Source organism: Hetaerina americana, unplaced genomic scaffold, assembly GCF_022747635.1.
Source record: "Hetaerina americana unplaced genomic scaffold, ioHetAmer1.1.p SCAF_52, whole genome shotgun sequence".
In the NCBI taxonomy this organism is placed as follows: Eukaryota; Metazoa; Arthropoda; class Insecta; order Odonata; family Calopterygidae; genus Hetaerina; species Hetaerina americana.
Genome location: NW_027287117.1, coordinates 32,545 through 320,902, shown reverse-complemented (window position 1 = coordinate 320,902; position 288,358 = coordinate 32,545). Strand labels below are relative to the sequence as shown.

At 41.7% G+C, this 288,358-nt stretch overlaps 2 protein-coding genes and 1 non-coding gene across 3 annotated transcripts; 1 reads left to right on the top strand and 2 right to left on the bottom strand.

Moving 5' to 3' along the window:
• Positions 1-62,536: 62,536 nt before the first annotated feature.
• On the bottom strand, positions 62,537-62,609 carry TRNAK-CUU (transfer RNA lysine (anticodon CUU)). The gene has a single exon. It is a non-coding gene; the product is annotated as a tRNA-Lys (tRNA).
• A 58,893-nt stretch (positions 62,610-121,502) lies between these two features.
• On the top strand, positions 121,503-157,947 carry LOC139694664 (MFS-type transporter SLC18B1-like). Its single transcript, XM_071593159.1, has 11 exons — positions 121,503-121,625; positions 121,833-122,090; positions 138,638-138,733; positions 139,510-139,583; positions 146,757-146,904; positions 147,507-147,575; positions 150,632-150,743; positions 151,347-151,531; positions 153,069-153,265; positions 155,964-156,059; positions 157,761-157,947. Exons 1-11 carry the CDS (start codon positions 121,503-121,505, stop codon positions 157,945-157,947), a joined length of 1,545 nt encoding a protein of 514 aa, XP_071449260.1.
• A 3,502-nt stretch (positions 157,948-161,449) lies between these two features.
• LOC139694663 (zinc finger protein 704-like) lies at positions 161,450-243,258 on the bottom strand. Its single transcript, XM_071593158.1, has 5 exons — positions 242,767-243,258; positions 170,102-170,202; positions 168,789-169,054; positions 168,575-168,699; positions 161,450-168,015 (listed from the first exon to the last, which is right to left on the bottom strand). The coding sequence occupies exons 1-5, from the start codon at positions 243,256-243,258 to the stop codon at positions 167,845-167,847; spliced, it is 1,155 nt and encodes a 384-aa protein (XP_071449259.1). The 3' UTR covers positions 161,450-167,844.
• Positions 243,259-288,358: the final 45,100 nt, after the last annotated feature.

Genomic DNA, 288,358 nt, shown 5'->3' with positions numbered 1-288,358 from the left:
TTTGCGAGTTGCACTTCCGGCCAGGCACGAGACCGGAGTGAGGGTTAGGTGCTTGGTGTCTGAGGGGGAGGGGGAAGGTAGAGGGGGGGGGAGGAGGGAGAGAAGTGTGAACTTAAAGAAGGGCACTTTTTGGAATGGCGCGCCCCCCTTATGCATTTCGGTTTTCCCAGCAGTAAAACACCCTCCGGATTGCTGCCGGGAGGAGTATGAAGGGATGGGGTTTATTTTCACTCGGTTGGGAAGATGCTCTCGGGCCTGGTAAAATACTAGCATCCTTTCTACATATGCATAATATACTGCAAGCCACCGAGAAAGCGCGTGGCGGGGGGTGTTTACACCAGGCAAGCACAGTAACCGACAATATTAGATCACGCACCATAAAAAACCTCACTACAGAAAAAATTATCCATATGTAATGATCAAATAAACACTTATCAGACAATGGCAAAATGCAGATATTCATCATTACATTATTTAAAGTTGGGGCGCTGATATAATAATTAGAACTGAAATCTGTTTATCCAATGATATCGACGATGGTGAAATTTTCCCATATTCCATTTCGGTTTACAGAAACGAAAGAATAAATATAATTGGAGGAGGTGTCTTTATTCTATTTATAAATTCTTGAGAAGAAGGGCTGAGGTGAGGTAACAGTTTGGAAAGCGTATGGTGTTCAATTAAAAGTCCTGAATCCAAAAGAATCTATTGATGCGCGTTTTACAGACTGCCGGACTACAAATATAATTCAGTACTAGAATTCGGTATATCTATAGAATACCCCGCAAGCCGCTGCAACGGCGTGTGGCGGGGAGATAGGTCACCAGCACGCATGCGCAATCCTAATCTTGACACATCTAACACAAACAATGGTTTCATCATGCACTGACACAACGTTAATCACACGAAAAAAGGTGAGTACATACAAGAATATTCAACAAAAGAATATATACATGTACGAGTATTCGTAAATACAAATCAGGCGGGAGTACTAAAAAGATGGGTATATTTAAAAAATATACAGGATATTGACAAAGAATATCTACATCTAAATCTACTTAATACCCCGCAAGCCGCCGCAAGGGCGTGTGGCGGGGGGTGTTAGGACACCACCCGTAATTTAGAAAAGAAAAAAAACCGCATGCAATAACCACAAAATCATATATCCAAAAAATAAAAACATGGCATACATTCATGCATGAACACTTATACCCCACACACATGCAAACACTCAATCTACATCTTACATACACATGCACCTGAAAGTATGCCTAACAGCTTTGCAGTGTTTAACTTTGCTCCGACTTGTGAATTCAATGTTTTTAATATTTCCAAATTGACTTCGGTTTCTTACTATTATGATTTCTGATTGTTCGGGGAAAGAATGAGTATTTGTACCCATCTGTCCTGGAATCTATCTCCCTTAGTTTATTTTTGTGGTCTGATCTACCTAAGTAGTGTGGGGCCATTATAATTCCTTCAGTGTCATATTTAAACTCGTTTGTTCTGAACCTTTCTAAAAGTCTAAGCCTCTCTTGTTCTCTCCGCACTTCAAGTGGTACCCAGCCTAAATCCCCTAAGAGACCTGTCACACTTGCGTTCTTATCATAACAATTTTTAACGAATCTAGCGGATTTTCTCTGGACTTTATCTAATTCTTTTTGCCAAATTTTCTCCCTCGGATCCCAAATACGAGGGTCATCCGGAAAGTAGTACCCGTTCGTGAAATAAAGACACAAAAGTAAATATTAACAAACATAAAAAATTTTATTTGAAAGAGGATACTTTAAACTACTTCTCAACATAATCTCCAAGCAAATTAAGGCATTTGTCATAACGTGTGACAAGTTTCTGTATTCCTGCTGCATAGTCCTTCGCCGCCAGCTCATTGAGATACGCGAGGGACCCATCTTGCACAAATTTTTGCATAATGCAGATGGTGTTTAACAATTTCATGAACAATTGTTCGAGAAACATTGGGAAAATGCTCACAGATGTCATCAATTGTGACGCGCCGATCGTTCCTCACGAATTCGTCAACTGAGCTCACCAGTTGGTCTGTAATGACAGACGGTCTCCCCGAACGCTCATCGTCGTGTGTGTTCCCCCTCCCCATGTTGAAGTTGCGACACCACCGCCGAACAGACGACTCGTCCATTACATTGTCTCCATACACCTCCTTTAATTGGCGATGAATATCACATGGGCGAACGTTTCTTGCATTGAGGAATTTAATCACTGCCCTCACTTCACAACTGGCGGCGTTCTCAATTTTTTTTTTTTTTAAAACATTGTAAACAATCACAGAAACAACACAGGCAATGCTAGCGTCACGCAACTTGGCTCAGAGAAGGCAGACAAGCCACTGAAGCTATCTGACCTCGTCCAGCGGCTACTCGCGTCGTCAGCACTTCATGCGGCACGAACGGGTACTACTTTCCGGATGACCCTCGTACTTGCGGCATATTCCAAATGAGGTCTAACTAGAGCAAAATAACACCTCTCTTTAACTTTTTCATTACATTATTGTATATTATATGTATTGTCAATGGTAATTATTTCCTATGCGATCGCTGTCATATCTATTTTCATCTCTAGTGGGGCGAGGATGATATGATATTTTAAATCTACGCAAGTTGATGCTATATTTCTATATTTTAAAAAGGCGTTTCACAAAGTTCTTCATAAGAAGCTGATCCAAAAGTTGGGGAGATAAGGAATAGAAAAGTGTGTGATGGAGCAGATTCATCAATTTTTAATCGGCCGTGTGCAAAGAGTCGTCATTTCACGCATCGGGTGATTATATCTAAATCCCTCCCGCTGCCTTCATCGTTGTTCACTTCACATTCCCTACCCGAGTCCTTTGGGGGCGGAGACCATTGTATGTTTTATGCCGATGCGGTAGTGGAATTCCGCCTTCATACGTTTAAAATTCTAGATACATCTACATCTACATAATACCCCGCAAGCCGCCGCAAGGGCGTGTGGCGGGGGGTGTTAGGTCACCAACCGTAAAAAAAAAATACCACATGCAAAAAAAAAACAACACGGAAAATTACACCCACAGCAGCGCACACACTCATGCAAAAATCCCTTCATCCAATACTCATGCAAACACATATACCGCAAAACAACTAAAAAACTGCACCCCATGATGCAGCACGAAAGACATCCTACAACACGGAAGCCAGGACACAACAAGCAAGAAATTGAAACACCACATGAAAATGCACCACGAAACACTCTACCCCCAAAGAGTCTCTAAATGGCAGGGAATGCGACCCAACGTTGCAGGTAGCAGGAATTTCCCCCCGCGGAGAGGGACGAGGGATTGAAAGGGAGACTTAAAAACAGATGAACGGAACACGAATGAGGTCATTCGGAAAGAATGGGTTATTATAGCAAAACACATAAGGTTAGTGGAAGAGCATGCATTTAAATACAACTAATTATTTATTAGACGCTGAGGGTGGCAAGTGGAATTTTTGCTATCTATAACCCTGCAGTTGCTATCCCGTATTGTCCGTGGGAAGAAGGAGTCCTTGAGTCGGCTAGTTCTGGCATCTATTTCCCGAATTTTATATGCATGATCCAAGCGACTAATGTATGTAGGAGTACGAATAATTTGCGAGACCTCGGTGCTGAAACATGCGGATCTAAATTTATTTAATAATTTCAATCTTGCATTGAATCGTCTCTCAGCCAATGATTCCCACCCCAAATCCATGAGCATTTCGGTGACGCTTTGCGTTTTATCGTAGGAATTTTTTACAAAACGGGCTGCCCGGCGTTGAACCTTCTCAATTTCCCGAATGAGACCTTTTTCACTCGGATCCCACACGCTGCATGCGTATTCTAAATGAGGCCTTACAAGAGCGTGGTAACAACGTTCCTTGACCTTCGAGTCACTTTTGCCGACAATGCGTCTAATTAATCCCAATTTTTTATATGCTTGACCGCAGACTTTACGTATGTGAGTCCCCCAAGTTAAGTCTTTTGTGAATGTGACACCTAGGTATTTTACCGTATCAACTACTGCTAGGTCACCTCCAGCTAATTTGTAAGCAAATCCCGTTGATCTTTTAAAGAAATTTACCACTGAACATTTATTATAATTTAGAGTCAATCCCCAGTTAGAACACCATTTAGTAATGCAATCTAAATCCTGCTCTAGAATAAAACGATCCTCATCCTCAGATATCTCCCGATAGATCACCGTGTCATCCGCGAACATCCTAATTTTACTTTTCACTTCGCGGTTCAAATCGTTAACAAAAATCAAGAAAAGCAACGGCCCGATCACACTTCCCTGAGGTACCCCCGACGTGACTCGAACGCTGTCGGAACTAGCGCCATCAAGGACTACCCTCTGTTCCCGCTCTGAAAGAAAATCTTTAACCCAACTTATGGCGCCCTTGTTTATACCCGCGACCTTTAATTTATGAATGAGTTTACCGTGTGGGACCTTATCAAATGCCTTTTGAAAATCTAAGAATATGGCATCCACTTGCCTACCTCTCTCACCCGATAAAAGTAAATCATGTGTAAATAATCCTAATTGGGTCTCGCAGGAGCGGGTTTTCCTGAATCCGTGTTGATTGTCACTTAAAAAGTTAATATTGTCAAGGTGTCTCATTATTGAACTGACAATTATGTGCTCTAAGATTTTGCAACAGATAGAAGTGAGAGATATAGGTCTGTAATTACTGGGATCCTCCCTGTCACCACTTTTAAAAATAGGCGTTATTTGCGCGGTTTTCCAAATCTTAGGTACTTTGCACTCTGTGAGGGATTTGTTGAATATAAATTCAAGGTACGGGGCAATGTTTGGAGCTAAATGTTTTATCACCCTAGCTGGTATATTTTCGGGACCCGGGGATTTGTTGGGTTTAATCTCGTTAAGCAATTTTAGAATTCATTGTTGGTCCACTGTTATTTTTTCCATGGGTGGAGTATGTATTGTTTCTTGGAGATATGCGGTGGCAACATCATTCGAGAAAACGCTTTGGAAGAATGAATTTAACTACAAGATGGTAATGTTATCTAAATGAATATGAGTTAATGAATTTAACTACAAGATGGAACTTTAAGATAGTTATGTAGATAACATTCTAACGTGCATGTGTTTGTTAGTTGACAGTATATGTATTTGCTCCCATTTGTATATGTATTTCACTCCCATCTATAAAGGCGGCGATAGGAATAAACCAACCAATTACCGACCCATTTCTTTAGCATCGATCTCTTGTAAAATATTGGAACACATTATTGTCACTAACATTATGAGATTTCTTGATAGTAGGATAATACTAATCCACAACTAGCACGGATTTAGGAGGGGTCTTTACGAAGAGACCGAGCGCGACTTTTGACTTTTAGCAAGGTGCAGAACAGACGAGTTTGGCAATGTCACAAAAGGAATTATTATGACACCACACTATTTCGGTAGATCAGACCACTAAGATGAGATTCGGTAGATCGATTCATTTACAGATATATACAAATACACATTCTTTCCCCGGAAAATCAGGAATCATTATAAAAATAAAATAAAGTCAATCTAGAAAAATTAAAGACATTCCATTTAAAAATTAGGACAAGATCAAATACTGCGTGGACACAAGACATATTCTTAGGTGCATGTTAGTTGATAGTATACGTATTTTCATGGGTATGAGTAAAAAAATTTTTCTCATGATATGCGAAAACCTTTTTAACCGCATACGAAAACCACTTGCAAAAAGGATTGCATGTGGTTTAGTTATCTTTTACGGGTAGTGACCCAACAACCACCGCCACACGCCCTTCCGGCGGCTTCCGCGGTATTGTGTAGACGTAGATAGATACGTCTCTGACAGTGTGAATTGTCATGCTTTTATTACTTTTGCATGTGGTTCTATTCTGTTCTACGGGCGGTATCCTAACTACGCACGCCACACGCTTTTGCGACGGCTCTCGGAGTATTGTGCAGATGTAGATGTAACGACCATGACGTGTAACGGCTATTACGAGAAATAAGTCTTCGATCCCTTGCATCTCGTTATAACCGAGTTTGCACACGCATACATTCTTCGCGAGGGCGTGTGTGAATACGTGGGCACGTACTCGCGCGTTGGGAAGGCAGAGAAGGGAGGGGTTTGGCGGGGGGAGGAGGAGGGGTGTCCGCGTGTGTGTAAGCCGCCCGGGGGAGAGGGTGGCGGGAGGGAGGGTGAAGGGGAGGGAGGCGGAATTGCTTTTTGGAAAGCTGGACCAATCTCCCTCCCCCCCCGCACCTCCCACATCCCCCTCTCCCTCACTCCACCACTCGGACTTCGACGCCGCCGCGCCCGCTGCAATTCAAACAATGGCTTCGGCACGTTCTGCCGGACTTAACGGTTTTCCGAGGGAGGGATTTGCCGCGCCTTGCCACCGCCGTAGCTGGGCGGGCGAGGGGTCTGGTGGGGACGAGAGGAGGGTGGCGAAGTTTCGGGGGGGGTGGGGAGGGAGTGGCTGACCTTGGGGATGGGGGCAGAGGGTGTTGCTTGGGGAACGGGAGGTGGCAGGGTCAGTCCCTGGATCACGGAGGGATCGTCCGCCCTTTCATGGGTCGAATGATGTTGTTTCAAGAATAGGAGAGGGTCGCCGCCAGGATCGCAGGGTGGTCCGGTAGGGGGTGGGAAGCGCGTGGGTTGGAAGGGTGCGGATTCGATAGAGGGGCGATAAGGGGGGGGAATAGGCGGAGGAGGGATTATTGGCCACGACATGGGTGGACGACGTGTTTTGCAACGAAGGTTCGACAAATCGACGATTTAATTTCCCCCCCTTCGCCAATTTTTATTCTCTCGTCGGCCAATAAATTGATTTGGAATCGCCGTCGAAGTTCACGCGAGCTTTTCGTCTCGATTGGACATCCACACTTGACATCTCATGCTCTTTTCGCGAACGTGAATGACGAGAGAGAAATCAAATCGAACACCGCACTTAAAAATTAGTCTTCCATCCGTAGAGATTTCAAATATCGATACGGATTAGCGATCATAGATGAGTTAGGGATCAGGCAAACGGGAAATTCGTATGACGCACGATCTTAAAAAAAATAAATCCAAGCAACGTTAAACGTTTTATTTGAGAGGTAACATTTAATGATCTAGTCCAACACATCCATTATTGCATTACATGTAAATATGGCCATGGATTTATGTAAGCACTCCTACCTATGGGCTGCAACCTTGGTGGAAGGGTTTGAGAAATCTAAATAGCAAATAAAAAGTTAGGATTCATAAAAAGGTCATTTGGGAAAGGTAATTAGGTTATAAAAGAACTTTGTCATTTTACGCTAGTTAGGCTCTAGCTAGAATACAGTGCTATTGTATGGGATCCTCAAGAGGTAGGCTTAGTTTTGGCATTAGATCAAGTGCAACGTAGATCAGCTTGGTTTGCGAAAAACTGTTATTATTATAATACTAAAATCAATAAAAATATTTAAATAGTTATTGGGGTTATATTGATACTGGTAAGTCCTTTCTTCCGCATAAACCCTGAGAAAGGTAGCAGTGTCCACGGTGGAAAGTAAGAATGGGGATTTCTATTCATTCTTGGCCATGCAACTGATGGTCCCCACCCCTCAATTCACAGCATACTGTCACGACAATATTGGAAGAATTATGGTGTGATCCACCTCTTGACTGCAGGATTTAATACAGGTTAAATTTACTGTGTAATTTGAGTCATGTTACTTATCTGAGGATGTTAAAGACACATTGCAGGCCTCGACTTACTATGGTAGATCAGATCACAAGCGTAAAATCAGGGAGATAGATAGTAGAATGGATAGATTTAAAATATCCTTTTTCCTTATACCATTTGAGATCAAAATAGATAAGATCGCAGGTGCGAAGAGAATAATTAGTATTAATAGTTTATTTTTTGTCCATATCCTGCATAATTCTTGAATAGACCCGAATTTATAAAACCTTTCCCAAAAGATTTGATGAAACGCATTCTCTTTTTGAATATTCTTGCATGCACTTGCAATTGACATCTTTCGTGTGACAAACTTTCTTCCCGTGCATGATCGCCCTAATATCTGTGTAGAGGTAAAACGACTGTGCATGTATCCTTGGTGATTCGAAACCCCTCGCCACACACCCTTGGGGCGGGTTGAGGGGGACTGTATGCATGTACATGTGGAAAGAATGCGTAGTCTTTTGAACGGCAGTGTGTCTGGTGATGTGAGGCATAGAAATGTAGCGGTGTCCCATATATGCCCATCCAAAAATCTGCCTTGAACGGTACACTGCCAAGAAAATACGGATGGAGGTACATTTTTATAAAAAAATAAAACGAATGAATCCTTGGAATGCGGAAAGAAGTGGGACCGAGAGACTTGTAAGGTTGGAAAATAAAAGGGGCGTACAATTTTAATCCCGCAGCAACACAGGGTCTCTCCTCCTCCTGGAGCGATTCCGCCACTTTTCTTTCCTATCGGAGCGACATCAAAAATGAATGGAAAACGAGGCAAATCCAGGCGTTCGCGTCTTATGACGAGCCCTTCTGTCTCTCCCTGCCAAAGGAAACAAACGCGGTAAAAAAATTCACCCGGCGTAGCTGGAAAAACAAGATGCACGGAGAACTCTTTTCCTCTGTCACCGAGCAGAGAGAGGCGACATGTCTCGGGGTGCACTTAAAAAGAGGACTCGGCGTTTGAATTTAGGACGAACCGAGGGAACTCTTGCTTTACACTTTTTCTCTGGGGAGGAAGTTGTCACGCTGGCGCTCGGGAAATGGAAGGCGTGACGGATGGGACTTGACGAAGGGGATGCGCTCGTATCGGAGCGCCTCCCCCCCGCCTCCTTCTTCGTCGGGGCACAGAAGGAGATTGTCGAACAAGCCTGGCCAATATCGCCAAGTATTTTCCAGGGGATCGGGAGTAGAATAGTATTGTACTCCTGTATCATTATATATATATGTGTCGCAAGTCAAGTTATCGAATTTTTGCCTTGAAAAATTATAACGGCTGTACGAGCCGTCAACGTTGCGTAATGTAAGAATTCTTTCTGATTATTATCCTGACGAAAAACACTAAGATTCGTGCTGTTTTAAAAGAAAAACGGTAAAATATTTTAGAAAATAAGTGTGTACGACGTTAATATATATCGCACTTAGGCATACGTTAGGAAATTGCAAGGAAGACGCCCAATCATAAGAGTCTCTTAAAGATATTTACAGACAGTACACAAAATTCCAATATTTTTAATAATTTCTTTCGTCTATTCTCACGACACGACACAAATAAATTCCAGGAAGTCCAAGTAAGACCGATTATAAAGATGGATGACTTCATATTTGTGCGCTTTGGGATAGCGCAGCGATTATGAGACCTTCCCGTAAACTTACTGAAAAAGCTCAACGTGATGGTGGAGTTCCCCCTTCTTATTTGTCAGTTTGCACGGCTTGCCTTGTGTTGGTGGAGCTCTGTATAAATGATTATTATTGATTTTTATTCCCTTTTCTCGCATAACAAGTAACTAGTTTGTTAGGTGAATTAACCCTTGTCTTGAATTGAGTCTTCCTACAGCATGCATACAAGTTTGCACGTTACTTGATAGTTTTCTAACGAATATTTTTTCTTTTTCCCTTCCTCTTCCATATCCTCCCTTATCACTGACACTTCCAACCTGGTGCTTGCACCCCCTGCCACACACCTTTTCGGTGGATCGTGCGGTGGATTTCTATGGCTATTTTGAAGAGCTCGCTCTTGAAAATGTACCCTTCTTCGACCACATATATAACAAATTGCTTGGGAAGGCGTAATTCCCCTTAATTTTAAGTCAGCTACTATATCACCGACCTTTAAAAGTGAAATCAAACAAACTTGAATAAAAAATATGAATTCGTGAATTATTTTGTTCGGCGTTCACTTGGAAGTGGCTCCATTAGGTTTCAAGAAAATGCGTGAAACCCCTCGTGAAAATCCCAAAGGGCCACCTGGGGACGCGTGCTACCAATCTGTAAAGAGAGAGGGACCGGCGCGTGCGTACCACACTTCCTCGGAACATCGCGGTCGGACGCCAATCTCGTCCTCCGCCGAGGAGACACTCGCGCCGTCGAGGGGCGTGGAGAGTCCACCCTTCTCCTCCCTGACCATCAGGCCTCGGCCTCGGCCACCTTTACGGCCGCTTCCTGCCGCGGGGGCCAACCTGGCCAGCGGGCGCAGCTGCGCCCCAATCCTTGGGGCGCCGCGGGGCCGCAGGGCAATCATCGGGAGTTCTTCCCCCAGTGACGCACCAGCATGGGGAACGTTTCGGTCGTGTGAACTACAGTAATGGAAATTGACTGCTGCGCATAGTGGTTCCTTTGGTCCAACTGGTGACAGAAATATCAGAGGCTATTCGGTTTTTGTACACTCAATTTGAAGTGGGATTGTCCCTGTCTTGCTTCACTAACTTGGGTAAATAGTTTATTAATTTGACTATTGTCAGAAGTAGCCCACTGATTAAGATAGGAATTCAATGGACATCGTGAATAATGACTGCTACAACACCGCTTGGGTGTGTAGCAGGGAGTGATTCCATATCAGATAAGGAACATAAAATTTGTTACAAATTTGACGTGGTGGAAGGGCTTGTGCGTTCCGATGACCCCTAGAGCTGTGCTGGCGGGAGTAATAATTATTGCTCCTGGTAGGGTCACCCATGCCAGATAGGTCGAAGGTTAGGAGCCAGACGAAAGGTAGTCCACGCAGCGTCTGTTCCTCAGTGAGGCGGCTGCAATGGCGTCTGACCCCAGTGGGGCGGCCAATAAGTGATGGTGTCACGTTAAAAACACTATTGAGGAAGGCAACGGGAAACCACCTCAATTATCATTCCCTAGAAAAATATGATGGACAATAGAGATATTTTGAGTCCTGGCAACCAAGGGGCTCGGCCCAATCGGCCGTGTGTCGTGCCCGGCAGCGGGGGAGGCAAGGCTTCCGCGGTCGTCATCCCACGAAACCCTTGCAAGGGAAAACCAGCAGCAGCAGGACAGAAGACGCAGGAGAAGAAGACCAAATTAGTTAGAATAGAAACGTGGAATGTTAGGACAATGATGAGGACAGGAAAACTGGAGAATGTTAAGCGAGAGATGGAAAGGGGAAATATAGATATTTTAGGTTTATGCGAGGTGAGATGGAAAGATAGCGGGGATTACTGGAGTGATAAGTATAGAATAATATACAGCGGTGGGGACGAGAGCCAACGAGGGGTTTCCATAGTATTAAATAAAGAGGTAGGAAGAAGCGTAGTAAACATAGAGCAGGTAACGGATAGAATACTACTAGTGGAGATAAAAGCAGAACCGACGAACTTAGTTATTATTCAGGTATACATGCCACCGAGCAACCATAAGGAAGAAGAGGTCGATAGGATATACGATCAGTTAGAGGACATGATCGCGTGTGTTCCTGCAGGGAAACATTTGATAGTGATGGGGGATTGGAATGCGACGGTAGGCGAAGGAAGAGATGGTGATGAGGTGGGCGACTACGGTTTAGGCACGAGGAATGCCCGCGGGGAGAGAACAGTTGAGTTCTGCAGGAGACAGGGGTTAGTCATCACCAACACTTGGTTTAGACACCACAAAAGACGCAGGTATACATGGAAAATGCCAGGTGACTCAGGAAGATATCAGCTAGATTATATCCTGGTTAGACACAGGTTTAGGAACAGTGTGATAAATTCCCACAGCTTCCCGGGGGCGGATGCGGACTCTGACCACAATTTAGTTGTTATGAAATATAGCGTACGTTTCAAAAAGATAAGGCAGGGGCGGCGAGTTAGAAAATGGAATGTAGAAGCATTAAATGGGTTGAAAAGGAAGGAATACAAACAGGTGGTAGAGGAAATCATGGAGGATGGTAAAGGGCTTATAACTATCGAAGAAAAATGGGAAAGTTTCAAGAAAGGGTTGTCTAAAGCCGCAAAAGACACTATTGGAACCGTTAACGCTAAAAGGACTAGGAAACCATGGATCACGGATGAGATGATTACAAAGATGGATGAGCGGCGAAAATGGGAGAATATAAATACAGAATTAGGCAAAATGAAGTACAAAGAATTGAACAATAAATTGAGGCGGGCAACAAATAAGGCAAAAGACGCATGGTGGAAGACGCAGTGCGAGGATATGGAAAGTCTGCAGAGGAAGGGTGAAATCGGTGCGCTGTACAGCAAAGTTAAATCGTTATCGGGAAGTAAGAAAGGAAGAGCTATGCTAACAGTTAGAGATAAGGCGGGTAAGGTAATAGTTGACGCAGGAAAGATCCAAGAGAGATGGAAGGAGTATATAGAAGAACTGTATAGTAAAGAACTCAGACCAACAAAGTTAGACATTGAAAAAGAAAATGGCGTAGAGGAGGACAGCTTAGGTCCAGGCATACTAGACCATGAGATAGAAAGGGCATTAAGGGAGATGAAACTAAATAAGGCCGTGGGGGTAGATAACTAGAGCAGGTAGAACAGTTTACGTATCTCGGTAGTGTTTTGGACCAACACGGTCAAAGTAGTAGGGACGTAAGGAGAAGAATTGCGCTAGGCAAAGAGGCTTTCACGAGGAGGAGGGAGTTGATGACGGGGACTTTGAGTAAGGATGTTAAGAAAAGACTCGTAAAAACTTTGATATGGAGCGTAGCTATGTACGGCGCGGAAACCTGGTCATTGAAGCAGGAGGATGGACGTAGACTGGAGGCTTTTGAAATGTGGGTGTGGAGAAGAATGGAGAAGGTGAAATGGACAGAGAAGAAAACAAATGAGGAAGTACTTGGTATGGTGGGCGAAGAGAGGGGTTTGTTGGGAGAAATCCTATGGAGGCAGGAAAAGTGGATGAAGGGGGTGTTGACCGGCAGTGGGATGTTGAAGATTGTGATAGAGGGTAGAATGTTGGGCAAAAGAGGAAAGGGAAGGAACAGGATAGGGATATTGGACGGGATGAAGGGAGGAAGAAAGTACTCAGAGATGAAGAGGGACCTGATATAGAGTAGGATGATGGATTTTGTGTTTTGTTAGGAGTAATAAAATATTTGTTTGGTAGTTGTGTCCATCGAAAAACCTACCTTAACCGGTAGATTACCTTTAAAAAAAAAAAAAATATATATATATATATATATATATATATATATATATATATATATATATATATATATATATATATAGTACAATACACTGTAACACACAATATAGAAGAAACACAAAAAAAGAAGAACACTCACACGTTATTTCTTGATATTTCGACGGAAACAATCCGTCTTCATCTGAAGATCATTACTTCTATATCTTCAGATGAAGACGGATTGTTTCCGTAGAAATATCAAGAAATAACGTGTGAGTGTTCTTCTTTTTTTGTGTTTCTATATTGTTTGTTACTGTGTATTGTACTATTCGGCACTTCCGTGTTGCGTGTACGAAAGCATATATATATATATATATATATATATATATATATATATATATATATATATATATATATATATATATTTATATTTATATATAGTGGGTCGCTGTAGTCCAGGGGGTAGAGCGTTGGGCTGCTGACCAGAGGGTGCCGATTTCGATTGCCGAGTGCCGGGCAAGGCACTCTGGGCACCTGCATCTCCACCCAAGCTAAAGTGATTTTTCGGGTACCAGGTCTTCCCGGGGAACCATAACCCCGGCACAGGGAAAGGAACTGGCCCCCCTACCCTGATGTGTGAATTTTCACACGCCGTATAGGGCTTAGTACTGGGTGATCTCTACCATCACCTACTAAATCGACCTTCGGGTTGATTAATGTGTGTGTGTGTATATATATATATATATATTTATTTATTTGAAAATATTTATACATAGTTTATATATACATATATATATACATAGTATATATATATGTATATATATATAGTATATATATTTATTAATTTATTTATATGTTTAAATTCAAATGACGGAATGGTATTCTATTTCGTGGTTTACCATACAGTAGTTTGTAGCTCGAATGTCCGTCGTGTAATGGTCCCATTGAAAGGGCGCGCCGCGTAGGCGCCGATCAACGGGTGACCGCCTGGTGTATACTAGGCGGAGGAGTCCCTCAGGTGACGAAGGCAATCGAGGCGGCGGTCAAAGGCACGAAGTGCTCTAGGCTGCAGGTCGTGGCCCATGTGGGCACCAACGACGTCACGGACCGTGGATCCCAGGATCCGAGGAGGTCCTCCGTTCCCTTAGGGAACTGAGCTCCGAGGTGAAGCGCGTCCAGGGCGTCGAGGGGGTTCGGCTGGGACTAACGGTCTGCAGCATCGTTCCGAGGGAGGATCGCGGGTCTCTGGTTTGGAGCCGAGTGGAAGGCATAAACCAGAGACTATCGAGATTCTGCTCGGACATAGGAGCCTCCTTCGTCGACCTGAGGCCAACCCTCCGATCTTGCAGGACTCCCCTTAACCGATCTGGGGTCCATTACACGGCGGAAGCGGCGAGTAAGGTAGCGGATAGGATACTCGACCACTGTAGGCCTTTTTTAGGATAGAGGGCAGGTCACTTAGTGGGTCAGTAACATCTGGGGATAGCGCGTATAATATTATTTATAAAAATATAAAAGTCACCGACAACACTGACATTGATTTAGAAAGACATGTGACATGCACTTCCCCACAAAGGCGTCCTAAAATACAGTCAGGAACAAATAAGGACGTTATTCAACATCAAAATAATTTAACTATACTTGTTATAAATTGCAGAAGCCTCAAGAACAAATCAGCGGATCTAGAACACTTAATCCAAACTCATTCCGCTGATATAGTATTAGGCACAGAGAGTTGGCTGTGCAATGACATAAACGACCAAGAAATTTTCCCAATAGATTTCAAAGTTTACCGACACGATAGAGATACAAGACCTGGAGGAGGGGTTTTCGTGGCAGTTAAAAGTCATTTTGAAAGCAGACAAGTTTCATTTGAAAATAATAACATAGAAAGTGTTTGGTGCACCTTAATACGGACCAATCAACCCAACATAAATTTATGCTCTTTCTACAGACCTCCAGACTCAGATTTGAAAACACTTCACACCCTCAACGATCAAATTTACAATTTTACACGTAAATATAATAACAGCATAAACATAATTGGTGGCGACTTTAATCTCCCTGGTATAGATTGGGACAACAATATCGTTAAATCTGGGACCCGCGATCGCGAATCTTGCAATTCCATGATAAAATTGGTTCAAAGAAACTCCCTCCATCAAGCAGTACGCATGCCCACCCATGGAAAGAACATATTGGATCTATTTCTTACAAACACGCCTGAACGTATTATTAGTGTATCAACTGATGAGGGCTTGAGTGACCATAAAGCAATTAATGTCCACTTGGACATAGAAATAAAAAAGATCATAAAACCAAAAAGAAAAATTTATAATTACCATAAAGCAGACTTTGAATCTTTTGCCAATCAATTAAACTCTTCACTACCCGAGTTCAAAACCCGCTTAAGTCATGTCAACGTGGAAGAAACTTGGACAGAATTTGTCAATATCATGCAAAAAGGAATTGTAGATTTCATACCTATAAAATACGTTAAAGCAAATCGCGACCCCAGGTGGTACAATAAAGACGTTAGAAAAGCCCTTCGAAAGCAGAGAATGCTACACTCTAGGGTAAAGAGGGCAGGCGTGAACACATCATCACCTGAGAATAAACAATTATGGGACACATATAGATCCTCCAAAATTGAAACCAAAACACAATTACGTAGCGCTTTACTGGACTTTAAACGCAAAGTACTTTGCGAGCACTTGGACACTGACCCCAAAGCTTTCTGGTCATATGTTAGGGAAGTAAATGGGAGTAAACAAACCGTGGCTTGCTTAAGGAATTGTAGCAATATAATTCATACAGACAGTGAGGATAAAGCTAACATCTTAAATTCATTCTTCCAAAGCGTTTTCTCGAATGATGTTGCCACCGCATATCTCCAAGAAACAATACATACTCCACCCATGGAAAAAATAACAGTGGACCAACAAGGAATTCTAAAATTGCTTAACGAGATTAAACCCAACAAATCCCCGGGTCCCGAAAATATACCAGCTAGGGTGATAAAACATTTAGCTCCAAACATTGCCCCGTACCTTAAATTTATATTCAACAAATCCCTCACAGAGTGCAAAGTACCTAAGATTTGGAAAACCGCGCAAATAACGCCTATTTTTAAAGGTGGTGACAGAGAGGATCCCAGTAATTACAGACCTATATCTCTCACTTCTATCTGTTGCAAAATCTTAGAGCACATAATTGTCAGTTCAATAATGAGACACCTTGACAATATTAACTTTTTAAGTGACAATCAACACGGATTCAGGAAAACCCGCTCCTGCGAGACCCAATTAGGATTATTTACACATGATTTACTTGTATCTGGTGAGAGAGGTAGGCAAGTGGATGCCATCTTCTTAGATTTTCAAAAGGCATTTGATAAGGTCCCACACGGTAAACTCATTCATAAATTAAAGGTCGCGGGTATAAACAAGGGCGCCATAAGTTGGGTTAAAGATTTTCTTTCGGAGCGGGAACAGAGGGTAGTCCTTGATGGCGCTAGTTCCGACAGCGTTCGAGTCACGTCGGGGGTACCTCAGGTATATGTGTTTGCATGAGTATTGGATGAAGGGATTTTTGCATGAGTGTGTGCGCTGCTGTGGGTGTTATTTTCCGTGTTGTTTTTTTTGCATGTGGTATTTTTCTTTTTTACGGTTGGTGACCTAACACCCCCCGCCACACGCCCTTGCGGCGGCTTGCGGGGTATTATGTAGATGTAGATGTAGTACTAAAGGGGTAATTGTAAGAACATCATCTCAAAAAAGTATGCTTCAAAGTTATGAAAGAAATTTAATCCTTACTTTAAACTTCGATTCATGAGTAAATTCCTACTAAATTCCCTAATAATGATAGGTAAATATACTCATAACTTACTCGTAATAATTTGTCACAAATTAAACTCTTCTTCGTTGCACATCTTCATACCAAGTAGCTCCAATTTTAAGTTATATTGGCCTCCATAGTTAACCATGAATAATTCCAATTCTCCTCTTTGATTAATAATAGTTAAGATATTAATATATCTATTACGACACATACATTATGGACACGTAAATGTATATTTAATATATGTTGAAAATGCATTGCTACCTCCATCTTACTAAGGTAGGTGAGGTCACATCAATAAAATTAGAGAGATTAAGTGTAGAACAGATATATTTAAGATGTAATTTTTTCCATGAAAGGGATCATAATAACATTTTCTGATAGCAGCGGGGGTAAAATTATTCGGGTTAAAATTAGTCTGGCGTGTATTCACCCCTACCACACACCCTAGCGGTGGCTTGCAGGTACTATAAAATAAAACCGAAATCAAAATCGACATAATACACCGCGATACACCAAATAGGTGTATGGAAAGGGTGTAATCACCAGGTGGGATGGGTAGGTGATGAAGGAGGATTGGGAGAGGTAGGGAAAATCAAATGGACTTCGAGAGGGTCTCATTACTTAAATAAAGTCTAACTGAACGACGGATAGCAACACTTGCTAAAACTCTCTTCACATTCCTCCAATACTCCTTTTAATATACCCCTTTCAGGAGTAGGAATTAGTACTTAGCATAGCCAAATGTGCATTTTTGGAAGAAAGGGAGTGGCAAACAGGACATTTATTAAGAAATTAAGGATTTAACGCTAACTACGGCAGGTCAGGTCAAATGTTTGGGGGTAGTTCTTACACAAAGCCTTTCATTGGAAGCTCATATCAGGAAAATATGCCGATCCACTTCAGAGAAACCCGGCTCCCAGGTGGTGGCGAGATGTGAGGAGAAAGTTAAAGAGAGGTGCTATTTCGCTTTAATTGGCCTCATTTATAATACGCCGCAAGTATTTGGGATCCTTGGGAGAAAATTTGGCTAAAATATAATAGGATAAAGTTCACAGAAAATCCGCCAGATTAAATAATGAAAACTTCGTTGCAATTTTCCACAGTTAAAACTTTATTGCCGACCATGGTTTCGATACACTGTATCATCTTCAGGTGAAGATGATACAGTGTATCGAAATATGATTGATATCATCTTACCTGAAGATGATACAGTGTATCGAAACCATGGTCGGCAATAAAGTTTTAACTGTGGAAAATTGCAACGAAGTTTTCATTATGTCTCGATTCCACAATATCACGCCTGACTCTTCACTTTTATCCGCCAGATTCTTCAAAAGTGTTTACGATAAGAAGACGACTGTTGCGGGCTGGGAACAGCTTGAGATGTGAAGAGAACAAGCGAGAATTATATTCTTTCAAAGGTTCAGAACAAACGACTTAAACAAAGGTTTCTATACAAAAAAGGAATTACTAACACCCCACACTATTTAGGTAGTTCAGAACATAAAGATAAGATAAAGGAGATAGTTTCCAGTAGAGATAGAAACAAACACTCGTTCTTTCCCGGTACAATCAGAAATCATAATAGTAAGAAACCAGTCACCATAGAAATATTAAAGACATTTAATATACAAGTCAAGACAAGATCAAACATTGCGTAGACATAAGGTATATCCGTAGGTGCATGTGTATGTTAGTTGATAATATATGTACATGCAATCATGTAAGTTATAGGTGGTTTTTCCATGAGTAAATACGCCTCTGTGGGTGTAGATTTGCATGAATTTGTTGGTTTTGCATAGGATATATTCTCTTCTACGGGTGTTAGGCCACCACCAAAGACAATGAACGTACTATAGTATTACTACCTCCTCCTCAGACAATATTTATAACCGCGGCCCGTAATAAAATTAATAATCTTCATGCAAACCTTATCCTTTTGCTTGCAATCATGAAGATTTCATTACAATCGTGCTGGTTACAAGTTAGCTTGACCTCATTGATGATTTTGTTTGGAAATTGTCAGTTATTTTACTTCAAATACTAAACCACTTATTTTGAAATTTGTTTGGGAATATGAATATATTTTATTAATATTAATAACACATAAAGTAGGGGAAACCAATTTTACTCCCTCCCGTAAGGGGAATAGCATTGGATTTGGTGCTAGCGTTTGTAGGAGAACTTAGTTTTCCAAAAAGTTATTATTACACATTTCTTCAATAAAAAGTGTGCAGAATGACATTTTTGATGTCATCTTCTTATCATTGATAACACAGTGGAATAAATTCATATGTTGCTTGAGTACGATGGGAAAAGGGGACCGTTCCGTCATTTATACGACTATTGTTGCCAAGAAGCACCCATAAAGGATCATTGAATTCAATCATTTTATATTCAACAATCAAGGTTGTAGTTTTATTGAGAAGCGCCATTCAGCTTCCATGATTTCCTCCTCTGTAATCAACCTGATTTCAGGTTTTATTTACGGGGGTGAGGGATGAAGTTCATCTCCAACCAAGCATCAAGATGTATTACCTAGACGTGCTCTGCGGAGCCAGTTAGGATTCCACTGCTAGGCTACTAGGCTACTAGGATAGGTTCGTAGATATCTCTAATAATTGAGTTCCAGAGAAGAGCTGAGGTTATTGATTTGAATTAATTTCCAAGATTTTTGTGGTGACACTAATTTTGAAGTATTAATTATTTTTATTATTCACTATAACAGACATTTTTTCTTTACTTTATTAGAGGATGTTTTGAATTTTATTCCTCTAACTTTAGTAGCTCAATCAAAACTAAATTGTTTTGAAATAAATCGAACGTGTTTGCCTCTAGCGAACTTAAATTTGTTTAAAAAATATTTTTTGAGAAATTAGTCGAAAATTAGCCAGCAGGAAATTTTCTTTGCCTCACTCAAGCCTGGTTTTTATTAACTGCTATTTCTACAATCCATTAAGTGGATCCTCAGTGCAAATGTTGGACGAAGATCTAAAATATTTTTGGACTGCCGGATTTAGAGCGAGTAATTTACACCCTAAAAAAACTGGAGTTCACAGACATAATTCAGTCAGACTTTAAAGGAACTTTTCATTAAAATAAAGTTAAACGAAATAAATTATCAAAGATCGTTCTTTGGAAAAAATAAGTATTGCATTAGTATTTCGAAAACGGTCTTTGCAACTCTGGAATTCAAAATATGCTATTTCGAAATACTGACATCTTGGCCAAGAAAAAGGATAATTATTACATGTACTAATGTACTATTGTGTCAAAAAGACCTTTGAAAAATGTCACTTAATGTTGGTTAGTTAGAGCTAAAATCAGTTTATCAAAGTTTAATTACAATGTTAAAAGTTCAATGCAGCTCAAGTCCCCATAATTTATTTTCATCCCCTATTAATCGTTACAATGTCTAGTGCTCATATTTTAGTGTGCGGCGCACAATTATACTGAGACAACTTCACCGAGGAAATTTTAAAACCACGCTCACTCATTTTTTGTACAAGTACCTTGAAAGTAGCTCCATTTCGTTTCCATGTCTTTCCCTTGAAACGGCACATATTGCCATTGTTTCAAGAAAGCCTTCTCTTTACTACATCCGTAATTTTGTAGAATAATAATGTATTTGGATTTTCCCTGACGATATAAGGTAAGTTCTATAAAAGTGGCTACATCAAATTTTATTTGGCATAAAGTCCCTTTCATAAATGATTTTCCTAGAGTAGAATCTCATCTTCCAAACTCGCTTTAAAATATTTCAAAATAGCCTAAAAACCAGAAGTCTTATAGCTTAACATTTTCTTATCGTATATCCAATCATATTCAATTGATTCCTCCTCATGAATTCTCCCAGCCATTCCAAAATTTTAGCCGGAAAAAAATCTGACGCAACCATCCGCATATTTTTTTACTGAACGATTGCACTATCCCATTTCTTTAAATTAGACATTGAGTGATTACCAATTTTAAACTTCCATTCAACAAGAAATATGCCTCTGGGGAAACCCCCAAGCATAAACATTCAGGAAAATTACACTGCTTGTACGATATTCCGGAATACCAGCACTCTGTGGAAGACTACTGGGGGCACACGGAAAGGGAATGCACGCAAAGGCCCCGAAAGGAACCCTTCTGGCGATCCCGCTGCTGATTTGGGCACTAATAGAGACCCACCCCATCTATATATCAAAAAACAAACTTTGAATTCATTACTGAGGAAGTCTAATGTCAACATATTATTTTACATTTATGAAGACGAGCGTAAAACATCAACGCCTTTCCCCAAATGCTTTGCCCTTAATATTATTGCCAAGGAGAACAGACATGATTTCTTTCCGGCAGATAATAGCCTTTGTCATTTCCTCTGTGTTGTTTTCCTTTTCATAATGATTTTCAGAGAAATGTAAGAATGTCCGCGCGTATATTTCGTCTTCAAATTTGGAACTGAGTTTACTTTTATAACGAATTTGGAGGTGATATTTTAAAAATAGAATTACTTACTTCAGCTAGGTGAGATACAGGGTTCGTCCGGAAAATAAGTGTACTGATTCCTGGGCTGGGCGCGCCGCTCCAGGCGCGCCCAGCACCGCTTTGACGGGCTGCAATTGGAGGGGGGTATGTTGGCAAGCGACGCTGAAAAAGGCAGTCGGCTCTGAGCTGTGGTGTAGTGAGGAGCTGTGTTAACGCGAACCTCCACGCTTCGACCCACGTCACGGAATGCGATGCCGAAGTTTTTGGAGCAGCGTTATTCCATCAAATTTGCGGTAAAGCTTGGGAAATCGTCTACCGAAACAGTCGGTATGATTAACCAGGCTTACGGGGAGTCAGCCATGTCCAGAAACATGATCTTTCGGGAGCACAAGATGTTCGTGGAGGGCAGAGAAGAGGTCGACGACGAGTCTTCGAGAGGTTCCCGATGATGCCTTCGCGGGAGCGTTCCAGGAATGGGAACGCCGCTGGAACAAGTGTATCGACTCACAAGGGTCCTATTTTGAGGAATATTAGCTTAAGATATGTAAAAGTGTAATACATTTTTTTTCCTGAGCTCAGTACACTTATTTTCCGGACGAACCCTGTAGATCTCTTCAATCACAGCCCTCATCAATCCACCTCTTTTTCTCAAATCATTCACTCTTGTCTCCTTTGTTTGGTGATTCGACTCCTCTGTATTTTTCCAGCATGGTCTAACCAATTACCTTTCTTCATGTTAATCGTACTAAGTGTTTTTTTTCCTTTCTAATCGTCTGAACTCGGCGCTTCCAATCCATATCCTTTCTTCTCTTACTCATTCCTCACTCCATCTCTTCTTATTTCACCACAAATTCTTTACTACAATATTTTGGAGGACATATTACCAAGCTATACGATATAGTCCACTTTTTCAATTAGTTCGTCATTTTGATTCGGGAACAGTTAATATATTTGAGCATTGATTTCAAAGAAAGTGGGTACAATTATGGGGGAAGTCAGGCGAATAATTGCATTAACAAACGAATCATTTAAAGGAATTAGATAATTAATGACAGGGACATTTATTTAAGACGTGGGAAAAAGACTGGTAAAAACTTTAATATAGAGTGTAGTACGGTACGGTATAGAGAAACCTGGCCTTCGAGGTTGGAGGATGAGCGTCGTTCGGAGTCTTTTAAGTTGCGAGTGTGGCAGAGAACGAAGAAAATAAGTTGGTAAGCGAGGGAGACAAACGTTTAAGTTTTAAATGTGGGGGAAGAGGAAGTTGATTGGGCAAGTTCTAAAAAGATAGAGAAATTGGAAAGAAGAAATATTGAAAAGTCATGGGATGTTGAAAACCGTGGAACAAGAAAGAGTATTGACTAAGCAAGGTAAGGGTATTAAGAGAGGGTTTTCTAGTCAGCGTGAAGGCAGATATAATTACGAAGAAATAAAGTAGAAAAAATGCAGGGTAAACACAAGCATGTACTTGTGATGTAAAAAAATAATAATGATAAGGAAAGGTGGTGAAGGAGTTTCCTCAATCACACCTTTCCTTTTTTTAATTGCGGAAGCAAATACAAAAAAATAGCATGCAATAAAATAGCATGATATGTTGAGGGGGTTCCTGCTCTCGCTTAATCCCCCTTTAGTGTTCTGATATAATTAACATCAATTACACAAAATGAGAAAAAGATATATCAAACAGGATGACCTAATTGCATTAAATTACAGAAGTAATGTAGAACCCAAATTGTAGGTAATGTTCCTTAGAGGCCGTCCATAACCTGCCTTTAATTGCTACATTAACATACTTCTACCTAATACCCCACAAGCCGCCGCTAGGGTGTGTGGCGGGGGCTGTTAGGGCACCACCCGCAATTAAGAAAAAAACCGCATGCAAAAGCCTCAAATTTATACAGTCGATTAACAAAACATGGCATGCATTCATGCAAAAACTCTTACACCCCACACACATGTAAACACTCAAACTACCAACTAACATACACATGCACCTACTAATATATCTAATATCTTTGCAATGTTTAATTTTGTTATGACTTGTAAATTCATTGTTTTTAATATTTCTAAAGTGACTTCGGTTTCTTAGTATCATGATTTCTGATTGTTCGGGGAAATAATGAGTATATGTATTTATCTGTACTGGACTCTAACTCCCTTATTTGATCTTTGTGGTCTAATTGGTAAAATTATTTGACTCATTAAATTACTTGACATACGATCATCCTCTCTCTTTTGTCCATATCGAACCAAAAAACTTAAGGTGCACTTTTCTGGGCGTATTAATTTGAAATTCAATTCTCGGAAATATCAGTGAACCTATTACTGAAGACTTAGTAGGGCTTGCCGGTTCTAAACCTGAAAAAATGTACGTAAAACAGATTTTTTCGATCGAAGAAAATTCCTCCGTCTTCCTTGGCAGTATTTCCCTGCATTATTTGAAGAATAAAACTCCCAATAAATAAGTCCTTTTATGTAGTATTTTTATTTTTAGAATCTTTACAATTCTTTTAATTTGTATTAAAATAGTGTAAGGAGATTTCACTCTTTCCTAAAAAAAATATATATCAGTGATAATGGTGCCATTTATTCTGAATCTCTATCGAAAATACCTTTCTTTTAACGTATTAACCCATTTACATACCTTTGGATTTATTACGAAACATTTTTACAAATTTTCCACATCAAACATCGGCCATACGAGAAACATAAAAGTATATTCACCAAATTAATAACAATTGACTTCGTTGTATGATATATAATCGAGCCAGAGCCAAATTGTAAAGAAAAAATAGTGAATTTTTTTCGGCTAAAACTTGATACTGTTTTGGCTACCTTTAGTGAATTTTAATTACACTTTTTAACTTTCTTTGTGATGCCATGAAATGCGCATTCGAAAGCGGGTATCTTTGGAACGCCAAGCGTAAAATAGGTATCGATATACTCGACTTCCATTGAAAATATCCCGATGCATTATTGCACACCGCAAAAAATATTTTTTTTTGTATTCCCTTTGCACGATGACTATTTTTGGTGATATTTTATCATATAATTTTGCCATAGTCAAATATTGCCTGTAATATTCTTTTAAAACCAACAGCTAATAGGTGCATTAAATGTCTTAGATGTGGGTGCCGCTGATTAACAATTTCATTATTTATTCTAACTAGCAGCTTTCTCGAGGTGTAAGTTTTCGATTTCTCTTCACGTTCAGCGAGGAGACTCGGCAACCACCCACTACGTAAGCAGAAACCTCGGCCAGACCCCTTCGGACGCGGGTGGGGGAAGGGGCGCGAGGCAGGGGGGAGGGGGAGGAGACTTGTGCGGGAAGAGTGAGTGGTCTCCGTGAGGATGCGGTCTCGAAGGAGGAAAGCCGACAGTCCCACTTTTTATCCCCATAAAGAATGGAAGATCACAGGCAGCGCATCAACTCTCTGTCAATACATCTCTGATATTCAATAATGGAGCTAGCGGCTCCGACATTGTAAATAACGTGGAGGATCCATTGGCGACGGGTCCCCGCCCCCTCCGACTCCCTTTCCCCCCACACGTTCACCGACACTCCCCCCCCCCGACTCCCCTTTTTGTCAACTCTCTCCCCTACCCCCGCTCCTCTAACCCCATCTCAACCCCATCCCCCCAATTCTCCCCCTCCATCTTCCCCCATCCGGTAGAGAGCCCCCCCCCAACTGGCAGCTTCCCCTCCTACCTCCCGGAATGGACCGGAGAAAACTACGGGGGCGTCCGCCGGAAACTGCACGCCCGAAATTGCGTGACTTTCCTTCTTTTCCCCAAGGAGACTGAGTCCATATTGTAATTAATTCGCAATGGCATTCGACAAAGCGCGTATCCTCCAAATGAATTATGCAAGTGAACAAAATAAAATCCTAGCGTACCAATCTGCCCTTGGGGCGTGGTTTTGGGTTAATGAATATCCATGTGAATATATATATACATATATATATATATATATATATATATATATATATACATATATATATATCTCCCCCCGGACCCCAACCTTGACGTGGTGGAAGGGCTTGTGCGTTCCGATGACCCCTAGAGCTGTGCTGGCGGGAGTAATAATTATTGCTCCTGGTAGGGTCACCCAGGCAAGATAGGTCGAAGGTTAGGAGCCAGACGAAAGGTAGTCCACGCAGCGTCTGTTCCTCAGTGAGGCGGCTGCAATGGCGTCTGACCCCAGTGGGGCGGCCAGTAAGTGAAGGTGTCACGTTAAAAACACTTTTGAGGAAGGTAACGGCAAACCAACTCAAGTATTATTCCCAAGATTTAAATGATGGACAATACAGAGATTTGAGTCCTGGCAACTACGGGGCTCGGCCCAATCGGCCGTTTGTCGTGCCCGGTAGCGGGGGAGGCAAGGATTCCGCGGTCGTCATCCCACGAAACCCTTGCGAGGGAAAACCGGCAGCAGCAGGAAAGAAGACGCAGGAAAAGAAGATGAAATTAGTCAGAATGGGAACGTGGAATGTTAGGACAATGATGAGAACAGGGAAATTGGAGAATATTAAGCGAGAGATGGAAAGGGGAAATATAGATATTTTAGATCTATGCGAGGTGAGATGGAAGGATAGTGGGGATTACTGGAGTGATAATTATAGAATAATATACAGCGGCGGGGACGAGAGCCAACGAGGGGTTGCCATAGTATTAAATGAAGAGGTAGGAAGAAGCGTAGTCAGCATAGAGCAGGTAACGGATAGAATACTACTAGTGGAGATAAAAGCAGAACCGACGAACTTCGTTATTATTCAGGTATACATGCCACCGAGCAACCATGCGGAGGAAGAGGTCGATAGGATATACGATCAGTTAGAGGACATAAAGGCGTGTGTTCCTTCAGGTAAACATTTGATAGTGATGGGGGATTGGAATGCGACGGTAGGCGAAGGAAAAGATGGTGATGAGGTGGGGACTACGGATTAGGCACAAGGAATGACCGTGGGGAGAAAGCAGTTTAATTTTGCACGGGACAGGGGTTAGTCATCACCAACACTTGGTTTAGACACCACAAAAGACGCAGGTATACATGGAAAATGCCAGGGGACTCAGAAAGGTATCAGCTAGATTATATTCTAGTTAAACAAAGGTTTAGGAACAGTGTCATAAATTCGTAAAGCTTCCCAGGAGCGGATGCGGACTCTGTCCACAATTTAGGTGTTATGGAATGTAGAAGCATTAAATGGTTTAAAAAGGAAGGATTACAAACAGGCGGTAGAGGAAATCATGGAGGATGGTAAAGAGCTAAGTACTATCGAAGAAAAATAGGGAAGTATCAAGGAAGGTTGTCCAAAGCCGCAAAAGACACTGGAACCGTTAACGCTAAAATGACTAGGAAACCATGGATCACGGATGAGATGATTACAAAGATGGATGAGCGGAGAAAATGGAAGAATATAAATACAGAGTTAGGCAAAATAAAGTACAAAGAATTGAACAATAAATTGAGGCGGGCAACAAATAAAGCAAAAGAAACAGGGTGGAAGACGCAGTGCGAGGATATGGAAAGTCTGCAGAGGAAGGGTGAAATCGGTGCGCTGTACAGCAAAGTTAAATCGTTATCGGGAAGTAAGAAAGGAAGAGCTATGCTAACAGTTAGAGATAAGGCGGGTAAGGTAATAGTTGACGCAGGAAAGATCCAAGAGAGATGGAAGGAGTATATAGAAGAACTGTATAGTAAAGAACTCAGACGAACAAATTTAGACATTGAAAAAGAAAATGACGTAGAGGAGGACAGCTTAGGTCCAGGCATACTAGACGATGAGATAGAAAGAGCATTAAGGGAGACTAAAATAGAGCTAAAGAGAAACTAAATAAGACCGTGGGGGTGGGTAACATTCCCGCGGAACTATTGAAATGTTAATGAAAATGTGGGAAGAATATATTATTATGCTGCTGCTATAATAGAATTATGAGGAGGGAATCTGGCCGGAAGACTTTGTGAGATCAGTTTTAGTTCCTATTCCGAAAAAGGTAAAGGCCACGTCATGTGAGGACTATAGGACAATAAGTTTGATATCTCACGCAGCTAAAGTTGTTCTCAGGATCATAAACAAAAAGATAGAGAGTAGGGCAAATGATTACTTAGGGGATGATCAGTTTGGGTTTAGGAAGGGGAGAGGTACGCGTGATGTCATTGCAGTAATGAGATTATTAATCGAGAGGAATATAGAGCACAACCAGGAGGTATTTGCCTGTTTCGCCGATTTCAAAAAAGCGTTTGATAGAGTGAATTGGGAAAAAATAATGAGTATATTGCAGGAAATAGGAATAGATTGGAGAAAAAGGAGGATAATCCGCAACCTCTACATGTGTCAGACTCTCAGGTGCAGGTGGGGAACGGGGAGTCCGGTTGGGCAGCGTTAGGATGAGGTGTAAGGCAGGTTTGCCCATTACCACCGTTGCTGTACAACCTGTATGCAGAGGAAATGATCAAAGAGGCATGGGAAGAACTCGAGGTAGGAATGAAAGTGGGCGGGGAATTCGTAAAATCGGTTAGGTTTGCTGATGACCAAGCTTTAGTTTGTCAGTCAGCCAAGGGGCTGCAAGCATTGCTGAGTGAATTGGAAATTCAATGTAACATGTATGGGATGAGAGTCAATATTAATAAAACAAAGGTTATGTGATTTTCTAGAAGGAGAAAGACTAAGCCAACCATTAAAATAGGAGGGCAAAAACTAGAGCTGGTAGAACAGTTTACGTATCCCGGTAGTGTTTTGGACTAACACCATCAAAGTAGAAGAGACGTAAGGAGAAGAATTGCGCTAGACAAAGAGGCTTTCATAAGGAGGAGGGAGTTGATGAGAGGGACGTTGAGTAAGGATATTAAGAAAACACTCGTAAAAACTTTGATATGGAGCGTAGCTATGCACGGCGCGGAAACGTGGTCGTTGAAGCAGGAGGATAGACGTAGATTGGAGGCTTTTGAAATGTGGGTGTGGAGAAGAATGGAGAAGGTGAAATGGACAGAGAAGAAAACAAATGAGGAAGTACTTGGTATGGTGGGCGAAGAGAGAGGTTTGTTGGCAGAAATCCTATGGAGGCAGGAAAAGTGGATGAAGGGGGTGTTGATCGGCAGTGGGATGTTGAAGACTGTAATAGAGGGGAGATTGTTAGGCAAACGAGGAAAGGGAGGAATTAGTGTAGGGATGTTGGCCGGGATGAAGGGAGGAAGGAAGTACTCGGAGATGAAGAGGGACCTTATGTAGAGTAGGATGTTGTGTTTTGCTAGGAGTCACCAAAATATTTAATTATTAGCTGTGTCCATCCAAAAACCTACCGTAACCGGTCGATTACCTAATAAATAAATTATATATATTAATATATATATATATATATATATATTAATATATATATATATATATATATATATATATATATATATATATATATATATATATATATATATATATATATTGATGCGCAGCATCGAAGCTATGGCCTTAAGGCATTAAAAGTGTGTGGAAGTGTAAAGTGTCTGTCATTTTTTACCCTCGAGATGATTTCTTGTTTTATATTAAGTTACTGTACAGTTAAAAAAAAGCAAAAGCTGCTTGCAGACAAAGGTAAGTTATTGTGAAGTGTATTTCTTAAGCCCTTCGGAGTACGGCACCCTTTATAGTCTTCTGCCTCTCCTTTTTGTGCAACTGCGATAGTGCCTCAAAACCCCTCACGCCCTTGCGGCGGCTTACGGGAGACTCCGCAGCAGTGCAATCATACATATAGTTTATCTTCATCAAACGTATTTGTACCCGAAATGTAAAAGTAATATTTCTAAGGAGAATGTGCATCTTTAAACATATTTCACGGTGAAATAAATATTATGAAGGGGTCTGGAGAGACTAGGAGGTGGATGTCTACGTACTTTCAAGAAGTAAAGGAGTGTTTGATGAGCACTTACGTGGAGAACAGCGTTTTTAGGCTTTGGAACTAGTTTATCAAGGGCTGTTGAATGGGAAAATTGAATGAGGATTCTCGTAATGATTTTCATTTGCAATGAACTTATTTATTTACTTTTGAAATACTACAGTAAAAATTATGAAATTTTATGTGTAACCCCCCTATAATTAATTCCCTGGTACAGGCAGATTTAATTACGCTTTCATTCCCCGCGCAAATTGCATTCAAAATAGAAGGTATGCCAGAGAAACGAACAGCAGCAATCTAAATAATCCATTGTATTATATTCTGGGATTCCAATCGCGAACACACAACCTTACAATGGTATCATACAGGTATTTAACTAAAATCTAGCTTCCCTCCACTCACACTCAACGTGGAGGTGTAAGTGATATCGACAGGAAAACGCTATCACATATAATTATATAAAATATATTGAATATATCTCCCCTATAGGAAAACCTGGAGTTACTTTTGAACTACTGTTTTCCTAATACTTCTATACCCTGTCTGTACATGTAGGTGAGTGTTTATTTGTAATTCTGTAGACTTTATTTTCGCCAAACTAAGTTACGATGCACAAATGTAGACTCTTTTTGACTGAGCATTTTTATGGAACACCAAACAATTACTATGCTACTATTGTGGAAAGACTCACTTCTGCTTTCGTGAATATCTTTGACAGCTATGAACACTCCCCCCCCCCCGCACACCTATTTTTTCGGCCCCTTCTGTTCATTCTAAAGCCCCTAGAAAACACTTTTCGTCCGCAATGTCTTGAGATAACCAACTCTCAGTTCTTATAGCTATATCGGCTTCGGACCTCTAATCATATGGTGAAATTCGGTTATTTTTTTCAAACTTTGGCAGTTGATTGTCACTAAGAAAAAGAGGAAAGGGAAGGAACAGGATAGGGATGTTGGACGGGATGAAGGGAGGAAGAAAGTACTCAGAGATGAAGAGGGACCTGATATAGAGTAGGATGATTGATTTTGTGTTTCTACGGATCTCAGGGTAAATTACGTTTCCTCGATAGCTCAAGTGGTTAAGAGCATCCGCCCGGCAAGTGGAAAGATCCGGTGTTCGAATCCCGGTCAAGGAAATATTTTTACTCTTGTGATCCGTTCGATTCCGCCTTCCCCACCTCTATTGTGTTCGTCCTTTATACGTGTTCCTATCCCTTTTCCTTATATCTGTTTCTTTATATATGAGTATATATATATATATATATATATATATATATATATATATATATATATATATATATATATATATATATATATATATATATATATAATCTACATCCACATAATACCCTGCAAGCCGCCGCAAGGGCGTGTGGCTAGGGTTATTATGTCACCACCCGTGAAAAGGAACAAAATCACATTCAAAATCAACACGTGCATGCAAAACTATACCCACTGTGGCGCATAAATTAATGCAAAAACCCTTTCATTCTACACGCATGCAAATACTACACTATCATCTAACAAATAATTGCACCTAAGGATGCAGTACGAAATTTTCCAATAACGTACAAGCTAGAATTTGAAAAGCAAGAAGGCGAAATTCCACTGCCACATGGACATGCAATATACAACGGTCTCCTCCCCAAGGAAACAGGTAGGGAATGCGACCCAATGCTGCTGGTAGCGGAAGGTTCCCCCCCTCCACGGAGAGAGAGACGAAGGATGGAAGGGGGAACTTAAAAACTGAAAAGGAGGAGCAAGCAATATTGTAAAGAGCACTACATTAATGAAAGGCGAGGTATAAATGAGGTAATGCGGAAAGAAAGGATTTTGACAACAAATGGTTTTGACCTTATAGCAAATAAATTAGGATTCCGGAAGTAGTAATTCTAAAGCGGAAGGGATTGGAAAAATTAACCATAGTCGTATTTTCCAGACATGAAGTATACTGTCAGCACAAAGGAAAAACGAAATACGAAACAAGGAATAGTTAACAGTGAATTGTATCAGTGAATCGTTACAGATTTCTGTTTTGTGGATGAGTCTCATAGATTCTCCAAGAATCTTCATTTTCGCCACCTATAGTGGCAAATGGAGTTGGTTTTGCACGGCAAGGCGTGAGTTTTCTAATGGGTTTCAACATTCCAGCTCTGAAACAAATTTCCAACCTTCAAAAATTCCACCGTTTCAAACACCATAAACACACGGCTTCCAAAAGAATACATAAAGGCATAATCATCAAAGTTGCGAAGACTCTCGGGCATCTGTTCCTAGTGTGGCTGGAAGGACATGTTTCGTTCCACGCAGACAACATGCGGAGGGGCGAGGTCCACGAAGAAAGCGAAAGGATGTTTCGCGAATTTATTTGTTTTAGCATACTATATGTACACACATTTATTTACTCTTCAGTGAATTAATACATCTATAATCGCGGGCGATTTATAATAACTCATTCGAGATGTAATATTTTCTTTTTATCCGTTCCCGAGTGTAAATGTTAAATATAAAATTCAAAAATATCAACGCTTTCTTCGCGATGCTTTATTTGAAATATATGCATACAGGCTCTTTTTGTCAAAATAACGTCGACGATAGAATTTCGTGGTTCTTTTTCGAAATGATTTCCATTCGAATAGGGGCTCGGAGGTGAAGCCAAACGTTTTTTTCCGGTGTACGCTGGAAGCGGCGATATTTATACAGCGCCGGCGATTTCCATTTCAAGACATCCTCCGAGGGTGACACGAACGTCCGTCATTGTTGCGACCTTCCTCCCCTATCATCCTGCCCTCTCTCCCTCCCCCCGCACTGCATCACCCTACTCCTCCGTCATCTGTGGCACGTCACCGATACCTCCTCTCCCATCACCTCTCCCTAACCAACCCTTCCTGTCCCTCCCCCCTCAGTCGAAACGCCACCTAAACTTAGGAGAACGGGGCTGACAAACTGAGCGCGAGGTTGAGAGAAGTGGAAATTTTCAAAGGATTAATATACGATAATGCCTTAACCCCTTATTACTATTATGCCCCCACACTTTTTGAGTAGGTTAGACCACAAAGATCAGATAAGAGAGATAGACTACATTATGCGTAGATACATATAAATATTCGTTCCTTCCCCGGGAAATCAGGATTCATTATAGTAAGAAATCAAAGTCATTAAAAAAATAGTCAATAAATTGGATTTACAAGTATGGATAAGGTTGAACGCTGCGTAGGCAAAAGATATATTCGCAGGCTCATGTGTATATTAGTTGATAACATATTTACTTGCATGTGTTTAAGTTAAAATGGTTTTTACATGAATATACACGCCTTTCTGGGTGTGCAATTTCATGAAATTGTTTCACTTTGCTTGTGATTTTATTGTTTTACGGATGGTGACCTAACAACCCCTACCACATGGCCTGCCAGTGGCTTGTGGGGTATTATGGTTTTTCCAAAAAAAAGTAGAATGATTTTTTTCGCCGACTTGTACGGCTGGACTGGGGCAATTAATTAAAATAGTGGAATTGGTGGTGGGAGGTCTTGGGAAAGTCCGCGATCCGCGTCAGTTGTCTGTGGGCGGTTACATTGTGCTGATCATTACAACACTGGACCCCTGTTCGAGGGTCACGTCACCAAATCACGATGCCACGTTCGATTGAGCAAGGATAGGGGATAAAATTGTGTGTTAAGTTCGGAAAATCGGATTAAAGAGATACAGCAATGTCCCTAGGGTTGGTTTTACCTTGGCAAAATATGTCCGGGCTGACGATGAGGAATGCCCGGGACATCCATCAACAACATGGTGTGATGAAAATGTGCGAATAGTAAGACACATGCTCAATTCTGATTGACCCCCAAGTGTCAGGATATTAGCAGAAGAGTGCAATATTCAGAAAACCATCACGTATTTCATTCTTACAGAAGATTCAGTAATGAGAAAGGTGTGCCAAGATGGTGTCGGAAGACTGCTTTTGTGACAATCTTGCCTTGGACCACGTTGAAAGTGACCCGCATTTTTTAGAATAGGTGGTCACTGGTAACAAGACATGGACCTTTGAGTACGACTCAAGTGTAACCCCTTTGAGTACCATTTTGGACCAAAGCATTGTGCCAAAGAGGCCGTGACGAGGTGCTTGAACGAGGGTCCTGTTGATGCCTTACAGGTAGCATACCAAAACTAGCGCAGGGACTGGTATTGGTGTGTCGGTACTTAAGGGTGCTCTTATGAAGAATTTTAGCAAGTAGTACTTTGAGCTGCAATAAATTTTTCCCATTCTACTTATTTTTGAGACAGATTTTGTGGGTAGATGTACATGAACTTACTATAACTCTGGTAGATTGAATGGAACGAATATAAAATATTTGGAAACAGCACTAGATTGCATAGTGACGCGGTAGATCTACAGGAAAGTTATTTTTTTTACAATCATGCTCCAATCGAGCAAGATTATTTCCTTCGGGGAGAACATAATAAGTTCAAATAAACTTGAATGTGTAGTGCAACGTACAGTCGAGGATTCCCACCACGACAACCGACTGATACGCCCGATTATTGACCGCCACAGGTGAGAGGTGTCCGCAGATGTCCGCCGGCGAGACGGGACACAGTCTTTCAAAAATAATGCAAATGTGTCACACTTAAAATATATGAACCCTGCTGCAATAGTCTATTTATGTATTTTTATTAATGCATTGTCCTGCACAGTGGCGAGGATGAGACTTTATGGCCCCTTCTTCCGCTTAAACTCTAATAATTTCAATAACGACAGTTACATACACCAATAAACATTTTTGGAGTAGGATTTAGCTGGAGGATAATGTATACAGACTTTTACATGTTCGTCATTATCTAAGTAAAAGCTCACCTGGGAGGAAATCAAACCCTCGACCTCTGGTTGACAAGCGAGGACATTATTTATTTATTTATTCAGTATAAGTCCGAAAACAGCACATTCTGGCCTTTACATCGCACTATTAACAACGATAACAATGATCACATTTACAAACACCCAAGCCCTAGGTGGCGGGAATCGAACCCGCGACCCTTGGAATGGCAGACGAGGACGTTACCCCGCCGCCACCGGGGTCAGTAACCACCACCTGGTCTTAACCTACGCACTGAGTCTGGATACATTTTCTGCTAATAAATGCTATTTTACCACAAACTATACATGTATGGCAACGGAATAGCCGTCAACGAAGTCACTTTGAGAAAAAATTTTCAAACAAATTAACCTGGTTCGTCTCCTTAATTCTGGCTCTCATTTTCTTGTAATTCATAGTAGCAGCTCGTCTTGCTTTCGCAAAGTAGTATTTTAATCTTGGATACTGTTGAGCATGTAAAACACTATAAACATTATTCTCATTGTTTGAATCATAGCATTTATCTGTCAGTCATTTATATTTAAGCGATGTAAGGTTCGCAAGCGGTTTTATTTTATCATCCCGGTGATGACATAACATCCCCCGTCACACGCCTTTTTGGAGGCCTACGGGGTAGTATGTAGATGTAGATGTAGACAGTGATGTAGGCGTGTTGATAAGGAAGTGGAATATCCCCTTTCAACACAAACGACGTTTGGGCGTGTTTGGAAGAATTTCACCTTGCATGAACTTAATTGCAAGACAGGCAATAAATGGCATTAGGTTGGGGTTTCAGTCCTGGAGCAATGCTGACGTGGTAATTTTTGTTACTTCTTTATTGAAAGTGTTACCTTTTATTTTAATATGAATATGTTTGTTATTTTTTAAACAAATATTATTTTTCTTTGGAGTGTAGGAAATTTATTATTTCATTTCTCATCTCATTCTTTGTGATGTTATTCAAATAAATTTTCTTTAAGGTCTATCATAAACATAAAAAGAGTTTTAGTTATTTTTGGTGTCATCATAAACACTAAAAGATAATTATACATGATAATTAATTTAAATTATATATTTTAATATATATTATTCTTCATACTAAAACAATAACTGAGGTGGTCTCAAATATCCGCCTCCGTTCAAGCAATGAAATAGATTGTATCCAATGTTTTTCTTCCCTCTTTTTTTAATCTGAAAAAGTCGTCACTCTCGGATATTTGTACGAGTGCGAAATACTACTACTCGTGATATTTGCCTATTTGGAGTATCAATAGGAAATGTCAATGGTAGGATTAGCTGATTTCCAGCGATATGATTACGATTAATTTTCAATGCGACTCAGTATGACCGCCTAAGTTTCGCTTGATATTTAATATTTAGAGTAGTACGGGAGACAGCACAAGTGAACAAGCTCTTTTGTTCGCAGATAAGCAACAACTGACAGAATAACACGCATGGGGAGAAACACGGTGTCAGGAAAAACAACTACCGGTGACCAAGTGCAAATTTATGGTCAGCAGGATGCCATTTATTTTATTATATATATATATATATATTATATATATATATATATATATATATATATATATATATATAACCTGTAAACCACCGCCAGGACGTGTGGTAGGGGTGAATACTCACCAGAATAATTTTACCCGAACATGACCCTACCCCGGCCGAAAAATGTTATTTTGATCCCCTATCGTTCGTGGAAAAAATGGCATATTAAATCTATCTGTTCTACACTTAATCCCTCTAATTTTACTAGCATGCTCTCTCCTACCATAGTGCGATGAGGGTAATGATTCATTTTCAACATCACTGCTTAAGAGACTCCCTTCCAATTAATGCAAGAGCTTCAATCTGTAATTTAACCTTCGCTCCGTGAGTGATTCCAAGCCTAGCTGCCCTAATATTTTGATACACTATTAAGTTTATCATAAAGACGATCATTCGCATACCATTCAATGCTAAAGAAATCTAACAACCTTATCGGAGGAATTAATTACATATAGAGGGTATTAACGCGTACGATTAAGTCGGAGGATTTTGTTTCAACGATGAAATCTCGAATGACTAGTCAAAACGAACCGAAGATTAGTAGAAGTGGGGAAAACTCAATTAAAATGAATCTAGGTTCTTGGGAGATGTTTCGCGTTGGGAGGTTCAACCTGCGTTGCTTCTGGTAGGAAGACAAGACAGGACCCCTTCTTATCATCACCACATTCCCCTTCGCTCGGGAAATACAGCCCGATGGATTTAAAAGAAGGGTTGGATGGCGGGGGGTGGGGCGGGGCGGGGGGGGCATGGGAGGGTGTTGAGTCGGGGGAGACATTCGAAGAGGGATTCAGACGTGACGAGACGGGTCCTCGTCGGGAGAGGGGGTGGGGTGGGCGGGGAAAACACGGGTCGGGAGCGTAGGGGCGCCTCTCCTCCCATCCCTCCAACATCCCCATTCCGCAGCGACCATCCCCCTCCCCAACCCCATTTCGGAGGCGGAGCAGCCACCAGGGTCGCGCAGGGGTCCTCCCCCTCTCCTCCCATCCTTCCGACTCCCCCTTGCCGTCCGTCCACCAACCATCCATCAAGAAGCGTATGCAAACATATTAATGCCTTCTTCTCCCACCACCCCCTCCAACTCCCTCTCTTCCATCTTCTTCAATTCTCTCCAAACTCCCCCCTTCCCCCACACCCTCCCTCGGCCCCTCACCAATATTCGGGCCACTCCAGATTCCCCAACCTCCGCCCCGACACAAAGACACCATCCCCTCCTCGCAACGGTCCCGCTCTCACCGCAAGAGAAACCTCCGCCATTTTATAATGGACCGCCAAAGTGGTTGAAGGGGTGGGTGGGTGGTTTGGGGAGAGTGGAGCGATGGGGAAGGTGGGGGAGAGGTGGTGATGTCAGGTAAGGATGCCTCGGCGTGGGTCGAGTCCCCAGGCCCCTTCAAGGGGTGGCGATGGGGGGGTGTGGTTGGAGTGGCGGCGGCGACGCGACGCGCTGATGGCCCGAAATGAGAGGGCTCGCTAAGATTTGACGGGAGGGTGGGGGGAATGGATGGAGCGGCGTGGATATTGCGCCTTTCCCCCCCTCCCGCACCCCGGAGCTCCCTCCCGTCCGGAGGCGAAATACGTAACCCGGCCGTCATCGCCGGAGCGCGGGAAGCATAACGACCTCCAATCATGAAGGTGGTGAGACGAATCTATCTCCTGTTTATTCCAAAGTTTTCGAGGGAAAAAAGGAGGAGATTCCCTTTTGTCATTACGGACGACGTGGCATCCATCAAAATTCAGCAAAAGTGTGTCTTTTTTACAATTGTGATCGATCCTCGCTGTCGACTAACGACAGGGTAGCGCAAGATACTAATTGAACGGAAAATGTTACTTACCTTCCCACCGAAAATTGTTTAAATGGATGATATCTTATCTTACATCTTAACCTTCCACTGAGAATATTACATCGGGTAAAGTGGAGTCCTCGGAAATCGCACATAACTACTACGAGTAGGTTTGTGTTTGCAATTTAGTGTGGGCCTCTCCCGGTTGAATCCGGTTCCACCAAATAAAATCAAAGATAATATTCATGAAGAAAAAATATAGGTCGAATACACATACCTACATTCAATTCAGAAATAATTATATGTAAACTCCTGATATCTTTTCCCAATTCGCATGAAATTTTGGAATATTCAATTCTTGTGGTTGTTCTGAATACATTTGAGTTATACTTTCCTATCGGCCGCCTTCATTCAATATGTAGTTGTGTAATACATTAATAATAACAATAATTGCGTACATTTATTTAAATTATTAAAAAATTTGGCCTTGTAAAAAGAAGGAAATAAAACTGGAATAATTTTTGTGCTTTAATACTAACCTTGACATATAATTTGTAATGGACCAGAAATAAAATCAATAATTTCAGAAATAAAACTTTATTTCCACCGTAAATTTTGATTTAAAAAATGTTGCATGTATTTTTTTATATTTAATATTTTACTGTGTCCGTTGTAAGTTTAATACAATTTTAAGTCCAATGAAAGGAATCCAAGGACTGAATAAAACTCATTTGGCTTTGAAATAAATGCATCGTCGCTTCATTAAGGTTATGCGCTTATGGTCTTGGATGTGCGTTGAGGGTATTTCATTCGTTGAAAAAAAGACTGGGGATGAAACACAAAATGAATCGGGTACGACAGAGTGGGCCTGTGGTCTCTGAAGAAAGTGTCTCAGCAATTTCATTTGCCAGGTATTCATAATTGCTAGACGTTGAATGGAAAAAAACCCTATGATTTTTTACCTCTAAAAAAACCAAATGCGCTATAGTCAATTGAGCTTTGATTGACAATACAAGTAAAATTTACAAATATTATTGAAGAAATCTTATTGTTTGAAACTCGGCGCCTGGTGACATATATCAAAACGTGAGCACAATTAGGTCTCACCATTCCCCATTTCCCTCTAGAAAGTGGAATTTAGAAGCATTGCCATGTGCCATTTTTTTCTGAAATTTATTGGTAGGCCGTGGGAGCCAAGGAATCCCCTTTTTGGGGGTGAGAAAGTGGGTTATTCCCTCCTCTTCGGTGAGAGGGAAGGCAGAGATGCCTGGCGAGGGAGAAGAGGGCGTCGAGGGCGGGGGGTGGGCGGGGAGGGGGATGGGCTTTGCGAAAGGCGTCCGTTTAGCGACGGTGGTGAGGCAGACCCTAGCCGGTTTCCTCCTGCCATTAAGTGCGCCTCTTCAGAGGCGGAGGAAAGAGGCAGGGCCGAGGGAAAAAGGAGGAAAATAAACTGGGAACGGGTAACATCATGTTGCAATAGTTCCTGATCTGTTTATTTGACTAAAGTAATGGAACAAATCGAAAAGGACGTAGGAGGCATGAAGAGTATCGCTCCGGGGTCCATTATACTGCCGAGGCATCGCAGTTGGTAGCGCGTAGGTTACACGAACACGTTTCGAGGGTTTAGCATAGCTGGTAGGCAAGAGCGTAGGTCATATATTGGGAAAAATAAAGTAGAATCCAGCGCTTTTTGTCAATTCAGTTCAGGTAATGCCTCTCATATCCCCAAAAAAATTGAACAAACAAATACTTGCGTTAAAACAACATATAACCCACGTAAATTTAATAAAATTGGTGCCTCTACATACATAACAGATAGCAATGCAAGTGAATGTAATGCTTTTGTCTCTGTTCACCACGAATCGTCTCAAAACAGTTTTGTTAGCGTACATAAAACCGAAAAACAAGAAGTTATTAGCCATATTAAAATTATAACATTAAACTGCCGTAGCATTAGAAACAAAATATCGGATATTGAACATATTTTTGTCAGTACAAACGCAGACATAGTAGTTGGAACGGAAAGTTGGCTCACGGGAGATATAGCAAACAATGAGGTTTTTCCAAACGGTTTCACAATTTACAGAAGGGACAGACCAAATAGGTTGGGTGGGGGAGTATTTATTGCAGTAAAGTCACATCTTAGTAGCCAACGATATGAATGCGACGTAGATGACATAGAAAGCGTTTGGTGCAACATTAAGGACTACAACGGCAGAAGCCTATACGTGTGTTCATTTTATAGACCCCCAGATTCTAACACAGATGTCCTACACAAGCTCGACGAACAAATATCCACTATCAGCAGCAGACAAAGCAACAGTATTACTATAATCGCTGGCGACACAAATCTACCGTCAATTGACTGGGACAACTACTGCGTAGGAAAATCTGCCAAAAACAGAGATTCATGCCAAGAACTCCTTCATATATTCACAAAACACTCCTTAGAACAAATAGTTAAATCACCAACACGCGGCCAAAGCATACTAGACATCTTTGCGACTTCTATGCCCGAAATCATTACTAACATTGAAATAATAGACGGAATCAGTGACCATAAGGCTATTCTTGAGGAGTTAAAAACTAAGTTCGTCAAAATAAACAAAGAAAAGCGTAAAATATACCTATACAACAAGGCAAATTTTAACGGACTAAAAAAATATCTAAAGATAAAATTACCAGAATACAAGACAAAAACACTGACAACAAATACAGAGAACACTTGGAATTATTTCTTAAATATTTTACGCGAAGGAATGAAGACGTACATCCCGTCCAAACTCAAATGCGACAGTAAGGAACCTAGATGGTACAACGGGGAAGTCAGATCGGCATTAAGAAGGCAAAGAAAGCTACAGTCAAATTTCAAAAAGAGTTTAAAAAGTGACGATATAATTTATGTGAATACAACCAAACAGCTACTAAAAGAATGTCGTAGTAAGACGAAAAGTATTATGCGCACAGCACTACACTCTTTTAAATCTAAAATGCTAAGCGAATAACTTGAGGAAAATCCAAAGTCATTCTGGTCCTATGTTAGGGAAATACAGGGTAAACGTCCCACTGTTCACTCTTTGAAGACGGAAAATGGAGAAATCATTACAGATAGCGTGAAAAAGGCAAATATTTTAAACCATTTTTTCCAGAGCGTCTACAACAAAAACAAAAAAGCACCAAACGATCCTCCACGCCCACCCGGGGAACACATGAGCGATCTTACACTGACCAAGCAGGGAATAGTACATCTGCTCCGTAGTATCAAAGCACACAAGGCACCTGGTCCGGAAGAAATACCTGCTAGAATATTAAAGGAATTAGCTGACGACATTGCCCATTTTTACATATTGTTTTTCTAAAATCGATAGAAGAAGGCTCAGTGCCTCGCGACTGGAAGCTAGCCCATATAACTCCCATCTATAAAGGCGGCGATAGGAATAAACCAACCAATTACCGACCCATTTCTTTAACATCGATCTCTTGTAAAATATTGGAACACATTATTGTCACTAACATTATGAGATTTCTTGATAGTAGGAAAATACTAATCCACAACCAGCACGGATTTAGGAAAAGCAGATCTTGCGAAACACAACTTGGTCTCTTCATTCACGATATACTTAGATCGGGAGAAAACAACACACAAGTCGATGCAGTATTCCTGGATTTCAAAAAAGCCTTCGACAAAGTCCCACACAATAAATTGTTACATAAACTTAAATACTATGGGATCAATGAGAAATTAATTAATTGGATTAGAGACTTCTTGTCAAACCGCAAACAAATAGTAGTCATAGATGGGTTGTGCTCAACGGAGAGAGATGTAACTTCGGGCGTCCCCCAGGGAAGTGTAATAGGGCCTCTTCTGTTCTTAATATACATAAATGACTTAAGCACACACGTTAGTAGCTATCTAAGGTTATTTGCTGACGACACGGTGATATACAGGGAAATAAGGAGCCAACTAGATCGCGAGCTACTCTCTAGAGACTTAGACAATATCTCGGAATGGTGCAATAAATGGGGATTAACACTTAATATAGATAAATGTGCAGTTTTGAAATTTTGGAATAAAGGAAGCGAGGAACAGGATATAAACTACAAAATAGAGGGTTCAGTATTGACTACGGCAAATCAAGTTAAATATTTGGGGGTTGTTCTAACACCACGCCTTTCATGGGGAGCACATATCAGGACAATATGCGGATCAGCTTTAAAGAAACTTGGCTTCATAAAACGGGTGGTGGGGAAATGTAATGAAAAAGTTAAAGAGAGGTGTTATTTTGCTCTAGTTAGACCTCATTTGGAATATGCCGCAAGTATTTGGGATCCGTGGGAGAAAATTTGGCAAAAAGAATTAGATAAAGTCCAGAGAAAATCCGCTAGATTCGTTAAAAATTGTTATGATAAAAACACAAGTGTGACAGGTCTCTTAGGGGATTTAGGCTGGGAACCACTTGAAGTGCGGAGAGAACAAGAGAGGCTTAGACTTTTAGAAAGGTTCAGAACAAACGAGTTTAAATATGACACTGAAGGAATTATAATGGCCCCACACTACTTAGGTAGATCAGACCACAAAGATAAACTAAGGGAGATAGATTCCAAGACAGATAGGTACAAATACTCATTCTTTCCCCGAACAATCAGTAATCATAATAGCAAGAAACCGAAGTCACTTTAGAAATATTAAAAACGTTGAATTTACAAGTCGGAACAAAATTAAACACTATAGAGATGTTAGGTATACTTTCAGGTGCATGTGTATGTTAGTTGGTAGTTTGAGTGTTTGCATGTGTGTGGGGTGTAAGTGTTCATGCATGAATGTATGCCATGTTTTTTTTTATAAATGATTTTGTCGTTATTGCATGCGGTTTTTTTTTCTTTTTCTTTTCTAAATTATGGGTGGTGTCCTAGCACCCCCCGCCACACGCCCTTGCGGCGGCTTGCGGGGTATTAAGTAGATGTAGATGTAGATGAAGAGTGTACTACGGTAAACTAGGGAACGATTGCTGTATCAGCCTTGTATTTGGACTGCTGGAGGGTGAAGCAGGTGAACGAGAACGAGCAAGTATTGATGCGAAAAATAAACTTTGAGACACACGGAAATATACATGTAACCCAGTAAACTTATGACAGGTAAAGAATCAGGCGTCACGAGGGGAAAATTCGAGATATCCATAATAAAACAACATTATGTACGCATTAAATCAATGATTTTACTTTCCCGATGATGGTTTTGATAACTTGTGTCATCATCAAGGCAGATAGTGGTGTTTTTATAATCGACAAATAATTTAATTAAAAGATCCTTGCATCATATTTTTCTCCTCGCATACGAAATTGAAGTTCTTTTACTTTTATGCATATATACGCATGGAAAATTTAAGGCTTGAATCTTCCTGTTCAACGCAGTGTTCTTTCGTTTCATTCACGTTTAGAATCAAGTGCAAAGACCACAAAAATAATTTTTGCAATGGTGTTACGTGGAATTTAGTTCTTAAGAGATTTTCTAATAGAGGGAAGGAGATTAGGCTAACGGGATGAGAATAGATGATTTTTTCAAAATGGAAAATGGCGGAGAAAAGGAGATGCAGGGGAGGGGAAAAAACGAATAAGTTATGGACAAGGCAGGGAAGAGGTAAATTTTCTGGGTGAAATTCAACGAGTGGAGAGACATAAATGTAGTCAAAGTATGTGGAAGTCTGCGTCAGACAAGAAAGTAAAACGTCGAAGAGAGGCGGGAAAGATTATTTATACCAGACGACACGGATCTATTCATGCAAAAGGTGTTTGTTTTTTTGCACTGCTTTGGAAGTACTAAGCACTTCCGCAAAACGTGATATCGTGTACCAGAATTTATGATCCATTTTGAGTCAACCTCTTTGACCAGTGGAGAACCAATAATCATAATAATAATTAACAAGCTAAAAACGGAGGATCGGCAGAACCACACATCACAGCCAAACAGAACGATTTGCAATGACTTTTTCATTTTCAAAGAGGGGGATTGAGTACTAGTCGAGTTGAATTCTATGGTCTCGGGCTCAACTTTGTGGAGGTTCATGTTCGTTTAAATGAATATACTTTGTAACTTCCACACAATTTTTATTCGTACTACCGGTTTCAACGCAACGGCGTCATCATCAGGTACAAGCATTTTTCGGGCATTGTGTGGAAGACAAACATTTCAAATTGTGTGGAAGTTACAAAGTATATTCATTTAAACGAACTAGTCGAGTTGTTGAAAAACGTGTTTGAAACGTTCATCGAAAACTAAAAATGCTCGGGAAGCGTCATCGAAGGCAACATTTTCACGATGCTTAGTTTTGAATTGGACATATTTTTAATTGCTAATATGATATTGATTGAATTGAGCTCTCACGGCTACTAGTACTGAATAAATGAAAAACTCCAATGTTTACGGCTGTTGGAGTTATTCATTTATTCATTGCTGATATGACTTGTTTAAGATTTCGACTTGCGGCGCAATCTTAATAGAAAATTAAATAGAAGAAATTTTCTATCAAAGAACAAGGAGCAAGAACTTAGACCAAAATATGAAGGGGGTAAGGCGGAATAAATGATAAGGCATAACAAAATTAACATCGTATAGGTAAAGCATATGTGGATGAATTCAATCAACCTTATGATTGAAATATCAATGATTATGCTTTCGAAAGCTTTGAGTAACCGTAGGCATTTATCTGGATGTCTCGCCAGCTGATGAGAATCGAAACAACAATCCATTAAGTGGATAGTGGCCGTTTCTTCAGCTCTGAAGAAGGCGTGGACGGTACCATCGGCTTGAAATGTCAAGGAGTCGTTTCTTTGGGTTACGAAAGAATTCTGCAGATCGATTATCTTGAAAAAGGTAAAACATTAATTGGAGGGCACTATAGTGAAACTGGTCTCAAAAATTCGTAAAATCGGCCCCAGCTTGCAGAGTGCACTGCTATGAATTGTTGGACTGGACTGTTCCACCCAACTCCCCGGACTTGGCTTCCTCGGACTTCCATCTCTTCCGCAAACTCAAAAGTTTCCTCGCGGGTCAACGTTTTTTGTCATATCAAGAAGCGATTTCGGCTGTATAAGAATACTTTGCAGCAAATCCCGGAAGAACACTGCAGAGACGGGAAAATTATACTAAAACACCGCTGGATGAATTTTATTGACATTAAAGGCGGTTATATCGAAAAATAAAACTAATTTGAAAACATAAATTGTCGTTTTCATCATCAGGCTGAATACTTTTCAGTAAACCCTCGTATTCCTTAAAAATTTGCTAGATTCGTTAAAAATTGTTATAATAAAAATATAAGTGTCACTGGTCTCTTAGGGGATTTAGGCTGGGAGCCACTCGAAGTACGGAGAGAACAAGCGAAGCATAGACTTTGAGAAAGGTTCAGAACAAACGAGTTTAACGATGACACTAAAGGAATCATAATGGCCCCACATTACTTAGGCAGATCAGACCACAAAGATAAAATAAGGGAGATAGATTCCAGTATAGATAGATACAAATACCCCTTGTTTCCTCAAACAATCAGAAATCATAATAGTAAGAAACCGAAGTGTATTTAGAAATATCATAATCATTTACTTTACAAGCCGGGACAAATTTAAACATTGCTATGGTATCAGTCATATTTGTAAGTGCATGTTTGTGTTAGCTGGTGGTTTGTGTGTGGAGTGTAAGGGTTTTTGCATGAATGTGCACAATGTTTTTTTGTGGACAGTATAAATTTGTAGCTTTTTCATACGTTTTTTCTTAATTACGGGTAGTGCCCTAGCACCCCCCGCCACACGCCCTTTCGGCGGCTTGCGGGGTATTCTACATCTACATCTACTTAATACCCCGCAAGCCGCCGCAAGGGCGTGTGGCGGGGGGTGCTAGGACACCACCCACAATTTAGAAAAGAAAAAGAAAAAAAACCGGATGCAATAACGACAAAATCATTTATAAAAAAAAACATGGCATACATTCATGCTTGAACACTTACACCCCACACACATGCAAACACTCAAACTACCAACTAACATACACATGCACCTGAAAGTATACCTAACATCTCTATAGTGTTTAATTTTGTTCCGACTTGTAAATTCAACGTTTTTAATATTTCTAAAGTGACTTCGGTTTCTTGCTATTATGATTACTGATTGTTCGGGGAAAGAATGAGTATTTGTACCTATCTGTCTTGGAATCTATCTCCCTTAGTTTATCTTTGTGGTCTGATCTACCTAAGTAGTGTGGGGCCATTATAATTCCTTCAGTGTCATATTTAAACTCGTTTGTTCTGAACCTTTCTAAAAGTCTAAGCCTCTCTTGTTCTCTCCGCACTTCAAGTGGTTCCCAGCCTAAATCCCCTAAGAGACCTGTCACACTTGTGTTTTTATCATAACAATTTTTAACGAATCTAGCGGATTTTCTCTGGACTTTATCTAATTCTTTTTGCCAAATTTTCTCCCACGGATCCCAAATACTTGCGGCATATTCCAAATGAGGTCTAACTAGAGCAAAATAACACCTCTCTTTAACTTTTTCATTACATTTCCCCACCACCCGTTTTATGAAGCCAAGTTTCTTTAAAGCTGATCCGCATATTGTCCTGATATGTGCTCCCCATGAAAGGCGTGGTGTTAGAACAACCCCCAAATATTTAACTTGATTTGCCGTAGTCAATACTGAACCCTCTATTTTGTAGTTTATATCCTGTTCCTCGCTTCCTTTATTCCAAAATTTCAAAACTGCACATTTATCTATATTAAGTGTTAATCCCCATTTATTGCACCATTCCGAGATATTGTCTAAGTCTCTAGAGAGTAGCTCGCGATCTAGTTGGCTCCTTATTTCCCTGTATATCACCGTGTCGTCAGCAAATAACCTTAGATAGCTACTAACGTGTGTGCTTAAGTCATTTATGTATATTAAGAACAGAAGAGGCCCTATTACACTTCCCTGGGGGACGCCCGAAGTTACATCTCTCTCCGTTGAGCACAACCCATCTATGACTACTATTTGTTTGCGGTTTGACAAGAAGTCTCTAATCCAATTAATTAATTTCTCATTGATCCCATAGTATTTAAGTTTATGTAACAATTTATTGTGTGGGACTTTGTCGAAGGCTTTTTTGAAATCCAGGAATACTGCATCGACTTGTGTGTTGTTTTCTCCCGATCTAAGTATATCGTGAATGAAGAGACCAAGTTGTGTTTCGCAAGATCTGCTTTTCCTAAATCCGTGCTGGTTGTGGATTAGTATTTTCCTACTATCAAGAAATCTCATAATGTTAGTGACAATAATGTGTTCCAATATTTTACAAGAGATCGATGTTAAAGAAATGGGTCGGTAATTGGTTGGTTTATTCCTATCGCCGCCTTTATAGATGGGAGTTATATGGGCTAGCTTCCAGTCGCGAGGCACTGAGCCTTCTTCTATCGATTTTAGAAAAACAATATGTAAAAATGGGCAATGTCGTCAGCTAATTCCTTTAATATTCTAGCAGGTATTTCTTCCGGACCAGGTGCCTTGTGTGCTTTGATACTACGGAGCAGATGTACTATTCCCTGCTTGGTCAGTGTAAGATCGCTCATGTGTTCCCCGGGTGGGCGTGGAGGATCGTTTGGTGCTTTTTTGTTTTTGTTGTAGACGCTCTGGAAAAAATGGTTTAAAATATTTGCCTTTTTCACGCTATCTGTAATGATTTCTCCATTTTCCGTCTTCAAAGAGTGAACAGTGGGACGTTTACCCTGTATTTCCCTAACATAGGACCAGAATGACTTTGGATTTTCCTCAAGTTATTCGCTTAGCATTTTAGATTTAAAAGAGTGTAGTGCTGTGCGCATAATACTTTTCGTCTTACTACGACATTCTTTTAGTAGCTGTTTGGTTGTATTCACATAAATTATATCGTCACTTTTTAAACTCTTTTTGAAATTTGACTGTAGCTTTCTTTGCCTTCTTAATGCCGATCTGACTTCCCCGTTGTACCATCTAGGTTCCTTACTGTCGCATTTGAGTTTGGACGGGATGTACGTCTTCATTCCTTCGCGTAAAATATTTAAGAAATAATTCCAAGTGTTCTCTGTATTTGTTGTCAGTGTTTTTGTCTTGTATTCTGGTAATTTTATCTTTAGATATTTTTTTAGTCCGTTAAAATTTGCCTTGTTGTATAGGTATATTTTACGCTTTTCTTTGTTTATTTTGACGAACTTAGTTTTTAACTCCTCAAGAATAGCCTTATGGTCACTGATTCCGTCTATTATTTCAATGTTAGTAATGATTTCGGGCATAGAAGTCGCAAAGATGTCTAGTATGCTTTGGCCGCGTGTTGGTGATTTAACTATTTGTTCTAAGGAGTGTTTTGTGAATATATGAAGGAGTTCAGTAGATGTAGATGAAAATTAGCAGGTATTAAGTAGATGTATTAGCAGGTATTAAGTAGATGTAGATGAAAATGCTAACAATTGACTACTTTATACATTGTATGCATACTACACAACTTTGTATAAGTTGTACGGATGTCCTCACTTTATAATTAGGACTTTCATCGAGGCATATTTTGCATGTCGTGCAAACACCAAGGGAAAGTAAACACGCACAACTGCTCACGCAAAAGATCTCACGCGCGCACACACAAATTCACTCGCTTGGACAAAAAACGCGTCTTGTGTTCCCGCGGCCCTTAAGTGGCAGGGGCATTATTTGCCAGGCGACGGACGGGGATTGGTCGAACGTAGGGGGGAGAAGTGGAGGCGGAGAGGGGAAGGGTGTGCGCGCGTATGTATGCATGTATGTGTGTGTGTGTGTATATATGTATATATATATATATATATATATATATATATATATATATATATATATATATATATACACATATCTGTCACGCTTCACTTCCATCCCCTTTTGCGACAACCAACAAACACCCTTCCCACCAGTCGCCACTCTCGCCCCCCCCTCCCCTTCCGCTACCTCTACTTCCCACCCCACCCCCATTCATTTGATCCCATCCTAACTCCGCCTCTGCCCCCCATACCTTCCCCTTCCCCTCCGTTTCTTGTCACCTCAACCGGGAAACAAAATCTTTCTTCCTCCGGCCGCAGTGAATGGAGGCCCGGGGGCGTGGGGTCCACGCGGGGCGTGGGCGCGCTGGGAAGTGGCACCCCCGAGGGGTGCGTCGGTAGTGCCTCTGGGGCGGGGCAGGGGAACGGGGAGAGGGTTGTCTTCTCTGTACAATGTCATCTTGAGGACATCAAAAACGCTTCGATATTCGTGGTTACAAATAACGATGAGCCTTGCGCGTTAGGATGGTGGAGATTTTCAAATCGTGTGTGCGTTGAGTAATTGACTCCATTTCTCCTCCCTTCGATTCATGCAAACCCTTGACAGTTTAATTTCTACTGCATATTTTTGCATCGGAATCGTGGTGGTTTATGGAGTAAAGTGCTGTGCTACTGACCACAGGAACCGGGTTCGATTCTAACACCTCTGGGCACGACCGTATTCGTCTTAGCTGTGTGATTTATCAGCTACCAGGTCTACTGCTTAGCGCGATGTTGTTTACTTAAAAATCGGACGCATGACGTTCCCTCGCAGTTTTAACAGTTAAAGTCATGTTTATATATAAGACCTAAGTAGTTAGGTGAGCTGTTACTATCTATTCAACCTTCGGATTGATTCGAGAAGAACATGCGCGATATCGTTGAAGAATCTCACTGAGGGATCGGGATCATGTCAAAAATGCTTAGAATCAAGGAAGTATTTCTTAACATAATATTTCTTTTCTTTCTTAAGCCATGATGTGAAGAAAAAATTATTTTAATCGGAGTCAAGGACATGGATTTAGAAATGAGTTAGCTTCAGTGTTTAAAACTAAAACATTAGGCCATTCGTTTCACGACATCTGAGATTCGATGCTGGCTATGAGATTAACATAGGTAGGAGTCTTCATTTTCATTCAGCATATAGCAGTGAACGACGGAAAGCTGATGAAATTTCGATAATACAAAAGACTGAACGGAGGATAGACACCATTTAGCTTTCAAAATTGCTCTCCGGTTATCACAGAATAAATGCACCGACTTGACGTTTGCAGGATTCATCCACGTTCCTCTTACCTGTCGTACTGAATGATCGGAAAATACAGCAAAATATAAATAGATTTAGAAGGGTTGCAGGATTCTCTATTCATTTTTCGAACGATAACCTAATTCTATGTCTCATCTTCCCCAACACACTCCACTATAACGTGCAGCATGGGGTACCAGGCCACCATCTATTACCGTGGTTGGCTACTATTAGATTTGGGTAAAGTTTATTTTCAAGCAGTTCGAAATAAAAATTCAGTAGATGAGGACACACAACGAACACGTGTCGTTATCTACTGCTGTGATCATGCTGTACATTTTGCGATGGGAAAAATATTTTTACATCGACCTGTTTCGTAGTTGTTAACTCGCCAACCAATGAATTATGGAGGTTGAATTATTCCTTTTCAGATCTCAATGATTTGGTCTGTGCCAATCCAGTCGTTTAAGTTCTGTACATGTCCTTTAGTGGCTCCCAAACTTGCATTCATAATAAAAATGGGTGGCTCTCTTGTTTTTCATAAACATTTTTCACGAATTGGCCAGCTTTCCTCGGTATCTTGTTTAACTCTCTCCCATTTGTCATTCCTTCTGAGAAGGATCCCAAATACTCGACTGGCACTCAAGGTGGGGTGTAAGAAACGCTCTTGTCTTGTCTCCTTAAATGTTCTTGCTTATATTTTCTCAAGTATAATGAAGATAGGTATCTCTACATATGACCTAAACGTTTTTCCCCATTACAGGTTTGATGAAAATGCGACTCCCAGCTGTTTATTTTGTCCAATTATCTCATTTCATTACCGAGACTATTGTTGTAGTTATGAATTTATTTTCCCCAAGATGAAATAAGCATTTTGCGCATTTTTTTTTTTCAAAATTATACTTAGTGTTCCCTGATACAAATAAAAAATATTCTTGAGTTCTCCTGAAAGAGATCACAGCGTACGTGGAGGGATGTGTAAAGGTGATTAGATGAAATTTTAATTTAGAAGAGAGTGGTCGTGAACCCAAATGACCATTTGTCGATTAAATGAACCAAGACAAATACGATGCTGCTAGAAAAATATTAAAATAAAACGAACACAGCAATAAGTGTTGATGACCGTGATGTAATTGCCTGCGAATCTGTAAGTAACTTAGGGTGCAAATATATCAGAGGATTAGTTTTTATTGTTTTGTAATCATCTCCTTTGAGTGAGGTTTCATTGTGATAAAACGAATTCAGATGCATTCACGCTTTGCGCACTGCATCATAAATCGCCTTTTCTTCAGTTTGAAAATTAATTCCACGCGTAAAACAAGTGTGTGGCACGCCCTCACTAACGGATTTGGACGTTTAAATCCTCTCAGGATGGGAGCAGAGACGACGCTAAACGCCAACGGACAGGGTAGATGCCTTTCACGCCGCCTTATCCTCCTCGGCTCCGCCCCCTCCTCTCCCCATGCCTCCCCACCCACCCCTATCCACACACACACAAACACACACACACCACCCCGATATATTGTTGCGAATACATGGCTCATTCGTCTTAAAGACACTGGGCATTCCCCCTCACGTGGTCGTCACTCTCCCCTCTGGATCAACTCCCCCCGTCCGTGCTGAGTGTGTTCTCCAATTGAGTGAGAATGATGCGCGCTTCTCATTGAGCACAGTTGATTATATTCCCGGGAGACACTTTCGATTTCGGGAAAACAAAAGCACGAACACGGAGGAGTATTCCGACATCGACATAAACACCCCGTAATCCACCACAACGGTGCGCGGCAGAGGGTGCAAAGCGTCAGGTGGGAAGGTTTATTGTGATAAGGAAGGATTTGGGAGAGGAAGGGAAAAGGGAAAAATATTTAGCACAAATCAACCAAAGAACGTGAAAATCTGCAAACATGCTGGAGGAAGACTTAATTCAAAACAAAGGTTGCTTCACTTAGTAAATTATTTATTTGTTATACGAAAAAATGGAATAAAAACAAACCACGACCATTTATACGACAGGGCCTCCATCAAAACAAGGCAGTTCATACAGTATTGAATAGTATGGGGGAAATATTACTATCAAATGGACATGCAACTCATAGCATCCGCCCCTAAAGTCACATTTACCCAAGTGCAGATCCCCTCGCACTTCATCGGAGTGCAAGTGTGGATCCAATATCAAATTCCACGAATTCAGGACCTCTCTAGAGAACATGATGCTCGGAATGCTTTAATGTTGGCCTTAAATTCATGTAAAAATGTTGACATCTCTCATTTTATAAATGGGCAAAAATAATCTGTAACTAGAGAAATCAAATCCAAATCACTGCTCGGATGTGTTGCACGCCTGGTAAGAACTATCCGGGCAAAATATATACGATTATTACTAAAGTTTGATGACCTAACAATAGATTTCATCAAAACAACATCCCGCGTTAGTAGTACTTGAGTTGTTATTAGTTTTAATTACAGTACAGTGTTCTACTTTAAAGCGTAATGTATCCATGTTGGATATGCTGTTTAACGTGGTTTTAAAAGAGCTATGCGAAGAAAATTTTGTTTTTTTGCAGATTTTTTAAAACTCTGTATCCCCAGTACGTTTTCTTACATGATAGGCATTCAGTAACGGCTATACTCATTAATGTATTTGACATTTGTTTTTCATTGATATAGTCAGCAATTGGTTAAGGCAAATATTTTATTTTCCCAATCATTCAGATACTGCACATTTTTCTCAAAGTTTATCGCAATGTCCATGTGAACACCAGTATTTTGAATGGCTCCTAGAATATTGGCTAATATCTTAGGTGTCATTTTTCACTACCTTTGTAACATCTTAATCTATAGTAGAAATTATTCATTCACCAGGCTTTTATCCGTAGCTATTGAGGGAAGTCATCGGTGTTCATTAGCATTTGAATCCCAAGGATGCCCGCCTTCACCCTTCAATTCTTTCAAATTCAAGGTTTGTTAATACTATAACGCCCCAACATTTCTCCCTTCACTTGTTTCTCTATACTTGATCCACATATTTGAACCTAGGTTTGCTTAGATGGTGAATCGTGCACGAGGGAAGAAATGGAGAGTAAATCTACAGGGTTCGTAGGGAAAATAAGTGTACTGACTCCTGGGCTGGGCGCGCCGTTCCAGGCGCGCCCAGCACCGCTCTGACGGGCTGCGATTGGAGGGGGGTATGTTGGCAAGCGACGCTGAAAAAGGCAGTCGGCTCTGAGCTGTGGTGTAGTGAGGAGCTTTGTTAACGCGAACCTCCACGCTTCGACCCACGTCACGGAACGTTATGCCGAAGGTTTTGGAGCAGCGTTATTCCATCAAATTTGCGGTAAAGCTTGGGAAATCGTCTACCGAAACTGTCGGTATGATTAACCAGGCTTACGGGGAGTCAGCCATGTCCAGAAACATGATCTTTCGGTGGCACAAGATGTTCGTGGAGGGCAGAGAAGAGGTCGACGACGAGTCTTCGAGAGGTTCCCGATGATGCCTTCGCGGGAGCGTTCCATGAATGGGAACGCCGCTGGAACAAGTGTATCGACTCACAAGGGTCCTATTTTGAGGAATATTAGCTTAAAATATGTAAAAGTGTAATAATTTTTTTTTCCTGAGCTCAGTACACTTATTTTCCGGACGAACCCTGTAAAAGTGCTTGGTTTCGTTTACCTTATTTTATATGAGTGTTCCCAACTGCTGCAATGATGTGAGTTTCTGATTATCTCATCGGTGCCACAGGCAGACGACTCAAGTGCTTTTGATGTTTGCAAGTTTCGTGCTTACCATATCTAAAGCACAATCTCTTCGTCATTGGTGCGGCTCCATTCCGAATTCCTCCAAAAGCCCATTACAGTTATTGTATTCCAGCAATAAATTTTCCCGAACTTATGGGAAGAGTCTATTTGAAATTGAATTACGTCATCAATAGAGTCATTCTACAATAGGTCCTAAAATTTAGCTGGCATTCTAAGGCTGACTCATCCAAGGCTAGTTGACCTCTGTCGTATTCTTTGCCATATGATTTTATCATGAAAAGTTGTGAGTTAAGGGAGAATCCTAAGAATGGTTTGACTGTAATAAATTAACTAATTCCACATTTGATTCCGTGTTTACAATATTCATATATTTCAATCAAAAAACATTAGCTAAATGCATTTGAAAATTTAATTATAAATCTTGGTCTTCACGCCAGTCTGAAATATTGTCTTAACCCAGTGAGAATGACCGCCATCTCATTGAATCTTTTTTTTTCTTTGCATATAGTATTACGTGGAAATTTAAGCCATGTATGTGCTCAAGGAAGATTTTAACCTCATCAAGGCATTCTTTTGAAGGCTTTTATGAACTCCAAAATTATTATATTTATTTCAGTGTTCTCTTCCTTGATTTTTGTATGCCGCGAAAATAAATACTGCTCATCATTTCACCGACTCTTGAAGATGAGACTGGCCTGGTATAATTTCGCACTATCAGGCTGTTTAAAATTCCCTTGTGCCACGTTCTAAATGAGATTTCAATGCATTCAGCAAGCTCATTCATTGTCGAATGGTCGAAGCAAATCGGGTTTTGAGCCCAGCATATCGTACAAAGAATATGTTGGAAAGTAATAAAAATAGAAAAAAACACAAGAAAAGATAAACGTGTAAGATTTATGAGGATGCCACCGTAGCAATCCGTTTCTCTTTTGTTTTAGTGACGAACAACATGGCGCCACCAGAACGAGAGAAGTACTTGGGCGAAAGAATGACAAAAACAAAAGATCCGAGCGGGCAAGAATAAAAACATTTTGCCTTCACCACCTTCTGCAAAGATAACAAAGCCCTTTCCCCTCCCCCGCCCCCCAAACATCCCCTCCCGCCCTCCTTCCCCTCCCCGCAACCGATACTCCCCCCCTAACGCCTCCACCCCTCCGGGCAGAATCTGCACATAAATTCTGGCGCGCAAGAAAGGCTTTCCGGTCCATTTCACGGGCCCTGGCCGTGCCGGGGATAACCTTTCATCTCTCGGGGAGCCTGTGAAGTTTCGCAACTGTTCAAGTGGTAGCGAAGACCAGGGGAGCCTGGGTCTGTGGGGAGGGGGGGATTGGGGGATGGAGGCGGAAGGGTGGAGGAAGGGAGGGATCGGCGAAGGGATACTCTATTGGGAGCGGGGATGGGGGAGGAGAGGTGGGAAGGTGGACGGGGGGGATGGGGGGGATGATACTGAGAAGCCGGGACTAAGGGGATTTGGTGTGGGTCAGGCGAGAATAGCCATCCGACCCCTCTATCCCCTCCCCTTTGACCGCCACTCATTCCGCTTCCCCTCCCCCGCCCGTCCCCGTATGAGCGGTCGGCGCCCCCCCTTCCGACACGACTGCAGTTATCACAAGGAGGGGCGGAGGAGGTGGGGATTCGACTGGGGTGGCACACGTGAAGAGCGGACTTGTGGACGTGTTAATGGAGGATCGAACTGCAATCTCCTTCCCGCAAATGCTTCAGATCGATCATACGGCGTTCCGGATAATTAAACGTGAGGATTCTGTTCAGTTCCTTCATTTGTAGGAATTTCTGTCCGATTGTAGAGAAAAAGGAAACATTTTTAATATGATTTTGGCTCCAACAACTTAGTTAAGGTTGCTTTACTTCGTACGGAATAATGATACCTCTCGGTGAAGCCCCAATGTTATTTCTATCTTAAATAGGGTTCGACAGGGATTGAATCAGAATAACTGGATAAAATGAAATCAGAACTCAAGTTCTGAAAACAGGATCAGAATTGTTTTTCAAATTTGGAGCCTGCAATTGAGAGAAATTTCTTCGCCGCCTCGCATTGTGCTTTTTCCGTCGTGCGGACTTCTTCAGCCATGCTCTGTTCGGTAGCTTTCAGGGTACTTATTCAAGTAAATTTGTGAGTCCACGTATTAGGACGATCTAGCGTACCGATTCCTTGCTGGACTTCGGGGACTTCCTTGCTGTCTTGTCGGAGTTAAATCCTCTTATTCATATTATTTAGGTACTATGAGGTACTCGTACTCTGAAGATAATTACTTGTGCGCTAGCCTTAAGACGACTATACCGCTAACTAGCGGCACATAGCGGAATCAAAATCGGCAGATGAAGATCGGGCAAGTGAAACACCGGGAAAGCGTAATAGTTTAAATAAGGTAAACAATTGCTTTAACGAAAATAATCTACATTGGGTTGATCGTGTTATAGAGAAACGTGGTTGAAGATTAGTTGGAAATTTCTATCAGAATTATTTCCCACATTTTGATAAATTATGACCGAACAAATGTGGGTGATTGAAAGACTTGTGGACGAATACCCCAGTAGAATCCAAGTGGATACACCATTCCTACTTCGGATAAAATTAGATTTTAATTTGTTTTTACAATGAGCAATGAGTAAATTTTGTAAGATATTTTGTGTTTCCTCAGGGGTCCAGAACACAGAAATAAATTATGCACCACTCCCTTGTACGAGATTTCAATAAAACCTGTGATACCAAATGCTCCAAATTCATTTAAATGTAACTACGTTGATCGTTAGGATTTATATTCAAATAAACTAAATAAATCTCATTATTATTATGCAAATGGAGATATCGATTAAGAAATATTTAGGCAATAAGTTGTAGCATTGTATCACGGGCCTCTTTGGAAACTTTCTGTCTAAGATCTTTGATAGTTCCGTCGCTTTCATTGAAATATGATGTTGAAATAAAGAGATAGTTCCCGTAGAAGTAGTCACAAAACACAAGATTTGAGATGCCAGTCCCAACGGCAGGCCCACGTATGCTTACAAATGATAAAAGAGATACGAAGGGGATCGAGATAGTGCGGGGGCTAACGTACTGGCTTCCCACCCAGAGGGCCCGGGTTCAAATCCCGGCGGTGTTGAATATTTTTCAGAGGTATCTCGATCCCTACTTGAGGTGCTTTGTGGAGGGCACTTTGAGTGAGTACGCCGTCCGTCGGATGGGACGTTAAGCCGCGGACCCCTTGGCGCCTTTCGTAAAGAGTAGGCTAATGCCGACGCCGGGTTTCTCTCCACCCTTCATCCTTTCCTGTCCATCCCCTATGGCGCAAATGACCTCAGCTGTCGGTCGCCTCCCCTCAAAACTACTACTACCAAGAGATACGAAATATGACGATTAATGATCTGGAGAAATCAATGATTTGATCTCATTAAAGAATTTAAATCGAATATAAGAAATTGTATCCATTTAATTCCATCGGAAAACTCAAGCGGTCGAAACTCGAATGGTCTCGGCGGTACTTTTTTGAGGTTGTGGCACAAGGGGGAGGTGGGGGAGAGCGGACGACGGGTGTGAGAGGGGGAGGAGGGTGAAAAACGGCACGGGAGCAGGCGGTGGAACGGAGGGAGGGGATAAATATCGAATATTTCCTTTCCTTTCTTCTTATACCTGTCTCCGAATACATCCGCCCTCGTAACTTAAACCCCTTGGCGGGGGAGGAAGATCGATGCGATTTATAGCGCACATATTTATAACTACCGCGGCGGAAGGGGAGGGGTTGGGGGTATTGCGGAGGGGATGGGGGGGGGTCTGAGGGAGGGGCTGGGGGTGAGACCAGTGGCACACACTGGAGAGATCCAGAAGGCAGCGCGGGAGACTGAACCCGGGCGCCCACGCTCATGGCGCCTTATCGGAACGAGGCGCCGGAGACGGAAATGTGGAGGGTGTAGCAATCGTCATTTACAAGCATTACCACATTTGAAAAGAGAATTGACGCGTTACACTCATCCTCCGATGATAAATAATTTTTAACTTTAATTTAAAGTTCAATGACAACATGCTATACAATATCCGTACACTTGTGCTTTTCCCCAGGAGAAAAATTCTCTGCCGTTCAAAGTTGGTACTTCCGCACATCTACTTTCATCCCGTCCAATGTTCGTTTCACATTTCTTCCCCTTCCTCCTTTCATAACTTTCTCCCTTCTGTCACAGTCTTCAGCATTATGTACCCAATTAAAATGCTCCGTATCCAAATTCCCTGCCTCTTTTTAATTACTCCCAGCAACCCTCTCTTTTTTCCCACTGTGCCTAACCTTGGTTTGTTTTATTTTCGACATCGACATAAACACCTCGCGATCCACCAAAGAGGTGCGTGGCAGGGGGTGCAAGTTCAAGGTAGGAAGGGTGAGTGATAAGGAAAAGGGAAAAATATTCGTTGAAAAACGGTCAAATAACGTGGAAACTGTACAAATGCTCGAGGAAGACCCGATTCAAAACAAGGGTTAATTCACCTAACAAACTAGTTAGTTACTAGTTACTTTTTATGCGAAAAAAGGGAATAAAAATGAGCCAAAATTATTTATATGTCCCTTTCTGCCTCAGTTATTATTTCCATCCTTCCCCACACTCATAGAAAAAGTGGCTTACTACTAGGCATGAATATTTATATCTAAATTCATGTAGATGACACAGATATAGTTTCCTTTTTAGCTATCATAGGATGGTTCAACATTTCAACTTTTTTACTCTGAGTCTCCTACTTTTCGAGATATTAATCTACGAGTTGAGCGATTTTCTACCATTTTTATGTGATTTTGTGGCCATTTCCCCCTGTTCCCATGGATTTTAGACCGATTAGTGTTATATTCGTAATCTTCTGGAAGTATAGAATCTCTTTATCTCATCTAAGCCCGCTCTGGCCTTCCTAGGGGAATAGGGGCGTCTGCTGCCAAAATACGACTCTAAGTGCCCGCCATCAGGGAGTGATCTGTTTTTTTGGGTGGTAATACACATAAGTGGGTTTCCACCGAGACGCTCGGAGTCTGATATGATGACGCTGGAGTTTCCCAGCCTCCCACTGAAACGGTCTGAGCAGATACATTCCCGCAAAATTTCCTATATTTATCCTAAATTCATTTTCTCCTTCTCAATGCTGAACATTGTATAGTAACTAGGTTACATCAGGTCTGGACTCCGTCGAAAGAGATGATAATGTAGATCTGGAGCTCCTACGAGGAATTTTTTATATCTACATGGTACACTGTAAGCCATCACTAGGGTGTGTGGCAGAGGGTGGTTACACACCAGACATGGAACTAAAATATTCCAACTTTTCAATTAAAATACATGAATATAAAATGAAGCAAATGATGTAGATCATGGTAAGTATAGGTACATGCACTACAGTACCTAACTTAGGCTTTTCCTTGTTACTCTTACGATTGGAGCTCTCAGTAACGAAAGGACATTAATGAGATGATCTAAGACGACAGCTAGATGAGCTAAAGACAAAACACTAGGCTACTAGATAAAAATAAAAAGTTAATAACGATAAAAGGAAAATACATTTCCCCCTATCGTGATCGGATAGTGTTATTCTGATCCCTTTTCGTTCGTGGGAAAAATCTCACACGCTTATTCCTTCTAATATTATTGACATGATCTCTCCTACTGCTGCACGATAATTGGTACATGGTGAGTTGTGCGATATGTTGTATGATACGCGGGGCTGATGATACATTTTCAACATAAGCGCTAAAGAGACATCCTTCTAATTTATGATTGGAGAGATTTAATCAGTTAGTTAACCTTGGCTCCGTGAGTGATTTCCAACCAAGATCCTCTAATAATCCGCTCGGTTTATTATATCAACGTTTTACAAATCTATATACACGTAGCTCCACTACGCTGCATGCGACGTTATTTGGCAATCGATTCCACTTCGTGAGGATCCCATATTTTAGTGGGATATTCTAAATGAGGCATAACCAGCGAAAGATAACATTTCTCTTTAACTTTCTCGTCACTCTTTTATACATATCTTGTACATAAATTACCCGTATTTTTTCACCCAGGAGAGGTACTGAGTGAGGGTAAAGCCTTAGTATTTAATCGAGTGTACACTTTCTATTTTGGTATTCCTGATGCAGTAGGTATTCCGAAGGGAACTAATTCTATCCCAACAATTCTTCACTACTCACTTTTCTAAGTTTAATTAAAATTGTCGCACCAACGCTGTGTCCGTGTTGCATTGAAGTCATCGCTAAAACTACTTCCTTCTCGGCATTATGAATACATATTTACAGTAATGACATCGAGTCTCAGTTTTCAGTTAACGCAGTGATATATTGGGAAAAATCCAGTCATGAAGATAAAGTACTGAGTATTATTATGTTATGAACTAAATGCGATTCAAAAGTGGTGCGAGACATGAAAGCTAGAATGAAATTTGAATAAATATATTTGATACATTTTTGAAGAAAGAGTATTTCATTCGAAAACACACTATACAGGGAACCAACATAACACGCGTCGAATCGGTAAAATACTTCGGTGTTATGATAACTAAGGATATGTCATTGGGATAGCATATTCGTAAAATTTACGGAATAGCAAATAAAAAGTTAGGATCCATAAAAAGGAGAGTTAGGAATTGTAATGAAAGGGTTTGTTAATTCACGTTAATTAGAGAGTGCTGCAGATGTATGGGATCCTCACGAGGTGGGTTTGATTTTGGAACTACATAGATCGAGTGCAACATTGAGCAGCTAGGTTTGTGAAAAGTTATTATGAACAAGATAGCAGTATCACGACACTATTGGAATTATTATGATGGGATCCACCAGTTGCCCTAGGTTGAAATTCTGGTTAAATTTACTGCTTAAATTTGAGGCAGGTTACTTGCCTGAGAACGTTAAAAATATATTTCAGGCACCGACTTACTATAGTAGATTAGATCACTTACGTAAAATTAGGGAGATATATAGTATAACGTATTGATTTAAAATATCGTTTCTACCTCGTGCTATTAGAGATCAAAATGGATGTGACTGGAGCCCAAATAATTAGAGTTACTTTCATACTGTCCTTGCGAAAACTTCAGCTGTTTTATAGTTTTTCCTTATTTCATTTCGTTGATTACGAGACTCTTCATTGCGCGATCTCTTCATTTTCGCATACCTTGCTCTTTGGTATTTTAGGGCTTTACGTTATTCTACAGCGTATCATCTAGGTTCCGTTCTCTCACTTTTCAATTTGCTGGGCAGGTAATTTTCTATTGCCGACCGCGTGACTTCAAAAATATCGCTCCACAAACTCTGACCATCTCGGTTGCTACTTCTTTGCTTAAATTATTTGCAAGACCGCTGCGATTCGCACCTTAATCCATCGTAATCGGGACAGTCAAACAAATATATATTTCTTTTTGGTTTATGATTTTTCTCAGCAATTATATTTAACATAAATTTCACTGTCCCATGGTCACTAAGTCCTTAAAGTGTTACTATATTTAGAGCGTCTTCCGTTAAATTTGTTGCAAATAGGTTAAGTACATTATCTCCTGTGGTAGGTGCTAGTACTAACCGATTTAACGAGTGGGATGTAAAAATACGAAGAAGTGACTCTCATGACTCCTTGTCCTTACCTCCTGCAATAAAACTACAGTTCTTCCATTCTTTTGAGGGAAGATTGACGATTATAACTCTCTTACTGTCATGATGGGAATTCAAACTAACGACTTCTCTTTCTAAAATTGATGGAACTCCGGAACTGAGAGGTCTTAAGTAGTAAGCGAAAATACAGGCTGTTAAGACCTAAGGTGTTTAATGGAGCTTTTTACCTTACTATTACAGGAGGTTATAGCTACGTCCAGACTCGTCATTTAGGCGCCTAAACGCTCAACTTAGAGTTGACGCCATCTTGAAGGGCGTCCAAACTCTTTAGGCGGGAAGAGGGTGCAAATTTAGGCACCTTATTTGGGCCCCGGATTTAGTGCACATTTAGAGCTTAAATCCTCCATATTGCAACCCTAGAATTTCAAGTGCCAGAAGCGAGACAATCAGAAGAAAAATAATGGTGGGAGTGGATTATATATGTTGACCACAATGATATTGGTTATTTTCTCGAGAAAGTACTATTTTACTCGATGAAAAAACGAAGGTTTTATTAACACGAGGTGGGAAAAGGCACAGTTTACCTTGGAAAAGAGAAATTTGATGTCTTCCGCATACATTTAGTTCAATTCTCGTAATAACTTTATTTTATCAAGCTATTGGATACAGGTATTTGAAATATAGAGGTAAGAACATATTTCTTTGTTTGGTGCTTAATTTCATGGCTAAGAACATCGTGGTTGTATCCATGCCTCGTTTGTGTGCTTGTTAAATCTTATTTTGTTATATAAATATTACGGTGAGTAATTTTCAAGCAAAATATTGCTTGGAGAGAGTAAGCATTTAGTAATTTTCTTAGTAAAAATATAGCTGTCTGTATGAACCCAACTATGTAATCATAGATAGTTCACCTAACCTTTGCAAAAGGAGTCACCGTTTCACTACGTGGGACCACCAAGTGATAAAACCAACAAAAATGAAAAAATGCTGACAAAGAGTAATTGTGGAACAAGTATTGCAGTGATACTAAGCGTAACTTAAAAATATAAAACATTCAGCACATAAAGTACGCATGCATATAAATGAACTGCACATGACATAAAACAAATTTTAAAAAAAATTACTGACAAGGATTAATGACCGAAAAATAACCCTGGAGTAAAATATCATATATAAAGTTTGAAATTAGTGAAATGTAATACTACCTGACCTAATAAGTGAAGCAAAATATAAAAAGCGGATAGCCTATAGAGTTGAATATAGCCCGATAAGAGAAAATTAATACGAAACCAGTAACAAAAATCGCCCAAGTTACTAAATTATGGGAAAGAAATGGAAAACTTTAACAAAATACTGCTGAATGAATTGTAGAGTGAACTCAGAATTACACAAAAACAATATGCGGTTTTGCAACCATACTCAAATATTTGCAGAAGCTATCTCAAATATCAAAATATTTATATTACATTTCGGATATCATCTGTTTACTCGTAATCCTTAATTGCATACATGTATGGCAATGCTAACGGTTAGGGTGTCCAAACTGAAGCTGCTTTATCATTAGGCGCCAAACATATAATACTAAAAGCATACTCCCTAATACCTGACGAGTCTGAACACAGCTTCAGTTCTGCTTTCATGAATATCCTTAACGGCTCTAAAAAAAACGCCCAACGTGGGGCTCGAATCCACGACCCTGAGATTAAGAGTCTCATGCTCTACCGACTGAGCTAGCCGGGCTTGAATATTTAAGCTCTCACGGAGAAACAGATTTCTGATGGATTTGGACGAAGACCAGTGACTAAGCAGTAGCAATATTCTGAGAGGTCCCGGGTTCATATCTCGGACGAGCCCTGGTTTTTCCCCCGCCACACGCCCTTGCGGCGGCTTGCGGGGTATTAAGCAGAAGTAGAAGTAGAATATTCTCACGTGCATTACTTCGCCATTTCATCGGTGTCTTATAAAAATACATTGGGAGTTGAGTAAAACACGCTTCGAAGATGAAAATTTCTAAGCAGACATTTTTACCTTTTTGATCTGATATTTTAGATCAAAATAATTTTTTGAAACTTTTCCACGCTCTCCAATCTTCAGGTTTACCAGAATACGAAAAATTAAGATTAAATGCAAAAGAACACAATAGGACCAAACTATATAAGGCGGCCAAATACCTGAGTAACTACATGCCCTGAAGACGATGGACGACTCGGCCATCGACACGTCGGCAAACCTACGAACGTGGACCCGGTGGGAGACCCTTATAATCTTGGAAAACATTATTCGCCGGGAAAGTACCAGATCATTCAACACAATAGGAGCCACTCGAACGCGCTGTGCAATTGGACCAATCAGGCAGACGCGCTATTCACCTGGGCAAAAAACAACAGCAAAGGTTTTGGTCAGAATATATTTTCTCACATATCTTTCAATAGGTTTTGAATGACTGGGTTCGTATAGCTATCGCCGCTACTCGCTCCTCAACTTCCAGCTTACTCAGCCTATTCAGCCTTCTTTTGCTAGTCCTCTTTCTTCCACTGCCTTCTGAACTCGTTGTTTCCAAGTGAATCTGGGCTTCTTCTTCTGTTGGATTGGACTAAAGTCATCAAATCTCCCGGATAATCTCTCAGATTCCATCCCCCTCAAACGACCGTGTCATAGAAACTGTTTCCACTCAACGCTGTCTTTGATTGCAATGTTTTTACGTGCTAGCACTCCACCACATGGGAACATATATTAGTATGTGTGTACTCTATTAAGGAGCAGCATATTAACCCACCTCTTGGGGCCGAAAAAAATCCTTGAGTCCCCGGAATGTGTATAAAAAGGAAAGAAATCATTTCGGGAGGAAATAGAAACGTGATGTAGCAGCGGGAGTGGTAACGAGGACACCCCGGTAAGACACGCAAACAACCTCCTCGAGACACGCATTCTCGCAGATTCCACAGATTAAATCCCTCCCCCCTCCCTCACCCCTCCTCCCCCAATCCACCAGTACGATGACCAACCCTTCTTCCTGCAATCCCACCCATCCCACGGCCCTTCACTGCTCCCCCTCACTCTCCCACGCATAACTCACCCCCTTCATCACCATCCCCACACTCCCCCAAATGGCCGACGCCCCCACCCACCCTCATCCCCATCTTATTTTTTCCACAACGGCGGGCAACACGCTCGGGAGTTCATCGGACAACTCCCGGGCACGCAACAACTATGAACTTCCGGGGCAACACGGAAGCCTCAAAGTCCTTTGTTATCACGTCCCTCCCCTTGAGTCGGCTGGGGCTCTCTCATCATGTGAAGAAGGGCTGCGTGGGGGAACGGGACGGGTGCAGGAAGGGAGGGTGGCACGTCCCTGAGAAGCTACTCGAGGCAACAGGATACGTGTATGCTATGGAAATAAAAGCTGGTATCCTCCCACGAATGATGTAAATTCCGCTTACGCATGGTTGTGGTAATACGCAAGGCTGGTTCTGACTTCAACCTTAAACCGAAATCGAATCGCACGACACGGCAAGCTGAAGAAGACATTCTTTTCCATTTTATAGCGAAACTGGAAAGGAAATTCCGAACAAGAGCTGACAGGGCCTGCGGTGTGTAATCCAAATGCCTACTATAATAGTATAGGAACTATATAACCTGGATACTTTCACCAAAAAACTGATTGAACATATTGTAGTCAATCTGCTGTAAATTTCGTTGGATTCATTACGATTTCAAACAAGATGGAAAGAGTGTCAAATGAGCATGAATATCAGCTATCACTGTCCCCTCGAATTGCCTAATAAAGTAATGTCGCAACACTTATTGGAGAATAGAGATTATAATTCTACAAGTAAATTATAATTCTCCTCTAATGAAAAATAATAATATTAAATCTTTTTTCACCCTGACTTGTACTTAAGAGTATTGTGAAGAAAGGAAATCAGTGCAGATAGAAACACTTTGTAAACTTACATATATATATATATATATATCGCGTGATTGCTTTATTCATGTGGACTCCATTGATAGTGCTACGTGATCTAAACGATATTATATAGTTATATAAACTTATAGACCGGTAAGCATAACCTCAGTTGTTTGCAAAATAATGGAAAAAAGAATCGCTGACTACATTCGGGAAAGGTGGACAAGAGATAGATGGCTAATCAAACACAAATATGGGTTTAGAACGGGATACTCGTGTGAAACGCATCTTTTGGGTTTCAGCCAATATATCGGCGACGCAATAGACGAGGGAAAGGATGTGGATGCAGTAATTGTTGATTTTTCGGCAGCTTTTGACCAAGTACCTCACGATAAATTATTGTTAAATTTGGATTCGTTACCATTGGAATTGAGGGTAAAACAATGGATAAAAAATTTTCTTAGAGGCAGAACTCAAAAAGTAAAATTAGGGGATTTATTTTCAAATGAGGCGAGCGTTTTAGCAGGAGTTCCACAAGGCAGTGTTCTAGGGCCATTACTCTTCCTAATTTACGTAAACGATCTACCAAGCAATTTACATTCCCAAATAAGACTCTTTGCTGATGACTGCATTATATACAGACGGATAGAGCATGTAAATGACCACGCAATACTACAAAATGACATCGATCGCCTTGGTGACTGGGTTACAAATAATAATATGGGTATTCATATAAGTAAAAGTAAGTGTATAAATTTTTCAAATAAAAAGGATGCAGAAAAGGAAATTTACACCCTCTTTGGAGAAAGAATCCCATGTACCAGTCAATGCAAATATTTAGGCTTTTTTTAACTAGGGATCATGGGTGGGGAGTCCAAGTAGATAATTTGACACGGAAGGCATTTAAACTATTACATTGGGTGATGAGAAATTTAAAAGGAAGTAGCGTAGCCACAAAAGAAAAAGCATATAAGGCACTGGTTATCCCTATCCTAGAATACTCCTCCATAGTATGGGATCCATATGAGGTGGGACATATTAAAAAAATAGAAAAAGTTCAAAGAAAGGCAGCAAGATATGTACTCGGAAGGTACAAAAGAACTGATAGTGTCACAGAAATGTTAGATATACTGAAATGGGAGAGTTTGAAAAATAGAAGAAAAAGGAGTAGGTTAGGCGCGATGTATAGAATTGTTAAAAAGGGCGAAGCGTGGGAAGATTTATGGCAAGGGATAGAAAAGCCTAACTTAAAGAGAAAAAACGACCATAATTTCAAAATAAGGACTCAAAAAAATATTCTTTTTTAAATAGAACTATAATTGATTGGAACCAGATGCCTGGAGGTTTGTTTTAGCCCTTTCCATCCAATTTTAGAAGTTTTAAGTTGAAATGTAAAGCAGCCACTGGGTAATAAACTTCATTGTAGTTTTGAAAATATTGTTTGTATGTGATGTGGACGGCATATTGTATGTGATGTGGAAGTTTGTTTGTATGTGATGTTGAAGTGCCATTGTATGTAAAAATATTTTGTCTCTTATCTGTTTTTACATGTGTCCGTATGTAATTTTCGTTGTTAGTAGTTATCTTTGACCAAACTTGACCGTTGCCACCAGGAAAATCGCCGCTAATTGTAACGTAATTGTGTAGATAAATAATGAAAAATATTCTTACCGGATGATTTCTCGCTCCGCGCGTTATTTCTGCACGCCTTGAATTAGGCCAAAAGGCCTCCCGTCCAGATTTCTCCATTCTTCATCGACAGTTTCTATGGAGGTGCTTCGGGATAGGATAACCTTCATGAATTTTGCGTGAATGATAGCTTTATTATTCCAAATATTTTTACAATAGTCTCACCGTATCTCCACTTGTCCACCGATAAATGCAAAACAGTCGATAATAACGCAGGGTGTAACAAGTTCTTTGCCAAAAGAAAAACTCAGCCAGATTATTTCACACGGTTTTTCAATGGGAACCTAAGTATTTAAATTAGCGAGGGATTGGATGTAAGTGACGAGGTTGGGGTTCACTTTCCTAATTACAGTCCATTGGTATTCGGCATTTTGGTACTATTCTTGTCGCCGCTGAGACATATAAGAATGATCTTTCTATTGCTTAATGTTATACTTTTGGCCAAAGTGTGACGACTTAAGCTCAGGTGAAGAAATAGTGACCGTGATCAATTTTAAGCTTAAAAAATTTAAGTTCACCGAGAAATAATATCCTGGCGTGGAGAGGTAAGCATGAGGAACGAGAGATGTCTGAGGGGTAGGGCTTTTCCGCGGCGGCTATTCCTTCCTTCTCTTTGCTCCTCAGGGGGCGAGTTCATCGCTAGGAGCCGAGTTGAATGGGATCGGAGGAACCTTCCACCCCCCCCCGCTCCACCTCCCTCTCCCCACCCCCTTCTCCTCTCCCTCCCGACACCCTTTAGCCCCGCCCACCAACTCTCCTCCTCTCCCTTTTCCTTTGGAGAGGGCACGAGGCCATCAAAGAGATGGCTGAGAAACCAATTGGAGTCACAAAACACGAATGAAATGGGATCGAGATAAAGCTGGAGAAAGAGGTTGCGTAAAAGGTGATTTCCTTTTTCCCTTTTTATTCATTCCCTTCCTTTCCTCTCTTGGGAGAGAGGTGGGATCGATTGAAGGGATGAGGGAAGTGAAAGAAGGGAGTCTTCGTCGCTGTATCCCCCCATCACACCCATCTGCCCAAGAAATGTCTTCCCCAGAGACTTTGTAGGTTTGGTTTTTTCGGACACCAAAAGTTATTCTTTCTACGCTCGCATAAAATATCGATAGACCTAGATAAAAGGTACTTAGATAGTTAGACATGATCAACCTAACAGGAGGGATAGAAGAAATACGTCGAATGAAATGAAACTTTAAAGTCAGACTAGGTAGAAAAAACTGAATTATCACAATGGAGGATGACGGTTTTGCATTAATTCACAAACCTCCTGGCCAAAGAATCGGGGCACTTGGTCTCATTAACCCCCGAGCACTTTAGTGTTAATCATATTACCTCGATAGCTCAAGTGATCAGAGCATTGTCCCAACAAGGAAACTTTTTTCCACTCGTTATCCGCATTACCCTTTCCCACCTTTCCCACCAAATCTGTGTTTGTCTTTCATGTGTGTTTCTTTCCCTTTTCCTTACAGCTATATATTCATGTGAATATGCATATGTGTGTGTGCATGTATATATATATATATACGAGGGTCATCCGGAAAGTAGTACCCGTTCGTGCCGCATGAAGTGCTGACGACGCGAGTAGCCGCTGGACGAGGTCAGATAGCTTCAGTGGCTTGTCTGCCTTCTCTGAGCCAAGTTGCGTGACGCTAGCATTGCCTGTGTTGTTTCTGTGATTGTTTACAATGTTTAAAAAAATTGAGAACGCCGCCAGTTGTGAAGTGAGGGCAGTGATTAAATTCCTCAATGCAAGAAACGTTCGCCCATGTGATATTCATCGCCAATTAAAGGAGGTGTATGGAGACAATGTAATGGACGAGTCGTCTGTTCGGCGGTGGTGTCGCAACTTCAACATGGGGAGGGGGAACACACACGACGATGAGCGTTCGGGGAGACCGTCTGTCATTACAGACCAACTGGTGAGCTCAGTTGACGAATTCGTGAGGAACGATCGGCGCGTCACAATTGATGACATCTGTGAGCATTTTCCCAATGTTTCTCGAACAATTGTTCATGAAATTGTTAAACACCATCTGCATTATGCAAAAATTTGTGCAAGATGGGTCCCTCGCGTATCTCAATGAGCTGGCGGCGAAGGACTATGCAGCAGGAATACAGAAACTTGTCACACGTTATGACAAATGCCTTAATTTGCTTGGAGATTATGTTGAGAAGTAGTTTAAAGTATCCTCTTTCAAATAAAATTTTTTATGTTTGTTAATATTTACTTTTGTGTCTTTATTTCACGAACGGGTACTACTTTCCGGATGACCCTCGTATATATATATATATATATATATATATATATATTAGTATGTATATTTATACTAATGTGTGGGTCATAGTAGTCCAGGGGGTAGAGCGTTGGACTACTGACAGGAGGGTCCCGGGTTCGATTTCCGGGCAAGCCTTTCTGGGCACCTGCAACTCCACCCAAGCTCAGTGATTATCCTGGTGCCAAATCCTCCTGGGAAACCATAACCGGCACAGGGAAAGGAACTGGCCCCCCTAACCTGATGTGTGAATCTCACACGCCGTATAGGGCTTAGTACTGGGTGAACTCTATCATCACTTACCAAACCGACCTTCGCGTTGATTACCGTGTTTATGGTTTATATATATATATATATATATATATATATATATATATATATATATATATATATATATATATATATATATATATATATATACATATCTTCGAAACGAGACGCTCTTCGGCGATGACACATGTATAAATACTGCGATTAAAATATTTAAGCACAGAAACACAAATAAAGGAAACATTTGACGTTTCGACGGCACGGCCGTCATCATCATAATGCCGTTATCGGGGGAAGAGCAGAGAGGATATGGGTTGGGGGGAAGAGGTAAACATTGTGTTCCAGAAAACCAAAGTTCTTCTCACAGGGAGTGGAACCACAGCGCGCCTGACCACCGGTTCAAACGAATTCGAGTTATTTTTACACACCCTCCTCCCCAGTCAAAGAAAAAACGAAATTTTGTTTAAAGAAATGAACAAGAAGGTTAGCTGGCCATATTCAAGGAGAGTTTTATAATGAAACATCTCCAGGCCTGTCTAAAAAATATTTAAAGCGATAAGTAGAGAGACGCATTGTTTTTAAATTAATTATAATCAAATTGAATATATAAATTTTTTTAAATGTCAAGATAATAACGGGAAAGGTTTTATGCAGCCCTTCAATCTGAAGTGGAAAGAGAGATTTATGGAATAAATAATGAGTTAATTATATAGTTGAAAACTGTGAATGGACAATGATTATTATTTATTTATTTATTTACACAATTACGTTGCAATTAGGCAAATTTCCTGGTGGCAACGGTCAGGTTAGGTCAAAGATAACTACTAACAACGAAAATTACATACGAACACATAAAAACAGATAAGAGACAAAATATTTTTACATAATGACACTTCCACATCACATACAAACAAACTTCCACATCACATACAAAATGCCGTCCACATCACGTACAAACAATATTTTCAAAACTACAGTGAAGTTTATCACCCAGTGGCTGCTTTACATTTATACTTAAAACTTGTAAAATTGGATGGAAAGGGCTCAAACAAACCTCCAGGCAGCTGGTTCCAATCAATAATAGTTCTATTTAAAAAAGAGTATTTTTTCTTATTGGTTTTTTGAGTCCTTATTTTTATTTTGTGGCTATGGTCGTTTTTTCCCTTAAAGTTAGGCTTTTCTATCCCTTGCCATAAATCTTCCCACGCTTCGTCCTTTTTAACTATTCTATGCATCGCGCCTAACCTGCTCCTTTTTCTTCTATTTTTCAAACTCTCCCATTTCAGTATATCTAACATTTCTGTGACACTATCTGTTCTTTTGTACCTTCCGAGTACGTATCTTGCTGCCTTTCTTTGAACTTTTTCTATCTTTTTAATATGTCCCACCTCATATGGATCCCATACTATGGAGGAGTATTCTAGGATAGGGATAACCAGTGCCGTAACCATTAATTTTCATTAAGTGAACCTAGTAGATGCTCTTAATGTCACCTAAAGGTAAGCATTACCCACGCATCAAAATTCAAGTCTTCAAGAATGACGGATGACCGACGACGACTCCTCCAGTGGGGGTAATGGACCCTTGGCACTCACGCGCGCCTTCATTTGAGATTGCGTGGCCTGCAACTAATTTTCACAACAAGGATTATGACCTCGCGGAGACGGGGTTGCTCAGGCGCTGGAGGGTGCAGGTCAGAGCCTGGATGGATTTAGTGGCGATGGAGAGGAAAAGGGGAAGGGGATGTGCCCGAGGAGAGAAATGAGTGTCGGGGGATGAAGGAGGTGGGGCGGGGGGGGGGATGGGGGGAGTGATGCGAAGGCAGGGCTGGGAAGAAGAGGAGAAGTGAAGGGCAGTGGCGGCTCGAACCTTCTGCTCTCTCGGAAGAGAGAGAGAGGCAAGGGCGGGAAGTGATCCTTTGCCGGGAGTTGAGCCGAAGGTGTGATCCCACATTCCGTTGTCAGCGGGACAGAGGGCTGCGCAAAGGTCCCTGTAGTTCTAATTCATCGATGTTATATTCTTTTCAACGACGTAAGAACATTTCAATCAACTACTTGTTACATTTGTGCTCTGATCAAATTTTAAAATCAATTCAGTTTTTTTTGCTGGGAAATGCTTGAATTCATTATGACAACTTTTTGAGCTAAAATGGAAGAGTTTCTCAAAGGATAACATTATGAATAATTAAATTTATTGCTTTCTGTTTAACTAATTTGGTTTCTATTCCTTGCCTAATTCTCGTTGGGAAAAACGGACTTAACGTTTAATATGTGTGAAAACAGCATTTATTTAGAGCTTATTGTTTCGCATGCTTCATATATCAATTTTCAATTAATTACTGAGGCTCGTTTTTACATAAAAAATATACGTGTTCATTCATGTACACCTTTTTTAGTTATAGACAATTTTTTAACTCCTTTGACAATAAAATTTAATACATCAAACTAATAAAATTCTTAACATAGTTAACTTCTTTCACAAAAGTTTTCGACGTGTTTTTAACCCCTTTAACAAAATTTCCATTTTCGGAAATGCAGGAGCAGAATATTTAGGCAGCACCATTTGGAATATTTTAACAAAGAGGACTCACGAAGGGTGTAAAATTGGAATGTGTTGATCCTTTCGTGAATTTGCTAACCATATACCAATGATTTATATATCTGTAAGTTAACTTGACGTGCACAAAGAGCGAGCCGCAGGATATATCGTTCGCGTGCCGACGAGAACGCAATGTTTCGGGGATCAGTCTACACGAATCCGTTCAGGTCCAAGTGTGACATTTTAAATGAAACAGCGACATAATTTTCGACTCATTCGGAACCCCTCCCCCAACCTCTCCTCCCCTCTAACCTTCCACCTTTTCTCAGAGGGCACTTTAAGACGAGTTAAACGAGAATCCGTCCGTCGAAATTTGCGACAGGGGCTAGTGGAAATTAGGATCCCCCAATTCCGAAAATTGCGTCCCAAATTTCCCGACAAGGGGCCTTTTGTGCTCGCGTGGAGGTTAACAAGAGAGGAAACGAGAGAGAGAGAGATAGGGAGAGATGGAACGGAGAATCCCCTCGGACTTGGGAGGGGGTTTGTGGGGGAGGGGAGGCGCGATCATCAAGGAGAGGCGTCCAGAGGCTGGGAAGGCGTGTCGAGGGGGAAAAGGAAGCACACGAGTGATGGCTGAGAACGGGTCCATGTGGCCGGCCAAACCGCCCCTCCACCCTCCCCTCGCTTCCCCTCCTCCCCTCCCCACCCCCCACGCAACCTCCGAAAGCGGAAAATAATGCCCCATCCCCTCCTCGCCCCATTCACACCCACCCTCACACCTCCGAGCCGAGGGCTAAAACCCTCATCGGAGGGGCGGCCGCCGCATCGCCGCCGTCATCGCCGCCCCCACCCTCCCCCGGTGGGTGGCTTGCTGGTCTTCGCCCCTCCCCCGCCACCCGCTCCCCTCAAACCCCCCCCCGCCGCCGCCCCTTCATCTCCCGCGCCCTTCGGCTCCAGTCATCCGTGTGCGCCCTCGCGTCCGAAGCCCCCCCTCCCGAAGCCCCCCCCCCCGGGCCCAAATATCCCCCCAACCCGCAGAATCCATTTTCCGCCTCCAAATGTCCAACAGCTTTCAGGTCTCCCACATACGCGGGTGCACGCCATCTCCACACTAACGCCCGCCTCCGCATTCCCTCGACCCCTGGGGCACATCCACCCCTCCTCCTCATCCTCCTCCCACACATCCCATCTCGCTGGGTTTCGCCAAGGTCTCTATTTATCAACAACTCGTACGGCGCTAGAGTTTGCGCACACCTAGGACATACCTTTCGAAATTAAACTAAATAAATAAATATCTCGCGAGGCAACATATAGTATGGCGTGTGCGTCGTACTCCTCCAATTATGCAATTATGGGCAAATGTGAAACGTTAGTAAAAGGAATGGATAACGACTACGACTAAAAAAAGAGACGTCTCAGGCGTGATATAGTGGAATATCATAATTATTAAAAATTAAAAATTGGCAATTTTCCACAAAATTAGATTTTAGAAAAAATTATTTTGTGGAAAATTGCCAATTTTTAATTTTTAATCAGTGACTACGACGTTTTCTTACATGGTGACAGCGGGGCCTCTTGAACTTAGTTTTGTGGTTGTGTATTGATATTGAAAAGGAATTTCAATGTTGGTTATTCCTCATATTTTAGCCAGTTGCTCGATTCCCCCGAGATTCTCCAGGGTCGCGATAGTTCGCACATATCCAGGCAGAAAATCGAGTACTCTCATCCTTTTCCAGTTTCACTCAATCTCTTCGCATCTGGAAGGATCATCACCCTAGACACTCGAGAGACCCCACCGCCGCTTCTTCAACCTTATCGTCGAAACATTTCATGAATAAAGTAGCGTCGTATCTAATTCCCTAATTACTCTTCTGCTTGTCCAAGTAGATGTTTTAAGAGGGATGTAATATCATCTCTGACCTTGTCGAATGTAGTATTTTTGTATCCATCCACCAGAGTAATATATCCGAAGACTGATGTAATAGGCGATGGTATGACTTACTAATATATACTACAGCCAAAGGCGTATGAGATACACACACCAGGGTATGGGCGCCAGTTCCTTTTTCGCCTGCAGTTCCCTGGTCCCGCCAAAATCGAACAGCTTGGTTGAAGCTGGGGGTGCTCAGAGGCATAACTTGGAATCGAACTCGGGCCCTCAAGTCGGTAGGCCAGCACTCTACCCACTACGCGGCAACGCCCTTGTGTTTGATCCACACATAAGACTTGCAATTGGCCTTAAGTCTCTCATCATGTTCGTCGAAATAAATCTTTATTCTTAGAATCATATCTTTGTCATTTACTCATAAATATCGTATTAATATAAATGTACTTTGAACACACATTCAAATAAACATTTATTCTTATAATTATAATTTTGCAGTTTACTTTCATAAATCAATAGATTCAAGCCTAAAATAGGCATTTGAGGAAAATAATTCTTTTTCCACGAACACCCTCAACACGTTTTTGCCATTATCAAGCGCTAAGAGCCCAAATGGCCCCTATCACTTTTCCAGAGGAATCTCTTCTAGCACCGACAAATACGTAACTAATTACTACTATTAACTAACCAAGTAACTAATGAAACATAATACTAGATGATAATTAACACTTACTAATATCCTTTCTCCTCGATCAAACTCATTTAAGGATTCTTTTAAATTTTCCCCACAACTCTTCCTCAACGAGTTTGTTTGAGTAGTAGTAGTATTTAGGGGAGGCGACCGACAGCTGAGGACATTTGCGCAATTAGGGATGGTCAGGAAAGGATGAAGGGTGGAGAGAAACCTGGCGTTAGCATAAGCCTACTCTTTACGAAAGGCGCCAAGGGCTCCGCAGCTTAACGTCCCATCCGACGGACGGCGTACTCACTCAAAGTACCCTCCTCAAAGTAACTCGAATAGGGATCGAGATACCTCTGAAAAATATTCAACACCGCCGGGATTTGAACCCGAGCCCTCCGGGTGGGAAGCCAGTACGATAGTCACCGCACCATCTCGATCCCCGTTTATTTTACCCATGCCCTGTTGCCCACAAGGTAGTCGCAGTTAACTTCCCTGGAGTCCCAGAGAAGAGTAACTAGGTCGTAATGTGATGCTCCTGGTCCTCTCATTACAAAATAAGTCTACACCCTGCCATCCATGCGGTCATCAAATCCGGAACATTCCAAAAGCCAAACCACTGGAATCATGATATTCAATCAACTACTTCCTTTCCATACAATCCCAACTTTCCCAACTTGCTAAGTATCAATCTCCCGCGTATCGATCGCCATCTCTGTCTCTTGATGGACCAGTCTAATACGACCTACGACGCCCACCATGCCTTCGCTCGTCCCTACTTGCATTAGTTATGGAAGGTATGCAAGATAAAACCCACATTAGTCTTTCCATGTCTACACAGCAATAAGGTAAATACGCCACATTTAATTAATCAAACATTAAATTAAATTAAATATTTGCATTCTAGAAAGCAAATTAGGTCGGTCGGCGTTCTTATTTTGACAGAATTTTAAAGGAAGAGGAAAAAGGAGCTTGGGTATGGATCTGAGAATTGTTGCCGAAAAATAAAAGACAAAATATTAATTGGATTTTAAGATGAAAATAAATGAGATTTGGTTGTTACGAGCCCGGGGAGTGAAGGAAAAGAAAACACCAGTTAAAGGTCGACACTGAGAATATCATTATCCTCAAGGATGTAAGGTGAGGGAAGTAAGAAAAGAAGAAATACAGGCAGGCTTGAGGGAAAAGAAGAAGATAAAAGAGTAAATTTTTTAAAACAAGAAGGAAATTGAAGTTGCGTCCATAGAACTTCGCGACAGAATTGTAATTAGGACCGAAACGAAATGTGTAGACTCGATTAAATACTTTGGCGTTACCCTCACTCATGATCTCTCCTGGGGGAAACACGTACGGGAAGTATGTGGACAAGCTAAGAAAAAATTAGGATTTATTAGAAGAGTACTGGGTAAATGTAATGAAAAGGCTAAAGAAAAATGTTATCTGTCGCTGGTTAGGCCTAGTTTAGAATATGCCGCTATAATTAATGGGATCCTCATGAAATTGGATTGATTGCTGAATTGGATCGCGTGCAGCGTAGAGGAGCTAGATTTGTAAAATCTTATAATGATTAACTTAATATCGTATCCAAAATATTAGAGGAGCTAGGCTGGGAATCACTCTCGGAGCGAAGTTTAAATTACAGATTAAATCCCTTGCGTGAATTGAAAGTATGTCCCTTAAAAGCAGTGATTTTGAAAATTTATTATTACCCCCATAAATTAGAGATATCAAGTGTAGAACAGATAAATTTATAATGCCAATTTTTCTACGAACTATAAGGGATCAGAATAACTTTGTCCGACCGCGGTAAGGTCATATTCGGGTCAAAATTAGCCTGGTGTGTATTCATCCTCTGCCACACACCCTAGTGGTGGCTTGCAGGGTACAAAAAATATCAATTATTGAGGATTATATTAAAAACTTAGGAAACGGACAGCAACAAATGTTTGAAGAAAGAGAAACGGGAAATTCTATAAATTAGACGACAAGTTAGATGACATCACCCTTTCTACGGCGAGAACTCTCAAGTTTTTATCATCGTAAGCATATCGGTTAATCAGTTGAATTAATTAGTTCACATTTTAAAGGGATTTTATTTGGGGCATTATTAATAAGTTTAATTACGCCCTCGAGTAAGGAAGGCAGCCCATTAAGACAGTCACTTTGCTTCCTCATTCACCTCTGACGACGTCCAGGTCGCCCAAGCTTTTGAAATAGAATGTGTGTCAGTAACTTGGAACCTCGGGAAACAGCAGAATAATGAAGCACATTCATAGGAGTGCGTCATAAAAAAGCCCAACAAAAAAATTAAAGTCACTTTGGGTGGCTGGAGTGTTCCTACCACAACTTCAGACACAGGATCGGGGAGACCCCAGCTCGTGTGCAACTAACTACACATGTTGTCCAGGAAGTAACTTACGTTTTGAAATAAAACATGAACCAAGAGACAAGAGAAGGTTTCGTCATATACATTTGAAAGTCTCATTCTTAAACTATTTCCCTACGTAGTCGCATCCAAGTTGAGACATTTACCATAACAAAAAGCAAGCTTTTCAATTCCGTCTCTGAATATATCTGCCGCATTACATTCTTAACAACAGCATGCAATTCTGCATCACTGTCAAAACGCTGTCTTTCTATTCACGTCTAGAGAGAGAGAGATCCGTAATCGTGAATCGATGATTTTCACGAATGTTTTCGTTGATTTTCACCGTCAGCTCATCTGTCACAAGAAGGCTAGGCCGACCACTGCGGCCTTCGTCGTCAGCATTGGTGCGGCCATTTTTAAACTGAATGGACCACCGCCTCATTAATCCGTCTCCATACACTTCACAAAGTTGCCTATGAATTTCAATTGGCTTGTGGTTTTTTTCCAGTGAAAACCTAATCACAGAATCACTTTACAACTCGCGGGATTTTCTATCGCAGCGCACATTTTAAACGTTCGTGGTTGGCATTGTAGGAGAACCACATTTTGCACACTACCACAGCAGGATGTGTACCAAGTGTAGGGACACCAAGAAAGTGGCTCTATCCCTACCCTCCGCCATGCTAGGACGAACTGTAAGTTACTTTCTGGTTAGCCGTCGTATCATTTTTGACGTGAATTTTTGGCAAAATTAGACACTACGTAGTAAACTTTCTCAGTCAGCCTATAATCCGAAACTATGATCATTTTGAAAGGACGAAGATTTTGGACGACTGAAGACATTAAGAAAAAATCGCAGAGGTGCACTCGCTATCTCCAAGGAGGCCCTCCAGGAATTTTTCCAGCGGTGGCAACGGCGTTAATAGGTGCGGTGCAAACATTCAGAAACCGGGTACTTCAGATGGATCCAAATACCGCTTTTGTACACGAAATTTTTTTTTTAGAATTCCAGCTCTTTCTGATCGGAATTTGTTTTTCACCATGCGTTTTTATGCTAATTTGCAATGTTTTTTTTCCTTGCCGGAAAGTACCTACGTATCTTCATCACATCTCCAGCTTTTCTCAAGAATTGTTGTTTTTAAATACCAGCGAACGGTGGAGAGAACACCTAAATTTACTGGAGCATTAGAGTAAATGTTCATGAAGTTTTTTTGTTTCTCATATGACCAAAATTAATATCCAAAAATTTCAAAATTCCATTTTTATCAAGAAATTTGCGTTTAGAAACAATAATATTCTGGGCAATCAATATTAGCTGCTTTGGTTACACTGAATGATATTTAGAAATAATTTTATTTGACTGTGGGCTCAACTATACCCAGTTTAACCAGCTTAATTTCCATAGAGGTCCGCGCCCGGAGACGAGGGATAAAGGGAGGACCTCCCCACGCCCCCAACACAGCGGCAGCTCTCCCCTCTCCCGTGGGTGGCCTCCCCCTTGCGGCGCCGGGGGTCCGCCCGATGGAGTCGTCGCCCTCCGTCTCCCTGCATCCACCGCGCACCTGGCCGCGCCTCACCGTTTCCCAACCTCTCCTTGAATGGATAAGATAATGGCGTGGCGAGGGAATGGAGGTGGGGGGACACGGGAGGATCGAATCATCCCGGGGGGGGGCACCAGGGGAGGGACGAGGTTCCTTTTCCCGCACCTCTTAGCCTTCCACCTTCCCCACAAAGCGAACGAGATCTCAGTCTCGCGACGGCGATGGGGGTAGGGGAGTGTGGGGAGAGGAGGGCAGCTCCCCCCCCACGTCACTCACCACACCACCTACCATCTCAACCCCCTCCCCCTTGGGTTGAGGGGGGGGGCTAACTTAATTACTGCCCCGGAATGGCGAGGGGCGGAGGAGGGGGGAGAGACGGGAAATGATTGCTTTCTCTTTTTCCGCCATTCCCACTCTCCCCACGCTAACCCCACCCAAGACGCGACGTGTATAGCTTTTTCCCTCCTCCTCTTCCTCTCGCACCCCATCCTCCAACCCCGTCGACCCCCCCCCCCTTTACACCCCCACCCCCAGGTTACGGAGGTGAAATAATGACGAGGGCACGCAGCATCTTCTTGCCTGGAGTTTTTAACTCGACGGAGGGGTGTTTGCCTCAGGTGCGCCCAGCGGGTACCAACATGGCACGACATCAAAAGTAGGGACGAACAACAGCGGTGTTCTTTCTCACCTCGTAGAGATTTGCTGACACAGGGCACCTACTTGTTCTCTCATTGAAATGTTGAATGTTGCATCGCCCCTGCTTAGATGCCGTGCTAAGGTGTTGTTTTCGTTTGATCATGCGTCACTGCAGAGAAACCTTTTTTCAACTATACCAGCACCTAGCATAGACTAGACAGTTTTTTAATGCATTTGCCTATTGTAACTGCAACATCATTGATGAAGGATGATATAAAATAACTGGACCTTGTCAATAAAGGTAATTTTTATATATGTACATGCCACTGTCATCTAGAATGCAGATTATAACGCTTAATTATACGGCACAAGCGGGTGCTTTGTATGCTTGTTCACTTAATTAAAATGCTAATAGGTATGTTTCAAAATTCATCCAATTTAACTAATACGTTAATGAAAGTTGAAGTGATTATTTTGGGTGATCGGCGAAAGTTGAAGTGATTATTAGTTTGGACTTGCAATGGCTGTACTTACAGAATGTTTTAATGGCTACACTGTAAAAAAAACTTATTCTACATTAGTATATGAGTTAAGTAAATGTGTGATTAGTGCGATCTGAGTTTCACTGCACGGCATCATGTGAATGCAATGTATTTGTGTAACAAAAACCACTCTAACCTGTTGAAAATAGATTTTTTTCGGTCATTCATTACCATAAAGCTGAATCGTAGGTTATTTTGTCTTCATTAATTTTAGGACAAATTTAAAAAAAAAGTCCATCACAAGTTTATCATCAATCTTATTATAATAGACGCGGTATTTGATTGGAATTTTTTTTCAGGCGGTACAGTCGTGAGGCAAATTATACTTTGCTTTCAAATGCTTTTTTCTTTCGTTCGCAAACGAATACTGACCTAAAATGTTTAATAATACGTAAAATCGTTAGATTTTAGCTTCAAAACAAGGGTTACTCAACGGTGGGTTGCGTTAAGATTTAACCTTATTTTGCAACTAGAAATTTTACATTAAAGTTATATTAAGTTCTCGCATGTCCACCGGTCAGTGGGGCTCATAAAGAGCCAAGCAATTATGAAAAACGAAAAACATAGCAACATCGGGAATACTTAAAACTAATAAAATGTATTTATGCTCGATAACAAAAGATAAGTGGAGTGTTGAACCAAATAGTTATCGTCAGAATAATAAATTATTTCCCTATCGCAGCGAAGTAATTGTAATTTTATGAGCTAAACGCCCAACTCCACCTAAAGAGACGTATGTACAGAATTTACATGGTTGCCGCCAAAATGGGTGCTGCTTTTAGCTCCGACATTTCCGGATTCTCTACAGTGTTTGGACAATTAATTCTCCACTTTTAATTTCGGACAAGTGTTCCAATTTTAATCTTCCAAAGTGCAATTATTACAAATATCATTTGTATTTGGTCCTAGGAATTAGGAAAGGTGCCCGATGAACAATGCGCAAATTCATCATTACGTGGAATCTGAATCGATTAAACCAAACATTTCGGGGTGGTTTATTATACCGCTTGCAGTCTTCAATTTATATACCACGATGAAATAGGATTTCATCTACATCTACATAATACCCCAAACAAAACGCCCTTGGGGTAAGCCGCCGCAAGGGCGTGTGGCGGGGGGTGTTCGGTCACCACCTGTAAAAGGGAACAAAATCACATGCAAACTCAAGACATCCATGCAAACCGATACCCACAGTGGCGTATACATTTATGCAAAAATCTTTTCAACTTACATGCATGCAAATACATATGCTATCAACTGACAAACAATTGCACCTTAGGATGCAGTATGAAATGTATCCAATAACGTGCTAGCCAGAATTTGACAAGTAAGAAGCGAAATTCCACTACATATGCATCTACATAATAACCCACAAGCCCCCGTAAGGGCGTGAGGCGGGGATTTGGTATGAGCTGAAATAATCAAATTACTCCAGTTAAGGTGATTCTTGTAATAATAAAAGAAAATATAAAACGAAACATCAATTCAAAAATCTCCCCATATTGGTTGCGTTTAATTTAATTTTTAATTTTATTAAAAGTTTTATTTGATACAATACGTTTACTTTTGGTCCTTTTGGCACCTTTCGTTAAGATTAGGCAAATGATTACCCCGGGTATGTCCCCAGCCTGCCTCTTTTCCCATCCATCTTTAATGGCGTAAATGACCTCAGCTGTCGGCCGCCTTCCCCGATAACTACTACAAGAATAAGGAGACAGATATACTATACAATGCAAGAATTAAAGAGTGTAAAAATCGTTCACCTTGACTGGGATTCGAATGCGGATCCCTCGATGTCCGGCCGAGTGCTTTAGTCACTTAGGTTATCGAGGCATCTTCTTACACTCCGGAATTGTTGGATTGTAACGCACATTCAGAAGATGACTCCATTAAAAGTTACTCTCACGCCATCTCACGCAGTTTCTTGGAATTTGAGACAGTTTAAACCAGAGGCATTTCTGAATATAAACCTTGAAACCGAACTGTACTAAGAAACATAGGGCTTTCAAAAGACAAGTGTGAGAAGGGAGATCACAGAATACAAATGCTTGCTTGTACGATTTTTGTCTAAAATTCCTCGTCTTTGTAAAAGCTTGTTAACACAATTCTTCCTATGCTTCTACTTATTATACTAACTTCCTGAAAACACTTTCTAGACAGGTGATCTGGTCTACCTTCTTCAATTCATACCCACCAGTTTTATTGTTTATAGACCTTACTATTTCCCAGGATCCTCATTGCTTTATTTATATTGATTCTAATCCCATTCCTTATAAGCCATTGGCTCGATCCTGACAAATGTCCACACGTTTTCGTCTCTGTTCATCAGTCAGCACCCGCGGGACGAATTTGGATGCGACGCTCGTCATGCCCAAAATGTCAGTCAAAATTGTCTGGCAGAATCCTAAACGAATGTTTACTTCCTCGGCTATCTCCCTGGCAGTTAAATGGCAATTAGCCCCCACCAAATCGTTCATCCATTTTGACATGGCTGGGGTCCGTAGAAGTGGAAGGCCGCCCCGTCCGCGAATCTTCATCTGTCGAGGTTCTTCCCAATTTAAAACAACTGTAGCACTTAAAACACTGGCTTCGACACATTTATTCATTAACAAAGGCTTGCTGAATCATTCCAAATGTCTCCGTAGCACTTTTGCCAAGTTTGAAACAAAATTTCACGCACACACGCTGTTCCTTTAGCTCCTTCATTGCTATCGTTGCACGGGGCGAAGAACAGGTTAAGACACATACCGCTGCTGCTGCATAACGACTCCACGTAAACGAACGCAACATCTCTCGTTTAAGTCGTCAGATGTGTCGCTAGATGGTGCACTGTGTCTCATTTCGATCCGTTGAACGGTTTGCGCAGAATAAAATCAGTCAGATCTTTTTTTGATCACACCTTGTAAGATCTGCTTTTGACCTCCCTTTGCCAATGAATTCATATCCTCTCTCAATGTTTCTCAACCAATTCAAGGCATAGAACACGAAGCATTGAGAAAAATACATATTATTTCACACTGAGAAGCCGAAAACACCTTCCATAATCTGCAATAATGATTATTTATAATAACTTTAATGTTATATTATATTTAAATCATTCATGCATTTTTAGGATCATTATGCATAGCATATTATAATTATACGCAAATATAAAAAATATATAACGGGGATACCTCATTACCAGCTGATCACCTCCGTTATCATTTCCAAGAATACAAAATTCGGGACTCGGCCCTAACGGCCGTGTGTCGTTCTCGGCAGTGGGAGAGAGAGGGCTTCCACGGTCGTCATTTCACGAAAGCCTTGCACAGGAAAAACCGACAGCAGCATGACAGAAGACGCAGAACAGGAAGACCAAGTTAGTTAGCATAGGAACTTAGAATGCTAGGACGATGCTGAGGACAGGAATATTAGAGAATATTAAGCGAGATATGGAAAGAGGAAATATAGGCATTTTAGGATTAATCGAGGTGAGATGGAAGGATTAGCAGGAATGACTGGAGTGATGGTTAAAGAGTAATATACAGCGGCGGGGACGAGAATCAACGAGGGGCTGCCATAATACTGAATAAAGATGTTGGAAGTAAATATAGAAAAAGCAACGGACAGAATATTCCTAGTATCCCATTCTCTCTCTAGCCCTCAACCTGAGCGGACCTGCCTACTGAGCGCTCCTGGTAACCGGTTTGACCCACCAGAGACTACCTGCCTGCCACCTCGATTCTTGGTGCTTTTGGTTTTAGTGAAGTGCAGTGTAGTGTCAACGTATACGTTGCTTCGTTTATATAGTTTTCGTTTTGTGTGTGGTTTGTTAACCTGTGTGTGGTAGTAGTAATTTATTTAGTGGATTGTGGTGGTTTTTGTCCTTCGACTCTGATTGGTGACCGGTGAGTGCTTTCCTTTTTCTTTCTTTTGGTCCTCTGAAAACCAGACCTTACTCAAGCAACGTTTTTTTCCACTTAGGCTTCATATTCAATTCCAAATCGTAACTTATTGTTTGAGCTAAAGTTAGCTAACCCCTTCTAGAAATTTTAGCATAGTGTATACAGGTTAGCTTTTGTTGGGAACTTGGTAATTAAATTAGGATGGCTTCATCCAGGTCCCCTGTTGCTATGCTCGAAGGCACTGGCGAATGCGCGGCTTTAAGGGCCCGTATCGTCATGCTGGAGAGAATGGTGCGGGAGCTTCGATCGGAGATCGCCGGCCGGAGGGCTCCCCTCGGGAGAGATGGTGCTCAGGGTGGGAATTCGAAAACCCGCCACGCCCATAGGGGTGCACGGATTCGTCCGAATGCAACACGTGGCTGGGCGATTAGAGACCTACCCCGTGTCCCATCTCTCAACGAGGGAGGGTCTCGCGTCCGTAGGTCGGACGATTGGAGGGTCGTCTCTCGGGGCAAGGGGAAGGTAACGCTGCGGCGAGGATTGGACTCTGCGGAGGCAGATACCATCCCCGTCTCCAACAGGTACCAGGTGCTGTCGGATGACAGCACCACCGTACCTGCAGCCCCTATCCCTACTCCGAGGGCACTGCCTAGGGTAAGGCATCAGCGGTCGGGGAGGGAGGGAACCGTTATATTAGGTAGTTCAAATGTCCGGCGTATAATGAACCCGCTGCGCCGCAGAGTCCAACAGGAGGGAGGTGTTGGATTCTTGTCGTCCTGGTGTATACCGGGCGGCGGGGTACCCCAGGCGACGCTGGCGGTGAAGGCGGCCGTCAGTAATACGGGCTGCTCCAAGCTACGCATTGTGGCTCATGTCGGGACAAACGACGCCTCGGAACGTGGATCTGAAGAGATCCTGCGCTCCTTTAAGGAGATGCACTCGGAGGTGAAACGAGTCGAGGCAGAGTTGAAGGTCCCAATTAAATTAAGTATATGTAGTATTGTGCCGCGTTCAGACCGCGGAAGGCTCGTTTGGAGCCGCATTGAGGGTTTAAATGAGAGATTGCTGGGATTTTGCCGGGGAATCGGAGCGGACTTCGTTGATCTGAGGCCCGTCCTCTCATCGTGTCGGGTACCCCTTAATCGCTCCGGGGTCCATTATACTGCCGAGGCATCGCAGTTGGTAGCGCGTAGGTTACACGAACACGTTTCGAGGGTTTAGCATAGCTGGTAGGCAAGAGCGTAGGTCATATATGGGGAAAAATAAAGTAGAATCCAGCGCTTTTTGTCAATTCAGTTCAGGTAATGCCTCTCAAATCCCCAAAAATATTGAACAAACAAGCACTTGCGTTAAAACAACATATAACCCACGTAAATTTAATAAAATTGGTGCCTCTACATACATAACAGATAGCAATGCAAGTGAATGTAATTCTTTTGTCTCTGTTCACCACGAATCGTCTCAAAACAGTTTTGTTAGCGTACATAAAACCGAAAAACAAGAAGTTATTAGCCATATTAAAATTATAACATTAAATTGCCGTAGCATTAGAAACAAAATATCGGATATTGAACATATTTTTGTCAGTACAAACGCAGACATAGTAGTTGGAACAGAAAGTTGGCTCACGGGAGATATAGCAAACAATGAGGTTTTTCCAAACGGCTTCACAATTTACAGAAGGGACAGACCAAATAGGTTGGGTGGGGGAGTATTCATTGCAGTAAAGTCACATCTTAGTAGCCAACGATATGAATGCGACGTAGATGACATAGAAAGCGTTTGGTGCAACATTAAGGACTACAACGGCAGAAGCCTATACGTGTGTTCATTTTATAGACCCCCAGTTTCTAAAACAGATGTCCTACACAAGCTCGACGAACAAATATCCACTATCAGCAGCAGACAAAGCAACAGTATTACTATAATCGCTGGTGACACAAATCTACCGTCAATTGACTGGGAAAACTACTGCGTGGGAAAATCTGCCAAAAACAGAGATTCATGCCAAGAACTCCTTCATATATTCACAAAACACTCCTTAGAACAAATAGTTAAATCACCAACAAGGGGCCAAAGCATACTAGACATCTTTGCGACTTCTATGCCCGAAATCATTACTAACATTGAAATAATAGACGGAATCAGTGACCATAAGGCTATTCTTGTGGAGTTAAAAACTAAGTTCGTCAAAATAAACAAAGAAAAGCGTAAAATATACCTATACAACAAGGCAAATTTTAACGGACTAAAAAAATATCTAAAGATAAAATTACCAGAATACAAGACAAAAACACTGACAACAAATACAGAGAACACTTGGAATTATTTCTTAAATATTTTACGCGAAGGAATAAAGACGTACATCCCGTCCAAACTCAAATGCGACAGTAAGGAACCTAGATGGTACAACGGGGAAGTCAGATCGGCATTAAGAAGGCAAAGAAAGCTACAGTCAAATTTCAAAAAGAGTTTAAAAAGTGACGATATAAGTTTTGTGAATACAACCAAACAGCTACTAAAAGAATGTCGTAGTAAGACGAAAAGTATTATGCGCACAGCACTACACTCTTTTAAATCTAAAATGCTAAGCGAATATCTTGAGGAAAATCCAAAGTCATTCTGGTCCTATGTTAGGGAAATACAGGGTAAACGTCCCACTGTTCACTCTTTGAAGACGGAAAATGGAGAAATCATTACAGATAGCGTGAAAAAGGCAAATATTTTAAACCATTTTTTCCAGAGCGTCTACAACAAAAACAAAAAAGCACCAAACGATCCTCCACGCCCACCCGGGGAACACATGAGCGATCTTACACTGACCAAGCAGGGAATAGTACATCTGCTCCGTAGTATCAAAGCACACAAGGCACCTGGTCCGGAAGAAATACCTGCTAGAATATTAAAGGAATTAGCTGACGACATTGCCCATTTTTACATATTGTTTTTCTAAAATCGATAGAAGAAGGCTCAGTGCCTCGCGACTGGAAGCTAGCCCATATAACTCCCATCTATAAAGGCGGCGATAGGAATAAACCAACCAATTACCGACCCATTTCTTTAACATCGATCTCTTGTAAAATATTGGAACACGTTATTGTCACTAACATTATGAAATTTCTTGATAGTAGGAAAATACTAATCCACAACCAGCACGGATTTAGGAAAAGCAGATCTTGCGAAACACAACTTGGTCTCTTCATTCACGATATACTTAGATCGGGAGAAAACAACACCCAAGTCGATGCAGTATTCCTGGATTTCAAAAAAGCCTTCGACAAAGTCCCACACAATAAATTGTTACACAAACTTAAATACTATGGGATCAATGAGAAAATAATTAATTGGATTAGGGACTTCTTGTCAAACCGCAAACAAATAGTAGTCATAGATGGGTTGTGCTCAACGGAGAGAGATGTTACTTCGGGCGTCCCCCAGGGAAGTGTAATAGGGCCTCTTCTGTTCTTAATATACATAAATGACTTAAGCACACACGTTAGTAGCAATCTAAGGTTATTTGCTGACGACACGGTGATATACAGGGAAATAAGGAGCCAACTAGATCGCGAGCTACTCTCTAGAGACTTAGACAATATCTCGGGATGGTGCAATAAATGGGGATTAACACTTAATATAGATAAATGTGCAGTTTTGAAATTTTGGAATAAAGGAAGCGAGGAACAGGATATAAACTACAAAATAGAGGGTTCAGTATTGACTACGGCAAATCAAGTTAAATATTTGGGGGTTGTTCTAACACCACGCCTTTCATGGGGAGCACATATCAGGACAATATGCGGATCAGCTTTAAAGAAACTTGGCTTCATAAAACGGGTGGTGGGGAAATGTAATGAAAAAGTTAAAGAGAGGTGTTATTTTGCTCTAGTTAGACCTCATTTGGAATATGCCGCAAGTATTTGGGATCCGTGGGAGAAAATTTGGCAAAAAGAATTAGATAAAGTCCAGAGAAAATCCGCTAGATTCGTTAAAAATTGTTATGATAAAAACACAAGTGTGACAGGTCTCTTAGGGGATTTAGGCTGGGAACCACTTGAAGTGCGGAGAGAACAAGAGAGGCTTAGACTTTTAGAAAGGTTCAGAACAAACGAGTTTAAATATGACACTGAAGGAATTATAATGGCCCCACACTACTTAGGTAGATCAGACCACAAAGATAAACTAAGGGAGATAGATTCCAAGACAGATAGGTACAAATACTCATTCTTTCCCCGAACAATCAGTAATCATAATAGCAAGAAACCGAAGTCACTTTAGAAATATTAAAAACTTTGAATTTACAAGTCGGAACAAAATTAAACACTATAGAGATGTTAGGTATACTTTCAGGTGCATGTGTATGTTAGTTGGTAGTTTGAGTGTTTGCATGTGTGTGGGGTGTAAGTGTTCATGCATGAATGTATGCCATGTTTTTTTTTATATATATGATTTTGTCGTTATTGCATGCGATTTTTTTTTTATTATTTTTCTTTTCTAAATTATGGGTGGTGTCCTAGCACCCCCCGCCACACGCCCTTGCGGCGGCTTGCGGGGTATTGAGTAGATGTAGATGTAGATATTTATCGAGCTCGTCTCAATTTATTATTTAACTATTTGTACTTCCTCCAGTCTAGCTCTGTCTTCACATTATTCCATATTCTTCTCTCATCTATCTTTCTAATCATCTCATCCGTGATCCAAGGTTTCTCCTCCAAGACGTATTGCTTTATATGGATTGGTAGACAATGTGGAAACCCTTTCTTCAGCGTCCGGTATTGTCTAGTGGTTGGGATACCCGGCTCTCACCCGGGAAGCCCGGGTTCAATTCCCGGGACCGGAATTATTTTTTTCTATCAGTTATATTGTAATGCATTGCTATCTATCGCAATGCGCGCATTTTAATCGCGTCTTTTCATACTCTAAGGGTAAGGGCATCGTAGCATCCACATATGTAGATGCACATGAATGCCAAATCAGGGTTCATACCCCTTCATATCGACAGGTAGAGAATTTTGAATACCCTTGAACATCATCCGCTATTATCTAGTGGTTATGATACCCGGCCCCCACCCGGGAGGCCCGGGTTCGATACCCTGTACCGGAATAATTTTTTTTCTTGCACAGCAATAAAGAAAAGGAACGAATCGAGTGTTAAATGGAACGATGGATTATTTAGGAGCATAACGGCGAGTGATGGACAGCCTATCAAAGGAGTACTTACAATTGGTACTGAGCCAATGAAACGAGAACGGATCTTTTCAGTTTCAACCGCACTTGACTGCGAGCGGTGTGTGCCATCCACCCACCTTCCCCTTACTCCCTTCCATCCCCGTCTTCAGGAGGCTCTGGAGGTTGTTCTGCAACCTTCCCGAATCCAGTAGAATAGGACTTCGCAACGGACGTTCGCCCTGAAGCAGGCCAACCAAACTGCACTTTTACCACTAGCACGGTTCATCCTCCTCATAGTTACCGTCGCCTGCCCATTAAAAACAAAACAAATGAAGGTGTTAAGATCACCACTCCGGGACATCAATTACTTCTTTATATCGGACACGTGGACTCACAAAATCGATGCCACATCCATCAGCTTCAGAGTAGCCAGTTACCTAATTACGGCCATTGGGGAACACACAGCCATCAAATTCTCTGAGGTTTCCGCTGCAGAGCTCCTAGTGCGCAGTTTAACCACTGCCTCGTCCCCGACGCGAAAACCGCCGTCCCACCAACCTTCGTTTATCTGCATGCCTCTTGCTTCCTCGACGCTTCCAACCTCTTCGCGGTCACTTCCAATCGTCACTACCATCGCCCTCGGTCATCTCCCACTGGGTTTCCAAAGGCGACGTTAACGCTCTCCCCTAGAAGTAGTTGATGCGGTAAAATACCTAGGTGTTACAATCACTAAAGACTTAACTTGGGGGATTCACATACGTAAAGTCTACAGGCAAGCATATAAAAAATTGGGCTTTATTAGACGCATTGTCGGCAGAAGTGACTCCAAGGTCAAGGAACGTTGTGACCAAACTCTTGTATGGCCTCATTTAGAATATACATGCAACGTATGGGATCCGAGTGAAAAAGGCCTCATTTGGGAAATTGAGAAGGTTCAATGCCGGGCAGCCCGTTTCGTGAAAAACCCTTACGATAAAACGAAAAGCGTCGCTGAAATGCTTATTGAGTTGGGGTGGGAATCATTAGAAGAGAGACGATTCAATGCAAGATTGAAATTATTAAATAAATTCAGATCCGCATATTTCAGCACCGAGGTCTCGCAAATTATTCGTACTCCTACATACATTGGTCGCTTGGATCGTGCATGTAAAATTCGGGAAATAGATGCCAGAATTAGCAGACTCTTCCCACGGGCAATATGGGATAGTAACTGCAGGGTAATAGAGAGCAAAAATTCCGCTTGCCACCCTCAGCGTCTAAAGAATAAATAATAGTTCTACTTAATTGCATGCACTTTCACTGACCTCGTGTGTTTTGCTGTCAAAACCCTTCCCGTATGACCGCAGTGGAATTTCGATTCTTACTGATTAAATTCTAGCTTGCACGTTAATGGATAAATTTTTTACTGCATCCTAAGGTGCAATTGTTTGCCAGTTGATATATGTATTTGCATGCGTGTAAGTTGCAAGGATTTTTGCATAAATGTACACGCCACTGTAAGTATAAGTTTGCATGGATGTGTTGATTTTGCATGTGATTTTGTTCCCTTTTACAGGAGGTGACCTAGCACCCCCCGCCACACGCCCTTGCGGCGGTTTACGGAGTATTTTGAAGAAGAGGAAGAAGGAAAAGAGTGCCCAGAAGAGAACCCAGTTGTCTCATATTTCTCGGATTTGAAAACATGGCGTTTTCGTCCCACCCCGATTGTTCTTGATGGTAATAAATATTAAGGATTTCAAATTCCGGTTAAAGCCTCAATATGCGGCGGTTGAGGATGTAAGGGCCCAAGGTAACATGTTTTGACCCAATTACGTAGTAGGAATCTCTGAATGCCTTAGATTTAATTAGAGAAACGTTGCCTGAATCTATATGCCTCAGAGTGTTGCAAACAACAATTCTTAGATTGCAAGGTAATGATGTTAACGACGCGCTTGTAATAGGACTAGGGCACCGCTTGGTATTAGGTCGTACGATCTGACGGGTGCCGACCGCAAACAGGAGGGATAATGGCCTTTGGAGAGGAGGGGACAGTGTCCCCCACTCTCACAGCAGTACCCTAGCAGGAGGGGATTGGTTTTACAACAGTCGTGTTTGAAGTGAATGGCGTTCGTTTTGACTTGGTATTGTGATAGATAGTTTGTCGTAGCCCTACTCTTTATTTCTCATGGCTGAGGTGTTTCACTTCTTACTTTTTTCGAGCTCAATAATCATTTGACAATGGGATTAAAAAAGTGTTGGCTCTCGGTGAGCGAGGCAAGGTATTACATTTTCCTGGAGAACAGTCAAGAGGAGATGCAATATTATAGTTTACATGACAAACAATTTGGAAGGCTAATCTCGTTTTAATCTAATATCTCACGAAATATGCACTCTTCCTGTGCTCTAAACATGCATTTTGCTGCTGCTGGCTCTTGCTCAAAGGGATAACCGTCCTCCAAAGTATGATTACAACCCGTTCCATGTCCTTCGTACTAAAGCATAGGCAATACACTTAGAGCAAGCCAACCATTATTTAAATAATTAGCCTGTTAGAGCCTTTAAATGTTTAAGCTATTAATTTATTAATATAGCATAAAACTTGAAGGTATACTTATTATGCATCAGTGATGTTGAAAAATTCCTTTAAGCTAATGTTAGTTTGACTTCTATGTAGCTGTTTGGACTCTCAATTAGAAGTGTAGTATTGCTATCATATTACATTATGAAGCATCATTTTCCTTAGATTTTCCAGTGATATTCCGTCACACTTGTTATTTGCCCGCTATTAATGGTTTCGGGTGAGGACAAGAATAGGTATCCTGGAAGGAATGATAGGTGGCAGATTAGAAGCGGAATTTGAGTGTTTATTATAAAGCAGGGTGTCAGGCCATAAATGGTCAGGCTTGGACACTTAGAAGTGTAACAGTGGTTAGTCTATGCCAATCCAAAACCTATCTTAAGTAATAGTCAGCCAATAAAAAAATAACGTATGCTGTGTCAGTTGTTTGGTAAGCCCAAGCATTCCAGGATTCAATTCAACTAATGGCACGAGTGAGTTGTACAGGGTCGCGTCCAAATGTGGTAGGAGTGAGTTTTTTACAAGAATTTTATTGACGATATACTTAACATCGACTTAATAATTTTCAAAGTATGCTCCTTGAGCTGCTACATACTTAGTATAACGTTGCTCCCATTCTTCGTACGCCCGCTGGAAATTTTCTTTGGGGATGCCGTTGATGACCCTCGTCGAAGCCTCTTGAACGGCCTTTATCGAGTCAAAACGTCGTCCCTTGAGCTGTATTTTCATCAGGGGGAAGAAGAAGAAGTCCGGTGGTGCCAGATTGGGAGAATAGGGCGGGTGCGGCAACGTGACAACGCCGTATTTGGCCAGGAGCTGTCTGACGACGAGCGCGCCATGGCAGAATTTTCGGCACCATCTTGGCGCACACCTTGCGCATGGCCAAATCCTGTGAAATAATGCGTTGGACGTTGGATGCAGACATACCCAACTGGTCTGCAATTTCTTCACTGGTTAAGCGTCGGTCTGTGTTCAGCAGTGTCCTCACTCTGTCACATTCGTGTCGGTTCTTGCCGTCGACGGCCGTCCAGAGCGATGGTTGCCTTCAACGAGCTCCCTACCCTCTTTAAAAAACTTGTGCCACTCAAATACTGTGGAATTGCAGTGTCTCCATAAGCCTGCTTGATCATATCGAGGGTGTCAGTTGCCGTCTTTCCAAGTTTCGCACAAAACTTCACGGAGTAATGTTGCTCTAAATTCAGATTCATTTTGTTTTTCGACGCGTACAAAAAAGTTGCTTCACTAAAAACGGTGTCCTCACTCAACGACAGCCCGCAGACGACTGAGGTTGGTGTCGGTTTGTTGCTAAGAGCCCCCTCCACCTTACCCTGCCAGGCAGACCCCCCTCCACCGCTCGCGCCAGAGAAAATCAGTGTTACCACTTTTGGGTGCGACCCTGTATACATGCAACTGAACCAGGAGGCAATTTTTGGTAGTTATAGCGTGTTAACTAATAAATTAATTGCGAGAACAGCCATTCTGTGTGATGTACAACACCGCATCATTTTGTTTTGCTGAGTATGTTTTACCATGTGTCATGGTTTACTCAAATTGTTGATAATTCGTCATATACATGTAATGCGTAAGAATTCACGTTCATTGTCAAAACTATGTACAGCAGATCTATGTCATCACACTGAAAGAGTGATTGGCGTAATAAATTTTAATTACATGGAATATATCAAGTTTTTAATTACAAGTATCTCATATACGAAGACTGTCCATAAAGTAACTTACGTTTGTAAATAAAACATAAATCTGGTGACAAGAGAAAGTTTTTATATATATTCATATACATAGAGAGGCACATTGTTAAACTATTTTTTCTACATTGTCACATTCAAATTGAGGCATTTATCACAACGATACACAACGTTTTCAATTCCGTCTCCGAATATACCTGCCGCATTACATTCTTAACCACTCATTTACAACAGCATACAATTCTGCGTCACTGTCAAAGCGCTGTGTTTCAAGCCACGTCTAGAGAGAGATTCTTAATTGTAAACTGGCGATTTTCACGAATTTTTTCGTTGATTTTCACCAAATAAATATTTTTCACCTTTCCCTTTTTATGCTAATTTTTTGCTTGAGTTCATTTTCTGACAAATTTTGCATGGATGAAATAACGGTATTATGTTTTCAATATCTTTTGATCATACATTAACAGATGTTTTTCAATATTAGCAAAAGAGTAGTGATAGCTAAATGATTACCAGTGTTCACATTTACACTTCACCCCACGTTCCAATGCCACAGAAGATGATTTTGCGCAAGGTTTCAAGGAAGTAGGATAAGTAGGGAAAGTCTGTCGGATTACTTAGGTGCGTAATATGCCTGCTTATACAAAAGTCGCGGGTTCGAGTCTCGGGTTTAGGTTAGACCCCAGTGATTCGGCCACTGTATTCCATAAATGACCTCTCGGGATCCTGGTGATACACGAACCACCAGAGGTGTCCAGAAAGAGAAAGAAAAGTCAACCACCAGCATTAAAGACAAAGTTTATTGAATCACAGATGTTCTCTTCTCAATTTTTTATCGCTAATTTGATCGAGTTGTCGCAAACCAGACAATAAGTGGTAGCCATTAAGGTAATCAAGAGTCGGACTTTGAGATACTGTGCAGGTACTCTCATTTTGTCCAAGGATATTTCTAATCTTTGTTTGTGTAGCCTAGAGATAGATAAGTACCATTGTATTAGTGTGGAGATGTTAATTAAAATCGGACCATTACATGTGTGTGTGTCCAAGTAAAGAAAATATTTCCATGTATATACAATGACAATGACCCGTAATATCTGGTTGCGTATGTCATTGCTGCTTTGGCTCTCGATTTCAATATAAATAGAAATTAGTAGAATATCAACGATAAGACATAAGGAAAGCAATGTATGCTTATGAAAGAGTCGCAGCTGTAAACAAATACAAGACAAATCTTTTAATTAATATAAGATGCACAAACCTACGCGCGCCTATCTTTTTCAAGCGTATCGTTTCTGGACCAGCTACGGCATGATGCACGATGCTACGATCGTCTGATTTGACTTCGAAAATAAAAAGTAAAGTGAAATTGTTTGTAATTACGTTGCGAGGCACGAAAATACCCTTCGTATAAAAATACCATATTCCCTATGATATAAATTGTAATTTAAACTTGAAAAAAACTGCAGTTCATGCAGAACGAACAACTTCAAAACACAAGAAAGTGTATATTACTGCCGCCCCTTGTACTGATTCTTGATTCAAATTACATTTATCTTATTTGTTGTTTATTTAATTGGGGAAAACATCTACAGCAATTTCTTTATTTATGCCAGCTTCAAACAAGAACTATTTCAGGCAGTGAAATGATATCAGTATTGTTTGAAGAAATGTACTTTAAGAATCTACACCTACATCTATGTCATACCCCGGAAACCGCCGCAAGGGCGTGTGGCGGGGGGTGTTTGGCCGTTTCTTTTTTAATTGTTAGTAATGATTTTATTAGCGCTAGCTGCAAAGACAGTGGATATTCTGGAAGAGGGTGTATATATGTTTTTTGATTCCACTTGAAGAATAAGTCTGAATAAGTCAATGGGATATATTTAATTAATTGAAATAAAATCTGTAATTTTTATAAGCAAACAAGCACGATTGAATTCCCCATGTTTTCATCGGGTTCCCAGGCCGAAAACGTTGGCTAGAATTGATTGAAAGATTCTGGTTCGAATAACCGTGGTGGAAGAACTAACTCCTCCAAACTCTGGCATTACTCGCCCCTCAGGGGCCCCACAACCGGCAGTGTCCAGCGATTTGTCGGGACATCTTTTGTCGCCTCCACCTCCAGCGAGATCAGTACCCTCCCTCGCCCAACCTCCCTCGCCCACGCTCTGGAGGCGATCTCCATCTCTGCCCCACCCTCCCCATTTAACACCTTCCTCCCCTGGAAAGAATGAGATTCATTCGACTCCCCACAATCTACCTACCCCTCGAACACCTTCCCTACCCCCGACCCCCAAACATTCACGCCCCCCCTCGTACCCACTCGACCTCGCACCCCTTCCAAACCCTTGCCACCGCTGCCGCCGATTCACCTCCCCCCCCACACACACACCTCACGAGGGGTTCCGCCGAAAACCCTTCCACCCCACCCGAAAACCCAAAGCCGCCCTCCCCAGGAAAACCCTCGGAAGCCTCCCCCCCCCCTGCCGCCCCTTTTGAACTCTCCACGCACACAGACTAACTAACACACGCCACACAGCTGCGGCAACTCCCACTGAGTCACAAAGGATTAACTAGCTTACTGTGATGAACACCGCTTCGCAGGGGATTAACCCCAGAGGTTCGCTACACGACCTCTCTCATCCTCCCAGCCTCCCCTCCCTCCCTCTCTCCTTCCTCTCCCTCCCCTCCCCAACTCTCATTAACCCCCTGCGTGAATCCCCCCCCACTTCCCCCTCGCCCCACAACAACCCCTCGCCATTCGCCTCGCACACCAGCTCCCTCGGGACTCGATGAAACCCACCCACACACCGCCCTCACACCTAACAAAACGCCCCTCTCCCCGAGAGAACCCCCCCACTACCTCCTCCTCCTCCCACTGTCACCCTGTGTGTGTATATATATACATACAAAAACATATACATATATATATATATATATATATATATATATATATATATATATATATATATATATATGTATATATATGTATATATATACACACATATATATATGTGTGTATACATATATATACGTATGTATATATACACACATATATGTATGTGTGTATACATATATATACGTATATATATATATATGTATATATATACACACATATATATACATACATACATATATATATATATATACACATACACATACATTCATACAGCACGCGATGATGATGATGGTGGCTTTGTGTGCGTGTGTGTGTGGGCGGTTGTGACGCCTACTCCGCTGGTGTCCCCCCACCCCCTTCCGAGGGCTCTCCCGGATCGCGAATCGCTTGTCAATCCGCGTGTGCGATCGCAAAAACGAGGGATGTTTAATTCGCATCCGTTATCTGCCTTCACCTTTTATTTCTTCCCCCGATCGAGAGAGTGCGTGAGAGAGCCAATTTCGGTCCTCATTGCTTTCCCTTTTTTTTACTTCCGCTCCGCTCCCGACCACCCCAAAAATCCTCCCCGTCGAAGAGACAATTAATTTTGAAAGCGCATCCCTGCTTCGTAGTCAAATGTTATTAGGCTGAGCGTGCCTCGGCAGCCGCACGCTCCGGCTGCATTCTCATTTTCCGCTCTCGAAGCTTGCCCTCGCAGTCATTGGGTGAAGTGGTTGTGGTGCTCGGTGACCTTTGTACAAGCAGGGTGTGCGTGTTCGCATGGTCTAAGCGGGCACCCAACATCATAGGCACCAACGAGCAATAGGAGGCGTGCGACACATTTCTTATGCTCGTTTGACCTCGCTCGTTAAACCTTACGTTGGCTCTTCTCATTGCAATTTCAGGGAATGATTACATTAACAAATGACTGCACGTTTCACGCATCTAAATAAGACAATGCCTGTGGCCTATTTTTGATAATTAAACTCCTGATGTACGCGGGAAATACTATTACCAATGATGTCCTTATAATTTATAGCTGTCGTCTTACGTTGAACCAAAGCTAATTAAATTATTCGAGTTGTAGCATTTTTTGTCAATGAGTAATTATTATTACTGATTTTTTACCGTTTAAGGTAGGTTTAGGATAAACACAGACTATACAACGGTACAAAGATACTAGTAAATGTATTTTCGGCTCCCATACTTACATCTAGTTAATGCCCCGCAAGCTGCTTCAAGGGTGTGTGGCAAGGGGTGTTAAGTCACCGCCCGTCCAACATAATAAAACCGCATGCAAAACCAACGAGTCCATGCCAATGCTTTGTAGGACACAACCGTATATCAGGTACTAAAATAAACCCTTCTTTAAATCCGCATACTTCCCTCGTCTCTTCATTCCGTCCAACATTCTTATCTTATTTCTCCCTCTCCCTCGTTTGTCCAACATCCTTCTCTCTATCAGTATTCAAAATCCTGTCGCCAATCAAAACGATCGTACACTTTTTAATTTAATGAACATTTAACAGAGATTAGATGAACTTATTTGTGATTTAATGAGCCAGAAATTCAATAAGAAGGGCTTATCTTCATTACTAGGAAAACAATAGGAATCCTAATTTCTATATATTGTTTATTATTTCCTTAAATAACTGTTAAGAAATCAGATATGGGTTTATTTGTAAAATCATAATTAAAAACTGAGGTACCTTAAGTATAGACTCACTTTATCTTAATGATATATTTTTACATAATCACATATGACATTTTTTTATAAACGCTTAATGACTCCGAAATTTTGTCCCGAACATTATTCGCCACCGATCATTTGTTCACTCCAAGATGGAAGTATTTCCAACGCTTGATTTTAGCTTCAATGATAAAAGGGGAAGGAAAATATTTATGCATAACTGACAATAAGTTAGAGCATAGAAGTGAGTGAATCAAGAGGGAATGGTCTACATATATCACCATCGTCATGCATTCAACATCTTATTTTCAATGGTTGATTGACGCCGCCCTCCATCGTCCCCTCTTCATTTCTCTTCCATCTTCTTTGCTCTTCCATTTTTGTATACCTCTTTAATTCGTAATTGTACGCGAGACCTTCTTTTACTTTCCCATCCATTGCATTCCTGTCATCTTTTGGGATGTACGACCCAATGCATATGATTCTTAAAATCATTATACTTGGTAGATAGTCTTTCTTTATAGCATTCGGCATACTTTCTCGACTCTCAATATGCCTTTACTTACTTTACTTCAGAAAATGTTATCTTCAGAATCCATCTTCAGTATCAGATTTCAAGAGCACCTATCCCTGTCTGATCAGATGTTTCAATGGTCCACGTCTCTATTATGTGTCACCACCCTCCATTCGCTAATTATATCGAACTTCATCGCTGCCCGTAACCGACTCGTCTTTGGACATATATTTGCTTCATCATCGTGAGCACGCGTTTAACTTGCGTATATTCGTCCGTAAAACGTATTCCTTCTCATATCATGCCTCCTCCATGGTGCGTGGTTGATATTATTTCATTTCATTCTGATTTCGGCTGTCAAAACGCAACTATTGCTATCAGCTCTTCATTTACATATTTAAGTCAAGTTTTTATTTCCTTTCTCATGTTTTATATTGTGATTTGAAAAAAAAATTACTTACATTTTCCTTTAAACGCTGAATAGGCATATCTTACGGGGAATTCTGAGGAGGTTTTGAAAAGGCATTTTTTTGCGAATTTATCTGGTGACGTTTAATGACATTGCTCTACTTGAAAAAATTCAGAACTCGGAGATGATGGACTTCAATATGGGTGAACAATAACAGTTAAGATATATTGGGAAGTCACTCGCATTGACGATGAGAAAACTCACGCTTCCCTATCCAGCGAGGCGCGCCCAAATGCCAACATTATATCTATTATAACCGTAGATTGCACCCCCTGAACGGATGGCATTATTCAAAGTACTCAACTGGAATATTCGAAGTCCATCCCAAAAAATATGTAGAATAAACCGGGAAGAAAATTCACCGTGGATCAAAGTATAAATTACCAAAATCCTTCAAAATAACCCAAAATAAATGACAAACTCTTGCCGCATTACACAACGCCTCTGCCAGTCGCGGTACACTTCCTGGAAGGCGTCGAGGGGAACCTCGTTCAGGCACCTCGTCACGGAATCTTTCACGTTATACAGCGTTACAAAATGGTTGCATTTCAAAGCTTTTTTTATTCTTTGGAACAAAAATAAGTCCGGCAGTGCTACTTCGGTGTTGTGAGTCGGCTAGGGTAGTGTTATCACCTTGTTTGTACTTGACCAGGTACTCGGTCAAGCGTTCTGATCTTCCGACTGCTTTGAGGGGACCATCTTGGCACACACCTTTCTCATGGCTAAATCTCCTGTAAGAATACAATGCACTGTGGTTTTAGGAGTATCGCACTCTTTTGCTAACATTCTGACTCTCAGGTAACGATCGAAATTAAGCATTTCTCTCACTGTTTGTACATTTTCGTCGCACTATGTCGTTGACGGACGTCCAGGACCTTCCTCGTCATCAACCTCCTCTCTACCCTCCCAAATATCTTGCGCTAGGGAAAAAATATTCCTTGGGACTTTCCTTCATCTCCGTATTCATCCTTAACCATGGCCGAGGTCTCCGAACCCGATTTCCCGAGCTTAACACATTTTACCACGTATTGTTGCTCCATGGAACGTGGCATCGTCAATTGGGGACGCGACCCTCAAATAGGGGTCCAGTATATCAGCAATCTCCACACTTTAACGTCCCGCAGGCAACTGACGAGGGTCGCGTTGCTTTCCAAGACCTCCCACCAAATTTTCAGCCTCAAATAACTCCCTCCAACCGCTCGCATCGGTGGGAAAAATATCATCAACTAAATTTTTTGAACAGACACCTTATGATTGGGAATCCTATTGTTCCGGAGGATCTGAAGAGATGGATTGGAATGCGAGACTAGAAATCAGATCAATTCATTTCCATTAATTCAACGAATGGTTTCGTTGAATGGGCGAAATTTTCCACTCTAAAGAATCTTGGATACTAATTTGCATGACAGAAGATTTATAAGATGAATTGTCGACTTCTCTCGCAATCGCTATGACTGAATAACCAGACTAAGTTTGGCACTTTCATGCAGAATGGGCAATCCGGGATGAAGGTGCCGCCCAAGGCACACGGACGGCCTCGGGCATTCTCTTGGTGATAGTACCACCTGCGCAAATACAATTGGAGGATGCTGCGACAGATAGATTTGAGCAATGAATTGAAGTTGACGTACGTGCGAATGGCAACGAAATTGCGTAAATGGCGCGATAAATTGAAAGTGAAATCGATTGAAGCATGAGATGTAAAAATACGGAGTTATTACATATTTTACACTAGTACCTCTATTACATCCGCTTGTGTAAAGTGCACCCTTTACCGTAACTTAATCAGATGAAAAGCCAGAGCCTGATTGAGCTTTAAAAGATTCTCTCGTTTTAATTTTACGGTCTAAAATGATAAAACCTGTCTCATTGCCTAATAAAATTAATTAAAAAACTTTTTCCGGAAAAATTGTGATTTCTATTCGCAGTAAGAAAATAAATAAACATCCCACAACAGTTTAAGATGACGGGGGAGAAGAGCACTTACAGAACACCGCGAATGTTACAGAAACATCACGTTTTAACAGTTCCACGTGGAATGGCGATGATGCGAACGCCAGAGACTTGTCGTGGTGTTGGCATTGGTGGGGAGAGAGGGAGGGCCGGGGATTCAATGGATTCAAAAGGCGGACTAGGCGAGGGAGGTCACGAACCGGGCGGACTCTGCCTAGTCGTATCGAGAGTCGTTCCACTCGCGGCGGGGTCTGGGACAAAAACCAATAAACCAATCAATGGCTCTCTCAATGTTTTGCCAGCGCACAAACGCTTGCACGTCCGTCCGAAACCACACCTTTTGTTTTGACAGCTCCCCACCCCCCGTGCACACAGGGGAGGGGTGAGAGTTGATTGCCAGGGAAGGGACGGGTGGGGGAGGCGACGTTCCCTCGCTCACACCTACACACACACACACACACACTCACACAGACACTCGAAACAAGAGGATTTGACCTGTTGGGGTAGAAATCCGCGAGCTTCGTTGTTATGATAAGCCGCGGGCCAATGTCAACAGCGAGAATTGGGTTGGAACCGCCCCTCTCCCTCCTCCCCCACGCCCTAACCCCATCCTTTCCCCCAAACCACCCCCACTCCCCCCATTTCTACTTCAAATCCCTCCCCCGCTTCATTCCCCCGTTATTCCCGAAGGAGGATGAAGGGTGGATAAGCCCTCAACGCCCCACCTCCTCCCCCTAATACCCCTCCCTCGCAGCCCCACCCCATTCCGAAAACAACCCCCTCCCAGTCCCCTCAATGGAAAAATAAAACGACTCCTTGCTCCTCGTTTTGCTTTCTCATTTAAACAAGAGACGATCAATCAGTCATTGGGTTGTCCACTCCTATAGCGTCAAGTGCAGCTTTTATGGCGAAAAACTGCGCCGCGTATATAATTTACATGAGGTTTAGCATGATAGCGAAGGAACGTACCTCTGGTTTAGGCATCGTTAGTGTAAATATTGACAAAACTGTTGAAACTACTTGGTTCCTCCAAGGTTCTAATCGGAGCTCAATATAGGATTACTCCTAAACAGTACACTCGTATTACATGTTATTCAACCTACAGCTTATCTGATAGACCTCTCAAAGTAATTTCTAAAAAATTTCCGAAGGAATACGTATGGGTGGTCAACATTCAAATCACAGAATATTTTTTATTTTCTTTCTGGAAAAACGAAAGCCGGTCCAAAGTGACCAAGTCTGCAGGCGGCTCAACTTCCTGATAAATAGCATCTCCGCGGATCCAAATATCGAACGTTTAGCTAGCATTCAATATATCGTTAGGTCACCATCAAAAAGGGTGTCATTCCGGACGCTTTTATGAAGTTGGCAATGCTCTACATATATAGTTAAAACAATAAGGGTAGCACTTCACATTGCGAAAATGGAACCTTCGGTGACTTCATTTTCCTTAAATAATGTCACGCTTTGGAAGGGCATTTCCTCACAGCGCACTGAAATTACATTATAGTAGTCCCTCGCTAATACGGTCTGAGCCCGTCTATGCGGTGCGGGTGGTTTCTCATGGATTAGAATATGAATCACTGTAGTACGCTGCCTAAAAATGCGTTTTGCTTGCAACTTTCTCTGGACACGACTTAAAACCATATATTGAAGCACTTCATAATCTTTCCAAAAGTATTATGAGTTATTAGTCACCAGTGCAACATTAACCAAACAATTTACTTTTTCAAATTTTCAAATAACTGCGGGAGATGCCGCGACAGTCACGGCATGTAACGGAGTCATCCGCTTGCATGAATTAAAATGCAACTCTTTTAGAGTGTAAAAATCATACACCGCTCCCGATCCAGACAAATGATGTTTACACTTTGAAATTGTTGCATTTAGTTCACATTTGTTTACGATACAAGACCAGTTCCTTCCATATGCTTTTGTAACTTCCGGAGTGCGTGCTCAGTTATTTAGAGTTCTTGCGATAGTAAAACGAATCGACAAAAATATAATGAAGAAGAGTGGCGCTAAAAGAAAACACGTTGTACAATGTAGACAATGTGAAGGCAATTAAGAAGTTGAAAGCTGGGGTTCCTGTGGCCAGCCCGGTTCGAGAGCTTTATATAGTATAACTACACATACAGCGTCTGATCTGAAAAAGAAGAGGGATAAAATCAAGGTATTTGATCTCAAGTTTGATTTTGACGCTCAAAATTCACGCACGAGGGTAATTTGAAATTTTCTCGGAATGGACTGGAAACAAACGACTTACCTCGGTGAAACTTTTTCATTTTTCATTATAGTCTCCCGATACACTAATTATTATTATTATTATTAAAAATACACATGTGCTGATAGACATTGTCAGGTGGCACACAAGTCCCAAATAATTGCAAAAGATAATACATAAAACTAGACTTCAAAACACAAATCTCTTTAACAAAACAAGTGAATCCCCATCCCATTTACAACCATTAATCAGCAAGAAAAAAAAAAGATAAATTTAAAAAAAATTAAGCTCTTACATATAATACCATACACCACACATCAATCAAATTATTACATATATGCCTTACATCTATTCTTAAAAGTATACACTCTGTTAGGAAAGGGCTCGAATATTTTTGCAGGTAAAGTGTTCCACTCAACAATTGTTCTATTTAGAAAAGAAAATTTTTTTTTATTTGTTCTCTGTGCCCGGCATTTTATCTTAAATTTGTGATCATTTCTGCCTATAAAATTTGGGTTCCCCACCTCTTTCCTAAGATCTGCCCAAGCTTTCTCCCCCTTCAGAATTCGGAACATTCCACAAAGTCTGCTTACTTTTCTTCTAGATTCTAGAGGTTCCCAGCCCATCGCGTTTCTAGCATGTCAGACACACTCTCCATCCTCCCATGCTTCCCCAGTACATATCGGGCAGCCTTTCTTTGCACCTTTTCCAGTTTTTTAATATGACCTTCTTCATGAGGGTCCCATACAAGAGAAGCGTACTCTAAAATTGGTCTTACTAGGGTCTGATAAGCCTTCTCCTTGGTTGCTCTGACGCTCCCTTTGAGGTTTCTCATCACCCAATGAAGAGTTTTGAAAGCTTTCTTATAGATGTACTCCACATTTAGCCCCCACCCTAAGTCCTTAGTTAAATATACACCTAAGTATTTGACAGTATCACTTCTAGGAATGACATTTTCTGAGAATTTATATTCCCTATTGTTTCCATTTACCTTATTGCTAAAAGTGATTGATTTGCATTTGTTAACATTAATATCCATCCCATTTTTTGTCACCCAATCTGCCATTTTATTAATGTCCCTTTGAAGTTTGTCACGGTCTCTGTCATTTTCGACTTTCCTGTAGATAATACAGTCGTCTGCAAAAAGTCTTATCTGAGAATTAATATTTTTTGGGAGATCATTTATATATATTAAAAACAATAGCGGGCCAAGTACGCTTCCTTGTGGGACTCCCGATGTTACCCTTGCTTTTTCAGAATACACTTCTCCTAATTTGACCCTTTGTGTTCGACCTTCCATGAAATTTCTGACCCAAGAGATTACTCTTCCATCTGTGTGTAGTGGCAATTGGCCCATCTTATGCATTAAGAGATCGTGGTCAACTTTGTCAAAGGCTTTTGACGGGTCGACTATTATAGCATCCACTTCTATTCCCGCATCCATAGAGTCGAACATTTCTTGGCAGAACCCTAATAGCTGAGTTTCGTAAGAGTGCCCTTTTCTAAAACCGTATGGGCGACTATACAACAAATTCTCACTCTCCCACAAGTCCCAGAGATAATCAGCCATTATCTTTTCTAATAGCTTGCATACAACTGATGTCAAGCTTACCGGTCTATAATTATCAACTAGTGCCTTATCTCCTCCTTTGAAAATTGGCGTAACATATGCCTCCTTCCAAGCATTTGACAGGGCATTATTGTTTAAGGCAACATTGAATAAATGATTTATATAATTTGAAACTGCACTACCACCAAATTTAAGCAGGTCAATTGAGATACCATCTGGCCCTTTTGATTTATTCGCCCTCATTTTCATAATTTTTTTTATAAATTTCTGCGCTCGTCGTTTTAATACTTTTGGTATTTAATATTTTTTCGCCTCCTTGTTGACTCAGAGATGAATCTACAGGATCCTTTTTATTTACCATAACCTTAAATACACTTGCATACCAATTGTTAAACGTATTAGCCTTTTCCTTATCATCAACGATTAGTGTCCCATCCTCTTTTTTTAAAGCTGTTATGTTTTCCCTGTTGTTTTTCGTCCTCCGGAGGTACTTGTAAAATTTATTTCCATTATCTATCCCGATTATTTTCTGTAGAAAACTATCGTTGGCTATTTTCTTTTCTCTATTTAATTCACGAACTAATTTTTTGTAAATTATGAGCCATTCCGAGCTCTCGTTCCGTTTTTTGTGAATTACTCTCAGTTTCTCACTAATGCACTTAGTCCAGCGATGTTCCAACCATTCGTATCTCAGGTCACGTATTTTTGCCGTGGTAACGACACTCAAGTGTGGGCGTGCATTTCTTGATGGAAGATAACTTTCTTCCTTACCAAACCTGGCCAATTTTCGTGGATATTTGATTGTAGTTGGTCCAGGAGGTTAGCATAGTCCAGTAATTGTTTGACCAGTGGGAAGATAATCTATCAGCAGAATCCCTTTTGCATTTTCCAGAAAACTGAAGCCATCACCTTTCCGGCCGACCGCATTGCCTTTACTTCCTTTGGTGGCGTTGGATGAACATGTTTCCACTGCTTTGACTGCTTTTTTGTCTCTGGGGTATTGTAGTGGACCAAAGTTTAATCTGAAGTCACAAATTGGCGCGGAATATCTTGTTGGTTGCTCTTAAAACGGGTCAAACATTGTTCGGAGATTTCCATTCTGATGAGTGTATGATTCTGCGTCAAGAGTCGCTTTTCTCAATTTTTTTTCAAGAATTTTCTCAATTCCAAATCCACTGTTAAACTGTTATATTCAACTGTTATTTGCAAGCATTCCTGGAGTAATGGCACATTTTGGCCGAAAACCACGCAGATCATCATCTGTCCCGATATATAAAGCTGTCCCGATGAAACTTAAACTCGTTCGTTCAATTAGCAACAGTAGAATATGAGGGAACAGAGTTCCGCAGAGTGTTCCGAAAGTCGGCATGAATGTCCTTAGCTTCCATACGAAGTATATCTTTATGACGTATTTAACCACTTCTCTAATCTCATTTTTTCCATCTTCACAAGTCACTAGACGGGAACAAGAACAGAGAAGCGACGGCACTGCAATTCTCTTCCCAGAGCACTGACTTTTTACGTGCTTACTCATAAAGGATTACCTATTACTACGCGGGAAACTCGTTGCGCTGGCGCTGACATCTGGTGGTGGTTCCGAGAGCCTTTCACACTACCCCCGTATAAGCCCGAAGATCTGGAAGACACAAAGTTTACTGGAAGATAAACACCTGGAAATAAGCCTTTCTTCTTTGATACGCGCAGCAATGATCGAGTGGTACACGAATTCGTGGCGCTGAAATTCAAGATGCAGCATAAAAACTAGCCAAACACTCAAAGGCTCTCTGGTGAAATCATGAGTGTTGTTAGTGACGCAGTTGAACCATTTAGGATAAAATTGCCTGCATTGATAGCTGAATATTATTTAAAATTATGCCTAATGTAGATGAAATGGATCTTTACTGGACAACTTTGCCAGAAAACACACAAGCCATACGAAGTTATTCATAGGTTTCATGAACGAAAATTCAGTAAGAAAAAGGTCTCAATACTCATGTGTGCTAATGCAGATGGAATCTGCAAGTGGAATAGTATTTTTTTGCGAAATTTTCTACAAACCCGAGCTTATAGAAAATAATTAATGAACCTAATGTACTTTCTAGGCATTCGAAAAATGAGTGGTTTAGAGGAGTCAACACAACGGACCGGTTCCACAATCATTTTGCTCCCGAAGTTGTGAAATACCAAGTTGACGATCTGGGAATTCCAAAGGATGAGGATGATTAACAGACGAGAAGAGTTGGTAAAATTTCAGCAGTGGGAAATGCACCATATATAGAGATTCTGAAGAGCAGCCTGCTAAAAAATCTGAAAAATATCTCAAAGCTTCTGGAGAGTCTGGATACTCTCATACATTTTACAGATGAAACGTTGGACTCATTAATGCAACAATATTATAAACATTTTAATACTCTTCAGGAGATTGTAATTCATAAGCAAGTCCAAAGAAACAAGCAAAGTAAAATAAATAACTTTTCCAAAATATTTCCTTTTTCTTCCTGTACATTTCAGCAGTCTAGTATAGCATATACTAATAATGGAGTGTAGAAATTTCATATGTGTGTAGTACAGGTTATATGTAAATAAGTTGTATATAGTTAAATTTTTTCCAAGAGTGGTTTAAATGTAATTACACTTTTTTCAATTTTGTTTGTTAATATTCCTCTGCAGTAAAACTAATCATTTCATACCCTTTAATTTTTCCTTATAATTTTTATGCACTCTGTGTTGGCTATAATTTATTCACGGAAAGTGGCATCAGTACCAAACTTTTTACTTTACATAAAATAGTTATCTAACATTAGACTTTCATTAAGGAGTAATCTTAACATGATTCAGTGACATATTATGTATTATTTGTAACTCGAGATATCTTGAAAATATTTATAATTAATATTCACCATAACGATCACAAGAATTTATAAACATCCTCACAGATCTATTCATTTGTCGCCTGCTTTTAACTTGGTCAACTTCATTTGTACGTAGAATCCTACTACCTTCAATCAATCCTAGAGGAATTTGATTTCCATTAATCATTTCATGTTGCCACATTGAAGCCCATCAGCTTTAACATCATCAAATATTTCAGCAAAATAAGTAAGTTATACACATAAGAATGTTTCTTTTGTGGATGGTATAATTTAAGGATTTGAAAACAGGATTTGACACAGCATTCATTGCATCAACTACTAAAATTTACAAAAGAAAACTAGCATGATTTTTTAAAGGTGAACTCGCACTTATTAATAAAAACCAGACGAATCCACTAAATGTGTGTATACAGATCAAGTAAATGGGATAAGCTTTATTTATGATGAAGTTAATAACTTATTGTTATTATTGATTTGAGTTGCTTAATAATAAAAGAAGAAAACAGTTTTTTTTTAAACTCACATTATGGTCAAGTTATGCAGGACAAGTTGAATAGCTAATTAAGATCAGGCTGATGTGACATTAAAGAGAGCTTAAGGCTCTATGAAGTTATTCCCTGTCTTAGTGAATGACTTCACAGAGCATCTCATGTTATACTCTGGGCAAAATACACTCTTTGCCTATGATAAGTTTTGGGAATAATTTAGGCTGTTATACTAATGTGATTCAGGAAGCAATGAATGACATAACTGAATTTGTCCTCATAATTATCATGGAGAAGATGTTTATCAGCTCAGCTTTTTGTGGAAAACAATGGACCACAAATGAGAAATGAAGGACCACTCATTAGTTTTTCAATATTGACCATTTTGTCAGGGTGGGCAGGTTACTTTTGGGTACAAAAATTAATTTTTGAGATGCCGAATGTGTCAAAAATATCAATCAAGCAATCCATAAGAAGAGTGGTGCTTTTTTTGTGTATTAATTACTATCTTTTGCAAACACATAGATAAGCAACTTCAAAACAATATTTTTAATATTTTGGGTGATACTACCATGAATTTACTAATTTTTTCAATTTATTATAACAATGAAAGATTAATAATGTGCCCCTGAGGGATTTTTCATCATTATTCTCAGTTACTAGAAAACTAATATAGTTAGTAATGATTTTAGCATGCATATATGCTTACTCCAATTAAAATATTCAAATATACATAAAGGATTTTTAAATAAATGGTGTAAATGAAGTTTTTATTAGTAAACACTTTACGATTTTTAGCAATAACATTTGGTCATAAAAAAATTATTGATTGACTAAACCATGCATGATTGTATGTATTCTTTCCATAAAATATTCAATACATATCATTATCAATTGCCACCGAGCAACCATAAGGAAGAAGAGGTCGATAAGATATACCATCAGTTAGAGGACATGATCGCATGTGTTCCTGCAGGGAAACATTTGATAGTGATGGGGGATTGGAATGCGACGGTAGGCGAAGGAAGAGATGGTGATGAGGTGGGCGACTACGGTTTAGGCACGAGGAATGACCGCGGGGAGAAAGCAGTTGAGTTCTGCAGGAGACAGGGGTTAGTCATCACCAACACTTGGTTTAGACACCACAAAAGACGCAGGTATACATGGAAAATGCCAGGTGACTCAGGAAGATATCAGCTAGATTATATCCTGGTTAGACACAGGTTTAGGAATAGTGTGATAAATTCCCACAGCTTTCCGGGAGCGGATGCGGACTCAGACCACAATTTAGTTGTTATGAAATGTAGCGTACGTTTCAAAAAGATAAGGCAGGGGCGGCGAGTAAGAAAATGGAATGTAGAAGCATTAAATGGGTTGAAAAGGAAGGAATACAAACAGGCGGTAGAGAAAATCATGGAGGATGGTAAAGGGCTTATTACTATCGATGAAAAATGGGAAATGATCAAAAAAGGGTTGTCTAAAGCCGCAAAAGACACTATTGGAACCGTTAACGCTAAAAGGACTAGGAAACCATGGATCACGGATGAGATGATTACAAAGATGGATGAGCGGCGAAAATGGAAGAATATAAATACAGAATTAGGCAAAATGAAGTACAAAGAATTGAACAATAAATTGAGGCGGGCAACAAATAAGGCAAAAGACGCATGGTGGAAGACGCAGTGCGAGGATATGGAAAGTCTCCAGAGGAAGGGTGAAATCGGTGCGCTGTACAGCAAAGTTAAATCGTTATCGGGAAGTAAGAAAGGAAGAGCTATGCTAATAGTTAGAGATAAGGCGGGTAAGGTAATAGTTGACGCAGGAAAGATCCAAGAGAGATGGAAGGAGTATAAAGAAGAACTGTATAGTAAAGAACTCAGACCAACAAAGTTAGACATTGAAAAAGAAAATGACGTAGAGGAGGACAGCTTAGGTCCAGGCATACTAGACCATGAGATAGAAAGGGCATTAAGGGAGATGAAACTAAATAAGGCCGTGGGGGTAGATAACATTCCCGTGGAACTTTTGAAATGCTTAGGAAAATGTGGGAGGAAGAGGCTATATGGGCTGATCCGTAGTATTTATGAGGAGGGAATCTGGCCGGAAGACTTTGTGAGATCAGTTTTAGTTTCTATTCCGAAAAAGGTAAAGGCCACGTCATGTGAGGACTATAGGACAATTAGTTTGATATCCCACGCAGCTAAAGTTGTTCTCAGGATCATAAACAAAAGGATAGAGAGTAGGGCAAATGATTACTTAGGGGATGATCAGTTTGGGTTTAGGAAGGGGAGAGGTACGCGTGATGCCATTGCAGTAATGAGATTATTAATCGAGAGGAATATAGAACACAACCAGGAGGTATTTGCCTGTTTCATAGATTTCGAAAAAGCGTTTGATAGGGTGAATTGGGAAAAACTAATGAGTATATTGCAGAAAATAGGAATAGATTGGAGGGAAAGGAGGCTAATCCGCAACCTGTACATGTCTCAGACTGCTCAGGTGCGGGTGGGAAACGGGGAGTCAGGATGGGCAGTGTTAGGAAGGGGTGTAAGGCAGGGTTGCCCATTATCACCGTTGCTGTTCAACCTGTATGCAGAGGAAATGATCAAAGAGGCATGGGAAGAACTCGAGGTAGGAATGAAAGCGGGCGGGGGATTGGTAAAATCAGTTAGGTTTGCTGATGACCAAGCTTTAGTTTGTCAGTCAGCCAAGGGGCTGCAAGCATTGCTGAGTGAATTGGAAATTCAGTGCGACAGGTATGGGATGAGAATCAATATTAATAAAACAAAGGTTATGCGATTTTCTAGAAAGAAAAAGGCTAAGCTTAACATTAAAGTATGAGGGCAAAAACTAGAGCAGGTAGAACAGTTTACGTATCTCGGTAGTGTTTTGGACCAACACGGTCAAAGTAGTAGGGACGTAAGGAGAAGAATTGCGCTAGGCAAAGAGGCTTTCACAAGGAGGAGGGAGTTGATGACAGGGACTTTGAGTAAGGATGTTAAGAAAAGACTCGTAAAAACTTTGATATGGAGCGTAGCTATATACGGTGCGGAAACGTGGTCATTGAAGCAGGATGATAGACGTAGACTGGAGGCTTTTGAAATGTGGGTGTGGAGAAGAATGGAGAAGGTGAAATGGACCGAGAAGAAAACAAATGAGGAAGTACTTGGTATGGTGGGCGAAGAGAGGGGTTTGTTGGGAGCAATCCTATGGAGGCAGGAAAAGTGGATGAAGGGGGTGTTGACCGGCAGTGGGATGTTAAAGACTGTGATAGAGGGTAGAATGTTGGGCAAAAGAGGAAAGGGAAGGAACAGGATAGGAATGTTGGACGGGTTGAAGGGAGGAAGAAGGTACGTAGAGATGAAGAGGGGCCTGATGTAGAGTGGGATGATGGATTTTGTGTTTTGTAGGAGTAATAAAATATTTGTTTGGTAGTTGTGTCCATCCAAAAACCTACCTTAACCGGTAGATTACCTTAAAAAAAAATCATTATCAATATGTATTCTACCAATTAAAGTATGTTTTGGAAGAACTCTGCGCATACAACTGTACATTTGCATGCCTCTCTGATCAAAACAAACTTACAATCAGATACTGCTAGCATCCCTCTTCAATTCCACATACTTCTTTCCTCCCTTCATCCAAACCAACATTAATATCCTATTCCTTTACCTGTCTTCCATTCTTCATTTGCCTTATGTTCTCTCCTCTGTCATACTTCAACATCCCATTGGCAATCAAAATGTTCTACACCCATTTATCCTACCTCTTTTGGACTATTCCCAACAAACCCATCTCCTCACCCACCGTGCCTTGCAATTTATCATTTAGTTTTACTTCCTGTCCACTTCACCTTTCCCATCTTTCTCCACACACACATTTTGAGAGCCTCCAATCTGTGTGATTATCTTGCCCCAATCACCATGTTTCCATGGTATGCAAAGCCACACTCCATTTCAAAGATTTGACAAGTCTTTTCCTAACATCCTTCCTTAATATACCTGTCATCAAATCCCTCCTCCCTGTGAAAGCATCCTTTGCATAATGCAATTCTTCTGGTTAAGTCCAAACCTATTGGGCCACTTTTGTCCAGAACACTTAGGAGATAGGTAAACTGTACTTCCTGGTCTAGTTTTTGAGCTTCCATTTTATTAACTTAGCCTTTCTATTTCTTGAAAGAAGCAGCATAACCTTAATTTTTTTACATTTATTCTCATCCCATACCCATCAAAATGACTTCACAGTTCACTGAGCAATTCTTCCAGCCCCTTGTCTGACTGACTAACTGTTGGCTTGGTCATGCACAAACCTAACTGATTTTATGAATTTCCTGCCGACTCTCAGCACTATTCCCAGTTCTTCCCATGGCTCTTCAACCATTTCCTCTACATTTACACTGAAAAAAACACAAGTGAAAATAGATGCCCCTATATTACCCCTCTTCCTCACACTACCCATTACAACTCCCCTTCCACAACTCACTCCTAAGCAGTCTGAGACATATACATGCTGAGGATAACTCTCCAATCGCACCAGTCTATTTCTATTTTCTGTAAACCATTTATTAATTCTAAGCAACTCACTCCATCACATGCTTTTTCAAAATCTATGAAATAGACAAATATGTCTTGATTGTATTCTATATTCCTCTCAATTAGTGCCCTCATTACTGCAATGGCATTGCCCATGTGTCTTCCCTTCCTAAGCCAAAACTGATCATCCCCTAAGTAATCATTCACCTTCCTTTCCACCCTCTTGTTAATGATCCTGAAAACTGCTTTAGCTTTGAGAGAAATCAAACAATTGTTTTGTACTCCTCATATATGGCTGCCTTTTCTTTCATGGAAGAGGAACTAAAATTGATCTGGTGAAATCTTCAAGCCATATGCCCCCAAAATGCAAGAAATTAGAACATTAAAACTCTTATTTTGGCATTATCCTGTTGTTGTGTCCACATTGTCTATGTCAGTTAAAACCAACCAAAGGTTAACAATTTTAAATATATGCAAAAAAAAAGGCTATTAAAGCAATGCAAATGTATATTAAAGGTGTTTAAAGGCAACAACTACATAAAGAAGTCAGATAAGGCTCTGGGCCCATTACAAGAAAACCCTTTGAAAATTTATTAGGCTAGGCTGTGGCTGGTAGAAGAAAAAGAATACCCTAATTCAGTCTGATGGCAGATTTTTTCATATTATTTTAGGGTATGTTTTGAGTTGACAACTAGGGAGTTCATTCCAATGCTTATTGAGCATGGAAATAAAATTAATTTAGTAGCTCATGGATGGATGGATATAGCAAAAACATTTTAAATCAAATTGGAAAGCAGAAAATACTGCTGCATCTGCCTGTACTAAGAACTGATTAGACGTAATTAATGGAAACTGTCAAATATGTAAAGCATAGATCGTGATGGCAATTATACCCAAGCTGAAATGATTAAATCTGAATGGTAATCACATGTTATCAGCATAAAATTAATATCACAGTCAAGCATAATAGAATTAATATTATTTGATATTCTCCTGATTAAGATAGGTTTGGATGGATACAGCCTAAACAATGTTACAATGATACATTCCCTTGCTTCTCCAAACAAAGCACACTCTGTCATCCATCACTAAAATAAACCCCTCTTCAATTCTGCATAATTACTTCCTCCCTTCAATCCATCCAAAATTCCTATCCTACTCCTGCCCCTACCTTGCTTGTCTTTCTCCTCTCTATTACAGTCTTCAACATCCCATTGCCAGTTAAAATGCTCTGCATCCATTTCTCTCTCCTCCTCTGGATTTCTCTCAAGAATTCCCTCTCTTCACCCATCATGACTAGAACTTCCTCATTCGTTTTCCCTTCTGTCCAACTCACCTTTTTTAATCTTTCTCCACACCCACATTTCAAAGGTCTACAAGCTACACCTATCATCTTGATTTGATGGCCATGTTTCTGGGCAGTACAAAACCTCACTCCATTATAAACTTTTAACATTTCATTTATTTTTTATATCTTCATTTGTACCTCTAGTCCTTCCCATGCTTACAAACATAAATAACGACAATTGAGTGATAATGGGCTTCCCTATCTTATTCCTCATTGAGCAATACATATCCCAACTCTCAATCTGCCACTCACACCAGAGACACGTACAGGTTGCAAAAGTTGGGTATTCCTCTATTCTACTCCTATTTACTGCAATGCATTAATTAATTCTACTCAATGTACCCAATCAATTGTATCCTCTAAATCTACATATCAAAAGCATTCCAGTTCATACTACTTGTTCCATTCTAGTAATGACTTCACCATGGCTATATGAGTTCCTCAAACCTACCTTAACCCTGACTGATCATCTCCTATAAAATCATTTGCCATCCCCTGCATCCTCTTACTGATGATCCAAAGTGCCACATGTATTCTGTCTGCTGTTTATTAACCTTTAAGCATTCCACAAAATTATAACCAATGCTCATTATCTTGTTTTATTTCAAATTCCTTAATGCTCTTAATATCTCACAACCAAATAAGCCTGGACCTTCTCTATCTCCTTCTGCATCATATTCTATTTCTGTGTCTTATCTTTCTGACCCATCCTTACCATATTTATCCTCTAGGCATTAATTTTATCTCTCTTGAATCTTTCTTGGTTCATCAAATAATTTTCTTGTCGTATTTCTAGGACAACTGTTGGTACTGTTTTTTTTTTAACCATCGCCAATAGCAGGGTTGAATACTATGGTTGAACATACTCAAAAATATTTCTCTCAACTGCACTTCATCTTGAAGAATAATAAGAAAACAATCACGCCAAGAAACCTTATTCCAAATCTACGCCATAGGTTTCAAAAACATTATCAACCTGAATATTTGTCAAGATCTAGGTTGAAGATGTAAAAAATAGCATTGTGGTGGGACTGTCTTCATATTCTCCTTCTGTGTACCTATATGTTTTCTAAAGGAAAACCTGACTTAGTTCAATTTGTTTTCATCCATCTTCTTGGCCCCTAGAACAGCACAATGACCGGACTCTTTGTAAAAACTTCCTTACCTAATAAAATTCTTCTTTTAATGGTTCTGTGCTTAGCCCACCTAATCCAACTAAGTTATGATTGTAACCCTAAGATGACTTGATTACCATTGCAGCCTCTGACACGTCCAATTCCTCCCTTGCCTTTTCCTCTGCATGAACGTGTAAATTGAAAAAAAGGGGATGATTGGAAATACTGCCTTACTGCCCTATCCAACACTGACCATATTGCCTCTATGATTGCTATCCACACTTGAGAAGTCTGCAGGTTCTAGAAAAGTAACCTTTTATTAATAATACCTCCATATATTATCCACAAATCCTATCATCTGTAAAATATTTCTTTATTACTCTCAGTTTGCTCCATTCAATACCCTCTCAAAATCTAGATCTATATCTAGGCTATGTGTTCTCTATTGACTTCATTATTACTATAGTATATTTTTAAACAATTACTCATGTAAACCAAAACCATTCTTCAACAAATTACCCATTCACTGTCTTCCGAAAATTTGTGTTGATAACCCATCTAGCTGAACTGATGAATATGGCTTATGGCAAACATTTTAGGAGGAAGTAGTACATTAAATACAATGGACTAAAGGGAGTAATTGTGATTAGAATAATTAGAGGCATCACTTTGTGGAAGCGATTCATATCGGAAAAGAAAATACTTGTTTCTTCCACATCTGAGGATGACTTTGTTAGTAAAAACCTAGGCTGTGCATAATAAAATATATTTGGAAGAACAAACTATTTTCTTTTCCGAGAAGTTATTGTGGATGATCGTGGATGAGAACACTTGGTTAATGACACATAGGGCATTCAGTGTTATAAAAAGGAGATCATTTATTTAGGAAGTTATGGTTCAGAACTAAGAAATGTCTAAGAGGGGTCAAGAATGGTTATTTACTAGGGGTGTTTATACAACAAAATAACCATTCATTGAAACCCTGCTGTGGCAGTGAATCGTAATACTGATTAAACAAGCTAATACACTATTTAATGCTGACCAAGTTTCCTTTGTCCACTTTTTCAAGCCTAAAATAGAAATTAGGTAGACTTGACACTGCTTACGTGTATAGATTTTCAACATACAGCATTCAAACGTTTGAAAGTTAGTGCAAACTTTTATGAGTCAACACAGAAAATAGTTTTTGTCAGTAGTTTTTGCCATGCCTGGGATCGTTTCGGAAGTGGCGAGGCATGGTATTTCCGGTTTGGAACAGCAGACAGTGGTTGTTTCAGGAGGGAATCGCGGGGAGTCACGCCCATGGTCTCCGAAATCTTTTTGAAAAAAGTTACGAAATAATTTACCGAGAAGAAAAACAAAATACACGCGTAAATTAGGGCCTGTAGTAAATCGAGACGGCCTGCGACACTTGTGATTATTTTTACGGCCATTAATTCATTAATGAAGCCCTATAGTTAACAAAAACCTCAGGATTTCATGATGCAAATACGTTTAAAACATGAATGAAATATACCAATGCTCTGAAAAGGAGTACGGCTGACCACTATTGCCTTCTTAATCGCCGACAAGACGGTCACTTCGCACGAATCGAAAGTTAAGCTCCTCTCTTGCCCACTGATCTGAAGATGGTGACAAGAGGGCCGCGCGATGCCGGAGTCTGAGTACCACACGGATGCCGAAGTCGATGTCGAAGTGGTGCCGCAACATGTCTGCGAAGAAGGCGTGTGTTTACAGAGTGCGGAGAATCGGAGGAGGGGTTAGGCGACGCGGGGAGGGCACGAATAGAGGCGCTCCTTCTTCGACTGTTGCGGACCCCCTGTCTCCCATTATCACCCGCCCCTCCTCCTGCCGGAAGGAAAGGTCGCCCGGGCCGATACCGAAATTTCGGGCGGTGGGGAGTGGTCGGGGGTTAAGAGGTCTCCCCACCCCCTTGCCCGCAGAGGGAAGGGGACGCCGTACTGGTGGGTGGCGCCGGGCCCCCGAGGAGACGGGGCGACGACGCCCGAGCAGCGCCGGGGGGTGAGGAGCGGAGCGACGGGAGGGAGGGTGGATCACCGCGCCCGCCTGACCAGTGGCCTGAAACCGAAGAGTCGTTCTAGGGAAGCCGGACGGTCGCCGTGTACAGCGGGCTAGGTGCGAATTCCGGTGCGGAGAGGAGACGGTGCCCTCGCGGGTCGAGGGAGGAAAGGTAAGGGCTCCTTGTGGTCGCGGTACTGAGGGGGGGTCGGGGCAGATTCTGTTCCCGGTGATTTCATCGCTTTTCTGTTCGTACTTTGGTGAAACGAAATCGCGCCTGCCTAAAAGTGAACATTTGTGAAGGATTACATTTCTCAAATATTTCGGCAGAGCAATGTGATCATCGGGGCGGCAAGGATACCAAATGCTTTAATTAATGTGACGCGATTATGTCCGCCCGTTGCGTTGTCATGGGTATCGTAAACAAGAGTAAAATCGTGCATGGCAAATCATAGTATTCTTTGTTATTCTTTGTATGTGTTCGCGGAAGTTCAAATCTTTCCGTCAGCATGCATAGATTCCTCCGAGTAGCGCCTGGTGACGTTTATTTCAACGAGGATACCAGTTTGAAGTGCGAGGATTAACGATGGTGGCCCTAAGACGAGACGTAAGGAAGGTTTTGGTGGGCAGGTCGCAGAAGTATGGAGTGAAGTATGTCTCGTAATCGCTGAGTTTTCGCTAATGACGTCGGGCATATAAGTATAGGAAGCAGTCGAGATGGTAATAGGGAGTAAGTGGAGGGAATGAATTTCCTCATCTAAGTGAATGTTCAGGGGAGGGAGAACTAGTTAAATACGAGAAGTTCGAAAAGATTGGCGGGGTAAGATACGGAGATAACTGTCCGAAAAGGTTTGTGTTTGGGGGTTTTTGTGGGGTGGGAGGCTGTTCAGTAAAGAAGAAAGTACGTACTTAGAAAGAAGGAATACATATATCAAGGCCATGGATAAGTATTAGGACAGTATCTAGGGAGAGTACTTTCAATTGCCTTGGTATATACATATGAATGCTCCTCTTTCTTCGCAGAAATTTTGTACAGGGAGAGAGATCTAGTAAAAAAATGTACAATAGGCTTAATGACTATATTTTAAGACTTCCTAATGTATATTTTGTAAATGTGTAACTTTTTGCCGCTCAGCCGTCGTAACGAGGGGTGCCAGATGGAAGAAATCTCAATCTCGGCACATTAAAATAAAAAAAGAGAAACGCTCTCCGTTCGCCCTCATAAACATCTCTTCTTTCCCTTCAACTCGCCAAAAACCATCACATGCATTTACGGGCAGAAATAAGTCATCACTTGAGTATGCCTCCAAGGCACACCTTTTTCAATCCCTCACTGAAATCTCCGTCTCCGCCAATCTCACCCACCAAACCCCTCGGAAGGACCTTCACTCAAGGTTGAACATCCTAATGGAAGCTTTCTCGTCTTGGTATTCACATGACACAGACACTTCATTTTCGGTGTTTTGCCCGAGCACGCATGTCGTTCCTACCTACTTTCCGAGAGCTTCATGTACCTTCTCTGATTGAACTGAAGACATTTTCCGTGATATTCAAAACCTACGCTACGTGCGAAAAAAACGCATTTAAACAACCCAGTGCGTTAAACCCATGTCATGTGATCGTATGCCCTACGCGCTACCTCCCGCGATGTCTCGTTCGTATAATTGAATCCCAAACGTTTGAGATGCTCCCTAAACGGTGAAAGCACAGGCCTCAGGATAATAAAACCCACCGCAATTTCCCGACAACAATTGTCCAATTTACGATTTAACCCTTTGATACGGCTTCACGTCCGAATTCAGGAAGTACGTTGAGTTTTTAACTTGGCTTATTCTATTTTAGGCTTATTGAGTGTCGTACTAGACTTGAGTGTAACAGTGCTTAGGCCCTGGGAGAGTAATTTCCATTGATCTTCACTTAGCTTCATCAAAGTACGTCACTGAACCGTCAAACTACGGTTGATTAAAATAAAACACAGGAGATTTAAAAAAGAGAAAGGCATAATTCTCCAATAGCCTACTTTTCATGTAATTATAGCTTTAATCCCTTATGTTTAGCTTTGAGGGAAGTTATATTTTTAAATGAATCCGATCGAAGAAACAACCAACTCCTGACAGTTATTAGTGAGAAAAAATTTACATATCTCGCCTCGTCCAGTCTGATATATTGTCTGTCAAGCCCATTTCAATTGCGTTATCGTCGTGAGTGGGAGCTACTTGAGCATTACAGCATGCTAAGGATGTCATAATGACGAGAAGAGTAAAAATTGCTTCAAAGCCAAGGGCAAATTTTTTATTTAGATATTTTGGCTTATCATTTCCCAGTGGACCGTCAAGAAACGTCCAGCAAGACTCGACCTCAGAGTCGATAGTGAATTACCCTTAATTACAATAATGTTTCATCGAGTGTTGACGTTATTTGCTCAGAGTAATGATATAAATTGAAATCAAGGAATTAACTTTGTATTTCCATTATTACAATAATCAGCTTTACATCAAGCTTACAACCAATTTGCATTTCGCAAATCGAGTCCACTAACGGCTTTTTTTCAAAAAAGAATCGGAAAGTTTTCTAGACATAACCTGAAACCATTTTTGCAATATCCGCAAAATGGAAAGTTTTACGTTCGTTTAATGTAACACCCTAAGTGACCTCCGACTCTTTGATTAAATAATATTGCGGAGCAGAGCCACTGATGCCCTGTTTTCGCAATATCAAATGGCACTGAAACGACTCATTGCCTACTGGTAAATACTTCTAAATGAACACCTTTTATATGATGTCACCGTTCCTATGATCACGTTTATTGTAAATTAAATAATTTACTATGAATTCTTCCGAATTCATTCAGTATCTCCAAATACTAAACAAGCATTTTAATGCTGAACTTACTTTGTCAACATAACACATCTGCATTGGAACCAAATTGAGACTAGATAGTCCATTCCCACACCTTATTCCTCGTCATACATGAACATGCTATAAAACACTCCACTTGGTACTTCTGGATGAACAAAGACTAAATTCAAAAACATTTACTCAAGTATCACTTATCTACAATTTGAGTCATACACCGGAAGAATGCGGGACAATCAGCCTCTGGGCCTCTGGCTAAGCCGAAAGGGATCTTGGGAGCGCAAAGACTGGACCATATGAGAAGTGTCTCTGGGGAAGAGGAAGCACTTGTATGCGGGTGGATGGTAATGCTCGAATTTTTTACTTATTCTAAAACTTCGAGAGCCCACTTGGAATGATTTTTGAACCCGGATGTTGTTTTTCAATCCGACCAACGGTTCTATGAGTGTATCTGAATAAAATAAGCACTCCTGTTATCGCTGATGGTTTCAAGTTTTGATTTCCTCGTTGGCTTCAAAAAAAACAAATTCGACTCGACGCACTTGGCTCTCTGTTTAGGAATGTTAGGGATATCATCAAATATAATCGTTCAAATCAATCGCAATTACTGTTACAAGTACTCCATTGTATATTCTAACATAGGACAAGGAACTCACATGGCCTATCAACAGGGAAATGGAGACATTGATGTAGATGAGAGGATACTGTAAATAATATGTGAAAAAATATCTAAGGCAATACTGTGTCATGAGCTAACTTCGAACAGATCTTTGTTCATATGCTCTCCCAGAAGACTTGTACAGATAGTATTAATATTATATTAGCGAGGAGAAAGGTATCGCTGAACAAAGGAATTTGGCAAAAATCCTTTCTACGAGTGAGACCGGGTGCTAGTTTTTCAAAGACACGTACTAGTATCGCAATGCTCGTCGTCCTTTTTGACACAAAAGGCGTTTTCCACTTTTTGAGTTTGTACATCAGGGGCAGAGAGTGAACAGTAAGTTTTACGTGGAAATCCTCGAAAGGGTGCGGAAAACAGTGCAACGCATCAGAAAGGAGATCTGCCTCCTGGAGGCTGCACCACGACAACGTGCCGTCCCCAACCGCCTTCCTCGTGAACGGCACGTTGTCGTGGTGCAGTTCTGATTCGTTGCACTGTTTTCCGCACCCTTTCGAGGATTTCCACGTAAAACTTACTGTTCGATAACCGAGCCAAGCACCAGGTGACTACAGCCACCCTTTCGTACATCCCCGTTGTTGTACCGGCGGACTTCTTTTTCTTACCAAGAATAAAAAGGGGCTTGAATGGCAACCATTTTGGCACGCTGAATAATGTCAAAGAGGCCGTGACGAGGTTTCCATCGACGTCTTCCAGGAAGCGTACCGCAACTGGCAGAGGCGCAGGCATCGGTGTGTCGATGCGAAGGGGTACTATTTTGAAGGATTTTAGTAATATATACTTTTATCTGCAAATTTTTTCCTGGATTAATTCTACTTATTTTTGGGAGAGACCATGTATAATTCAGTTTATTAGTCCTTGTAATTTGAGCGCACATTTGCTATTCCCACTGCAAATTTTCCTCATTTCGGTTCGTTTAATAGTTTTTTCGGAATGGGTGAGTTTTCGATTCGGGAAACGTTAAAGCAACGAAGTTATGACTCGGAGATCCATTACGGATGTCTCTAAAACAGTCACGCTTTTCCACAGCGGAATAAATTATTGAACTAAAATGGAGGCTTGCTAGGGAAATACTTAGTACAAAATACAAACGTTTTCAGATGAAATTTTTTTCTAATTTCAATTAAATTCATTGTTTTCATCAAAAGTTTTTTTTTACTCTTCAGGAAACCCTTATTTGCCCGTTTGTATTCTGATTCATTATTACTTTTTCTCTTGCACTGTTTTTCCGTTCCGACTCTTATACCTTCGAACTATTTCAGAGATTTATTCACTATAACTGTCGATCTGTGTACTTCGCCAGACTTTAAATATTTCAGGTGAGCCGCATTGCATAACGCATAACCTTCGTTCGGTTTCGTCGTCCTGGCTATTTCTTAATGTACAGTACGGTATGATGGTCGGCTAAATATTCGAAAGAGTTAAGCAGGTTAAATATCTGAGATCGGAAGAGACAAGCTCCAATGACACGCCCCAAGGCCCCAAAACCAAGGCTAACGGCTGCTGGTAGAATGTATTTTTCACTAATGAACTTACGAGGTACGACAAATCGTACGAGTCGTAAATCATGCTTTGCTCTGAAATCTTACACCAGACCACCGAGCCGACCGTTTATGAAACACTTACAAGACGGGTCCTCACATACGTTTCATAGAAGTAGTCATTAAGAGACAAATTAAATACTCGATGCCTTCGAGAGGAAGGTACTCCTAGGCCCACTCTGTGAAGGAGAAAGTAATGATATTCAATTACACGGACCTAACAATCACTAGAATAGTTGAATCACCAAGATTATGATGTCTGGGCATGTGGCACGAACGAGTGATGCAGTTAAGGTACAAACAAGAACCGATAGATTGGATAAATTCGAGGACTGCATACAGATAATTGGCTCTAGGATCTGGAAACCACAGGGCAGGGTAAATCGGCGGAAAACCATGGTTCAAAAAGAACTGTGGAGCCGTAGAAGAGGTCGGCGAAATTTTGGAATGCTGCCTGTGGTACCATTTTTTCGTTATCCATATCCCTTAGAGGGTGGCAGGATTCTTACGAAATCTTTGCGATTCCATTTTCCCAGGGTATGTGCATCAGTTCAGTCTTTTAAGTATTTCCTTTCCCCTCCACAGGTCTTCCGCACGGAGGCTACTCCCGGAGTGATGGTTGCCTCGGAGACGGGGGAGTGGCCGTCGACGGCACCCTCCGTACCGGCCGCGCCCACCACGCCGCCCCCCTCCCCCAACACCTCCCGCGCCCCCTCCGTGCACAGCGCCGGCGGCAGCGGCAAGTTCTCGAGGAGGCAGTGGATTTTCGCGGCCATCTTCGGCGCCGTCCACTTCGCCAGCGCCGCGTGCATCTCTCTCCAGGCGCCATTCTACCCGGAAGAGGTTTGGCCACCACCCTTTCGCTACTATTCCTCGCTTCGTTCCTCATTCGTAACGCCCGTTGATTGCTCAACTAAGGCCTCGGCTTCCCCTCTGGGTGACGCACTCGTAACCGTATTCTAGTGGTATTATTTCCCGGGCGCCATGTCATCCTGGAAAAATGGAGGTGTCACAAGGAATGGGACTGGGCCCCCACTAATTACTCTTTCATTGCGTAAGTGTCGGACTTCATAGAGCATAGTACGAGGTGAGATCTATCCTCAATATTCCAAAACTAACCTTAGAGTTACTTACATCGTCCTAGCCTGAGCCACCTCCACGGCCCCCACCCTCTTGTATTAGGATCTCGCGATTAATGTCATTTTCAACAAAAACACAGACCATGACTGAAGTTTTTTTGGAGACAAAATTTCCTTAGTTACGATCTCCGATTCCATCAATTAATTCTTGTCCGTCGTATAATCATGGCACACTCACAACGCCTTATGAAATCGGCCATTGCAATTCCACGACGCTAGGAGGACGGATAGGACGCTGGCTTATGCGTTATAATTCCCAAAAATAATGAAATTGCAATTTTTCTGAAATAATAAATTAGTAAATGACAACTTAATGATTTTCGCGAAACGTTAAAACAAGCCATTTCAATAATGTGAATCGGAAAACAGTAATGTATTTGAGTTTGTCGGTGGAAAATATTTTCTCCTTCATTAATATGAAAAAAATTGACCTGATAGGTGGAAAATCGGTAACAGTTAATACGTATTCTGAGGTGGGAGTCCTTGGTGGGTCAGATAACGTAAGGATAGATTAAATATATCTATCCAGCAGATTGGATAGTGCGATTTGACACAGTGAGTCGACAAAATAACCCAACTATCGTGCTATAATCATCAGGTGAACAGTGGTTGAAACTTACAGAGAAACTTGAACGGGTGCATTAAAAGATTTTTTTAAATTTCCTTTTTGAGCAAACGTGAGCGTAAAAGAAATATCAAATACTTATCTCCCCTTTGCTGACTTCTTCCTCTCCTTTAACTGAAGTCCTTACACCCCCTGCCATACGCTCTTGGTGAATTTCAGGATAATGGTGTTCATAATGATGAGAATTAATGAAATGGAGTCCAACCATGAAGGATGCTAAATGAAAAATGGATATGCGGAGTCAGAAAAGCTTATAAAAGATTGAATAATGTGAAGATACCTTTCAATTGGTGCTCTAGTTTAGGCATACTATAGTTAGCGGAAGAAAGCCTTCATTTATCCAGGGACCTATTAGCAAATTTGATTTAGGAGATAAATAATTTACCACACTTCTGGAGTGAAGTATTATTCTTTATTATTTTCTTATTAATATCAATCTAAATTTAAATTTCTGTTCCATATTATTTCTCAACTCATAGAGCATCGTGGTAGCAACATTTTTAGCAAATTCAGTAACCCTACAAAGCAGGTAATAATGAAATACTTATATAATTAACAGACTTGTAAATAGAACAACAATGTGCATGCCTGTTTCATCAATATTATTTTGGCAATCTACCAATTGAGATCAGCTAAACACAGCTAAATTTTTCGTAACTTAAGACTCACCCAATAAGACACAACCTGACATCTTAAGTCCCAATAGACCGTTTTTCAACTCCGCATTCTTTCTACCTGCCTACATTTTAGGTGGGGACTATTAAGCCGCAATCCTACCTCAGGAAAGACGTTAAGTAAAATAAATGAATTTCGTCAAACAGGCTCATCCTACTCCTGTCCCTTACTCGTTTGCCTAACGCTCTCCCCTCTATCACAGTCTTCAATATTCCATCCCTCATTAAAATACTAAGCATCCATCCTTCCTGCCTTCTTTAATTCTCCCAGCAACTGTCTCTCCTCCCACAACACCCCTTGCATTTCCTCATATGTTTCCCTTTCTGTCCATTAAACCATTTCCATCCTTCTCCACACCCACATTTCAAAAGTCTCCGATCTACGCTTAACGCCTTATCTCAACTATCATGTTTTTACGTCTTAAAAATCACACTCCTTACCAAAGTTTAGACGAGCCGTTTCTTAAAATCTTCACTTAACATCCATGTCATCAATTCCCTCCTTGTGAAAGCCTAACGCAATTTTTCTTCTCATGTCCCGACTACTTTTGCCATCTTGGTCCGGAACACTTCCAAGCTAGGTAATCTGATCCACCTGCTCTGGTTTATGAACTCTTGTTTAAATATTTACCTTAGTTTTCCTTTTTCTGAAAATCCGCATAACCTTTGTTTTGTTTACAAGAATCTGAATCTGCTTATCACACTGATTTTATAATACGCTCAGCAGTGATTGTAATTCTTTGGCTGGCTGGTTAACTGAAGCTTGATGATCCGTAAATCTGATTTCATGAATTCCTCACCTAATTTCAACCAACTTCGAGCTATTCTCATGCCTCTTTTGCAATTTTCTCCGCAAATACGATCAAAAACACTAGTGATGATTGACATATATATATATATATATATATATATATATATATATATATATATATATATATTGGCATTGAATTCGCGCATATTTATCAGGGGAACTCGCTCGCGACCCTAAGAAATAAGGGTAAGTTGAGCTCACTTGAAAGAGGTTGTCACATATGACTTGGTGTATTTTGTAGGTTTTTTAGAATAAGTATAATTTTTTTAAACCGATCTACATCTGCAAAATACCCAGCAAGCTGTCGCAAGGACGTGTGGCAGTGGGTGGTAGGTCGCCAGCCATTCTGCATATATTCCATTTCCCCATGCACCTGGCACCCCGCGATCCATCAAAAACTGCTTCGGAAGGGGGCGACCGAACACCAATCATGCGATATGCCTACACATATTACGAGTATTATATGGTTAGCAGCTATCCCTATGCCTAAAAAAAAGGACAAGAAAAAAACATTGAAAGAGGGCAGGCTCATTAATGAGAGGGGAATGTTCACGCCGTCTTGCAACCTCCGGGAGAAAATTCTTCTAAGTCGGGACTCGCACTTATTAGAGAAATCTTGAATCAAGTTAAATATATTCGCTTTAGTGCCAAATGATTGCAGTTTATGAATTGACTTGTTATGCGCCAGTCAATGAAAGAGTCTCATAGTCAAGGAATATAATGCCCACTTGTCTCTTCTCTCAATCTTAAGGTCATTGACTAATATACTCAGTTCAGTTTCAAAAGACTTACTTTTTGAACACAGTTTTCGATGGTTGTGAAAAAACTTCGACTATCAAGCCAACGCTCCTCTTTTATATAGGGAAGCGACTTTCGATAAGGACAAGTTGAATGGGTTCTCTCCAAAGGGTTCACTTTCCGACGCTTTGACACTTTCATTACTCTCACTAGAATTCCTTCCTGCCTTCCTTTTATTATTCGGTCAGATGGACAATATTTGAGTCAACCAATTTAGGCTATTCCTAATTAAGTTACTCACTGGTTCATTACTCCTGGGGTGACTTTAGGTTAATTCCTTGCCTGTGTACGTGCTTTCAAAATACATGTTCAAGAAGCTAACTTCGTGCAAATTATTTGTTACGACTTCAACTTTGAAAAATCCTCAGAGGATGATTATTATGCAAGGTCTATTCCAAAAATAATTAGAATAAATCTAGGGAAAAATGTACTGCAGATCAAATTACATATTACTAAAACTCTTCAAAACCTTGTGCATCAACCCACCGATGTCAGCGCCTCTGCCACGCTTCCTGGAAGGCGTCGACGGGAATCTCGTTCAGACACCTCGTCACGGCCTCTTTGACATAATCTAGTGGTCCAAAGTGGTACTCATAAGTGTTATGCTTGGGTCGTACTTAAAGACTCATATCTCATCACCAGTAACTACCTATTCTAAAAAAATCAAGTCACTTTCACCGTGGTCCAAGAGGTCCAGGGCAATATTGTCACACAAGCAATCTTCCGGCCGAACCTTGGGGACCATCTTGGCACACCTTTCTCATTCCTGAATCTTCGATGAGAATGCAATGCACTCTGGTTTTCTGAATATTTCACTCTTTCGCTAGTATCCTGGCACTCGGGGGTCAAACAGAATTGAGCATGTGTCTCACTTTTTTCACATTTTCATCACACCGTGTTGTTGATGGGTGTCCAGGGCATTCCTCATCGTCAACCTCCTCTCTACCCTCCCAGGACAACCAGTGCTAGTAGTAAACCATCACTCGGGACATTTCTCCATCTCCATAAGCTTCCTTAACCATGTTCATGGTCTCCGAACCTAATTTTCCAAGCTTAATGCACAATTTTACATCATATTATTGCTCTAAGGAAAGTGGCATCGTGAATTCGTGACGTGACCGTCGAACAGGGGTCCAGTCTAGGAGCGAACCGCACACTGCCCACAGTTAACTATCGTGGGTCCCGTTGCTTTCCCAATGTCTCCCATTGCCTTTACCACCACTAGTCACCCCACTTCAGCCATCATTAATGCCAGCATTGGTGGCAAAAAATTATTCTACTTATTTTTGGGACAGACCGTATTTTAGTCTCCTGGTTGTCTCTGGAGAGGGCGAACGTCACGTAATCAAGCACACGATGGGCAAATTCAAACAACAAGTTCCTCCCTCACGGGGTCACCCACAGTCGTGTGAGTGAGACCTTTGCTTGTCACTGGCAATGAAGTAAAATGACGTAAATAAACACCGGTAGTGGTTTAGTTGGATATTTTGTAAGTAAATTTATTTATGCGTTAGTTGATCCCTGGCGCAGATTTAGTTTCCCGTAAGACCCTGTGACATTCCCCTTAGATCTACCCTCCTCTTTCGAGTTAGCCTTAATTTAGTATATAATGCTAGCGTAGTGAATTCTCATGATGTTGGAGTGATTGGGGAATGAGTTTGTGTACAGAAAATAGGATTTAGATTTGTAAAATGTTGTGGCAATAAACTTAGAAGCGTATCTAGATTACTGGGGGAACTAGGTTGGGAATCACTCACGGAGCGAAGATTTAATTCCATATTTAATTTTTATACTAACTGGAAGCAGGTGCCTGGAGCAATGATGTTGAGAATGTATCTTCAGGCCACGAATAATGCTGCAGGAGAGATCTTGTAAAAATAAATAAGAGAGATCAAGTGTAGGACCGGCAGACTTAGAATCAGAATAACTGATAAATAACGCTATAGGAGACAAAAAGTGTTTCCTTAAGTTAATGTGGCCCAGCATGTTGTCATTACTAGATCTGCACTTTTTATTTCATCAATCCTTATTATTTTTATCTAACCTTATTACCTCCAATTATTTAATACTTTGAAAGCATAGTGATTGCATCCGTAGTTAACACTATCCCCATTACATTATTTTAAATATTTTACATATCCATTGGTGACTAAAAAATAAGCAATACTTAATTCTGATATTACATCCATTGTGTGCAATCACCTTCTGCCACACACCCTAGCGGTGGTTTGTGGGGTACTATGTAGACGTAAAAATGAAATGGAAAGGAAACCATTCATTCAATTCATGGACAATACAAGTTTCGGTTTCCCATTTTGGAATATTTGAGGCGTAGGACGAAGATGCCCATGCTGCCTGCCTTATTTGTATCTTACATATTCATAATAATCAGTAAAACAAAATAAGGACTATTGACCTTCCATAGTCCTTCCCTCTAACGATAGGCAATAGACATTTGTACGGTTCATCAACCGCTGATAAAGCAAAGGAACAATCTTAGGGCACACATCTTTGAAATGGTTTGGTGTTATCAGTATCAGTGCGCCACGAAAATCTTTTGAACAAATGAATTACATATTATCATTGAAGATTAAACCCGTAGCTACTTTACCTCTCGGAGATTGGTCCCAGACTTTGTCCCTTTAGCCATGAGCTATCAACTAGAAGTTTGTTGGGGCCTCACGGTGACGATTCAGAATTTAAAGTTGGGCGATCCCCGAGCAAGTGGACCTTATATAACTGCTCTCGTCTCGTCTCTTAAAATCCCGCCATCACATCTCCACATGTCCCGCCAGTGAGGGGTCACGCCTCGCGGGAAGACTAGCATAAGAAAGATGGAAAGCCGCCTGTGGGTCAACATACCCCTCATTCCCTATGAAGCAGGAGGAGGAGGAACGATGAGCTTCTGCACCCTCCATACCACAGAGAAATACAGTGTTCAATTGCGTCCATTGAAATGAATCCTAGCAGTATATGAATTTGATTCATTATTTTTGAGAAATATGAATGATAATGTCACAATAAATGATTTATAAATTAAAAATAAAATATCAGTACCTAACGAAGGTTATTAATGTTCGACGTTATGAGCAAGCTACGAGGATGCGTGATCATTCTACATGGTACTCTGCAAGCCACCGTTAGTGAGGTACATGCGAGTGATATCAAACGTTTAGCCCAAACATACAGCTGCCTTTTTCTTTTTGGGAAGGGTATCAATACTGATCTAGCAAAGTCTTCCGACCGAATTCCTCCCCTATAAACGTTACGAATGAGCCTCTTCCTCCATTTCTTAATTTTCTTAAAGAATACCATTTTCTTTAATGGTAATCCATCTCATAGTCAAGTACTTCCTCATCGACATCATTTTATATTTCTAAATCCAAACTCACTTTCCGATTATCTCTACCATATTATTCAGTTGTGTATTCTTCCATCTTGTCAGATATTAATTATTATTATAAGGTAATATACCGGTTAAGGTAGGTTTTGGATGGACACAACTGCCAAAGAAATATTTTGTGACTCCTAACAAAATACAATCCAGCAACCTTCTCTGCATCAAGTCGCTCTTCATCTCTGAGTGCTTCCTTCCTCCCTTCATCCCGCCCACATCCCTATTCCACTCCTGCTCTTTCCTCCTTTGCCTAGAATTCTCCCCTCTATCACAGTCTTCAACATCCCCCTGCCGATCAATAAGGTTTTATTCCATTTCTCCTGTCTCCTTATGATTCCTCCCAACAATCCACACTCACCTTCCACTAAGCTTCATTTGTTTCATTTTTTACCCGTCTCAATTTATTATTTAACTCTTTGTCCTTCCTAGTAGTAGTTTTGAGGGGAGGCGACCGACAGCTAAGGTCATTTGCGCCATAGGGGAAGGACAGGAAAGGATGAAGGGTGGAGAGAAACCCGGCGTCGGCATTAGCCTACTCTTTACGAAAGGCGCCAAGGGGTCCGCGGCTTAACGTCCCATCCGACGGACGACGTACTCACTCAAAGTGCCCTCCACAAAGCACATCAAGTTAGGGATCGAGATACCTCTGAAAAATATTCAACACCGCCGGGATTTGAACCCGCGCCCTCAGGGTGGGAAGCCAGTACGTTAGCCCCCGCACCATCTCGATCCCCCTTGTCCTTCCTTCGGCCTAACTCTGTGTTTATATTCTCCCATCTATCTTTCTAATCATTTCACTCGTTATCCATGGTTTTATTGTCCTTTTCCTGCTAACAGTTCCTATTGTGTCTTTTGCTTTAAGCTTTTTGCTAAGTTCGTCGTTTCTGCCTTTACCTCTTCTGGTAATATTCCGTCTGTTGCTTGCTCTATATTGATTACGCTTCCTTCTACCTTTTTATTCAATATTATGAAAACCCTTCGCTGGTTCTCGTCCTCTCCGCTGTATACTACTCCCTAACTATCACTCCAGTAATCCCCGCTATCTTTCCATCTCACCTTGCGTAGACCTAAAATATCTGTTTCCTCTTTCCCTCTCTTTCTTTATATTTTCTAATTTACCTGTCCTTAACATTCCAAGTTTCTCAGACCCTATTGTTCTTCGATTAATAGTTTTAATCGCGTCTATTTAATTGCATATATAATAGTGTAAGCGGATTTACTGTTCTTTATTCCTGACAGTTCCTTCACCTTTCGTTTCGTCCTGTCACCTCTATACATGTAATTAATCATAATTAATCTAATACAATTCTGTCATTTACTTATTCCTTGTTTGCTGCCTTTACCTCAGTTACCTAATCGTTACTATGTTTACCGCACATTCACTCCGTCGCCATTTAACTTGCGCATCTAATAATTCCCGCTGTACTATTTCCATCTCACCTCGACAGGCCTGAAATTATATTTCCTCCCTTCATTTCCAGTTTGGTATATCCCAACTTCCCTATAATTAGAATCGTCCTAATTCCCATCCCTTTTTTCGCGGTTGCCTTCCTCTTTTATCCCTTCTTATCTGATGCCATCCACTCGGCTCTGCAAGGATTTCGTGCGACGAACCCGCATTTCTTACCTCCTCCGCTACCGGGCATGACGCTCGACTCTGGAGTTGCCTACATATTCTCGAGTATATCTATTCCAAATTTAATCCATATGTAGAGCCAACAAGTTTCCATTATACCGTGAGACGCCTTATGGTCTTCTCCTTGTAATAATTCACCAACAGGGGTGCCTCTCTCTATAATTAGTTAATTTAGCATTATTTATTTATTTAGCATTAGTCCGAAAACAGCTTATTTTGACCTTTATCGGACCATTATCAATTATAAGAATGGTCACATTTACAAACGCCCAAACCCTAGATGGAGGAAAATCCACCCAGGCGGGAATCGAACCCGCGACGCTTGAAATGGCAGACGAGGACGTTAACCCGCCGCCAATGGGGTCGGCCAATTCAATTCTCGGCAAAATAAAAGTTAAATTGTCAAATCAATCTTTGAGGAGGAGGGTCCCAATCGCTCATCGATATTCGTTGTGGGGCCTAAATCTGTCAGAAAGAGCTCTCTTCGCTATATTATGCGTTTTCCAAATGTTATACATTGTCAGGGTGACACCGCTTATACTACGTGAATATTTAACCTTAGCTAGGCTCGATTGCTGGTTCGTGAAAAGTCTCTCCCTATTGGAGGCTTTGCAGCAAGCGTTCATGAAAAAGTTCAATTCTTACTGCCATACGTCTCTGTAAAAATATGAGGTTCGTTTATTTTTCGCTTATCAATCACCTTGATACGTTCTACCTTTCCTCATCATTATTTGGAGAGTGTTTCAACGCGAACTGCCTTTAGAAGACTCGAAATGGCCATTCTATAATCAATCATACGCATTTCCGATCGTTCCATTATCAAGCTGACGCGGTCCAATAAGATGACATAATTTTTCTGTTGTTTAATTCTTCGGTTTATAAAATCCGTTGAGGAGTGGATTTTATCCCGAATGGCCGAAATGATGGCTTCAGAGATGCTTGACGAATACAACAAAAATGAAATCACTTAAGTAATGTACTTGGCAAGCTAAGTTGTTGCAAGTGAACGGTTAATGAAATTAAGCAATTGAAAACGTAGTAATTGTCAATTCGCAATCGCTAAGCGAGAGATTATTGACAAAGAGCGTGACACTGGCAGTGCGAGATCAGCTGTGGTCACAATACGGAGGCAAAAGTGAAGAAATCCAAAGTTTTTCAGATCGATTGACGTAAATTCAAATGACGCGTGTTCCAAATGCCGCTGAACAATTACGCCCCTCCGTACGTCAAGTGTTCCGTTCCTTATGCGGCATTGTTGTTTTACATTTCAAATCGATTCGAATGGTCCGAAGCAATCTTATCTCCGCATGCGAACGCCAAGAGCTTTCGATTAAGGGTCAATTACCCTCTTGAGCACTGGCGTGTCCGGGATGAGATATAGTATGTCAAGGACCCCGGGGAGGCACCCAACAGTCACGCCCGTTCCCACGGCGATGCGAATGTGTGGGACGAGCGTCGCTTCCTTTCATTTCTCCGACGACGATCAGTTCTAACTCTGGCTTTCTGAAGAGAAAAATGGGAACTGAGGTGCGGAATCTTCAACAACACCTCACTCGAGTTATGTGTAATGATCCCATGCATTCCGTCCGTGAAGCTGAGTACGAAATTAAATTAAGATGACGATGGATTGGGAGACAGGCGTGTATCAATTATCACTTGTACTTTTCAAAAATGGAGAAAATTGATAAAGAGGCATGGGAATAACTGGAGGTAGGAATGAAAATCGGTGTAGAATTTACCGTATAAAATCAGTTAGATTTGTGGATGACCAAGCTTCAGTTAGCCAGTCAGCTAAAGGATTGCAAGCAATACTATAAGCGCCTTAGAAAATCAGTGGAGTAGCTATTGAATGAAAAAGAATATAAACAAAACAGTTTATGCAGTTTTCCAGAATAAAGAAACATGAGTTAAATATTAAAATAGGAGTTATTAAGCCAGCGCAGTTGAATGGGTTTTCGGTAGTGTTTTCGACCAAAATGGTCGACGTAATATGCACATAAGAAATAGAATTACGTCAGGTAAAGAAGTTTTTCTAAGGTGGCGAGAATTTATGACAGGGACATTGAGTAAGGATGCTGATAAACGCCTCGTCAAAACTTTGGTACGTAGCGTGTTTTTTTGCCAAGGTCATTGAGCCAAGGCAATAGGCATACATAGATTTGAGATTTTTCAAATGTGGGTATGGAGCAGGACGGAAAAGGATGGGAAGGAAAACAAACTTGGAAGCAATTTGGTGGGGAGGGAGGATTGTTGGGAGCAATCCAAAAGAGGCAGGAAAGATGGATGCAGAGGTAGTTGGGCGATGGAACATTTTAGTTTGTGACAAAGGGGAGAACATCTAGCATGCGAGGAAGGGGTAGGAATACAATTGGCATGTTGGTCGGAATAAAGAGAGGTTGAGTGTATGTAGAATTGAAGAACAGTTTTATGTAGTGTCCGAGGTCAGGTTGTATTTCCATGAAGGAGGTAAAGAAAGGTATCGTTAGTTCAATAGTTTCAGCCTCAACTTTGTGGAAGTTCATTTTAATAAATGAAAAAGAAACACTTTGTTCCAATCCACCAATTTATAATAAATGAAAAAGAAACACTTTGTTCCAATCCACCAATTTATTACAGGTACGACTAGTTTCGACGCTACGGCGTCATCCTCAGAGGATGACGCCGTAGCGTCGAAACTAGTCGTACCTGTAATAAATTGGTGGATTGGAACAAAGTGTTTCTTTTTCATTTATTATAAATTGGTGGATTGGAACAAAGTGTTTCTTTTTCATTTATTAAAGGTATCGTTGCTCAGACTGTGTCCACCCAAAATATATCTTAAACATTAGAATATAAATAATATAAGCATGATGCCAATAATTATAGTAATATAGCACGTCATGATGTGAAAATATGCGTTGCAATGTAGTAATATAGGTTGTATGCTGTACCACGACAATGCACGGCCGAACGTTGCAAATGTTGTCACTGAACATGTCGCAAAATTCAATTTGAAGTGCATTCCTCTCCCTCCTTTTAAATCAGTCCTTGTCCTATGTAACTTTTAACCTGTTCCTCAATGTGGAGAAACACCTTTGTGCACAGCGTAGGTGATCTGAACATGTTTCAAATTTCAACTGCTGCCGCTGTCAATAGACTGTAGTCTAAAACAATTGACTATAGCAGCATATATATTACTTACTAAGCTAACGATATTAAACAATGTTTAGCTTGTAAAAAAATATCCGAATGAAATATGCATGATCACTCGTCATTGAACTGCCGTCGTATTTCGCCGTGTCGAAAAATCCAGCTTAGATAAGATATGAAAAAAATCGTTATCACTGTCACAATATTTCCGACAAAAGAAAAAAATCTTTGAGTCCGTCCATTCATAAATTTCCTAACTTCATCAATGAGCTTGTTTTGCTACCATGGCTTAAATCTGAGTTTTTTTCTCTTCCTTCAAAGAGAATTGCGATCATCTTAAGTGAAACTTGGAAAACGGGTATCTCTCCCGAAGAGAGCATTTATTTTCAGCCCATGTATTTGAGAGAATTCCTTCACCAAAAAGGGATATGGCATCTTTCATTAATATTCTAATTTACTCAGCGGTATTTGATGCCGCATTTCATTTGTTCATATTGGATATACCTTTCATTCTATTCGCATTTTCCGCCAAAAAGTTTAATAGCAGTACTGCTGAGCTTTATTGAATATCCGTTGCGTTATGCAGATAAGATCTAACTACCGAAAATGATTTCAATCTACTTCACTTACCATGCAGTTTTATGAGAAACTTTAAGAAAGATTTTAAAATGTTCAAGATGACTTTTAAGGCTATTTCCTTTTACTATGTAAAATCTTCAGCAAACCTTACTTTTTCGGATTGCACTTCAAATATGAGACATAGAAAATCTTCTGTGCGAGTTCTCATGATTTTTGCCATCATGACTCTCACCGAAACCTCGCAAAACTCATTTTTAAAATAATTTTTTGTTTACCAAAATTGCTGATTTTCGAGTCCGAACTAACGGCCAAGCAACCTAAAGCGCTTTTTGGACTTTGCTATCTTCTTTGCTGATGGACAGATAGATAGAGGTCTTTATTTGGACAAAATTGCGACCTATGGGTCCCTTCTTCCATTTAACCCATCGTCGTATGCATATTACAGGACATTTATCTTAGTCATAAAATTTATAATTACATGTATACACATAAATACATGTATAGACAAACATACATTATGCACAGATTTTCACATCAAAAAAATATACATATATAAATATGCTTCCATATATACATACATATATGAGGGTGGTCCCAGAAGTACCCGACCCCACAAAGAAAAAACAAATATTTTGGAAAAAATTTATTTATTTTGTCAACATAATCTCCTTTCAGCTCTATACACTTTTCCCTGAGATGTTCAATAAGTTCGATACCATTTTTATAATAAGAACTGTCTTGCTCCTCAAACCGACGCCATGACCTTGCCTGCAAATGAAATGGTCTTCTCCTTCTTTGGATGCGGTTCTCCCTTTTGAATCCAATGTTTTGATTGTTCTTTTGTCTCGGGCGTGAAGAATTGGACCCATGTTTCATCCATGGCTATGAAACGGCGCAAAAGTACTGCTGTGTTGCCGTGAAACTTTGCTTAACATTCAATTGAAACATCTTCAAGACACAGGTTTTGCTCGATTGTGAGCAAACGCGGCACCCATCTTACACACAGCTTTCTCATGTCCAAACTTTCAGTTAATATGCGATGTACCGCACTTTTTCAAGTGCCTACTATGTCTGCTAGCTCGCGTACTTTCAGTCGACGATCATCCAGTATCACTTTGTGGATTTTCTCCACAGTTTATGGAGTCATCACTTTATTTGGTCGACCAATGCGATGCTCGTCTTGACAGCTCGTGCGGCCTCGTTTAAAGTCTGCTACCCAATATTTTACTGTTGTAAACGAAGGAGCAGATTCACCCAGAGTATAATACAGTTCAGCTTATATATTGGTTGGGCTGAGGCCTTTCAAATAAAAGTATTGTATCACATAACGATGACCATTTTCTCTATTTTCAGAAATTCACTGAAAGCGTATACTATTGATGGCTGCCAAACAAAAACCAAACAACGTGGCGTCTTCAAACTTGAAACATATGCTTGGTATATTGCGTACTTTCTAATACGGTGATATTTTTCAAACAACTACCACCACCTTTAGATCAGGTCGGATACTTATGGGAGCACCCTCGTACCTATATAAATAAAGTATGCCAAATTTACATACAGGCATACTCAAAGCAAATTACAATGAGGAAAGAGAACGATAAAATAGGGAAAGTCTAAGCAAATAATGAGGTTTTTTGGAAAAGCTAGGGTAAGCGTGGCAGTGCTCACCTAGTAAAAGCAAACGCAGGAAAACGCCCAAGAAGAGAAGGGGGAAGCGAAAAACCTGCGAAAACTCGATGAATTAAAGGAAAGATACTTATGCATTGTAACAATTATTTGTCACATTGTATACATATTATTATGTAACTGAAATTGAAATGAAGAAATGAATGACATTAATAACACATGAAGAGTAATGAGAAACATAACATTAACTATAAGTAATGATGCAAAATCCTACTGCTTGAGATGACAAAAGTAAAAGTAGAAATGGCGACCTGTATTGCAGTTGAGTGAAATGAAGGTTGATTGGATGGAGAAACAACATTTTGCGAGGCACGGACTTTTGAAGATGATGACAACGAAGAAAAATAATTTTATTTGGTGGTACGCCTCATTGTACAAGTCAATTTCAAATTGAAGTCTCTCTCTCTAAAGAGTTATTTTAATCTTTCGTCCTATAAGAGTGCGGCTTGATCTAAGTAGCCAGGCCATTGAACAGGACTAATCAGGTGGATAATATCGGCAATGTACGAGTATATCCAATTTGGCATATCTGAATACTATCTATTGATTAAATGTGCATCCCGTTGTAAATCTTCATTCTAACTCAATTGGAGAGAAAATATGTCCCAGATTAAATGGTATTGCAGTGCCTGAGGAATCAGTGATTATGGTCGGTGCTTGCTTTGGGGAAATTGGAAGCTGTTCCTCGCTAATCGAATATATTTAGTCAAATAAGTGTAACATTTTGAAGGCGTTCGAAGAGATTTTCCCAAACCCACTTAATTAGGTTGTCTTGAATTTCATGTGGTAGCATCTTGTGACCTAACTCATTAAATAAGGGATTACCGGTTTTTTGGATTCTCCGATTTAGAATGTCGCGAATGAATCTGCGTATCAGCATTTGTGGTACTTAAAGACTTTTTAACCTAAACCATGTATTTTTTTGTCGAAAAATTTTGATGGGATTGAAAGAAAAACAAGGAAACACGCTCCTTCGGAGATTCCCGCGGCAAGAATTAGATGAGTTCTGCATGCTTCCCGGGTTTCGCATCTTGTCGGCGCTAGCGTGTTATTTAAATGCTCTTCTGCTCCATTTTAGACCTTTGTACTCTGTGCATTGATAATCCCACGAAACTTGATTTCCGTGCCAAAGAAATTCTCTTTACACCTTGCTTTAATAATCTTACTTCCAAGAATATTTCAATTACCTCTTCTACTTCCCTTTCTTGATGGCACTGTAGAGTACCTACATTATACATGCATAGGCAAATCTCTAAGGGCATTGACGGAATTCAATTCAAATAAGGCTGTAGGGGTAAACAAACACCTCCGCGGGAGAATTTAAAGATTTAGGAAAACGTGGGAGGAAGAGTTTATGGACTCATTCGTAGCATCTATGAGGGAGGAATTTGGCCGGGACATTTCGTCAGATCAGTGTTAGTTCTCATTCCAAAAAAGGTAAAGAATACTTCATACGAGGATTACAGAGCAATAAGTTTGATTTCGCACGCAGCTAAATTGGCTCTCAGGATCATCAACAAGACGATTGATAGCAGGGAAACGAGGGCAGGTATTAACGTCGTTACCACCCCTGTAAACAGTCCTAAAGTGTATTTTTTGATATCGCATGCAATAGACCCCCTGCGGTTTTTTCTTTATATCTCAAGTTGTCGAAAATCATCGTCCTTTCAAAATGAATTTCAGTTTGGGAAGGAAAAAAAGTGCCTGACCCAGGTCAGGTGAGATGGCTCACTGAGAGAGAGAGAGGTTGTGACAGCTTTTCCTAAGAAAAATTCTAAATCAGTAGTGACGCATGATAATTTTGTCGTCAGAATTCCAGGACGTAAATTTATCGATATGCTGTATTTTTGTGCCGTTTCACGAAATATCAAACAAGGTTTGTAACGCACGATTTCACGAATATGTGCAACGTGTGCGTCATCAGAGTTGGAAGAGGGTCATCCAGAACGCAGGTCAACATCTCCGACTACCAACATTCTTGACGATTCATTCACAGCTTTTACGGCTCATGTAATGATTAGCATGAATTTAAATGATCATTTATTGGGCATCTGTAAAATTTTTCCCATATTTTAATCAAAGTTCGATGTTTAATGGCTTGTCATCAAAATCAACTATCTCGGATATCAAACAAGGAACAATCATACTCGTGCGCGAGCAAACAGTTGCAGGGCGATGTTTTAGCAAGAAGGAAATTAAAATTTTCCCCGGTCCATGCTTGGTTCTCGTTGTTATTGTTATACTGTTATTGTCTTTTGTCCTCTTATATGTTTGTTATATTTGTCACTGTAAATTGGCCCCACTGCTGTATGTGAACAATGTTTTAAAATAAATAAATAAATAAGGCAACAACCAAGGCAAGGCAAAAACCAAGAGCAGGCTAAGTAAAAAGGATGCCACTACACAGGGAAACTTATTTGGTCGTTCTATGCCCAGAGTTGGTGCATTATCAAATAAGTTCCGGAACTTTTTGAAAAGACATCATATGAATTTAGATTATGTTCATGTTTTATTTAACCCAACATTTTTGAAAGTTAAGGTTTTTTTGGTTTCACCTCTGCAAATTTTTTCGTAAAATAATATTACAATAACAGCAAATATTACATTTATTGGAAAATATCTTAAAATAATTTCAAGCTAGCTTCGGGAACTTCACTTCTCTTTCCTTGCATGTGGGATGACATGTCCATAGAATGAACCCCCTCCCTCCCCCGAGTCGGTCAATAGGTACCAAATACCCATCGCCACATTAGACTAGTACAATTCAATCATTGTGTTTTGGTATTTTTGATGTTCTTGCCATGAAATGTTTGCCATTAATCCCAAAAAAATTTATCTTTATTAAGAAATATTAACCTTTAACTCTGAAAATTACAACAGCAGTCTATTTTTACACTTTTTCCTGTTTCACAGGCTGAATCTAAAGGTGTCACTCCATCACAGTATGGATTCGTATTTGGAATTTTTGAACTGACTTCATTCTTGAGCAGTCCCTTCTTTGGAAAATACGTAAGTACCTCCCTCCCAATTCTTCCACACAAGTAGTTTGTACACAGCCTTTTGTTTTGAAAGTCGAGGATTTTATGAAGTAATTTTCATACATTTCAACATCGGATTGTATTCCTTTTCAAAAGTAGAAGATTTTTATTTTATGTATTTGTATTTATTAGGCAAATGATTAAAGCGTGTTTAAAGGAACTCTTAACATATCCTTTTTTCTAAATCCTGGAGTTGATTAATTTTAATAAATTAAAGAAAGTAAAAAATAATTTACCGCAAGTACTATTTTGATAAAATTTCTCATGTGTATGTAGTAAACATGCAAACAAGTAAAAGATTACACTAGTAATTGGAGTAAAAATGTATGTCTAATAATCTCAATGAGAAACATTGCAAACATGCTTGATTGAATCAAATCATAAAAATTGTTTTTCACCTATTTTAAAAAATCACAAAGATTCAAGTTGCCATGTTAAAGTAAAGAATGAAGGGGAATGAAACCATCAAGTTGCTGGTTACATTATAAACTAAAATATGAAATGATTTTTTTAATGGCCAAGTAATTCTTAAGATGTGCTTTCTACACATGTCAATTTCCAAAAAAATATGCCTGCCTGTTGAAAGTCAAATTTTATACTCTAACTGGTGGGAAATGAAAATTGTCCTCTGAAATTGAACTAGATAAACTGACTTTTAAACCTATTTATAAAAGATAGGAAGACATTTTTAGGCATTTTAGTTACCAAGTGACTTCAGGAATGTATCAATAAGTCTTTCCATTTCAGCTTGAGTCTCTGGGGCCAATTTTTACGTACAATGCTGGGCTATTCGTTTCTGCAGTGTGCTCCTGTTTATTCGGGTAAGTCCTAATCTCTCTTGTTTCCTAATATTTTTCCATATCTTTTTCACCTTTGCAAACTAAATGCAGAAAGCCTTTTGTGAAAAAATACTCAGGATAAGGAGGTTTTGAGAGGTCAGGAAATACATAAATTATGAATTACTAAGGCTCTAATGTGATCATGAATATCTGAGGTTTGAGCTTCCTTTGATGTACCCTCCTTACACTCTGACAATTGGGGGTGACCTCATGCATGCAAATTTTGTGCTTTCTATGGTAATATTTAGTGATTGCCATGACCAAAGGTTGTGAAAACATTGCCAAATCTCTAGAAGTTTAAATAACTTTATTTTTGGTCAGTGTTTATAAAGGTACAAATATACTCTACCTAGGATGCTTACATCGTATATGTTGGACAATTGCAACAAAGTACATGTTTCAAAAAATGTTTTGAACTCAATCTGGAATGACCTCAAAATGAATTATACAATTATTATAATAATAATATATGATAGCAGAGATGTTACCGGGAGAGATTAAAGACTCTAGACTCCCTCATTGAGCATATTCAATTTGAACACGGAACAAGGAAGAAAAAACTTTTGAATGTGCAGTGTGTTTCCATGAAACTCCAGTGGGATTGCTCGTGCTCATCTCCATCAACAGATCACCAACTGGTGATTTTCATGCATTCATTAAAAAACTGGACCAACTCTTTTGCTGCTTATATGCAAGCAACCGGATACTCGTGCTGAACGGTGACCTCAATTGTAATCTCTTTGTTGACTCCCCTCACAGATCCAAATTGTTGAATCTGTTCAAAACTTACAGCATGGAATGTTTTAACAATAATCCTACCAGAGTCACTCCCACATCTGCCACCCTAATTGATTACGCTGTGACCAACCTAAACCAAGAAAAAGTATTAACAACTGTTAGTGACCTAGGTATAACAGACCATTGCATGGTGAAAATAAGTATCGATACTAACCAACCAACGGATAGTCCAAATGATAAAACTTACCCAAGGTGGTCTCTCACTCATGGAAATATGCAGCATTTTCTGCTCCTTCTACAGTCCCAAAACTGGGACAATGTCTATGACCTTAAGTCAGTAGACGAAGGTTTCAATTACTTTTATTCAATTTTCAAACACAATTTTGAATTGTGTTTTCCAGTAACACATCATAACATATTTCATAGAGCAAAATGTAAGCCATGGCTAACTGATGAGATCCATTACTAATCAACTATCCTTAAAAAACTTGCTATCTCCAGTAAAAGTTCAAACAATCATGAACAAAGGTTACTCTATAAGGAATTTCAAAAGTATTATCGTAAACTGATTTCTACCACGAAAAGAACCTATAATGATAATAAGTTACTTAATTCCAATAACAAGTCCAAAACTGAATCTAACAGTTTCAGGCTTAACTTGGTGGAATTCTTTCATGGTGAGGTGAAAGAAAGAGAAAAAACAACTTTGCACTTCCACACACTTTTTTAATATAACACGACCATGGATGGTTCCGATGCTGCGCATCATCTTCAGGTCCTGAAGATGATGCGCAGCATCGGAACCATGGTCGTGTTATATTAAAAAAGTGTGTGGAAGTGCAAAGTTGTTTTTTCTCTTTCTTTCACCTCACCAAGTCCAAAACTGCATGGGAAATAATTAATGACTGTAGAGGTAAGAAAAATCCACAACTCACTCTCCCAAAACTTTGTAACCCTGAAAATAACACCGCCATTAGCTCTTCATCTTTAGCTAATAAATTTAACAAATACTATGTATCAGCTCCTTGCCTAACTACTTCTCCAGCCAATTTGCTTTTTGCAAATGCACCATCATCAATGTTTGCCAAGCCCTGTTCTGAAACCAATCTAAAAACTATTGTCTCCTCACTCAGAAACAAATCCAGTACTGGCCCAGTTGAAATTCCTGGTAAAGTTGTTCATCTACATCTACATCTACATCTACATCTACATCTACTTAATACCCCGCAAGCCGCCGCAAGGGCGTGTGGCGGGGGGTGCTAGGACACCACCCGTAATTTAGAAAAGAAAAAGAAAAAAAAACCGCATGCAATAACCACAAAATCATATATAAAAAAAAACATGGCATACATTCATGCATGAACACTTACACCCCACACACATGCAAACACTCAAACTACCAACTAACATACACATGCACCTGAAAGTATACCTAACATCTCTATAGTGTTTAATTTTGTTCCGACTTGTAAATTCAACGTTTTTAATATTTCTAAAGTGATTTCGGTTTCTTGCTATTATGATTACTGATTGTTCGGGGAAAGAATGAGTATTTGTACCTATCTGTCTTGGAATCTATCTCCCTTAGTTTATCTTTGTGGTCTGATCTACCTAAGTAGTGTGGGGCCATTATAATTCCTTCAGTGTCATATTTAAACTCGTTTGTTCTGAACCTTTCTAAAAGTCTAAGCCTCGCTTGTTCTCTCCGCACTTCAAGTGGTTCCCAGCCTAAATCCCCTAAGAGACCTGTCACACTTGTGTTTTTATCATAACAATTTTTGACGAATCTAGCGGATTTTCTCTGGACTTTATCTAATTCTTTTTGCCAAATTTTCTCCCACGGATCCCAAATACTTGCGGCATATTCCAAATGAGGTCTAACTAGAGCAAAATAACACCTCTCTTTAACTTTTTCATTACATTTCCCCACCACCCGTTTTATGAAGCCAAGTTTCTTTAAAGCTGATCCGCATATTGTCCTGATATGTGCTCCCCATGAAAGGCGTGGTGTTAGAACAACCCCCAAATATTTAACTTGATTTGCCGTAGTCAATACTGAACCCTCTATTTTGTAGTTTATATCCTGTTCCTCGCTTCCTTTATTCCAAAATTTCAAAACTGCACATTTATCTATATTAAGTGTTAATCCCCATTTATTGCACCATTCCGAGATATTGTCTAAGTCTCTAGAGAGTAGCTCGCGATCTAGTTGGCTCCTTATTTCCCTGTATATCACCGTGTCATCAGCAAATAACCTTAGATTGCTACTAACGTGTGTGCTTAAGTCATTTATGTATATTAAGAACAGAAGAGGCCCTATTACACTTCCCTGGGGGACGCCCGAAGTTACATCTCTCTCCGTTGAGCACAACCCATCTATGACTACTATTTGTTTGCGGTTTGACAAGAAGTCTCTAATCCAATTAATTATTTTCTCATTGATCCCATAGTATTTAAGTTTATGTAACAATTTATTGTGTGGGACTTTGTCGAAGCCTTTTTTGAAATCCAGGAATACTGCATCGACTTGTGTGTTGTTTTCTCCCGATCTAAGTATATCGTGAATGAAGAGACCAAGTTGTGTTTCGCAAGATCTGCTTTTCCTAAATCCATGCTGGTTGTGGATTAGTATTTCCCTACTATCAAGAAATCTCATAATGTTAGTGACAATAATGTGTTCCAATATTTTACAAGAGATCGATGTTAAAGAAATGGGTCGGTAATTCGTTGGTTCATCCCTATCGCTGCCTTTATAGATGGGAGTTATATGGGCTAGCTTCCAGTCGCGAGGCACTGAGCCTTCTTCTATCGATTTTAGAAAAACAATATGTAAAAATGGGGCAATGTCGTCAGCTAATTCCTTTAATATTCTAGCAGGTATTTCTTCCGGACCAGGTGCCTTGTGTGCTTTGATACTACGGAGCAGATGTACTATTCCCTGCTTGGTCAGTGTAAGATCGCTCATGTGTTCCCCGGGTGGGTGTGGAGGATGGTTTGGTGCGTTTGTGTTTTTGTTGTAGACGCTCTGGAAAAAATGGTTTAACATATTTGCCTTTTTCACGCTACCTGTAATGATTTCCCCATTTTCCGTCCTCATTTTCCCCCGTTCCGTCATCATTGTTTTGAAGCCATAAAAGCACCCCTTTTGTTTTTAATTAATGAATCCCTGTTACAGGGGATTTTCCCATTCCAATTAAAAGAATCAAAAGTAGTGCCCATTTATAAAAACCATGGCTGTGTAAATGATTTGAACAACTACAGACCAATAGCCGTCCAAAATACATTTGCTAAAATATTTGAAAAAGCCATGTATATGCAAATAGCATCTTATCTCGAAAAAAACTTCCTTCTTTCAAATCCTCAGCATGGATTTAGATCTGAAAGGTGTACCACAACTGCCATATATCAGGCAATCGACAGTATACTTAATTCATTAGATGCTAAACGCAAAACTCTTGGAATGTTTTTTGACTTGTCAAAGGCTTTTGATAATGTAAACCACAATAGACTACTAATTAAACTCAATAGAATAGGAATTAGAGGAATTCCTTTAAACTGGATGAAGTCGTATATTCATAATCGCACTCAGAGTGTAGTGTTATCAGTTGATGGGTCAAAATATTCATCCGAAGCATACCAAGTTAACAAAGGTGTTCCACAAGGCTCAACCCTTGGGCCACTCCTCTTTCTGATATACATCAATGACCTACCTAACTGCTTACCAATTAATGATGGAATAACACCAGTGTTGTATGCTGACGACACTAATGTAATAATATCAACACAAACATATCCCAGCCTTGTGGAAAAATCTAATTCTGTCACACTTGCAATAAACAAGTGGTGTACAGACAACCTTTTAGACTTAAATGTAAATAAAAGTAAAATAGTATACTTTACACGCTATAAGAACGTGTTAGATGATCTGCTGGTAAAAATCAATGACCTATCAATTGAGCATGTGACAGAATGCAAATTTCTAGGTATTTCTCTATGAGCAAATATTTCTCGGGATACTCATGTAAAAGCCCTTCAACACAAGCTCAGTTCAACTTGCTACTTATTAAGACACCTGTATGAAACTACAAGTAAAACTGTACTACTCAATTTGTACTATGGGGAAATTTATTCAAATATAACCTACAGTATAATACTATGGGGATCAGCTGCTATTTCTCAAACCATCTTTAAAATGCAAAAGAAAGCTATTAGAATCATCACCAGGAAACCTCACAATGCTCCATCAAGGCCTATTTTCCGTGAATTAAATTTGCTATCACTCCCATGCATCTACATTATGTTTTTAATTCTATATATAAAAAATAACATCGGCAACTCTTAACTCTGCCTATCATCACCATTCCACCAGAGGCAGGAATGACTTCCATTATGGGAATATAAGAACTAAAGCATTGAAATTAGGACCCAATGAAATGGGCATCAGATTATATAACAACTACCCAAAAGTATCAAGGATACAAAGAGAACTGCTGCATTCAGGCATAAATTAAAAAGATATCTACAGCGCAATATGTTCTAATCGGTTGACGAATATCTCAACAATATTCCCAACCAGTAAGTTCATACTTTTAGTTTCTAGCACTGGTCATGGTCTGATTCATGTTAATGACCCAATGATTTTTCTGAATTTGATATTGCATGTGCATGTTACAACCGATGTTCATGGGTTTGTGCCAAACATTTATGTAACTATGAGCATCTATTCTTTTATGTATCTTAACGGAGCCTGTGTCTTTGATCCTCTTTGACGTGCCTTATATCATGTACATACGCCACCCACCTGGTATTTTTGTATTGTGATCTCTGGGCAAATAAAAAGTAATAAAAAAAATAAAAATAAACACAGTTCTAAGCAATATCAAAATCTCATGGCCATGATAAAAATTCATTGTGCTGAAGTTGAGGCTAAAAGAAACTTCATAATTCAAAAACCAACTAACATAGAAGTACATTCCATGGATATGTCTACATATGTTTGCAAATGAAACCATTTGATCTAGCTCAATGGGCTGGTTAGTGGGTAGATACTCAGGATTTGGAGAAGGGACAAAGGAGGAATGTTTGAAATGCAATCTAATGACAATAAATCAAGGAATAAGAAAAACTTAAGCAGCAGCAATGAATAAAATGGAAAGATAAACAGCAAGAATGAACATATATGTAGTGTAATATTGAAAGTAGAAGCATACCTGAAGACACCAAACTGTTGTTGAACCATCATAATCATGGGAAGATGTGGAAATGAGGCAATTTCAATTATTTTCCTAAGATGGCTTTTTGAATGATTATTTATATCTTAAGGAGACAAAATTATGGCCTTCTCTAAAGAATGGTCTGCAAATCAACAGTAATCATGTAATGTAACAAGAAAGACAGCATGGAAAATAGATTAGCTGCTAATTAGTCCAAAACTTCAATTGAGAGCAGTATTAATTCAATATTTGCTGCAGTTGACTGAAAATTAATGAGGAAAAAAATTAGTTTTTGATAATGCTATAGAACTTTCTGTAACAAAGGCATTAGAGGGAATGTCAACATTTTGCACGGCTGTTTGCATGAGTGAAAATATTATTCTTAATAAAACAAGAATATGTACTAGAAAAATCCCCCATGGGAGTCTGCTGGCCTTTCCTCCACTTCTATAACACTACTTTGGCTCAACCCTCCCCTCATCCGTCTCAGCCATCAACCCATCCCATTTTCTTGGCAGTACATGTATGTATGTATGTTTATACACACACATGCATGCATACATGTTTATACACACACACACACACTGGAATTAAAAATGTCTGTAGGATGAAAAATTCCACCAAGTAACAACTCAAACAGTTTCATATGTTCTAAAAAAAACAAAAACAATGACTAGCAAATCCACAGCATAGAAAAATGTCGCATCAGCCTACTTTCAAGCCAAACTTATCTCAATAGCTCACAAATGTTAGCAAACTGTGCGGCTTGCATTAAATACTTACTTTTTTTTACTGGCCAGTGACAAACATGTGTATGAAAATTTTGCATCTTAGCCTTCTCCAATGAAAGCTCCTCGGTCAATTGCATTTCCTTCTTCATTTACATGTTATTACTTTTATGATCCTCTGATACACCGACCTCTTCTATTTTATCATCTTCATGGCCATCATATGTTCATGTACCAAACATGCCTGTACTGCAATGCTGTCCATGGGCTGTGCTACCTTAGCCATGAATGCTCATTTGTTGAATGCATCCATTCCTAAGGTCTTTCTGCATCTATTTAAATAAACTTTTCAGTCAGGCATGCTCATATTTTTACAGATATATAGAAAAAATGAGTTCTCTGTCATATTCCATTGTGTGTGGCCATTCTGGAATGAGTTCCAAAAAGTGAATAATATTTTGCATTGGAAATTTCAGGTTATTGGACCTCGTCCAGCAGAAAGAAGACTTCCTCATTTTGTCATTTGCCATAAGAATAGTGGAGGCTCTAGGTACTTCTGCATCTGTCACAGCCTCCTTCACCATAATTGCAATTGAGTTTCCTGAAACTGTGGCCACCACATTCGTGAGTTGTAGGCATGAAATTTTATCATCACATTTGATATCGATTATTCTTTTGTAAATTTTGAAAAGAAACAGAAGAAGAAAATAAGCACACAGAAGATACAGAAAATTCTGTTTCTGTTCACTTATTATATTTAACATGATTCAGGGAGTCTGATTTGAATACGGTAAACATGTATCAATGGTTTGGATTGTGCATTGCATGTTACAGAGCTTGGTAGCATTGGTGTGACTCATGTACGAACATGAGCGACCACTTTCAGTCGTAAAAAACATTACAGGATCTAGAAAACATTTATTATGATACAGAATTTTCTTTATCATCATCGAATTCATTTACTCCTGGGTAGCAGTAACCGTGAGCAACTGTTGGGCCAGTCTATTTTAAGATTCATTATGACAAGATTATAGTTCCCTTCCATATGCATATATTTTTGACTTGCTCTTAATTAATCAATTATATTATAAATTAATGATATCCTATCAATTGGATCATTCATGGGCTTGAGGCTAATATCTGCTCAAAAATGCATAATAATAAGTTATTCAAACATCATTGCAGCTCCTTAATCCATTCAGCTCAGCTGTGCTCATTTCTTTCAGGCAACCCTTGAAACATTTTTTGGCCTAGGACTGATTGCTGGCCCATCAATTGGTGGATTTTTGTATCAGGTGAGTTTTTAATTTATTACATTGTTTTTTTAGAGTAATTTTAATTTTTACTGCACATCTATTCCATTCCTTTGGAATCTTCCCATGTATATGTGTTTTCATATATTTTTGCAACAATCCTAATTGTTCCTCCAACCACAGGCTATCATTAGTCAGCACGATTTCCCTATGGCAGCATTACTTATTCACCAAATATGTATTGCGGTACTCTTTCTTGGAAGTCCTGTGATTGGTGTAGTCCAGAACCAATTGCAATTAACATTCAAATAGGAAGTGAACAAACAATGCATAAAGAGGTGGATAAGTTAATTATTTCAATCATCCCACAGGTATTATAGGAAGACACATCATAGTGTCACTCCAGACTATTACCACATATGGGAAAATTATATATCGCAATTGAAAATCGCCCTTGCACCAATTCCAGCACTTGCAGAAAGGGTTATGAGCCTTGGTCAAGGCATATAATTTTTACACCCTGAAATTGTTGCATTGAAATGTATATTAGTGGATGACTCTGTCAAAAAGTTACTGCTGCTGATAATCTCCTGCAGTTTCTTGGAATCATGGAAATAAAATTTACCTCCAGTAAAAGAGTTCTTCTGCTAGAGTCCAAAATAAGCACCGACCCATTCTAAAAAATAGCACCAAAAACTCACACTACTCTCACTAAGGAGCCAATCATTGGCCAAGGGTTCCCAACTCACACACCCACTTCCTTCTCTTTTCCGAAAAAAAACTCAAGAGATTTTGTGCATCACTGCTATTTTGAGTGCCAAAATAACTTATTTGCATTTCTTTTGTTATTGTTACAGTTCTGTGAATAAGTTCTTAAAAGTAATTGATGCCATTGTAAAGCTTTATGGGAAAATATCATTGCATAAATTTCATTATGCAATTCTTCTCCGTTCCACAGATAAGAAACTAAGTTCAACAAGCATTTCAACTCTTTTGAGTTGTCTTCTCACATTCCAAAATAATTCTTATTGCTTGACTTTTTTCCATCATCAGTACCATGATCGTTACAAGCATGCATAGCATGATATTCGAATGTTGTGCTAAAATGGTTTTGTAAACAATAAGCCTTAACCGTAGTGTTAAATATTTTTGGAGTATTTACAAAATGCCAATTTTAATAGATATTGTATGCATTCATAGATAACATGTTCTTAAACAATAACGTTTGACCATATGTATAATAACTATCATCCCATGTCTTGTTCCAATTCCAACTCTTTTTCTCCTAAATTCCTTATCTTGTAGAAGCTATTTACTTTCCTTGCATATCTATCGATTTTGTTTCATCAACATTTTACTTCGACGAATTTTCTCTTAGCCAGTTTTCAATGATTTTGACATCTTCGTGGAGCCTACTAATTTTTTGCTTGAAACACTGTCCTGTCACTACCACACACACACATGGTCACCAAAAATTTTAATGCTACATTTTTACCACATATTCATATTATTATTAATGAAAAAAGAAGAAGAAAGTAATGAGCAGATGTCACACTGTATGTGAAGATAGAAAGCATTTATATGGACACAGTAATAGTGTAGATCTGTATGCAATCATCTAGGTGTTTAGAAGAGAAAACGGAACAGCTAATACCTATGTGAGCAGGTGGAAAACTTCCTCAGCACAGTTAAAGGAAAAGAAAACCTAATTGTAATGGGGCAATTGTAAAATAAATTGTAGAGGGCAATGAGTGAAGTGCCACAGGCAAATTTGGACTGTGAACTGTAAATGACCATGGAGAAACGTAAGTGGAATCCCACGACGATAATAATGTGGAATTGTCATATACACCCTACAAGAGTCAACATTAGTACAAGGCACATTCATACAAAGATTCCCAGAGAAAATAGCATTCTTCAGACAAAAACCTAAGAGATGAAGGGACACAAGCCCTGCTCAGGCAGTTATGAAACCAAATTAGGTAAGTGAAAGTACAGGAGACTGATCCAGAAGATCTTTAAGAACCTGTATAGCCTGATAAGTGTGGCTGGAAATGGAAGATCAGCAAAAATACAAAAAAATGTTTGAGAATGTATTGTCCCCTTTCACCATACTTGTTCAACTTATTTTGAGGAAAGTATCAAAGAAAAGACAAAAGGAATAAAAACCAATGGAGAACCAATCCATGACTTAATATTTGCTAATGAAACTGAACTACTTGCAATTAAGTAAAGGACAATTGTAGGATGTTGGAACTGCTGGCAGCTGAACTCAAACAATACTACAAATGGCATATCAGTGCTAATAAAAGAAAGCTGGGAGAGAGAGGCAGAAGAAGGCTCAGAAAATTGTGCTTTTAAGACTTGAAGAATGCACTGACATACAGGGACTACAAAGAAATAAGGAGAGAGGATTAATGGGGTAGTGATAAGGCTTTGGCATTAGTACAAGGCATAATTATTAGAATATGTAAAGCATAAAAGGGAGATATGGTGGTCCAGTGAGTAGAGCGCTGGGCTACTGAGTGGTGGACTTGGGTGTGGTTCCAGGTGACACCTATGGGTACTCAGAGGGGTCACTTGGGTGCTAGGGTACTAGATCTTTCTTGAAAACTCTTGGTGGCACAGGGAAAGGAGCTGCTTCCCCTACACTGATGGTGAACCCACATACCATTAGGCTGGCCATTATTAGATGAGCTCTATCCTCACCTATCAAAATTAACTTTGGACTGAATACCATGATTATTTCAAATATAAACTTTCTTTTTGTTTGAAATATTTCTTTGACAATTTGGAGAAACACCAAAAATCTTGGGGAGGTGCATTATACCCTTCTATACAAATAATTCCCTGTCTCCCCACACCAGTACTCATTTAAGTCATTTATTCATCCACAATCACTTTAATAAGCACTGGTAATGACAGCTACAACTTGCTAGCCACTTCTCAAAAAGTGGTAAGGATGAATTACCTTTGGATAGAGTTATTCTGTATTTGAATGACCTCTGCCCAGTCCAAATAGACTTTCATTCAATTTATTGGCACTGAAATGGTTTGATAAAAAGAAATACCTAACATTTAACTGAACACTGTTTCAGATTGGTGGCTATAAAACGCCATTCATGGTGATGGGTGGAGTACTGCTCTCAACAGCAGCATTAACATTTTGCATACTGCCAGCCTTTAATCATTCTAGTGATGACAAAAATGGTAGGTAACAAGAAAATATTAGAATTTTTGGAAATTTGAATGTCATATTAAAGTAGCTGGGGATAGTGAATGCATTATTTTTAATGGCCATAAAACATATATTGCTTCCTAATGTTTCTTGATATTGATATGGGCACACAACCAGGGAAAGAATGTTTTAGCTGAGTGAATATGTTGGTGTCTGATTTATAAAACAATAAATCAAAGAATTATAAATAACCCTACCAAAATATATGTAAGATTGTCTAGAAATAGAGTTCTTAGCAAACTCATTGTGTTAATAAGTACTTATTAACTTTTTCTATTCCAAGCAATCAATGTCTAAACATAATTGCCCTTTTGGAATTGGACTTTTAAGGCATAGTATATGCTATTCCTGTATTTCATTGTTCTCTTACATTTCAATAAGAGCTTTGGTGGAAATGCACTCTTGAAGATCCTCCCTGCCGCATGAGAATGACTCTAAATGCTAATTGAAGCCATTATTAGTAACGAATATTGTAGTATGTAATTTTGCTCAAATTTGCCAAAATGTAAAATATCATCCATGATGATAAATCCTTTGAAAATATTTATGTTTGCATTTTTATTTATTTTCTGTAGAAACTACAGAAAGTAATTCTGAGGCTGGAGTTAAATCACCAAAATTTGCAAGTCTTCAGCCAAATAAGGATGGGCTCCTCGCTGCCCTTTCTCTTCCCCCAGTATTTCTTGATTGTCTTTCGATTGCTGCAACATCTCTGAGTCTTGGTTTCATATCAGCCACTTTGGAGCCACACTTGCGACAGGTATGTCCTCAAAAATCAATTTCAAATGAACTTAAATGTTCACTGAGCCTTGGGTATAATTTAATTTTTTCTAAGATTATTATTAATATTATATGGTAATCTACCAGGCAAGGGTAGGTTTGGATGAACACAGACTTAAACAATGTTATATTTTTTTGCCTCCACTAACAAAATACCAATTGACATTGAACACTAAATTAAACTATTTTTCAATTCTGCATACTTTCTACCTTCCTTAAGTTCATCCAACAAGCCTATTTACCACCTACCCCTTCCTCTCCTGCATAAAATTCTCCCCTAATTTATCTGATCTATCACAGTCTTCAAAATTCAATCACCAATAAAAATCCTCTGCATCCATTTTAACTGCCTTCATTATATTTCTCCCAGCAATCCTCTCTCACCATGTTCATTATTTCTTTGCTTGTTTCCCTTTCTGTCCTTTTCACCTTTTCCTTTCTTCTCCATGACAATACCTCAAAAGCCTCCAATCTACACTTATCAATTTCAATCACTCTCTTGTCAAAGCCTCCATGCCATTCATAATTATGCTCCTTATCAAAGTTTTAATGAGTCATGTTTAACATCCTTACCCAGCCTCCCAGTCATCAACTCCCTCCACCTTGAGAAAACTTATTTGCCTAAAGCAATTGTTCTCCTTATGTCTGCACTACTTTGACCAATTTGGTCTGGAGCACTCTCAAAATAGGTAAACTGTTCCACTTACTCCAGTTTTTGCTACCATATTTTAACATTTAACTTAGCTTTTCAATTTATCAAAATTACGCAACCTTTTTATTTTGTTCACATTTATTCTCCTTCCATACCTATTGCACTGATTTTTTAGTGCTTAGCAATGCTTGCAACCACTTGGCTGGCTGATTAACTGAAGCCTTGGTCATCTGCAAATCAAATTGATTTTCTGGATTTTAATTCATGCATATATGTTATGAATTAGATAAAAAATACTTTCATCAACACAAATTTTGCCAAGAATATTAACAAAAAAATTAAATCTCCAATTATGATGACAAATATGTACAATATTGAGTTCAATTTATTGTTTGATATTTCATCAATTTTTGTATATTTCTTATTTCCCTAATAAAATGATTGCAATGAAATTCTAGTCGTTTTGTAATTTGCAGACTGATGATAGATAAGCATGTTAAAGAAAGATGACACTGTATGAATAAATACTTAATTTTATTAATTAGCCTTTAATCATGCTTATCACCTTCAAAATACATACCCAGTGAAAAGATAAATGTCACTCTTGATAATGATCATAATAGTTGCATAATAATATTGATTGCAACAACATGGTTCATTCCTATCTCCAGTTCCTTTTATTTTATGATTTTCTCTGGATATACGAGACAGAAAGGATGGATTTCTCCGTAGCCTCATGTCAAAACCCATCATTCGTATTTCTTTACTCTTGCCTCTATGTATCTTTTGTATTTCTGAGAATTTTTTGTCCATAAAGTACATTTACCATTTGAAAGCCAAATATCAAAATTTTCTTTTCTAACAGTTCAGCCTTCAACCATCTGTCATTGGTGCAGTGTTTGTGGTGAATGGTGGATGCTATGCTATCTCTGCTCCATTAGTGGGCCGTCTTTGTGACAATGAAATTCTGACCACTAATGTTGCCCTCATTCTGGGCCATGCTTCAGTTGCAGTGTCCTATTTTGCAACTGGTCCAGCACCATTTCTGCCTGAAACATCAACGTAAGTTTTTGAAATAGAAGTTACATTATTTAAAGAGATTTTGCATTTGTCCATGAAATTCCAATAGCACAGCTATGGGACACGAGATACCAAACTGCCCCACTCATAGTGTACCCTGAACCAAGAGGCACCCCTTTTATTTATAACACATTCAAAAAATGTACCTGTGTTTTATAAGCATGATATATACTATTTAAACTGTAATTACTCAACAAGCTTGTAATCTCAAATTTGTTTTTTCATAAAATAATTACTTTTAATTTGCTATGCTAATTAGTTTATTGGGTGACCCCCAAATCTTATTCCAAGGCTTTGTGCTAAATGTATTTAGGTGAAATTTCATTCAAATTCAAAGGTATACATACAGAGAGGTAGACACAATTTTAGTTTTCATTTAACTTTTTATTGCATTTTAATTACTGCAAGTGCATCAATATCATTAACAATTTTAAAATTTTGGGTTAAAAACTTTTGATAAAAGTAATTTTAGTCACAAATAGGCCAACAATAATATAAGTACAAATTTTTTTAACTGAGGGAGGGTGGCCCCGGGTATTTTTTGCTTCTCTCCAACAGCCTTGCTCCACTGTGGGGTAATTCAATCAAGTATTTGATCAAGAGGGAATATATAAACCATTAATTATATGCTGATGTAGACATTTGATTTTCTTCCTTCCCAAAGATTTACTTCTCCCTTTAAATTAGTGGCATACTTGCCTAAGGTAGGCTCTAAATACCAGCACATAAGATGCACTTAAGCATATTACATACTTTGATTTTTTTAGGTTAGAATTTACAAAAAATGTTTAGATCAGACATAAAAGGATCAAGTTATTTTAACATTAATATTTTATAAGAAGAAAATTGCATCACCACATAAAAAAATTAGCAACTATATCAATGTTCTTTCATCACAGAATCCCAGAAATTTGTCATCACCGTTGCTAACTAAATTCATTGACTTAGCTATTTTCATTGAAGTTGTCACTTTTGTCATACACAATGTCATCTTTGCTTCCATCTAGCACTTAGCTATTTCTAAAAGACTCCGTGATAGCCTCAATTCATGGCTTCAAGTTTCAATGCAGTTATTTATGACAAATATTCTCTCTTTGTATCCCTTTAGGTTATTCTAATTTTGCCTAATTATGCAATACTTAATGTATGAATGTAAGTTCAAATATAAAGGAGAGTATTACTGATTGGAAGACAAGATCATACTGCTTAAGGAACAGTACCTGCAGAGTTTGAGTATATTGGATTACTCTGAGTTAATTGGAAGAGATGCAATGTACTAGCAGAGAGGCAACATCCTCATTAGCCGAATGCATATAAGTTTCACAGCAACACCACATTTGAGATGTAACTGAAAGTCCTACATCAAAGGCAGCTATAGCATGTGCACGTGTAGTGGAGGCATCAGATCACTGAGTCCTGAAAGTAAAGCTTGATTCACTCTGTAATACCTCTATGGCAGAACTATTTGCTGTTAAAATAGCACTACATTGTGTAACATGCACTAACACTTCTTTTCTTATGGCACTGACTCCTCCAGCCTGCCACTGGATTACACTGAAGTATGCATATAGCACTAGAGAATTAGGGATCATGGAATCTAATAAACAATAATAAGCTATGGAGCATACAACTCATATTATCGGCATGGCCCATATCTGTAAGGAGTAGTCAGAGGGAATAGAGGTCATCGTCACTCGTTTGAGAATAGGGCACTGCGAACAGACCCACACACACCTCTTCACAAAAGAGGAAATGCAGCTTCAATGTGATGAGTGTAAATCTCTTATGAAGGATTGTGATGAATTTTAGACTGTGCAAGAAAGGTTAAACGTGAAGATGAACCTTAGTTTTGCCCTAGGCACTGCAAGTGACAGCCTTGGGCTGAAAATTTCCCATGGAATTGGTCTTTTTAACTGAATATAAGCTTTTAAATATATAACTAAATCTTTTAAATGAAATAGAAACATTTTCATTGTATTTTTAGCCATTCTCTTCTATAAACTAATACATTTCTTTTTAATATTTTATCATATATTCAGCCAATGTTAGAAGTTTTAAGTTTAAATGTAAAGCAGCCACTGGGTAATAAACTTCATTGCAGTTATGAAAATATTTGTATGTGATGTGGACGGCATTTTGTATGTGAGTTGTAAGTTTGTTTGCATGAGATGTGGAAGTGTCATTGTATGTCAAAATATTTTGTCTCTTATCTGTTTTTATGTGGTAGTATGTAATTTTCATTGTAAGAGTTATCTTTGACCTAACTTGACCGTTGCCACCAGGAAAATCACCTAATTGCAACGTAGTTGTGTAAATAAATAAATAAAATATATCTTTGCAACTACTAATATTAGCCTGAAAGAGATCTATGACTAGTCCAATATGTTCTCCAAATAAAATTCTACCATCACCACTTCAATAGATAAGCATGGAGATGCTAATATCACTGAATTCATGTCTTTACATGTAGTTGACTTGAATTAATGCAGAGCTAGTATTTTATATTATATCATGTCTTTCCATGTTCCATGGAGCTACGTTTAAGCTATTTATGCATGTGAATGGGTCAATTTGTTGACTGTGGAATATTTTGACATTAACAATCCTTTGCCACTTTGTTCATTCAAGATAAGTTTAGTTTGAAATGTTAATTATTTCTCATTGCCATTATTGTTCACAGAATTCTATGGCTGTCAATACTTGGCCTATTTATCCATGGAATTGGTACAGGGTTTGTTCTTGTTCCAGCCTTTGTTGATGGAATGGCTTCAGCACTGTGAGTAAAAATGTATAATCTTTCTTGTAACTTGATCTTAAAAACTTCTAAATAATGACTGAAACTAGTTTTCTTGGAAATTTTCAATCAAATTGAAAATTTCATTTGAATATATATGGAATAAATTTTAAATGTCAGTCATTCTCACATATTTTTACTGTGTATTTTTATTCTAATATTGATCTGGTACCACTTGAAAATTAATGCCTAATAAAATGTTCATACCTAATATCATTAATGAATTTTCTCATGAAACCCTCCTAAAGACTACATCCTCGACAAGGCAAAAGTTCTGTTATCCCCTAGAGCTATGCTGGTGAGAGCAATGATGATTGCTTCTACTAGGATCACCCATACATAGGTCAAAGGGTAGGAGTTAGATGAAAGGCAGTTTGCTCACAATCTGTTCCTCATTGAGATGGCTGCAAAGGTGTCTGACCCCATTGGGGTGCCCAATTGACTGTGTCATGTAAAAAATACTATTTAGGTAAACAGCATGAAGCCACCTCAATTATTTATCCCAAGAAAATATGATGGAAACAAACAAAAAAATTAGTCCTTGAAACCAAAGGACTCAGATCACAGGACTGAGTGCCATGTCCAGCAGCAAAGGTGGCAATCAATTCCTTCATGATCATCATCATATGAAATCCTCATACAAGTGAAGAGCAGAAAGGCAGGAGAAGGCAGAAGAAAAGAATAGACAGAGGATGAATGCAACATGAAGGGTACAAGGATAGGTGCACGGAATGTTGTGAGGACAGGGAAGCTAGGAAACACAAAAAGAGACATAGAGAAATTTAGACTGATATTTGCCCCATGATGCTATGATCATTTGCCTTCAAGCTATTCCTGCTGAAGTGAGCACATACCTAAGCTGTCATTTAAATAAATGGAAAAGTGACAATTAATAGCCACAAAAAACACGTTTGAGTTAAATTTTGCTTGATAAAATTTGGAAACTTGGTAAAAATCCTGCATAGGTATTTTAGTTACTAAGCAAAGCCTACAAAGAGCTTTATATTTGAGCAGAATGCAGTACTATTTAAGTTCTTTAAAGAGGTTAGAATATTAGTTGCCTGAAGGCCTGAGTCCTAGACAACTTTCCTCATCAACAGACCATGTGCAGAGGATTCATGATGTGATTGTTTGAATTTACCAGAAAAGTTGCCAAGGGAAGTGTGGATCAGCAAACAACCTTGCCATCAAATTTTGACTGACAAACTTCAGGTGCATCGTAATTCTGCAAAATATAAGGTGAATTTTTGGACTGATGCACTTTGCCCTTACTCTGCTGGACATGCACATGGGCATGCTCCCTCCAATGGTCATAGTCTGAAGATGATGCTTATCACAAAATAGGGAAGATGCCCATTCACTGTAAAAACCTTCTGCAAACTTCACTCAAGAGCTGCAGCAATCTCTCTCTATATGATGATGCTTGGCACCTCATTAAAAAGTTTGATTTTATATAAATAACTTGCACATAAATGGAATTTTTGTATTCTTCAAACAATTTCCTCTCCTTCAGCAAGAATTAAAGCTGACTTATGCATATGCTGGTCTGATTGACAAGAGAATTATTTCTGTTGAAAACTAAGATATTTTTTTGTATTTTCATACAACCACAGAATGATTTATTTTGTTTTTAATGCAGGTTTAGTTGGTAACAACTTATCCTTATGCATACTCAACTGACAGGTCCGGTGGTTTCCCTGGAGGTGTATCAACATATTCTCTTATTTCTGGACTTTGGGCCTCTTCATTTGCTCTTGGTGCCTTTGCTGGCCCTTCCATTGGAGGCATCCTCTTTGACTCAATTGGATTCAGGAAAGGGTCCTTAGTAGTGTCTTCTGTGCACGTCATATGTGTAAGTTTTTTCTTGTAAAAAAAAGTTGTCTTCAGCATTTTACAAGTGTGAGAGGCTATGTTATTTTCATCGAAAATTATAATTACAATTGAAAACAAGTCTATATAAAACAATCTTGATATTTAATTCTTCTATGAATGCTTACAATTTCAGATATTAGCTCACTTATTTCATCAGTTTATTAAGAGGCTGGAAAAACGGAAGAGAGACATTTACAGTCATCAGCTACTGCTTCCCTCCTCTGATATTCACAGCAATTGCCTGCTCATGCCGTCAACAAAGAATAGAGCACCCTATGGATCAATGAGCACCACTCTAATGTAACAACCTCCACTGACCCATGAGCGATACTCAGAAAAGCATTCTAATTGTATTTCCATTCTGAAAAAGAATTTTCATAACTGTGATCATTTATAAAAGTACTTACAAATTATTTTCATGGGTTTTATTTTCTTCAATTCCATATATATTGCATAGTATGAAAAGCAGTGGTTTTACAATAGCCACAGAATTCGTATTTAGGTTATCATTGGAGTTGAAATCAAGGGCAGTCAATGGATCAGCAACTGGGTGAGAGCTCTGATGATGACAAGAGGAGTTGACTTAAGAGAAAGTAATGTATATCCCCTATGATATCTGCTATGTTTATTGAATAAAATGAATAGATTTGAAAACTTAATGCAATTACAACTTAAGGAAGTTTTAAAATCAAATGGTCAGGTTCAGACTTGATATAATAATGATTAGACACCTGCTACTCTTTAGCAGCAGATGAGTTAATAGATTATAAACATTTTTTATTTGTATCACTTGTAAAAGGGCAAAATAACAACACTTATGAAAATTTTTGAGACTGAAATGGAAGTGGATCTAGCAATTTCCACAATTTGAATCTGATAATGAACACCACATAATCCTAACAAATATCTAAATCTGAACATCTGTTTGTCTGTTTCAATCTTATGCCATAAATTGTACACAGATTGAGTTGAAATTTACTACAGTCATAGATAGGCACCTTCTTCAATACATACACATATTAAATGCTTGATGACCCATATGTAATCTAACAATCATAATCTTTATTAATCTATCCCATGGTGATATCCCTGGGGATGTCTTAAAACAATGCATTGATATAATAAGATAATGAATGAGTAAAGAATGGACAACATTACTTTTAAAATGCAATAGTTTCAAAGTCCAGCTCAAAACACTCATTGATATGAGTACAGCAGGTCAGTGCACAACCATTTTTCAATTACATATTTAAACCTTTCACTGCTAATTTGAGTATGCCTTGCTAGGCATTTTGTTGAATAATTTTATTACCAAATTATCAGATTGGTAGTAGGTCTTAGACAGCTTACACTGGTTTATATCAAGGCTGTTTTGATCTTGTATTATATGAGGGAACTGATGACCAGATTGGGCATAGATCTGCATAGCACAAACAGGTTGTAAATAGTTTAAATTTTCAAGTTTTTGAATATAGGTTTTCAATGCTCATGGGGCCCAGAATGGCTTAGATTCCTCATTGCCTTTTCTTGCAGAATAAGTATTTCCGTAGTTTCATTAGCATGCATTTCCAGGGTTTATTCAAGATACATTTATAGATAATTAACTCCTGGGTTTAATGATAGCTATTGATCTAACATTAAAAATAGAATAACACAAGGATAAGTTGATCCTTTTATATTCTTGGATCAATATTTTTGCATTGAAGAGATAAAAAATTGTGTGATTTTATATGAAATGTTACGTAGAATTTTTACAATAATTTACCTTTCTCTCTTATATTCATCTTACCTTGAATGAGTTCCTCTTCAACCGGTAAGGTATCAAACTGGATCCCTGCCAGCATTTGAAACAAATGCAAATATACTGCATGCAGGAACAGAATCATTCAGATAAAAAGGTTTTTTGGCCTGACTATCATTTTTATGCAATGTAATGAATGGATATATTCAATCCCTATTAATTTTGGCATAAAGTGATATTGAGGGGCATAATACCATATTGATATTATGCCAATATTTAGTGATGTTATAAACACTAAAGTACATTTTCTAAGACAACAGTGAATTGTTCGAAAGTTCAAAGAAGATCACTAATCCACTTTGAACTTTGATCAATTGTCTGTTGTCTGTGTGAAACTTATTTTAGCTGACTGAGGAAAGTATCCAAGGCATCCTCCCTTTGCAATAAGCTCAAAGTATTTTTTTAAGTTTAGTAAAGGGCTATGCTGAAGTTCATTTTTTTATACATTTATAGAAACATAGCTGCATAATTTTGCTTTGGGGTAATATCTCCAGGTTCCTCATTAAGCCTCTGAATAGGATTAAAATCGGACAGAGAACATTCATATCATTTTTAGTATTCAGTAAACCTTTGATGGAACTCAATGTCCCTACACCATTTTTGGCCTCAGTTGTCAAAACCAATTACTTGAGGAATTATAAGTACTAAGTGGCTCAAACAGTGAAATTTCACATAATTATACCCTATGAAGATTTTATCCTAGAGTCTTTTCCTCTGATAATATTTCATGGAATTACACCTACCTTAAATCAAGTAATGTTTTGTTTCTATAAAGTTTCAATTTATTTTAAATTTGCTTTTCTCCTAAAAGTGTAGTTGTGGATTTTTTTACTGTTTTCCTCACCGTCCTGTTTGTCATCAAATCTATTTTTAAGGTTATTTCGATTTTTCCTAACTCATCCATACATTGTCAATTAACTTGTGGAAGAGACAACATATATTTAATTCAGCAGTATTGCGCTGCATGAAAGAAATATCCTCATCACTCTCATTCACTTATTTTGAACAATTTGTAAATAAATATAACAAATAAATCCACTGTAAACAGAATTAAACCTGAACTAATGAAGTTATTATCAATCAAGTGCAAAAAGAGTGTGAATAGGTTTATGAGTCATAATTTGAGATTGTCAGCTGTTTCACATGTAATGGTGCATACGTAATATTTCCATGCATTGTTTTAAATTTTAAATGGGCTCCACTGCTATATTTCATTGAAGTGCTCATCTTCATTTGTTGTACTAATCCTACTTCCTGTAAATCTTGATGGCTATGTTCTATGCCTGACAGACGGAACAATTTAACAAATAATTAAGTCAATAAATTATTCTAAAGGAGTCCATGGCAGGACAGAGATGAATGAATTATTATTCCTGGGTTTTTATTGCATAATTTGATTTTGAAGGCAACAGTTTTGCGACCTGTGATTTGCAATCTGGCCACCTTAAAAAGGAGTGGTATATATGGGAACCATCTCTGATTGGCTGTTTCTTCTTCAGGGTAAAAATCATTGTGACCTGAAGAATTTTCTAAGAAACATGATGGAACTATTCTCCATGTGATCAAATTACATGTTAAAAACCTATACAAAGGAATGCTTTCATCTCGAGTGCATTTGAAGTACTCAGGGTTTAACTTACTTTTGAGTTAACCTGTATTGTGTTCTGGGTTTAAAGAATAAGAAATAAATGCATTATTTAAGATTGATCAGGAAAATTATTTATTGATACAAAACTGTATCAAATTACATATAAAATAACATTTTTGCCATGCTGTAAAGACAATTTATATATATATATTTTATGTCTATGTGCCTGAAATAAAGGTAGTTTTACATTTTCATTTCAAATCATGGGAAAATACAATTTGTATTACAAATGTACATAGAGTTTGTCATAAGTATTAGAACAAAGTCCAAATGAACAAAAAATTAAAGGTGCGGATATACGGCACCGAGCATATCCTTGCTGCCTACTTGGTCGCAGCAAGGATTTCATTTTTCACAATTGAGCAATCAAATGGCCACTTGAAATGCCCTTTGAATATGCTTATCTTGTATTGCCAAAAACAAAATATCCAGCACAGTCACAACTTTTGTTGATTTAAAAATGTGAGCCATCAAAATGTTTTCAAATGTGGTACGTAGGCCTATCTCTTAAATAAACGTACATAAAACATGAATTTTTCACAATTAATATTTTGAATTTTTTCATAAAAATATTACAAAAGGTTCCAAAATATTATGTTTAAATATATATATATGTATATATGATTGAGTATTTACTACACTTAAAAACCTTCATGGTGATATTCATCTTCATTTTCATGGACACATTATAATAGACATTGAATTTCGATATAATGCATTATGTTGCTAAGACACAAACCCACAACATTTTATGGCTCAGTCAACACCCTGCTCTAACTCTACCAATCTACTATGCATTGGTGGAAATGAGATCTGGGGTATCTATTTTCATTCACTTTTTACACTGTACAACAAATATAATACAAGTACTTTTATTAAAGCTACGGTATAACCCTCCTTGCAGCTCAGTGCTGACATCTATAGAAATTTGGTCAAAATTGGGAACTGTACTCACATTCTGGTATGAATAAAAGGAATGTCACGTTCCCTTCATTGATTAATGTGCAGTTCACAATCCTTCCCATAAAGACAAGGAATCTTATTTTTGTTATCACAAAATAAAATAGAGATATTTCAGTTAAAGTTTCATTTACACTGCTACAAAAATAGCAATTGATGGATGCAGATAGAATTGAAACCTTGACAATGAGTACAATGGACCATTTTGCTCTACTCCACTGAGGCAAGTGGAGTAGGTGAGACAAAGCATCACTCGTGAGGGAATGTGACACTTTGCTTTTTCACCTGCCGCCAAAATAAATAAACCCACGCGAGTCACCATGTTGGAAGTTGAGTTCCGCCCACTTTGAGATTGCCCTAATTGCTAACCCAAAAGTATTGCTCACACCCCCTGCCTCTCAGGCACACGTGTTTAATTAACTCTGGTGGTTTGGCTCCCGCGTTAATGAGATGATGAGCCCAGTGGCTCATTTGGACCCTATGGGCCCAATGGGCAACCAGAAACAAACATTATATTGTTTAAAAAAAAATTCCACTCGGAACTTTACAGGAGATGGAAAGAAATTTTATATATATATATATATATATATATATATATATATATATATATATATATATATTAACAGAAGAGAAATTTGATAATTTTGAAACTGTATTGTGGCTCTTAAGAACAAGGATTTCTATTGGATGGACTAATTCACTGCCAGCTCACTAGAGCTTTAAAATATTACTTCAGCATGCAATATTTGGATCATATTATATTACCTTGGTTAATCAGTTGGCTTGGCATATTTATTTTTCCAAAAATTGCATTCCCAGAAATTGAAGTCGATGTCTGCTTGCAGGCATTGTATTCATTGTCACGGTTAATGAAGGTAACATTCAAAGCCTCTAGTTTAATGCAAACATTCCTTCCTATGAACACCAAAGCTAGACGTGAGAAAATTTTGAATGAGATGTGAACAATGACCAACTTTTTAGAATCTAATCCACTCACTGAATGTTCAAGCATGATTGAGACACCATTACTGACCAAAGAGCATATATTTTTGTGAACACAGGACGAGTTTTTAATTCACTAGGAAACCATATTCAAGAGTTCTATTGAACAATAGGATAGTCTAAATAGTGCTGAGTCATTTTATAATCATTTGAGTTTAGCACAGATTCTTTCCCTTCACTTCCTCACTTGGCAATGGACATACAAGTGATAAAATCTTATCTATTTCTTACTTTCACAAAATAATAAATTTTTCTGTGGTAGGTAATAATCATGCATATTCTTAGATGCTTACATCATATTCCACAGTAAAAACAGTACCTGCTGCTTTTCAAAGGAGGTATTCAAGTAGCCAATTCACTATATAAATACACATTCATATCTTTATATAATTATTTTAAATTTCAAATACATATAGTACATATACTTTTCTTCTTTAATTTTTAGTCCTAATTTGTTATTAATATAAAAGATATCATATTAAGTTTGATAGGAAGAAAAAGTGTTCATTTTTACAATCCAATTTTGCTTTGCCACATTGGTTTTGTATGCTGAGCTAAATCTTTTAATGTTTTTCAATTTGAAGAAATTATTACTAAAATAGGCAAAGATATTATGGCATTTCCATGAGAACATTTTACCAAGCTAGGACTTTTATATGTATTGCAAAATTAATTGTTTAACATCACAGTCACCATTTACTCTGATGAGTTCAAGTGGATTACTATAGCAAATATCCAAAATATTTGGCTCATTATATATTCTTACTTTGCAAATTTTAATTAGGCCAATTAATAATATGTTATCAAAGCAATTCATTGTCCCTAAGAAATTCATATGGGGGAACAATTATTTTTAGATGTACAAAAAATTCCAAAATGTATGAAATGCAGCAGGAAGCAGTTTACAGTATATATTTTCAATGGCCATAAATACTCTCTTTACGTATCATTTCAATTGTCCTTCTTTCCTCCATTTTTATATTCTTGTCTTATTTAAAAGAAACTAACATATAATTTTGATATGAGAAAGTTACAACTTCTGCCATACATTCATCTTTTACCATTATATTACCATTTACCTTTCAATTTATTGATAGGTTATAGATAGGAAGTAATTATTGATCATTGAATAATACAACCCTTATTGATGAATCATGAAAAATCTTTTGGGTATTCAAAATATTCAGAGTATTCTGTATGATCATCCATGTTGCTTCGAAGTTTAAGTTGATAAGTTACTTTATTTTGAAATATTTTTGGCTTTTCATCAGCAATAATTTCTGATATTTTCTCAGTATTAACACAGTTCCACTAGAATGGTCAGCAAGATGAGAAATTTGAATTATTCCCGCATTACCACTTTTTGTAATTCAGAATAATTTGTAATGATCAATAAAGCACTGTAGATAACGCATTTCATTATTTAGATAATTGTGACTAGCATAAAAAATGATCGTTTTACTTTCACTTATGAGAAAAGATTGTATTATTCCATAAGTCAGTAAATATTTCCATCGCCCCAAATCAATGACCACACTATTTTATATCATGGACTGTTTTAATGGAAGTCCATACAAAAAACCTGCTATCAAATACCAATAAAATATTAAACCTACTGAAAGAGTTTTTTAAAAACAATACTTATTATGAAATATTTATGTTCCTTAAGCATGGAAGGAGATCACTTCGATTAAAATCATATTTTTAGGAAATATTAACTATGACGGAATAGGTAAACACAAATTACACAAAAAAAACTTTTACAAGCAACCTTAATGATATAAAAATATTGTGGTCACTTCCTTGGGATTTCAACAGGACAACTACTTTTATACCATCTCTTTAGTTTTTGTAGGAACAGCAAAAATTTTATTAATGCATCCATCTCAGTTTTCTTTGCTATTTGATTATAAATGCTCTCTAGTAATGAATTCAATTTCTCAGTGTACAGAAGTTAACACAGACACATTGATTATAGATAGAATAAAAAAAAAGAATCTATCAACCTATTAACTTACTTAAATCAATGGAATAATAGTTCAAAAGGATATAAATAAACCAAAGCACATTGCTAACGAATACCAAAGGATTCATCAGTTTGGAAAAAGAAATCTAAAACATAAAATACATTAGATCTACAATGATTACAGTTTAAATGTATGCTTTCCATTTTAACAACCACCTTTTTAAAAACGTGGACCTACATGCAGAAAGGACACGGATTCAAGCCTCAACTACAGCTTACAAAACGTTTCTGCTCCCCACCTTTTTAATGATGAGATGATTTTTTGGAAATACAGAAAAATTTCCAACAATGATTTATATTTATAATTATATATATATATATTTATATATGTATATATCATGAAATTACAAAAATTTATGGTAATGAGTAGGTAACTAAAATAATTAAAAATGAAGTCATGGACAATATTTTTGAGTTTACTCTATGAAAACAAAGACACATTTTTATACAGCATTACAAAGATCAAAGCACTTCACACACTTAATTTCTTAAGGGTAAAGAGAGAAATAAAATGAGAAATATATAATAGAATTTGTGTGCCTTTGGGAAGGATTACTCAGTCATGGTGCGCACACTTCCTCTCCCCAACGCAATGCAGTACAATGAATTTGGAGCTGCACCTCTTTAGAAACCTTCCATCGTTCCCGCATGCATCACAGATATTATACTGATAGCAACCTTAACCCACTCTGTTGAGGACCATTATTATCTAATAGCCACCGATTAGAATTATTATTATCATCATCTTATATTAATTAATTATTTGGTTCTTTATCAAGATTGTGCAGTATATTTGTATATTTGAACTTCAGATCTCAGGGCATGGTTTTTCGGCACCAGCATATTCCTCATTGCCGTGGCAGTTAAAGCATGACTTTGTGAATTCTTTCATTTTGCTCTCATGTCTTTTGTTTACACTGTTGCGACACTTGCACCATTTCTTCCAAGGCCTGTAAGTACATGCCAATGTTTCCAACCCCCTATCATACGTTATCTCTATATATATATATTCATATTTATTCCATCCTCTCTTTTTATTCTGCATATTGCTAACTATCATTTCACACCTCCACTTTTCCTTTTAATCTTTTAGGCAATGAGTGTGTGTATATCTGAGGTATAATTTTCAACAGCTAGTTGGCACCTGTTGAAAATGCTTTTTCAATAAAACATTTTAAAATTGTAACTATTTTATCTATACAACACTATGTATAAGAGAATGCAAATCATGTGGATAAAAATTTTACCAAAGACTTTGCCATGTCACAGTTAATACACCCACAATATGATTTGCATCCCATCCATATTCGTATCATCTTCCATATATGTAGATATATATCTGTCTGTGTGTGTATATATATATATATATATGTAATGTATATATATTTTTTTAAATCTCTTTAAGGCTTCATCATCAAAAGCCACATATAGGAGTTTAAAATCATTGTATCACTCAATCATTTTAGGCATGATGTAAAATATCCTTGCCATGCTACATACATTTGGTCAAACCACAACATATAGGTTACAGCTCTATTCATATCCACATGCCTCGGCTTGAAAGCTTGATAGTCTTTGGTAATCAGTTCATTGCATCCCACATGGATTAGCAATAACTTACTCCTTTACTTTAGCTCTTAAGAACATATGAGCTGCCAGAGAGATCATACATTGAATGTTGATCAAGTGGCAATGATTCCATTTCCATTCATCTACACAACTTTTGAGCTATTACTCAGAGTTGGACTCTGGAATGGCTGTGAATGATTGGCATCAAGGAATTTGTCATGCACAAAGCATGTGTATCACATGTTTTTGCCAGGCTGGTCAAAGTTGCAATGCATGAGGCACCCTGGGAAGAAAACTACACAATTCAATAAATTGCACCGTGCTTGTTTCCTACATTCATCCCACAAACCATCTCACTTTTGTCTTTACCTGGCAAAAACTACATTAAAATGGCAGTTGCTAATGGGTATAGCTTATTAAAGGTTATTGCATAAACTAATTCATTTCCTGGAGACCCTTTGCTTCGGACCACAGTAAAAATTTCACCTCCGGATGGAACGGAAACGGTTGAAACTCTCGTACAGTCCAGCAGTGAGGTGCAGGGGGGAGGGGGGAGATCATCTCAGCACCTCACCTCATGAGTCTACGAGTCAAGAAACAAACAGAAACCTCTCTCTACCTGCTTCCACCATGTGGGGAAGTGACAGGAAATCATTGTCCCTCTTCCCTTCCCACTTTTATGTACAAATCCAGGTGCCCCCAAAGAACCCACTCTTGTGTCTCTCTCTATCTCCTGTGTGGCGGTGAGAGTCCGTCAAGGGTTAACTTTGTGTTTGAGACTGGATGCCAGGACGGTGGTAATTAGGCTCACAGAAAATAAACAGGGGAGTCTCATGGGGGGATTTGATGCCCCCTTTCCCCCTTAGAGTAATCGACCGCACGCCATGGATTAGTCCCCAAATCGACTGCACGCCTTCTTCCACTTGCACTGTGTGCACCACAGCTCGCGGTGTTCCATGCCATACACCTTACGACACTTTTTTGTCTCACCCCGAACCTTGCGGCTGGGGCTCAGTCCAGAGGGCTTGGGGCTCAGCTTCAGGTATTTCTGGGGCGATGCCTGCAAGAGAAGCACCAGCAATGGAAGAGATTAGCCGATGGGACTCGGAAATAGGCACAGACTGGAAGAGATCATCATTTTAAAGTTCTAGTTTAAAATTTACCCTCTCTCTCTCTCTGAATCGCCAACACTAATCTAACAAACAATGGAGACTAACACTAACAACAAACTAATGGAGAGCATCATTGATTTATTTCTTTCGAATACTTTCAGCTAGCGGGGAATAAATGGAAAGGAAAAGGGATGATTCAACTCTGTTTAATTTAGCATAAACAATTGAAAATAATATAACAAGTGCGACTTAATGATATATATGCTCATGCTCCCAATCACACTTTGAATGTTTCAGGATAAAAATGCAACAATTTAAGCGAATCCAGAATTACTAAATTTTCACCAGATTATTTTGACCCAAAAACACTTCCGAGGATTATTACTGTTATTGCAGTCACATTTGAAACCCAGGCAGATCCCCAACAAATGACTGAAAGCCGCCCCGCGTGTTTATGGACCCCTAGTGCCACACCCCCGGCCGAATAACAAACATCAGGGTACGTACCGGCGAGGTGATCGTGGGTGGACTGCTCCACATAATCGTCTCCGCAGGGATGTTTATCGGCCCCGCCACTTGGTGGTTGTGCCTCTGGGCCGCAGCAGAATGCAGCTGCCTCTGGTACTCGGGATCTGCGGGGATGCAAGAGAGTCAGCCGATCAGGAGCCGTCACACTAAGGGTATGGTGGGGTTGGGTAGGGGTGGTGGGAGGTGAGCGTACCTTCGTGTGGTGGCCTCGCCATGTCCCGGTGGGAGAGCGTGGGCGGGGATGCGATGGGGATGGTGGTGGGAGACACGGAGCCCGAGTCCACCTTGACGCGCGCCTCCGCTTTGATGGTCGCCGACTTCTTCGCCTGGCTCACCCCGTTGATGACGGGCACCCTGCCGCTGTGCGCGACGCTCGACGCGTCCGCCAACTCCACCTCCGTGTAGTAGAACTCCTCCTCGTGGTCGCTCAGCTCGGGGTCGTCTGTGTTCTCCCGCGGCCTGTCGCCATGGAACGAAGAGCGAACGAAACGGCTCGTCAGTCGAAACGAAAGGAAAAAAGACTCGTAAGCGCGCGCTCCTAAGACCATCGAACTGAGCTCGATTGGTGAAGAGCGCTCCTCCTATATGACACACTGACTTCCTAAGTATAGGGATGCGGAAGTTCATGGGGGTTAGAGTATATGGACTACTGGTCGGAGGGCCTGGGTTCAATTCCCTGGCACGCCTTGAGAACTTCGGTTTTCTCCAATATTTCATTCCCCTCGTCCTTAAGCTATCAATGCAAATCTGGCGGTCCAATTATCACTTTTAAAGTAAATGAGGGACCTCTATCGTAGAGTGGAGAAGATTCTATCAGTACGCGCTTTCCCTCTCTCTCTCTGAAGAAATATATCGCGGAAGTGCTCGCCAAATAATTAATAAGTGACATTAAAATTCCAAATACATGAAGATGATTTTGCGAGAGGATGAATGAAACACCATGGTTAATGCAAGCGGAAGGGAAAAAAAATTAAAGGGCGGAAAATATTTTCAGCAGCATTCTTACGTTTTGAGCAAATTTTGACCACAATTTAACATGATTAATAGTCTGACAAATGAATGAATTTTAGAAATATGCTTAGAAGTAGAATTTTTTTTTAACTCTCGCCAGGAATACTTATTTATTTTAATTGATTATTTGCATCGGACAATCTGCTAGTTGAAAATCACAAGTTTACAGAGTCTCTGGTCACCGGAAACATTTGAGTTATAATTAGCTTTCTATGCACTTAATTTAAAGACAGACAATTATGTGCTGCCGTCAATAAGTATTTAAGGGTTTTTGCACGAATTAAGAACGACTAGTCGAATTCTCTTGACGAAAAGCAAATATGCGCTCCCAAGCAACATATGCCGTACAGGATTTCACTATGAATACGGCTGAGACCGAGGTTATACAATAAAATAAATAAGTCTCAAACAAAAATATTCCTCAGAGAAAAGGGGTCGCGATGCTAAAGCACTATGCGTTTGAAATATTACAGGGTTGTCGTTTATGACACTTACCCGAGGTGCGAATTCCTGACGTGCTGTTCAATTGTGGAGCAGGTTGTGGTAACGAACTGGCAGCCCGGCCAAGTACACTGGAAAACCGTGAGGCTCATAGGCTGCTCGACGCGAACATGGAGGGAGAAACAGGAAAGTAAACATCATTAGCCGGAAATAACACTGGAAACATGAATTTTTTACAGTATCAGTAAAAGAAAAGAGAATTATTTTGTCCCATCACGCATTTACGCAGAAGTATACGTATTTAAGAGCCAACTTTCCGCAATGGACTGGCCAGTGGCTCCCACTCGTGGGAATCAATTCAGAAAAATCATTGAACACTCAAAATAAACGAGTGCAACCCACACACAAACCCTCCACTTCATATTCGTAATTTAGGAATCTTTCCTGCATAGTTCCGGTGAAAAGAGCAAGCTGAAAAGGTTTCAAAATGGTTTAGAAAATCTAAAATCACCGAGGGAGGATAAAATGAATTTAAAATGCCACCACTTTGCAATATATATTCATGTAATTCATAGATAGCAACATAAGATCAACTTTTGTGGGCCAGCAACCAAATCAATATGATGGAAAATTCATCCAGAGCAAGGAGAGAAAAAGGACGTCACGTAAAGTTGACGGCGAAAGACAAGATTCGAGCGGTGTAATCGATCACGAGTTTGGGGAAAGGGAAGACATGAACCTTGGCAAATTAATTACCTAACTCTCACACCAATTTAGATTTGGTGAACATCATTCAAAGATTCAAAAATGACTTCATCAGTAGCGAAACAATGAAAGTGACGGACTATCAATAAATAACCACACATATGGAGTGAGAGTCTAGGAAATAGCATCTCATTTTCATAAATGCATATAATGTGGTAAAACCACAGCTTCAACTCGTCGACGGCGACAGCAGTGAGGTGAAATGTTAATACCCTTAATTAGCAGCGGATGCATTACGCATGTGACTATCAATGATGAGAACACCTTTCACGAATGCACACGTCATTTTAATTGTGACATCACATTTGTCCTAACACGAGACTTGCAGGAATAGCCGATGTTATCAGAATACGTAATTATTTAGTAATTAAGTAAGCGAGAACGCACTTAATTTGGTAAAGAAATCATAACTGTTGCGTGACATATACTAGATAGGATAGGAGGATAGACGTAGACTGGAGGCTTTTGAAATGTGGATGTGGAGAAGAATGGAGAAGGTGAAATGGACAGAGAAGAAAACAAATGAGGAAGTACTTGGTATGGTGGGCGAAGAGAGGGGTTTGTTGGGAGCAATCCTATGGAGGCAGGAAAAGTGGATGAAGGGGGTGTTGACCGGCAGTGGGATGTTGAAGATTGTGATAGAGGGTAGAATGTTGGGCAAAAGAGGAAAGGGAAGGAACAGGATAGGGATGTTGGACGGGATGAAGGGAGGAAGAAAGTACTCAGAGATGAAGAGGGACCTGATATAGAGTAGGATGATGGATTTTGTGTTTTGTTAGGAGTAATAAAATATTTGTTTGGTAGTTGTGTCCATCGAAAAACCTACCTTAACCGGTAGATTACCTTTAAAAAAAAAAAATATATATATATATATAGTATCACGTGCAAGTTTGCACATGTCGACCGCACTTGAATTCTCTCTCTCTCTCTCTCAATGAAGGATAAGGAGAAGAGAAGGAAATGAAAAAAATTGGGCAAAAAATCCAAGATAAATTTAGCATGAAATTCGGAGGGGCATTATGTTGCGATGAATAACATTTAGTGGTGAAAAAATACACAACTTGGTAAACACAAGATCATAACGCTTCGTCTCTCTGATATCAGGGCTGCAAACGACATTTTCATGTTAATGCGACCACCGACAAGTAAGTTATTTGGCCGCGCAGATAGATCACAAACTTCCGCGAGATTTGGCCAAACTTAACTTAAATAACATTTATCCGTGGTGATTATGCACCCCGCGAGTCCTCTTATGTACGCATTCAGTTTCCGACGCATCGCAACCTCGGAGCGACTTCCTGAGGAAGGGTAAAACGAATTTCTCCGCAGAAGTCTCCCCGGGAAAAGTTACGATGAAATTTGCATAACGCTTCGGCCTGATTCCTATTATTTCCCTGCCCTTGTCGTTCGTTGCTACGCGGACTCCGAACGAGGAAAACATTGGCACCGCCCGCGTAGTGCACGCGGGAGTCACAACTCGCATTATTATTGCTTTGGCTTCACTGTCCGCACCCACTGCCCCCTCCACCCCCACCCCCGTTATTATTGGCTTCTCCCTTCCACCCTCTCGCACAAACCGCTCCTCATTATTTACGTTTTCCACATCCCTCATCCCCCGACGAGGAGTTTTCGGGGGCGGCTTCGCTTCGGAAGAGAGGGGGTTGCTGGGCGGTGGGGCGATGGGGTTGGGGGGCGGTGGGTTGAGGGGGGGAGGTTTGAGGGGGATGGGAGCGACGGGGTGCGTGGAGGGGGAGGGTGGGAATGTGGGACGCCGGTTGCTTCGAATGAGGTCAAAACGCCGGCCAATCGGGGAGATGATGGTGGCGCTGGCGTCGGCGCACGGGGTGCAAGCCGCGGCGTATAAAGTCAATATGAGAAGAGGGGATGTTCGGGTGAGAGAAGCGGGGGGGTGGGGGTGGAGAGAGCGCCAACTACCCCCGAGAGCGCCCGGAGAAACCAAAAATGACAAACGCCGTGCGTGAGTCGACGACTATAATTTTACGGATATGGAGCGCGGTTACGAATAAGCGGGGCAATTCCCGAACCCATTCCGGGTGCATTTTATGAGGCCTTCATGACCCGCCAGATTACCAAAACTCTTAAAGCGCATTCTCAGCTCATAAATCTCTCAAGAGGACGAATTTAGGATACCCCCCTGCCGAGTGGTCGTTAATTTAAAGTTTTCCCGCGCCTACTTTCAAAGAGAGCGAGAGTGAACTTTGCCCAGTTGTTTTTTTTTTTAATTTTTTTGCCAAGGGAGATATTTTTCGGAGACGTGTCGACATCGCACATTCGTTGCAGCTGGGCGACAGAAATTTGACAAATCGTGAACGGCACGTGCCCGGAGATTTCATTTATGTCGAAGGGAAAAAAAATGAACCCCGCACTTCCGCACAGGTTGGTCCACAAAGTGCGTAATTTGATAGGCGTATGTTCGAAAAATTGCCGTAAGCCCAAGCGTGAAACAAATTGCGTCGTTCAACTGACGTGGTGGGATGGAGGGAAAGGAAGCAGCTCCCCACTTCACCGCCGAGTTGATTTTTAATACGGAAGTCTCCCGACCCCTGCCCACATAGCAACGCACTCCCACGCCATCCCCATATGCCCTCAAATTAGCTCATTCGCCCCCTCCGCGCGATCCACCAATCAAGAGTTTGGCCCCTGACTCCGTACTCCCTAGGAGACCATGGCACGTGATCCACAAGGCACGAAACAAAAGAGAGAGGGAGAGGTCGTTATTTTTCAAGTCGCACAGCTTCATCGCCCCCGAGGGATGACGATGGGCAAGGGAGGGAGCTATCCGAAAGGGGTCGCGGTGGTCGGGGCGGAAGGGGTTAGGGCAAAGGGTGGTCACGTGGTGCCCCCCCTCACCAAAGTCACATCATGACACACATACATATATATATTTATATGCATATACACGAGCGGTACGCGCACATCAGAAGACCCCAACCGTTTAATTGGAGTGAGCCACCACAATTAGGCGTTAAATATTCGAAGGGGCCTCTCGCTTGGAAATGAATAAACTGGGCAGCGTTGACCAATGCAAGAGCGAACCCGAAAAGCAGAGGAAGCGGGCCGCGTGAACCAAATCAGAGTCTTAAAAAAATCACGAAACCCTGAAGCAAAACAAAATATGAAGGAAGTCATCACCGCGGCTCAACCTGAATATAAAACCAAAACTGGAGCATTTTGGGGAAGTTATTTTATTTTAAGCTGTGTATAAACCTAATTTAATTAACTGACACATTTCATAATCCTTGTTAATTCATTCAACAGCATTAAAATCCCGGCATAATGAGAACATGCGATAAACGGTTTTGAAATGACAACCAAATAATGAGCCGCTGAAGCCTGTCGCTCAATATCTATTCTCCACGATCCCATTTGCGTCTATGGAGGAATGCAAACAAAATGGCAATTCATGGAGATTTTTAATCATTTAACATGAATGAGGCCGCTGCTGGAGACTCAGTCCCATACCGGTCCATCGTGGTCACCCACACACGCATGCATCCGGAGTATTATTACCATTAAGAGCCATTAGTCATATCGAATGATTATGAATTTTGATGAATCCAGGGAGTAAAAACAACCATACTTCTTAGCACCGTCGGAAACCACACTAAACGCCCCGAAGTAAAATAAACTATTCCTCAACTTCACATACTCCCAGCCTACCTTTATCCCGTTCAACATGCCTAGTCCTTTCCTCCCTCCGCAGCGGTCACCCAATAGTCTCATATCCTCCAGTCTTCAAAATTAAATTTCCATTCAATATGCCCCACACGAGTTCTTATAGACTTCTTTGGATTCTCCCAACACCATCTCTCCTCTCCTGCCTCGTAAACTTGGCATTTAAGACAAGTGGATAAACAGAGATCAGTTGCTTTCGAGACTTGTGTGCAAAGGTGGATGGAAATATAAACATTAACGTTCCCGAGTAGCATTTTTCAAAACGTCGAGTATAATACGCACTACCTCAGTCCTTTCCTCATTCTATCTACTTATATATATATATATATATTTATATAAGAGGGTCATCCGGAAAGTAGTACCCGTTCGTGAAATAAAGACACAAAAGTAAATATTAACAAACATAAAAAATTTTATTTGAAAGAGGATACTTTAAACTACTTCTCAACATAATCTCCAAGCAAATTAAGGCATTTGTCATAACGTGTGACAAGTTTCTGTATTCCTGCTGCATAGTCCTTCGCCGCCAGCTCATTGAGATACGCGAGGGACCCATCTTGCACAAATTTTTGCATAATGCAGATGGTGTTTAACAATTTCATGAACAATTGTTCGAGAAACATTGGGAAAATGCTCACAGATGTCATCAATTGTGACGCGCCGATCGTTCCTCACGAATTCGTCAACTGAGCTCACCAGTTGGTCTGTAATGACAGACGGTCTCCCCGAACGCCCATCGTCGTGTGTGTTCCCCCTCCCCATGTTGAAGTTGCGACACCACCGCCGAACAGACGACTCGTCCATTACATTGTCTCCATACACCTCCTTTAATTGGCGATGAATATCACATGGGCGAACGTTTCTTGCATTGAGGAATTTAATCACTGCCCTCACTTCACAACTGGCGGCGTTCTCAATTTTTTTAAACATTGTAAACAATCACAGAAACAACACAGGCAATGCTAGCGTCACGCAACTTGGCTCAGAGAAGGCAGACAAGCCACTGAAGCTATCTGACCTCGTCCAGCGGCTACTCGCGTCGTCAGCACTTCATGCGGCACGAACGGGTACTACTTTCCGGATGACCCTCGTGTGTGTGTGTGTGTATATATATATATATAAAAGAGACTCACAATTTTTCGAATTTTCGGTGGCCCTGACCACCTTTATCAAGGAAGAGAGGGACAGAGTTCTGTCCCTCTTTTCCTTGATAAAGGTGGTCAGGGCCACCGAAAATTCGAAAAATAGTGTCTCTTTTTTGTGTGTTTCTGTGTGTTTTTGTCTGTGTCCACTAGTGCTAAGTGCTATACATTATTATTCACGTCCGTGAGACTTTCAAAAAGTGTTATATATATATATATATATATATATATATATATATATATATATATATATATATATATATATATATATACAGTTGCGTGCATGAGTGGACATTCGCCGTGCTCGCGTAGAAACCAGTGCGGGGATGCTCAATATTCTTGGTGGGATCATTTGTTTTGGTCCCCGGGACGAGTGCGTGTGTGTGAGCTGCACCGCTGGAAGCATGCGTGCGTCGCAGCGCGCTTCCCCAACGCCCCCCCCTCTCGCGCGGGCGGAGGAGGGGGGGCAAGCACCCCTGTTACCAACTGCACCCTTCGCCAAGCGAAAACAACACCCCCTCCCCTTTTCTCCCTCCTCCGGCAAAGCCGCGGCAAATTTGGATCTCAGTACAACAATCTCAGTAAACAGTGAAACGTTCCAGTTGAGTTTCCGTACATTTACCGCAGCTTACGGCACAATTTCCGTAGCGTTACCGAAATACGTTTTACTTCACCAAATTCCATTAAAGGTAATAAAATCCTCATCTTAAATACCAATACATGAAATAAATGTATTTATTTTTATTATTTTGACAGCTTCACTAACCAAGTCTATCAATATCGTACACAATGGATTGCTTAGTTTTGAAATGAGCGAAGTTTCGTGAAATTGTGATTTGATAGGGTTGTGAACAGTGCAAACTACCTCGTACCCACGACGAAATATGCAAAATCCTATAAACCATCTCAGGAAAAATACGCTGTCTCAGGCTCTCCTTTCACCAATCGTTAGTTAAGCAGCTCTTAACATTTGGGATTATTTTTAAAGAAAACCAAGATAATCGAATAGGAGGAATAAAACTCAGGTGCGTAAATTGCGATTCTTGCAATTTTTAGGCAATTATTTTACATGCCATAGGTGTCATACGATGGAAAACTGAGAGTATCACCAATTGGTGACGAACCTGGATTCCACCTTATCCATCACCAAGCGACGGGCACCATCCATCCCTCTACCCCTCAAGAGCGAAGGGTAGAGAGAGGGATGGACACTGTGAAGGGAGAAGTGGGGGGGGGGGGAAGAAACGCCGCGAGGCGCCACCCAAGGGTTTCGAAGGAAATACAAATAGCGAGGATACGATATATTTTCTCCCTTAACCCCCAAACTACTCCGGACGGCTGCGGTGCAGGGTTTGGTAACTCGGAAGTGCGTTTTTTCCTCGTCGGGGAAGGGACCCAGGGATCCTCAGGGCGGACAGGGGAGGGTTTGTAGTGGGACAACGGCACGTGTCCGACAGTGGCGCCACGTGGGGTCGTTTCGGAAAGTATTGATCGCGTGCGGGCAGGGTTTCAGTCGGGCGCCTGGCAACAGTTGAATGCGTGGCGCGCGCACATACCTCCTCTTCACCACCTATCTATCACCCACCGAGCAGGAGAGAGAGAGAGAGAGGAGAGACCAGCTGATGCGAGAGGAAGAAGGCATACTGCTGGGGTGGTGCTACCCCCTCCCCCATTTTGCTGCCTTAGCAACGCGACGGGGGAGACCGGCACGAATTTCGCCAGTCGCCTCTCTTTTATTATAATTCACAATCCCCCGGGCGACATTTTCTTCATCGCCTATTGCCGAGGGGTTGGGGGATAACGCACCACGGCAGTCGAAACCGAGTATTGACATCCGCCGCGTTCCCTCCGTGGGAGGTAAACAAACGAGTTTTGGGTCCTCCCATTGGTTCGGGAGAGCGGACGGGAAGATTCGAACAAACCAATGGGACGGCACGAGCCGTCGTGCGGGCAGTGGAGCACGGAGCGGGGTGTATTGCGGCCTCCGTGCCTCTTCGTGTTTACATCACGAAGGGAACTGACGGGGGCGCTCGCATCGCGCCTGTTTGATTTTCGGATTGGCAGCGTTATGAAGCTTATCTCTCTCGTCCGAAATCCTCCCCTAGGATCGTGGGAAAAGAGGGAGGATCGGCTGGAGTGTCAGCTGGAATGTCGACGTCAACTCAGGATTTTGATTTAAGACGGCGGGGAATGTTAGGTGCCCTCGCTTGTAATTTACAGTATATCGCATAGCATGCGGCACGAAAAAAAAAATAAGCAAAAGCAGTATTGCCTCAACGCTCCGATCAATCTCTCAATAAAGTATCTTCACACCATGAAACTTGCCATTTCACCGCGCAATCAAGTACATAGAAGACTGCACTAAAGTTATGAGAATGCGGATCACAAATATAACGCCGAAATTCACTTCAATACTATGTTATTTTTAAGGATATTTAGAAACTCATCTACTACACACCTACCATACAATCTATTTCTTATCATATTAACGTCATATACTTTGACTTGCGTCAGCTACATCACGATTGGAAAACAAGCCGCCGGCTAGCCATTCAAAAATAATATAACCCCTTCAAAGACGTCACTCCACGATTTCCCTCTTTAAAAGCTAAAAAATGTGTTCCTTCCGAAGTGTTCCTTGGCTCTGTTTGCGTAATCCTCGAGGACACGAGCGGAGATGAGCGCTCCGGGAGGTCGTCATGCGCTGAATGCCTTCGCAGCCGGAGTAGGATGCGTGCCCCCTTCGCCCTCTTGCCCGCCCCCCCGTCCGAACAAGAACTGGGCAGGGAAAGGAAGGGGCGATCTTACAACTTGCAATGACATAGAGCAGCCCTGACCGACCCTGCTTGCTTCAGCCACACACATCGCCAGTCCTTTCCATTCCCCGGCAAAGCTCACGGTCAAAAAATACTCAGGCATAGAGGGAGTTTTCAATTTAAGCCGCAGGTTGGAACCCTCAAGTCTGACGAAATATTTTGAAACAACGTGCATTGTAACAGGATTTCCGTGACTTTAAATGCAATTGATCACGACTTCATTGCCACAGGGGGGGTGGGGGTGACAATTGGACAAATACGACGCATTTTTTTCCAACCAGGAACATCGTTCATGCAAATAAATTGTGAATCACGGGGGGGGGGGAGAGGAGAGTTTCGTGTTTCCTGTTGCAATTTGCGACGTTACTTCTCAGGATGGACATCACGTGTAAAGGGAAGGAAAACAGTTCAATTAATGGCAGCACGAAGGGGATGAAGTCGATCCGCAAGCAGACCTATGACAGCTGCCGATATTCTTCCAGGACAAAACCCGGATAACCTTGACAGGTACTCTTTGGAAAATAAACGGCATCCTCACGGTGTTTACACCATTCGGCAAATGAGGACGCCTTTTTAATTCAAGGGAGTGCACGAGCGAGGGATATATTTTTACGAAGCGGTTCAAGGAGGTTCAGCTTAGAAAGAAATGCATTAACAGCATTATTTTTTTTAAGATGTAAACCCGATGAAAATTTAAAAAAAAACTACAGGACTTCTTAACGAGTTTCAATTGAAAATTCCAGTTGTTCCCAGAACGAATTCAAACTCTCTCGCTCTCAATTCCCGCTGGCACTGATTCGTAGCGATCAAAATAACATCGATTCGCAAATGAAGTAAAGTGAACCACGCCCGTCACCATGAATCGAATCGCGAAAAAGTCACGCAGTGAAAACAAATACCCTTCCCATCGGTCGATTCCTCCCAAAACTCGAACAAGACCTAGTTGCTTAGTTTTTTTCTTTAGATAGAATTAGAATCCCACGAAATAAATTGGACGACACGAGGGCAGTTTATTTTTATGCCCGATGTCGTCGTGCTCACCAGCGAGGGATTTAACGCCGCGGAACAATGAGCGGCGTCGATGACAACGGCACATGATGCCCGGTCCGGCGAAGGATGGAGCGAGCACCAACGCCCCGGCCGACTCGGATCGTTAACGCGTGGAGCGCCCGTCAACTTTTCTTTCCTTTTTTTTACCGCTCGCCAATTTTCCGTTGGACCACCTTTAAAAACGTCCGCGGTGGCGGTTTTTTGTTTACATGGAATCATAGGGGCGGGCGAAGGAGGAGGATTCTCTAGCGGAGGGCGAGTGGGGGCGAGGGATGTCGTGGCTGAGGAGGGGGAGAGGACGAATGCATAGACCGACGTGCGCGCGCACTTCCGCAATCGGATGACGGGAAGCCGCCGAGAGGCGCATGCGCCTGCGATCGCTCTATGACGCCGGCGGCCCCCGCGACGTGTGCGGAACCTAGAAAGTTGAGGAGGGATGCCCTCGGAGCGCAAAGAGATCCGACGGCTGCCGCATCTTTTGGAACGGACGAAGTTCCCGCGAGCAGCCGACCAAACGTGTATGACGTTGGTGGAGTTAGTCTAAAGGCTAGACGACTATTACGATGCCATCGGACCTCATCTCTTTCCATGGTCGGTGTTCGGTTTATTTTATGGTAAACAAACGAAAGATAGCGAAACAAATACATTTTTTATTACAAAAAATACGCGAGAAAAAGGGATCCCCAGTGAGAAATACTTCCTCCATACACCACCTAGAACACCGAGTGATGTTGCATTAACTACGGCGTAACATCACTTTGATAAATGAAAGGTACGTCACAGGGAAATTTTGTAGGGAAAGAGAAACTCAGGGCGCCACATATAGGTTATATATTACAAGTAGCAAGGCGGGGTGGACGGTATACTGGCTATCGATGTAATTAACTCGCATAAAAGAGTGTAAGTGGACCGGGTAACCGCCAGGTTTTGAATTTTCTTGTTGAAAGTTGGCGAAAATACGCAAAAACTGCCCAGCACTGTGCCAAAACCGACAGCAGAGAACCCTGCACACGTACTACAAGGCTTGAATACCTAGCAAACCCTTTCTTTTATCACTTTTGAATTTAAATGAAAAGTAGAATAAACAACCAAAATAAAATAAATAAGGCTTCAAATGCTCGTTCTTCCCTCCGAAAATTCGTGTACGCAGTAAAACCAAGCTTCATCGACCCAACGATTGCAATAAACAAACTTGTCATCCGTCGCTCCTTTTATGAACTCCTTACATCTACATGCATAAAAACGGTAATCAACCCGGACGTCGGCTACATAGGTAATGGTAGAGTTCTAAGCTCAACGGTGTGTGGAATTCAGACATCAGGATCCATTCCCTGTGGTTTCCCGAGAAGGTCTGGTCCCCGAAAAACCACACAGCTCTGGTTCCCAGAGGCGTGTCCGGGAATCGAAACCGGGTCCTCCGGTGAGTAGTCCAACCCTATAAACCTCGACTACCACGTTCATATTGATTTACATACAGTTCCATGCAAAAGGTTTCTATAAAAAGTATCGGTAACAATTTTTTCCTTGGCGTGTGAGTGAATTGCAGAATTCAGAGCGTCGGTTGCTAAGTGTGCGGATGATGGCAGATCGTACTAACATCGATAAGATGACAGTGCACACCGTTGTCATTGAAAATTTGGCGATTCGAAAGATCTGCGCAAAACTCGCCCTGAAGGTATTGACGGAGGACCAAGAGCAGAGTCGAGTGTCTACTTGCGAGTGTCTTAGCGCGAAACGCGCTCTGCAACGCACCGAAGAAGACCCCGACTTTTTGGACAGTCCCGACTTGGCACCAGCAAACTATTTCCTATTACGAAAACTGAAATTCTCCTTCGAAGGCACCACAATGGGACCATACCAAGTGCAATCAAAGAAGTTTGCACGCGTACCCTAAAGGGCCTTCTGGAATTTGCCAACCAGGGAGCCTTCGAGTCGTGAAAAAGTCGCTGGAAAAACTGTGTCGACGCTCAAGGGATGTACAATGAAGAATTTTTAGGCAAACAATGTATAATTGAAGAGATTGTATCCTCACACCCCCTGCCGTACACCCTCGCGGTGGGTTGTGGAGTGGACGAGGATGGCGGTACAAACGCCACCGCACCACGGGCGGGGACTGTCCGAAGACCTCGGGAGGGGGGGGGGGGTGGAAAACATCCTGCGAGGGCGCCCTGGTCGGCGGAAAACGGATGCTGTAAGCCGTCATGGAACCTCGAAGCGCGTTATGTAACGCACTTGTGGCCGCACACTCTGTCGGAATCCGATGATCACTCACTAAACAAGAAGCCCCTGAAGCTGTGAAATAAAATGACATGTTCCGCGCAATGATTGGCTAATTCTGCACAACCCTATTTATCCCAAAGACATTTGTACTAAAACGAATGTCCACTCCAGCCGCATTTTCTTTGGCTGCCCGAAAACCCCTGTTTCACCGAAACTCTATACTACTTACACTGATCGAATTAAACGGGGCAATGTAACAATAAGTCTTGTCCCATACGTGTACCGAAGACTATTAGCCGCCGGACAAACGCAAATTTTGGATACAACAGAATTGAGAAGCATCCAATTGCCGTCAATCTCTGCTGTGAACCAGTACGCACGATAAAGTTTTTGGGACAACTTCAAAACGTCACATCTAAGGGGAGAAATTTATATGGGCGAAAAATCCTTAGCGCCTTTAAAACCGCACGAAATTGGGTCACGCCCACGACCCTAGTGACCTAAGATTTATTTATCGTTTTTCACCGACCTGGATCCTCGGGATATGGTCCCCATTTTTCCTCCAATACCCCATCTACGAGTCCCATTGATTCCGTGTCGGATTTTCTTTCCTTCGGGTATTCACTCCACGCCACAAACAACCGGACTACTTCATTTTCTAAGGCTTGGATAAATATAAGTTCATTCAATAGCCCAAGGGTGAGATAAATTCTCGCCTCGGCTCACCTCCAAGTCACTTAGCTCCGAATGATTTCCAGAAACGTCAGAGAGGAAGGCAGATACGACGAGGGAGAGTTACAGCGACGGAGGACCGGTTGTGAAGTCATTCAATTTACATTCCAACTGCAATTAATTTCAATTGCCCTAAGAATACATTTCATGAACCTGAATTTAGTTACGTGAAATGTAATTTCGATGAAGAGAGATGCTCAAAATTACTGCGACCCCCGAGTCTCATTAATTTGCATGCAATAAGTTTTTATCCGAGAAAGCCCACGGCAAAAGACATTTTTAAAACAATAGAACTAAAGTGGATGGTTTTCCGCGTGACTTTGTGGAATAATGTTAGTCGTCGAAACCATGACCGTGTAAAAATATAAGAATACACTGAACATACAAAGTACAAAGTTTAATTCAAAATGAATATCACTAAAGCTAGCTTTACGAAAAAAATTATTCCACTCATGTACCTATGCCACAAAAACAACCTGATTACAATAATTTTCTAAATGATTGCCCTTAAGCACCTAATTTTACGAAATTAATTTAAATAAGGGTTGATTAAAGAATTTTATTTGTAGGATGAGAGAAAATTGTAACTTGGGTTTATCATCACTGCGGTATAATTATAAATAATGAAGCAAAACCATCTACGGGTTGCCATTAAAACGCTAAGAATAAATCGGAGCTAGTCATAGAAAAACTCTAATTCATTAGGAGCTCATTAATGCTTTAATATTTTAAAACCTAAACTATTATAAAACAGTGATAAGTCAACAAAACGCCCGAGAAGAAACTGCAGGTTAAAACGAGGATGTTACCAGAATGAAAAATATTCAAACGTTGCTTTGACAACACCGCTAAAATAGAACGGAGTCATCCACGATGCTGGAGGACTCGCGGCGAGAGATGCGGCGATCTGTCGTTCTCGGTAGCGATCCGAGCACTCAAGATAGGGCACGAGAGGGAAAAGGACGAGAAAGAGCCAGGGGTTGAGCGCATTCCCTTCCATCCCGGACTCGCGAAAAACCCTTTCCGGCGACTCCAGCTACGCCTTGCGCGGCCGGGTGGAAGGGTTTAGGGAAAGGGAATGGGGGTGGCCAAGGGTTTTCAGGGAGTGAGGAACGAGGGTGGAGTTGCCGAATCGCCAACCCCTTGCGGGTCCATCGATTTCAGCGGATCGAAACTAAGCGATGCACACGGATCCTGGGGGGTCGCGAGAGAGGAATGGAGAGGGTGTGTGTGTGTGTGTGTGTTTGAGGGCCGGGGGAGCCGCAGATCCCTCGGCAGGGTGGGGGAGGGAGGGTTGAGGTCGCGGGGAGGGGAGGGAGGGTGGACCGAGGGTTTGGGGGAGGGAAGTGGTGTGCGAGGGGGAGGAGATTCGCTCGCTTCCAGGAAACTGGGTCACGACCAACTGCCGGAGCGAGCGCTTCCAGGGCGAAAAATCAATGGCAGAGCGAACCCAGAACTCACGTGTGTCTAAATGAGGGAAGGGGACGATGGTGATGGCGACAATGCGTGCCTAAGAAAAACCTCCCCTACCCCCCCTTCTCCTCCCCCGTCGACTCACTACGCGGGGGAGATGGTCGTTAGACAATTTCAGAACACAGGAGAAGGGGGGGAAGGTAGGAGCGAGACCGAATTCGAACACATTTTCCGGAACTGTGACACTTGACATCAATTCCATCATTTTCCGACCCCCACGAGGTCTAAACCTTGGCGAGAACTAGTGCCCACCCCTCGAAATACACTGAAGCACGACTTATTTACTTAGACACGAAATGCAAACGACCCTCCGCCATGAATATATTTTATTTTTGTTGGTGCAGTGTTATTGTTCTACCCCATAAGGCCCGGGTTCGAATCTAGGCGGTGTTAGATTTTCGGTCACCCGAATCATCGTCGAAAGAGCACTTCAATTGCAGCATTCCGTTCTTCAGTTGGGGCCAGGGAGTGTGACCCTTCGGTACTTTTTCGTCATTAACAATACCTGTATGTAGGTTAATGTCGACGCCGGGATTCTCCCTCCAAGCTTCCCCAATTCCCTGAAAATCCTAATTACAAAGTTTTGTCTTGATTTATTGTAATTTCTCTAGTTTCCTTTCGTCTACCCACTTGTATTTGTGATTAAAAGGCAGCCTTGACTCAGGGTCCCATCAAGGACTACATTAAGCTCCCGTTGTTGATTTTTTATTATTTTTCAAAAATTCATTATGAATGGGAAGTAAATAAATATATCAACCCATCTATCAAATGGCGTAAATTAACCTTCGCTATCGGTTGTCTCCCTTAAAAGCCACTGCTAATATTTTTTAAATATCAATTCCCCCCCATTCTTCCTCCAATGCCGACGCAAGAGAGCTATTCTCTCGATATTTCTTCGATCGCATTCATTTTTTTTTATTCATTAAAGGGGAGGTGGGAGCCATTTCGGAGAAATGGCTCCACCGGGATGGGGTTTTGACATTTTTCTCCGAGGCCCCTCCTTCCCCGCCACCCACCCCCCCTTCCAACCATCCCCTTGCATCTCTCCTCCTCGCCGACGGCAAACGGGAGAGAGGAGATGAGAGCGTGGCCCAGATCCGAGGGAGCGAAGTCAGGGGCTGCTGCACACGCGCGCGACGAGGGTGGAGGGGCTGCAATATAGGACTCGCCCTGATCGAAACTGGGGCGCTGGGAATCTAGCTTGCTTTTTAGGACGTCGAGGGTGGTGGGTTGGGAAGGAGGAGAGGGAGAGGGTGGCGGCTTTTCGAGGCGAGGGAGGGGATGGCGGGGGGTGAGAACGGAGTGTGGGGGTTGAATGCCGCCGCGCTGCAAAATCATCCTTTAATTCCGATTTTCCGATAAATACGATGCGTTCGCAACGGGGGATGCCAAATAATCAGATTAGATTTTCCGATCACTCAAATTTTTTTAGCCTAAAACTTGCTTTTGTTACTCTTTGAATGGAATTCCGCGCACAAAGAATATGCAACTGTTTAAAATCCATTCGGGCAGAGCGCTGCTTCTCTTTTGATTGATTGACCTTATTTCTCGATGCTTATATTCCCTGCTGCGTAACTTGTACATTCTAATTTCACGCAGCCCCATTATTAAATCCACAAAATTGTAAGAATTCAACGGACAAAAAATTGAAAGAGCATTCATAAAAATCTATGGATATGATAGTGCGAGGAGGGAAAGGGGAGGGGAGGCCGCAGGTCATGTGTGGTGCACCTTGAATTCCAGTTTCACGCACACAAGCGAACGCGCGTGCCGGTAGGGTGGAACCCTCTGCCGCCCCTATCGTGGTCCTCTCCCCCCTCCACACGTGCCGTACAGGAAAAATACCAGAGCGAAGCGATGCGAAATTTTTACCTCGCAAACGAACAAAAGCGTACCGACCCCGCGGGAGCATTCCCTGGCGCAACCAGTTCTCCATCCGCGGGCGAAATACGTATCCATCCATCCATTATCATCGGCGTAGACACACGCGTCGTGGACGGCGGGCGAAAATTTGAACCCGGGCGTTCCCGTTGAGAAATAAGTCGAGTAAGCTTCGAAGATGAGCTTTTCAGAGGCGAAATAATTTCAAACATGTCGACGGAATCCATGAAGAAACTCAACGGAATAATCTTCAAATAATCTTGCCACGAAATAACTAATTGGTATGAGCCTCAAATTATGAAAACCCTCCAACTTCAGGAGGAATCCGCTACCCAGGTGTCATTTCGTAGGAGGAATGTGATGTATGCCGACTACGGTTGCATAAAGCTTCAAACATAGCCAACAGATAGGACAAAGCCACTTGATAAACTGGAAAATATTTATATAATTCACGGCTGATTTTTATGTGGAAAACTCTTGTGCAATGATTAATTTACCTGTTTATCGATGATATTTCATCAAATACATAGTTTGTATTAAAAAATATCCGGTAGATTTTTGGAAAAATAGATTTATATCAGATATTGCTACAATGCCTCAAAATTCTTCAAAATGTACGCGCATCCCTTGAGCGCGGATATACTTTTGCCAGCAGCTTTTCCACGACTCGAAGGCTCTCTACTAGGGAGGATTCCGGAAGGTCCTAAAGGGTACGCGTGTAAGCTTCTTTGACGGTACTTAGGGTCCCATGGTGTTGGTGTCCTTGGAGAGAGGAATTCACTTTTTGGAATAGAAAATAGTTTGCTGGTGCCAAGTCGTGGGCACTGTAAGGGGGTTGGGGAGTCGTCGCGATGCCGTTGAAGGTCTTCGCAAGCAGACACTTTGGCTCTACTCTTCGCCGTCCGTCAAGACCTTCGGAACGAGTTTAGCGCGTATTTTTCGCATTTCCAAATTTTCTGTGATAATGGTGTATGCACTTCTTATCGATACTATTACGATCTGCTATCATGCGCACACTTAACCGAAGGCGTGAATTCAGCACTAAACGCACACGTTAGGAATAAATTGTTACCAATACTATTTGAACAAACCTCGTATATTACATAAAATGACAGCGGAATATGGTGGAAAAATACGCCCCGAATAGATTTAACGAAAATACAAGCTTCTTATTCGAAGCATTTATTGATCAAAATATATAATAAAAAAGAAGGTTAATTTTATTAAGGGTTAAGCGGTGATTTAAAAGGTTTACCGAAAGAACAAAGGTACGCATTGAAAAAAAAAAGAATCTCTGCCTACAGTTTAGAATAATGATATTCTTTCAAGCAAAAATATCAACAAAAAAATCTTACAAAAAACCATTAGTATAACCACGTCCTCCCTTTGGCTTTTCTCTTTTGGAAACGTGGGTTGCATTAAAATTTAATCATGAAAAAGTTTACCGAAAAAACAGTGACCTAAATTCAGGTACCTTCAAAGAGGAATTTTTTCTTCATATGGCACTCAATGCAGCTTTAAAGTCGACCCTCGAGGCTATCCGGTAATTTAAGCTAATCACGCATGGAAGGAGAACAGCGAACTTCGAACTTCACGAGAGAAGTTTGGGTTAATTGGAGCCTCGCGTAGGCAAAGTAAACAGATTTTACCCCAGCTTCGAAGGCATACGTATTACGAAAAGTATGACCACAAAACTAAGTCAGCGAGGAAGAATTTTTTACCGTGCGATTACCGAAATCTATTCGGTGCAAAACCTCTGAGCAGTGATTATTTTTTCATTCGATTCAAGAGATCGCAAAATTTTTTTACTGTTCTGTCGCAACGGATTCTGGTCCGTCAACACAAGGATTCACAGTGAAATCTGTTGACTGAGGCAAAATGATCAATCATGGACGCAATCAATCACCGGAGTTCGTCGGTGCGTGGAATTAAAACCTAATGAATGGATAGACCACATTAAACCTTCTACGCTAAATTTTCCGACGACAAAGAAAGTGATTCATTTTCATGGAAAAAACTCCCATGGGTCTCCTAATTAAACGGTGTACTCAAGCACACGAGTTTGCATGTAGCGGCTTCGATGCAGCTGCGAATTCAGTGCCTTCGGGACCACAAGGCTTACTGTATCATTCCTCTTCCTCGGCTACAGCCGTAGATAAACCAGCCGACTGCGATTTAGACGGGAGATGATGCATCTTTCCGATTCTCCATCATCCTCCGTCCCCTTCCCCTGGACCAGGAGTGCTTCCCGAACCGGGGAAATGGACGAGAATTCACTTCAAAAGATTTGCCAATAAAAACTTCCTTTCCAAAGGGTGGAGCAATTGGGAAAATATCGTCCGCTCATTTGCTCGCAGGGAATCGAGCGTAACGCCGCTCCGTGGAGCCAGGCAGTCGGTCGCTCGCTCGCATTATTTCCCTCCCGGACAGCTCCCCCAAAATGTACTTTTCACCCTTACCAGAAGTTATCCCGACGTATCCCATCCCACTTACGGTCGGGAGCACGCGTCGGTAGAGGAAAATGAAACGGGCGATATGTTATAATGAGGCCGAGCCGAGTTGGGTGCGGAGCAAATAGAATTTACAAGCCAGCGGTGGTGACCCAATTACGGGAGGGGACAGAACGCGATGCAAGTGGCGCCCGTTTTTTTGTTTGCCACGACTCGCCAATCTCCGACCTCCAAACTCCTACTCTCGACCCCTCCCCTGCCCCTTAACCCTTGCGACACCCCCTCGCCCCCTCCCCTTTGCTGTTGTTCTATTTTTTGGCACGCTCATTTGATAAACCGTGTTGAGTGTGAGCATAGCCATTCCCCAGCGGGCCAAGAGAGGGGTTCTCCATCTCTTTCTCTCTCGGGCACGTGCGCGCACACACACACACACAGAGCAGGGGTGCCGAAACTGCCTTCGTCGGGAAAATGCGGACCACTTCTGTTTCTGCTTCTCTGAGTTTTTTCACCGTGCGGTAATTTTGTATATTCGAGCGGCACGGCATCTGTTTATGGCAGGGAAAAAGTTAAACGTACTTTTGCCGGGAAAAAGCAGTCCTAAAGAGGGGAGACGGACGGAAAGTGAACGAAAAAGGCAAGCTGGAAAAAAAATAATGTTGATGCTTAACCAAGAACAACAACCAAACTTAGAAACAATGCAATTCAGAGTGTAATAACCATTCGCGTTGACCGGGATTCGAACCTGGATCCCTCGGGTTTCCAGCAGGAATTTTAAGAGTACGTCTCGGTAGCTTAACTGGCTAAAGCATTCGGCCGGACGTAGAGGGATCCAGGTTCGAATCCCGATCAAGGCGAATTATTTTTACACTCTGAAATTTTTTTATTGCAATACACACTTAGCGGGTGACTCGGTTAAAAGTTACTGTCGTGGCATCTCCCGCAGTTTCTTGGAATCTTCGAAAATTTTTTCACGTGAACTTTCTGATGATAATTTTTTCGATTTATTTTCGCTTTAATAGTTAAGTACATTGAAAATCAATTATTTTGCAATTTTTACTTTTGAAATAATCAGATTCGTCCTCATTCGCAGTCAACCCGAGGCAGTGATCGGTTGCAACTTTCCATACTTGGTGTCTTCTCTAATGCTAGCTCCGTTACGTCCCGAGAGCCCTTCCGTAACATTCCTCTCAACTTGGCCTATGCATCCGTCCCTCTTCGCTGTGGCCACTTCCCTCCCCGAAATATTCCATCATATCTCAAAGTGTGCTCAGTCCAACTCACACTGACTTTTCTTTTCCACTTCATCATTTGATATGCTATAATATTTTTTAAATTATCATTTAATCGTATTGTAGTAATATTTTTTCTTTCATTTCTTTTCTTTAATATTTCCTACTTCTGTATTGTAAATCTGTAATTTTATTTTGACTAATTTTCTCCACTTTTGTACATGTATATCAGTTCTATCGTGCCTCCTCTTATTTTTTATGTATTGCTTAATTTTTTATGTAGTAAATAATAAATTATCTATCTGTAGGTTTTCGCAGGTTTTTCATATTCCCCTTTATGCGCGGGTATTTTCCTGCGGTGGGGTTTTTTCGTCAATGAATGAGGCCTTATTTCTTACATTTTTCCCACGTTTGCGCATATCTTTCTACACTCTTTGTACTCATACATACTCATTGTAGGTAGATTGTCATTACCTAGTTCTTTTTTTATATTATTAGCACTCGAATGTAAACATATTTTCATTGAATGTATTGGACAACGGGTTAGATGCAAAAATGGACCGCCACACTCTCAATCTCGCCCGAATAAAGACGAATCATTATTATTCACTATGCTTCCATGCTCCTCACTTCAACGGTCCATTTGAACTTCAGTGCCCAGGCTCCCCCACCGGATTCCCTAGGCTTCTATTCTTTCCCGGCATACCGCTCCCAATCACATTGAAACATCCATTATTATGTTTGGCTACTGCATGGGGAGATAGCATATGGTGTCACTCCGTTCGTTTCTAAGTACAATCATTTCGTGCTGGAAGCGAAGGGAAGACCCTAAATCGAACTCCAATCGCATCAAATGACCTGCCAAAGTTGATTCAGGGGAGCGTGGACAGCGAAGGGATTTTTTTTAACACTAGGATTCAATACGGCGTCAGCCTTCGGATGCCCGTTCAACGCGGGGGCAGCGGCGTCGAGTGCTCTCAGTGAGGGGTCAAGGGAATTCATCGTGTGGGTGAGCCCATACCGACCGGCACATCACCTGCACGCGGGGGATCGTTGTGGCAGCGCCGAGTTTCCGCTCCTCTCCTCCCCACGGCGCGCGTCCCCTGGGTCCAAATTGACCAACTGTCCATCGAGGTGTGAGGTCATCCGTCAGCCCTCCCCCAAGCCCCCCAAACAAACGGCCGCTACGACACCTAATCGCTCGGTCATACGATGGATAATAATATAGACGGGTATGACACTATTTCATATCCCCCATTATGTGTTTGCTAAAATTTGGAAATTTAACGACGATTAATGCCGATTGGAAACAGATGGGATATTCAATAATTCCTCGGAACAATCCGTATCATATATATATATATATATATATATATATATATATATATATATATATATATATATATATATATATATATATGATATATATATATATGTATATATATATATGATATATATATATATGATATATATATATATATGATATATATATGATATATATGATATATCATATATATATCATATATATCATATATATATATCATATATATGATATATATATGATATATATATGATATATATGATATATATATGATATATCATATATATCATATATATATCATATATATATATATCATATATATATACATATATATATATCATATATATATATATATATATATATATATATATATATATATATATCAGTGCAAGTAGGATGAAAGAGAGACACATCCGAGAACGAAAGACAGAGAGCATCGGAAGGGGAAAGAGATGAATGAGTCGCCTGTTGGCCAAGTAAACACCCGTTAGAGTTTAATTTATTCAAATACCCGAGCGGTCGTTGCCTGATTCCTCGCTGGGCAACACAAAATCCGAGCCTCCCCCAAAAAGTCCTTTACATCCATTACCCCTTTTGTGTGAGCCAGTTCATCCCCCCCCCCGCCCCCCGAGCATCCCCTACTGGCAGCAGCCAGCGCCCAGAGGGGTGATACGAGAAAACACCCCCTTTCCCTGCTCCCCAAATGGCCATCCCCACCCCCGGGAGCGTTCCCATGGGGTGAATAGAGATGCAGGGGCGCGCGTGTTGCTACCCGGGGGTGGTGGTCGCCAAGGCGAGGGTGGAGATCGCATGGAGGGGGGGGACACCCCATATAAATCGATGCGCCGTAATTATTGGTGCGCAATGGACTGCGTCGGATAGAGTCAAATTCACATTACCCGGGGGCGGGACTGGCCAGGGCACAACGATAAAGTAGTACATTTTATAGTCCTAGATAAGCGAAGATTGAATTGGACGGAATGAAGGGGGGGTAGAAAATTTGAGGAATGGTATCTTGCGGTGTAAGGGTATTGCGGATTTTGAAGACACGTTAGATCAAGCTTAGAAGTGTGAAGTCTTTGTGTCCATCAAAAACCCACCTCAATCAGGAGACTAATATTAATAATAATATGGTACTTGCGGAAATATTAGAAATATGCCGTCTAAACATTTGGATTTCCCCTTCTTTTTGAAATATCCGTGAACTTGTCACCCGCAGTTTTCCAGCAAATCATGATCGGAAGCCGCCCGTAGTTGATGTACGTATAAGCGTGGAAATGCAACGTTTGACACTGAGGCAGATTGATCGAGATAGCGCAATCGAAATGCTGGTGACCGGCCTAGGACCAAGGGCCTACCTCACTTTCCTTTGCTTACTCATTGACCGAACTACAAAATCTGGATTTTGAAAATATCCGCCTAGATTACGCAACCACAAATCAGATGCAATTGATTCTTAGCGATCGAGTTTTTTATACGACACCAACTTGAAAGAAGTTCAAAATCAAATCAGAGGACGAAATATGATGCGGTTGCACGGGTGTCATCTTCTCCGTCACAGCACAGATAGCACTTCAAATATTTCTCCTAGTTGAATGAATGACCGATCATTCTAGCTTCATTCATCGTCATTCGTCTGGCAGAACTACAGTAAGGGCGGAATTCAAGAGTTTATGTTTGATCAAACTAAAGGGTAGCATTATAGCAAATACAGTCATTTGATTTGCATTAGGAAAGTAACGAGCCCATAATCAACCCGAGAGAAGCGAGTAATCACGATTAGTGTCGATGAGTGCGGGTTTGACGAAACCACGACGGCGGCGATCAATATGCATTTCAATGGAGCCTCGACGGGAGGTAGGGCGAGCACCAAGCTCCACGTGAATCGAGTGGCGTGCGGGCGGCAGAGGGAGGGCAAGATGACTGTGGGGAGGGAGGAGGGGTTCGGCCGGTGAATCCCGTGACCCGGTTCCCCGGTACCAACCATCCCTGGGCCCCCGCTCCCCCTAGCCGCGAGGCGGGGGAGGAACTCCTTGCGCATCACGGGAGAAGGCCATTGTTTGCCATACTACATCCACGTGGACCAACCCTCCCCCTCCGCCTTCCCCATCCGATCTCCCGCCCACCTCCCACGGCGGTACGTGGAGAACGCCCCCCCCCCCTCCCTTTCCGACTCCATATGGTAATACCCACCTCCATGTCAACCTCTCCTCCCAATCTCTCTACAGCGCATCTCTCAACCGCTACGCCAAGATAACGCAGAAGCGAAGTTCCTCAGCAATATTATTAGACCACGAGATTTCTAATTAATTACTAAAATTATAGGATTGAGTGGTAGCATCCATCGGTCTTCGGCCGACTCCTTTCGCTCTAGGGTCCGGAGCAGCACATCTCGAATAGGAGGAGGAAGATTAAGGATTTTTGTTTTAAATGTTGCATTTTGCGAGGAGACTTCTTGGAACACACACCATAATAGTCAAGGTTTTAACTGTATCATTTGATTTATATCATTAATTGATTTAAAAATCAATTAAATCTTATTCCCTAATAATATGCGAAATTTATGGCGAATGCGGAATGATTGGGATTTTTTATTCGAAAATTACTTTCCAATATGATGGGCATACTCGTATAAATAAGTTTTCATTCTCTTTATTATGATCCATTTACTACAACTGACGACTGTATTTCGTTAAGAATTTTTATTAACAATACGCAAGAGCTACATCAATTCAAAAGCTACGTCTCAAGAGTCGTGCATGAGAAGACACAAGGGAAAAATCGTGGCACGTAAAATCAAAACGCAGAGGAAAAGAGAAAAAACTTGTAATCTCATGTCACTACCGAACCGTCTCCTGAGAAATGAAATGAAGTTTGTGAAATATTTTGCAGGTGAAATTGTTCTCATTTCATTCCCAGTTTGGCGTTTGTTATCGTCCAACATCCGATCTAGTTCTCAATTTTTGAGATCAAAGCAGCTCGAAACAAACCTCCTAAAAATTTAGTAGGATACATGTTTTCAAGTCTGCCCTCCCATGAAAATAACATCTGAAAAGACTTCCCCACGGCTATCACTCACTCGGATTGATTGGAGCGAAAATTAAATTTGCTGGCGACGTGGTGCGCTACTTTGATTAGGAATCCTTTCCTTCACCTTGCAATCTCGCACCTTCCCGTTCCTTCGCCATCGATTAAGGGGCAGAACTGGAGGAGAAACCCAATTCCGGACAACATCGAAGTCATTTGTCCGACTTTCCGCACGGGCCTCCTCCTCCTCCTACCTCCCCGCCCCAGAAATCCCATCCGCCCCTTCTTTTCCCGCACCATCTTCAACCCTCCCCCGCCGCTGTCAGCGCCCCTTCCCAGCAACACCTCCACCGCCTTAGGGTGGGCCGACGCCAGGACAAGATGAGGTCGGGACAGAGAAACCCGATTTGTCTCAATTCCATCCAAATAAATCTCTTTGCCTGACTGTCCTCCCTCTAACCCCGTCGTCAACTCCCATCCCATCTCCTCTCTCCCGCATGCCCCACAATCCCCTTCGCCCCACACAACGCACAAGGAGGAAACACACAATGCCGCGCACCAGGAGTCCTTCTCACGCCGAGGCGAAAAGCCTTTGTGCTCTCCGTCCCTCTCCCCACCCCTCCCCATCCGCAAGCCACACCCTCCCTTATTTCTTTTCATTAATTATTCCATTTCACAGCGGTAAACAGACTCCAATCGCCTATCACCATGCGCTATGCGCTAAGCGCAGGGGACCCCCATTTGTGACACCGTCCCAGGAAATTCCACCGGAGGGAACCTCCGTAGTTTGACAGAAGCCGCGTAGATCGGCTTAAATGAAATACGGAACACTGACTAAAAGTTTAATGGGCAAACTATACGCTACTGTTATGTGACGTTCCAAAGCTCACTGACCCAACAAAAAAATAATCCGTGGTGTTTCGCTGTGTTGTTGGATTTCTTTAACATATTGCTAAACGCATTGCCGACTTCTTGAGGAACCTGGTTTTCGTTGGAATAGTTTTAGCATTAGTAGTGCCTCTCCATCACCATTATTTTCATGCCAAGGTGAACCTAACTTAATCACGAAACACGATCGTCTATATTAACACCACCAGAACATACAAAATCTAAGAGAAGACATTTCTACAAAGCTGATGGTACTTAATGCGTATTTCAAAATGTGTACTATTTCTATTGAGCCAATTACATTGACTCTATAATTAAATTTTAGGTCATCATAAGAGACGCAGCACGACCTACATTAAAACTGGTCATAAAAAACATAGACAAGCATTACCTAGAAAATTAATTCAATCGAACTAAATGCTTTTCGAGTCACTCCGCGGCACTTAGAAGCGGATATCGAAAAAGAAGGGGAATTAGATGCAAGGGGTACTGTTATGGGGAATATATTCGTTACCTATTCCCTCTCAGTATCTGCGCAATTTCTTGACAAGTGACTTTTACGTCAACGTCTTTGTGAAGAATCAGCTTCAACGCAATCACATTAGGTTTGAAAGGTGTCCTAAATCGAGAAAACACGCGTGGGTCATCTTTAAACGAGAGGAGTTCGCGGAGCGATTCGGAGACGTGAAGGCGAAAGGTGGGGATAGTGAGGGGGGGGGGCGAACGGTGTCGGGGGGGGGGGGCAATGAAGATTATACGACGCCCCTCTCAAGGAACCCCCCCCCTCTCCTTTAAAATTCCCTCGCCGTGTGCGCCACACGCCCCAAATCGGTAGAGCGCGGTAGAGAGGGGTAATGTGCAACATTTATGGGGGCCTTTGAGCGCCCCTCCCTCCAACCTGCCCCTTGTTCCCTTTACCCGCCCACGCCCGACACACAACACCGCCGTATGTATCCCACTTACGTATTCGCGCATGCGCGCAGCGCCGCCTTACCTCTCAACAATAATTATCCGCCCCTCCCGTCTTTCGGAGACTCACTTCCCCTTCCTCATTCTTCTCTCCGGAGATGATGCTGCACCCGTCCCCGCAAAGCTTTTGCCGCTCGTAAATATCAGCACCCCCTCCACACAACCCTTCTCCTCCCACCCTTCAAGGAGGGTATCATCGAATTGCTTCTTGCCCCCTCCCGACAACCCTCCCTCACACCTCACCCTCCCCTACACATCTCGTCTCGGGCCGCTGCCCGCGAACAATAAACGCCTCAAGCGAGCGAAGAAAGCCCGGCCCGAAAACAATATAACCACCGGACCACTTTATGGAATCCTTCATGCTCCTCAGGCCCACCAAACTCCGTCAACTTCACTCCTAAATCATTTTCCTCCTTAGGAATTAGGGCCGACGTAGGACTCAGTGCCGTTGAAGTCGAGTCCCCCCGATCATGAGACGTTTCATTTTAAAAGACTGCGCGAAATATTTCGTGGAAATTAACTGTTTCGAGTGCCCTCCCTCTCCTCCCCGTAAAACTGTCATGTTTATAAAAAATAATTGATGTCATTTCCGAAATAAAGAATAGAAAAGTGTTTTACCCTTGAAACAACCTCCTAAAACGTTCATGCCACTTTAATAGGCATGTTCCTCCGTTATTTCCAGTCCTGACGACAAACTAATCCCGATGGCGTTGGAGTACCGTTATCACCTTCTGTTCCAGAGGTCGCCGTTTCGATTCCCTCACAGGTTTGGTTTTATTCCAACTAGGGCTCCGAATACGTGATTTTACGAGTATAAAGGGTCGGTCCTGCAACTGGACGGGCTTTAAAAAAAATAAATTCCCTCCTCAATTAACATTTGGAATTACGGTGCCAATAAACCCGAGTACACGTACAAAGTGCCTAAATACACCTGCTATCCGCATATGACTCTTTGTTGTTTCTTTAATTCTTTAGTAAGTCCATACTGATGGCTTCAACGACCCTTTTGTTGTGTGACAGTAAGAAATAAGCGAATTATCATTGCCAATTAGTTGACAAAAATGAAAAGGATGGAGAAATAACCTTCCAGGAAAGATAAAATATTAAAAAGAAAAACACAAAAAAATACTTCTTAAAAACTGAAAACATCCTAATTAACATTAGTTATAAAGTTGAGAATTGGTTTGTAGCAGTCCCTTCAAATCGTTTTGTTCCTTTCAAATCTCTTCGTTCCCTCATTACTCCTTGTTCACAGCTCCTTACTTTGCTTGTTTCCCATAGTTCATCCTTAGCCTTCCTCAATAAGCGTTTTTCTATACGTTTCCTTCAGGCATGATCTTTATTAAACTATCGCGCATCGAGATGTGTCCAATTAGTTTCCCTCTTCCTCTTTTAAGTGTCCCCCATAAGAAGCTTCTCTCTTCACCCACTCTTCGAAGCACTTCTTCATTTTACCGAAATAATTATTAGAATAGAAAAAAAATAAATGGGAAAAATTATCGGAACTAGATTATTTATCATAGTCCATAGCTTTGAGTGTATTCCGTAGTTTACTTGACCCTGTCTTATTCATTTAAGTTACAGTTTGTTTTTGACACAAACATCCGCGAGGCTATATAACCTAATTTCCCCATCTCGCAAATCGTCGGACGGATGCGAAATCGGGCGCACGAGTCGCTCCCCGGAGCGCATTTGCGCGCCAATGACGACTCCGTTGCAGTGCTTGGGATTACCTTCAACATTTTACACGCTCGATATCGACATTCTATAACACATGACTGGATACGCATGAAATTGGAAAGATTGAACTAAATCTCCGAAGCAACAAGAAAACTGTCCCGTCATATCTCCAGATAAATCCTATAAAATCTCATGGGATTTGACGGAGGGTGTCCCGTCGGCACGTAGGTGGGGGGGGGGGAAGGAGAGGCTTCCGATCCTCTCTCGTCCCCCACATCTCGGAATCCTCGATTGAATGTTTGGTCCGCGCAGTTCGGTCGTCATTTAAAGAGGAAAAGGCGGTCCCTCGGAATGCTTCGTGCACTGCCAATCCATTTGTCCTCCCCATTCCCACGTCTCCATGCTCATCCCGGAGTCGCGTCGCTCGCCGAGAGCTTCGGAAAAAAAATCGTCACCATTCTCTCGAGCACCACGAGAAACGCGATTCAACCAGTCTTCACTTCCCCCAACGAGATGCGAGGATGCTCCTTCTGACATGAATTTCAAAATCAAAAATGATGATCTAACATTAATACATTTTAACTGATTCCGGATATCTGATAACGATATCACCGTAATTGCTTAGCTTAAACTCACGGTTCAATTCCTATTATCCTTAGTAGTAATTCCGATCAAAGATGAGAGTTTTTGTCGAACTTAGAACAACTATCACCCAAAAATGTCTTGAACTCAAATCAAAATAGTAGTAGCTTCTGAACTCCAATTCACGTTTCGCTAAATATTTGTATAAAAAACAGCACTGTTAATCTCTTTAATACACCCCCTTCATGACATCCATCATGCCTAACTTTACCTGCCTCTACTTCACTTACCCAGCATTCTCCCCTCTATCACAGTCTTCCACAGTGCTTCTCAATATTACCTGCGTCTACTATTTCTACCGTCTTCAAATGCCTCCGAACGACCTTCTCTCTACCCGTGACATGCTTTGAAATTCTTCTTCGTTTATTTGTCTCTCAATCCATTTTATTTTTTCGATTCTTCTTCACACTCTCGTTTCAAAAGGGTAAAATTAAAGCCCGCCCTCTTGCCTCAACGACCACTTTCCGAGCCGTACAAAGCTAAACTCCACATCAAAGCCCCTTCTTTATGTATTAATTCACGCACAAGAAAAAAAATGTTTGTGTGGGTGTAAATATATATAATGTATATGTATGTGTGTGTGTATATATATATATATATATTTATTTATATGTATATATATATATATATATATATATATATATATATATATATATATATATATATATATATATATATATATATATATATATATATGATTTCATAGACGTAACACGGAAGTGCCGAATAGTACAATACAGAGTAGCACATAATATAGAAACACAAAAAAAGATAACACTCTGAAGATATAGAAGTAATGACATTACTTCTTTATCTTCAGAGGAAGACGGATTGTTTCCGTCGAAATATCAAGAAAATACGTGTGAGTGTTCTCTTTTTTTGTGTTTCTATATTATGTGTTACTGTGTATTATATATATATCTCTATTGTCCATCAGTTTACGTATCTCGGTAGTGTTTTGGACCAACACGGTCAAAGTAGTAGGGACGTAAGGAGAAGAATTGCGCTAGGCAAAGAGGCTTTCACGAGGAGGAGGGAGTTGATGACGGGGACTTTGAGTAAGGATGTTAAGAAAAGACTCGTAAAAACTTTGATATGGAGCGTAGCTATATACGGTGCGGAAACGTGGTCATTGAAGCAGGAGGATAGACGTAGACTGGAGGCTTTTGCAATGTGGGTGTGGAGAATAATGGAGAAGGTGAAATGGACAGAGAAGAAAACAAATGAGGAAGTACTTGGTATGGTGGGCGAAGAGAGGGGTTTGTTGGGAGCAATCCTATGGAGGCAGGAAAAGTGGATGAAAGGGGTGTTGACCGGCAGTGGGATGTTAAAGACTGTGATAGAGGGTAGAATGTTGGGCAAAAGAGGAAAGGGAAGGAACAGGATAGGGATGTTGGACGGGATGAAGGGCGGAAGAAAGTACTCAGAGATGAAGAGGGACCTGGTGTAGAGTAGAATTTAGGGTTGTGTTTTGTTAGTAGTAACAAAATATTTGTTTGGTAGTTGTGTCCATCGAAAAACCTACCTTAACCGGTAGATTACCTTAAAAAAAAAAATATATATATATATATATATTTATATATATGTATATATACATATATAAATATATATATATATATATATATTTATATATCATCATCAGTGTAATTGGATGACCAAAGTATTTCGAAAGCTTAAACCCAATACCAGACTCACTAACATCATTATAATTAGCTTTGTTGTCTTAGAAGGGTGGCGCGTCGTGCACAAAAAATATAGGCTCGAAGCAGGTCACATCCACGATTCCAGGACTCTCGCAGTCGACCGCCGCGGGAGTACCTAATCACTTTAAACGCGAGCCAGTTATGCACCGCGAGCCTCGGAATAGAACGAACCAATGGGAATTTCATCGGACGCCGCAAAACGTTGAGATTTCCGTATTCGGAAACCTTATTGCAAACGAATGAGTATAAAAAACACTAGTCTAAGTGATTTCAATTATTCATCGCGATAAAATATCTTCCCCACTCTCGAAAACATTTTGAGGAGATTCGTTTTTTTTCCAAAATTCAAATAATTCAACCTAAATACTCGGAAGCGATCCCGAGAGGAATAAACTCCACGAAGATGATTCAAATAATAAAAGCGCGCTCTCGGGTTGCGATAGAGAGGACGAAATCGATTTTTTCCTAGTGCTATTTTTTTTCCTCTAGAATCGAAATTCATTCCCTGACTCCTTTTCATACTTCCCTTTCCTTTCAAATTCTTCTTCAGTTCCGTCCGTCAAATGCTTCGGCTTACTTTGTATTCCGATACATCAAAATACTCCGAGCACGAAAATACGCTATCTCGTACTCAATTCAAATTTCCTCCGAGGAAGAGAAACGCACACCACCATTCTGCCATTCGGAATCATCAGAGAGCGAGCGAAATCGCAAAAGAGAGGCACGTGAGCAGATACAGCCCCAGGAATAATCACAAAAATGCGGGAGAATCACATGGGGGAACGCTAATGGAGGTTTTTTTAATTAAACCCCGAACTGCGCATTCTACGAAACCTGTCGGCGTCAATTAACTCGTGCTTTAAATCCTTCCCTCTTCCCCATCGCTTGGAATTAATTTCTGAACGATAATTGAAATGACTTTTAACGCAATGTTTGAGCAGGGTGACGCTATTGACATGATGAAATAATTTTTTTTTAAATTCACCAGGTCTTGTGTAACTATCTCTCCAAAATGGTGATGAAATTGTAGCAATGAAATTTTCAAAGTTTCCCAAAGGAGACGTACAATTGACGGAAATATAAATATTTCCTTTAGACAATATCACAAATCATCGGTAACTTTACAGTTGGAGAATGAAAACGTTGAATTTAATAAATCTATCCTATGGAGCATAATATTTTGCCAATCCCAGTGCCTTTAGTACTGGTCAATTACGTTAAATCGACTGAGGCATTTAATGATAGAATGGTAGTCTGAGCTAATATTTTTACTCTCGAGGTGCCCTTGAAGTAAGATGCATACACGATTTCCTTTTCCTGAGGTCGAAGTTCGTTTTAAATATGTCTGTGCTCCGCAGAACTCGAGTATAGGGAACGGGATGAGATGAGGCATGTTTGATAATGACTCTTCCAAAGGAAGGAACGTAAATATCAAATTGATCAACGCAAATGCTAAATCTTATTGCTTGAGCGATTCCTCGACATTCGGGTCAAAAGGGGGTTTACCCAATCTCACATCTGCCGGCAGCATATCTATAAAAGGTCATCGCTGCCAAAGGGGACTTCCAGCCTCCAGATTGTCGTATTCATTTACATCATCATTCACTCATCCCTTCCTCGCAACGCCAATCTTTCACCGTGGCATGGATGCCTCTCAAAAAATGACCCAAACGAGAATGAGGCATAAATTGGGTGAATCTCTCATCCCAATTAATATCCCTCCCCATCCATTCGTTTGAGCGATCGCGGGGAGATTGTTTTTTTCACCGCGAAGCTGTTTGCAAATCGCCGAGCGGACAGTTCTCATGTACTGTAAAAGCGCATCACCGTTGACTATCCGTCACTCTTTGCTTGGAACTCCTCGCTCTCGATGTGACTCATCGCATAACAGGTGGAGTTCGAAAGGCAATTCGATGCTGTTTGTTTATCATTTCGAGTTCAGAAGCGACTACTGGCCCAACTCACCATAGTGTTGTTCTCATTTTTTTTTTTTTACTTGTTCCAGTTCAGCGATCCCAAATAGTAAGAAAAAAGAGGGGGAGAGAAAAATAAAAAAAATTCTAATCTGGCGAGCAGGAAAAATGGTTTATCCATGTTCTATTTTCGCCTCTTGAGGCCGCCGCCCGTGGAGTAGGGTCGGCGGAGAAATCCTTCTCTCTCGGGCCGATCGCTCTCTTCCAACAACCACCAACTTGCTACGCTCTGGAAATATTATTCGTGATTCATCGCACGAACACTCACGTTCTGCTACTTCAAAAAGCGACCTTGGATAAATTGAAGATGCGCAAATAGCTCTAAACGTACTTACTACGTAGTACGACGAGGAAAAAGTACTCGTCACACTTAAACTCGTTAAATAAATACTCATATGTAGTGTTGGCCAGAATTTTACTGCGATACTTTACGTTTATTTGTTGTGATAGCGGAGCGTATCTTAATATAACATAACAAACATGGTGAGGATTCGAAAATTTCAATCCACGATCCAACTCCGTAGCCTGCCAAAATCACTAAACTTTGGCATCCGCTATAAATCAAGTATTAGCATAAAATAATTGCTTTTGTATATTCACGTTCACTTATTTAACACACGATGAACTTGCATTTGAACTCTACATTGCATTCTAATTAACAATCCATATTGGAAAAGTAAACAATTTGATGAATGCGGCACGCACGCTTGCGAACGGAGGTTAATCGGGAGGTGGCGTGCAAGAGGCACACCCGGAAGAACACTTCAGGACGCTATTTATATGGCGCTCGCTCGAAATAAATCGAGTTCCCTCGACTTTCCTTTTCCTCCCCTTGTCATTAGACAAGCGACCATTGACGTATGATAATTGCGCACATCTAACGCTCCTGTTATATAAAATGGTAATGAAAGAAATAGCCCGATGAGTGATTTTTATTTTAATTTGCCGACGACGGGCATATGATTAAGGTAAACCGTTAACTATCCCATATTAGAGGACTCAGCCGTATTAGGAGGAGTACTTAACAGTTACGATGGCTTCTCCGTAACGCCAACCTCCTACCTCACCCCCTTCCTCGTTCCCCCATGGCAACCGAACGTAAACAAGGCGTTTCGACGGGCGAGAAGATTGGATGAAGTTGGCTTCGCGGCCACAAATGCGTCCTCTGGACGGCCAAGCCGAGGGAGGGGGTTTGGAGCAAGTTAGGACCCGTTTTTTAAACCAACCGAGGGAGCGTTTGGGTCACTCCTATGTTTACTAATGAATTCTCGATCGTATCCGAAAGACAGTTCTTTAAGAACCGATCGATGAAATTTATAGCCGGAGGAGCATTTAGGTTTCCCAAGTGGCAGAGCTTCCAGTTCCAATGTCTCAACGAAATGTTTCCACGAGATTTATCGGAAATCAATTTACAGGATATTAATTAAATACAGAAACTTTCCTCACGTGAGTGGGATACTAGTGTTTTTTGACGCAAAGCATTGCTCCACCAATGTTCACGGTACGAACATAAGAACGAAAATAATTATGGGATAACATTTTAGCAAAATATTACGATACGATAGCTTTGGTCTAAAAAGATTCTCGTCGACTAGACGGTCAGTCGAAATGTAACAGGAAACAAAGATTAAAATGGGGAAAAAAATTCATCAGTGGTCGTCATTGGAAAAATACTCGTAAAGAGAAAGTTGTGATCGAATATTTGTCAGGGTAACAAAGAAAAAGAAGATCAGAGTAAATGTGTTCTTATCTTGAAGAATACCATATTTTCAACGGATGAAACTATAAACTTGCAAATTGAATATTTAATGGAAATATGTAGTTAATTCACGAATACCTCCTGTTTCGGTGGAATTATGACAGCAACAAGGGGAACAGTTGAGTTTACAAAAACTCAAAAAGCTAAAAATACGCCATTAGTGACTAAAAAGCGGAAAATGTACGACACGAATTTTTAAGTAAGACGTCTCGCACGATTATACCAATACCTAGCGTCAAGGGTGACTCGAAACTTTAAATGACATATTACTATTATATTTTGCAGTCGAAAACTCGCAATGCCTTCCCGATGCCAATTGCGGTTCGCTGAAACGCCCCCAACACGAAACGCTTGTCGTTTCCATGAATGCCGGCCGCTACTGGGTAAGGGACTAATCTTTCGCATGTTCCGTTCCGATAGCACGAACGATCCCGAGAAACGGTTTCGTCAACAGCTGCGCAACCGCCTGAATGTTAATGCACCGTTGGGCAGGCAAATTCGAGCCGATTGATGACGGGATTAACGGGCGAAAAATATAGGACGACGAAGGAAACCATCGACGCAATCGGAGATCGGAAAATAACAATGACTGATGGGATTGGTCCCTTGTTGGAAAGGGGAAAAAAAGGGAAGGACAGACACACCCTTGGCCTTTCGATCCATATTCTCACTCTCGACCGCGCCCGAATAACTCAATTAATTTCGTCCATGGACTTCACTCAAAGCGGCGCTGCCAACTGTGAAGTTTTGACCCGCCTCTGACACCACCACCTTCTTCCCTTCGGCACCCCCACCAAAAGACACCAAATTCCATGGGCAGCGGGGGGTAGGAGGAAGGGGGGGGGTGGAGTAATCAGGCAAGAAGAAATTAAACAAGTGCTAATTCAGTCCCCTTGCGAACAAGGAGGGGGGGACGAGAGGGGTGCGTAATTTGAGGGCGCCGCCCCTGGCGGGAAGGGAACTGGCGAGAGGGGGAGGAGCAACTAGGAAGTAGTGACGACATATACATAAATATGTGTGTACGTATGCATATGATCATGAGTGCGAGCAGGTAGACACAAGTCTGTCTTGCCAATATGTCCGTCACGCGCACGCACTGAGGCGCGCGTTTATTTTTGCGACTCTGTCAGAGCGGGGGGGAGGGGGAGGGGATGGCATGAAAAACAAGTTTCGAAAAAGTAAATAAAACGCGCGTTAGTGCGAGAGTTTGTGCGTGGGGATGGGTGAGGGAGAGAAGAACTGGGAATGGGTCGGTGGGTGGAAACGGAGGAGAAACTTTTTTATTGGCGGACGGTCAGCGGAGGAGAGCGTGTGGGGGAGGAAGGGGGGGGAGGCGAGGTATTCTTGGGGCAGGGCTGCCAACGTAGGCGTGGCGAACGAACCGGAGGCGTGAGAGGAGAAAAGGGTTTTTTTTATCCATCCATCCAGTGTAAAAATGGGATTAGCGTGCCGTGAACGCGGCGGGACCAATGTGGGGCGGGGGGGGGTTGAGGTGGAGCGGGGAGGAAGGGGTGCCAGGGGGAGTGGACGGGGTCCCAGTGCCCCTGGTCCCTCTTTTGGAGGGTGTGGGAGGAGGAAAAGGGGGGGGGGAGTGTGTCTGTGTGGAGGATTTCGTCGTGGGTGTGTTATTGATGCCGGAATTCGAGGGCGGGGGTGTTGGGGGAAGGGGATGGGGTTAGGGTGAGGCGTGCCCGGCACCGGAGGAAAGGGCAGGAGGGCCTTGGGGTCGCCACACAACGAAACACCTCTAGTCCACGCTCGGGAGGAGGGAGGGAGAGAGGGAATTGTAATGCGTTGCAAATCCGAGGAACCTCCGGCTCTAATCCACATCTCCGCTAAGATCCGCTTTTCGTCCCGAGCGCGACCTTGCTATTACTCGATTTAGACACGCTTTAGGGCTAGGTACCGAAATTGGGTTGTGGAGGAGATGAAGAAATCAGTAACCACACAAAAAATGCGAAAACAACAAACACTGGGCGTTGCGAATCTTAAAAGAAGCTGTGATGAGAATTCTGTTTTGAAAATTAATAAACACTTTAATTATGCTTCAAAATCATCTCGGCTCTTCAACAATTTACACCAAAAACTATCAGGAGAATCAGAGAGCATTTTTCTTTGGACAACATCATACATAAATGCGATGCTTTTTAAGATGAAAAAGCAAATACATGATAAATAAGGAATAAACGACGATCAAATGGCTTATCAGATCATCTGAGTAAGTAAATTCACGCAAGTTATTTTCTTATATGTTCCTGAATACGCACATTAGAAAAAAAGTTTCACAAAGTACGTCGTTTTTTCCTATTCCATTCCGAGAACTTTCCAAATTACCCTCTCACTTTAAAAAAAGAGTCACATTTGCGTTTCCTTTCGCCGTTCGAAGGGAGATGGTGTTCAACGGAAGGTTTATACGTTAATTTCTAATAATTTCTAATAAATAGATTTGTCGCATTAACTCTGGAGCCTTCTCTAGGCAAGAGGCCATTTCCTTATTGGGTCAGCTTTTTCTCCCACGCAAGTCAAATTATGCAATGGCCATTAATGATCTTCTCTCTGACGTTCACAGTTGCTTTTAATTTCATTACTTACGCTTGCATTTATTGACGTGTTCTAAAATCGATATTCGAAATTTTCATTGCAACAAGAGGTCAAACGTGGTTGGATATCTTGCATACATCAGGTCATGCTGCTTGTCGTGCATAAATAATTGGCCACGCTATTCCTTACCTCTCTCAGCGTGGAAACTCTATTCAATAAGTCGATGTTTAGACAAGTGACCACGGTATGTGAAAATCACGCATTACCTGTAGTTAAGCAGAGTTAACAAGAGTTCATGCCACGCCTAGCTACGTTTCGGGATCAGGACTGAAAAAAAATGCTCCGGGCTTCTTCTCACGCGACTTCGGTGAGATATGTGTCGCCATATTTATCGAGCATGATCCCGTGTCGCTCACGAATACATAAAGAGTTCCTTACTTATCAGCAGTGGTTTCTTGGAATAATGATGAAGACGGTACGGTCTCAACATTCATTTTGTTTAATGAGAAACTTTTAAACGAGTCAAGGGCTCCAAACAAATTGGAAAGTCAATTTATCACAACCCACCAAAGCCTTTCAAAGACAAACAATCAATTATTTCAAAAAAACCTTTTGCCTTCGAAAACGTGTTAAAAAAAAAGAGAATTCCGAATCCGATGAGAGAGTCCAACGAAACCCAGGAAGCTTGTTAATTCGCTTACTGAAAAAGAAAGGAAGTCTCATCTTATTTCCGAAATTAAAATGCGTCTCTGCAGAATAATTGTGCTCCTCTAAAAATGTTACGAGAAGAAATAGTAAAGGAAATCAGAAAAATTCCATTCTCTGCTAGAACTACGATGATCTACTCCTATTCGCGTAAATGGACGTTAATATTCATTCGAGCTCGGAGATTTGATGCACAAAAGAAACCTTTATGTAAAATTCGTCAATAAATATCTTTAATTTGATCACGCAAGGAGAACGACAAAATACGTACTTCAAGATAAGGGGTAAATTTTGTTTACTTTGAAGAATAAAATGAAGCGTAAAAGATGAATTCTGATATGTACGAGTAAATAGAGGTAAAATGATGCAGTAATATTGCCATTACATTCACATACATTAATGCATTAATGTATATTCAAAATACATACTGCATTTTCTTTGCTGTGTTGATGAATGTTCGTTAATGAGGAAGGCCACCCGAAGTATTTTTGACGTCTCCATGACGCATATCGACTCGTTAATTTACGAAGAGTTGCGCATTCATTTGTAATTCGCCGATCCTCGAAGATTGAAAACATTTTCTGCGGAATGTTGGCTGAGAATGGGTTAACATTTGAGGAAGGAAAGGTTATTTAAGGCGCGGGCCACGTTCCACGCCAGCTAATTGCACGAAGGGGGGGAGGGGAAGGGGAAATCCTCCCTCTTGTCCCTCTGCGCAGGGCGGCGGCCTTCCAACCCCTGGCGTTGTTAACCGTGTTCCCTCCCCACACACACACACACACTCGCGAAGTGTTTGGGTCCGCTCCGCCGGCCGGCCTCAGCAGAGAGCCCATGTGCTCGCCGCCTCCCCGTTCATTGATCAGCGCCGATGCTTCCGACTGCGTCACAGCCGTGGGTGCCAACCCCGTGGATTGCGAGCGACTCGCCGGAGGGCGGCGACGCGGCGATATTCCTGTGCCTCCGCTGAGCTCACTCACGAGAAGCACGGACGCACCGTCCCCTCTCCCGAAAATAAAATCCGGCGGAGAAGGACCGAGGTTTTTTTTTTCAATTTAAGCCGTCCACTTTTTGACTGGCAGTAGGTGTAACCCACTCTCTTCACACCCTCTCGTCACCTTGCAATCCGAGGCGGGGGGGAGTGATATGAAGCGTATTCCCCCAAACATGACACATTTATCCGGTTTCAGAAATGTTTATCTCGAATCCCTGCTCCGACCTTTCTCAAATATTCTCATGAAAGGATATAATCGTGGAATATTCATACATTGTGTCATAATATTTCAAAGAGCAGATGAGCAGTGTCTCATTTGTGCCATGGTTATGCGACTTGACAAACAGGGGCACATAGAAGTGGGCTAGAGTCGCCACCCCTGACCTAGACCGAGAATTTCGATTCAGGGGCGGTCTCCCTTTGTTGACATCCCTGTTCGGGAAAAAGCTCTCACGACGGCAGCGCCGCGGCGACCAGAGGAGTAAACAGTTACCTTCAAGGGATCGTATGCTCCACTTAGCTCACACTCACGGACACATTTGGTACTTCTTAGCCCAATTTAACATTAAAACATTAGGTATAAAAAAGTAATCAATTTCTTATCGCGCTTAGAGAGGATGGACTTCTAATAAATCACTCCATAGCTACAGTAAATGAAACCGTCTCTCGGGTAATAATGTTGAGAGAGTTCGCCTATTCAGGATTTTCGCATTTTATTCGATAATTTCCACGTTCACAACTTGTTTAATCGGTTTAACAACTGATTTAATTCACGGTGAGGTGACTAAACGTATTCTTTTGGGTGCGTTTTGCTTTGAACCTGCTCCGGTTATAATTTAGAATTTCCTTTGGAGGGTGTGGGTTGACATATCACTGTGAAGCCTGATAACATGAATGAATGCATGGATTATAATTTAGATTCCGGAAATCGAATTTCAGAGAAAGTTTGATACCCGAAGTCATTCGCCGATACTTGGATGTTGATGGGTCTAATTTATATTTGCCGTTGCCGACTCAATTTCATCGCGGCGCGTTGTTCAAACACGAACATCTAAACGTTCCACCACCTCTCCATAGCACGCCATCAACAGGTGAATTGGAACCCTAGAGATAGAGCACTTCACGACTTGGGGGTGTCAGCTCACGACACCACGGCAAAGCATACGCTCCAGTTTGAAACGTTGAGCAAACGAACCGCGACCAAGAACATTTCGATTCCCTCCGATATTACCAAGGCCCAAAGATTATCGACCCGTAAATATTTCGGGAGATATTATCAAAATAATTCCACACTCTACCCTACCCTGAGGCTTACCGGAATTTTCTCCCTGTTTTCTTCCTATAATCGAAACGGAGTGAAATCATTCCGTCAACCCCTTGGGGCTATCTCGCCGTCCACATGTCCTCACGTGCGTGGGCACCTCCCGAGATATCCGGGTGCTATTTGCCCCTGCGATCCCCTCATCCCTAGGCGAACGTCGGCCGACCCGAGCAACGAATCTCTCGCGACAAAGGATGTCACTCTCTCCTACGAATGTTATCGCTAAGGGAGGAGGGAGCGGTCTCATCACGCGTTTCGAGGAAGGGCTGCACCGCACCTGGAAAACTGCAAATTGCTATCCGCAGAGCAGATTATATCCCTTCGCGACAGCCGTGACTCTTCCCCGATTCCTGCCAATTCCCCACGAGTAAAATACGACACCGAGATTATCCCATAGTTCTATTGTGATATTTCATATTTGTTATTTTAGTACCCTGAAATCCAAAGCTAGGGTGTATGGCAGGGGGTGAATACAGACGAGACCAATTTTGGTCCGAATATGGCCCTACTACGGTCGGATAAAGTTATATTGAATCCTTATCAATCGAATATTCTTATCTTCCATATTCCCATCGAATATTATACCAACTTACGACTCCTGGTCGCATCATTATCTGCCATCAACGACTGTCTACACAACTCTCGGACTTGGAAATGAAAAAGATACGTAAAAACCAATCATGAGTCTCGATAACTAACCGTATAAAACTTCCTCGAACGCTGATTAGTTGAGCAAAAAAATTAACTGTTTAAATATTCTATCAGCTACCAATAAATTTTAAACAGATGCATACATTTATGCTCCGATGAATCATTTTCGTATGCCCAAATGAGCATTTTCGTATGCTCAAATGATATTTTATAACGGAGTTTTCTCGGGAAGCTATATTGCTCCTATGGCCACCATAGAGTCATGCAAAAATCCCCGTTAGTTGGATGGTTATAAATCCTAAATGAGATAAAGTCTCCTGTAACCACAAGGATACCAAAATGTCCATACTCTTAGTACTTTCGATGAGGACAAGCACGTTTTGTAGCAACGTGATCAGAGAATTTGGCAGTAGAGGTACTCATAGACTCAATTACTAATGCCCAACTATCACTCTATCATGCAATAGTTCGCCTGCCTCTCTGCCGCTCCGTCTGGGGTAGACAAGAGTGGGAATTACGAAACGAAAGACTTCTCCCACGCCCATCCGCGAACGTAAGATGACCCCGGTCGGTACGAACCCGCCCCCCAGCGCTGATCAAATTCTGCTCTCACAAACTCCCTTTTCCCCCTCCTCTCTACATCGCGATATCGTGAGCCAAAGGGAGGGTAGCGCGGGCCGCACCCGGAGGGGAGGAGGTGGCCCACCGAGCTCTAATGAGGTCTCCCCTCGAATGGTCAAGATGGACCGATTTCGGGAAATCGCTCTTTGAGCCGTTGGATGAGAGGAGCGAGGATATACCCTCAATTATCCCAAAACACAACTCCCGTTGGCCGGAGTCGGCGGAGAAGGATGAAAAAGAAATAAAATCGAAAACACGGACGCTCTGATACACACACACACACAGCAACGCATGGACCGCTATGTGCTCTCCACGCTATCACAAACCTATCACCTCTTCCAAACCTTATCCTATGAAGCGACCGCCCATTCGTGTTTTTTCCGCTCCCTCTCCAAATCTTCCCCGAGGCGTCGGTGGGTAAATCCGGAAGGAATAATAGTAAGCTGTGGCCATTTAATTGGATGTGAAAAAGTTGCTGGATGGTTAAAAAAAGAAAGAAGCCCAATATTTTTCATCCGCCCGGAAGACGTTATCTCCAACACTGTAGTTTACATGAATCCCTCTTCTCATTCTAGTACTTATTATTCCTCCCCTATTTTTTTAATGCTTTAAGAAAAAAAATCATTGATTAGGAACTCTAAATATAAGGAAATTTCAAAGAAACTGCGGGAGATTCCGCGACGGTAATTTTATACTAAGCTTTGGTAGCTTAGCCGCTTAAAATACTCGGCACGGACATTGAGGGATTCGAGTTCGAATCCCGGTCAAGGCGAATGATTTTTTTTTTACATTTTGAAATTATAGATTTGTAAATATTAGGGTTGAATAAAAGGAAATATTCACGAGAGCAAAAAAATGCGAACCGATTTAGACGGGGAGAGTGGAGGATGACCGCCGGGGCGCACAGGGAAGGAGCATTCCGCATCGGATTGAGTGGAGGACTGCAGTGGATCAATTTTCGGATTGGACTTCGATCGTCTCAAACGGTGGGGTTCGGCGGAGGAGTGAATGTTTAACGAAAGGGCATATCTGTTCGACGATGAAGAGAGGCAATGACAACGAGAGTCGTACAAATCCACGGTCACTGGGTGTGGTGCAATCTTGCTTTGATAGGATGACGAGGCGTGCACTCTTTAACCTCGGACCATATTTCATTCCTCCGCCGTGGAATTAATCGCCGAGAGATCCCCGAGTGAGGTTTGCGCTTCACAGAGAGTCGACCACTCTTGTCCTCGGAAGGTCCATCTTTTAAAGAGGAATTAGGAGCCACCACTGCATTCCAAACCTCATACACTAGGGACTTAAAACACGATTTTGCATTAAAATTCGGATGGAAAATTCTTTTAAAGAGCCAGATGGAAATGAAGTGTTTAATTTAGCGTACGCTGTCACGTGTTAGGTGAGGCTTAGCAATGCTGCAGAGGTAATCAATGCGTCCATTCACAAAACCTACCTTAACTTACACACTGCCATTAACAATGAAAATAATCTCGATGTCATTGACAACTGATTTCATCGACGTGGAACGAGCGATGGTGCCATCACAACGGTGTTCGCCGTATCACTCTGGTGATTTTCACCTTCTATTTGTGCTCAAAAAAAGAGAGTGCGGAATGGCAAACATGTCAATATCTCCTCACGGAGAATTTCATACGGGTATTGGTTGGCAGAAAATACGGGTCGCGGATTCGCGGGCCGTATGGCACGTCACCCACAAAAATCCAAAAAGGAGCGAAGTGACGTCAGTCAACACGCTGCTCTCCCCGGGCGAAATACTACTCTCTTCCGACTGTCTGCTTACTACGGAGCAATAAACAGTAGGCCGCAAACTAGACGTACAGGTTTCGCACATACAAAAAGGAAGAAGAAATATGGCGAGCTCAATGGAGGAAGAGATACCGGGGGCGACCGACACGAATTTATTACGAGCGCGAATTACGCGCAGCCACCGTGATGTTTGGAAGAGGACGAAAAGCCGCAAACACGAGGTTGCGAACTGGATGCAGAACACGTTTGTCCGGTCAAAACGACAACACGGATGGACACCGCCTTTTAACGCGCAGATGAAACTGGAAAACCATCCGGAAGAGGCACAACCCACGCTGGGGGACCTATACTTATTTATTTATATGCGAGACCGGTTCGACGACCCGGCAAGGTTAACGAAAACAAGAAATCCTTAGATGGAGAGATGGAGAGATGAGTCGTAATAAAGACGATCTTGTCGTTGCCAAAGGAAGTTCAAGAAATGGAAGGAGAAATCAATTTATTTGCGAAACGATTCTTCTCAGACGAACTTCGCATTTCAAAGATAATGAATGAGTGGGGAGGTTCCCCTCCGAAAGAAATGCAGAGGAATTCGGGGAAGGACCCGAATGAAAGCAATTGTGAGGAAAGAACTATCGATAAGTGTGAGGGTGAGGAAGGTCCGTCCCTCTTCGAGTAAACACGACAGGTTTACGTAATGGAAATCCGCGAAGACAGTGACGCACTTGGAAACCGTTCGCCGTAGACGGGGGAAAATGGCGCCCTCACAGCGACAGAAATAAGCCGAAATCGCTCCATACTCCATCCTCCGAATTATAAAACAAGCGCCTTCCCCAGCCCATCGCCCCCACCCCACTCCCCAAAGTACAAACGACGACACTTTGGATTTCCCGCAGAAGATAATCGGGTCCAACGGAAAGAATAAACTAGTGCGGCTCATAAAAATAACAGTTTCAGGCTTAACTTAGTGGAGTTCCTTCATGGCGAGAGTAGAAAAAGAAACGTTGCACTTCCACATAAAGACTTTATGTGGAAGTGCATCTTCGTCTTCCACATCTCGTAGGATGAAGTGCAAAGTTTATTTTTCTACCCTCATTAGTACGGCTCTGGCCAACCTGCTGAAGCACCACTTATGTACTCTCTCATTTTATTGAAAAGTCGACGATTCACGAAAGATTATGCAAACACAGAATTCTCGATTTAAGAAAGGAGCACTTTTGGGAATCTGAATTTTTTTACTGCCGGAAGATTTGGAGTGATTTTCCAGGAATATCTAATGCCCCTACGCACTTGACATTTACAATTAGCTTTTTTAATGGAATATATATATATATATATATATATATATATATATATATATATATATATATATATATTTATATATATATATATATATATATATTCACCCCTCCCCGGACTACAACCTTGACGTGGTGGAAGGGCTTGTGCGTTCCGATGACCCCTAGAGCTGTGCTGGCGGGAGTAATAATTATTGCTCCTGGTAGGGTCACCCATGCCAGATAGGTCGAAGGTTAGGAGCCAGACGAAAGGTAGTCCACGCAGCGTCTGTTCCTCAGTGAGGCGGCTGCAATGGCGTCTGACCCCAGTGGGGCGGCCAGTAAGTGATGGTGTCACGTTAAAAACACTATTGAGGAAGGCAACGGGAAACCACCTCCATTATCATTCCCTAGAAAAATATGATGGACAATAGAGATATAGATATATATATATATATATATATATATATATAATATATATATATATATATATATATATATATATATATATATATATATATATATATGTATATATATATATATATATATATATATAATATTGAATTGACAACTATATTGAATATATATATATATAGTGAATTGACAATATATATTATTCAATATAGTTGAATTTATTATATAATTTATTATATAATTTATAAATAAAAAATAAAATAATATAATAGTAGAATATTGTTGAATATATATATATATATATATATAGAATTGACAACTATATTGAATATATATATATTGAATTGACAATATATATTATTCAATATAGTTGACTGAATTGAATATAGTTGAATGACTATATATATTATTCAATATAGTTGTCTATAATAATTTTTGTGCGAATTATTCATAATTATTTATTTGTCATGGATAATTCAAAAATGCATATCAACACAGTAAAAATTAATGCGAAACTCTAATAGTTCTATCGAAACTTGCGTGATTAAGTAAATAAATCAGCAAATTATTAATACGTTTCAATCTGGTTCAATGAACGTAAAGCTGAGAATAATTTACCCACGACGTGCAAAAAAAAGACGGCAGCGGAATACAACTAGCGGATAATGACCTTGAATTAGCTAGTTACAGATTGGAACGTTGTTCCAGGAAGCGAGCAGTAAAATAATACATACTCGAGAATAATTCGTCGAAATGAACGACTCATTCAATAATGAAAGTGATACCTCTCTTTGAGAAAACAAATCCCATGATGTGTGTTTACCAATGGATTCGGTTCACGGCTCAACCGGCCTCACAAATTGGCGCGAGGCTGAATTTCGGAGCGGTAAACACGTGAAGAGACGGTATCCGCGTGTGCTGTGCTCTCACCCGAGAGCACAGTTGGGGACTGCGGAACCCGTCGCTCGTTCCATCCGGGGCCTGAATCACGCGACTCCCCGCTTCGTACGCACGCAGCAACGCTTTCATGTTGCGAGGCCACGAAAGAAGCGACCTCATCATTTTCGGAGGTCATTTTGTCCCGGAACGACTACAAGAGCATGCTTGGCACACATCTTTTCTAATCCATAAATCCCACCCCCCTCTCAACCATAAAGGAAAGACCTCCAACCGGACAAGAGCCAAAAACAGTCCGGCTGGCACGGATTCGGGTCAAAGTTCACGAACATCCTCCTTCCAGCAAAGCGGGCAGATGGAGGGGGGAGGGGGGGGGAAGCACCTTCCTCCACGGGTGGCGGGTGTCTTCCTCGACGGTGGTTCGTGCCAAGGCACCAACGAGAGGAGAGACGAGGGGCGCCTGTCAGGAGGGCAATGGGGAGCGAGACACCTAGCTCTTAGGACACCCTTCCGCTGAATGACTCGTTACCTCGGGGTCCAACCCGACCCACTTGCGCCTCCTACCAATCGTATTACCGTGCATAATGCAACCGGGAAGGTCGGGCGGCACCCACAAAGGGGAGCGGAGGAACGCGCAATTTTGTCAAAAACACTTTCGCAAAAATTAAAGATTCCCGCGGAAATCATTTCACGTTCTACGCTGATTATTGCGTCAAACCATCCAGACGGTCATAACACGACCCCGACTTCCTAAACGAAAATGAGTATTTCTTAAAGATAAGAGTAGGAGTTAGGCCGTAACGCAAGCGAATTTTGCAACGGCAAATGGACCTCAGAAATGAATGAGAATGGTGAGAGCATGATGCAATCCTCATCCTTTGTCAACGGGGAGAAACAAAAGCAGCGAACTGAAAGAACGAGATTGGAACCGAGGGAAATGAAAGGCTATCGACGAAGGAGTCGAATAACTTCGTGATGGGAAAAAAATGAAGTTTGGAAGGAATTAGCTCCCTTTAGTTAGATAGACTGTATAGTGAAATTGATCCTTCAGTTTGTCATAACCGAGCAACTTGAATAAATTGAACCGTACCGTTCAATCATTTTTTTTTATTCCTAGAAAAATTCAAAATTCTTATCCCATTAAGGTTTCATAAATATTATAGAAAACCTGAAAATTTCTCACTCTGGAAAAGTCAAAACGGGCGAGATTCGCTGGACCACTTACTTCCCATAATTTCGCGTGAAGAGCTTAAAATCATCAATTCAATCATTTGCGAATCGTGAAGACACGAGGTCAAAGTAGGAATTGGTGTGGGTTTGTAGGACATCGGCCTGTATCAAATAAATTAGCTAAACGTGTCCAACGAAAAGTATACGGAGGGACGAGAGGAAGCAACTACATCGATGGAAGAGACCTTGCGTGTCACTCGGAGGTCCGATTCGGGGTCTCGAACGCGGTGAGTTGGCTGTCGTGGAGGATGTCGGGGAGAGAGAGAGGGATGGCGGCTGAGAACGGAAACATTCGCTGGGGAAATAATGATGCGCAATTGTTTGGAGAGAGAGAAAGACAGAGAGAGAGAGAGGGAGGCGTTGCGGGGGAAGGGAGAGAGGGAGGCGTTGCGGGGGAAGGGAGAGGGGGTTGGGGGATGGAGGGGGAGGGGAGGGCGGGGGAAGAGAGTTGGGTGTGGGAGAGTGAGGGCAACGATAGATACTGTTGAGGCGATTTAAACCCGTTACGTCACACGTGCGGGCTCCCGCGGATGGAGGAGGTGAACCGGCCGTATCACAAGGTCTCCGCTGTATCACTACGCCCCTCTGCTTCCTTCCCCCCTCCTCTCCCCCTACCTCCTCCCCCATCCCTCATTTCCATCCCTTCCCCCACCGATCCGACGCACAAAAACCCACGCTCGCACTCGAGCCCAGAGAAAAGATTCGCGACCGCGCCGAAACCCACTCTGCCAACATTTGGGCGAGAACTCCGCGTGGCGACAGAGGCGCCAAAGCCGTGCACTTTGGTGGACGACGTCGAAACAAATCGGGAAGATTGGGGGGGAGGGGTTGGGAAGGTTTTTGGGGGATGATGCTAGGTGCGTGCGACGCGAAAGATACGGAAGCTGAACGAATTCCGAACTTTGCGAGGATCGCGTTTCGATTTGAAACTGATCTCGAGAGAATGTCGATTCATCGACACAGCGCCTCAGATTTTCAATTCGGTGCGCGATTCAGTGTCAGTTTTGGCTTGGCCCTCTGGTCACATCTTAATCTCACATTTCGACGAGGACGAGATTTGCAAACTTAGCCCGAAAAGCCAGCAAACTGCACTTTAATTAGATCGATGCTTAAAATTTTAGTTGAAATAAATCATGTATCGCGCAATCCAAAAACTAAGTAAATCCACGAGAGTACATAGAAATTGTTTTTGGACCAAAATTATTACTGTTCGCAAAAATTCGATTAGTCAATATGCCAATGAATACTACATGAAAAATCACAAATAATATGTCTGTTCGCATTAAGGGGATCCGAATTCTTTTTAACGAGGGTTTGCTAAGGGTTTCCACTACGATGCTGTGTTCTCCGCAATCACCACACCCCACTCCCTTATTCTAAATCCCTTTCGCAACGCCTCTCCCCTTCCTCCGAACTTGCCAAAAGAAGAGAGAACAGCCTGGCTGTCGGATGCGGTCACCATACGCCCGTCCCCGCTCCTGCCTCCCTCACTTGGCAGAAAGGAAGGATTGGGAATTCGGACCTATGCATACATTTCGGTGCTCATAGGTCGCAGCAATGCGAGGGCACGCGTCCTTTGACCCCAACTCGCGAAAAATGGTGGGGACGGGAGATGAAATTTTGGACGGCATTCAGTGAATGGAAAACATGTTTAAGATATGCAATTCTATGAGGCACAACAGGATAAAGCCTCCTACTTAGATATGATTTTTATTATATCGTCGAAAGCCTTAAATGCACTGATTGAGAAAACTGGGAAAAATCAGACATTTTTATTCAACGTTCCTGGTGATCATACATTTCTTCTAATCTAAACTTACTTCCCCTAAAAAACTTACTAATTTAAGTAAAAAAAACGGTAATTATTGGCATAAGAATGGTTGAACACTCTGTCTCTTCATCAAGGAACTGGAAACGAAAAATATACTTAGTAGCACGTAGAGTAATTCTCCCCGTGAAGTCTCCACAGTTATGCTAGTAATCACTGACGAGAAACACGATTTCACAGAGCAAAGAAAAGTGCAACACAAATATGTGCATTAAAAGGAATCTCTGGCATGCTTAATACAAGGTAGATGGGACTGTTTGATGCGACTTGGAAAGTTTTTCGGGCCTAAAAAATTCCGAAGGGATCTCGAGTGATTTAACGGCCGGGAAAATTGGACGAGATAATGCACCAGGGCAGATGAGAGCAAGAGAGCTTGCTTATAAAGTGCATAAATACGACACGCCAAGCAAAGTGAAGCAATTCCACTAAATGGGTCGACTTACCAAGGGCAGCGCGTTACGAAATTCACACACCACTGACCCACCTAAGATATCTCAAGGTGAGCAACACCTAGTTTCAAAATTGCAACTAAATAACCCAAAAGAGTGGCTTAACATCGGCTATATCGAGATGTCTTAATTCAATTGGGTTTTCATTTGTCAGATATCGGCTAACTAATCTTCGCAAAAAAATTGAAAATGCTAATTCACACATGTTTTCTTGTCAAGACAAGACCATATCAAAACTTTCCATACCTAATTACCAGTAAAACATGGGTAAATGGGCCAATGTGACATAAAACACGAAAACAAAAGTCTTACTTCAGACAAAGGATTGTTTGGGGTATCAGATAATCGGAAAAATGCTCTAGGAGTCAAATTATTCAGGAGACTAAGAGCATTCAATTATACTTAGTTAAGTATCACCGAAAAAAATGGAATCATTGAATTACCCAATGGAAATACGTCAATCATTGGATTATTAAGTGAAATTTGAATCGGGAATTACGGAAAGATACTGCTATTATTAGTACATTCATATATCTATTAAAATATTTTCTCCTCGGTAATCGGGACCGCAGTACACTTGACACTCTAACTTCGAACCGCTTTCGTGCGATAACATTGACTTCTACTGCGACTCAGTCAAGGTCAAAGAACTATTCTAGCATAAAAAAACCGAGCGAATTAAAGGGAGGCACGATAAAGTTGACATCGCATGCATTTAAACGTCTCTCAATGCACGAGAAATAAAAATCGAAGGGTGAAATAAAATCGTTCACAATAAACACCGCCCGATTGTTTTCTTGCAAATGCCGATAAAGAGCGCCTCTGCCGGGGGTTCGCGCGCAGGGGGGAGGGGGGAGGGGTAGAGGGGGAAGATTCCTCCGGGAATTCTGCCGACGGTTCCGAGAAGGAAGGGAGGGAGGGAACCGGCATCCGGCCGGCCGGCTTCTTTCCTTCGGGGAAATCTCCGATGGCGTCGTCGCGGGTGCGGTGACGTGTGGCGAGGGAGGGTGAGGGGGGAGTGGGGGAATGCGAGAAGAACGTCCCGCGGCGCACAAACGCGTGCGCAGTCGCTCACGCAAAAGGGGAATGGCGATCGGGGGGGGGGGGGCGTCGAAAATGTAACCTTGGCTGTGACGCACCGACTAATTCGCCTTCGAGAGGGGATGAGGAAGAGGGAAAACTTTACTGAAAGGGGGGGGGACGACGACGACCCCACAATTGACCACTCTGCCATTCGCGGAAGCACGGGAAAAGAAAGGATGGGTGCGGTGGTGGAGGACCCACCAGTCGTGCGGCCAATCCGGAGCCTGGGAAATTATCCTTCGAGAATGGTTCCTCAAGAATACTCCCCATTGCCTCTGAAGCTGAGTCGTATTAGTGGGTGGGCAGGGGGAAAGTTCGAGTGGTATGAAAAATTATAATATTCCGACACTGCGCACTAGAATGTTCTTCGAAATGCGCTCGCTTTATTCCGAAGCGGGAAAAGCAACAATGACACACGCGTTCGGCACTCAAAAGGAAAAAAATCGAAACTGACGATCATCCACATGCAACATTTTTAACGAATTTCGAGTCGGAGTTAAATCCCTTTCACATCTGGTGTTTCTCAAAGACGGAAATAATGAACACTTACTGCAGGTCGGGAACAATATTTACCACGTAAAATTAAAAAAAGTTGCAAAAAACCGTGCACTGGCCTACTTAAAATCGGGTGGGCAGGAGAATCGGTTTGGAGGATTCGCGTCGAAAGCCTGCATAAGGATCATTTTTTTACATTTCCCAAAGGCGTGACTGAAATACTTGAGAAATTTTTAAAATTCTCAAAATTTCTCTTTAAATCATAGGAGAAAGAAGGAAAATGAATAACACTTAATACTACGAGGGTCATCCGGAAAGTAGTACCCGTTCGTGCCGCATGAAGTGCTGACGACGCGAGTAGCCGCTGGACGAGGTCAGATAGCTTCAGTGGCTTGTCTGCCTTCTCTGAGCCAAGTTGCGTGACGCTAGCATTGCCTGTGTTGTTTCTGTGATTGTTTACAATGTTTAAAAAAATTGAGAACGCCGCCAGTTGTGAAGTGAGGGCAGTGATTAAATTCCTCAATGCAAGAAACGTTCGCCCATGTGATATTCATCGCCAATTAAAGGAGGTGTATGGAGACAATGTAATGGACGAGTCGTCTGTTCGGCGGTGGTGTCGCAACTTCAACATGGGGAGGGGGAACACACACGACGATGAGCGTTCGGAGAGACCGTCTGTCATTACAGACCAACTGGTGAGCTCAGTTGACGAATTCGTGAGGAACGATCGGCGCGTCACAATTGATGACATCTGTGAGCATTTTCCCAATGTTTCTCGAACAATTGTTCATGAAATTGTTAAACACCATCTGCATTATGCAAAAATTTGTGCAAGATGGGTCCCTCGCGTATCTCAATGAGCTGGCGGCGAAGGACTATGCAGCAGGAATACAGAAACTTGTCACACGTTATGACAAATGCCTTAATTTGCTTGGAGATTATGTTGAGAAGTAGTTTAAAGTATCCTCTTTCAAATAAAATTTTTTATGTTTGTTAATATTTACTTTTGTCTTTTTATTTCACGAACGGGTACTACTTTCCGGATGACCCTCGTATATGTGAAGGCTTCCTTGGAAAACTCCCCCAACTAAACAAACGATTGATGCAGATGCCGGACGTCCCTCCCAGTCAAGGTCTCCTCCGCCCTACCTACGGGTAGAAGGACCTTCTTTCTTTCAGCCTTTCACTCGAGCAGAACTTGACTCTTATCTCATAAACACCGCCTTAACTCAAAAAATGTTGGCTACTTGGGAAGTGCGGAAGAAATAGGTCTCGTCGTTTGCGAGACTTCCTAACTCACCACGCGAAACACGGACATAAACACGGCAGTCAGTTCGTGGAAGTGGCGACGCGCATTTTCCTGTCTCCCGATAGAAATGAATTAGTAAAGAGCAAAGGGCGTCACGTGACCGCGATTAAGAATGACTGTAAACAACGCATGGGATGATTGAAGGAAAAAAATGGTGAAAATTGTGGAGGATCTATAAAGCGCTTTACACATCGGGGTACGGAATGGATCGAAATGCCCCATCACGTGTACTAAAAATTACGGGGGATTTTACGAGTGGATTCGCTCCGAAATCGATTCGCTCATGTAACGCAAGGGATCGGGGAAGGAAGAAAGCGATGGCCAAACCACGGCGACCATTGGCGAAAATAATAAAACGCAGGGCTATTTTTTCCCCCTTCCTTGATTTATTTACAAATCAAAACGATATCGCCAAGAAGTCAAATGATAAAATATTAATCACACAACATGATTAGTTATAATTTCACCGACGATCGGTTTTGAACATTTACTTACATTTGCTTCCATGACTACGGTGAAAATCCGCGAGAGCAGGAGCGCGTAAAAAGACCACCACGCTCCAACTAATTACGCCGATCGCTCGCGTGCCCTTCATGCTCGTCTAATGAATTGAAGAGAGCCCGTTTATTTTCTCTCTCCGTTGACGAGATTCCGTTCTTTCTTGTCCAATACAACGACAGTAATCAACCCGAAGTTTGGACTATTAGAAGAGGGTAGAGCTAACTGCGTAATACTAAGCCTAATGAACGAAGTACGAACTTCGCACATCATGAGTTGTGTGACCGGTCCCTTTTTCCCCACTCGACCTCTGTGGTTTCCCAGTAACGTAGATATCTATATTACTATCGTACTCGAAATATCAGACAGCATGTATGAAGGGGAGTGTGCTCAGTGCCTTGTAACTTATTTGTTACAATAGTTATTCCGTGATGCTTAGCATGTATCTTTTATCTTTTAACTTCTATCATAACACATCTAAATTGGGAAACCTTTAGGCGATTAAATGTGAGTGGGAGAAGTGGAAGGACGACGTAGATAGCGCGAGAACGAGGTGGGGGAAGGGAGGGATGCAAGAAACATGCGGAAGGAGGGATTTTTCGGAGCGTTTCCGCGAAAATGAGACGAGGCGAGGGTTCTTCTGATTCGCCGCCAATCGCCGCCTCCTTCTCGCGGGGCCACCAAGGCCACATCGCATGCCGCCGCGGGGGAGGTGGCGGGGTTGGGGGGGGGGAAGTGAGAACCGGACACCCACACGCGAGCGTCAGATCCGCCACCACGCCCGCACTGTCACTCCCAATGCCCCACTCTTCCCCATCCATCCCTGTCCCCCTTCTGGACCTTGGGCGCGTCACTTGGATGGCGCAATCCTCGCAACCGCCCTTCGTTTACATCCAAATCTCCCGGGAAGGTGTCTTACCCCAAGCACCGCTATAAAAGTAGGACCACCCTCCCCCTGGAAATACGGGAAAATGCACCGAGACTGGATGGAGAGAGAGTAGTCAAAGAGGGGAAATAAGGAAAGCAACCCTACGAAGAAGCAGAGGACCAGAACGCAGGGAAATAAGAACGGTTACACCAGCAGAAGACAAATAATAAGACCACGGGCCGGTTTTTGCTGATGAAGACCGCGAGCGTTTTGTACGTGCTGATTGTAATTTTCAATCGAAGTGTGCATGAGTCCACGAAGGATTACCTTATTTTGACCATCAGTTGTGTAAGAATATGCTTTCGTTCAAGGAGGTCTGCTTAGTAAAGGTAGATTTTGGACGGTTCACAGCGGCTACGTCTTATCTTCTACACTTCGCGAGAACTCCCTCCTGTCCGCCCTATATTATTTCCGTCTTCCGTTCCTCGTAACTTCCACCAGCCTGTCTGAAGAGCCTTCTCTTTCCCTACTCGCCCCCTCTTACCTAACATTCTCCCCTCTTGTCATCCCAACACCTCTCCTCCATATTTCCTCTCCCAACTTTATATAACTTAAAAAGAAATTAAATGTCATTTATGTCATTGAAACAATCCTCAGCAAAATGCCTAAATCTGCAAAACGTGAGGGCCAAAAGTTAGCATGAACCCTCCTCTGTACTCATAGCGGGAATAAAGTGCTTTTCCCGTTCTCTCAACCCTCGCAGCCAGCAAGCATCCCCGTCCATCCGTTTGGGAGGCTGGGCGAGTGGTCCACGGCACTTTCCCTTCGGTCCACTTCCGCCGACTTGCACGTGCTCCGTACACACCAATGGTACACCGGGTAGGTCATTCTCGCGGAGTGGGGGAGAGAGGGTGCCCCACCGCTCACTCCCTCCCCAACACCTGGGGCTCCGAATCACGAAATTGAATGAACCCCCTCACCTTGCGGTTTTACAACCATTTTTTAGAGTCATGCGCCCCACTACCTCCAGCAAATAACTAACCAAGTTCTGAAAAAAACACCACTCAAATAGGGAATCAAATGAAAAAGACATGAACATACGTAGACAGAACTGTTTTCAACTTGGCTTTCTTCAATGAAAATAAATTATAGCGATAGTGGTTATCGTTCTATTATATACCGTTGTTGAGGTGACAAGGGCCTTTTCATTTTCCATTAGCTTCATGAAAAACAGTAGTTGTACATTTTTCGGCGAATATCAGTGAATTTGGACGTGATAGCCCAGTGGACAGAGTACTGGACTGTAAACCAGAGAGCCCTCAGGGCCAGCTTTATTCAAGCTGGGTGTTTTTCCGGGTACCAGATCTTCTTGAGAAATCACAGGGGGGGCACGAGGAAAGGAACTGGCCCCCCTACCTTGATGTGTGAATTTCACCCGCCGTTGGGCGTGGTATTAAGAGACTTTAGTGCCCCCCCCCCCCCACGAATCTCACCTATACAACCAACCCCTTCATCGATTACTGTAGTTCCGACTGGCGAATATGAAAACCAATTGGAAATCATTCATTGAAGGAACACTAACTTAACATTAACCTCAGTGATTAAGTTGGAAATTTCCGATAGTTATGAATATTCATTTAACAATGGCTTCCATGAGGTTTACTCTGAGATTATACATTTTTTACTTCGGTCTCTTATACTTTTCATTCGCATGTATGAATTCCTTTGTTAGCGGTAGTTCTCATGTTGAAGACTGGTATGCTATGATCATCCTCGCACTTCTTCAAATACCAACACCTCCTCTCACGACCTGTCTGAATCCATTATTAAAAGCCTTATACTCCGTGTCATCGACAGCCGTGACACCCGGGTGCCCCTTTTTTTAATCGTCGCACTGCGTACGTGCGGATAATTTTGTCTCTTTCGTTCTTCTCCATTGACGCGAGTGGGAAAGTAAAAACAACGCGACGAACATTACTCCGGTTGCCCCTTCACAGATATGACCCGCACTCATCCACCATTCCTCGTTCAGAAGTAGGCACACACGCATCGACCGGGAAGCCGGTCAAATTAAGGTTACGTAACCCCGCGGGTTCCACGCAGAGCAGTGCCATTTCTTTTTACCGCGATCAAAATCATTTACACGACCTAGGGCTGTGCCATCCTCCCCTGAACGAGGGCACACGATGTGAATGGACAGAAAACCACGAAGGAAGAACAGCGAAGTCTTTTTTTATAAATCCATTGATTCTCTCCTTTCGACTCAACCTATTTCAGGCGCTCTTTTGTCCCTTTGAAGAAATCCAACCGCACTGGCCTTTTAATTGGGCGACCACTTGTGAGTTTCGAATTATCTATTATCGAGTCTTTTCAGTGAATGGATTTTTTTAAAGCAGCGCAGATCACGGATTGTACATCGACGTAAAAATATACCCTAAATTATTCAGGTGATGCCCTTAAGAAAAATAATCTCTTACGTAGGCGGTTCCTTTGTTTACCATCCCTTATAAAATCAATATCGGCAAGGATTAAACGGAGCGAAGCAAAACAGGAGAGAAATGAATACGGGCATTCCGAATTTCCCAAACCTACCCCACCACATCCCTCTTTCCCGGAGGGGAGTATAAGCATCAATTATTCAAGGAAGAGCAGAGCTACAACCAAGTTAGCCACCGACGGCAACTAACCCAATTTGGAGGCCGAGAGGAGTTCAAGGAATTGTCACCGCGTTCTTCAGATGCAGGCGAAGGAGTGATGCAGCAGCGCCAAGACGATGAATAAGACGTCTTATCGAAGGTTTCCCTCAGTGCCAAACCGAAATAACCGCACATGATGCTTGCTTTGATGAAACAGGAAGGAAAGCTCAACTCGTGGATTGCCGATCCAAAATTGGTTTTTTTGTAAACAGATGGATTAATCACTTATCTGGATATACCAGTGGTAACTATAAAATAATACTTCACAAGGACTGCCCTCAGGGGTCCGTAAGGATACCGCGAGTTTCCTGGAGGGTCGTCGTACGAAGTCCCGAAACACCTGACACGACCCAGTATGAAATATTGGAGATATGGAACGTTCTCAAATAATTTCTCGGGGCTACTTTGGTAGCACCTGAATCTTCTAACGGCATGTGGAGCCCATTTCAGAGAACAATGGTTCCGGAATTGAAAGCAATGAGGAGGCGAGCTAATCGTCTCCTGAGCCGATGCCACTAGAAACACATGACATCGCATATAATTGCCAAGTAACCTGAGATTGGAGTCCACGAAGACTTGAAAGACTCGGCTCTGGGTATGAGATATTATTTACAGAGGTTTAAGTCGTGCTAATTGACTCGCTAAATCTTCTGGCCGAGTTCCTAACACCCTCGGCCGCAAACCCTTGAAGGATGATGATGGAGACGGGAGTTCTACGCTAAAACTGAAAAGATGAATGATTAAGAGTCCGTCATTTCTTTTCCCAATGACTTTGAGTGTTTCCAATAAACGAAGCAGGTTCCAAAACAATAACAAATCACGACCCATTTAAGGACGTCCGGATGATTTACAGCCACGGAGCTTCCGGTAATGAGGACGGTCGGCCAACGATCTTCTTTTCCTTCGAAAACGAGTCGAATGGAAGTGGCGCATGCGCGTAGTACGCTAATCCAAAACGAAAGACCTCACTAAACTTCAGTTATCACATTTTAAATTAAGCGTAAAATTTATTGGATGGTCTTAAAAAAAGATCGCACATCGCACTCCGTTAGTCCTTACGGAATAAACAAATGATTTATTTTTCATCCCCTCAAAATGAATTTGTCCTCACGCGAAACCTTACCATAAGGCTTTCTTCTATCGATAAGGCATGACTACTCCATTGCTTCGCGGAGTCCACAGCTGAACTCGCGACCGAAACAATTTCCTTTCATTTCCTCGAACCCAACCCGCTTGAAACAATACAGAAAACGAGTCCCGTGACCGTACCGCCACTGGCAATTCCATTAGATATGCCGGCGCATATCTAATGGGAACCCGTGCAGAAGATGCGTCCGCACAGTAATTTTCTCTCTCCAATTAGAAGTTCCCCGAATCCAAATGCATACGAATTAACCAGCATATGCCCAATAGGATAACCAATGCAACGTTTTTTTTCTTTTGGGTGCTTCATCTTTTGAATGTTTTAAATCAGTTAGCTCTCCCTGCCTCACTTCCGCTTGGCCTCATGGATTGCCACCGCCGCAATAATATACTGGCCCGAATTCCAATAAAAAAGTCTTCTTTGCTCTGACCCGTCTTTCACTCCATCCCCTCCCCTTCTCCCCCGAAAACCTCCCCCCCCACCCATAATCGTGCTTGCATTTTAATCATCACACCCTCTTCCTCCCCCTCCCCCGCTTCGGCGAATTCTCTTCCTTCTTCCCTTGACTACCGTCGTCCGTCAGCATTCCCAATCGCCCATTCTCAGGGCCCGCCCATCCCCCCCTGGACGAACTGCGATGTTAACTCCCTTAATCTATTGAAGGTTACACAAACGACGCGAAAACCCGAGTCCTGAAATATATCATTTTGCCGTGAAATGTTTTATCCCCACTTATAAATCTTCATCTTGTTTGTTCGCTTCGCCGGTGGCTCCTTTTACGCTCGATGTTCCTTCGTTCATTCACTGGGCTTTCTCCACGAGGACATTTGCATTATAATGATCGTTAATATGTTTCACACTACAGAACCGCTCCATCTTAAGTGAACCCATCTTCTCTTTCTCGCCATTCAATTTTCACCTCACACTTCATCTTTTTTTTTTGATATTTCCGAAATTCATCGAGTATGATTACATCGGTAATGCTTCACTTAATAGGGTTCTATTATAGACATTAACAGACATGGTAATGAGGAGGAGAAGATGAAAAAAAATGGATTAAAAAGAAAATCGTTTGTATCCAAGAATAAATTCGCGACACGAGCCTTAAAAATAAGGACGGCAGGACAAATTGGTAAGACTTAGATGAGAAAATTAATGTCGAACGATGTTGGCCAACATGATGAACATAGTTTATAGGTTCTTAAAATGAGGCGATTGGGGAGGATATAGGGAGAAAATGAAAGGAAAATAATGAGGGGAGAAATAAAGACAAATTGATATGTGTTCGATTTTGCAGTTTTAGATAAGAAGTTGCTGGGAAAATTATAAATAGAACAACTTGGCAAAGGAAATAAAGAAAAGCTATACAATGTTGGAAGCCGCGAGAGAAGGAAAAATGTGGAGTAAGCGAGGCAGTAGGAGGCAAACAACACGTATTGTGGACGGCACGAAGGGAAGAGGAAATTATTATGTTGAGTTAAAGAATAATTTACCTCCATTCAAAAGCTTTCTTCAATGGATATACGGTAGGCGAGCAATCTATTGTATATGTATATGTATGTATGTATACATATTCATATTATACATATGTATACATATACATATATATATATATATAATATATATATATATATATATATATATATATATATATATATATATATATATATATATTATATATATATGTGTGTGTGCGTGTGTATATATATATATGTGTATGTGTGTGTGTGTGCGTGTGTGTGTGTGTATATATATATATATGTATATTTATTTATGTATTTATATTTATATTTATATATATATTTATTTATTTATTTATATGTGTGTGTATGTGTTTTGTTATTATGCGTGTTTATTTCATTGCACATGGGTGTGACTGCATACGTCTAGTTTTGTTTTTTTTTCGGGACGTTCATCGAATTCTGGCAATATATCTACACTCGCAATACTTCGTCCCTCGCCCCGTTCTGTTTTCACGCGCGGCATATAGTATTTCTTCCGTGCGAATGCTCGGAAGGAGCGGAGCGATGGGTCTCATATCCATTCAATCCTTTTCCCCAGGCGATTGCCCCCTCCCCCGGGGGGAATCGATTCACCACGTCCGCGTTTATTTCCTCCTCCCCCTCCCTTAGCCCGCCAAGGGCCCCGCCCTCCACCCCTCCGATCGGGGCATGCAAATTGTCGGGACATGGGACCCACCCTCAGGAGAGGAGGTCGAGTGAGGACCCCGAGCACACGCGACTACCTCGCCAAACCCCCCTCCCCCAGGGTCGCCTCAAACTCGTGCGACGTCCGTGAACGTTTTCCCACTCCCCCTCCCCTTCTTCCCCGCACTCCCACCAAATTCTCTTACCCCCAGGGGCCCCGGGGCCGTCGCAACTTGGCCATATTTTGAAACACCTCGAAGAATAAGGGATCGACAAAGAGTGAACGGTTAGAAAGCAGAGCGCGACTTTCCTTACACAAAAGAGCAAATGTATGAAACACGTAATGACCACGGGTTGACACTTTGGGGACGAGAAAGAAGTACCAGTGCCATGGGTTGGTGCCTAAAGCTAGAAAACAATACGCCAGTACCTTAAGTACCAGAAATTAAGACTTCCGAAACCTAGCTATCAGAATCAATGTGAATAATCCTAGATACCGATCGATACCAATGGAACTAAGAATTCTGGAATATTATCAGGATTATCAGGATTATCAGGAGTAGACGCTGCTTCTGGCAGGAAACCTTGGGTGTTCACTTTGTCGACTGCCTAAATACATGTAGTTACGTACCAAAATGATCACCAAAGTTCTTAATTTACGCTTGAAATTTAAATGAAATTTTACAGCATAAATTTGTTCCTGTTAGACTTCAAACTTCTGTTTAATTTCGCTTATGCACAGCTGCGGGATAAAACCCTTGATTACAAATCAAAATCAGAGAGAGTTCCAAGGGGAATTCTTCAAATGTTTCGATAAACGGATCATGAGGAAGGGGAGGACAAATCAGGGCAACGCCAATCGAACGTGCAAGTGACACGACCAATAAAAGATCGACGCAAAGCGAGGACTGGCTACTTGATCACCGCGACCTTCCCGCCCGAGCTCCAGGTGGTTTGATCGCCTGCGAAGACGGGATAGGATTGAGGGTTTCGCAGCTAGCAACAAATACTTGGCGCTGGGATGCTGATGGGAATTTTGAACGGCCCGACAGCGTTTCACATGGCAATGCTATCACGAAAACCACCAATTTCACGATTATATGCATATGTACCTGTGTATATCTCGGCAAAAAAAGTACTCGATAAACAATGTTAAAAAAAGAAAATTAAACTAACACTAAGGAGGAGACTAGCAATTTTGTATCGAAATAAGAATACTTATATCTTATTAAAATTATATATTTGATAAGTACCTTTTGCGAGCTGCAATTATATCACGGGGCTTTAAAAATCTCGTAAAACTAATCAAATCGGTAAAGCCGAAAGAAAATAAATAAAGGAAATTCATGGACTGTATTTTGAATAGGTAATTTCAAGCTGACATTTTTATCATAAATATGGAATCATCAATAAAAATCCTCAGTAGACCCCTTCTGCCCGATCCCCCCACCCCCCGCGATCTTTTTACAACAGGAGATATAATGCCACCGGGAGGATTTTGTCGAAACATTGATACGTGTATGATGTAAATCAACTGCCTTAATAAATCCAAATCGATGAAGGAGGGATAGCTTGAAGTGGTATCGAGGGGTTATAATTATAAAACTGCTTGGATAAGGCTTCACGAACGGAGTGAGAGGGACGGGATCAGTGTGGCATGGGATTGAGCCAAAATGGCAATAGCGGGAGTTCTGCAACTGGATTACGATTCAAGGAAATATAATCTCCGGGGAAGACCTGTTTCCATGGGGGAATCGAGGGAGTGGAGGAGTGGAGGGGGGGGGAAAGGTGAAGGGGAAGAGTGGCGAAGGAGAAAGGGGAGCGCCCATTTCGCTGTGTCCGCAAAAAGTAAACAAATGCATATACATTAATATATATGTATACTTACATATATCGATCCCGTGGGGTTCGCTCCCTTTGCTTTGGAAGGGGAAAGGTAGGTGGCGCTCTCCGTCGACGAACGAGAGACAGTCCAAAACACAACACACGCTCGCCGGGGTCGAAAACCCGAAAAAATGAAGGACGCAAAAAGCTTGAAAGCGCAGGCGGCGTGAGTGCTAACCCCTTAGGGATTCCTTCGTTGCGGACCAATGAAAACCTTTCGTGGAATCCCCGCATTCGTTCAGCAAGGCAATTCCGTAAGGCAGGATATATGACGTGTTTTGAAGATGATATATTCATTCGGAGACATAAAGAAAAAAATGGATTCAGAGCCACATTGTGCCACACAAAGCACAGTTTAGAAGTAAAAAGTTTTTCACAACTCCCTTCAGAGGGCGGATCTGCAAACTTCTCAATGGCGAGTGAAAATGGGAAGAACAAATAAACGGAGAGAATATTTCGATATTAAACTCTACATATTTCAAACTAATTTTGACCAACTGCAGGATATCTATGACTAGATCGGTCGATACTTCTGGAAGTAAATATTGTATTCGCTCCCGTGTACACGTTTTACATTTATAATTTTAAAAAATTGCGAAATTAAATATTTCCTTCGCAACTTGGACAACGAGCTAGTATTAGGAATACATTGCCATTGCTTTTGGCATTTCTTTTGGCATTGCAATTGCATCGGAATTTACCACTGATATCAAAACTAGAAATGTATGCTTCAACATTGAATTCAATTCATGCTCTAATACTTGCGATGAATATCATTTCAAATATAGCCTACTATTTCCGAGGTAATTCATTCTCCTTTACTTCTTTGTCATCCATGCGTTCATTGGGAAATTAATTTTCCCTACGAATCGATAGACCACCATCTATCATTTAAATAGACAATTATTATTTCAGATACTGCACAACCATGATAGGACTCATTGCAAATGCCTAATTTCAAACCGAATCTACTGAATTTCTCCATTGTCCACTTTGAAACCTACAAATACTTCTATATATGTACTTACCCTTGTGGTCTTATGTAACACAACAAATAACGCAGGGGATCTACCTTTTTCCACTGCGGATCTGTCTTAGGACGAGTTCCAAGTAAACGGTTTATACTTAATTCTATCCCGAACCTCAATCTTCACCTGAGTATAGCTTGCATTAACTCAACATTAAAATCTCTCTTTCCTTTCCCATCCTTCCATTACTTTTCCTTCAATAATCGTTATCTGAATGCACTCCCCACGCTGAATGTCTCTCTCTCTCTCTCTTCCATATCGTCTTCAACATTTTCCTCTCGTTTCCTCCTTAACACATTTTCATTTCCCACTTTTCAAATCCTCTTCACTTACTAAGTTCCTCTCCTTGGCCACATTTTTCGACTTTCCAAATAACTCTTTTCTATCCATCACAAGTTTCACATCCATCCGAATGGGGAACACAACACGAGAAAAACAATGACAAACGTTAAGGGGAAGGAATTTGTGGGCATGAAGCCGATGGCGGCATTCTGTGGAGAGCCGCGTCAATTCAATTTTTAGCCCTGATGACAAGTGAAGCGATGGAATCACAAGCACGAGTCTTTTTAAACTCCCTGCCAATAATCCTACGCTCGCTAGATTTATGTCTTTCCCATTGAGGAGGAGACGAACTCATAGTTACCGATCCGGTTTATTATATCACCGGACGAATAAATTATTTGCCTAGAGCAGACACCGCGTGCATGCTCGACACTAAGCGAATATATTATAATGGGGGTTTGTGTTCCGGACCCCTCCCACCCCCCGCCAACCCTCCCTCTCAGAGCGAACCCAACGGCTGACCAAAATCGTTCGATGCGAGGGGGGAGGGGGTAGTCCCCCGCCTCCCCTCTCCGCCCCTCTTATTCTACGCAGCATAGTCCGTCCCCCCGCCCACCCACATATAAAAAACCATCCCAATTTCCTCCACTAGATCCCTCGCTTCCATTCACTATCCCCCCCCCCACCCTTGGTATCCCCCTACTTTTGCTTGCCTCATTTAAGCTCTCCTCCCCTTCGCATTCCAATCCGCTCGCGAGGAATCACGCACGCCAGAACACGGTCCTCGCATGCCCCTGCGTAGGAAACGTAGTCGCTCTAGTGTCCGCCGCCGCTAGGAAACATGGTGCTGGTGGGCCGTGACACACCCGTTTCGGTAAAATTAGTATCGAGATGGAGAAGATGTCACACAAATTGAACATCGAAAACATCGCCCACATCGTACGTAAATCGTACGCCCATGGTCATACACCCAAGGGATAGCATTTTCATGCACGAGCACCGGTTAGGTTGTGTTCTCGCTCTCTTAAAAATGTACCTACGATCAAAATATCGCTAAAATTGCCTGCACGGTCCATTGATTCGTGTTGAAAATACGCGCCCATGTCGTCATATCAACGGTAACTATCGACCCTAGATGGCATTTTTCCATCTATTTATCCACACACGACCGATAGTTGTGAAAAAATTAGCGAATATGTATCGATATATTCTGAAATCGTTAGATCTCTCTTTCAGTGACACTCTTAGTAAGAATCTTCCTTTTATTTAATCCATCATTGTCATTCCTTACGGTCAAATCTCTCAAGAACTGTCTGGCGTGGAATTAATTGCTTTTCACGTACAACTTCTGGTGAGATCCTTCGAATCACCATAGGTTGTGATGAACTCTGCAGGCAAAGAAAGAGGTCACACTCTCCTTGTTTTGCGGCAACTTCTGTATCAGTTTTTGCGCTTAGTGTATCCCCATGAACTGTTCAATGCGAAGAGTAATTCAAAGGCGCGATTTTCACACTGATCCCTAACATCCTGAACTGCCGAGTCATCCTGCACGTTCGAATTCTCGACTATGCAATGCCCACAAAAGCTTAAGCCACCTCTGTCACATGTTTGGGGCGCTAAGTTTGATATCCTGAATCGAGTGTTCATGGGCTCTTTTTTTTAATGCTATTTAAGCGCCGATTAAATATAATGTGAAAAATAATGAGCATTTGATATTTTTGATGCCATTTTGGAACGCAGCTAGACAGAAAAGCGAACTGGGTCAAACTAAACTGGACATGCCATATCTAATTAACACGGATTTACTTTCAGGCAACTTTAAATTTTCACAGCATTTACAGGTGTGATTTTTAATGAAGATTCTTCTTCGACGAATTCAAATGACGGCGGGAGATGCCACGACATTTACTTGAACGGTGTTATCCGCTGCTGAGCATTGCAGAAATTTCGCAGATTGTATGCATTATTCGCCCTGACCGGGACTCGAACCCGGATCTCGCGATTTCAGGTCGAGTGTTTCAACCAATCAATTTACCGAGGCGTCCTCTTACACTGCGAATTCCTGGGAATCTGTGAATCCGGGTTCGAGTCCCGGTCAAAACGAATGTCTATTACACATTGAAATTTCAGCATTCAAATCTTGCTTTTTTCGTTTACCTCTCCATTGTCCAAATACACTTTCTAAACCCACGCGGAGGTCATGCAGACTCGCGACTCATTTGTGAGTGTCAGTCGAGGGGAGACGGTTGCGAGTAAAGTGATGGTTATGGAAGAGTGAAAGAGGGAGAAAATCGAGAAATTTATATGAGTGGATTACAGAAATTCGGAGAGACCCTTGAAATCGTGGTTTATATCGACTAGTCCCGACATCTTAGGTATTCTTCATCGATACATCCGGCGATACAATAAACAATGGGGTGGTACCACATGGTGTTCCTCAATGCGAAGACATAAATCTAACAAGCAGAATTATTGACAGGCAATTTAGAAAGACACTCCCTGCTGTATTATCATCGCAGGCTATCCATCCTACAATTGATTTGGATCAAATTTCCAGGCCTTGATCTTGAACTTACGTTCACTGAGGGTGATGACTACGGACGAATAATTGATTTTAATTATATTTTAGAATTTGGCGTCAACCATTTGCGACGTGAATTTGAAACTGGCAGTCTACACTTATTGCAGTTCCTTCAAAACGTATTCAATGTACCTATGACATTGAACACGGTTCAAAAAGATATACCTGAGCGACTCTTTGGGGGACAATAACTGGCAATTTTCGGGTGTCCGCTATCAACCCATGATCGATAAATTAAGCAAATAAACACGTACATCCTGTGTAGGTACTACTGATGGGGGAAGAGTTGAGGGTGAGGGATGTCTTCTTAAAACCACGCATTAATTCCCTTCCCCTTTCTTTTGCGTCTCAGCGGTGTCGTTCTACGGGCGATGCAAAGCAACAGCCACCTACACACTCATCCATTTCTCTTCCTTCCCCCCTCTAGTCACTTTCTCCTCTCTCCGAAACTGCGACTGGAAACAAGAAAACTACTCGCCCCCGACATCGATCCGGCCGGCCGATGCGTCCTCCGCTTCGCAATGTTGGCAGCGCCGGCTGACGGGGCCCTCCAGGGTCCCCGCCCCCCATCTGCACCCCTCCGCACACCCCTTCCGACCCCCTTCCCCCCCCCCTCTCTCTCTCACGGCTTTCGGGTGTGTACGGCTAGGGGAAGGGAAATGGGGGAAAGAGAGGGAGGGAGAGAAGGAGAGGGAGGTAAGTAGGGAAGGACGAAGAAGGGAAAGGTAAGAGGATAAATAAATTTTTGAATCCCTCCGAAAAAAACAATAAACCACACTAAATTTACCATAATTACACGATCAAAATTCCTAGTGGTTGAGACCCACTCTGAATCGTTAATGCTTCTTTCTACCTACAGAGGTGGGGGTGTGCTAAAGTCGATGAATATAAACAAAGACGTCGGGAGGCGGCTGCCAAGTTTGTTTTATCGGGAATATTTAACTGTGATTAAATGCTCGCATTTAAATTGACATGCATAACTCCGGCTGATTCGCCCACGCTCAAGACTCTTCAATTTCCCAATTAGAATTGCATATGACATTCCATGAGTTACCGAGAGAGCTCTTGATTAAAGTGACGCATACACGTACTCCATCTCTCGTCTCAGTTTACACGAAATTCTAAGCATTGTTGGAACTTAAACGACACATATTTCCAATTTTCGCGCAATATTCAATAATTTTGCAACGACACGTAAATCCGTAACATCTTTCGTGGAAATCATCATCTCTTTTCTCTCCCTTTTGGATTAATCTTTTGCCATTGCTACTGAACAACCATGCTCAAAAATTCATCGTGAAATCTCAAATTAACGTAGATAAACATGTCTGACTGAATTTGGTATCAAGCTGCTACATTAGTTTCGAGGGGCGCCAGGAGATTAGAACTGTACACGGATTGGTAAACTTGAACCACAGAATACGTATAAACACTTGAATTAAAAATAAATAAATTAAGAGAATTATAATACTCGGACTTATAATGCTCTTTCATGGGAGAAACGGATTTTGGGGATGGATCAGTTCCGACGTGTTGATGGATGAATTCAAACATTGACTAAAAATTCGTTTTCTTTGAACACGGATGCACGATAAAATGATTTCGCCATAGTGCTCGACGTTCTAAAGAACATTCTTAATTGATCTACCATTCCCCCTGTGTCTCCACCCTACGAAACCTTGAAATTTTCAGTCATAACCCAATCAGTTTGGGGCTATTTCTCAAAAATCCACTGAGATAGTGCCACCATTATTTCTAAAGCGCGTACTACCTTGATCAAAAATTTCCCGGAATTTATTCAGAAAATTAAAAATACAAGTTTATTCATCTAAATCTATATTGTCCCCTTCAAAGTAATCCCCATCGACTGCAACACACTTATGCCAGCGCTTGATCCAATCCTCGAAACGTTTTTTATATTCGGTTTTCGGTATGTCCATCAGTGCTTCCTGCGATTTTTCCATTACTTCCTCTCGGCTGCTAAAACGCGTTCCCCGTAATGGTTTTTTAACTCGATTGAACAGAAAGAAGTCACAGGGAGCCAAATCAGGTGAATTCGGTGGCTGTTGGATGGTATTTGTTGCATTTTTCGTCAAAAAATTACGAATAATGATAGCACTGTGCGACGGTGCGTTATCATGGTGCAAAATCCACGAGTTTTCTGCCCACATTTCTGGTCTCTTTCTGGTCTGGAATTGCTTCACGCAAACGTCTCATAACGCCCAAATAATACTCTTTGTTTACTGTCTGGCCTTCTGGCAAAAATTCATGATGCACTACACCGTTGTAATCCATGAAAACCGTCAGCATTGCCTTCTTTTTTGACTGAAAACGACGTGGTTTTTTTGGTCTCGGCTCATTTGGTGAACGCCATTCACTTGCCTGATGTCTGGATTGCGTGTCGTACTCATAAACCCACGTCTCGTCTCCAGTAATGATCCTTTTGATGAATGTGGGATCGGATTCAGCCTCGCAAATCATGTCTTTTGCGACGTCAACACGGTCTCTTTTTTGCATGAAATTGAGGTCTTTTGGCACCAACTTTGCTGCTACACGACGGAAACCCAAATCATTAACCACAATGTCTTGGGCGGATCCATAGGCAATGTTCAAGTCCTCCGCTATTTCTCTGATGGTTAATTTGCGGTTATTGACCAACATTTCTTTTACTTTATCAATTTTTTCACCGACTTTCGATGTCGATGGTCTGCCACTGCGTTCATCATCTTCGATTGACTCACGACCACTTCTGAACCGCTCGTGCCACTGGTAAACGACCGTTTTTTTTAGAGAATCGTTGCCGAAACACTTTTCCAACATTTCCAACGTCCGTGCGCCACTAAATCCGTTTTTTACGCAAAATTTAATACAAGTTCGTTGTTGCAAATTTAAATCCATTTCTGAAATTGTAAAAAATCGCCAACACACACAGAGATAGATGTACTCTTGGCTACGTAACTTTTGCAAATGTCAAGTTATGACACTAAGATTTAAAGGGAATATCAACAACAGATGTACCAATTTAACAAAAAAAACAGAACTCAAATCGGAACGATTGGAGCGCCACACGGTGGTTATTCCGGGAACTTTTTGATCAAGGTAGTATTTCTCTTTATTTTTAATAATTATGACTGCAATTTACTTAAAATCTCTCTTCACTTTCAACGAGATCCTGCCGGAGTCTCAGGAAAATGTATTTCAGCCCATGCTTTTTACCCAAACATGTTCAGAAAAATTTGCTTATTTTTAGCAATTTTTTCTTGCTTAAAATGTTAAGCTTCCTAGATTTGCTCAAAAGTTGATACAAGTTTAGCGAAGGAAGCCTTGCTGAATTCTAGCAAATCTGGCAGGAAATATTTTATTGTGTAAGCGTCGATGCATACATTGATTGAACTGAGACATATTGAATTTAGAGGAGGTGTGAATAATTAAAGGCTTCGAGCGGTGATTGAACCCTCCGTCCCTTATTTGCCAAGTTTAAACTGCATTTTTTACAAAACACCACACTATACCGTACGGTGAACTAACATAAATAATGCAATTAAAAAGCGAATGCCTTTAAAAAAATAAGCTCAAATACAATAAAAAAGGAAAATTGTGGGCTTTAAAAGAAATTTTCCTGGTTCTACAGGAACAACTTTTAAACCAACATATATTCTGAGGGCAAATCAAAATCATGGAGAATTGGTACGATTCCTTATGTATAGTATATTATAATTCATATTTTATTACTGTCTTTTGCGAACGCGAAATCAACTCCTCGCTCTTCCGAGTGGGACCAAGAATATCGAAATAGAGGTTTTGAGTGGGGCAGAGAGAGAGATGCAGAGAGTGAAACTGCTCTTCTACTCATCAAATGCATGACCGACAACAACAGAAACTCTGAAGGGTGAAACAGTGAAAGGAACAGTACTCCCCATTCCAACAATCATTTTCCTCGACGTAGTAGGCGCAAACATTGAACAAATCGGTGGAGCTGGTCTTTCTCGCTCCCTTTCCTCCCATTTGGAGTTTTTCTTTCACCCGAAATTGGTTCCTCCGCAGGCGGTGGAAGGGATGGGAGCCCTTGCCTTTCCCTCCCTCAACTCCCATGTTACGGCGGAAAGGTTCATTACGTCCCCCTCACCCCCTAATCCCCTCTTCCTTTGTTCTCTATTTACCCTCCGACGTCGCCTTAGCAGCGGACTTGCTCCACATATTTCCCCCCCTTCCACTCTCCCACCCCTTCTTCTCCCCGGCCCACCCTCCCGCCCATCGACGTGTTTCCTCGTGTTTGTTTCCTTTTCACCACCGCCTCCAGTAACACATAGAGCCAGCCAACCCTCTTCGCCCCCCCCCCCGACGGTATTAAAAACGGAGGAGGAAGATGGGGGTTGGAATGAGGATGAATAGGGTGATAAGGGGAGGAGAAGGTGGAGGAGCCCCCCGAGAGGGGGGGTTAGTGCCCTGACACCCCACGAGGGGTTCTTTAACGATCACTTTGCCGAGGGAATGACAAAAAAGAATAAGGAATGGACACGCTCAAACACTCGTATAATACGGTCACTTTACTACCACCCCGCACGCCTCGCCCAACATACTACATTTTCCACCCTTTCGCCCACCATGTAAGTACTCCAGGGTCGGAATTTGCGTGTGCGTTGTGTGCTTGACAGTGAAATGGATAGAGAGCGGGAGAGTTTGGTTATTAGTGGCGTGGTTATAGCAACGCGGGGCCCCGACAGTATAAACAAGACGCCGAGTCATGAAGGGAGGATAGTCTTGCGAGGGAGCTTTTAGCACCCGAGAGTCCTCCCGCACCCGCGCGGCACCCCGAAGTGGCAGTGCCGCTCCCGCGAGAGGGGAGATACTTGGAGGAGGAGAGTTGCCAATTCTGCCAAACAGGGGGTTGTTCCCCCCCCCCACCCCCTCTTCCGTCGCGGAAATGGCGCGCGCCTCACATACGGCGATCACCTCTCCCATTCACGGAAACAGATCTTTTAGGGAAAACGTCTCCAGAGTGAAGCCGTTCGCATTGGAATGAATCCTTTCCCACCTTGCTCCATTTGCTCCTCCGCGCGATGAGGAGGAGTTTCCTTGATGAGACACCTTCGATGGCGAGGGAAGGCCCCGGATCAAATTGACGCGGACAAGAATAATGAAAACTCGCGCTAATACCTCTCTTCAATGACTCCAAAATGGTTTACCCTTACATATCTAGACAGGTACATAAAGTACATTATTGTAACTCCACTACATTTGATCGTTAATAATTTAGTTAATTGAAATATATTCATTGGTGGAATGAGAACTGTTTATTAATTTAACCTATAAAAATATCGGGAGTCACCCTGTGAGTGGGCGTTGCCTGTACCCTTAGTTTTCATTAAATGGGCGATTTCAAACTTACTCATAACATTTTCAGAGGAAAAACTTTAAACTCGAGCACATTAATAATTTCCATAAATTATTTAGACCTTATGGTGGTAAGCATTCCAATGTTTTCGTCAAACGGAATGTAATTCAAACCTATCGCATGAGGAAACGCACCTTCAGAGTGTTTTAATCTCAAGCTTACAGCCATAGCCTTAATCTAAATACCTACTAAGCGGGTTACTACTCACGGGTTGGACGGCGTCTTTAAGTGCGTGTTTATAGCAATAAGCGGCCAGTGAAGCCTTACAAGGTGTTGAGAGCTGAAAAATTAAGTTAAGTAAATAAAAGTAAATGAGGTCAATAGAGGGCATCGCACGGAATACAGACTGTTGATGCTTAAGTCAAAGTTTATTCTCAGCCGTGTAGAAGCGGGCCTCAACGAATTGTTTTCAATGACTTTTCATTTACTTGTTTCATACGGCAGTCGTGCGTTATGCATTAACTCATATTGGAGAAAATATAGTGAGTTACTCAACGGGTGGAGGTAGAGGTCACAAGATGACCCCAATAGGATGAAGATCTCTTCATAAAATTTTAAAAAGAGAAAACTGAACTTCGAAAATGTTTACAATTTTTAACACGAATTTATTCATGCTGTACTCTCTTGAAAATTATGAACAAATTTTGAATAAGTTAGGTATTCTGAGGGGTGGACGAAAGTGCAATGGAACCTTAATCTAACGACCCAGAGGGCCGAGGGAGGCCTCTACACGACAGGCCTCGACCCAAATGGACGGGAACAATATTAAACAAATGATGGCATATTTACGCACAATAATACAAAATGATACCGACCTATACCTAAATGAACCCGAGATTTCTGGGTTGCTTAAAACCTAGTGCCATTCCCATTCCCAAAGAGTAAACCTCGACTTATAGTCGCAAAGGGGACGCCTTCTTCGTCGTAAAGGGGTATCCTTTAATTTTAAAAGGTTTTGTTAACTATAATGTTCCGCGAAGTTTGGTACTAAAGGTTCAACACACACGCCTAGGTGAAAGAAAACGGAGGACATACTGCAATCGCAATTTGAGAGGAAACACTCCAACGTGAAAGGCTTTTGGAGCCATGCTTAGGACCGAAAGGGTCGAGTTGGAAATAAAAAAAAGTCCTAACCCCTGCGCATTATTCTTGCGCTGTCCGAACACCTCGATAAATCTAATTCCACCGTTATTTCCCTTAAAAGCAGTCGGCATTAAAATTTCAACGCATTGTCTCCCCTGCCTTAAGTGGAGATTTATTGTGATCCCTCTTGACTGCTCGACTGAACATCTGATACGCATCTTCACTCACCAATAAAAATTGACGGTTGGGGCGTAAGATGATTGAATGATACGGGTTTAACGCCAATCGACGTGCGAAAGGGATGAGGAAAAGCCTTCAACACGGGCTTGCCAATCTTCAGTAAACTAGACTCCGCGGATATCCCGAGTACTATCAAACGACGATTTGGGAATTAAGCGAAAAAAATTGCAAGCAAGCACCTCGCCCACAAAGAGTTCGCACTTGGTGCATCACTGACATTTGAGGATGATAATTGCAAATAGGCATGGGGCAAAAATGTTTACAACCTCAAATGGGCAAGTTTTTCGAATATAGTTGAACTATGCCGAATAATCGAATGTCCATTACATGTGTCAATTCACCGTTTACATATTTTTTATTCCTTTTATCTGATTGGTCAAGGGAGCAATACGCTAACCGGCTAACCCATGGGTCTTAGTAGCTTTGAATATCATTTGGGCAGGGATTTTGCAAAGTGGTGTTACCATTAATTTGACATTCCGTGGTTTCTTTGAAATTGCATTCTTTTGAGAAATGACCCCTGCCGTCAAAGTAATTGATACTATTACTACGATACAAAAATTGACGCATCTACTATGAGATATGAACAGACATTACTCAATTATGACAGTAAGTTCATTCGCTGATAATCTGGTCGAGCTGCAACATTGTCTGTTACGGCCAGTACAGCTTACACTCTAACACTTACACGAAGAGTAAATGGTCACGAAGGCATGGGAAGAGTTGATGGTATGAAAGGAACATAATCCAGCTAATAATTTAGAAAAATTATATTTTCGGATAATAATTTCTTTAATTGACCAGTCTGCCAAAAGATCATATCCACTGTAAAGGTACTCACAATACAGTGTGTGAAGCTAGGGTTGCAAAATAAAACACGAGACAACAATATTGATGAAATCCTAGTAAAGTGGCAGGACTAAGTTAAACAAAGAAAAGAGATTCAAAGAGAGAAAAGAGAAGAGGCGGAGTTATCTAGTGAAGTTGGAGTTGTTCAGGCATTTTGACAGTAATTTTGAGGAAATGTGCAAAGATGTTAGGGTATTAGGAGAAGAATGGCGTTATAAAAGTAATGAATAACAAAAGGGAGAGATATGAAGGTAAGTGTGGATGGATAATCGATAAGCCGACCCAGGTGGCGGCGGGGTAACGTCCTCGTCTGCCATTCCAAGGGTCGCGGGTTCGATTCCCGCCTGGGTGAGTTTCCCTCCATTTAGGGCTTGGGTGTTTGTTAATGTGACCATTGTTATCGTTGTTAACAGTTCGATGTAAAGGCCAAAATGCGCTGTTTTCGGACTAGTACTGAATGAATAAATAAATAAATAAATAAATAAATAAGGGCCATAGCTAGGATCATATACTACGATTCGCAAACTTGAACAATGAGGGAAGAGGATTAGCGTGGAAGTGAAATTTTTTAAAGTTTCAGAGGAAATTCGAAAGAGAAAAAAAACATGGATGGAGGAGAGGACACTTAAGGCGCTCTATTAGAGGGGAGAATTTTGTCAAGTGGAGAAGAGGTAGACAAGCGGCAATGCGCACAGTATGAAGGGCAGCACACTGTACTTGTATATAATATGGACCAAACGAAGTAAAGTTTTAAATTAGATGCTTCTAGCAGGTCACAAGGATGTGTAATAACCGGCACAACAATTGTTCTAGACTTATCCTATCCGTAGAAAACCTAAGGATAACGTATTCTTCGAAGGCGAGATTCCATCCAATATGAGAACCTTTGCTACGAAAATTTCATGCGTGCATGAGCATAAATAAATCACGTTTTTTCATAAACACCGCTTCTCAGCAGCCAAGGCATTTCTCTAGAGTGCTGCTCTCAGTCGTTTGAACAAGTCTCACGAGAGAAAAGAGGACACTAACCTTCTTTTTCTTGGGCAGCTCCTCGAAGTCGTCGATCACGATTCCCTCGTCCGTGGTGTTCAGGGTAGACCACCGGCTGCCGTTGTTGTAGGCGGCGAAGATGCTGTTGTAGGCAGCGAAGCTTCCGTCGCTGGAGAGCGGCGGCGAAGGCGTCGAGAGGCGCCCGGTGCCGCTTTGCCACGACGAACCCAGCGCCGCGTCGCTGCCGCACGGGGACAGCTGCTCGCCCCACGGGAAGCCTGCGGACGGACGGGTCTCGTGAGAGAACGAATGACGGATTGCGAGGGCCATTGCGGGCAAGTGCCCCGCGGCGGCAAAGAGGGCATCGGATGCAGGGACTGGCTGCACGAAGCGGGCCCCCGCACCCAGGGTGGGCAAAATAGGCACGGGTACTTCGCTACCGGTACCTAGAGCGACGATACCAGGTGTCGCTACTCCGTAACCAGGAGCTAGCCAATTATCCTGGGCATCTAGGGATAGAACCCAGCCCATTTTCCGGTCCCGATACTAACCCTACTGGGTTATATTATATATATAGGGAGATAGATTCCTGGACAGATAGGTACAAATACTCATTCTTTCCCCGAACAATCAGAAATCATAATAGCAAGAAACCGAAGTCACTTTAGAAATATTAAAAACGTTAAATTTACAAGTCGGAACAAAATTAAACACTATAGAGATGTTAGGTATACTTTCAGGTGCATGTGTATGTTAGTTGGTAGTTTGAGTGTTTGCATGTGTGTGGGGTGTAAGTGTTCATGCATGAATGTATGCCATGTTTTTTTTATACATGATTTTGTGGTTATTGCATGCGGTTTTTTTTCTTTTTCTTTTCTAAATTACGGGTGGTGTCCTAGCACCCCCCGCCACACGCCCTTGCGGCGGCTTGCGGGGTATTAAGTAGATGTAGATGTATATTCAGTAAGAATTTCTAATAGCCATACTCAGTGAGAAAATTGCAAAAGAATAAATTATCAACATTCGCGGTAAAATTCATTGTATATTCTAGTTAAAAATAGTCGCGAATACAATTTTAAATGCTGGTCACTAAGTAGCTTTAAAATCGCAAAAATATATTAAACGTAGTTGTAAAAACTTGAAAACAACCACGTAAAATTGATAATGTCAAAATTCTCCTTACGTTCGCGGATAATGAGAATTCTATTTTATTTGCTTTTTCGGGACGAAGTTAACAATATATATCTCAGAAATCCCAGGGAAAGACGTTTTACAATATATATATCACATAAAATAAGAAAATGATAACAGAAAATCAACATTGGCTTAAATATTATAGCAAGGGGAAGAAATATTGGATCGGGTCAGATAAAAACTACATTTCGGAAAAAAAACAAAGACTAAGTTTAAACTCAGAAAAACCACTTAGTCTTTTTTGTGAATTTCATGATTTCAAAAAACGCGGCTCTATGCCTATACTAAATACAAAATGCTGTCAAATGTTTGAATGTTTTCAAAATCAGGAAATCGCTAAAGCCAAAGGCGATACAAAATTATCATTCAAATGAGCAATTACGAACCACAATGTAAGTGGGCAGTGTACGAGGTTGGCTCGTCCCCTCGCATATTGAACCAGTTTAGTACTCATCCCTGTGAGAGTTGATTTCCAAGAGATAAATAGCAAAATATCTCATGAAATATTCCCTCTGTGTTGAAAGAAGCGTACTCCGGAAAATCAATACAAATTTATTTTCGTGCAGGGCCCACACTCAGCGTTTCAAGAGCGCCAAAACATCCCTGGGACGTCCAGACGACCGTATGACCCCAATTTCCGTTCCCTGAAAGGAACGACACAGATCCCCCCGAAATAGGTCGCCCAGGGGCCGGTGGTCGCCAGGGCGAGGAATTCGAAATGAAACCCAATATCGATCCCGCCCCCACTGCGGAACTCGGGACGGGCATCTTTTTAAAGTTTGTTTAAAAGTTCACGCTCCGGCGACGTGACCCGACGCGACCCATTTCTCCGCGAGTCGGGTGGCGAGGGAGGGAAGGGTGGTCGCGCTGCACCCCCGCGCCGCGATTGAAGGCGAGTGCTCCAATTCTACAGCACGCCGCCCCAATTCCCGGGACAAAGGGCAGCAGCGAATTATTATCCCCCGCGGCGGCAAAGGCGGTCGCCGTCGTCGAAAGGACCCCGACGGATGCTCCTCCATCGTATGAGGAGACGCGGTTACATCGCGAACAATTGGTGGCAATTGAATGACCGATGGCACCAAATGCAAAACATTGACTCCAAATTACACTTTCAAGATATTGCACCGGAAGAAGGCGATTTACATCATTTTTCCGCCGTAAAAGTTTTTGTTATATCGGTATTCCACAAGCTTAGCAATGGTTCGGAAGGCATATCTTTACGAGTTTTAACGACAGTAATTATATGTAGAAATTACTCAGTAAATGTCGATTATTATTTCTTTCCATATATAAGAAAATAAACAACGAAGAAACGTGCATTTTCAATTAAATTTTACAACAGAATAACGCTTTTTTAATATTTCAATGGGAAAAAAAGTTATGAAGTGAAATTTAAAACATGGTTCAACTTGAAACAATCAACAACAGCGACACATAAAGGAATGGTGAGCCTCGGGTAGTAGACCTTTGTGTGACGTATATTATTCGAGCTCCCGAAAAGCCACAGAACAGCAGAAGTGAGGACATTCTCTTTTAATATATATGGATTTTTAAATAAATGCAATTTACTTTTACTGGGATGCAGATGACGGAATGAAGAGTTTGACTTGGATTGGGAGGTCGACGGACGGCGGTAGGGCTCAACTACCTTTCGACACATGAAAATCGCGGGGCGGAATACATACTATGTATACCGTCAGGAAGAGCAGAGCAATGCCCGTCATATGAGAAGTTAAAACGACCAATTCGCTGTGATAACCAGACCTGTGAATAGCTCCTTCCCCCCGAAATGCAAACCTTGTCCTTTGCTCATTCCACCTAATTGGGGAAAAAAATTAAACTGCGATCACGAGCACTGGACAATATTACGGCTTTAACATTCGAATACACAAGCTCACCCATACGCAGGTAGCTCGGGAATACCAGAATGGGCCAGCTCGGATTTTGTTCTCGCGTAACAGGAAGTGTGGAAACGGTTTGTTTAGTGTTCAAACGAAAGCATTTCACGTCTCGGATTCTTGGTGTTGAAACTCATTTGAATAATAGTATTCATAAATTTAAGGGAACGTCGACTCACTAGATACCAAATCAGATGGCCCAGAATGGGCGGAAACTTAAAAAAAAAATATATATATATAACAGGAGACAATAATGGGAAGTTCCCTTGCACGCCGGACAGCTCCAGAATCGACGCGCTACATTATCCGTCCCGTAGGCTCAAGGGGCGGGGGAGAACGCAAGCCCCCCATCCCCCACCCACCTACCCTCCCAAACTAGTTTTTTTACGGAATCCCTTTGATGCCTCGAAACTGCAACGCCTCGCCCCCCAAATCAAAGTACAACACACACACACACACACACATAGTATATATACGCGTACGCGACCGGAAAAGGAAAAATAAATCTACAGACGAACCCCATTTTCTGACATACGCGAGCGGATCCTCCCCTCCCCTGCTTCCTTCACGGTGACTACCCCTTTATTTTGGACACCCTCATCACGGAAATAGACCTCCTCCCCCCCCCCATGCTCACATCACCATCCGACCCTCGACGGGGTTAACCCACACCCTCCGGATCCCTATTCCCCGCCCCCCCCCCGCCGTGAAATCCACCCCGTCCCCGTCATCCCTATGGGGGGAGGGGGCGGCAGAGGTAGTGGGGAAGGGGGTCGCGCACCGCCGAGAATATGTGCAGCGCCGTCGTGCAACGCAAAGTTGAAACCCCGCACTCGGGACGGTGGCGGGAAGAAAGGGAGCAGAGACAAGACGGGACGCGAGACAGCACGGGACGCGCGACGTCAAAGTCAACGGAGACGCCGGTCATCCGCGTTGACGTTGAATCGGGCTCCCAAATCATTATTGGCTTACTTCCTCCTCCATTCTCCCCTGACCAATCAGTGGTGCTTCCCTTTCCTATGCGCCATGATATACCTCCTTTTTCACAACTCCCTTCACTTTGGCAATCGAATTCATCCTTTCTCGTCTCTCTCGTGAGTTCCCGTCCCGTCGGTCAAAGTAAATCCTTAGTGTCGCAGAAGTGAGCGGAAGCAATTTTTTCTATATTTCTTCTCGAACCTTTCCCTCCCTTCTGTTAGCTTCATCGTTCCCTCATTTCACCTGAGCATCAGCGTCCATCAGCAGGTTTAGAAGACTGCAATTATTCTCCGGTCCTCCTAACTGGGTGTATCGTACATATGAAGTGGTCTCGAAGACTAATTTCGCCTTAGTGAAAAACAACTCGGGATTCAACAAAAAATGCGCGTTCTTCAATGTTTTTTTCCGAACTTCCCCGATCGATCATTTTCAGATGATCGCGATCAACTTAAAGTGAAATATAATTGTGAAAAACTTTGTAATGGAAAACAACTTTTGGAAACTAAATTCATAGCAACGAGGCAAGTAAATTTAAGTCGAGGAGATATGAGCAGCCATGATAGCATAATAGTCAGTTGGGCATTCGACTGTTTTTATTTTCCGGATAAAAATTGCCTCTTGTGGAAGAGGTGCTCTTTATTGCACTCGGATTATATTTTATTAGTGAAGTCAGTGTTTCATAGATCATATCAGTGTAATAAAGCGATTTATCACCGGCGGAACTAATGGACACTCTCCGGGAGGCTCATGCCCCTCGACTGATAACGCCATTGGGAGTAAAAAGGGCGAAAATGGCAGAAAATGTGGGACTGTTTGTAATAAAACGAAGACAAAGATCAGTTGATGCCATAAATATATATTTAATGATATCTTATCGAAAGATCTGAAGTGAAAAATGAGATTATCGGTCGTCCAACCTGTGCTACCCGAAAACACGAGTTTATACAATGAAAGGAGTATGACGAAGGGAGTGTGAAAAATATAACATCCCCTCGCCAAAAAAAAAGTAGTTTCAAAACATCCGGAAGAATGAACAAGTGTCGCGTATGAATGCTCGTGATAATAGCATTTATGCTCCGGGCTCCTTGACGAACGGAATTTTTAACTTTCGACACTGTTGGAAGCGACATTTAAAAGCAAACGGATGCTCGACATTTTTATAAAAAATTGGATTGGGATTTTAAAAAAAACAAATAAAAAAATAAATCACGCAATAAAACGAATTAGATGCGCGAACTATAAAAGATTACGCCGTAACAGCCGAGAGAGCAAAAGACGCATAAACAGAAGTTTTTGTTGCCCCAAGTGATCCTCCCACTTCCAAAAATGAAAGTTTTTTTAAACATAACCAAGGCTAAAGCCCTTCAAAAAGTAATTGCAAGTAATTACATCCATCAGTGACGCAGGAGGAATGAGTATGACGCCACTTGAGATTACGCGGTTTGACTCGCAGACATCTCTTTTTTTAAATAATTAAAACAACCAAGAGTGAGTTCTTTCCGATGAAAAGGAAAATCCTCTCGCAGGCACACACTCGACGAACACTTCCCAAAGGTCCCGGTAGAGTGCGTGGTTTTCGGACCCGAAGAGCGGAAGTGTAAAGGGGAAGGGAGGAGGAAATCCATTCCGAGTGCTCTGGAGCCAGTGGAACAGGGGGCAGCGAACGGGAGAAGGGCGGGGTGCGTGGCGTAACGTTCCCTCCCTCGTTATCGGGGTCTCTGTGCGGAGGGCGCAACGCACCCCTATGAAAAGGGAATAAGGACGCGAGGAATTTAAGGGTTAGGGAGGGAGATTATTGAATGGGGGAGGAGGAATTTTATACGTGTAAACACTGCAACAAGTGTCTCTCCCATGAGGCGTCGTCGTCCCTGCCAACCGGGGGGGGGGGGGGGGGGGTCAGTCCGAGTGGCGGGCAGCGCGATCGAACGAAATCTCTCATTCATTTACAAAACGCCCAGCGGGGAGGGGAAGTCTATGCAAGTGGTGGTGCTCTCTCGAAGGAAGACTCTTTTGTCCTCCTCTCCACGACCAGATCGTATGCACGCATCGACTAATATTTATCAACTCTCTGAATAAAAAAGATATATTTAGCAAGCACTCTTCTCGCGGACACGAGGATTCGCCCCACGCCATAACAAGCAATAAATGCTACTAATCACTAATAGCTTTTGGTTTTGCGGATCCGTGCAAATGAAATACCCAAGAGGTCTTCGGTGTTGCCTGAAAAATTGCCTTTATTTCATTTTAAGGTTAGATCAGGCCAATGTAGTTAACCACTTTCAGTTTCAATAACCTGCTTCGGAAATTTCACAATAGTTATAATAATCTGTATAGTTAATCATACTATTCCGTGGACGCAAGTCGATTTACAAAAGATATTTTCATCTAGTGTATACTAAACGATGTTTGCTGCAATTTTTGGATGTTCTTGATGGAGCTAGGAAAAGGACCATCGACTGTACAGTTCTGAGGCAATGGTGCTTATTTAGGCCAAACCATTTCTCTACATCTCCTTGGTAAAGGTTGAAGAAGTATCAATGCTTGTAAGAAGGGGCACTTTACATACAACTGGAAGCTGTTTTCAGTAAAAATAGAATGAATTGACGTTTTTAAGTGCAATAAAGCATATAGAAATCAAAGGAATCTCTCACTCTCTTTAGACGCCACGATACATTTTTTACGTAACCAAACGCAATTAAGTATTTGGCGCATTCATGAACTTATCACCAGTAGACAGTCAGAAAACATTATCTGAATCCAAGTTCAGATCGAAGCAAAGATTTCGCAAATCTCCATGGCTTGACTTTCTTACTCGTGAATGCGTAAGCATTGCATTCCGCAATAGAAAAATATTTGCGAATTCACTACGAATGCGTAAGACCGGTTAAGAAGTATCATATTCTTCTACAAGTACGAAAATGTGCTCTCGTTTTGCCTCCGTAAATATTTCCGCGCTTAATTAAGCGATCAACATGCTCGCCCACATACCTCATACACAGTAAGAATATTTCCAGTTTGACAACAATGGATACTCAATGTCCTTTGGGAGGGAGGGCTAGTTAAGGATCTTTAAAAGATTTAAAAGACTGTCCCTCTTAATAGTTCTGTAGTAATACCCTTCTACATCCGCGAAGAAAAAATATACGATCAACGCTCCATCGAGAGAAAGCTCAATAATTGGGACAACGAACCAATGAAACACCAAATGACCTTCCATGAGCATTCCATTTCTTGAGATACTTCGTAATAAAATCTTGAGCTCGACAGATACACGCTGGGTTCATCACAATCCTGCAAAAAATCCAACCTCTCAAAACAAATTTAACCGCTCTGATATTTTTTAGACAGTGCAACAGTGAAATGAACGATGCCTCGCATAAAAGGAAATAAATAAAATAAGAAGTAATCAATAACTCGTTAATTTCAAAATAGAAATAAACCATGGAGGAGAAATTTTACGTTCCGTGAAAACTAGTCCACCGTCAGGAACAGAAAAGAAATAGGAGAGCCCATCGAAAGGAATCCTAGCCAAAACAGTTTACGCGCCGAATCGACCTTCTTTCCGTGTGTCGTCATCAGAATCGTACGTCGCCGCCATTGTCCCCGCCGGACAATTGTCGTCGCCGCCTAAGAGCGTTCCATTTCGAAGATATTCGTATGCAAATATATCATTATCATTGTTTCCCCCCTTATATTGTATATATATATATATATATATATATATATATATATATATATATATATATATATATATATATATATATATAAATAATATAAGGGGGGAAACAATGATAATGATGAATAGGGGTTTGTTGTAGAGTATGATGTTCGGTTGTAATATGTTAGGATAAACGACATATTTATTTGTCAGTTGTGCCCATCCAAAACCCACCTCGAGCGTTCCATTTCGAAGATATTCGTATGCATAAATATATATATATATATATATATATATATATATGTATATATATATATATATATATATATATATATATATATATATAATATAAGGGGGGAACAATGATAATGATGAATAGGGGTTTGTTGCAGAGTATGATGTTCGGTTGTAATATGTTAGGATAAACGACAAATTTGATTTCCACATTTTTCGGGCTGCGTCCGCGTATGTCGTTTAAATGTACAACAGTTTCGCCAGCTATCCTGCTGGCGTCCTCAGGTCAAGGATGAAAAGAAGCTTGTTGTCCCGTCTTATATAGGAAAAATCCGGCGCCAATACCGGGAAATTTCTTGGCCAATCAGGGAACGTCCTCATATTTGCGCGGAATTATTCGTAGAAGAGACAAACCACCGCTGTTCCTGACAGAGAGGAAGACTCCAGACCACGTCCGAAGGCTTACGTCACCATCCCCTTCATCGCAGGGACTTCGGAAAGAATCGCGAGGGCTTTAAGGAAACATGATGTGGTGACCAGATTCAACTGCGTCACCAAGATAGCTGACACCCTACCCGGACCCAAGGATGGAATTTCACCGTTAATATCAGAAGGCGTGTACCAAGTGCCATGCTCCTGTGGCAAATGGTACATCGGTGAAACGTGCAGAGCGCTGAAAACACGCATGAGTGAACACCAGAGGGCAACCAAGGCCAAACAGTTTAGAGCATCGGCCATCGCTGAGCACGCCTGGAGTGAACCTGGACACTCTATTCTCTTCGACGACGCTAAAATAATAGCGAAAGAAGGAAAATACTTCCAGAGAATAATCAGAGAGGCCATTGAAATCGTTAAAAGGCCAAAAAATTTTAACAGAGAGGATGGATATCCACTCCACAGTGCGTGGAAACGAATAATTCCGCGCAATTATGAGGACGTTCCCTGATTGGCCAAGAAATTTCCCGGTATTGGCGCCGGATTTTTCCTATATAAGACGGGACAACAAGCTTCTTTTCATCCTTGACCTGAGGACGCCAGCAGGATAGCTGGCGAAACTGTTGTACATTTAAACGACATACGCGGACGCAGCCCGAAAAATGTGGAAATCACCTACTCATCGCCGCGGAAACCTTCGAACGAAAACGACAAATTTATTTGTCAGTTGTATCCATCCAAAACCTACCTCAACTGGCAGATTGCCTCATAGTAATAATATGCATATACTATATACTAGGATATTAAATGCAGAGACAGAAACATGTCGGCTTGACAACGGTTTCTTACCGCGGGTGACTCGGCCCTGTTTTGGGGCCGAAGACTGAGCGAATGACGTTGCCCGCGCCGACTTGGAATACCGCCCCTCTAAATAGTCGCCCCTCTACCTACGCAGGGGCGCGATCAACACCGGCCCGCCCGCACTCTTACGCAGAGGGGACCGCGCATCAGGGATCATTAACCTTCCCTTACGCTGCACGGGAGCGGGTGCAGCCGGGCAGCACGTCCCCTCCGCCACACCCGTGGGTGACTGTCACGTACTCGCCACATCCGACCCAACTGTCGGTCATTTGTATGTAAATAAAACGTCCAGTTGCAGGTGGAAAGATCTCTCCTCCCGATACCACAGATACGCCACCTACGTACGCTTCCCAGGCGACGCGTACGGTTTGGGACGTGGACGATTATGACGCCCATCTTTTTGTTTCTCGTTTTTTTTTTTTTAATCCTTCCACCCCCTTCATCCATCACATCCCTTCGGGTTGATGTCGAACCCGTAGAGTGAGCACAGCTCCAAGCACCGCCGTGCTTCGCCCCGAACCGAACATTCCTTCGATCCCCAATTCAAAGCCGACATTGTCCTCTTCGATCGCCTCATTATCCATTCCTCAGCCTCTGCGTCCACGGCCAAATCTCCTTTCAAATACTTTTACCAGGGAAGCCTTTTCAGTCAACTCGGAAGTTCCGATACTTTCGAGATAACATGCACCACATCAATAAGCTTTAATCTCTGAGCGATAGGTAAGGGCTGAGCTCGGCTCGTAATAAGCCCTCTACGTCGAGTACAAATCCACATATTAGTATTGAACAGGGTGATAAGGTTGGCCATTTTCTTCTCCCGACCCGGTTTCACGGAAAGATAAGGAAATCGAAAAATCACACAGCACTAGTGAAGCTCAATGCATCCGATGCCATCATCCCGATTGAAGCTCGTGCCCTCCCGAATTCAAGCAGCGGAACGTCCTACCCACGAGAACTATATCACTTTGCTATAACGTGGACAGTGAGAGGATGACGGCTACTGTTGAGCAAGGGAGTGACTTGGGCTGGGGGTCGCGGAAGCGAGAAGATCAGCTGACCCGAGAGTAAATTTTTCCGGAGAGGTATTGCGACGTGGACCCATAAATTTCCAATTCAAGGTTTTAAGAATTTCGGCGACAAACATGTAGTTTAACCAGACATTGTAAAATTCCGCGAACGAATGATCACGTCGACAAACTTCCGAAAAAGTGCTCCTTGGAGACGGTTCCTTCAATGATCACGGCATTCCTCAACGACGCGAAACCAAAGCTGTCGACGGGAAGCGTGATTTCACAGGAGAAGTCCCACTCTCTCGAACTCCGGCTGGAACTCACGGGGGGGGGGACGATGTCGGCTCAAAGGGAATAGGATCAATAAAACATTAGTGGAGAAGGTTAACTCTTAGTAAACATTACATTTCACTAATATTTTAGCTTCCATTCAGTAATTACGAGAGCTCGAAGTGTGTTCGTGTAAATCCCATAGTGACTTATTCAAAGTAGGGTTCACAAAACATATTTTCACTCACTCTCGTTTTGAATTTTTCGATTTCTTTTTTTCCAAATATCTACGCATGTCCCGCACGCGGAGGAGCGTGACCTCTGAGTTTCAGGGGCCATTATCTAAGTCGAGAGCGTAGTCCCGTACGTCACGTGACAGGTCAACGGGGGTTGCGGTGGTTTGCGGAGAAGGCGGCAAGCCAATCCACAACACGCCTCTCGCCCTCGACGTCTGCACACCGCCACACCTTCCCGCCCCCCCCTTCCCCCCGGAGTGAGAGCACTCCATCTCCGGGGCCCAACACGCCCATCCACCCTCTACCTCCCTCCACCACCCCCTAGCGTCCCTCTTCCGCCTCCTTCACTCACTACCACCCCCGTCCACAAACCAGCCACCCCCTCCGAGCGGCAAGCATCCCTCTCCATCCCCCACCATGTCCCCCCCTTCCCCTCTCCGCCCTCCTTTCCCCACCGGAATCTCGCCACACTGACCTCGGCGTTTCCTCGTGCGTAAAGCTGGAAGTCAGACAGCTGTGCGGTACGGAGCCGAGAGGGAGGGAGGTGTCGCACGCACACCAGCGCGGACGAACAAACCACCGCCGAGTGAGTGCGTAAATATTCTAATTGCAGGCGCGCACCTCCGTTTCCTCTTCTTCCCTCTCACGCTCTCGCCCCCCCCCATTGAGGGTGTAGGGTTGGGGGCGGGGAGAGGGGGTCGGTCGTGGGATTGCGTGAGCACCTTCTCCCCCGAGTCGTCCAAACGCCCTCTCCTTCTCTCGCTCCTCCCGCACAGTGATTCGCGTTCGCTTTCGCGAGCGTCGGGGTGGAGGTGGAGGGAGAGATCGCTCGCTCGATCACTACTCACGGTGCGGCGGGAGATCCCGTGGGCACCCTCGGGCGCGCAATCAATCAAAGGCGGAAAGAGACGCAAGGAGAGAGGGGAGAACGTGGTAACACGAAGGTGGCGTCACTCTCCTCCGAACGGATTCACCCCAAAAAAATGCCCACACAATCTATTTGTCTATATGCGAATAGGGTCGCAAAATAGAGACGAAGCCGCCGTTTTCTCAATGCACTATAAAATAAACAACTATAACAAATGAAGAAGATCGTTGAAAAACGGGTGACGAGAACAACTTATGGAGTACACTCGCGAGAAGAAGAGCATTAGTAATCGAACATATACTGATAACTTAGTAAACACCGTACTTATAAAAAAAGTATAGTAGTTACGGTCTTAAAAGCATTAGCGTTACGGTGTTTGCTGTCTGCTGGATCCAATAGAAGTTTAAAAGGGTAAACAGGATAACATTGGCAAGGGTGAGTTAGCAGTGTTTGGTCTCTGATTCCGTCATACGAACTCTGACCTGTGTAATTTCAATCCGCATTATTAATTCAATATCTTTTAGATTTCTATATCGATCGAAAAGTTCAAGATATTTGTCGGAATGCTCCCCCGTGGGTGCCGATGACCCTTCGCGGGACTCACAATGGCGTGCCGTGGATGGAGCCGCCGGGGGCACAGGCGCCACGCGCGGTTCGCATTGACCGACTCGCGTGTTGGCGACCAACGCCAGCCACGGATTTCAACAAGCACGCACACACGCGAGCCCTTTCAGTAACGCGTCGCAGTTTCGTTCGATCGGACGACTTCGCGGAAACCCAGCAGAAGGAAAAGATTATCCAGGCGAACTCAGTCAATATCAAGCTACAACTCATATAAATTGCATACAGATGCTTAGATATTGGACGTGGTGTGCGTCATTGCTACGTAAGGTGGCAATGCATTCGGAGAAAAAGTAAAAAAAGATTAAATTATAAAAGTTGCACTTTCATGACTGGCTACGTTTTAAATGTTGCCATGAAAATGGTACGAGTTTCATTAATTTGCTTCGCAAACGGTTATATTTAAATATTTGGGAGTTTGATTAAACAAACAATAAATGACGTAAGAGCAAATAATTGCTCACTCCATTGGATATCGTGAGGAAAATTTAATTTCAAATTTAGTCCAGATATTATAGAAAAACAACTAAATCAAAACAAGGGATCATGTGCGTAATTCTAGTCACAGGGAGAATTGAATAATACCTTAAATGCTTTTTAATAACAATATCATTCACTGTAGTACTTAGATGGACCGTTTCAGATATCGTAATTCACGATTTAAGATCCTATTAGAGATTATTTTTTCCTGATTTTTCAAAAATCGGGATAAATCAAATCCACGCGTTGCAAAACTTCGATATATTTAAGATGCCTTACTCCATAAAATAATCCCAATTCCAAGATTTTAGACGCTCCCAAAATAAAAAGGAATAAAAATTGATTCTGCAGTCGATGCATCCCCACCGAATCATTCAATTTGTTTAAATGGTCAAGAAGTGAAATGAATGTCATATTTCTGCGCCTCTCAATCATCACTGAAAGCAGTAAGCTGTCATTTCATCGGCCGAGTGGAATTAGGTGCCCAAATTCAATTTGTATATAAAATCAAACAATTACGCTACGGCATCGTGATTCTCTCTACAACCAATCGGTGAGGATGAAACGAAAAAAAAATACGAGATAGCTGCCGGAAAATCATTACTCGAAACGCCTCCACAGAAATGGTAGTTGAAAATGTAATACACGAAACGCTAGCAGTGTGGTATTCACACAGATATGCGGCGCAGAAATGCAGCCATTCGAGTGCAGTTCACCTTTAATTGGAGTGAATAAAATAATAGCTCAACACGCTCATGTTTCACATGAATCACGTGGCACCTTCCCGAGGAATGCGACAAAAAACACACTCCATGACTGGTCCCACCATAAATGCATTTTCCATTTAAAATATCCAGCTCCCCGAAATGAGAACATTCTTCTGAATGAAAGAGAGAAATGAAAGGGGGGTGGAGAAGTCGAGAGGGGGGGGGAGCAGAGAGAGTGGGAAACCAACCAATTCGGATGCACTCGACACGTGCCTCGTCGTTCGCCTTTCAAACTTGCAAATAAATTCGAAGGAAAAAAAAATATGAAGGATTGGCAATGTTATCTCATTCGGAAATTACGCCTTTAAAAAAGAGGGGTAACGACAAAAGGTTACCCTTTGCGACTCCTCCCTTTCCCTCTCTCTCTCTCTCTCTCTCTCTCTCTCTCTCTCCCTCACCCCTCCCCCCCTCCCTCCTCTCTCAGCTGACATTCCGAACCCCTCCCCCACGCTACCCCGCCCACCACGACCGTGAAACCTTAAAAAATTTCCGAGACGAAAATAGTAATCTCGGGAGAGCGGCGTGGGGATTAGGGGTGTTGGTCGGTGTACATGGCCGGTCGATAGTCCTTGGCACTTGCACCACACACGCCTCATCCCCCGTACCCTGGCAGTGCGCTAGTGGAGCGCAAGCGATGGTGGGAGGGGGGCGATAGGGTTAAGGGGGTGTGGGGAGAAGGGGACTGGTCCATTTACCACCCCTAAACACACACACGTGCAAGAGCACCCTTCACACCAACACATCCCCGCACCCTAACCCCCTCGACTCCACATGACTTCTCGTCAAAGCCAACGCCGGGAGGAGGAAACCTCTGACGACTCCACGAACAAATCTTTTTCTTTTATTTTTTGCTCCCATTTCAACGCTCGCCTCATTCCTCTCAGCCCGCTTGACTCTTTCCCTCTTTCTCTCTCCTTTCTTCCTCACCCATCCTATCCAGGCCAACTCTAGGGCGAAACGTTGTGAGAGATCGATTTAGGACTTAAAGCGAGGTTTAATTAGTGCTCGTGCGTAATAAAATCCTCTGGTATATTCTTTTCTCTCAAACCCACGTCTTATCCACTAATCCGCCAATAAAACTTGTGGATGAGGGGGCGATAGGTCACCGGCAATATTAATTAAGAGTAATAGGATATATTAATTACTTACTGTTCAATTTATTTGACGGGAAGTTCGATTTGCTGTACGCGATGGTCACGGAAGGTGAAAATGGGAAAATGTGTTCCTCGTGCTTTTCTGTTCGGCAGTCCACGTTCCTTAACTTCCCGGTGGGAAATAGCCTAAGAATACTAATAATGCCGCTCCAAAATTATTCCCATTGTGTGAGCGTTAATAAAGTCTCATTATTTGTACCCAATTTCCACTTTATGCTTAAAATGTTTTAATCCTTTTCATTTACACCAAAAATTCACCTTGAGGATACGATTAACATATTAAAGAAAAGTAATCAGTCTATCACCGGGTTCTAGATTTTCGGCCTAGTTAACCAACGTATCCTTATTCCGTATCCCTTATGCAGATAGTCTTATTTTTCACTTCTTAAGTGAGGCTTAACGTGTTCTCCACGATATTCAATCGTTCATCTACTCGTTTGAGAATGGCATCGCTAAAAATAGATGCCGGTTCCAGAAAACTGCTAATTGAAAAGGAAAGCAAATACAGATCATATGGATCGGTTTTGAAACGAAAAATTTCATTTATATTTTAACAATATTTCTGAATGTTGATCAATCATTAAACCGTTTGGAATATGAAATTTTTTCAAAGGTGCAGAAAAATCAACATTGCCAAAATTTTCAAAACTTATACTCTTTCCCTTCGATATCACGAAGACGGATTTTTTCGAAATGTGACATTCTGATATGATATTTTCCGAGTACTTTCGATATAAAGGAGCGTGATAGCCTAATTAATCCAAGAGCAATAGACTCCCAACAGGAAAGACCGGGTTCGATTCCAGGTGATGCTTCTGAACACCCTCAGGTTCAACCAAGCCGAATGATTTTTCGGCAACCAGCACTTCCTGGGAAACCACAAGCGGCACAAGGAAAGTAACCGGTCCCCATACCATTAAATACGAATTTCACACGACTTGCAGGGCTTCGTATCAGGTGAGCTCTACCGTCATCTCGCCCACCAACCTACGGTTTTTACTTTGGTTACTCTGAATTTTGGTTCATGAATACCAACCTAATCTATCTATCACTAGAGGATAGAGAAATTGTGATTTCAGTAAGGGTTCGATGACTTTCGGCATGGTATCAAAGCCTTGATTGGCGAATAGCATTAATTACTCCTAGGACTTCCATTGGCTCAGATATGCCGCGGATTCGCGACGCAGAGAGAGTGTGTTTCTGGCGCCACCGTCGGACTTCTACAAGACACCTGAAGAAGGGTCCAAATAACTGATCGATGGAAAAGCTGTGGGAATTCGCTTGTGAAAAGATAGGAAGAGAAGAGAGGTAGGCAGAATTACAAGAATATCGGTGATTGTATAAGTGGATGGACAAGGGGATAATGTGATGTGTTTGGGGGTGTATACACAACTATATAAAATACACCTCGACGACTGAATGGAAATTTCGTAAACAAAAAAAAATCTTTCTCATTTCTTAGACATAGCCCAAAGCAGCTGATGTACCTGTAGTTCACGCGCTAAAAGCTAAAAAAAAAAAACTAAGAATTGATGCCACTTGTGGCTGTTAAGTGGCCGATCGAAGGCACAAAAGAGCATTGTGATAGAGGTTTTATGAGAACATTTATCAAGTAGGTTCCCGAGTCACATGCATTTAAGAATAACGTTTTGCCATAAGGATATATAATTATTTGCGATTTGAAAGATATTTACAGTCACAAATACAGTGTATCGTGATTTGATGACATTTATGTGTCCGCAACACATAAAAGGGACAATAAAAGCAATTTCCGATAACTTTCATACTTTTTGGAAATATATATATATATATATATATATATATATATATATATATATATATATATATATATATATATATATATATATATATATATATTCAGTGATTACCAGACAAAAGTGCCCCATATAAAATCTCTTCAACTTCAATTGTTTTGTTTTTCCACGAGCATAATTATTAGCACATTCCTCAAAAAAAAGGATTGATTGACAGCTGTAGTGGTTGCTGTTAGCTTTCCTGAGGCTCTCTCGCACAAGGAGAGCTTAAGTCTCAAGCATTGCTTTGCTTTTTCGCGGCCGTGGACGGAGAGGCAGAGCAAAAGGGAACAGGCTTTCCGAGTTCAAGGTGAAAACAAACGACTATCGATCCCCGCAGCTGCCGCATATCGTAAAAATAAAATGGAAGCACAGTTTCGCGTTCCACGGGAATTGCAGGTTTCCACCGCAAAGTCGAACGTAATCTTTCATACAATCGATGAAATAACGAGGAAAAAAATTCTTATCAAGGTTTAGGTTTCATTTCTCAGAGCCCTAGTTTTAACTAGTACGTTGACCTAGACCTTACATAATCTAAAAATAAAACCACTCTTTTTTTGCGTTTTTGCACAGCAATTGCCAAATGGAGCATGTAGGAGTTACGTTTGCAGTTGCATGCATAACTCCAGATGCTCAACTTGTTAATTCGTAAATTTTTCACATGAAGACGACAGAAATTGTTGAAATCGGGGTCGGTTGAATAAAAATAATGTAGTGGAAATCAAATGAGTTAAAATATCATTCCTCTCCAATCGTAAATGTTTGTCAAATGAGGACTTTTGAAAACTGAATGAACGTATACACACAATTAAAATGACTAGAGTTTAGAGGTAATTTTTTAATATAATCACGAATTTCTTAGGATAGCTGATGTGTAGAAAACGAAGTCCACGGTTCCCTTTGTGTCACCATGGCTACATCCTTTGTTTATAACAATCCTGGCAGGCACGGCCGCATCAGTGAAGGAGATTGGCACCATATTTCGTGCGGATGCTAATTGTCTTCATGAGCATTTAACCAGCACGCACGCACCAAGTCCTTAATTTTCCATTTGATTTTCCTAGATGACTTGTTTACATTATTTCCCCCTTTTCAATTTTTCTAAAGGCCTTTCACGATGAAGCGTGGGACTTCGCTCAACCTTCCAAGTCCTTAGTGACGTGTGCCAAATGAATAATTAATTACGGCTATTGAGGGAATACTGCCGTCATATGAACTCTTCCAAAGAAAATAAAGCCGCTCGGAAAGATTAACATTCCTGTGAAAACCGTACGGATTTAAACTTTACCCGAAATTCAATTCGTTCACCAATCCCAAAGGAGCTCCCACCGAAAATTGCGAAAGATTAGATTTAGGTTCAAGGATCGTCGTCCATCTCCCACGCACATACATACACCCCCACAAGCGAAGTGGTCAATTAAAGTGCCGGGAAAGTGAACCGCAGCGTTCGGGAGGTGCCTCGAGAGTTATCCTAGCGCAAACTCGGGAGGACGCCCAAGCAATCATATCTCCTTCCCCATTCCATGTCGGACTAATTTGTATGCGGCACACAGACGTGGGAGAGAGCATGTCCTCCACTCACCGGGCACTTTCGGAGAGATAGTGCCGTTTGTGTGTGTGTGCGCGGCGGGGGTATGGATGCATGGAGTTTTCTGCTCCGAAGGGCATGAATTTCTCGACCCCGCGATACACGACGATTGCCCCTCAGATGTGAGGGATCAAGATAATCGCCGCCGAGCCGCAGGACGACATGTCCGAAATGTCCCGAGGAAATGAAAAGTTCGCATGAAAATCACCCAAACGATTTAGCTCATGGTGGGTCACATGCCTTTTAAACCGTGACAGAGGAGACATGCAATGCGTGTGGTAACCATTTAGTCGGTGTTGTAGGTTTCCGGCAGTTATCCATATGCATGCAAAATGTTTTAACCACAAAAGAGGCAGCGCAAAAAGACTTTCTGAAAGCAATACTGACGAAGACCTCTCGAGGATCGATACCATTGGAAATACAAGAAACATTTCGGATTCTTACGCTTGGAGAGCATCTTAATTGAAAATTTTGAACATTTATAATTACAAGGAAAAGTTAATCTGCTCGAACTAGGAATCCCAAATATTACGAATAACTAGCAAAATATGAAAGGCGACTGGCGACTAAATACTGCGATGGAGGAGAGAGAGGATAATACTTGTCGAGCGAGGTATGAGAAGGAAAAGAATTTTGGAAAGGGATGACAGAAGGCAGAAAATATCGAATGCGAAATTGAAGAATGGCAGTGTAGGGTGTCACGCTGTTTAGTATTAGGTTAAGAAATACATACAACGTTGATAAACCCATGCGTCCGTCTAAACCCTACCTGAACGGAAGGCTACTACTACTCACATCCGACTGTTACAAGCTTTGCATAAAGCTATAGTATAATCTACATTCGTGACTGCGGCTTTGACGCGAGCCATACGTTCATCACGTGGAATGGATAGGATATTATTTTAATGAATGTTTTGAATGTAATGATTGAATGTTTACAAGAAATTGGAGTAAAATTATACGGGCATAAACAACGCAAACACAAAAATTGGCGGATGGACACTGAAAAAAACACAGAAACACATGTTAACCAATAATACAAAGTATCTTCCGAAGATTCGGTGGTTTCACGACCACCTTCTCCAGCAGGAAATGTAGGAATGCCTACCATTTCCTATTCTTCCTTGTGAAGTTGGTGGCAGTGTAGCCACCTAAAATTCAAAAGATATTTTTTTATCATTTTATTCTGTTTCTGTGTTTCCAGTCCCTATCCACCAACCCCAACTTGCGCGGTGTATACCTTCATGCACGTCGTCGACTGTCCTTCTCGACTCGGGGTCTGACCTGCGAACACCGAAACCCTTTTCTTCGCCAGGGTGGAGAGGAGAGGAACCCTCCCCGAATCCCTTGCGTCTTCCTTTCTCTTCTCTCTCATTTTTCCTTTCATCTCGCTCCCCCCCCCCTCCCCTCCGAAATCCACCTTGCCCCCCTCACTCACAAAAAAGAAGCTTCTCATTCGGCGGGACAGGTTGGGGAACTTATACACACACCTGGCCATTCCAGGAGACTCTCGCCCCCTAAAAGGGGTTCCACTCCCCCGCGCCCCTCCCCCTCTCATTCCACAGGCACGCACCTTTCACACACGCACCGTCCTCATATCCGCCCCCTCGATCCGCCCCCCCCCTTCATGCATCGCCTCCACCGGATAGACACCCCCTTCCCCCCCTTGCGACCACCACTGCCTCTGCACAGAACCACTTTTTGTACTCCCGTCTCCCCTCCCACCGCCACCACCACCACTCCGTCGGGGTTTCATCCGCAGCCCCCCTGCCCCCCGTGCTCCCTTTCCACACGCATCGCCCCCCCCCAAATCACTCCCTTCTGTCTGAGCCGAGAGCCGCGAGTCTTTGTTCCCATCCGTCCGGAGAGGTTTTCGCGAGAGGGTCCTCTCGTTGACGGGCTCTTCCCCCCCCCCTCCCCAGTGCTGGCGTCTCGAAACGGAAATGACACTTTGCGTGACCGCAATGAGGGAGACCCTCTCGCCGAGTGGGGTCAGGTATAATGTGAATTGGGGCCGAGAGCCGAATTTGCTTCGCAAACAATTTACGCCGGACGCGATATGCAATCTGGCGAAACACATTCACTTAATTCATTCGTCTGTTCGTTTCATTCATTACTCGGGGATGAAAAATGAGTGGACCAATGAACATTTAAATCCCTTAATTCTAAAAAATGTACGTTTTTTTTCAATTACCTTTTTAGTAAGAACTAAAAATTCGCCATTCATTCATTTTATTTACCTTTTCCTATACTGTTAGGTATAATCGATAATTATGTGAATTTCCGTTTCCGTTTTTTAAAAGCAATTACAAAAGATGGTTCAGCTAAACGGGTTATGAAATTATCAATTTTATCAAATTAGATATCTGGAACTAATATTTCGGGAAATTTTACACAGCTTCCACTATACCACGGACACTCCAAGGACCTCCATTAATTAGTTCAGCCCCACGACGCAAAGGAAAACAGGTTCCACAGAGCGCATTTCGGGTTTTCCTAAGATCCAATCTGGTAGCAGTCGCTTGACCCCCAGGCTCCCAGGCTTGACCCCCACCTCAGCCGCTAAAAGCAAGAACTGTTCTCATTTCACGAATCCATGTTTATAATTCCACGACATCATTTGTCAATTTAGAAAGAAGACACCTACGGCAATACATCGACATAAACAGCTGCTCTGAATGAAAATCCTGTTACTTAAATATCGGCACGGGACCGAATCAAGCTAAGGAAACGGCCTCGAACGAATGACTTCCTTCAGTTTGAAACATTTTTGGGGAACCAACAAATTTTGAAATGTGATTTCACACGTTTAACGAAACGTCAATTGAAATTCACGTCTGAATTCAATGGTGAACACATTTTCCGACCAAGTCGAGTCGACTACTTCTGACCCGAGGACGACGCAAGCCTCCCGATCGAAGAATATAGTATTCCGAACCGAAAGTCGCAGAGCACACAAACACAATGAAGGTGTCTCAGATTTGTTCCTTCGTCCTCTTGATTTTGGCGATCTCTCTTTTGAAAGAGAGAGAGAGAGAGACCATCTGCCCCACCGTCCCCCACCACCGCCCCCGGAGGACGACCGACCTTCCAGGAACAACACAGCCTTCTCCACTCATGCGAACCCACCCCCATCCCGATCCCTCGCTCCCTCCAAGACACACCATCGCCCCAGAGCGCACCATCGCCTTGACCCTGACGGTCTCTCCTCCTCGCACGACCCCTTACAGGTAGATGGATATTATAACAATGCCCACGAGTCCCCTCCGTCGCCATTTCTCTCTCTGCCGACGGCTGAAGGCGGGGGTGGCGGGCAGAGAGGGGTCGTCTCTTCCTTGCTAGACACCCACCCCGACTCAAAAAAACCCTCGACGTACACCGGTAACCACTCGCCACCCAAACCGCCCTCACCCGGGCACAAAAAGAGGAGAAACACAATCGCTGACGGGGAATTCCAGCCGTCTGGAGAACCGTCTTCCCCACTCCTCCTGGGGGTTTCCGAAAGGGTGTCGGAGGAGGGGGTAGTGGAGGCGCTCGGGCATGTTGCGTACCCGGAAAATTCTCGAGCGAACGAATCCAAACGGAGCGAAGGAGGAAAAATATTTTTTGTTTTCTATTTTCTTTGCGCCACGAGGTGCGCTAGTCTCTCCCCCGGAGTTTCATTCGGGGGACCATATTTTCCTTATCGGGGAAGTCACCTCCTGCTCCCATCCCTCCCTCCTCCAGCCGCAAGCTAAGGAAGACGCACCCGCTAAAAATGGCGAAAAACGTAATAGGGGCGAACGGCACTTATTTACAGGAGAAATAGCAATGGTTCAATGAATTGCTGACGAAAATAGCTCATGCGAAAGATGGAAAATAAGGACATTTATGTCTCATACTTCAACCCAACAAGACGGAGAGTTGGCGAAAGTGTTATAAGTCACTAGCCAAGTGTAATTAGAGTCGACGATGAATGCTGGCATTCCTTACAATATTATTTTCCGGAAGTTCCATTTGTCGCATTTCATGTTTATTACTGATGTTCTCGCGAGTTGTGCGACAGGGAAAAAAGGGGATATCCTACGTCGGTCTGATCTACTTGTCGGCCATTTTCCCTTAGCATCTCGTTGCAATCACGCTTACCGATATTATTCCTACCGTATCAGCATTAAAATATAAGTACATGTGTTTGCCCAATAATTTTGAGTCGTGAACGTAATATTATTTCTTCCAGCGGTTCCAAACTCAGGTTATCTAAGAATAAATAACGTGACACTTCCGGTTCGTTCCTATCGATTCTTCACTTTTTCCCAGTATCCCGTTGAAGTCCGAAGCGAAACGCCTTCCGGGCAAGGCCGAAAGCACTAGACTCATATTGAAGGAGGGGTCCTTTCAACGCGAAATAACACCGCTCCTCAACTTTTCCATTCGAGTATTTCCCGATGATGCGAGAGGGATGCCAACGCAGGCTGGAGACGACGCGACCTCGGAGATCCTCTCTCTCCAAATGAAAATGCCGTCTCACACTCGAGCAGCGTTGGAGACCGTTTTCTGATGCTTTGATCCTTTATCCCCTTTTTCCTCATCCAACAAACCGAGAGCAAAGATCTCTTAAGAAATGCGTTCATTTGCCTCTAAATTTTTCCTCCTGCTCCGTCCTTCCCCAGCAACTTCAAAGACTGTTCGTCTGGATGAGCGACTGCACCGGGATTGCGCGGCCGAGAGGCGCGGGAGGCCCTGCGAACCTCAAAGGGATCAGACCACAAAGATAAAATAAGAGAGATAGATTCCAGTACGGATAGGTACAAATAATTATTCTTTTCCCGATCAAATCAAAAATCAAAATAGTAAGAAACCGTAGTCTCTTTAGAAATATTAAAGACATTGAATTTACAAGTCGGAACAAAATTAAACATTGCAAACATATCAGGTATATTTGTAGATGCATGAGTATGTTAGTTGGTGGTTTCAGTGTTTGCATGCGTGTGGGGATTAAGTGTTCTTGCATGAATGCATACCATGTTTTGTCTGTGGATTGTATAAATTTGTGGCTTTTGCGTGCGGTTTTTTTTCCTTTCTTAATTACGGGTGGTGTCCTAACACCCCCCCACCACACGCCCTTGCGGCGGCTTGCCATAAAGTAGGTGTAGATGTAGAACCTCGGTGGGCGTAAAATGCTCGACGACTTATTTCAAAATTTCATCCGAATCGCGTCTTGTTTAGGAATGGAATGTGCTTCCGCACGAATTAGATGTCCTACTGATGGTCCCACGAAATATACGGCGTAGTTTCAGTCTTCGGGCCATCATAAAAAGCCAATTACAACCACTACAAGTAATGACAGTAAAAGCAGGCGTGACACCCATTAAGTCCCTCAGGGATAAAGTGTGGATTACTGACGCTGTGCAGCGGCCAACGGAGGAGGAAGAATCAGAAGACCACTGCCAATTGTCCATCCGCATATCTTAATGTTGCACGAGATGAGAGCAGCAGTTAGCCACCTCAATCGATCGCAATAGAAAGACTAGTCGAGATGCATGTAGTAAAAACTCGTGCGGTTAACGAGACACATCTGCAGAATGTGATCCCCCACCAACTCAAAAGACCAGGGGCACTCCGCGATGAAAAACAGCAACTACTTTTCAAGGAGCTCACAGATATGCATACATACAGGGATATCCGTATATACCTAAACCGGCCTTCCCAATGGTCTAGCCATGATATGTTTCTCGATTCAACTTCATATGCCTGTGGTCGCCTTTAGTTCCGTGTTCTCTCCACACATTCTCACTGTTATAAATACAAGCTCGGATGAAATACACGGATAAGATATATTCTAAACAGGTTTCTCGAAGCAGAGATCTCTGGTGCTTTTCCTAACCCTCCATATTCTCCGCCTCGATCCGTCCCCTCCATCCCTCCGAGTATAACAACTCCAGTCCACGCAAATAATCAACAGCACACGCATCGACGCCTCACGAAGCTGTGTGCCCCCACAATCTCCCCTTTCCTCCTCTCAAGGACGGCCTTTGCCAACGGGTGACGTCACGGACGGCGGAAAAGGGGGGAGGGAGGCGTGGGGACGAAGGAGGGAGTGGAATTTTCAGCCAGCGAAAGCAAAATGCGCACCTGACGATCCCGACACGACATACAGGCGGGGGAGAACACGGCGACCCACCGTGGGAAAAAACAACGACTCCTAACCTCCCAGCAGCAATGGCAGCGCGTCTGGAACTTGATTAAGGGATCGGTCAGGTGACCAACCACGATATTCTATCATCATCATCAGGGTTTTATATCCGCAAGAATGGTTTGCAAACAGCCCCTCATCCTATTACAGCGAAACCCCCCTCTTTTCCCTCGGCCTTCATCTCAGCAACTTAGCACAATTTTTTCAAGCCAAACATGGCTTACCTCCTGTTTCGCGTCCGAGAATCATTAATCAGTGGGAGACCTTTGAGATGTATTATAGCGACCCTTAAATATGCTTTTTATACACGCCATGGTGCCTTAACATATATTATAAACAGAGAGTTTCACTGATATATTTAAACCTGGATGGATGTTGCATTCCTTCGTCGTTTTTAATTGTGAACGAAATCTGGACAGGAGGGATATTGCATGAAGAGTGACCATAACCTTTTTTATCCGCACACATTATTCTGCAGAAATTCAATTTTATGTTATCTTGCTTGCTTAATGTGTGTCGTGTATGTGGTACAAGTTAAATTGATTTTCGAATGGGGACTTGCGCCAGCAGAAGTACTCGTACATTATCCACGAGTGTCAATTGCATCCCCACTCAATTGGTGCGTGTGGGTGTACGGGGGGGGGGGGGTTCCACCAGGGGAGATCTTGGCAAGAAGAGGAGAAAAATCGGAGAAAGGAGTGAAAAGGGAAAAAGGAGGTGGCAATGAGAAAGAGAGAAGAGATGGGAGGGAGGAGGAAGCAAATGAGAAAAGAGGAAGTCGATGGTAGAGAGACGAGGAACCATGGCATACCGTGGAGGGAGGGGGGTTTGAGCAGCAATTGGCGGCGGGGTTACCCTTTGCGAAACAAGACGGTTGGTGGAAGAATCTAAGAAACTCGAAAAATACATCACAAACTCATTTCCTCGAGAGATAAAAGCAAAAGTCATATGGGATTGTATTCACACGCAGGCAATTGCATCAAGATAACCTCCGTGACTTGTATTTTCAAGAAGAGAGTCCGCGGTTTCCTCCTTCGCGGAAGAACTGACCAACAGGCCGCACGCACGCGGGCGGGGCGCTAACGAGGGGAAGGCGAGGCGGCGAAGTAGAACGGTGGGCCGCGGAGGACGAGAAACCACGGCGATTCCAACGCAACGCGTCCTCTAACGGACGTCGATTTGAAAATTCAAACGCAGGAGGCTCCCAGACTGGTGGCGTGACGTACGGTTTCAAGAGGCTAGGAGAGGGCGGGACTGACTGGGCCTATCTTTCTAAATCGGTGCATTGACCTTACCTCGGGCAGATTACAGATTGCCGGAGAAATTCTTGAAGACCTCTAGGATGAAAAAAACCTCGAATCTTGATTGATTCACGAATGGGATTCAGTTTCAAATCTGAGTAAAGGTTATCGGGGTTTGGAAACGCATCAAAGCTTACGAATATGAATACATTTATTCATATATACATCGGAAAAATAACCATACGTAGCGAGAGTCCATAGCATCAAGAAGGAAGTGTGTTTCAATCTTAACGGTTACTCCGTTTTCACAACAAGGTTTTCCGTTAAAAGTTTTTGGCCGGTGCTCGCTGTGTGTACTAATCTTAAGGGTGTCTACCGCGAATAAAAATATCTCAGGAGGCAGCTCGTGAGGTAAGTGAACGACTAAAGGTTAGGCATTAGGGAAAGTTTCAGCTAAAGAGAAATATCAATAACAGAAAACAATTTTCTAAGAATAACGAAATAACTACGTAAAACCCTATGAATATTTAAAAGCTTATTACTAAGGGAATACTTCAGGGTGTCCCAAAAATATCACTGATTACATGCTACACATAAATCTACTTGATACCCTGCAAACTACAGAGAAAGCGTGTGGCAAGGGCTGCTGCATTTACACTTAGCATTCACAGTGCACAAAGAGATGTCACGTATATTAATGATTTTTTTACCACAACCTTCTTCCAAATCACCCTAAGAAAAATAACGAGTGCCAAATGTAGGTATATGAGGCGAGAATGAAACGATTATCAACCACATGCGGAAAAAATCATTAAATAATAAAATAAAAAGTAGGAAAACCCTTATAAAAAAATTGAAAATGTTTTTTCATGAGTTATTACCCTTAGCCAATGGAAAACAAATGATATGACAAAAGAAAAAATAAGACCTGCAGACAATTTAAGAGAACAAAAGGGCGTAATCATTAAAAGAGAGCGAACAGAAGAGTAAATGTGATGCCCATTAATGAGCATTCAACGGAATGTAAGTAAGTAATTGCGATGAAAAAGTAAAGGTTGGCCGAACTTCACGATGGCCGGCCAAGGATCTCGATAAAATGCATGGAAGATCGACTACACACGAGAATACGAGAGGAAGGTAAGAGTAGCTGGAATATTGGATAAACGAGGATGGAAATCCCAACAAACACGAAAAGAGATGGCGAGATTAAGACTCTTAAGAAAGGTGCAACGACCTTGAGTTTTGTTCTGAAACAAGGAGAATCATCAAAGGCCCGCAAACATCAGTAAATTAGCCCACCCGGATGCAATAATAGAAAGAGACTCCCGCGCCGATAGATTTCCATATTCGGCCTTCCATTCCGTAATACGTAATCACGACAAAACCAAGGTGAAATTCCCCGACTACCTCGAGTGAAGAAACTTGCCGTCCTGTCCTCCCTTCCAGGACTTCAACGAATGCCTAAAACTTACCCAACAGTCATATAATGAAAAGAGTTTATCCTAGTGCCTATCCTGGCAACCTCCATCTTGACCACTACTCGCAGAGGATATTAAACTCATTTACATTTAGATGATAACACCAAGCCTCGGGACAGTTTTCCCCAGTGCGAAATTCTACATACAAAAAACGTGACAAGCTGCAAAACGGACGTAGAATCAGATGCATAAACTCAATATCGTCATATAAATACGACACCAGGATAAACAAACACAATAGTAGGATTTTCAATTGAAGTTCTCGTTGAGGCGTAACGCACCAATCACGACACTGCGCCGGGGAAGTGGTTTGAAGGGCGAATGCGATCAACGCGAACGAACCGAGTGGAGCAAAGTTCAAAACAGCCCCATCACCCCCCGCGGAATGGCAAAAGGCGAGGTGACGAAGATGAAAAACAAGGGGCTGTGAGGTTTGCTTTCCACGAGCAGTGAGGGGTAGCCGGCCCTTGGGCCCATTCATATATCCCTCGGAAAACATAGCCGTAAACGCACTCTTGATGCGTTTCCTGCCCTTCCACTGACGGCCAAGGAGGGGAGGGGTTTAAGATAGGAGGTAAGGATATCGCGATAATTTATCGCATTGCTGTCGTGAAAGATTTCGATCAACGCCCTCCTTCGAAAGACCTTCGTAAACACTTGAGATAGTGAAAATTATCAACAGTATTCAAGCGGTCAAAATACTGGTAGGTTATTAATTTACACCGGAAATAATTCCTACTATACTTTCAAGTGCCACTTAAAAAGACCCTGCCAACCTACACTACTAGCTACAATAAACCATACTTGAACTCCACATATTTCTATCTTCCCTTATTCCGTCCTGCATGACTAATATTTTCCTCCGTCTTCCTTGCTTTTCTCCCTTCTAATGTATCACAATCTTTACTCTGCCAATCAATATACCCCTATTTCTCCCAACAAACTTCTTTCTCCTCCCACCAAAACCGATAGTTCTAAGTCTGTTTTTCAATTCAATTGTTCCATTCTTCCCCATACCCAAATCTCAAAAACCTCCAATCTGCGGTTGTACATTTCGTCAACCATCGGTGTTCCGAGTCGTACAAAATATATCAGGTTAGAAAAAATACAAGCAATAAAGCAATACTCGGTAGCGAATACACCCTGCTCACTCGCACACAAGTACACATAGATGCTCGTGGGCGCGAGTGGCCAGTGATACAGGAAGAGTGATCGCGTGACCGCATCTGTCTACGTCGTCTCTCCCCTCCCGCCCACGACTCAAGGTGAGCGAAGGCGCACAAGGGGAGTCCTCGAAGCCGGGACACGCGACCCAGGCAATAATTTGATTTCTTGCTTCCACAACACCTCTCTCTCTCTCTATCTCATCTCACCCTCCTCTGATACCATCCCCAGTCCATCGCTACAAGGTTACGAGGGGACGATTCGATACTTCAAAAGAACATCGCAGCAGAGTCAATAGTGTTTCTCCAACTTATTCCAGCTAAATTTTACGTCACCAATTATTAAATTCGATTACTTCAAGCGTCACTCTAAAGCCAAAAAGTTTCCGCCAACCTTGATGATTAATATTTTCATTATTATTTTTTAATTTTTTAATACCCTCGTATGCAATTGTAATTAATAGTTTTCGCTAAATTCTACTCATTGGTTGCATGATTCTCCGTTCTCAGCTGCGGGTGTTGTTAATACAATTAATTGACTTAATCACGATGATTGACCATCCACATTCTTAAATTCGATGTGAAATTATTATAATTAATTCTACTTCTACTTAATACCCCGCAAGCCTCCGCAAGAGCGTGTGGCGGGGGGTGTTAGTAACAGTATATTTTTTAGATGTGCAAATCGGCCTGAAGAGGCCTGCAGGCAGCTCTGCTCCAGTCTTCAGCTCATATGACACGCTAAGAAAAGAACGAGTGCGCCACTTACACCCAATTTCTATACAATTTTTTCATTCCTGTTCAAAAAAATCAAGAAAAAATTACTATCAAGGTTCTTTTTATAAATTTTTGCTGAACGTATTTCAATTGCATTAGTAATACATAGGTAGACCGACAGCTTAAGTCATTTACGCCATGAGGGATAGGTGGGTAAATTGATAGGGGTAAGATATTTAGGAAATAGATGAAGGGTGGTGAGAAACCAACCCATTCATTAACCACCACACTATCCAGATACCCTATAGGTCAATTTAATGACGAGATCGCTTTCAACCATCTTTAATTCAAAGCGGTTATATGAGAGATAGCTGAGGCCGAGACTTTGTGAGAATCCATTTATGATACAAGGAAAGAAACACAATACACAGCCTTAATTCCACAGAAAATATATTTATAGTTCAACTATACTTTCACTGCATTGCATACACTGCACTGCGTCCCGAAGGTGCCATCCATGCCGTCGTAGCGAGAAGAATGGCCACAACAACATTGACAGGTGACACAGGGGCATCGATATATTTCGTCGTATGCCTTCACTACCCCGTCTACCCCGCAACTCAAAGTTCAACGCGCATCGGCTGAAAAAAACATCCTTCCCAGCCACGGATCACGACAATATCACCGACTAGGAAGTCATTGTAACGTAATATGGAGCAGTTAATGCCCTAGATTCTATAAATACATCGAAGAGATATTCAGTTCGCGCTGAATTCAAATGGGCACCATGAATGAATTCCATCACCCCAACACGCTTGCGAGAATTGATACGCTCAGCAGCCGTCAACCGCACCTCACTTCGGCTTTTCGACCGAAGTGCGAGCGCTCGCCTCGGCCGGGAGTAACCCCAATTGCTGTGCGGCTCTCGCGGGGAGTTGATTGAGGTGGTGTACGTTCCCTCGACATTGATCACCGGCCCACTCAAATTGCTTCCATTTCCGGCTTTCGCTGTGGTTCCAGCGTGATTGCGGGTTTCATAATATACAAATTCCCCAATCAACTCCAATTTATTCCGACGTATAAGGGAGAACAATAAAAATGAATTATCGATGAACGCTTATGACCGTCAGAAATGGGTAAAAAATCGCGTAATGTTAGCTCAATCGCTCGCCTTTCCTTTCATTCAGTATATTTGCTTCTTCTCCTTCCTAGCTGTGTATACATACAGGTATCATATCTAGTTCCGCGAAATCACTTCAAGTAATTATAAATAGAACAATGACTATTGCAGTGAATGGGGAAATGGCCCGTAAATATCATATCGAAGAATAAGGGAAAGAAGAACGAACGTATGCCAATTTAAGCCTTTGATCTCTGCGAAAATATGACTACTAAAGTTTTGGAGATAACCTGCTGCCGGCAGAGATGTCAATCAAACATTTAGCAATAACATATTCGGCGTGAGCCGATACCTCAATGGCGCACGCCGATCAATCAACGCGAATAAATTCATGCCATCGAATGATCGAAATACGATCCCCCACCATTCCGTTTCAAAAATAAAACCTACCTGCAATCCGCATCCTCTTTTTCAAGAGTCTTCATCAAGGGGATCAAGTGGTCGAGGGATATTTTCCATTTATAAAGCAAGGGGAGGGTTGGGGTCGCCATAGCAACCCGAGCGACGGCCTAAACACACTCGGCTACTGCCGTTGGCGCTGCTCGCAAAACCCGCCGCGATGCATGCGCCTGCGTGGGAGCGCGTAATGCTCACTGACAATGTGCGTGCATGGCGGGGAGTGGCAATTGAGGGCTCCCTATCTAGTCGACGACCTTGGCTGCAATTACAGAGCCCCCGTCCGCCCGGACCACCACCGCCACCAGCACAACACGCGCCAACCCACATTCGCGGCGTGAGCCCTGAGCACCCCGGTGGAGAGAGGGGGGGAGCCGGCCGAACGAGAGAGAATTCGCGCTCTCCGCCAACCCACCCGTGCCCACACTTTCCTCGTGACACCACAAACTTGGAGCGCCGCGACCGTCGAGGCGTGGAACGACCACGAAACATACGCTGTCCGCTGTGCGATGCCTATTCACTAATCATCGACGTGAAAGAAATATTTAAGTGTCGACTGTACATCGTCGACCATGGTGTACGTCGATAGAAAAGATATTGGGGACCCTTATTCCATTCCAGCACTGCCGGCATGGATTCAGCCTCTAACGCACACCATACGGGAATATTGCAGGAAACCAGGAAGTTATTAATTTACTGAATGTAGAAGGCAGAGATGGAGTTTCATTGATGACGCAACATCATTAAACAATCGAATTAAAACTAAAATCGATCAAAACATGCGCCAACAAAACAAGAATGGCAAAAAAATTTTCAAATTTAAATTGAGTTAACTCGTAGATTGAACGAATGAATTGAACGAATCGGTGAAATTTGCAACTGCTCTTGGGATAATCGTAAATATACCGCTAATTCCACTGGAGATACTGTGAATGTGCATTAAAAATCTATATTTTTTTAAATCTACGCACACATTTCTTCACTGCGAGCTCCCACTCGGAACACTCTTCTAAGTCATGGCACAATGCTGTCACTCCGTTCCAGAAAGTTCACGTAGGGAGATCTTTTAAATAAAATATAATTTATGGTAAGTCGTGCCACGAGAGTGAGGAGAGGGTAAAAGTAAATAGTGAGGTAAAACAAAAAAGTGGGCAAATAAAACGCCTCTCCTCGCTTGAAAGGAAGTTTGTTGACCGTGATAATTCGCCCGCCGGCGCTAGAGGAAGTACTCGCGCAAACACACGGATACACATGCGTGCGGACGCTCTCGTTATAGGGAGGAAAATGAGCCGTCAAAAGCAATGCAAACCCACCCCTTCAACCCCCAACCCCCTCTCCCCAGATCCCTCCCTCCGACTCCCTCGGGGGTTGCCTCCGATATGCTCGGAACGAACGATCGCGGACACGGGCGACAGCGAATACAGATTTGCGATCACGTCCTCGGGCTTGAATGGGAAGGGGACGGGGGCCAGCAGAAGGACCGTCGGTGACACATTGCGGGGAGAGGCGCCGAAAATATCCACGTCCGGGCGAAAGAAATATGATGCATGGCGACGCGAAGTGCCTCAGGAGAAGCAAAGGTGAGAAGGGGTAACAAAAATACGACGCCCACGTTGGAGGCACTTCAAGAGCGCCACGCACCCAACTGAAGAGCATATTGAATTCGCGCTCTAAATGTGAGAATTATTTTTACATTTTCACGAAGCAATCGGGCACAGCAATTTGTGAATTACCACCTCTACTTTCTCAGAATAGAAGACGACTCTTGCCAATGACTTTGCAATGACTACTGGCGCAAAATATTTCAAGCAACACTCGTATACCAGTTCAGATATCAATTACGCAGACATAAACACAGCGATCAACCCGAAGGTCGGTTGGGTAGGTGACGGTAGAGTTCACCCAGTACTAAGCACGACGGCGTGTGAAATTCACACATCAGGCTAGGGGGGCCAGTTCCTTTCCCTGTGCCGGTTATGGTTTCTCAGGAAGATCTGGCACCCGATTAAATCGCATAGCTTGCATGGAGTTGCAGGTGTCCAGATAGACTTGCCCGGGAATCGAGCCCGGGCCCTCCGGTCAGTAGTCCAACGCTCTACCCCTGGACTAACGCGAACCACTCCACAGATATATGACACGTTTATTTATCTGAGCGAGTGTTCTCTTCATCACGAATGCACTGAAAGAGCACGAAGAAAATGAGCGACTTGTGCATGTATTATGCAGAACCGATCCCCCACTTGGTCCACTGCCAAGGAAAATAGATTTCCTGCATGCATACGTAAAAAGCAGTTCATAAATATGTCGGTGATACCCTTCATTTAAGTGGATAACGACGTACATGCTTTGACAACAGTAAATAGAAGGCATTGATAAGTGGGGTTTAAGAGCACTCGTTGCATATCCAAGATGGAATAAATATTCAAACAGATAACTACTTTTTTTGACACGAGAGGGAGTTGGTGCGCAAGGCTTGCATTCTCGGGCACGAGAAGTAAAAAGGATAAGCACCGAGATCGAATACATACGCATTATTACATTACGGATAAAGGATAAACCCGCGGAAATTCTCAATTATTTTGAAGAAAAACGTAATAAATGCTTCTTAACAGCGTCATCTAAGTCTTTTCCCACGCCTTTCACTAGTCGTGGCATCTCTTTTTTTGTCTGTGAAAAATTTTCACTTCAGGATCCACACGTAACGGAAGACGCCCGAGAACTGGAGAAACGGACCCATTAAACGTGTTGTTATAAATTAGTTGCGAGGGAGTTAGCACTCAATTTTTTCAAAGGACATAAACACGAACAAGTTCGGTCGCCCTCCGAAGGCTTCCTTCCTTCATTCTGGGACACAGTTGGGTAAGTGGACCACACGACGCGAACGCCAATGGTCCACAGAAGCGGTGGCAGGGTATCACAGTAGAGGGCGAATATCGGACGGAGTGGGAGGGGGGGGGCGAATTGAGCGGAAGGGGGAAGGGAGGGAATCTAGCACAGAGGTTCCTCCGCCCTCGATTCTACCGCGCGCAGACCTACTTGAGCGAAGCGCCCGCAGGCGGAGCCAGGGGTCCCGTCCCCTCCCTCTCCCTCCTGCTTCCACACATCCCCCGACGCCTACCTGTACTCCCGACGACTCCCACCGCTATTTGCCGCGTCACCTCGCCCGTCAGGTGGTGATGAAACATGAAATAATACTTTCACCGGTGTATTATACCCCGACTGAGAACAAGTTAAGGGAGCTGCTTTAGTCAATTACTTCCTGAGGTTTCCATGTACATCAAGACAAAATCGATAAGCAAATGATATTTCCAAAAAGAATTGTGGAACGACATAATTTAATTTGTAACCGGCTCCTTCCCTTTGTTGCTACTTAACATTGATGAAAACAGCTGAATATCAACATGAATAGCCCGAAGACCAATGCCCTGCTGTTTCTATGGCCTCCTTATGAGTCAGAAAAAAAACATCGCTTTAATTACAGTCCCAAAAAAAAATTAGTAGCGTATAGCATTTTTTTTAACGGGAACATCAGCCAGCATATCATCCCCACGGTGAGAGGTGAACAATTTAACCTTCAATTCAGAAGAGATCGAAAAGCGGAAGCCAGTTTCCGAAGCTGAATTTCATTGACGAAACTATAAAGCGGAGATTTATCACGTTCGCCGCGTTTAACGACCAGGCAGAGTAGATATCTTCAAACTACGACGTGGTTGACCGAAACCGTTTTGTCTGCTGCCAGTGGGATGGGACGATCAAAATATCCGAACGGTGTTCCCCGAGAAGTAGGTTAGTCCGGTAACCGTTTAAAGGGAGGATGAGGAACACACTTTATGATAAATTAATTTTCGAGACGTAGTTGCGATGAACTCACCGCGCACAAACGTCTTATGTGCAATTCCCGAATTACCGACGTGTGGGCGATACAATATGAAATTTCGAGCATACATATATAATAATAGCGCCCTTAAGGTTACCCGACGATCTTCTCTCACCATAGCCCAAGAGATGTTAATTCTTATTTCTGTTTAAGCATTGATTAGATCTCCAGGTCAACTTCCTTTGAAACTGATTACCCCCCCTCTTTAAAGATTAAAACCATTTTCTAGCCCTCTCCATGACCATCATCCTACTGCTTATAAACCTACTGAGGCATAATATAAGCCTCGGCTGACAATTATTTCTGGCGAACTCAAAATATTAATGCAACGTCGCGTGTTACTTCCATGGGGCATACTGAACACCGAGGTTGCCGCGGTTAAAATACTGGAGTCAATTAAATTACACATTCGGCCGACAATATAAAGTAAAATTAAACTTTTCCAATATGAATTATGCAAAAAATTTAAAAAAAATAATGATCACACTTTATTGAACAACCATAGTTCTTTCTTAATCTTCGTGTTTTCAGTCGAGGGCTAACATGCAATATTTTTTTTTAAATGCTGAATGTTTTTAATCACTCACTAACATTGTGTCTTCCAATGATTCCTTTTAAGAACAATCCTTATTTCAACATAATGAACCAAGAATCGTCGAAAAAGTTACACGACACCGTTTTTATTTCCAGCTCTTCAAACTTGACCGTAGTGAGATGCGCTATCTTTAGGAACATTGATGTCCCGGGCCATTTCTTCCGGCAGCCTTGACTCATGCTAAGTATATCACCGCACAAGGACACCAAAAACTCGCGTCCCAACTGCAGCAAACACCTCTGTGACTATCATCATACGTGGGGGAGACGATTCTCGGTATTAGTGATCGGAAAAATACCCTCGGGAATCGAACCCACGCTAACCGAGTAAGAAGCTCGTTCAAATGATCTCCGTCGGATATAAATTCAGAATTTCAAGCGCGTCGTTTTTTAGCAAAAAAAAACCGAAGGCGTCCACGATGGCGTAAGCCCGAAAAAAAAAGTCCTCGGTGTGCTTCAACGTATATTTTTCCATCAGGGGGATTAGAACGAGTGAAGTATTGTCAAGCGATGAAACGTGAACATTAAATTGAACATTTTTTTTAAGTGTTCAGACACGATAGGGAAATGTTGGAAATCGACCGGCGTCGTCGCGTACGCTTGCGAAAGTAAAGAGGGCACCCATGGCGCCGCCTTTGTCTCTCAGGTCTCGGCATTCATACTCGGGGGATGGCTCGTCGCAGAGAAACGACTCCGTCCGTAAAATGAGTCGGACTCGGAAAGGGGAGCTTCTGAATGAGCAAACGTGAATGGAAATGAGCCAGAAGTCGCGTGAAAGTCGCTGTCCGACTTCCAAATGCCGAAGCAAATGAGCTACCTACCTACCTACTGTGCGACGGGAGGTGGAAAACTCGAGAGGAAGAGACCGTCGTCCGTGTTGGCATCCATTCCACAGAAACCATGTTCCCGCCTTTATTCCGACACCAGAATAGTCGTCCTCTACTCCCTTACCCGGAAAAAATAACAAACAAGTACTGGAGTTAAAAAAGCTGTATCTTAAATGGGACTAACGGGGGCTCGCGTTTATTTCATTGAGACCACATTGAAGTGTCATAATATAACAATGGCGTCAAGAATAATCTGGAAGACACCTCTTCGCGGTAAACTAAAAAAATAACAATCCATTCAAATTTATGTGATGGGATCGATTTTTTATGCGCGCGTATTTCGATCTCGATCAATAAAGGTCGCATCCATTCCTAACGAACTGATACTGAAGATTCACAAAATTGGGGCAGCAAATGTTTTCTTTAAATATGATATTCAATTAAACTGTCAGGCGCAGCAGCGGGCCACGCGTCGTTGCTTTGGATTCAATAAATTAAATGCACCAATAACGCCGTTGGCATCCTTGTAGGGTGCGATTCCACGAGAAATAAAATTTCCACAAGGTACGATGCCATTGAATGGCATGCATATTCACCACCTCACTGATGACACAGTCTTGTTCTTCTAAGGGATGTGGGTTCGATCGTTCAAATCGATTCAATGGTTACTCGGCTCACTCGACTATATGGCTCATTCTTTAGGCTTCAGATCGTAAGATTAGTTGATCGCGGCCCCTCTAATATGATAAAATTAGATGGGCCGCGATTGATTCGTCTCCATCTAATATGACAATACTCTCTACGCAATCTCCTGTAGGCCCTTCTTAGATGCATTTATTTGTTGTTTTATGTTCCCGCTCTACACTTCATCACCTTGCGAACTAATCCATCGTGTCTCAATGTGGACAAAACACATCTGACATCTAGTTTTATTTATTTTTTTTAGATATTTTAGTATCCTGCAAGCCACCGCCAGGGGGTGAATACATACCAGACTAATTTAGACCCAAATATGACCCCCACCGCGGGCGGACAAATATTATTCCGATGACTCATCGTGCGTGGAAGAAATGACATCAAAAATCTGTGTTCTACACTTAATCTCTCGAATTTTATTGATTATCTCTCCCCTACCCCTGTACGAGGGGGGGGGGGGGTAATAATACATGTTCAACATCGCTGCTAAAGAGGCATCCTTCCAATTTATACAAGAGATCCAATCTGTAATTTAACCTTCGTTCCGTTCTTTTCCATGATTCAAATGGCATTTTCCTCCTCTACTTGCCTTTATACAGTCTCGTTTATAATTTTATCCACCCATTTTATGTCCAAAAACAAATTCCAGCTCCAGGTTTCCAAGATCGCATTCTCCTCTGGGCTGTTTTTTCCAGGGGAAGCCTTCTCTAATCCAAATTGTTTCACGTTCCACACGAACGTATTTACGCCCAAGTTGGATTCTCCAGGAGTATTCCATAAAAACCCTAAGAAAACTGTCGCGATTTTCATTGAAACCAATGGCAAGGTTTCCTTTGGAATTCCACATGAAAACGCACGCTTCCTCACTTCATCAGCCGTATTGTACTGGATCTTGGTTGATAGAAATGGAAAGCCTGATTTTCGCAAATTATTCAATTATAAAAGCTAACCAGCAGGGAGTTAATTAAGGCATTCACTTGTGCACGTGAGAAATGAGTGCGCTAATTTTCCCAGCCGATGGGAACACCGCTGAAGCGTGTCCGCGCGTGTGGATATGTCTCAATTTCGGGAAGACAATGCGAGCGAGTTCCGAGACGGCGACGAGGGCTTCGGGGAGACAAAGGAGGCTTTCTAACCGGGATTGTTGAGCCTCCTTGAGGACTTTCTGGGGGCGGGGGGGGGGGGGGAAGAGGAGTAGAGGGGTAATGTGGCTTATTCTCCAAAAATTCCGGAAGGAAGTAAGAGCGGGGGTTCGCGAAATGCGTGCTCGGATAGACACGCACGCACGCCTCCTCGCGGGACCCCCGATTGGTCGAGCGCGCGGAAGAGGGTCACTCACAGACGCGGACGTCTGTGGGTCGTGAAAGTGCTTCTTCTTTTTAACTCACTCCTCGTTATTTTCGCCTCCGCGCGGTAGAAAGAAAGTCGTCTCGCGCAGTCAGCGAGCCGTGGAAAGAAAACCTTCTGGAGGAAAGCAAGGAAACCATTGGGCCAAATTCCCTTTTTAGAAAGTCCGGTCGGCAACCGTCCGGCGTAGGACTGGTTCGCTCATTTTATTCTAACACGCGTCCCTCTTTCTCCACGCAACTTTTTCCATGGAAACCTTAAAAACAATTGAGCCAAGTGTTCAGTCGAGCCTGTATTCACGCGGAAGCAGGTTTTGGCATTTTTCTTAGCCAAGGCTGGGTATCTCATAGAGGAAAAACGTTTTTCTTCGCACATAAAGCAGGACTTTTAAATTTAACGAACCTCTAATGTCATCGATGATTATCTTATTCACATTTACGCATTCTAAGTTACTTAAAATTACAATTTATGAACGAAATGTGCGCATCTAAATAAAATGTAATGAATCTTTTTTCGCCCGTAAATATTTTTTTCTATCAGGATTTATTTTGGAGCATTTAAATGCAGGCTACTCAATGAATAAATGAAGAGAGAGAGAGAGAGAAAAGAAAAAATAACCCTGGTGTACATAGCGATTTGAATCCAATCTATCCTTGAATACTCTTGACGATCAAGATAATATATCAATTTTCCAACACATTCGAATGATTCCAGTTCGCTATACGGTCGCTACAGACACACTAAAAGAACTAGAAAGAACTCGACAAATGTATCTCGGAGAGAAAGAAAAGAAGATCGCTCTAAGGTTTGATACCGTAAATTTCAACAGTTCACGTGACATGAAGTGACAGCCTTTGGGAAAGACCGAGTGTCTTGACACTCGTTGATTCTTTTAATTCAGCACATCGGCGGAAAAAGTGTCTACGGAAAGCGTTAGTCATACAATAGCGTCATCTCTCGTGACGCAAGTTCCCATTTTTTTCCTTCCGGAGGACGACGAAGCCGAAGAGGAACGATAACCCTTCACATTTTCGCCCGAGACGATGGCATCATTTGGTGCGACGGTCGAGTTTCGAGTTTTCATTATTTTAATTACATTAATCATATCATTTAACCATACTCAGACTTAAATGTCTCATTTTAAAAACTCGGGGACACGCGGGATAAAGTAAAACAGAGTTTAAGGAGCCCATCAGACTGCGAGCTACTCTCCAGAGACTTAAAGACAGAATATCGGATTGGTGCAAGGAATGGGGATTAGTGCAGTGTATATATACTACGAATGCGCATTTTGAATTTTTCGAACAAAGAAAGAGGCGAACAGGACATAAATTATGAAATAGAGGGTTCAGTGTTAACTACGGCCGATCAAGTTAAATATCTAGGGTTAGTTCTCAAACCACTTCTTTCATGGGGAGCACACATCAGGACAATATACGGATCCGCGTGAAAGAAGCTCAGCTTTATTAAACGGGTGGTGGGGAAATGTAATGAGAAAGTAAAGGAGAGGTGTTATTTTGCTCTAGTTAGACCTCATTTGTAATATGCCGCAACTATTTGGGATACTTGGGAAAATATTTGTCAAAAAGAATTAGATAAAGTCCAGAGAAAATACGCCGGATTCGTGAAAAATTGTTGCAATAAGAATACGAGTGTGACAGGCCTTTTAGAGTAATTAGTTTTTTTCTAGCCGTACGTATAATTCGTTACATAATAAAGACAACGAATTAATTTGAAGCCTTATGTCGGTCATGGGTTCCTTTCCAATTGCAAAAATGAATGGATTTACTAATCTATCATTCAAGAGTTCGGAGGAGACACTCAAGATACCGGGATGATCCAAATCATTTACTGGATAACCTTGTGTTCTCCATAATGTCAACATATTCAACAATCTAATTCTGGCCAATCAATTGGCAATAGCATCCTTGTCATCTGTTTGGATACGGTAGGGAAAATATTTTGATTGAGCATGGAAAATAATTAATGCTTTTAGTGAGACAAATGTAGGGCATAGATTGACGCGTCATATGGAACCAGAACACAATGTCCCATGGAATGGATACAAAAACATGAGTTACTTATTAACAAGTGTTAATTTAATCTGAGTCAATTTGCGACCAGAAAATGGAGCATGCAAAACTGAGTACACTTCCGCGAAGATGGAGTCGTCGTGGTCCGCTTACAAAACAAATAAACACACACACGCACACGCGAAAGATAAAGGCATTGGGGAGATAAACACGACCCGAATGAAGTATGTGGTAGCCTTTTCTTATAACATGAGCTCCTCTCGCCAGAGCACACAGCGTTCGCACGAAATGACGTTGAAATATAAGCATCAATTCGCGGAGTGCACCTTAATTAAGGAGGCCTTTTGTCTTCTCGCCGCGTTGCCAAGTCTACATGGGATGCCTCCTAAGACCACAATCGTTTTTTTCCCGGTAATCCATGACAAGGAGTACACGTAATTAGAGTTCCAAGTGAGTGTGAGTCATGAAATAATTAGATCTTATGACGGCAGTTTTGGCGAGAGATCCATTAAGCTCTATTTTTTCCGTCACTTCATCCATATGCCCACCATCTCTCCACCATAAACAAGGAGGAGCTGGCAACGTCGGGGGAACCACCCCGCGTCCATTCTTATTTTTTCCTCTTCGGGCAGTTGGTGAGGCGAAATATGACGGTCGGAATTCCAGTGCCAAATAAATAATGTTCGCGGAAGAATAACAGTTATGTTCTTCGGGGGCGAGAAAACCTACCCGCCGAAGATTTAAAAAAAAATAAATAAATAAAGCAAAGCAATTTTGAGAATTGGATTACTTTCACGGAGGAGGCAGCGTTACGTTCATGAAGGTAAAGTCCAGCTGTAAGGTGTCTCACGAAATGTTTTGCTCGATTGTTTCTCAATTCAAGTAAAATACGTTTATAATTCCCACTAGTTAAATTGAGGTAGGTACTCACAGGGTTCTTCAGGCATGAAAGAAAAAACACGTTATTCCACCATTTTCTCATCTGTTTCACGTCCAATTTAGTGCGGTTTCCTCGTATTTCAAGGTTCACACGAGCTTTTGGAGTTTTGTGCACCACATATATACACGTTCTAAATTACTTTAATTTAAAATGAGAGAAATTCGACGAATTCAAAACAAATTATTAGATAATCCGGACAACAGCATGATAAATATGTACGTTTTTAACCTTAACATTTCTTTTTCTGTTTTACGGAGATATTATTTCTGCGCAAAGAGTGAAGTTAGCGTGCGATGTCATTTGCACTTAAAAAAAATATTCAAATTTTCATGCCAAACAAAGAGATCCCAAGAATAAAGAAAGAAGTAGATTAATTACGAGCACATCACGCTCAATGCGTGCAAATATATAAGCCATACTTAAAACGCCCGCGTGCACTGAGCTCGTAATAGGAAAGAACCACCTTTCAATCCATGACAGAAGAAAAAGAATAGAAACGCTATTCAGCACGCAGCAGACAAAATTATTTTACCCCATTTGGCTTGTTTATTTATATTTTTAATAGTTATTTTTTTTACATATTTTACTCAAATATTGTTTTAGGAACGGGAACAGGCTTTCCGAACACTTACTTCCTTTGAAAAGCCGACCTTAACGGTACAGTGCATTCACGTGAGCGCATTGGGACGAGATGATTGGGAAAGAGACGAGTGGAGGTTATAGGAAGCAAGCAGAAAGAAGGGGGGAGGGGGTGGGAGTCATCCAAAATTTATGACGTGGACAATGGGGAGAGAGAGAGAGAGGGACGAGGACGTCGTCGGTGTGTGAGTGGCCATTGTCCATTGTCTCGGACGCTCTCTTTCGCTGGCGGGGCACTCGCGGTGACGGGGTCGGAGACGAAAGGGGAATAATCGAAGGAACACAATACATATCTCATATAAAGGCGATTCTCCCATGGCCTACGATATACTATACATTGGCACACTGCTTCCAATCTAGGCTCATCTCACGTTTACCACCGGTGTCGAGTATATGGATTCGCACCATAATCATCGTTTCTTCAAACTCGATTTGGATGAAGGACATCGACGAGTGCTCGCGGTCGTAATTTGGGTTTTAATGGACACGGCCCGTGGGTTTAACATTGCATCCCGAACTCCTTAGAGAGGATCAACAGATTTAAAGAAACCAGCCCTGCCCGAAGCAGGACTCGAAGCGTGGAAACTTTCTACTTAGATAGGGCGTTAAAATACGAGAGAGCGATCGAATTGGAAAAGCTGTGAGTTTCCAGAAGTTGAGTGTGGATCACAACACTCGAATTACGCAAAGTGCTGAAGTGACCATATAACGGGTGATGACAACTGAAAGATCAAGGAGAGGATTTGGACTGCAGTGGTCGATGGACGCAGTCTTTTCTTGTAAAGGACCCCGGACTCGATGGCTTGAGCATTTTCAAATATCTCCAAGGCACGAGCTTTAGTGTTTTACTGATGAATTTACCCATTTCAAATGCAATAAATCGGCAGTCGGAAACATTTAAATTTAAAAACGAACATAATACTAATACTTTAAGTCTTCAAAAGCCTTCTGAATATGAGTTTTTCCCTTCCTCCCCTCGTAAATACGCGTACATCCGCCTTTCTCCGTCTGCCTCTCATAAAATAAAGTATTTAAAGGCCCACAAAGATGCTGGCCTATATGATATTGGATTTTCTTGTCGGTGTGATATGGACTAAAACAATCGGAGCATCCTTAAAGCCAAATCACTATCGATGATTACCAGGTATAATATCGATGACCGGATTTCATCAAGCGTGAAAGAAATCATGTTTGTTGAGGTCGTCGCTGTGAATGAGGAACCCTTTCTCATTGCCGTAACGGAATCCGAAAAACCATCCAACCGTCACGAAAACGCGAAGGCACCGCAAATTGAGAATGCTTACGAGGAGGGAATGAAGCAGGTGCCCACTCATATGAGTTGGAACACTACGTAGAACGAAGAGCAGCATTAAGGGAACGAGGGAGTCATCGGCGAGAGAAGCGGCTCAGCTTTACGGTCGGTTGAGTCGGGATGGTAATTTTTTTATTGAACGAAATGCTTTTTCCGACGTGAATGCCGACGAATCCAACGGTTCTTCCTCAGTTACGAGGATAACTGAAGGTTTCGCATATCTAAAATTGCATAAAAAGGCAATGGAGCTGCCGAAGCTTACGATGCGTGAAAGGAAAAGATTTCATTGGAATGTTCCAGAGTAGCGAAAGCATCAGGGTTTTCCATTAACCGTGGAGTGACGAGGAGGAGGGGTATCATTACAAGCGATTTACTTAGTTAGGGAAACCCCCTTAATGTGGCTCCGAAATGTCTTGGATCTGTAATCGGTCTATTAAGAAGATCGACATGATCCTTTGCACCACGGTATTCCAACGTAACTAAGAGGAAAAGCGTTTGGAAAAAAAACAGACATTGACTCTTCCTAACCACATTCACTCGCATGCTCAACGGTAACACAACCTTTTTCAATTAATATTTTGGCCTAGGTGCATAAGTTCATATCTCTTAAACTGGTTCTGCACACGAGATAGCCTCAGTCTTTAAGATTGGCAACACAATCTCACTTCACAGTATAAACTACCTCTATAAACACCACCGTAAAGTTTCAAACGAGATTTAAAATTGCCAGCTATTAACAAGGTGATGTGAGCCAAACACAGGCCTGCTATACCCGGGGTCATCACCCCTGCGAGCGAACAACCAACGGGGTAATTAATCCAATGGTTTATTTCGAGAGCCGAAAGAAATTGTGTGCGCTATTTTACGTTTGAAAAGAACAAATAAACAACGTTTAGCAACGGAAGAGTACAGAATTAAATATGAACATACAGGGTACCTGTCAAACGCTATTACTCACTCCTCCCAGAATGAAGTACCGAGTTAACCCGGAAAGCATTTATTACACGTTGACGGCGTCGATTTCAAACACACTTAGCAGTGCGTGCAAGCACGGGGGCATATCGAGCGGGGCCGAGACTGCAAAACGTCACCCGCCCTGCAACCTCGCAGTCCCCGGCGATGGGAGTGAAAGAAGGCGCCCACCCATCATCACGCCATCCCCTCCCATGCAACGGACCCGGCACGCATTGTCCCGGATTAACTGGAGCTCGCCGCATCCAGGCAAAAAAGCATTTCTTCCACAGAGAGCGTACGCAGATGTAGAGCGATTCTATCATTCCCTTCCACGAGGATAAGTGAACGCGAGCAACATGTGCTCTTTATATGAATTACATTCATGAATGATCGAAGGCGATTAGAAGGCCAAACATCAACAACTCCCGATAAGGATTTCGTTTTGCTGCAATTCGACTATAGCACTCGTATCCGAGTTTATTGGAAGTTTTGCATATTTTTGTTGGATTCGGCCATGTCAGATGGCATGTATTTTGTTGGGGTCGGGGTTTGGCAACTTCATCTACGTGATCCTCTGCAAGTCACTGCGATGGTATGTGGTGTAGGGGCTCATCCGCGCGAGGAACACGGCACGGATGCGCTCCGATCACTGTTAGCATATCCTCTGCTTTGCGTCTTGGTCACGAAGTGTGCAAGGGAGAAAGGACAAATCCGTGTTTGTCCTTGTTTCCCTAATTATTGTCTCTCCAATTTTTCCACTGAAACCCGACTTGAAGAGCAATTGCATCCCTTCATCCATGTCGTTGAGCACAATAATCGACTTCTCCCTTTGTCTAGGTTTAATTTAGGGTCGAGTCTTGGAGTAACTGGGGATTCTCAACCTCCTCCTGCGTTATGCCCTAATTCTGTACGCTATCCTACTAATAATCCAGCAGCAGTATACTAGTGCGCACCACCGCCCTCGATGCGTGAGGGGGCACTACCACCCCTTCCTCCCCCCCCCTCACGCCCACCTTCCGATCGAAATGGATCGCACCGCCCCCCTCCCCCTCTCCGGGAGGACGGAGGTGAGCCCCGAAATGGAATAACGCCACGAAAAAGGAAAACCACTCCACGCCTCGACGTGTGATTGAAAACAAGAGTAAAAAAGAATGCAACCACCGCCTTCCTTTCTCTTATCCCCTCCTCCCGATACGCCCACTCCCCATCCTCCCTCGAAACCGGACGACACAGCCTTCTGTATACGTGTATGCTCCGCCGCTAGTTGATCCATATATTATGCATTAGCCAAGAGGCGATGCCAAGAACACGAGGAGCCGGCCGGTGAACCCTAGGGCTCTATTCCTAAGTACCACCACCTTTGAAAAAATACTAACCACTGTTAGATTTTGATGTTTAAGATGTTTTAGTACCCTGCAAGCCACCCCCAGGGTGTGTGGCAGGGGATGAAAACACACTAGACTGATTTTGACCCGAATATGAACCCTACCGCAGTCGGACAATATTATTCTTATCCCTTATCGTTCATGGAAACAATGAAATCTTAAATCTATCTGTTATACACTTTATCTCTCTAATTTTATCGACATGAACTCTCCTACCGCGTTACGATGGGGGTAATAATGCATTTTCAATATCACTGTTAACGATACGTCCTTAACAATTTATGCAAGAGCTTCAATCTATAATTTAAACTTCGCTCCGTGAGTGATTCCCAGCTTGGCTCCTCTTAATCTTTTGGATACCCTACTAAGTTTATCATGACAACGCTTTACAAATCTAGCTCCTCTCCGCAGTACAAGATCCAATTCGGCAATCAATCCAACTTCGTGAGGATCCCATACACTTGCAGCATATTCTAAATGAGACCTAACAAACGAATGATTAGGTTTCTCCCTTTGCCCTTTTGATTAAATTCTCCCAGTACTCTTCTAATTAATCCTAGTTAATTTTTTTTAGCTTGTCCACAGTCAACAGGCGCTGTTAGTGCTGCGTAGGC

Coding starts and splice junctions, on each gene's coding strand:
- LOC139694663 (XM_071593158.1), bottom strand. CDS start 243,258: ATGGGCTGGGTTCTATCCCTAGATGCCCAGGATAATTGGCTAGCTCCT. Junction 169,055..170,101: donor GTCAGGAATTCGCACCTCGG/GTAAGTGTCATA, acceptor CCATGGCGACAG/GCCGCGGGAGAACACAGACG. Junction 168,016..168,574: donor CACCCACGATCACCTCGCCG/GTACGTACCCTG, acceptor CTTCTCTTGCAG/GCATCGCCCCAGAAATACCT.
- LOC139694664 (XM_071593159.1), top strand. CDS start 121,503: ATGTCTGGGCATGTGGCACGAACGAGTGATGCAGTTAAGGTACAAACA. Junction 147,576..150,631: donor TTGGTGGATTTTTGTATCAG/GTGAGTTTTTAA, acceptor ACACTGTTTCAG/ATTGGTGGCTATAAAACGCC. Junction 156,060..157,760: donor GATGGAATGGCTTCAGCACT/GTGAGTAAAAAT, acceptor CTCAACTGACAG/GTCCGGTGGTTTCCCTGGAG.